We start from the raw sequence: 288,358 nt of genomic DNA, 5'->3' as shown, positions 1-288,358 counted from the left end.
GAATGCAAGCATCCCGGAGTCATCTTTTCACTGCAGACGTTGACACTGGCGTTTTGCGTGTACCATTTAATGAAGATGCCAATTGAGGACCTGTGAGGCGTCGATGTCTCAAACTAAAGACTCTAATGTACTTGGTCTTGTTGCTCAGTTGTGCAGCGGGGCCTCCCACTTCTCTTTCTACTCTGGTTAGAGTCGGTTTGTGCTCTCCTCTGAAGGGAGTAGTACACACAGTTGTAGGAAATCTTCAGTTTCTTGGCAATTTCTCGCATGGAATAGCCTACATTTCTAAGAACAAGAATAGACTGTCGAGTTTCACATGAAAGTTCTTTTTTTTTGGCCATTTTGAGATCAACAAATCTAATGCTCCAGAACTAGCTCAAAAGGAAGGTCAGGTTTAAGCTTCTCTAATCAGCCAAACTGTTTTCAGCTGTGCTAACATACTTGCACAAGGGTTTTCAAGGGTATTCTAACCATCCATTAGCCTTCTTACACAGTTAGCAAACACAAAGTACCATAAGAACACTGGAATGATGGTTGTTGGAAATGGGCCTCAATACACCTATGACGTTTGCAGCTAGAATAGTCATTTACCACATTAACAATGTATAGAGTGTATTTCTGAATCATTAAGGCTATGTGCCCACTGCTTTTTTGAAGCAGAATATTCGTGAGCGGAAACGCACACCCTCTTCCTGGGAAAACGTATGCATTTTATGAAGCGCTTTTGTAAGAGTTTTTGATGCTTTTGTTAAGTGTTTTAGCATGCGTTTTTGCAATAGAATTGTATGTATGCGGAAACGCAGGCGTTTCCGCAAAACTAATGAACATGCTGCGTTTTTTTCTGCAAAGCGTTTCCGCAGCGGAAAAACGTACCATTAGCACAACATGTGCGGATTCAATTATGATTACATGGGATGCTTTTCTTAAGGCGTTTCCGCAGCAGAAACGTGCGTCTAAAAGCGCTGCGGAAACGCTTAAAAAGCGCAACGTGGGCACACAGCCTTAAGGTTAGCTTCATTGGAAAAAAACTGTGCTTTTCTTTAAAAAATAAGGAAATTTCTAAGTGACCCTAAACTTTTGAACAGTAGTGTATTTTATAATATATACACATATATTGTGTTTTGACAAATATTTCCTTTGAAAATTGTGTAAATGACAGATGTAAAAGCTCATGTTAAAATAGCATTGCAGTCAGATGGAAATCGGATGCTAGGTGTGAAAAATCAGATGGTACTCGCATGATTCGGATAGATTTTTCATACGTTTAGTGTGACTCCGGCCTTAAAGTGAACAAAGGGTGGTTGGCACTTTGTGTATGTGAACTGACTTCGCGCCTTAGAGGTATAACATGTGGATAGGGTACACAGAATTAAAAAAAAAAAAACACTGAGTTTCCATCCAGGTACTCATTTTTAGGTCCTAAAAGTCATTAAGGGACTAAACATTGACCATAAATTGGTAGTATTTGAAAATTCAGTTTATTTGTAATCAACATGCAGTAAAGAAAAAAATAAATTAAAACTCCCCTCTATCATAGGGTCTGAATGTCACCATTTTTGTCAAATCTTGACACAGTGGTTGTTGACTATGACTCAATTGGTGGCCCTCCTACTTTTTTGTTCTTTTCCTTCACCAGCTGCATCACATGAGCGCAGCATTGTATACCTATACACACACCATGAATGTGTCAGGACCACCCATCCGCCTGTGTGGAATTCCTTTTTCAACAACTAGTATAAAAGTTCCATTTTTATTTCTTGATTAATTCCTGCACAGCATGTACAAGTACAACATTGCGTTTTTGATGCGTTTAAAGCAAATTTTTGCATGGGGGTGTACAGTTTTTAAGCAACACCAAAATTAATGAGTTTTGAAATTTTTTTCTTCCCATATTTTAACTAGTGGCATGCATTTTAAAAAGACAGCATGTCATGGCCTCACAATGGCTCATCACCATAATGCTTGCAACTTGCACAGCAGTTTTCTGGCCATAGCTTGTGGCAATTCACGCAGAAGGGAAAAAAAGTACATCAACGCTTTGTGTGAACCACCCTTACCCCCTTCCTAACATTAGAAGTAGATACACGTTATGTTATTCATGTGATCACCGTGACTAAACGCACAGTGATCGAATAAAGGTGCCTGCTGCTTCTGACAGCAGGTCACCAGGACTCGTAGCCACGGGGGTGGCTCCACCACCACGCAACTACAATAGCTGTGATTGTTCAGAATTGAACAGCCAATCACAGTGATTTCAGTGCGTCAGACTGGAGCCTAGCAACGTCAATCACCAAGCCCACTCTGATTGTTGTGATTGGACGATGACGTCGACCTCACCAATGCAATTTGACCTCAGTATGACCACCCTGCACTTCCTCATTCTAGCTTTGGGCGTGTGCAGGGCGGTCATAGTGCTGTTCTGTCAAGCTGTGCCGGGCCTTGTGGTGCCATAGACTTTTTGAAGCCTGTGCAATCACTGCTGGTGTGGACGCTGCTGTTGAAGGAAGATGTTTCTGATCATTCATAATCTACCCCAATAAACCTCCACCATTAATATCTCCCCCCATGCACCCACCAACCCTTTGCCCACCCACCTCTTCTGCCACAGAGCATTGATTAGTACTTGATCGCTTGATTTTTTAAGGTTTTTTCTATTTCTGCATCCTCAGCTGCCGAGCGCTGCGGATCGACATCTGTGCTTGCTGTTTGCCAGGATTTTTTGTCCCTAATTTTTCTCCCCTCACTGTGCACCACTCCATGCGTGCATCCTACAGCTGTCGATCGGACGCACATCACCGATTGGCACTCTTGCTCACTTTTGGCAAAGACTTTCTTTTCCATTCTTTCTGCACCACATCAGCATGTGCATCCTACAGCCGTCAAGCGCTGTTAGTAATGAACAGCACTGATCGGCTGCCTATTGTATTTTTTTGTGAGGGAAAAAAAAAAATTGAATTAGTTGATATAATGTGGCATTTAACATCTACAATAGTATTTTTTTTTACTAAATATAGTCAGGATTAATGTCAAATAGTTGTGGGCGCTCAGTTACTTTCTTCATATATTTTTATAATGACATACCTTTAGTAAGCTTGCTTTTTCTTATACGAAATTTTTTTATATTCTTTTCATTTTATCCTCCCCTTTTATTTTCTAGATTCTTTACGGTTCAGAGAAAAAAAAAAAAAAAAAAAAAAGGGTATTTACACCAAACACACACCCCTGAATAAAAATACACACATGAAAAAATGACCCAAATCCAGCATTCAGCAGAGGCATATGCATTTCTTGCCTCAGACACTGATCGTGAGGGAGATCATCCCAACTGCCTTTTCTTTTTCCACCACCTCCTAAAGTGATGCCAAACTGCCACACAGACGCCGAAAATGAACCAGCCCCTACAGTTAGTGACTCTGTATAGACTTCACCCCTCCGAAGACTATGAGCCACATATTCCTGATTTTGTGGTGCAATCAGGAATCCAAATTGACACTACCAGCCTCACAGAAATTTACTTTTTCAAAATCTTCCCCTGAGGATGTTGTAAATCTCACGGTGTCCCAGACAAATTTGTACGCACAACATTAATCCCAAAATACCACTTCATCATTTGCCAACTGGACCCCTGCAGACACCGTAGAAATTATGACGTTTTGGGGCCTTGTTCTTCACATGTGGATAGTGAAGAAGCCAGAAATTTGGCAATATTGATATAGGAGGGTTAACGTTTTGTATAGCACTTCACTGTTCTTGCATGGCTATGCCCTGGACAAGCTTTGAGGCAGTCCACAAATTTTTGCCTTACAGTAATAATGCACAATGTTCCCCCTCGCCTACTCCCGAGATAACTCCAACTTTGATATTCTTTTAAAACTTTGACGGTCATTGATCATTACAGCAACAAGCTTGCTGAGGTGTATGTTCCCCAAAGGGACACCTGCGTGGATGAGTCCCTAATACATTTCAAGGGAAGGGTCAAATTTCGGCAATTTCTGCTCAGTAAGAGGGCCAAGTACGGAATTAAGCTCTGAAAACAGAATACCTCAAGGTATACCCACAGTTTCACAGTTTATGAAGGGAAGGACACCAGGATTGAACCCCTAAATGCCCCCAAGTTCTGGGAGTGAGTGGGGTTTTTTTGCACCCACTACTGGATCAAGATTGCTTCTACGTCAATAAACTTTTATACCAGCATCTCATCTTCTAGTCCCTCTCAAGGTGAGTTAGAGTAGCCTGAGGCACAGTCCACAAAAATCAGAAGCATCCACAGCTGCTCAGAGTTTTAGCATTTTGTGAACCTGATGGGAAAAAAAAATAAATAAATAAACGACGTGTGGGATTGTACTTTATTTCAATTTCACCGCATTTGGACTTTTTTTTTTTCCAGTTTTTGAGTACACGATATGGAAAAACCAATGGTGTCATTCAAAAGCACAACTCATCTCGCAAAAAACAAGCCCTCACATGGCCATACTGACCAAAAAATAAAGTTGTGGCTCTGGGAAGAAGGAGAGCGAAAAACAGAACCGCAAAAACGAATATGGGCTCCGGCACGAAGGGGTTCATCTGGATAAGTGCGATACAGTCAGCATTTCTGAACTACTAGATTTTTAAAATACAGGAAACATACTGAAGTTAAAGTTGGAGGAAAAGCTATTCTATAACTTGTAAAGGTGCGTGTTTCACTTACTCCTTCTACAAGTAAAGTAATCATCAGGTCAGCAGAAGCGATTTCACTGAATAATACTGTGCTTTAATTCATCAGGTCCTCTGTATTATCTAATAATTGCTTCATTCACTACACAAAGAAATTATTCTTCTAGTGGATGTTTACAATCTATGGTCTTTCAACTAATTTTTATTCACTCAATAAATTTTACTTCTTTACAATTACCCCCCCGCCCCCCCCCCAAAAAAAAAAAGCCACATCATAAGTTACTTTACTTTTCAGAAATGCTTTAACTACCATTTGCGAGGTGCCAGCCATAGAAGAACATGTCTAAATCACGAGTCCTTTTGTATGTTTAGTTTGAATACATTTGTTGCAAGTGAGATAAATAGTTAACAAGACATGATCGTACCTAACTTATGTATCAACGCGAACCCTGGCTATAAAATTCAATCATTTAATAATGAACATTATGTAAATATAATCTTTATGCATTATATTAGAATTCATTACTCTCCTCTTTAAACCATGACAATCATGTGTAGCCTCCATTGGAATCTTTGGTACTGGATCTTTAACATGATCTGACCCAATTTTCCAGTTGCTGGCCAATATGAAAAAAAATTTTTTAGCTCAGCTACATCTAGTCAGGGATTAGTAATGTCTCTCCGTTGGATTTCCCCATGGGCAATAAAGTGTCCAGCACTAAACATTTGACTAAATTAACGTAAACAATCCTGGTCCTTTCTGGCTTTAAGGCTGTGTACCCACGTCAGCGTTTTTTTCGCGTTTAAGCGTTTTTACCGGTAAAAACGCTTACAAGACGCATCCCATTCATTTTAATGAATTCCACACTTTTTGTGCATATTGATGCATTTTTTCCGTGAAAAAAACACAGCATGCTCATTAATTTCGCGAAAAAAAAATCCGCATTTCTAACTATATTCCAAGAGACTGGGGAAGCTCCGGAACAAAACGTATAAAAAACGCGCATTTCCTGGGAAAGAGTCCGGTTTTTAGTCAGGAATTTTCTGCATACGTGGGTACATAACCTTAAGGCTGTGTGCACACGCTGCGGATTTTGCTGCGGTTCCACAGCGGTTTTGGCCGCTGCGGACCCGCAGCAGTTTTTGCTGCGGTGTACAGTAGCATGATTCCCTATGGGAATCAAAAACCGCAGTGCAGACGGTGCGGAATTTTCCGCGCGGATTATCTGCGGTTTTCAATCCGCAGAAAGAATTGACATGTCAATTCTTTCTGCGGATTCCCCTGCGGTTTGCCATCTCCTCCATTGAGGAGATGAAAAACCGCAGAGCAATCCGCAGGTAAAACCGCAGGTATTTTGACCTGCGGTTTCACCTGCGGATTTTACAAAATCCGCGCGGATGAATCCGCACCTTTTCCGCAGCGTGTACACACAGCCTAAAGGGCCCGACTCCAGTATGGTGTCAGGTCCAAACTTGACTTTGAGAGCCTGGCAGGGTGAGCAGCAACCCACAACTCTCCACAGCCACATTTGCTGATAAAAGTGCAAGATCTCATGTTCGAAGTAAGGGAGCGCTACCTGCATATTAAATACAACAATTAGGGCAGTTTCAGATGTCGATGATAAATCAGTCCGCTCTCAGATCACAATGCACAGACTGGCCGCGTGTCTCCCAACCCAGAGCATGACAGCCTCATAGAAACGTATGAAGCGGTCACAATCTAGGTTAGGAGACGCACACTCAGTCCGTGCATCGAGTTCGGAAATTGGATCGATGGTCACGGATGTCTGAAAAAGCCCTTATTGGCAGCAGTCACCAAATCAGAACTGGTGTTTTAATGATGGAGATTGAAGTTGCACTAAATTCTATAGCTGGCTATACACTCCAGACAGATTGGATAAACAGCTATTGCTTCTGGTTTCACAAGCAACTACAGTGAAGAAAGTGCTCAGTTACGCCACGTTCTAAATTTGGTCAGTATTTTACATCAATATTTGCAATCCAAAACCAGAAGTGGGTGAAACATGCAGAAGTGGCGACGTGTTTCTATTATATCGCTATGTGTGATACTTGCTTCCGACCGCTCCCCCGCTGGTTATCGCTGATCGCGCGAGAACGTCCTGGACCTTTTCTCGTCATCTTCCTGCTGTGGAGACGAGCGACGCGTGGACGCGGGCGGGTGGATGTCAGGATCGCCTCGTCTGACAGGTAAGTAGCGACCCCCGACCACTGCTATGTCACTGGTGAGATCTGCCTGTGTGGCAGCTCACTAGCGACCACTTAGCGATGCACCAGCGATCCTGACCGCGTCATATCGCTGGTGCATCGCTAAGTGTGACAGTACCTTTAGTGTGCGTGTGTAGCCCATTCATTATATCCATCCCTCACTCCCTCAAGATGGCTGGACCTTCATTGTAAATATACAATTGTAAATACACACCTGCACTTTGTATCTCCCTCACCTCATTGTAGATTGTAAGCTCTCACGAGCAGGGTCGTCTTATTTTGCTTTAATTATTGTATTGTTAACGTTGTTACTTATGGCTTGTGTTTTGAAACTGTTAAACTGTAAAGCGCTGCGGAATATGTTGGTGCTATATAAAGATTATTATTGCTCACTGTTCCACTCCCGAGTTTGGCTTAGAAATACTGATGTAACGCGTCAATGGATCACCCGGATTCTGAGACTGTCTTCTAGAGACACATTATACTTTAAGATTGTGGTAAAATTTGCTAGATGTGACTTGAGTTTACCAGCGGGGTGGGTAATAGGAACATTTTCCAATCTCCAAAATTTTAAAAATTTTATGACCTTAAACCAAAAGAGAATTATATCATACAAAATAGTTAATAAATAAAATTTCCCCCATGTCTACTTTACTTTAGCACAATCTTTGAAAACGTTAGGACGTTAAAAGGGTTAAAGCATGACCAGCAAGTTTTAAGTACCACACCAAGATGTATGCAACCATTTTATTTAGTTTCCTTTTACATATATCGCCGTCACATATCAGATAGGAATTAAGGGAGGGAATGCAATAGGCGCAGTCATGATGGACTCCTGGAAAACCCATAACTGCTAGGACTAATGCCTACTTTCCAGGACGTCCCTCCTGACAGCACCATCAGAATGCCAGAGGATACACTCAGGGCAGGACTACTGCACAGAGGACCTTTCTTCCAAAGGCCATTTTTTGTCCAGCTAAAAACATCCAGTTTATAGTGTCTGCAAAAGGTGTTAAGGTTTGCCCATGTTGTAGCACTGCAGATCTGGTCGACCCAGGCCCCTGCTTGCTCTGGCCAAGATATGGCTACTGGTCTAGTAGAATGGGCTATGATGTTGACTGGAGGAGACGTTCCTTCTGATGAGTAGCTCAGGCAAATCACTGACCTAACCCATCTGGCCAACATTGATTTTGACATCTTGGGATCTATTCGCCAGTCTTTTGTGGATTTGAAGTACTGGATGACTACGTTTTTGACGTCAAGGGAATGAAATGTCCATTCTTGACTATTTTTATGGTCCTGGCAGAAGAAAGGCAAGACTACCTCTTGGTTCATATGAAAGGTTGTTATTACTTTTGTTAGGAACGCACTATCTAGCCTGAGAATAATGCAGTCATCCAAGATCCTTTGGTATGCTTTCTTTTTTTTTTTTTTTAATGGAAAACGCCTGTATTTCCCCAATCCATCTGGCTGTTATGGTAACCAGGAGAGAGGGAGAGGGAGAGGGAGAGGGAGAGGGAGAGGTTTTATATCCGAATCTTCAAGTGGTTCATATGGCAGTCTCCATAAACCATTTAGGACCATATTTAAATCCCTTGGTGGGACGTAGGCTTGAACAGTAGGTCTTATTCTGCCTGTGGCTTTAATGAAGCTTTCAATTCATGGATGCCCTGCCAGTGGATAGTCCATGAAAATACTCAGAGCCAAGATCTGCACTTTCAAAGTGCTGGGTCTTAAGCCCCCATCACACTAAGCGACGCACCAGCGATCCCGACAACGATATGACCTGGTCAGGATCGCTGGTGTGTCGCTACATGATCGCTGGTGAGCTGTCAAACAGGCAGATCTCACCAGCGATCAGGACCAGCGACGACGCTAGCAATCTCGTTTAGTGTGACGAGGGCTTTAGGCCTTTATCAAATCCTGCTTAGGCCTAGAGAAGTTTACTGGCGCCTCAAGATATTGTGCACAGAATTTTCTCCATATTTTTGTGTATATTGCTGACGTTACTTTTTTGTATCGTTATTGCCGATTCAGAGAGGCCCTTTTACCTCAAGAGGTCTGCCTGGGTCCTGAACGGCACAATTGTAGGAGCTTCACATCTTGATGGTGTATTAGCCCCTGAACCAGTAAATCGTGCCTCTGCTGCAATTAGAGGCAATGGTGTGGGGAAGGAGCGAGTGTTAATTCCTACGCCAGGTCCATATCCCGTTTCTGAGATAGGGGTAGAGGCTTTGTCTTCCCGATTCCCCTCGGAGTACTAGGTGATGGAATTCTTCCCAGTTCAGGTCCCATTCCGACTGTTGAACCATTTTCTGGCTGAGAAAGTCCGTTACCAAATTCTGAGACCCCTTCAGATGTATTATTGCTGTCACGGATATCACCGTCTCCTCTGCCCATAGGAAGATCTTCTGTGTTACCGCCTGTAGAAGGTGGTGTCTTGGTCCCCCTTGATGTCTGAGGAAGGCCTCTGTCATGATATTGCCCACCAAGACTCTGATGTATTGATTCCTTAGACTTAAGCATCTTTTTAGCGTTTCCCAGACTACCTGAAGCTCCCTGAGGTTGGATGACAAGGGGAGGATCTGATTTTTTGCCAGGTTCCCTGTATGTACTGATCTTCTACATGAGGTCACCAGCCAGTTCTGCTTGCATCTGTGGTGACCGATAAAAACAGGGACAGCTTCCACATAATCTTCAGGTTGGTTATGGAAGTCCACCAGGCTAATTGACTTTGTTATCGCTGACAATTATTTTCTTGTCAAGCCCATCTCTTTTGTTCCAGGCTGTCAGGACGCGATATTGTAATTGTCGTGAGTGGAATTGACTCCATTGAACCCCTGGTAAAGAAGAAGTCATCTGTCCCAAAATCCTCAGTTTCTCTGATGGAAACCTGCAATTCTCCTCTGCAGGCCATCTCGGAGTTATTTTTGTCTCTTTTCTGGCAAGAAGGACATCTGCTGTTCGGAAACCAAGAGATTTCCTAGGAAGATCGTCTTCCTGGCACAAGAACTGATTTTTCCCAGTTTATGATCCAACCAAGGTTCTTTAACACTAAGATGGTTGATGTTAGGCTGGCCTTCAGTTGCTGGGGGGACTCCACAATCAACAGGAAATAGTCCAGAAATTGGACAATCAATACTCCTTGCTACCTAAGGGTACCGTTACACTTAGCGATGCACCAACGATCCCCACACATCGCTCGTCGGCACCACAGGAAGCGCCTGACGAGAAATGGTCCAGGACGCTCTCGCGCGAACAGCGATAATCAGGTGGGGAGCCGGTCGGAGGTAAGTATCACATGTAGAGATATCGCTAGCAACATCTCTGCTGCGTCACAAAATCGTTGACGTTACAGCGATATCACTATGTGTAACGGGCCCTTAAGGAAAGCCATAACCTGTGCCACCAGCTTGGTGAAGATGCGTGGCGCTGAGGAAAGACCAAATAGCAGGCATTTGAACTGGTAATGCTGAATCTTCCCTTTTCTCTTCCAACAAGAATCTTAGATACCGCTGGCTAGGAGGACGAATGGGCACATGATAATAATAAGCTTCTTTGAGATCTAGAGTACACGTCCACATTTCCCTTGATCAATGGAATAATAGATCTCCATATTGAACTTCTTGTAGGATACCCATCTGTTTAGACACTTCATATTTATTATTGTGTGATAACCACCCTCTGGTTTCTTTTTTGAGAATACGCTTGAATAGTACTCCAGAATCCATTCCGACTGACACTGGTACTACTGCCCCTAAATGCACCAATTTCTTCACGTCCGCCAGTAGCCTTCTTGCGACCTGAGTGGACTCAATAGTTACATATTAACATAGTTAGTAAGGCCGAAAAAAGACTATAGTCCATCCAGTTCAGCCTATATTCCATCAGTATAAATCCCAAGATCTACGTCCTTCTAAAGAACCTAATAACTGTAAGATACAATATTGTTACGCTCCAGGAAGACATCCAGGCCTCTCTTGAACCCTTCGACTGAGTTCGCCATCACCACCTCCTGAGGCAGGGAATTCCAGATTCTCACTGCCCTAACTGTAAAGAATCCTCTTCTATGTTGGTGGAAAAACCTTTTCTCCTCCAGACGCAGAGAATGCCCCTCTTGTGACCGTCACCTTCCTTGGTATAAACAGATCCTCGGAGAGATATTTGAATTGCCCCTTATATACTTATACATGGTTATTAGATCGTCCCTCAGTCGTCTTTTTTCTAGACTAAATAATCCTAATTTTGCTAATCTCTCTGGGTATTGTAGTTCCCCCCCATCCCCTTTATTAATTTTGTTGCCCTCCTTTGTACCCACTCTAGTTAGGTGAAATCTTCCCTGAGGGCTCTGCAAAATTGTATCTAGTATCCTCTTGCTATTGTCTCAAGTATCCATGGGTTCTGTCCAGACTTAGAAAGTATTGGAGCCTTCCTCTCCCACTTTCTTGGCGTCATTGCCTACCTGAACTATTCGCCAAAGTGGGAAAGGAATTCCTTCCTCTGCCTCCTTTCAGGTTGCTGCATATACTGGTCTTCCCTTTACCGGACTATTCCGATTTCTGATGGGAACGAGGCCGCCGAAAGGACAAAGCCATTTTAGGTACCGTATTTCTTCTGGAAAACCCTCTCTCCTCATCTGAAGCCCTTTCTACCAGGTCATCTAATACAGAACCAAATACTTGAAGTCCAGAAAAGGGGATGGAGCACAATTTGCTTTTAGAGTGATTATCCCCTAACCAGGTTTTAAGCCAGATTGCCCTCCTAGAAGCGTTGGATAGTACCCAATTTCTTGCGGCAAATCCAATTGACTAATTGAGGAGGGCTGGTGAATAGTCTCCACCTTCATGCCATTTCTGACGGCTAATAAGAGTTAGTATCTTCCCAAAAGAAAGGCATTTCTTTTTCTCTTCTGGAGGACTTTTAACAAATTCTTCCCTTTCCTCCTGTTCAGGGTCAATATAACCTGAATGGGAATACTTATCTCCCATCATGGTCTTTTTTGCCTGGGAGCCACCCGGGAGGATTGAAGGGTGACTAACTGCGTGAGGGAATTCTGAACCTCCTCTTATTATGGTTCTCATGTTGGTCATAAAGGATGGATGTTCCTCTTTAACCAGCAATACACACTGTTTCCCATATGTTTCTGGCAGTTTAGTATTATATATGGCACATTTCTTGCCTTTTCTCTTAGGTGCGGATGGTGTCAGACCCTTTAGGGACTTTTGTCCTACAAAAGAACTAAGGATCATACCGTGTAATATACCACAGAGGATGGACAGTGCAACGGTGTTTTTATTTTATTCTCAGATCGACCAGTGGTTTGTCCTTCCATGGCTGGCAGTCTAAATGCACTCGAACATCATATCCCCTCTGCAAATACTTTAAATAGTATTGTCTCACCTGTCTTCCATCTGAATCAAAAAGGTGGTTCCACCTTAATTTAGGATTCTGCACCTTTTGTCCCCAAATCCCGGAAGTACACCGAACACTAGACGCCTGCGCATTACCCCCTCTGTAGCCGGAAGTGCCATTCAGTCTTCGGCACACTCAGGTTTGAGCAGTGCAAGCCAAGAGCCCCCTGAGGGGAAAGCAGTTCACCCCAGGAGCCACTGCTTGACTGGACAGGCTGTGGGACCTCTTGATCAGCAGGGTGTCAGCCTCCAGACCTTCCACAGGAGGAAGAGGAAAGATGTGAGGACACCATCCCAAGCCTCCTGCGGCCGGCATCAGGAGCTCCTGCTCGACTCGAAGATATAAGTACACCTCTTCTCTGTCCATCCCTGAAAGGGACAGGAAAAATACTGAAGGGTGGTGGAGAGAGGGGCCTTTTAACCCCTTCATGACCAAGCCTATTTTTACCTTAATGACCAGGCCATTTTTTGCAATTCTGACCAGTGTCCCTTTATGAGGTAATAACTCAGGAACGCTTCAACGGATCCTAGCGATTCTGAGAATGTTTTTTCCTGACTTATTGGGCTTCATGTTAGTGGTAAATTTAGGTCGATAATTTTTGCGTTTGTGAAAAAAAATCAGAAATTTGGCGAAAATTTAGAAAATTTCGCAATTTTCAAACTTTGAATTTTTTTTCTGTTAAACCAGAGAGTTATGTGACACAAAATAGTTACTAAATAACATTTCCCACATGTCTACTTTACATCAGCACAAGTCTGGAAACAAAATATTTTTTTGTTAGGAAGTTATAAGGGTTAAAAGTTGACCAGCGATTTCTCATTTTTACAATAAAATTTACAAAACCATTTTTTTTTTTTTTTAGGGACCACCTCACATTTGAAGTCACTTTGAGGGGTCTATATGGCAGAAAATACCCAAAAGTGACACCATTCTAAAAACTGCACCCCTCAAGCTACTCAAAACTACATTCAAGAAGATTATTAACCCTTCAGGTGTTTCACAGGAACTAAAGCAACGTGGAAAGAAAAAATGGACATTTTAATTTTTACAACAAAATTTTTCATTTAGCATCAATTTTTTCATTTTCACATGGGCAACAGGATAAAATGGATCCTAAAAATTGTTGGGCAATTTCTCCTGAGTACACAGATACCTCATATGTGGTCATAAACCACTGTTTGAGCGCACGGCAGGGTCCGGAAGGGAAGGAGCACCATTTGACTTTTTGAATGGAAAATTAGCTCCAATCGTTATCGGACTCCATGTCGTGTTTGGAGAGCCCCTGTGTATCTAAACATTGGAGCTCCCCCACAAGTGACACCATTTTGGAAACTAGACCCCCTAAGGAACTTATCTAGATGTGTAGTGAGCACTTTGAACCCCCAAGTGCTTCACAAAAGTTTATAACACAGAGCAGTGACAATAAAAAATATTTTTTTTTTCCTCAAAAATTATTTTTAGCACACTATTTTTAATTTTCACAAAGCTAACAGGAGAAATTGGACCACAAAAGTTGTTGTCCAGTTTGTCCTGAGTACGCTGGTACCCCATATGTGGGGTGGAACCACTGTTTGGGCACACGGCAGGGCTCAGAAGGGAAGGAGCGCTATTTGACTTTTTGAAATGCAAATTACTTCTAATCGTTAGCGGACACCATATCGTGTTTGGAGAGCCCGTGTGCCTAAACATTGGAGCACCCCCACAAATGACCCCATTTTGGAAACCAGACCCCCTAAGGAACTTATCTAGATGCATAGTGAGCACTTTGAACCCCCAAGTGCTTCACAAAAGTTTATAACGCAGAGCCATGAAAATAAAACATTTTTTTTTCCCTCAAAAAATTATTTTTTAGTGCGCAATATTTTATTTTCACAAGGGTACCAGTATAAATTAGACCCCAAAAGTTGTTGTCCAGTTTGTCCTGAGTACACTGGTACCCCATATGTGGGTGGGGACCACTGTTTGGGTACACGTTGGGGCTCGGAAGGGACGTAGTGACATTATGAAATGCTGACTTTGATGGAATGGTCTGCGGGCACCATGTAACATTTGAGAGCCCCTGATGTACCTAAACTGTGGAACCCCCCCACAAGTGACCCCATTTTGGGAACTAGACCCCCCAAGGAACTTATCTAGATGTGTGGTGAGCACCTTGAACCCCCAAGCGCGTCACAGAAGTTTATAACGCAGAGCCGTGAAAATAAAAAATAAATTTTTTTTCCTCAAAAAAAAGATTTTCAGCCAGCAATTTTTTATTTTCACAGGGGTATCAGGATATATTGGACCCCAAAAGTTGTTGAACAGTTTGTTCTGAGTACGCTGGTGCCCCATATATGGGGGGAACCATTGTTTGGGCACACATAAGGGCTCGGAATGGAAGTAGTGACGTTTTGAAATGCAGACTTTGATGGAATGGTCTGCGGTTGTCGTTACGTTTGCAGAGCCCCTGATGTGCCTAAACAATAGAAACCCCCCACAAGTGACCCCATTTTGGAAACTAGACCTCCCAAGGAACTTATCTAGATGTCTGGTGAGCACTTTGAACCCCCTAGTGCTTCACAGAAGTTTATAACGCAGAGACATGAAAATTAAAAAAAAAAAAAAAAAAAAAAAATTTCCACAAAATTATTTTTTTAGCCCCCAATTTTTTATTTTCCCAAGGGTACCAGGAGAAATTAGACCCCCAAAGTTGATGTGCAATTTTTCCTGAGTACACTGATACCCCATATGTTGGGGTAAACCACTGTTTGGGCACACGTCGGGGCTTGGAAGGGAGGGAACACCGTTTGACTTTTTGAACGCAAAATTGGCTGGAATCAATGGTTGCACCATGTCGCGTTTGGAGACCCCCTGATGTGCCTAAACAGTGGAAACCCCACAATTCTAACTTTAACCCTAACCCCAACACACCCCTAAACACAGCCCTAACCCCAACACACCCCTAACCCTCTTTCCAACCCTAACCCTCTTTCCAACCCTAACCCTCTTTCCAACCCTAACCCTCTTTCCAACCCTAACCCTCTTTCCAACCCTAACCCTCTTTTCAACCCTAACCCTCTTTCCAACCCTAACCCTCATGGAAAAATAAAAATAATTTCTTTATTTTATCAGTTCATCCTGCCTATGGGGGTGATAAACGGGAGGTTTATTTACATTTCATTCTATTTTGATGACTGTGAAAGTGATCAAAATGAATAAATGGAAATTGGAGCCGGCGGGCGCACTGCGCATGCGCCCGCCATTTTCCAATATGGCGGCGCCCATGGTCCGGGACCGCAGGACACCGGGAGCCATAACGGCACTCGGTGAGTACCGGGAGGTGGGAGCAATCGGAAGCCGGGGGGGAGCTGAGGGAAGGCGGGGGGGGGAGATGATGACAGCGGCGGCACATCGCCGCTGTCATTCAGCGGCGGGGGCAGATCACCCCCGTTAACGGGTGGGGTCGGATCGCTGTCACCAGCCATGTCCGATGCTACAGCAGTGTCGGACATGGCTAGATTGTAATATTTCATCAATTTTCATTGATGAAATATTACTATCGCTCTGATTGGCTGTTTCACTTTTAACAGCCAATCAGAGCGATCGTAGTCACGTGGGGGTGAAGCCACGCCCCCTATGCTGAAGAACAAAGCCCCCTGTACCAGTGGGTCGGGTGACCTTTCAGTGACCTAGGTCACCCGACCCGCAGGGGGGCTTTAAAGTCATGATGCCACATAGGGGTCACTGGTCAGATTTGCACCAGTTTTCATGATGCCTACGTGGCGTCATTGGTCGTGAAGGGGTTAACCTATTGTGTTCCTGTCCCCATCAAGGATATGAAGGACAACCTCCTCGATTTTTTTTTTTTTTTTTTTAACAAAAAGTTTCTTTTAGTGTGTGAAGGCAGCCAAACATAAAAATCCGATATAAATCTGGTATCACACGACCCAAAGAATAAAGTGGTCTAATCGCTTATACGGCACAAGAAACGGCATAAAAAGCAAGTAAGACTAATTCTTTACCTGCTGTTGATTTGTTCATTCTGCCTCACAAAGATTGCAGTAAAGCTCAGCTCACATTTATCTTGTGCCCTATGACGAGTGCTTAACCAGGGTTTCCGTGTAAATCTCTGATATACGTGATTCAGGCGGAAGATTCCCTATATTCAGGCTGATGGATGCACTGTAGATGCCATCTGACCTGTGAGCTGTAGTGACCATCTTTTTAGGCGTGCAGAAAAGCGCGGTCTGCCAGTTTTGTGAACCACTGAAAAGAAGGACACAGCTGAAGAGAGGCCAGACGGGAGTCCAGAGTAACTCTGCTGCCTCATTATATTTAATGGGTCCCTCGGGGTTTCATCTGAATCATGTCACTTGGAGATTTAGATGAATACCCTGAAGTAAGTGCTCAGTGTAGAGCGCAGGATAAATGTGATCCTAAATGGTATGTAAAAAGTTCTTAATAAAAGCAGAATCAACTCAATACAAAAAAAAGCAAGTCCCCTCTCAAGTCCATCATCTTAACAAAAATATAGGAGGTTTCCAAGTTACTGATTTTCCAAGCCTTTGTACTAAGCGCTATGGCTTCTCATCTCCCCAAAAGAAATCCAACTGCCCCATTCCCTTTTGAGCCTCACAGCGTGCCTAAACCACGTTTGATATTTCTGTAGCAATGGCCACACATCTCATTTACAGGTGCAGGTCTCTAGAAGCATGAGCTGCGCATAATTTACTCGTCATGGCAACATACTGGTCACTGCAACGGCAGTTTGCAATTTTCACTTCGCTACATCCACAGCGGCTTGCTTCTGGAAAACACTTAGAGTCAAAATAGTCACTAAACCTGTAGATAAGTTACTACATGGGTGTAACTTCCAAAACGGGGGTCACTTGAGGGGTAATTCTGCTCTTCTGGCATTTAGGGTGTCTGTATATGGTATGGAGTCCAGAGACTATTCTATAATGATTTGTTCTCCAAGAGTCAAATAGCGCTCCGTCCCTCCCGAGTCTCACTGAGTGGCTAAACAGTACTGTACAACCACGTATGGGGTATTGCCATGTTCAGCAGAAATTGTGTGACATTTTGGCACCATTTTTCCACATTTCCCTGTGTGAAAATGTAAAATCTGGAGCCAAAAAATGTTTTGGCGGTAAAATATAATTATTATTTCTTCACTGCTCAATGGTATAAAATTCTGTGACCCACCTGTGGTGTCAATATGGTCATTGCTTGCACCCCTAGATTAATTCATTGAGAGGTGTAGTTTCTAAAATGGGGTCACTTATTGGGGTTTCTTCTGCTCTGGGAGTCCCAGGGCTCTGCCAAAGTGACAACTGCACTACGAAAATTGCAAACCCGGGGTCAAAGCAACATTTCAGTGAAAAAAAAAAAAGTAGTAATATTTAATTTATTAAGCCCAATGTTATACAAGTTCGCGAATCGCCTGAGGGTTAAAAATACTCATTACTCCCTTAGATGAATTCTTTGAGAGGTGCAGTTTACAAAATGGGTCCACCTGTGGAGGCTTCTGCTGTTTTGGCATGTCAGGGGATCTTCAAATGTGAAATGGTATCTGCAACCTATTCTAGTCAAAATAGTGCTCATTCCCTTTCCAGCCCTACCATGCACCCAAGCAGTCGTTATCCAAGACATGGGGTACCTGTATACTTTGGAAAACTTGCAAATTTTGACATCCATTTTCTCCTGTTACCCTTGTGAAAATAAAAAAAAAAAATGGGGCTAAAACATTTGTGGGAAGTTTTTTTTTTTTATTTTCACAGCTCAACGTTATACATTTCTGGGAAGCAACTGGGGGTTCAAGATGCTCACCAGACATCTAGATAAAATTTCTTGAAGGATGTAGTTTCCAAATGGGGCAATTTGTGGGGGATTCCACTATTTTGGCACCTCAGGGGTTCTCCAAATGTGGCATGGCGTCCACTGTTGATTCTTCCCTTCCGAGCCCTGCCATGCACCCAAACAGTAGTTTTCCTCCACATATGTGGTATCAGCATACTCAGGAGAAATTGTACAACAAATTTTCAGGTCCATTTCTTCCTTGGTTTTGTTAATTTTATGGAAAAATGAGAAACTGCTGATCAACTCTTAACCCTTCTAACATCACTACTAAAAAAACAATGTTTCAAAATTGCGCAGATGTAAAGTAGATATGTGGAAAATGTTATTTATAAACTATTTTGTGTGACATGATTCTGGTTTAAGGGCATAAAGATGAAAATTGTAAAATTGTAGTCAAATTTCCAATATTTTCACAACTAAACGCAAGTCATATCGAACACATTTTACCATTATCATGATGTACAATATGTCACGAAAAAAAGCAAAGACTGGAGTCCATTAAAGCATTCCAAGTTACTACCTCAAAGTGACACTGGTAAGAATTGTAAAAATTAGCCTGGTTAAAAAGGCAAAAACGGGCTCTGGCATGAGAGGATTAAAAGAAAGAATCAGCTGCGTTCCCAGGATGTAATGTCTGTATACTCTCTATTGTACCCTCCCCTGCCCAGGAGATGTGGTATGATGAGACCGCATGCATGGTCAGACACAGCCATTACACAGTACACAGCAGAGGCACATTTATAAGATCTCAGCACAGAACAGGATCCCCCCCCCAAAGAGGCAAACGCGAAACGTGCGCTGGGGTTGTTTCTCCTTACACCCCCAGATCGGATAAGTATGCTGATCGTAGGGAAAGCACAGACAAATAATCATACTACTAGGCACCTAGCCATATTAAGGTTTATGTTACTACCTCAATAACTGCCTGTTATCTCTCATTGAGGACTTTGTTATTGATAAAAGTGTTGGGAACTTTTCTTTATTTACTTTTTCCTTCTTATACATATACTTTTCAGGACTTATTGTCTGATTATCTCCCACAGGCAGCTCTTTTGGCATTTCTAGACTTCATTTAACCCCAGTGTATCTGCACTCCTAAGCACATTTTGGACTCGCTCATCCATTTCTAATTAAAGTGTGGTTTTCCTTACCCTTGATATTAGTATTATGATTTTGCTTTGGGTGGTTATTTATAATCTACTGTGTTTTCTATTTGTATTAGCAAGTCATGTGGATAAATTTCTATGCTACTGCATACTCCATGTGTGGTGCTGCACTCACTGTCACTCCCAATTTTTAATGTCTCCCCATTTTTTATTGTGTATTGCATACTAATAAAATTACTTTTTTTAATTTATTGAAATATACCGCATTTTGCTCCTACTTATTCTGTTGATTTTTTTTTTTTTTTTATCTCACACAGGGACATTTTATTTAATCACATCCAATTGCGGAAGTTATTATTATTGCAAGATTTATTGATTAAAATCAACTTTTGTTAATAAGTATATAAGGAGAAAATGCAAATTTCTCTCTGAGGATCTGTTTATACCAAGGAAGATGACGGTCACAAGGGGGCATTCTCTGCGTCTTGAGGAGAGAAGGTTTTTCAATCAACATAGAAGAGGATTCTTTACTGTTAGGGCAGTGAGAATCTGGAATTCCTTGCCTGAGGAGGTGGTGATGGCAAACTCAGTCGAGGGGTTCAAGAGAGGCCTGGATTTCTTCCTGGAGCGCAACAATATTGTATCTTACAGTTATTAGGTTCTTTAGAAGGACGTAGATCTGGGGATTTATACTGATGGAATATAGGCTGAACTGGATGGACTAATGTCTTTTTTCAGCCTTGCTAACTATGTTACTATGCTAATGGGAAAACCCCTTTGATGCCACAAACTCCACCTAAAAAGCACTATCCTGAGACTTCTCTCAAGTCTTAGGCTATGTGCCCACGTTGCTTTTTTTAGCATTTGCGGCCGCGGAAACGCTTAAAAAACGTATCCCCATGCAATCCTATGGGATTCCGCAGCTGCTGTGTCAATGCTGTGCATTTACCACTGCGGAAACGCACAGCGGTAAAATCCGCAGCATGTCCATTATTTCTGAAGAATCGCGGCAATTCCGCCGCCATAGGACTGCAATGAAACGCTCACTTAACGCATGTGGCTATGCCCCCCATGCGCGGATGGTACACAGGGTCTGGAGGAGAGCAGACTCTTCTCCAGGCCCTGGGTACCATATTCCTGTAAAAAATAGAATTAAAATAAAAAAATTAGGGATATACTTACCTTCTGTCGGCCCCCAGAATCCTCCCGCCTCTCAGCCATGCTGCCAGCATCTTCAATTCCCAGGGATGCATTGCGCGAATGACCTCTGAGGTCACATGAACAAGTGTGACAGGTGAGAAAAAGCTGAATTTCAACAGCAAGTAAATTATGAAGTTTATTCATTTCTCATGGCGTTTACAATGAAATAACAAAGATCACAAGCCAGTTTTAATGCATAATGGAAAAGAGAAAAAAAATAAATAAATAACTGACCTGCTGCTTTTTCTTCCTTGTGGAAAAATGTTTGCAGAGCCAAAAAGTGATACCAACTACAGCACATACATAGATGTAAAACCTTTTGAGCCATAACTGCTTCACGTGTATATGCAGAAAATCCCATGGTCCAGAAGATTCATCTTTAAAATAAAAAGACAAAAAAAAACAAAAACATTTTTTAGATAAAGGGTTATTCTCAACGCCACTAAAAGGGGTTGTCCGACCTATAATCAATCTATGCGACTGCAGACTTGTGAATCCTCCCAACGCATGCACTCTGCGCTATGAGGATTTACCGGTGTCAGAACCAGGACCGGCGGTCATGTGACCAAAAGTATGTGATATGCATACTGCCGGCCAAATCCCGACTAGGCCATTTATGGCTTTGCACAATATGCTTCGCCAAGAGCATTTTGCACAAACTGCATAGACTAGACATCTTGTCACCTACTGCCATTACTTTATTTTTTCAGTTTTTAATGTTAATCCAAATAATGAAGTGGCTACTGCATATTAAACCCGGCAGTCGGCCTGGGGCCATCTGTGCACGGCACCGTACGTGGCATTCATCCTTCAATGCGGAGTTGATGATTTTCCCCGGAATCACATTATTTTAAGTTGTCCGCCTGAATTCTAGGCAGAAGCCACCCAAGAGATTTAACTTTTTTGTAGCCGCTAAAAGAACGGGGAAAAAAAAAAAAAACACTGCAAAAAACAAAAAAAACAAATAGCGCAAAGTTATCTAAAAACAATATTGTTGTGCATGTGTTCAGCAGAAACTGTGAAGCAGTTAAAAATAGCATGGCCATTCTCTGGGCAGCTTGTGTTACAAAGTGGCATGATGGTTCTAGGTTAAATCACAGAAAAATAAAATGCTGGCGGCAAAAAAAAAAAAAAGAAAACAACAAAACTGCTTCAGGAAAAAAACTACAGGCTTTTTCCTTTAGTGGCTTCACCAAGGAAAATCGGTTGCTAACTCAAGTGCTTTTGGCGTGCTCGAAGAATATGTTTTAAGGTACTGTCACACTAAGCGATATCGCTAGCAATATCGCTATAACTTGTGACGTTATAGCGATATTGCTAGTGATATCACTGTGTCTGATACTTACCTCCGACCGCTCCCCCGCTGGTTATCGCTGATCGCGCGAGAACGTTCAGGACTGTTTCTCGTCGTCAGCTTCCTGCGGCACTTCCTGTGGAGAGACGAGCGTGGAGCCGGGCGGGAGGACGCAAGTGTGACAGGTAAGTAGCGACCCCCGACCCCTGCAATGTCGCTGGTGAGATCTGCCTGTGTGGTAGCTCACTAGCGACCACTTAGCGATGTACCAGCAATCCTGACCGCGTCATATCGCTGGTACATCGCTAAAGGTACTGTCACACTTAGCGATGTACCAGCGATCCCGACCAGCGATATGACGCGGTCAGGATCGCTGGTACATCGCTAAGTGGTCGCTAGTGAGCTGCCACACAGGCAGATCTCACCAGCGACATCGCTGGGGACGGGGGTCGCTACTTACCTGTCACACTAGGCGATTCTGACGTCCTCCCGCCCGGCTCCACGCTCGTCTCTCGTCTCTCCACAGGAAGCTGACGACGAGAAACAGTCCTGGACGTTCTCACGCGATCAGCGATAACCAGCGGGGGAGCGGTCGGAGGTAAGTATCAGACATAGCGATATCACTAGCAATATCGCTATAACGTCACAAGTTATAGCGATATTGCTAGCGACATCGCTTAGTGTGACAGGCCCTTTAGTCCCTGCGGCTGCATGTCTCGAGGCTGTTCAACACATGCTGGGATTGGCTGTTTGTTACGCAATCCCTGCCTGTGCTGTTGAGTAGCCTCGAGTCATGCAGCCGAGGGAACTCAAGCATAGAGCATCTTCGGCGTGCTCAAATACTGTTAGCACACAAGCGAGCTCAGATAACATCTCATCCAAGCACGCTACTCACTATTCATGATGTCTTATCTACACCGTGGCTCCTATAATACAGATAGCAGCACGTATATCCGATGAACACGGGAGCGAGGATCCTACAGCCTCCACTATACATGTAAAACGGGCAACAATTGCTGTTCACCCAGTCAGTGAAGGGCAACAACATTAATGACAGTTTGCCAAAAAAGCACCCGATCCCTCACTAAAGACTGTTAAAGTTTAACTTTTAAATTACCTATTTAAAGGATAAAGGGTTAAGATTACAGGAGTCTGTGTATAAGGAGATAAACACGATATAACCCCTTTTCTGGCGTCATCAGGGGACAGAGGTGAAACGACACAGCCTTTGTCCCCCGATGGTGCCAGGTTTCTGGTGAAACATGTTGTGTTTTGGATTAACGGAAGAGTGGATTTTGGCAGCGGCCGCACCTAACCAATACTTATAACCGGGTTGCACTAATGTGTTAGAGGGACAGGGATGTCTCCTTACACGAACAGCGACTCTTGTAATCTTAACCCTTTGTCCTTTAAATAGGCAATCAATTTATATGAGCATCACAATGATAACATACAATGCAGTGAGGGGCCCTGATGTTAATGCACTTAAAAACAGCTACAAAAGTTATATAAAACTGGAACAAAAATGGGCATCAAAGTGGGTACCGAAGGGTGATAATGAAAGGGTTAAATGACTGTGGGCCACTGATATCACACTGCAGACATATAGAACAGGGAGCCCCACACCAAAACCTCTAGCCTGGCCCAAATGGGTTCTGGGCATCAGAATTGGCATCAAAGTGGGCAAACAGTCAATTTTCACAGATATGAATAAGTGATGTTTTTAAGGGGGTAAGTGACTTTGGGCCACTGATCTGACACTAAGAATACACAGATAGTGCTGCCCAGCATCAAACCCAGCTTCCTTCAGCCTGGCCCAAATGGGTTCTGGGCATCACTATCCGTGTATTCTGAGTGTGAGAGCAGTGGCCCAAAGTCATTTAACCCCTTAAAAACATCACTTATTCATATCTGTGAAAATTGGCTGTTTGCCCACTTTGATGCCAATTCTAATCCCTGAACCCATTTGGGCCAGGATGGAGGGACCTGGATTTGATGCGGGGCATCACTATCTGTGTATTCTCAGTGTGAGATCAGTGGCCCAAAGTCATTTTACCCTTTAATTAACACCCTTCGGTGCCCACTTTGATGCCCATTTTTGTGCCAGTTTTATAAAAGAAAAACTTTGCTGTTTTTAAGTGCATTCACATCAGGGCACCTCACTGCATTGTATATTATTGTGATGCTTATTTTTTGTTGTTAAACCTATTAAAAAAAATATTAAAAAAAATAAATAAAAATACCGAATAAGAAACCAACTTCAGCCTTGTTAGGAGCAGGGTCTCCGCTATACACACACACGGGAGCGGGGCCCCCCGCAGTCTCCGCTATACACACACACACGGGAGCGGGTCCCCTCCGCTATACACACACACACACACACACGGGAGCGGGTCCCCTCCGCTATACACACACACACACACACGGGAGCGGGTCCCCTCCGCTATACACACACGGGAGCGGGGCCCCTCCGCTATACACACACACACACACACACACACACACGGGAGCGGGGCCCCTCCGCTACACACACACACACACGGGAGCGGGGCCCCTCCGCTACACACACACACACACGGGAGCGGGGCCCCTCCGCTACACACACACACACACACACGGGAGCGGGGCCCCTCCGCTACACACACACACACACACACGGGAGCGGGGCCCCTCCGCTACACACACACACACGGGAGCGGGGCCCCTCCGCTACACACACACACACGGGAGCGGGGCCCCTCCGCTACACACACACACACGGGAGCGGGGCCCCTCCGCTACACACACACACACGGGAGCGGGGCCCCTCCGCTACACACACACACACGGGAGCGGGGCCCCTCCGCTACACACACACACACGGGAGCGGGGCCCCTCCGCTACACACACACACGGGAGCGGGGCCCCTCCGCTACACACACACACGGGAGCGGGGCCCCTCCGCTACACACACACACGGGAGCGGGGCCCCTCCGCTACACACACACACGGGAGCGGGGCCCCTCCGCTACACACACACACACACACGGGAGCGGGGCCCCTCCGCTACACACACACACGGGAGCGGGGCCCCTCCGCTACACACACACACGGGAGCGGGGCCCCTCCGCTACACACACACACACACGGGAGCGGGGCCCCCCGCAGTCTCCGCTATACACACACACACGGGAGCGGGGCCCCTCCGCTACACACACACACACGGGAGCGGGGCCCCCCGCAGTCTCCGCTATACACACACACACGGGAGCGGGGCCCCCCGCAGTCTCCGCTATACACACACACACGGGAGCGGGGCCCCCCGCAGTCTCCGCTATACACACACACACGGGAGCGGGGCCCCCCGCAGTCTCCGCTATACACACACACACGGGAGCGGGGCCCCCCGCAGTCTCCGCTATACACACACACACGGGAGCGGGGCCCCCCGCAGTCTCCGCTATACACACACACACGGGAGCGGGGCCCCCCGCAGTCTCCGCTATACACACACACACGGGAGCGGGGCCCCCCGCAGTCTCCGCTATACACACACACACGGGAGCGGGGCCCCCCGCAGTCTCCGCTATACACACACACACGGGAGCGGGGCCCCCCGCAGTCTCCGCTATACACACACACACGGGAGCGGGGCCCCCCGCAGTCTCCGCTATACACACACACACGGGAGCGGGGCCCCCCCGCAGTCTCCGCTATACACACACACACGGGAGCGGGGCCCCCCCGCAGTCTCCGCTATACACACACACACGGGAGCGGGGCCCCCCGCAGTCTCCGCTATACACACACACACGGGAGCGGGGCCCCCCGCAGTCTCCGCTATACACACACACACGGGAGCGGGGCCCCCCGCAGTCTCCGCTATACACACACACACGGGAGCGGGGCCCCCCGCAGTCTCCGCTATACACACACACACGGGAGCGGGGCCCCCCGCAGTCTCCGCTATACACACACACACGGGAGCGGGGCCCCCCGCAGTCTCCGCTATACACACACACACGGGAGCGGGGCCCCCCGCAGTCTCCGCTATACACACACACACGGGAGCGGGGCCCCCGCAGTCTCCGCTATACACACACACACGGGAGCGGGGCCCCCGCAGTCTCCGCTATACACACACACACGGGAGCGGGGCCCCCGCAGTCTCCGCTATACACACACACACGGGAGCGGGGCCCCCGCAGTCTCCGCTATACACACACACACGGGAGCGGGGCCCCCGCAGTCTCCGCTATACACACACACACACGGGAGCGGGGCCCCCGCAGTCTCCGCTATACACACACACACGGGAGCGGGGCCCCCGCAGTCTCCGCTATACACACACACGGGAGCGGGGCCCCCCGCAGTCTCCGCTATACACACACACACACACGGGAGCGGGGCCCCCCGCAGTCTCCGCTATACACACACACACACACGGGAGCGGGCTGTCTCCGCTATACACACACACGGGAGCGGGGCCCCCCGCAGTCTCCGCTATACACACACACACGGGAGCGGGGCCCCCCGCAGTCTCCGCTATACACACACACGGGAGCGGGGCCCCCCGCAGTCTCCGCTATACACACACACACACACACACGGGAGCGGGCTGTCTCCGCTATACACACACACGGGAGCGGGGCCCCCCGCAGTCTCCGCTATACACACACACACGGGAGCGGGGCCCCCCGCAGTCTCCGCTATACACACACAGGGGAGCGGGCCCCCCGCAGTCTCCGCTATACACACAGGAGCACACTAGACGGCCGGTGGTGCAGAGGCCTCGGTGCCCGGACCTACCTTGCTGCTCCAGCTGAGCGCTCACACAAGCCGCCGCCAGTAGCGGACATACTAGCTGACGCAGGCGCTTCATACTGAGGATAACCGCACAGTTGTCGGCCCAAGACTCAGCACCTAACCTCCACACTCATGCCACACTGGGGGCCGCCATATTTGTTTCCTTACGTATCAGCCTCTTTTTTTTTTTCTTTCTTCTTCAACAAACTTTATTAAACACATAAACGACAGGGGAGAAAGCGCTTCCACTAAACAAACAGCTTTCTGCGCATGCGCTAGGAGCAGCGGCCGCAGGTGAGAGTTGACGTTGTACCGCATGCGCCAGAAGGTGCTAAGCTCGTCGTCTCACTGTGCGGCAGGAAGACGCCCCAGGGGCGACAGCCACCATGTCCATATTCACACCCACCAACCAAATCCGCCTAACTAACGTGGCCGTGGTGCGGATGAAGAAGGCAGGGAAGAGATATGAGATCGCCTGCTACAAGAACAAGGTTATGAGCTGGAGGAGCGGAGCGTGAGTATCACCCGCACTGCTGTCTGTTACTGGGGGCAAATGTGCAGGGAAGCGGCAGAGTGACGTCATTGGGCCAGACCTGTTTGTGTCATAGCGAGGCTTGACACGCAGTCACGTGTGAGGGGTCAGCTGTGTTTACAGGGTTGCCAACATGACTTTTTATTCTTTCTGGACAGATTATCAAAAAATCACAGACACATTATGAAACCATGATAACTCATTATAATGATAGAAGTGGTCTGTGTCTCCAGCTCATTATCATTACCACCACTAAGCCTCACCTCTTGTGGACAGGTTAGTGCCTGATAATTTGCAGTTGCAAAAGGCCCTTAATATGAAAGAGGATGTTCAAAGACTAGGAAAAATTTCTAGAAGATGCCTATCCCTGTGTACATATATCAAAAGTAGTAATACTTCCCTCAGAGATCCCATCACAGCTCCTGTACAGACGCTTCGTTAGGCTGCAGAAGAATATGGCCCCATTTCCTAATGATCCTCAGAGTTCATGGTGACACTAAAAAACCACCACTCTAAATCTAATCCTAAAAGGATTATATGGCATCGTCCAGTGCCGCTACAGCGAGCCTTACATCGTCCAGTGCCGCTACAGCGAGCCATACATCGTCCAGTGCCGCTACAGCGAGCCTTACATCGTCCAGTGCCGCTACAGCGAGCCATGCATCGTCCAGTGCCGCTACAGCGAGCCATGCATCGTCCAGTGCCGCTACAGCGAGCCATGCATCGTCCAGTGCCGCTACAGCGAGCCATGCATCGTCCAGTGCCGCTACAGCGAGCCATGCATCGTCCAGTGCCGCTACAGCGAGCCTTGCATCGTCCAGTGCCGCTACAGCGAGCCATACATCGTCCAGTGCCGCTACAGCGAGCCTTACATCTTCCAGTGCCGCTACAGCGAGCCTTACATCTTCCAGTGCCGCTACAGCGAGCCATACATCGTCCAGTGCCGCTACAGCGAGCCATACATGGTCCAGTGCCGCTACAGCGAGCCATACATGGTCCAGTGCCGCTACAGCGAGCCATACATGGTCCAGTGCCGCTACAGCGAGCCATACATGGTCCAGTGCCGCTACAGCGAGCCATACATGGTCCAGTGCCGCTACAGCGAGCCATACATGGTCCAGTGCCGCTACAGCGAGCCATACATGGTCCAGTGCCGCTACAGCGAGCCATACATGGTCCAGTGCCGCTACAGCGAGCCATACATGGTCCAGTGCCGCTACAGCGAGCCATACATGGTCCAGTGCCGCTACAGCGAGCCATACATGGTCCAGTGCCGCTACAGCGAGCCATACATGGTCCAGTGCCGCTACAGCGAGCCATACATGGTCCAGTGCCGCTACAGCGAGCCATACATGGTCCAGTGCCGCTACAGCGAGCCATACATGGTCCAGTGCCGCTACAGCGAGCCATACATGGTCCAGTGCCGCTACAGCGAGCCATACATGGTCCAGTGCCGCTACAGCGAGCCATACATGGTCCAGTGCCGCTACAGCGAGCCATACATCGTCCAGTGCCGCTACAGCGAGCCATACATCGTCCAGTGCCGCTACAGCGAGCCTTACATCGTCCAGTGCCGCTACAGCGAGCCATACATGGTCCAGTGCCGCTACAGCGAGCCATACATGGTCCAGTGCCGCTACAGCGAGCCATACATGGTCCAGTGCCGCTACAGCGAGCCATACATGGTCCAGTGCCGCTACAGCGAGCCATACATGGTCCAGTGCCGCTACAGCGAGCCATACATGGTCCAGTGCCGCTACAGCGAGCCATACATGGTCCAGTGCCGCTACAGCGAGCCATACATGGTCCAGTGCCGCTACAGCGAGCCTTACATCGTCCAGTGCCGCTACAGCGAGCCATACATCGTCCAGTGCCGCTACAGCGAGCCTTACATCTTCCAGTGCCGCTACAGCGAGCCTTACATCTTCCAGTGCCGCTACAGCGAGCCATACATCGTCCAGTGCCGCTACAGCGAGCCATACATCGTCCAGTGCCGCTACAGCGAGCCATACATCGTCCAGTGCCGCTACAGCGAGCCATACATCGTCCAGTGCCGCTACAGCGAGCCATACATCGTCCAGTGCCGCTACAGCGAGCCATACATCGTCCAGTGCCGCTACAGCGAGCCATACATCGTCCAGTGCCGCTACAGCGAGCCATACATCGTCCAGTGCCGCTACAGCGAGCCATACATCGTCCAGTGCCGCTACAGCGAGCCATACATCGTCCAGTGCCGCTACAGCGAGCCATACATCGTCCAGTGCCGCTACAGCGAGCCATACATCGTCCAGAGCCGCTACAGCGAGCCATACATCGTTCAGCGCCGCTAGAGCCAGTCATACATCGTCCAGCGCCGCTACAGCGAGCCTTACATCGTCCAGCGCCGCTACAGCGAGCCTTACATCGTCCAGTGCCGCTACAGCGAGCCTTACATCGTCCAGTGCCGCTACAGCGAGCCATACATCGTCCAGTGCCGCTACAGCGAGCCATACATCGTCCAGTGCCGCTACCGCGAGCCATACATCGTCCAGTGCCGCTACAGCGAGCCATACATCGTTCAGTGCCGCTACAGCGAGCCTTACATCGTCCAGTGCCGCTACAGCGAGCCTTACATCGTCCAGTGCCGCTACAGCGAGCCATACAATAATGTTAAGTCCCCAAACACCTGACAAGATGAGTGTAAGATCGGCCGATGTTGTACACCTTTCTTGGTCATAGGACACGTGCATAATAGGTGGCAATTGTACATGTGCATCTACGGGAGTGTGAGGTGTTATTGTCATCATCTCCAGTGTGGATGTGATCAGCTCTGCACAACACCAGATAACCCCCCTACAAACATACAGTCCCGCTCAGATGATGTAAGCCTTCCATCAGCCATTGCTCTCTAGCATCTGGTGTCGACCTGATGGTCTCTGCTTTCTGGTTTGATCTCGCTACAAGGGAAATGGTTGATGCATGTCAGCATTATAGCTCAGTTATAGACAGAACAAGGATTTCCAGCGTGTGTAACTTAATTTTTTTTCCTTTTATACCTCACTAAGCACTTACCAATACATTTTATCCCTTGAGAAACACTACTTGTTATTAATGCATTAAAGGCTTAAAAAATTGCTGTTTTTAAAGCCAAAATTGTCCAGCAGCATTAATTTGTAGCAATTTTACATTGCAGATTAAATGGACCACCCCAAAGTAAATGTGACTATATGTGCCTCCATAACTGAGATCGGTGTCCCATTGTCTTCATGTACAATATAGTTTCTGCAGCGACATGGAGAGCACTGAGGTTATTCTGAGCCATGTCCACCCCTTAACTTTTTCAGCCTGGGAATAAACTAGTAATCATTTTCTGTAATGATGTTGCAAACCAATCCAGTCCAGTGGCCACATCCAAAACTTATAGCCCCCAAACAGGAGCCCTGAGAACTGGCTCCTACCAGCCAGCATCCCTGACTCTTCTTTTGATTGACTAACCGGCCTGGTGCCGGTCACAAGTGTGTCCTAACGGTGTTGTTGCACCAGGCTGGGTAATCAAGAGTAGCTGGGGATGAAGGCTGGTAGAAGGCGGTTCACGGGGTTCTCGTCCAGCGGTCACAGAGTAGTGGTAAAGCCGCTGGACCGGGTCCTGTGAATAACCTTACACATCTCACTGGCACTGGTCCATCCGATCCCACACCAGTGGAAACACAGAGAATTTCACACAGAGAAGCCACAGTAATTCACCTTATGATACATATGAAGGGGGTTTCAAACGGTGGAAAAAAATCTGTATAGAAATGAGAGCATGCTATAGATTTTATTACAATCCACGTGGTTTTTTTTTTTTTGTAGATGTATTGTGAAATCCACAGTGAAAAAGTCCCTAGCGGGTGGGCTCCACTATGAACGGGTAATCCCAGCTTACACATTTATAGCATAGATGATGGTGAGATCCATGACCTGCAACCGATTATTCTAAAGATCACTTATCATAAAGTGATGGCAAATCCCAGTGATATACCATAACAATACTACTACTATATTACTGATAAGGTACATCACAGTTATGTTGATATCACTGACTAAATAAACTGCTAATGGAAAATCTGCCGGAGCGTCTCCACAACTGAGCCACCCTGCTTGATCTTTCATTTCTCCAACTATTTGCAGATTGTGGCAAGATGCAACCAGTCGTTCCTGACAGTCACTTTACTCGCTCCCTGCTCTGTTACAAGATCGTTCACAATGAGCGGTATTGAAAATACAAAACAATTGCAAATGTAGCAATCCTCCTATGTAACTTTTTATCATGTATTTATATTTTAAAGTGAGAAAGACATAGATGAAGTTTTGCAGACCCACTCTGTGTTCATGAATGTGTCTAAAGGACAAGTAGCTAAAAAAGAAGATCTTGTCAAGGCATTTGGGACGGAAGATCTAACCGAAATCTGCAAGCAGGTACTGAAGAGTCCACTGTGAGCGCTTATCAAATAGTTGAATATCTGTAATCTGTCACTACTGCTGTTCCTTAATCTCATTGCTGGTGTATCACTAGAGGGCATGTCACACTAAGAGATATCGCTAGCAATATCGCTATAACTAGTGACGTTATAGCGATATTGCTAGCGATATCGCTGTGTCTGATACTTACCTACGACCGGCTCCCCCGCTGGTTATCGCTGATCGCGCGAGAACGTTCAGGACTGTTTCTCGTCGTCAGCTTCCTGCTGTGAGGACGAGCGACGCGTGGAGCCGGGCGGGAGGACGCAGGATCGCCTGGTGTGACAGGTAAGTAGCGATCCCCGTCCCCAGCGATGTCGCTGGTGAGATCTGCCTGTGTGGCAGCTCACTAGCGACCACTTAGCGATGTACCAGCGATCCTGACCGCGTCATATCGCTGGTCGGGATCGCTGGTACATCGCTAAGTGTGACAGTACCTTAGCACTGCTAACTCCTGACCTGGTACACAGTGCTATCATCAGGGGCTGTCCAGTATTACAACAGGATTCATTGTTGCCCCTCTAAAATTAGAAGTTAGGCTATGTGCACACGCTGCAGATTCACCTGCGGTTTTTTCCGCGCGGAACCGCAGGTAAAACTGCAGGTAAAGTGACCTGCGGTTTGGTCTGTGGTTTTGCCCTGCGGTTTCACACCTCTACTATGTTAAAGGTGTGAAACCGCTGCGGAAACCGCCCAAACAATTGACATGCTGCGGTTTGTAAACCGCAGCAAAACCGCGTGGAAAAAACCGCACCGTCAGCACAGCGTTTTTGAAAACCCATAGGCTTTCATTGTACTGTACTTGGTCTGCGGAACTGCTGCGTTTCCGCAGGGCCAAAACCGCTGTGGAAACGCAGCAGAATCCGCACCGTGTGCACATAGCCTTATTTGTTTTTGCAGATTTATTGTATATTATACAACACATGAAATTTAAAATTTTAATCCAAAATATTTTTTTCTTATGCCTTTTTTGCTCTTTCTTTAAAGCGAATCTGTCACCTAAAAGAACACCATTTAAACTAAACACATGGTTAAATATGGGACTTGACCCCCTACAAGAATCAGATCTCTGATGTCATAAATGTCGTCTTTGAGCATAAGTCAGTCTGTCTCATATGCAAATGAATGTATTCGGTGCGCCCTTGGCATGGTTATAAGTGCTCAGTGCACCGTTCTGCCCCTCAGTTACTATTGCTCCGCCGTCGCGCCACCCTGTAAAGATTGGCAGCACTCACTTGGCCAGACTTAGTTAAAACTTCGGCATGCAGCCACACAATGTTATTCAGGAGCATGTGCAGCACTTTCACATCTATGCTGCGGCCACTCGCTGCACGGACGCAGCAGTGTAGGAAGCCACAACAGAAAAAGTTCTTCACTCACCCAGACAGTAACACTGTGTTCTCGTATGCCGAAGCTTTAACTTCAGGCAGCACTAAGTCTGGCCAAGGGAGTGCTATAAATTTACTTAGGTGGGGGCGGTGGAGCATGGTAACTGAAGGGTGGAGCGGTGCACTAAGCGCTGGTGGACACACCATCAAACACTCATTTACACATCAGACAAACTGCTCTTTTTCTATTCATCAGACACAATGTTTAGTACAACAGAGGAGTGAGTGATGAATGGGTACACCAGAGGAATGGGAACGAGTGATGAATGAGTACACCAGGGGAACGAGTGATGAATGAGTACACCAGAGGAACGAGTGATGAATGAGTACACCAGAGGAACGAGTGATGAATGAGTACACCAGAGGAACGAGTGATGAATGAGTACACCAGAGGAACGAGTGATGAATGAGTACACCAGAGGAACGAGTGATGAATGAGTACACCAGAGGAACGAGTGATGAATGAGTACACCAGAGGAACGAGTGATGAATGAGTACACCAGAGGAACGAGTGATGAATGAGTACACCAGAGGAACGAGTGATGAATGAGTACACCAGAGGAACGAGTGATGAATGAGTACACCAGAGGAACGAGTGATGAATGAGTACACCAGAGGAACGAGTGATGAATGAGTACACCAGAGGAACGAGTGATGAATGAGTACACCAGAGGAACGAGTGATGAATGATTACACCAGAGGAACGAGTGATGAATGAGTACACCAGAGGAACGAGTGATGAATGAGTACACCAGAGGAACGAGTGATGAATGAGTACACCAGAGGAACGAGTGATGAATGAGTACACCAGAGGAACGAGTGATGAATGAGTACACCAGAGGAACGAGTGATGAATGAGTATACCAGAGGAACGAGTGATGAATGAGTACACCAGAGGAACGAGTGATGAATGAGTACACCAGAGGAACGAGTGATGAATGAGTACACCAGAGGAACGAGTGATGAATGAGTACACCAGAGGAACGAGTGATGAATGAGTACACCAGAGGTCTGATTTTTATAGTAGCTAAGTCCCTATTAGGGTATGTGCACACGTTGCAGAATGCTGTATAGAATTTTCTGCGCGGAATCTGCATCACTTGCCAGAATCCACAGGTCAAAATCCATGCCTTTTTCCTGCGGATTTTGTGCGGATTTGGCATGCGTTTTTACACCTGCGGATTCTTATGGAATGAGTGTAAAAACGCTGTGGAATCCGCACAAAGAATTGACATGCTGTGGGGAAAAAGATGTTGCGTTTCCGCTCGGATTTTTCCGCAGCATGTGCACAGCAAATTTTTTTCCCCATAGAATAACATTGTACTGTAAATCACTTGCGGATCTGCAGGGATTCCGCAGCGGCAAATCCGCAACGTGTGCACATATCCTTACACTGTGTGGTTAGATGGTGTTTGAGGCGACAGACACCCTTTAAACTGAAGTCACCAGTTCATAGGTTACTTCTCTCTGCCTGTGTGCATTATTAGACAGCTTTACACTGAGGGTGTGTTGTGTGATCCTGGTTCTCTTATAAAATAGACTGAGGGTAAACCTTATCACATCTGATGGCCTATTGGTATTCTTATGTACTGCAGACAAGCACAAGAGATTGGAAGTTTTCCCGTGCTTTGTATGTGTATGTTCTAACTACTGTAGCATGAGAAATAATAACATTTTATAAGTAAATCGCATTTTCTGCATATTGGTTACAGGCTTTGTACATTTTATCTTATTTACTTTTTTTTATATCAGATTCTGTCAAAGGGAGAGCTGCAAGTGTCTGAGAAAGAGCGGAGTACCCAGCTAGAGCAAATGTTCCGGGATATTGCTACTATTGTGGCAGACAAATGTGTAAATCCAGAAACCAAGAGGCCATACACGGTAAACCTCATTGAGAGGGCCATGAAAGACATCCACTACTCAGTCAAAGCTACTAAGAGCACAAAACAACAAGTGAGTCAGATTGTTTCCCCTTTCCTTCCCTGCATTTGTATTGCTGGTACAATATTCTAGGGGATGGCACACCATAACATATGTCTTTAATTCTCTGTCCAATGCCTCCTGGGAGGTCCTTGCATTGGTCATAGCCAGGTGGTGGCGTCCAGAACAGTTACTTTGAAAATGTGGTCTTGAATTCTGGTTTTCCGGCAGCCAACAACTGATAATGGAGAAGAAAAGCAGCTTTTATTGCAAATATCGGCACATATGTGCTGTCCATATCAAGAAACAGGAGTCCTGTCACTTTAGGATTCCTCTTACACTTTAAGACCAAAATACAGCTGAAAACTAGCAAATACGCAGAACATGACAATAGTGGAAAGCAGTCTGATTGTTAATGGCCACGTGGTGACTGCCGTTTGGTGCATAACTACCCACTTAAAGTGGCACTACTAGTCCAGAAGATTAATGCAATAAGTGGAGGATGCAGTATTAGATAAGGTGGTGCCACATTTCCCTCACCACTTTTTGGTGTGAGATGCAGTTATTGTATCAATGCTCTGGTATTCTGCATGATCAACATGGTCAGTGCACTCCAAGGAGTTATTGGAGCTACGGCTATTGTAAAGGGCGTAAATATGTGTGTCTTTCTCTGTCCACACTGTTGTTAAGGGTTGTCCCCTTTCAGAAAACTCTTTCATAGCTATAAAGCAAACCGAGTATTACTTGTGCTCCCTGGGTCCAGCACCTGCCCTCCTCTGATGCTTGGGTTTGTGGTATTTGGCTGTTACATTGACGTCCTGTCGACAGCACTGCAGCCAATTGTGAGCTCAGCGGTCTGCCGGCGTAGACAGCACAAGCAGTTGATTGGCTACAACACTGTCAATGTGATATCCGCACTGTGGCCAAATTGCAGAAACCGGAGCAGCAGCGGAGAGACGACTCTGAACCCTGGAAGGGCAAGTAATATTGTTTGTATTTCTAATAGCTCCCACGCCCCTTGAAGGAAAGATTTCTTAACAAGGCCCACCCTGTAAGGCTCCTGTATACATAAGGTATATATGCACATTTATTTTAGATAATTCTATAAGCTTTTTTGTTCTCTAGGCACTGGAAGTCATAAAGCAACTTAAAGAGACCATGCAGATAGAGCGAGCTCACATGAGGCTGCGCTTTGTCCTTCCTGCCAAGGATGGGAAGAGATTGAAAGAAAAGTTGAAGCCACTAATAAAACATACAGAGAGTGAAGAGTTTGACCAAGAGCTGGAGATTGTAAGTAAAGCATGTGGTAACGTACCTGACACTTGTATTACAGTCAGGACGCTATCACTTGATCCCAGATACTTCTTTGGCTTTATAAGAGGAGCGGTCATGTAGGCACACTCACTTTATATTGGCATGACTGGGAGGTAGAGAGTAACTGTGGCCAAATAATACCCCTCCTTTTTATTATTTTACTATAGTACAAAATGAAAAACTTTTCTAAATATAATTAAAGAATTGCTAGGTAAATGTACCTGCATACCATGAAAAGAGTCTACTGCGGGGGGCCGGTTTCAATCAGTATGGCGGTGACCCCTCATCGACAGAGCGGAAAGGACAAGAACTACCCTGTTGGTGAGGTCAGATGAGGCTGGAAATTCGCTACCTGATCTGGAATACATCATGGCTGCGTAGAACAGGCTGGTAGCTAGCGATTATCTGCTGTTAAGTTATTCGCCTCACATCAGGATTTATAGCAGAGTTTCCTGCTGCAAGTCATGAAGGTGGGCACGTGGCCTTCAGAGACTTTCTGGGTGCACTCCAACATCTGTGATCGGTGCAGGGTTAAGGGGGTTTTACACTAAGCGATATCGCTAGCAATATCGCTAAAACGTCACTGGTTTTGTGACGTTATAGCGATATTGCTAGCGATATCGCTATGTGTGATACTTACCAGCGACCGGCTCCCCCGCTGCTCATCGCTGATCGCGCGAGAATGTCCGGCTCCATTTCTCGTCGGGCGCTTCCTGCTGAGACTTCCTGCTGAGACTTCCTGCTGTGACGACGAGCGACGCTGGAGGCGGGCGGGAGGACGCAGGATCGCTGTGTGTGAATGGTAAGTATCGTGCGCTGCGTCGCTGCTGAATCGCTGTGAGGTCTTTCTGTATGAAAGCTCACTAGCGATCATTTAGCGATGCACCAGCGATCCTGACCGGGTGGGATCGCTGGTGCATCGCTAAATGTAAAAGGGCCTATAGGCCGCATATTAGAAAGATGGACCCTGGATCAATTAGTTCTGTTGGCGGCTGCACTGTGTGATGCAATAGAACCTGGTTACTTCATAAAATAACAATAGCCAACAGTTTGTGCTAGATGACATCTCTTCATCCTTGGCACCATTCGTAAGGGCGTGCCAGGAAATCCCAGCAAGCAAGTTCAGCATCGTTTATGGTTTATCTGCCAGGTCTCTGCATGGCTCATACGACAGAAGCCGGGTACACCCATGCAATATGGCGCATTACCAGCACTAACTTATAGAATGTAAACTTTTTTGCGTAACTCTACAGTAGGAATAATTCATATTCATCTCCGATCCATGTGTTTAGGTCTGCTTGATCGATCCTGGCTGCTTCAGAGAAATTGATGAGCTGATACGTTGTGAAACGAGAGGGAAAGGCACTCTGGAAGTTCTCAGCCTGAAGGATGTAGAAGAAGGAGATGAGAAGCTGGAGTGAGAACACTATGGACTGGTCTGTCCTCGAAGACTGGCTTTGGAGTAAAGACTCGTTTATACTTTCCGCAACTGACAGCTATTGACCGCACCGCAGATAATTTTTTTGCTCTTCCAAAAGCCGTAATAATGCCTCAGTGTGTATAAGGTATTGAGGCATCGATGGAAAACTCAGATATTTTTATTTTGTGCCGGTTTTCTTTGCAGCATTCTAAATGTATAAAAACTCCGCAATATTACATTTAGAGAAAGTGAGTGATGTTCACAAAGGGGATATACATGCATACATATTACTTCTAAGTATACTGCTATATCTCGAGGAAATGTTTATAATGGGTTACATCGGTGGGTGCAAAGGGTGTCCACGTTACAGCTCTCAGGACTAGAGTTTTCCTGGAGGCTGTACAATGTGCCTGTCATCCAGCTGAAAAGGACTTTTGGTGGGGGCATTATTAGCAGCCGGCAGCTTTCAGCCAGTCAACATTTATAAGAATCTTCCTGCTGAAGTAGATTGGATGAAAGCAATTCTGACCAACACACAACATTCTGGTGATCAGATCTTTTTAGCTGGACAAACACCTTAAATTAAAAAAAAATATATATATATGAAATGCACAGAAAGTATTAAAGTGCCTGTGTCTCTTCGCAGAGCTTATTTAAAAATCTTTTCTTGAAAATGTACTGAAAAAAAAAAAAATCTAAGAATCTGCTTTTAGTGGCATTTTAGAATAAAATGGCTGGATGCTGAGCAGGTAATATAAGGCCACGTGCACACTATCAGTACTTGGTCAGTATTTACATCAGTATTTGTAAGACAAAACCAGGAGTGGGTGATGAATACAGAAGTGGTGATGGGTTTCTATCACCCACTCCTGGTTTTGGCTTACAGAAATTTTGGTAAAATACTGACCAAATACAGAACGTGTGAACATGGCCTTTGACACAGAACTATTCTTATATAAGTTATTAAGAAAAGTCTACATTTATATTTTTCTCTTGGTAAAGCTGAGTGTTCTGTAAGATATGGTAGAAGGCATTCATGTTGCAGTAGAGACGCCGCCTTATCATAGTAGCCATTCGTTCCCTAGTGTCACATGCTTTGTGTGTTAGGATCATATTAACAGCAGCATTTTCATTTATACAGAAACAAAATGAAAAGTATGTGTTATGAAAAGTTCTTTTTGCTTCTATAAACTAAATCTTTCACCAGTATGGTTTATTTTGGCTTTTTATTAATGCACCTTCTTATTTATGTGTTAAAATACACATACCAATTGATTCTTGACAAGTGTAATACTTTTTCCCCAGGGTGAGGGTGGTGGTATTATTTTTGGATCGTTCCCAAATCTGTTAAAAATGTTGACTTTTAAAATGCTGCAATTTTTTTCAGAGGTTGGAGGAAGCATGAACTACAAGTAAACCTATGTGTGCGCCCTCTATAGTGGGGAGTGTGGGGCAGGGCTCACATAGCAGCAAATCTCCATTGTTTTATTTCTGAAAGAATTAGCAGCTACTTGCCCGGTGCTGGGGGAAATGTGCAGTAACATTCACAGGTAGATCTTGCCATTGATTTCAAGCCATTTAGGCTGGGGCTGCATGGCCAAACTCTAATTGCCACTTTTACATCGCTGCAGCACAGATGACTACGCCTAAAGTACCATAACAAGGTCCAAAAAAATCCAGCTTTTTCCGACTTGCTGCGATTGAGGTACTCCAGGGGTTATTTTGCAAGCCCCCCCCCATTCACCTACATTACCATGCGTTATAGTAGCCCCATATAATGATATATCACATTACCAACTTTCTGAGAAAAGTTATGCATTTAGGGGTGTGACTAAAAACACGGCAGGAGCGCCACCCACTTGTCATTGGCCGCCTGATAGCGAAACAGTCAAGCAGCCGACCACACCTATGAGTTAGCTCTGTCCTTTACTAACAAAGGGACTTTTAACCCCTTCCCAACATAGAACGTACCTTTACGTTTTATCTTGGGTAATTGGCAGGGACAGTGACTTCTGTCAGCCACCACGGCGCAATCGCTGTGATACCGATGGGTTGTCCTGGCAGCGGGGGGCTTGCTGAAAGCTCCTGTCACTGCCATCTTGGTTCTACTGTGAAGCCAAGCCCTTGGGTGGGATTAATAGAATGTCTTTTTCACTAAAAATTGCAATATTGTGCTATTATAGTGTAGAAACATAAAACAATTGCAGGATTCAAATCTCCTGAAAGGACTAAAAAAAAAAGTAAAAAAGAAGAAATCCTTTTGATAAATATTAACCCTTTTCATCCCCCCCCTGCTAGTTTTCACCTTCCTGACCAGTCTAATTTTTTCAATTCTGACCACTGTCATTTTATGCGGTAATAACTCTGGAACGCTTCAGTGTATCCCAGTGATGTATCCCTATGAGTGCTTTTTGTGACAAGTTGCACTTCATATTAGTGGTAAATTTAGTTGAACGTGAGTGACATTTTTTGAGCACACCGAAGACACTCTGCTAGCACATGAGCATGCTCGGATAGCACTTTATCTGAGCATGTTTGCTCATCACTAATCACATCACATATGAAGTTCTTTTGAGGAGCCTATATGACAGAAAATAACTAGTAATGAGCGAGTATACTCGTTGCTCGGGTCTCCCTAAGCATGCTCAGGTGTCCTCCGAGTATTTTGGCGTGCTCAGAGATTTAGTTTTCCTCTTCTCAGCTGCATGATTTGCGACTTGTAGACAGGCTGATTACATGTGAGAATTCCCTAACAAACAGGCATTCCTCACATGTAATCAGCCTGTCTAGCAGTCGCAAATCATGCAGCTGAGAGGAAGAAAACTAAATCTCTGAGCACGCCAAAATACTCGGATGACACCTGAGCATGCTCGGGAAAACTCGAGCAACGAGTATACTCGCTCATTACTAAAAATAACCAAAAAGTTACCCAATTTTAAAAACTGCAGCCCTCAAAGTGCTCAAACCCACATTCAAGTTTATTAATCATATAGGTGTTTCACAGGAATTAAAGCAATGTGGAAGAAAATAATGAAAATTTTACTGTTTCGCACAAAAACGTTGCTTTAGCCCCAAATTGTTTTATTTTCACAAGGGTAACAGGAGAAAACAAATGGTTTAGTTTGTTATGCAGTGTTATGCAGTGATCATACTGACACCACAGATTGGTCACGGAACCTTATATCATTAGTCTGTGAAGAAAAAATTAGTTTTAGCCCCAGATTTCACATTTGCACAAAGGAAAACGGGTAAAAATGGCACCAAAATTTGTCCCACAATTTCTGCTGAACGTGGAACTACCCCAAATGTGGCTGTACTGTACTGCTTAGCCATACGGTGACACTCGGGAAGGACGGAGCGCTGTTTGACTCTTGGAGAACAAATTATCATAGAATAGTTTGTGGACTTCATATACAGAGACCCTAAGTGCTAGAAGAGCTGAATCTCCTCTATAGTGACCCCAGTTTGGAAATTATACCTCTTTGGGAATTTATCTACAGGTGTAGTGATGATATTGACTCTATGGGTGTTTTCCAGAAACAATCAGCAATAGATATTTCTTACTGAAAATTGCATCTCTGCGATTGTAACGCCCATTCATTCTGCCCAGCCAGTCCTTCTGGGGACACGCACCTCATAAATTAGGCAGGCTCTCATTACTATAGTCCTAGCAAACGTGGACGCTAAATGTTGTATAGGCACACTGGGGCTCAGAAGGGAGGGGGCATTTGAATTTGGGAGCGTAGAATTCGCTGCATTTCTTTAGGGAGTGAGGAGCCATAGTGCTTTTCCGGAGCCTTTGTGCTACTAGTAACGTGGAAGCCCCCTATATTTCCGTTAACGGACCTGAGCCAGGGCTTGCTTTTTTTTGGATTGAGCTGAAGCTATTATTGGGAACGTTTAAAAATAATTTGCATCGCCATATTTTGAGAGCTATAGTTTCCTGCATTTCTGCTGACAGTCATGTGAAGGCTTGTTTTTTGCGGGATGAGTTGACGTTTTTATTGGTACCATTTACAGGTACATGACATTTTTTGATCACTTTCTCTTATGATTTTTGGGAGTCGAAATTAACAAAAAAAAAATAGCAATTCAGGAATTGTTGTTTGTCGTTCACCATGTAACAGTCAAAGTGATAAGACTTTATTCTTCGTGTGAGTATGATTACAGCAATGCCACATTTATGTGTTGTTTTAATTTTTTGCCACTTTTACACAAAAAAAAATTTTTTCTATTAAAAAAAAAAAGTTGTTTTTTGCATCGCTTTATTCTGAGAGCTGTAAGGCCGAGTGCTCCTGATCCAGAATTGATCAAAATGCAAACTGGCTTGGGTGCCATTCAATCTTGAGGGATTGGGCAGCTACTCTCCCAAGTAGTGAGTTAGTTGCTGTACATTTTCTAGTCTTCCTTGTGTTGAGGTTACCTTCCTATGGATTTGTCAAGGTATTATAGCTTTGTAGTGTTGGTCTTAAAGGTGTAAGAGAGTCCTATGTTACTAATATTCAACATCTCTATTACATAATATCCCCTCAACTACACATCACCCACAAATCATTTACAGGAAGGGAAGATCCCTGAAAAATCGAAAGCAGTCTACTTGGCTACTAGAAAGTACAGCAGGATACCACACATGTACTGGTTGTGTGGCATGCATGGCAGTTTCTGTGGGCAAAAACTTCCAGAGTAGAATAACGGGTAAATTATAAGATTAGACCCTTTATTAACTGTAGGAGTTAAGTGTCAGGGTCCTGACAGCGCCGGCGTACAGCCTCCGCTAAGCAGGGACTCACCCGCACCGTAGGGACCACTGGAGACAAGAACAGCCGGACAATAAAGATGCACGGGATCTGAATGTAGAAGATTAGAAAGCCGACACAGGACCTACGGTCATGTGACTGCAAGGGGGCGGGGCTTAGCATCCTGCTTTCAGAGGAGGAAGAAAACTCAGAGTCGGGCAAAGCAGAGGTCAGGCACAATACAGGCAAGCGAGGTACAGGAGGGATAAACAGAAGGGAGGTCAGACAAAGCCAAAGGTCATACACAAGATATCAATACAGTACCAGGGATGAGACAGAACGGACAGTCAGGGCCAATCAGAGATCATAAACCAAACGGACATAGAAGGTACCAGGCAGAATCCAAAGCGATATCAGGAGTACAGACCGAGTCATACACAGATTATCAAGCAACCAGAACACAGCACAAACACACTCAGGGGTCACCACACAAGGGCAAGAGTATTACTGACAGGGATGGGAGCATCCTGAGGCTATAAGAAGCCTCTCCCAGAACCAATGAGAGGCCACCCTAATAGGGCAGTGCGTGTGTAGCCTACTGTACATGTATTTTGCTAATAAAGAATAAAATAACTTTGTTACCCCTTATTTTTAATACCCAGCTGAGGGAAAGAAGACAGCTGAGGGCTAATATTCTGGGAAGAGGCTAATATTCATGAAGCTTCCCAAGCTATTGATAGCAGCTCACAGTAGCCATTACTGGTTATTAAAAAGGGGGGACCCCAAAAAAATGATATGGGTCCCTCCCTATTTTTAATAACCAGCAAAGGCTAAGCAGACAGCTGCAAGCTGAACTTAATAGGCTGGGAAGAGACCATGGATATTTGCCCCCTCCCAGACTAATAATACCTGCCATCTGTCACCCCAGAAATGGTGCACCCATTAGAAGCGCCAATTCTGGCACTTAGACTCAGCTACTGTCAGTGTGTTTGGCGTCCGTGCTGTGCGGTTACGATACTGATGTAACTGCTCAGCTCTGCATCCAAATGAGTCTGGGATCGTCATGGGATGAGGGATAGATTTATGGCGGAGCCCTTTGGATTATTTTATTTTTTATAGGTAATAAATGTGCAAAAGAGGGTTGAGGAGTGCTTTTTACAATTAAAGGACTTTTCTCTTGTGTGTTTATTGCTTTTGCCTGCAGGGATAGTAATTGGGGTGTCTTATTGACACCTGTCCATTACTAACCACTTGGCTTGATGTCAGCAGATATTACACAGCTGACATCAACCCCAAAACCATTACCCCACTTGCTAATGCACGAAGGCAAGCGGGAAGAGCTGAACCTAAGAACCAGAATAGAGGCATTTAATGGATGCACCATTTCTACTCATAAACTTGCTAGCACTGGGATTGCACAAGAGAACTATAAAATACTTATGATATGATATCATTACCCTTCTAAAATACACGCAATGTATCCAGCAGTTTCAGGGGTTTGTTGGAGATGCAAGAGGGAGGTGGGCTCAATGATTCACATTTGGTGGGAGAGCTCTAAGATCAAGCCATTCTGGGAGAAGGTTTTAGACAGTTATCAATGAATTACGGGAAACAGTGTAGCAAGGTCCCCTCAAATAGCTCTTCTGTCAATTTTACCTTCAATAGGGATTCAGAAAAGAGATATTATTCGGTTTTGTCTAACAGCAGCACGAATGGTAATCCCACGGTTTTGGAAACTTACAATCCCCCCTGACATATTAGACTGGTATAAGGAAATGGTCAATCTGTGTAGAATGGTGGAGCTGTCTGCAGACTGCAATGGAACAAACAATAAATTTGGAAGGTTTTGGAGTGGATGGATTTTCTATCAGGACTCACTTGATTTCCATAATTTGTTCTTCTCACTTTTACAGTTACATAAGAATTTGCATCTTAATATACATATGATTTTAAGGACCGCTTTATCCATAACCCTTTTTTTTCTTTTTGTCTTCCCTTATCTTTCGTTCCCTCTTTTCCTTATCCTATGTCTTTCTTCTGCATAATATAGAGGATACTTCCTTTCTTGAATACCTTGTTGGAGTTCGCCATATGGCTACTGTTATTGTCTGCCATGGTATGTTTGACTTACTGTTAAAAGGTTGTATTCTCATTTTGAATACTAGATATTTTTTATGATTCTATATATTACTACTTTTCATATAATATATTTTTTGTTTGTAAAATGTTTAATAAAATAGATTGAACATAAAAATAAGGGGGACCCATGCCATTTTTTTCATTCAATTTCATATTTATTAGGTAAATAAATATACAATAAACTACACAGGCAGTTCACTAATTTTATTTGTCACTAACATCTTTCTATCTATTCTGATGGTTCATGCTGTGTACTTAGTGTACTGGGCTGATGAAATGTCAGGTTTCCTTTGAGATGGGTGTGTAAAAAATTGAGCGACACACGCATGTGCCGTGCAATTTTTTTTTTTCTTGCACCCATTGACTTGCATTGGTGATTCTCAGCCTTTTTACGTGGCCATATTCATCATGCTGCAATTTTTTTCCCTCACCCCTATTCCAACTAAGGAAAAACTTGCAAATGAACAATGCCTCATTGGTACGAGTGCAATGCGATTTTTTCACATTGCGCGCGCCGATTTTATGCGCATGGGCGAACCCTAACCAGGATATACAGCGGACAGTCTCTCAGCCGCAGATGACTACATAAAATCCCTGATGAATTCAGAGGCGGAAATGCGTCAGAAGTAGTTCCTGGGAAGTAGGCTTTTGTCACTCATTACAAAAGGATAATGAATAGGCACTAAGAGCATGCCCATTCCCCCAAGTAATTTGAGAAAACCTATTTGGAACACCTGTGAACCTCCTACTGGAACTGGGTGAGACCTTTAATTTTCTTGACCCTTTTTATAAAAGTATTTGATTATTACATGAATTGTTTTAGCATGCATAGTTGACAGATTATAAGCCTGCTTTGGGTAAAGCCGAAGTATTTGTTATTTCTGAGGTTCTGAGATTAACTCCTTTACCCCCAAGGGTGGTTTACACGTTATTGACCGGACCAATTTTTACAATTCTGACCACTGTGCCTTTGAGGTAATAACGTAATAACACTGGAACGCTTCCATGGATCCCGGTGATTCTGACATTGTTTTCTCGTGACATATTGTACTTCATGTCAGTGGTAAAATTTCTTTGATATGACTTGCGTTTATTTGTGAAAAAAAAAATGGAAATTTGGCGAAAATTTTGAAAATTTTGCAACTTTGAATTTTCATGCCCTTAGGCTACTTTCACACTTCAGGTTTTCGGCGTCAGGCGCGATCCGGCGTCATGCCGGAACGCCGGATCCGGCAAATGTTTAGTAAAACCGGATGTGACGGATCCGGTTTTCTGCCGGATCCGTCTTTTTCTTGACAGACAAAACCGGATCCGTCTCATCCGGTCCTTCCGTTTTTCTATCCGTTTTTCGACGGATTACGCCGGATCCGGTTTTTAAAATTGACCCTTGTGGCCTTCTGAACGGGATTGGCTACTGGAAAACTATATATAGCATGTTCCTACAGCCCTTCTTTGACAGGTTGTAGAGGAGAAAATGCAGGTTGGAGAGAAGAGCAAGTTACTGGCGAAGATGGATGTTGTCATTGGAAATATTTTGAAGAATTTGGCGGATTTTATAGCGGAGGCGAATCGTTTGAGGGTGATTGTTCTGGAGAAGGAGAGAGCGAGACAGCAGCGCATCAGGCATCGTAGACGACGTTTGTGGATCCACCCCATCACAGCCAAGAGAATGACGCGTGGGGTCTATTCTACACTCTGCATGGACCTTCGACGAAACCCGGATAAATTTTTTGGATATGTTAGGATGAAAATGGAGAATTTTGATTACTTGGTGGAGCGCATTGCACACCTCATAAGAAAAGCGGACACCTATTGCCGCTTCTCTGTTTCACCCACAGAGCGTCTGATGGTGACTTTAAGGTAAGCCACATTTATTGGATGTGATCGCATCAGAGCACACTTTCACTGCAATCTTGTTGGTGGTAGTTTGTATCTCCAAGTGTTATAGCTCAGTTTTGGTATGTAATGCTGTGATTTAAAACTAATTTATTGTTTTTTAATTCCCCACAGATTTCTTGCAACTGGAGAATCCCTTTCGTCACTGCATTTCCAGTACAGACTCGGGATTTCCACCATATCTGGAATAGTGAAGTACACATGCCGTGCACTGTGGGACTCCTTAGCTGAAGAGTTTTTACCAGAGTCCACAACAGAGAGGTGGATTGAAATTGCTGACAAGTTTCAACAGATATGTCAGTTTCCCAACTGCTTGGGCGCTGTGGACGGGAAACATATCCGCATTGTAAAGCCAGCTGGATCGGGATCGGAATATTTCAATTACAAGAAATATTTTTCAATTGTCCTCATGGCCATCGCTGACGCGGAATACAAATTTATTGCGGTTGATATTGGGGCCTATGGCCGCTCCAATGACTCTCAAATTTTCAAACTGTCTGCCATGGGGCGTAAACTGTATGGAAACACCTTCCAGTTCCCACCACCTAGACCGCTGCCGCAAACATCTGGTCCACCTATGCCATTTGTCTGTGTAGGGGATGAAGCCTTCCAGCTGTCAGAACACCTTTTGAAACCGTACTCTAGCAGAGGATTGACAAGACCAAAACGCATTTTTAATTACCGCCTAACAAGAGCAAGAAGAATGGTTGAATGTACCTTTGGTATTCTGACAGCCAAATGGCGGGTCCTATTGACTGCGATCAACCTCAAGACAGAAACTGTGGATGAGGTGATCAAAGCGTGCGTGGTACTCCACAATTTTGTTATCTGCAAGGAACCCATTTCCATTGAGGACACCTCTGAAGAAACCACCTTGCAAGATTACCATGACATTACCACTAGAAGTTCTGTGACGGTTTCAGTAATGAGGGACAATTTTGCACTATACTTTGTCACCTCAAGGCAGACTACACTGGCAGGATGACAGAGTGTGAAAGATTTGTGCCCTTAACCAAACTTGTGTACCTTCTGTACCAACAGTATATACCTTTGCCAACCAAAGTTGGCTATCTTGTCATGGTCTCTATTTTTAGCTTTAGGCCACAGGTGTGTACCTGGTTGTGTTTTATGCAAAGTATTTCACCTTTTAACAAAAGTTGTGTACATTGTTATGAAATCACCAACAATAAACACAACTTTTTAGGTGAAATACTTTGCTTCAAACACAACCAGGAACACAACTGTGGCAAAAAGCTAAAATTTACCCACAGTTATATACCTAGTTTTGAATACCATTTCACCTTTTAAATACCCTGTATTTAACCTTTTTCGCCGCAGAAAGAAATGACAGACAACCAGTGTAAAATAATTTAACTTTTATTGAAAAATGTTTTTTTTAGTAAACTTTTTTAAAATTTTAATAAACTTGTTTAATAAAGCTTTGAAACCATAAAACTGGTCATTTTTATTTAAATACACACATTATAAATCTGTGTAGTGTGTGGTGGAAATACTGCTGGAGGGGCTGCGGGACACTTCGACACTAGGAGTGTGGAGAGAGGACTGGGATCGTGGTGGGGAAGGAACAGTTAGAGGTGAAGGTGTGGAAAAAACTACAGAATGGGTGGACATGTGGGAAGCAGAAGAGGTGGTGGGTGGTGGAGTGGAGGGTTGGGCAGGGACTGTAGGAGCAGATGATGTTGATGGCAAGTTGTATGGGGAAGGAGTTTGGTACGGGGCAGGTTGCTGGAAGTGGGGAGATGTCTGGTACGGGGCAGGTTGCTGGAAGTGGGGAGATGTCTGGTACGGGGCAGGTTGCTGGAAGTGGGGAGATGTCTGGTACGGGGCAGGTTGCTGGAAGTGGGGAGATGTCTGGTACTGGGGAGGTTGCTGGTACTGGGGAGGTTGCTGGTACTGGGGAGGTTGCTGGTACTGGGGAGGTTGCTGGTGCTGGGGAGGTTGCTGGTGCTGGGGAGGTGGATGGTGCTGGGGAGGTGGATGGTATGTAATAGGAGGGGGAGGATGGAAAGTGGCTGGAGGGGGTGTAGATGTAATAGGAGGGGGAGGATGGAAAGTGGCTGGAGGGGGTGTAGATGTAATAGGAGGGGGAGGATGGAAAGTGGCTGGAGGGGGTGTAGATGTAATAGGAGGGGGAGGATGGAAAGTGGCTGGAGGGGGTGTAGATGTAATAGGAGGGGGAGGATGGAAAGTGGCTGGAGGGGGTGCAGGTGGAGGAACTACTGTGGTGGGAGGAGGAGGTTGGGAGGTAACTTGCTGGAGAGCAGCGTGGCATGAATGCATTACATGCATCTGCTGGGCAGGAGAGAGCGTTTCCATGCGCTCCACAACAGACCTGAAAAAGGTGTGGTTTGGCGAAGATCTTGCTTCTGAATGCATGGTTTGCAGAAGTGTCTTCACCTCCAGAATGCTGGAGTTGATCTGCTGATAGCCTGCGGAGATTTGCTCTGACAAGACTTTTAGACAGTTCTGGAAAGATGCATTCAGATGCAAGAACTCTGGCGCATAAGTCTTTTCCTGACCCCTCTGCCGCTGCCGCCCAGTACCCGCAGGTGTACTAGAGGTGGCAGGGGCAGAAGGGTGGGGTAAAGGGAAAGCGATCTCCTCACCAGCAGCTTCATGTAATGTAGGCGGCCACGATGCTCCTGTGCTGGTGGATGGGACAGATGGGTCGAATGTGTGGGAAGGCTGGGAAGGTGCAGATGTACCGGGGCGGTCGAAGTGTCCCTCGGTGCCGGTCTCCTCAGGGATCGCCTCAGAAGGGTCCAATCGTGCAGGCTCCCGAGTGCTGCTCACCGTGCTGTGGAATAAAGAGAAAAAAAAACAATTAAAATAGTGACATGGTATGGCCCTGGCTGAAAAAAAAAAGTTACATCTAAACATTTTTTTGTCACATGTGGTGTGTAATATTTACCTTCTGGTGAGCATTGTCTCCCGGAGGAACGACAGGGCTCGTGCGTACTTGTACTTGCTCCTGCGTCCTCCAGATCCACTCGGGGCCCGCATCTCTTTATTGAACTCCTTCTTGAAACAATCCCTCACAGACCGCCACCGCTTCACAATTCTCTCCCCTGAAACGAGAAAGGACAAAGTGGTTAGTATACAACATCAGTGTTTCCCAAACTCCAGTCCTCATGGTCCCCAGGGGTCATGTTTTCAGGATTTCCAAAGTAAATAGAAATCCTGAACACATGATCCGTGGGGACCACGAGGACTGGAGTTCGGGAAACACTGGTTTAAATCAAGCAACCGGTACTGTATATACTTACGCTCTTTAATCTGGGCCCGAGCTTCGAGGTCCTCCCAGCGGTCCACAAGGAGCGAACAGATTTCCTCCCAGAGTCGTCGGGTAACGATCAGGTCAGCGTGGCGTCGGTCAGCCATATTCCAGAGCGGCTCCCTTTCTCTGACGAGATCGATGAGGCGGTCCACATCAATCCCTCCATCCTCACCGTCAGAGTCGGGAGCACGCTGTGAAGGCTGTTAAAGAAAAAGACAAAAATAACATAATTAGCCTCCACAAAAGAAATGAAATAAAAAGTGCAAAAAAAACAAAGCAAAAATATTTATACTTACACGCTGGTGACCGCCGCGTTGCTGTCGCCGACGACCCTGGGAGGCACTGCGAGGACCTCTTGGCCGAGCACCAGATTGGGAAGACTAGAGAAGAAAACAAAAAATGTTATGTCTTTGGATGTAGGCATTTGTTTGCTGTGTGTGGTCTGCAGAACATTGTTTTCTATGTGTTGTGTGTAGTGTGATGTTGTGTTTCTGCGTTTGATGCAAAAAACTTACCAATTGTGAGCCCACTCCAAGTGTCTGTCCACCCCTTCCTTCTTCTTCTGGGAGCTCCTCTTCATCTTGTGATTCCTGTTTTGAAATAAAAGGCAATGAATACACATATATTACAGAGATGATGGATTTTGGAAAAAAAACTTACCGTCAAACGCTGACGATGCGAGGGAGGGCTCCCTGAAGATGTGCTGTCTTCCTCATGGCCAGACTCCATGGCTGTGGGTGGTGTTTCTGCTGCTGCCATTGCTGCTGCTGCTGCATCTATTGGGCGGCTGTTGAATAAAGAGAAACAAAGGGCCAATGAATATCTTGATATTCCATAGCCCTAGTTTGGAGGAATGGGGGATTTGATAATTACCGTCTCTCATCTGCTGCTGGACTCCCCTCCCGCTGTTCAGCATGCTGCTCCATTTGGGGTGGTGCTGATGGTGCTGCTGCTGCAGATGTCTGCTGCCGTCTCCTGCTCCTGGTTCTTGGCTTGGGTGGCATGTTGGGTGTGGCTGAGGGTCCCATTGTCTTGCTTTTATATATGTCCTGTGGGCAGAGCTACTGAGCATGCTCAGACCAAAGAAACCGGATCCGGCCGGCGCCGGATCCGGCGCATTGCGGCGCTCATAGGCTTTCATTGTATGAAAAAGCCGGACGCGCCGGATCCGGCGTGTCCGCCTTTTTCGACGGATACAAAAAACGTTACAGTCACCGTTTTTTCCAGACGCCGGATCGCGTCACATTGCCGGATCCGGCGAAAATCGGATGAAACGCATGGCCATCCGGCTCGATCCGGCTCTAATGCAAGTCAATGGGGGGGAAACCGGATCCGGCATTGCATTTCGACGGATCCGGTTTTAGTCAAAAGCGCCGGATCGCGCCTGAAGCAGAAAACCTGATGTGTGAAAGAGGCCTTAGATCACAGAGATATGTCACACAAAATACTTAATAAGTAACATTTCCCACATGTTTACTATACATCAGCACAATTTTGTAACCAGAATTTTTTTTTGTTAGGATGTTAAAAGGGTTAAAAGTTGACCAGTGATTTCTCATTTTTACTACATGATAGAAAATACCCAAAAGTGACACCATTCTAAAAACTGAACCCCTCAAGGTGCTAAAAACCACATTCAAAAAGTTTATTAACCCTTCAGGTGCTTCACAGGAATTTTTGGAATGTTTAAAAAAAAATGAACATTTAACTTTTTTTCACAAAAAATTACTTCAGGTCCAGTTTTTATTTTCCCAAGGGTAACGGGAGAAATTGGACCCCAAAAGTTATTGTGCAATTTGTCCTGAGTACGCTGATACCCCATATGTGGGGGTAAACCACTGTTTAGGCACATGACAGAGTTCGGAAGGGAAGGAGCGCCGTTTGACTTTTTCAACGCAAAATTGGCTGGAATTGAGATCAGACGCCATGTCGCCTTTGGAGAGCCCCTGATGTGCCTAACCCCCACAAGTGACCCCATTTTGGAAACTATACCACCCATGGAACATATCTAGATGTGTGGTGAGAACTTTGAACCCCCAAATGCTTCACAGAAGTTTATAACGTAGAGCCATAAAAATAAAAAATCATATTTTTTCCACAAAAATGATCTTTTCACCCCCAATTTTTTATATTCCCCATGGTAACAGAAGAAATTGGACCCCAAGAGTTATTGTGCAATTTGTCCTGAGTATTCTGATACCCCATGTGTTTTAGCACATGGCAGGGCTCAGAAGGGAAGGAGCACTGTTTGACTTTTTCAGTGCAGAATTGGCTGGAATTGAGATGAGAAGCCATGTCGCGTTTGGAGAGCCCCTGATGTGCCTGACCAGTGGAAACCCCCCCAATTCTAACCTAACCCTAACACACTCATAAACTTAATCCCAACCCTAACGGGAAAATGGAAATAAATACATTTTTTATTTTATTATTTTTCCCTAACTAAGGGGGTGATAAAGGGGGGTTTGATTTACTATTTAGGCTATGTGCACATGTAGCGGAACTCTCGCAGAAGCTACCGAGAGAATTCCGGATTCCATTCCGCGGGAAAATCGCATTTTAAATTCCCGCGATTTTCCCGCGGAAAAACTAGCGTTTTGCATAATTAGCTTGCAGAATGCTAGCGTTTTCCAAGTGATCTGTAGCATCGCTTGGAGAACTGATTGACAGGTTGGTCAAACTCGTCAAACGTAGTGTTTGACGAGTGTGACCAACTTTTTACTACTGATGCTGCCTATTAGTAAAAGATAGGATGTAAAAAATAATTAAAAAAATAAAAAATATTATTATTCTTACCTTCGGGCGTCCCACGCAGCCTTCTCGCCTCTCTCCACGCTCCCGGTCCCAGTAATCCTTTGCGAGAATGACCTCGATGGTCTCCGTTCTCACGGGATCGCGTCATCTCGCGGTCATTCGCGATGACGCCGCGCTCCGACGTCATCGCAAATGACCACGAGACGTCGCGATCCCGCAAGAACGGACGCATCGCGGTCATTCTCGCAAAGGAATACTGGGACCGGGAGCGTGGAGAACGGCGGGAAGGCTGCGCGGGACGCCGGAAGGTGAGGATAACAATATTTTTTACAGGGATATGGTACCCAGAGCCCGGAGGACAGTCTCCTGTCCTCCGGACCGTGGGTACCATCCGCAAATGTTCTGCTTACTTTTCGCATGGTGTGCACAGCCACATGCGGAAAGTAAGCAGAACAATGCATTCCTATGGGTGCGGGATCGTCGCGATTCCGCTAAATTAATGAGCATGCTGCGTTTTTTACCGTGAAGCGATTCCGCCGCGGAAAAAAACGCAGCATTAGCACAGCATTGCGGAATCCCATAGGAATGCATGGGATGCTTATTTTTTGCGTTTTCGCGGCAAAATCGCGCGTTTAAAACCGCCGCAAAAACACGAAAAAAACGCTACGTGTGCACTCAGCCTTATAGTGAGTTTTTATGTTTGGCAGCTGTCACATGCTAAAAGACGCTTTTTATTGCAAAAAATAGTTTTTGCATCACCACATTTTGAGAGCTGTAATTTTTCCATATTTTGGTCCACAGAGTCATGTGAGGTCTTATTTTTGCGGGACAAATTGTAGTTTTTATTGGTACCATTTTCGGGCACATGACATTTTTTGATCGCTTTTTATTACAATTTTTGGGAGGCAGAATGAACAAAAAACAGCAATTCATGAATTTCTTTTTTTTTTGGGGGGGGGCGGGCGTTTATACCCCTTCGCGTGTGGTAAAATTGATAAGGCAGTTTTATTTTTCAGGTCAGTAGGATTACAGCGATATCTCATTTATATCTTTTTTATGTTTTGGCACTTTTATACAATAAAAACAATTTTATATAAAGAAAAAATATTTTTGTATCGCTTTATTCTGCGAGCTATAACTTCTTTTTTTTGCTGATGATGCTGTATGGCAGCTTGTTTTTTGCGGGACAAGATGACGTTTTCAGCGGTACCATGATTATTTATATCCGTCTTTTTGATCACGTGTTATTCCACTTTTTGTTCGGCGGTATGATGATGAAGCATTGTTTTTTTTACTTTTTTTTTAAATTGGTTCATTAAAGGGGTTAACTAGTGGGACAGTTTTATAGGGCAGGTCCTAGCATGCCTTACTTTCGGAGGGCACCCTATTTTCGGGGAAGCAGGGTATTATAGTGCTGGAGCAGCCCGCCTGAGAATACTATGGGCGTCACTAATAGGTTGCAAGCCAGACACTTTGCATCACACTTACATGTGTGACTGGCGTACTATGCAAGCCTTTTCTATGTGCATTTTTTCTACTAGGCAGCCAACCCCTACATGGTTTGTTAGGTGTGGGGTGGTTGCTTTTATCAGTAGTTTGCACCTGAGCTGCCCCTTGCCTTTATTAGTGGAGACCCGCTGCATCCTGCTATATGTGCATTTGTCATCAGACAGGGTTTGTGGTATGAGGTTTTTTGAATTTTTTTCTGTTAGCTGTTTCGATGCTTCCCTCTGCCATTGGATAGCAGTGTGCCGGGGGTTAAAGTGCCAGGAGCTGACACCCGATGCAGTTGATCACGAATACGTACTATCACGTCCACGGCCATACGGGCCCGGGTCACCTGGACGGGATAGTACGTCATATGTCAGTAAGGGGTTAAAAGGCACAATTTTCTGGAACGGTATGATGGATTTAGAAAAAAAATATCCAGAGGAGCAGCAGGAATGAAACAAGAGTAAAAGCTGGCTACTTTTGACCTGGTGAGGAGTCCTCTCCAATTTCAAGTACAAGAGATGGTGAAGCACTTACTTAAGTCTCTGCCTTGGGCATCAACACAGCTCATCCCATTTGCGTTCAAAGATGATTTCTTGCACGTAAGGCAACGTTTAATATTGCAAAATAAAAGGCGTGTTCTCACCTTCTGTTTAGAGCAGCACACCGTTTCTGTCTCTTGATTTTGTGCCTGCCTGGGGCGCCGTAATCTAATATATAAAGCTCAATGTGGGTGTGTATGTATGTATGTCCGGTATTGGCATCTGCACCGTCGTAGCTACAGTCACACGTCTGAACCCCGAGAGCGTCATAGGCTATGTTGTGAGGTGAAATGTTAACCCTGCGCGTTCCAATTCACCAATTTTGCCCCTATCTACATAATGGGGAAAAAGTGTATGTACTGTATGTATTGGCATCTGCACCGTCGTAGCTACAGCCACAAAATTTTGCACAGTTACACGTCTGGACCCCGAGAGCGCCATAGGCTATGTTGTGAGGTGAAATTTTAACCCTGCGCGTTCCAATTCACCAAACAATTTTGCCCCTATCTACATAATGGGGAAAAAGTGAAAGGAAAAGTGTTGGAGGCAAATTGACAGCTGCCAGATGTGAACAAGGGGGACTTAAAGAATGAGAGCGATGGCGCCAAAGAGTATATACCGTATAGTTGCTAAGGTGGGGCCCTGACATGGGATACTCACCACACACGGGGATATGAACACACACACAAAATGCACCACACACTACCACGTGCTTCAACACATATACCACCCTCAGCACACATTTCACCACACATACACCAACCTCACCACATAAAAGTCGAAGCACAAAAGTCGCTACTCAAAACTCGCCACGCTGTCCCAGAGCTGTTTAAAAGATGAAAAATGAGCTGTGATTGGTTGCTATCAGTAACAGTTTTCTTTGTAGACAGTTGTGGTAACTGAGGCCTATTATTCTTATCATTTCTATGGTGTTATCGTCCTTCTGTAAAGCTGGAAATAACACAATTTATTACCGTGCCAACACAGACCACCCTCTGACACAGACTGCAGGGGGAGCCCAGTATCACACAGGATAGGATTAGATATACGGCTCAGCAGACAGTATCACACAAGATAGGAATAGATACATGGCTCAGCAGTCAGTATCACACACGAAAGGATTAGACACATGGCTCAGTAGGCAGTATCACACAGGATAGGATTAGATACATAGCTCAGCAGTCAGTATCACACAGGATAGGATTAGATACACAGCTCAGCAGTCAGTATCACACAGGATAGGAATAGATACACGGCTCAGCAGACAGTATCACACAGGATAGGATTAGATATGCAGCTCAGCACACAGTATAACACAGAATATTATTAGAGACACGGCTCAGCAGACAGTATCACACGGAATAGGATTAGATACACGGCTCAGCAGTCAGTATCACACAGGATAGAATTAGATGCACGGTTTTTATGTGCAATATAATCATTATCATTTGTTATAGCTAACCACAGTTGGTTACTATGCCCAGGCAACGCTGGGCTCTTCAGCTAGTTCTTTATATTTGTGAGGGCGCTAGTCATGGGCGAGGACTGTTGTTCTCCCACATCCTGGCACCCCACACGTAAATTGTGTCCTGTTGTGTGGTTTGGGTGAAATGTATGACACTCACTTTTGCATTGGATGTCTCCACAAGTTCCACAATACCATCACATTGAACAGCAGACTTCATTTCCAGTTTTAACATATTAACGTTACTCAACAAGTTAAAAGGTTCCATAGCAGTTAAAGAACAGCACGTGTCCACTTTGTCAGTTTTTCAAGGCTGAGCTCTCCCTTCATTTCCTAGCACTTCTGGCCTCTGAGATGCTCCGCAGCTCCCATGTTTTCTGCCACACTTATCTGTCCTGGTTTCCCATCTGGCTACCCTTTCTGGGGGATGAAAAAGGCATCTGTATCAGTATCTAGTTCGGGCAGTTGGCCCAGATATCCTGGGAAGGTCTGCATGCTGCTCCCCCCAAAAAAAACCTATACTTTTCCATACTATCCATCCCACTGGCCTAATCTGCCTTTCCTCTGTCATTTGTCCTACCTCCAACTCTATCTCTGACTCCCTAAAACCAGGAAGTGTCCCTATTATTCTTAACTGCTTATATGCTGTACTAGTGTGCCTTCCACTGCACTATACCGAGTCGTATCCTAATCTATGAACCCCCTGCTAATATCCTAATTCCTCATCCTAATACTTTCCCTAGTCTTATCATAATACACATTTGCGTACTGAAAATGAGGCATCACATATAAAACTATTATCAAAATATATAAACATTCTACAGAGTCATCCAGATTATAATTAAAGTGTACCTGTTTTATCAGGAATGGACGAAGCGTATGGATTGACCCAGACATACCCTTACATATTGACAGTTCGTGCCAGCAGCATGGTCGCGCTGTTGGTCAGAACTGTGAACTCTCCCATTCTGCCAATGGAGTCAGCTTTGCATCAGAGCAGCACTTTGACACTCAAGCTCGCCATTTCCAGTGGTCCGGGGAGCTTTAGAGCAGTGCTTGCAAGCTGTATAGAAAACCGCTTTTTAAGCATATGCTCCTTGTCTAGGAGACGGACCAGTACCTTTGCAATAAGCAGTAAACTATTGAATTTAAAAAATGTCTCAGTTCTTAAGAAGTTAGAGGATTTTTAATAAGAAATAAACTGCAAAATTGCTTATTTTTACAAGCAATTTATAATTAACTATTAATGAGCATACTTTGCAAGTACCGTAACAAAAAGAGAAATGTAAATGCTGTAGTTGCACTCTGGGATTTGGCTTATCATTACAGAATAAATCGCGTCGTCATTCTTTTGTTTCATTTTCATCTATAAAACAGGTTTTCGTTTTGCCAGTCATTCGCTACCTGTCTTAGGCGCCTGACACTCCCAGCAGGGTAACAAGAGTCCCACACAGCCGGTTGGAAGCTTGATGTGTGGGGATTTAATATTTCTCCTATGTACTTAGAGAGGCGCCCTCCAAATCGATATGTACTGAGCTCTGATTTACAGTGACTGCAGGCAGTGAGGATTTTATATGTTTTCCCTCTATGGTTGCATGAAGGTGAGCAGGGGCAGAGCCTCAGGCCCATATACAGGGAATGAAGCAATGCTGGCTGCTATAAGAGGACATGCTGGTGGAGCTATAACCGTGTGGGATACAGAACACATTTCTGATATTGATTTGCACAGCAGACTTACCGTATATACCATGGTATAACACCTCTCCTGCGAGTAACCGACAATATTTGTAGGAATGGCTATAGTGGTATAGGTCACATTTTAAAGAAGCATTCCCAATACTTTGTTATTAACCAAATGTGTGTGTACATGCATGTTACGCAGTGTATTAATATACTCACCTACCGCTGGTCTCTCTGGTGTCCTGGCCTGATCTGCTTCTCTACTCACTGACGTCACCGTTCTGCAGACTGGACGAGTCACGCTGCACTGTGCGTGACCCCGAAGTAGCTTTTTCCATATAAGCCTATGGAGCTTCAGGACAAGGCTCTAAAGGCTTTGATTGTAAAATAGACTTCCGGCTCATGCATAGCGCACACAAGCTGGCTGGACGCAACTGCATTGACGTCACAGAGAAGCGGAAGAAGAACGGTGCTGGAGAGAGCAGCGGTAGGTGAGTATATTACTACACGCACTACATTACAGGCAAGTACACAGACATTTCATGAATCAAAAAGTTAGTGGGAGTGTTTCTTTAACTTAAAGGGAATCTGTCACCTCATTTTTGGCATATGAGATGCAGCCACTGCCATCAGGGGCTTATCTACAGCATTCTGTAATGTTGTAGATAAGCCCCCGATGTAACCTGAAAGACAAGAAAAACGAGTTAAATTATACTCACCCCGGGGTCCGGTCCGATGGGTGTCTCAGGTCCGGTCCTCCTCCTTACTTCTGCCGCAGCTCCTGCGCAGGCGTACTTTATCTTTCCTGTTGAGGGCAGAGTGAAGTACTGCAGTGCGCAAAGGTCAAAGAGGTCTGGCGCCTGCACACTGCAGTACTCTGCTCTGCCCTCAACAGGGCAGAGTAAGTACGCCTGCGCAGGAGCCGCGGCAGAAGTAAGGAGGACCGGACCTTAGACACCCATTGGACAGAACCCGGAGTGAGCATAATCTAACTCGTTTTTGTTCTCTTTCAGGTTACATCGGGGGCTTATCTACAGAATTACAAAATGCTGTAGATAAGCTCCTGATGGCGGTGGCTGCATCTCATATGCCAAAAATGAGGTGACAGATTCCCTTTAAGCATGGCTCATTCCACCTGGTTTCAGGAGCTTCTTTATTTTTAAAGCTGTAAAACATTGTCAACCAAATAAATAATCAAATTATTACTTTACATTAACCATTTATTAAAAAGCTATTCCTAAGATAAGAGTGAACTCAGTGTGCTGTACACATACAATTAATACTCTTTCCAAAAACATTTTATTTTTTGAAAATGCACCATTTTCTCATCCATTTCAATATGTACCGAAAACGTTGGTGTATAATTTCTGTGGTTATTGGATACATCTGGTAGTTCAGTCGCTGAGCTTTGCTAATGTAGACAACCTGAGCTGCTGAGCTCAGAGATCGCCTGCAGCAGTGATGTATGCTGTGGTCGTGATGTCACCGCTGCAGCCAAAAAAATGGAGCATCAGCAGAGAGCTGGCATTTATATGCAGCTTTTTTAAAGTGGAGAATCCGTTTTAAAGAGGGCCATTTACTGGACTTTTCACGGAATCTGGAAGTTCTTTTTCTTCTGTCCTGTTGGGTAATGGGTAAATTCTCCCTTGAATTAACTTGACCTATAGCACAGAACTTTTGTGTGTTTGGCCAGCATCAGAGTAGAAAGTAAACGCACACAGAGCATCTCTGTGGCGTCCAGCCAGTTGACTGAAGGGAAAATTCGCATCTTTATTTAGATTCATTTAGATCTGAGGGGCACCGAAGAAAAATAAAAACTTCCAGAATTAAATGGCCGAGTCTCATCCAGTTTCTTCATCAAATCAGAGAATGCTGTAATTTTTTTTTTTTTTTTCATCATGTCGAATCAGTGTGAGAAAAAAAAACGTTGATAAGCACTGCCCCATTACATGACATTGGTCGGAGTGCTTTGCGATAAAAAAAAAAAAAAGGGAGAGCACTCGACAATTAATACAGTTCTGTGAGCGACCCCTTAGATTGTATTCTGCTTTCGGGAAAAATAACAGAGAAAAATAACCGAGTCATGTTTGTTTTCTGCAAATTAGCATTTTGCTCCTTTTCTGGGTTTTTTGTTTTTATATATATTTAAGGTCTGGTCCACAAACATAGAATTAAGTTATGAAATTGCATTATTTACACTTTGTACAATGATGAGAATAATTACAGTCTTTGTTTTATAGTGTTAGGTTTAGTCAACCACACTTTTTGCTCCAAATAAAGAATCTAACTGAAGAGCTTTTCTTATTCCAAGCAATACACCAACTCATTCAAAATTTAGTGTTTGTCTTCAGAGGTACCGTCATTTTTATTCCTGCAATAAAAGAATTAATCGTATTATAGAAAACTTTAATCTAAATAATGGCACCCTGAAAACTATGCTTAATTATCAAATTGCTAAATGCACACAACTGAAAAGTTTGGGGTTGGCAAGTTTGTACCTACAGCACTGAATTATTTAAGTATGAATCCACTTCAATGCTAAATATATCAGGGGCAGACACTAACAGTGAATGGTTACTCCTAATATCCAGGCCTATACAGACGTATTGCTATATACCAGTACAATATGCCTGTAAAGAAGAACAACACTTTTTAGATCTTTATGCAGAGCAAATTCTATACTGAGCAGGGCAGGCTGTGGCTCACTATTAAAGTTGAAATAACTATATTTGAAGGCATCTACTGAACACAGATACCAGAGGCCCCTCACCCAACATCACCAAAGGGAAAAAGAAAAGAACAGCGCAGCAACATGACTTAAATACTGTACGTGCAGTGAGACTTTGCACCCGCTCTCACATGGGCCCCTGCATAGCTGCACTGGCTGCGGGATGCCCACCACTGCAACTTATTTATTTTTACAAGTTTTATAGACGTAGGAAACCCTGAAATAAAATCTTTAAAGGGCTTGTTCAATACTGATATTTTGGGGTTTAAATAAGAAAAAAAAAATCGTACATGTGAGTGCTTCAACCAATCACTTTGCACTGATCAGCACATCACTATTATGGTGTGTATTTGTCTTCATTGGTCACATGCAAATAGCAGCCAGGAGAGGTATCACAATGCTCAGGATAGCCTTAGAAGACGAGAGAGTTGTAAAAGGAGTACGCTATTTATTGTGTTTTATGGCCTTCTGCATAGCACTTATAAAAATAAGGACTGAAAAATATGCAAAGGGGCTTTGCATGGTCACAATTCTTTAGGTTATAGATTACAAACTATTATTTTAGGTTGTCTTCCCTTTTGCTGAATCATGGGCTTCCACTACGGAGAGATTAAAGAAGTCTCATCAAAACATTTATTTTGTAATCTGTTCTAATTGTTTGTAATGATGTATAAGTGCAGTAAAATAATGATTGCCATCCAATGTCGCCCTATTCCCATAGATCTACTCAGAGAGCAATTTCCAGCCCCCCACATTAAAACATCTGTGTGATTTTCATTTTTCTGTTGATAGGGCTGGATGAAGGCTTATTTTTTGTGCTGTAAGTAGACATTTTTATTAACACCAATACTGTGTATATACTATGCTTTGATTGCTTATTATCACAGTTTCTTACAGAAGGGAAGTGACCCCCCCAAAAAAAAAAAAACACAATTGAATTTTGATTTTGTTTTCTCTTTATGGCGTTTACCGACTGGGTTAGTTAATGCCACATATTAATAGATTTGACTTTCACAAATGCATCATACCAAATTTATGCAAAAGAATAGGGAATCAGGAAGGAGGCAAACATTTTTTCACACAAGTGTAAATCCACATCACATGAAATAAGCTCCCTGTAGTGATGACCGCAGGCAGGCATAGTTTGTTTACCACTAGGTGCAAATGACAGGTTTGTTTTGGCACTGGAAAAGTGTTCAGTATTGCCAGATGGATAACAACATGAAAATACTCACCAGCTATGAATCTTTAAATGTATATGATGTCTAAATCACATTTCTCTACCTATAATGATATAAGAAATCATTTATTAAAGTAAAATCTATATTTAATTGTTTAACGGGGTTTTGCAAGATTAACCTGCATGTGACCACTGCAGACAATCACTTGGCTTAGTGGTGATGACAAATTAGTTGTCATGAGACCTCTGAGCCCAGTGACTGCCTGCTCTAGTCGTCATGTTACTGCTGCAGCCTGACAACGAAGATCGGGGACAGAAGCATAGCGGCAGCACTGGACCTGCGGAGGGTGAGGTAAGTTTATTCTATTATATTTACAGTGGCGTAGCATGAGGAATAAAGAGAAATCCTGAAAAAACACTCTGAAGTGTTTTTATAAAAGCGATTGTACAAGTGCCTTATAGGAAAATGATGTTAATAGGTTACTTATAATGGTTATTTGTCCACTTAATATAAAGTACATGCTAAAAACATAAGGTGATGGTCGCCGTTACCTTCCTGGCGTTCTGCTGGTTTCCTCTTCCATTAATGTTGCCAGGTAATGTGTGTACCATCCGCACAGGAGCACTGTAGGGAACCCGATCAGGTTCCATACAACTGTGAATAGTGCCCACTGGAGAAATACTGTAAGGACTTGCTGGCTCCCTCTGGTAGGATTGCATCAGGAAAGAATCCTTGAAAAATAAATTCAGATAATCTATTAAAGGGATCAAAGACATTGATGACCTATTGTTAGGTCATAGTAATGTTTGACCAGTGGAGGTCTGACCAATGTCTGTCAGTATTGGATACGGCAAACTTACACTTTCATGCCAATTATATTTGGATCTTTGGCTGTTGTTCCACAGGCATGGAGTATTCATCTGCCGGTCTTCTTGTTTTAAGGCCTGAATTTCTAATTTCAGTTCATTTAGCTGATCTTCAAGCCGTTTGCTTTTTTCCAGGTAGTCCATCCTGCACAAAACATCAATATAGCTAACAAACATTTCTTAAAGGGAACCTCTCAACATGATTGCAACCAGGTAAATCTACATTAAGGATCCAGCCAGGAACCCTAGTCTGGTGAGGCACCCGGCTGGCTTCTCCTGGCGTCACTCAAGGTGACTGACAGGCCTTATGCTATGAGAGAGAGACCTGTTGTGAACACTTTTGACCTGGCTTCTGAGTTTGGGCTCCCTCTGGTGGTTGCTCCTGGTAATGGAGCTGGTCTAGCTGACAGAAGTCAATCACCTGAGCAGGATGATTGGAGGTCAGGTGTTACAGACTGGGGAGATTTAAGTGAACAACCTTCCCTCAGCTCTTGCCAGTGATTTGGTTTGCTTTCTGAGCATATTTTGAAGTCTGCTTTTCTCCTGCTCCGTCCTGCATCTTTCAGATAAGTTATTTGTCTTCTTGAATCTTTTTTTGCATTGGATCCATTTTTGCTTGTCTCTGATTTTTGCTTAGTTGTGTGAGTTCTGCCTGGTTGCCTGTTGGGATCTGTGCTGGACCCTGTTCCATATGCCACAGCGCATGTTAGTCTTTTTAGTAACCAGTTCACACCAGAGTTCTGATCTAGTGGGGGAGAGGTCATGTGGCCTCAGTATTTTTGCATATCAGACGTGTTGGATTTTTCTTAGGGTTTTTTGCGTGATTGCAGACAGTATCCTTTCCTGTCCTGTTCTATCTATTTGGCCCCCATCATTTGCTTACTCTATTCTCTGCCTGTGTTTTGTGCTTCATCTTGTCTCACCAGCAATATATGTTCGGGGGCTTTCTATTCCTTTGGGGTTCTACTCCGGGGCAGTTTAGCTTTCCCATTTCTCTCTTTAGGCTTAGTTAATTCAGTGGCTGTGCCGAGGCGTCTAGGGCATCGTAGGTACGTCCCACGACTAATTCTAGTTGTGTTGTCAGTTTAGGGGTCTGCAATCCGCTAGCTACCAACCTCTCTGGCTATCTGGTTGCCTAGTCTATTCCCCGTTATCCTCCTCGGTTAACTAATCATAACAGAGACCTGTCAATCACCTCTATCAGTGCTGGGAGTAGCTGGTCAGGGAAGCGTCAGACTAGTCTGCTCTCTGGCCATGATACTTGGCCGTAACCTGAATGTATGATTTATAATGTCTCTGAGACGCTCTTTTGTGCTATAGAAAAGGTATGACAAACCACACACCTCCGAGGGTAACAGGATGCGCTTTTGGCTTTTTGGCAAGTAAGTGGAACCCTTTGGATATAGATGAAGGGGTTTCCATGTTATTTTCTAATTTGTCCAGAGCCTTCAGTAGTAATAAAATAACAAAACGTGTACTCACTAATTTGATTCCAGCCATTTCAGCACGGTGTCTCCAGTCCTACGTCAAGTTACCTGCCTGCAGCGATGATGTCCTATCTCCCGTGATCACTGCAGACAATCATTGCTCTCAACTGTCTCTTCCCCTGTTCTTCTGTGGCCAGCGATTTGTTGCAGTGATCACGTGAGACATGCAGATGTCATTGCTGCAGCCAGGTTACCATAACACAAAGGCATACCGAGCAGTATGGATTAAATAGATAAGTACACTTTTGTCATTTTAGCACTATTAGCAGATGTGAGCAACGTTTTAGAAACCCGATTCGGCATGAGAAAATAAATTGCAGCACGCTGTAAGTGCACACGCACACCCATACAGGTCTATGGATGCGTGTGAAACATGGGACTGCACTCAGATGTCATTCAAGTGCAGTCTGACTTCTGCACATAGAGACAATGGCAAAGATGGAGAAATTAAGTTCTCCACACTTTTGCTGCAGAATCTGATCACACTAAAATGACACACTCATTAGCATAATCAGCCTTATTCTCTCACAGGAGAGATCATACTGACTGCAGCTTAAGGGTAGACTTACAATGACGGACTGGTGGTCCTGAACGACTGGCGAATGGGAAACCGTTCCTGATCTGCGGTAGTTAAATATCATGTTCACACAGACAGACCGAAGTGATCTATGTGCATTAAGCGATTTGTAATAGATCCATCAGTGCGCATAGGATGCCATAGTTCTCGGCAGTGCAGGTCCTGTTTACACAGAACAATGCATCGCCAAGAACAATGATGACTTGCGCTTTGTAAAAGATTATTTCACCTGATGAACAAGCGTTTTGCTTCTTCATCAGGTGTTCGGCAGCCTGTTTACATTGCAAAACATGGATTTTTGTGAGTACTCACCGTAAAATCCTTTTCTCCGAGACGCTCATTGGGGGACACAGAGACTGTGGGTGTGTGCTTCTGCCGTCTGGAGGCTGACACTAAGTATACAAAAAAAGAGTTAGCTCCTCCTCCGCCGCATACACCCTCGCCCCCAGACCGGGCGTAACTCAGTTTAGTGCATAAGCAGTAGGAGAACGCGCCTTAAACTCAGGCAAGAAATTATACGTCTGGAAAAGGGACCACCCTGATCCTTACATAAGGATTTGTATAACTTAAAATAAGCAAAAGCCAACTGGCTAGTAGGGTGGGTGCTGTGTCCCCCAATGAGCGTCTCGGAGAAAAGGATTTTACGGTGAGTACTCACAAAAATCCATGTTTCTCCTTCGTCTCATTGGGGGACACAGAGACTGTGGGACGTTCTAAAGCAGTCCCTGGGCGGGATCTTAGCTCACCCAATCCATGCTACTTTGCGCCCCTGATTAGAGGTGCGCAACTGCTGCCTGAAGAATCTTTCTTCCCAGGCTTGCATCCGAGGATGCCTGGGTATGTACGTTATAATGTTTGACAAACGTATGCAAACTGGACCAGGTAGCTGCTTTGCACACCTGTTCCGCTGAAGCTTGGTGTCGCAGTGCCCATGAGGCACCCACTGCTCGAGCCGAGTGTGCCTTGATCCCTGCCGGAACCGGCGTGCCACTGATTTCATAAGATTCCTGAATCGTCAGGCGAACCCATCTGGCCAAAGTCGCTTTGGACGCAGCAAGCCCCTTCCGTCTCCCTTCTGGGATCACGAATAGAGAGTCTGTCCGGCGGAAAGATGCTGTCCTTGTCACATACCTCCTAAGAGCTCTTACCAGATCCAGTGTGTGCAAAGCCTTTTCTACCTTGTGCACCGGTGCCGGGCAAAACGAAGGTAAGACAATGTCTTCGTTGATATGGAATGCAGAGACAACCTTCGGCAAGAAGGGGGGAGCTGGCCTTAAAACTACCTTATCCTTATAAAAAGTCAAGAACGGCGGTTTACAAGATAAAGCCGCCAATTCCGAAACCCGCCTAATAGACGTAATAGCTACCAGAAAAACGACTTTTCTGGACAGGTAAGGTAAGGAGACTTCTTGCAAGGGTTCGAAGGGGGGCTCCTGAAGGGCTCTGAGCACCAAGTTCAGGTCCCATGATTCCGTCGGCGCCTTATAGGGGGGTACTAAATGTGCGACCCCCTGCATAAACGTCTTAACCTGCCAGACCGAAGCGACCTTTCGTTGAAAAAGGACCGACAGGGCCGAGATTTGCGTCCTGAGCGAACTCGGAGCCAGCCCTGCGTCCAGCCCTGCCTGCAAAAAAGCCAGTACGTTGGGGGTTGAAAAAACCAGAGGAGCCACTCCGCGATCCCTACACCAACGGAAAAAAACTTCCCAAGTCCGATGATATACCTTCGCCGAGGAAGGTTTTCGGGCACTCACCATCGTGGCCACCACATCGCGCCTGAATCCTGCCTGTGTTAACAGCCAAGATTCAATGGCCACGCCGTCAAACACAGGGCCCCTAAGTTCGGATGGTAGATCGGCCCCTGGGACAGCAAGTCCGGTCGATCTGGTAGACGCCAGGGTACGTCCACCACTAGCTGAACCAGATCTGCATACCAGGCCCTCCGAGGCCAGTCTGGCGCTAGCAGAATTGCTGGAACCTTCTCTCTCCTTAACTTTCTGATGACCCTTGGAAGCAGAGGTAGCGGGGGGAACAAGTATGGGAGACGAAACTGGCTCCATGGAAGCACCAGAGCGTCTGCTGCGATCGCCTGCGGGTCGAGGGATCGAGCGACGAACCTTTGCACTTTGGCGTTCTCTCTGGATGCCATAAGGTCCACGTCTGGTGTCCCCCACCGTTGGCAGATCTGTTGAAAAACCTCGGGGTGCAGGGACCATTCCCCTGCCGCGACCCCCTGTCGGCTGAGAAAATCTGCCGCCCAGTTTTCGACTCCCGGAATGTGCACCGCTGAAATTACCACGTGGTTCTTTTCGGCCCAACGCAGTACCAGTCCAACCTCGCGCATGGCTGTTTGGCTGCGCGTGCCCCCCTGATGGTTGACATATGCTACTGCTGTAGCATTGTCCGACTGAATGCGCACCGGCCGGTGTCTCAGGAAACACTGAAAATGTTGCAGGGCCAATCGTATTGCCCGTATCTCCAGAATGTTGATCGGGAGAATTATCTCCTGAATGGACCACTGCCCCTGGGCTGTGTGACTCTGGAAAACTGCTCCCCAACCTTGCAGGCTTGCATCGGTCGTCACCACCAACCACTGTTCCGGGGGAAAGGGTTTCCCCTGGACAAGAGACGAGTCGCGAGTCCACCACCGGAGTGATTGTCGGACCAGCGGAGACAAATTGCACCGATGACTGAGGGATAGCAACCTTCTGTCCCATGCTGACAAGAGCGCATGCTGAAGCGGACGGAGATGGAACTGGGCAAACGGGATTGCCTCCATCGCCGCCACCATTCTGCCCAACACACTCATGCCGTACCGGATGGATCTGGAGCCTGGCTGTAGAAGGTTCCGTACCCCCTGTTTGATCTTTCGCGCTTTGTCCTGAGGGAGGATCACCAGCCCCCGGGAGGTGTTGAAAACCATGCCTAGGAATACAATTCTCTGGGCTGGAACCAAGGACGATTTGTTCCGATTGATCAACCAGCCTAGACGCGCCAGGGTATCCAGCGTGATACTGACATTCTCCTGGCACGCCTGAAAGGACGGCCCCTTTACCAAAAGGTCGTCCAGGTAAGGTAGTACCGTTATGCCCCGAGCATGCAGGATGGCCATAACCACCGCCATTATCTTCGTAAAGACTCTGGGAGCAGTGGCCAGACCGAAGGGCTGAGCAACAAATTGAAAATGTCGCCCTCCGATCGCAAAACGCAGGAACCTCAGGTGTGGAGGAAAAATCGGAATGTGCAGATATGCATCCTGCACATCGATCGAGGCCAGGAACTCCCCTGGATCCATGGCTGCAATGACCGAACGGAGGGATTCCATCCGGAACCGCCTGACTCTGATGAATTTGTTTAGGATTTTTAGATCTAATACTGGCCTTACTGTCCCGTCCTTTTTGGGGACCGAAAACAGGTTGGAGTAAAAACCTTGTGTCTCTTCGCTTTTCGGTACTGGGACAATGACCCCGTTGCGCTGTAGTGTCATTATGGCCTGTAACAAACTCTCCGCCTGCGACTCTGTTCCGGAAAGCCGGGAACGGAAGAATCGCCGTGGCGGGAGCCCGAGAAACTCTATCTTGTACCCGGACGATATCAATTCTGCCACCCAAGCGTCGCGTGCCACTGCGACCCAAACGTGGCTGAACTTTAGTAGGCGTCCGCCCACTCTGTCGTCCGAAGGTACTAAGCGCCTCGAGTCATTTTGCTGGAGGCTTTTGGGATCTGGCCCCCCTTGTTCTGGGCAAACGGCCTCGGCCTCTACCCAGCGGATTGGCTCTGTAAGAGATTTGCCTTTCCCTAATCTGACCATCATTTGCGGAGGTGGATGCTCTGGCCGAAGACCCCCTCCAGGGGTTACGAAAAGGCCGAAAACGCCTCTGTGTCTGCCTGAATGCTGGCCAAGTCCTCTGCTGCGGGAGGAAACTACTCCTCCCCCCTGTGGCTTCTGAGATAAGCTTATCAAGCTTCTCACCGAACAACCGATTGCCCTGAAACGGCAATGAGGTCAAGGACTTTTTGGAGATAGAATCCGCCTTCCACAATCTCAGCCATAATGCTCGCCTAATGGCGATCGCATTTGCTGCTGCCACCGCAGAACACTCGGCCGCGTCCAGAGAGGCGCTGACGAGAAAATCACTTGCCCCTAAGATCTGATTTGTCACCTCCAAGACCTCCGCAGGCAGGTCTCTGTCTTGGAGGGCATTCTGCAGAGCGTCCGCCCACGAAACCATGGCCTTAGCCACCCAAGTAGCCGCAAAGGAGGGGGCAAGGGCCGACCCCGCTGCCTCATACACCGAGCGGGCAAGCCCCTCTATAAGGCGATCAGTTGGGTCCTTGATAGAAGAACCGCTGGGTATCGACAATAGCGATCTTGACGCTAAACGAGATACCGGTGGGTCCACTACTGGCGACTCCACCCATCCCTTATGGAGTTCAGGAGGAAACGGATACTTAGCTTGCAGCGCTTTTTGCATTGCAAAACGCTTATCCTGGTGTTCCCTATGCTTCTGAACTAGCTCCTCGAACTCCGGATGCGTGGCAAACCTTCTATGCGGTCGCCTGGTCTTTTTGAAGGAGACCTTGTGACCTGAGGCCGTGGACACATCGTCCTCGATCTCTAAAGTCTGGTTGACTGCCTCAATGAGGCTGTCCACCGAGTCTTGGTATCCCAGGCTTTCTGGATTCCAGGCCTCCTCCTCCTCCTCGCCCTCATCCTGCTCGCTTCCTGAGCTCGGCGACGGGGAACGAGATACCCTAATACCCGCCACCGAAGCCCCAGAGGGTCCGGCCGACGGGGAACGAGCTCTTTTGCTATGAGCTTGTCTGGTGCTGGAGCGGCCTCTAACGGTCGGAGGGTCCTGAGACGTGGACGAGCTGTCTTCCGCTGGCAGACCACCATCCTTGTCCCTACCTGGGCCTTGGAGAGACTCAATTGCCTTTGTAAGGGATATCATAGAGTTTGATAAAGACACCGCCCATTCTGGAGGGTCCTGACCTCTGGGCTCTGCAACAATGGGGGGCTCCTGGGCTCGCTCCGACTCGCAGGCTTCACAAAATTTACCCGGCTGTGCTTTAGGCAGCCTGACCCCACAGGAAACGCAAACAGCGTATAGGAAAGAGTGAGCTTTCCCTTTGCCAGACATATTGCAAGGTAGGGTAGGAGGAGGAGGATAACCCCTTCCTTGACTACTAGTGCGGCACTCGCAACGGGGATGCACTTACCCACCGGTAATGGCCCAACTTTGCGTCTCTTCCGTGCAGCGTTACCCGCCGGGGCACTCGCACTCCAGGAGATAGGGGGCGGCTTCCGGCCCCACTTCGGCGAGGAAATGCAAGGAGGGGGGCGGGAGGTCCCCGGTAACTGTGCGCGCCCGCCGCTCTCCGCCCCCGGAAGTTAGTGGGCGGGGCTTCCGGCTATCCCCGGAAGTCGGCGGGCGCGCGGACTCCGGACCTCCCCATACAGCGGGGACCGTGGCCGCCCGCGGGTCTCTGGCCGCCCTCCACGTGCGGCGTTGGAGGGAGGGGGCGGGAGCTCCCCGGTCACTGTGCGCGCCCGCCGCTCTCCGCCCCCGGAAGTTAGTGGGCGGGGCTTCCGGCCATCCCCGGAAGTCGGCGGGCGGGCGCGCGGACTCCGGACCTCCCCATACAGCGGGGACCGTGGCCGCCCGCGGGGCTCTGGCCGCACTCCACGTGCGGCGTTGGAGGGAGGGGGCGGGAGCTCCCCGGTCACTGTGCGCGCCCGCCGCTCTCCGCCCCCGGAAGTCGGCGGGCCGCTCACGGATATCCTGCTTACCCACCGGGGGCAGCGCCGGGTGAGAGACGGACTACCTGGTCCCAGCCTGATCAACCAAAGGTGAGCCGGGCCGCCGAGGGGGCTCCACGGAGGTGCTTCTCAACCCCATCCCTGGGCAGGGAGGGGGAGGCTACTGTACCGCTCTCCGCTCTCCGCTTCAATCCCTGGCTTACCTGCGCCTCCAACTCCACCCCTGGACTCACTACCTAGGGGTGGTAGGGGCATTTCCACGTTGCAGGAGAGAACAACGTGGAGGATCGCTCACACGTGCTCGCCCGTTGGGGACGATGGGGAAACCGCAATCCTCTTATCAGGATGCGTTGCCGCCTCTTTCAAAATAAAAAAGAAAAATAGTTGTCTGGGGAAAAGTCCCAGATGTGTCCCTCGGTGCGGGAGAGAAACACGTGGAGGGTTACTCACACGTGGTCGCCCGTTGATGATTTGGGGAGATCGGATCCTCTCTATAGGATCCGTCGCCCCTGTCTTATCTTCATAGAGGAAAAAAAAAAAAAAAAAACCTAGTCTGGAGCTCCAGACTGCGTGTGCCTCCATCAGACACTAAGCAAAAAACTGAGTTACGCCCGGTCTGGGGGCGAGGGTGTATGCGGCGGAGGAGGAGCTAACTCTTTTTTTGTATACTTAGTGTCAGCCTCCAGACGGCAGAAGCACACACCCACAGTCTCTGTGTCCCCCAATGAGACGAAGGAGAAATAATGGCTTCTTTTTTTCAAATGCTCGTTCATGGTTATCTTTCAGTGTAAATGCAGCATTGTATTGAAATCCACACAAAGAACAATCCGTGTATACGTACAGTGAAGAATACTTTCCTATACAGAATAGAATACCTTGCTTTGCAGGATGTTAGACATGATGCCTGTCCGTTGGCTACATTGTGCAGCAATGAAAAGAGAATAATCATTTTCTAGGATAGGTGTAGAAAGAACCCAATTGATATGAGTATTTATGAGGTTCATACAAATAGCTGTTACTTAGATGAAATAATAGAATGGATAATGTGTGCCGCCTTATGCCATACATCTGCATATGCCAAAGTGCCTACATCAGGACATGTACAGAACAAGCACAGTGAACGTCGCCAGACTACCTTCCCCAACATACCTCTCCCTCTCTATTTCAAGTGATAACCTCTTGTATTCAGTGTCTACATCTTGTCGCAGCATCTTACTGTCATAGCCATTTTCTGAAGTATCAGGTGGAAGAACTTTTGCGGACAACTAAAATAATATAAATAATACATGATTTATTTTGTTAGTATAGTAACGAGAAATTTGCAACAAAACTCAAATCAATAGACCTTATCAGTTCGGCAATATCAGGATGGAAATAACCAGATAAGGTAACAGAAATCCCTACTTAAATCTCATCTCCAGCGTGTGGATTTCTCCTTCTAGTAATCTACAGCTTCCATCCATGCCCAGTTAGACAGTGCCATGTATACTTACAGGCTGGCAATTAGTGCCTAGCTCTAGGAGCCTTTGCTTTGCGATCCGTTCAGCTTCCCTGGCTTTCTGTAAGTCTTGCTCTAATAGCTCCGCTTCCTTAGCTCTGTCAATAAAGCAAGATTAAAGATGATTCCATTAATAGAAACAGAATAGAAATGTTTTGGGTGAATACACCAGGCTGCTACAATACATAAATTACATTTTTGCTGTGGCAAAGGGATATAATTATATGTAGATTATGAAAAAGTAAAAACACACAAAACGGGTACTGGTGTCATGAAACAACAGACCCAATGAAGAGATCCAAGAAAACATGCATATATTTAAAATACCGTAATGAATTTTATTTATATCATATTAAAATATGCCCAAAAAATATGGCGCAAAAATAGTGCAACCAGAAGGGGGCACTGAAGTATCACTCTATTTCCAATGTGAAAAACGGATCACAGATTTTATAAAGAGACACACCAATATATATCAGAAAAATGTAAAATCACACAAATAAGCCATAAAATCATTGAGGCAAGCTGATTAAACTATATTACTTAAATTGACGCTAAGATTTCTCAAAAGGAGTTTAACTAGCCCAGAAACTGCTCATAAGACCGCCATGAAATATACCTGAAAAGGGTGCCAAAGGTCCCAGAGAGTGAGCTGTGCGTGGCCCCTCGCCCCAACGCGCGTTTCGCCCGCAGCTTCTTCTTACAACATAATGGGAGTCTGATTTGTTATATATGTTTCTGGGCTAGTTAATCTCCTTTTGAGAAATCTTAGCGTCAATTTAAGTAATATAATTTAATCAGCTTTCCTCAATGATTTTCCTGCTTATTTGTGTAAACATGGACCCGGTACAATATGTGATTTTACATTTTTCTGATACATATTGGTATGTCTCTTTATAAAAATCTGTGATCCATTTTCACATTGAAATTGCATATAATTGGAAATAGAGTGATACTTCAGTGCCCCCTTCTGGTTGCACTATTTTTGCAGATATTTGTGTGCCATATTTTTTGGGCATGTTTTAATATGATATAAATAAAATTCATTATTATAAATATATGCATTTTTTCTTGGATCCCTTCATTGGGACTGTTTCATGACACCAATACCCGTTTTGTGTGTTTATGCTACTTGAAGTGCCATATGTCTAATTTAACTTGGGACTAATTTTGTGTTTATCATTTATTATTAAAAAGTAAACCTGTGAAAATGACTGATGTCACATTCATGTAAGGGTATGTGCACACGCTGCGGATTCTGCTGCGGATCCGCAGCGGTTTTGGCTCTGCGGGTCCGCAGCAGATTTTGCTGCGTTGTACAGTACCTTTATTTCCTATGAAAAAAAAAACGCTGTGCACATGCTGTGGATTTTTCCGCGCGGTTTTGATGCGGTTTACAATCTGCGGCATGTCAATTCTTTTGTGCAGAACCGCTGCGGTTTCACACCTCATCCATTATGAGGTGTGAAACTGCAGGGCAAAACCGCAGATAAACCACAGGACTTTAGTCCTGCGGATTTATCTGCGGATTTCACTACAAAATCCGCAGAGCCAAAAAACTCCGTGTGCACATAGCCTAAGGGAGGAGGCTGGCTGATTGTTATTCCTGCGCCCCTTGATACCTTACATAGGGGTCCCTGGGTGTGTGTAGTGGATTGTGGGTCTGCAGAGGACACCTTCAGGATTAGTTCTAGCACCAAATGTGTGGCACCAGACCCCTTTAGACCCAAGATGAGGAAACCAGACAAGTTTGTTAAAATAGTCTTTTTTACTGACAATAAGAGTTATATACAGAGGGTAGAAGGAATAAAGCGTGCTGTTTTCTTTTGAGACATTCTTAGTAGTTATGTCTGGCGACACATCACTTGTGAGAAATGTTACAGATGAACAGGACAAATTGGGTGACTGCATATTCTGGTACAGGGCCACACGATTCAGTGTGTTTCGCTGTGACCACTGCACTTTTGTGAACGATGTACGGGAGTTCTCACTAGATGCCACTTTACTGACGTGTCCCAGCCTGACTGACCCCATATTCCAGCTGATCTCCAGGTCTGGATCTGGCTAACGCCACCACTTCCTTTAGCTTTTCCAGTCCTTAAGTGCCCCAGCTTGCCTGCTATGAAGAACTGCCGCCACTGTAGAATTCTTGCTGAGACTTGCTCCCTTTCCTTGATTGCCACACACATACCCTGTAATGGTAACCTTCCTCTGAGGGTGTCCTTTCTTATCTTCAACTCTTTAACAACTAACTATAAAACCAGGAACTGACACACTGGTCTCTAATACTCCTCACCAACTATGGGCAGGCCCTACAGTTAACCCATCATTTCTGCACCTACTAGCTAAATTAATTAGGTTACTTGCATTATTTCTTGGCATTTTTAAAGGGAACTTGTCAGGTTCCCCATGCCCTCCACCCAGCAACATTCACCTATGTATTATTAAAATTTCTGCCTAACCAGCCCAGAATAATGTAATACAGTTAACTAAATGCTTTAAAAAGCACTTATGTGGTCCTCGTTTCCTATGCTAATGAGGGCTTTGACTAGTCATTAGGGTGTTAGTTCCCCAGACTAATCAGCCCTCTTTCCAGTTCAGAAGGTGGTCATGCGCAATGCGCCTCTGAAGCTGGGAAGTGTACACCCAGCTTCAGAGCTGTATTGATGCCCACAGGAACATGGAAAGAGAGCTGACTAGCCTGGGGCAACTAACGCATTTTTTACTTCCTCCTGAGGAAGTGACCATTACGAAACGTGCGTTGGGGCGGCAGGAGTACTTGCATCACACCTTGTCCTCCTGTGTAAGTCCTATAATTGCAACTGTATTGTATCTTCATATGCACGCTATGCATGCAGTACTTTATAATTCAAAAGCACCTTATTTGTATTCTAAGTAAATGGACTCCTAATAGACTGTGCCAATACCGCTGGAAGAGCTCCAGCACTAGAGGGGAGTACTGTTATTATTAGGGGGAAACATAGAGAGTGAGAAGGGGTTGTCCAAGTAGTGGACAACCTCTTTAACCTTACAAAAGCCAAATTTCTCAGAATTCTATAGGACAAATTTCTATAAATAGACATGTTGGGCATCATATATATTAAACAGATTATGCATGAGTTATGCTTATTCTGATGTTAAAATATGTCTGGAAAACAAACATATTTAGTAGTAGTCTCAAAATGTGACATGACACGCACACACCTCCTAACTAAAGGGATTAAGTGGTTGAAACTTCTAGATTCTTGTGCTTTGTCATAAAGAAACTATAATTTTCTTATAATATTTCTCAAAAACTAAATTCACAATTCTGCTCCTTTATTATAATACAGTGAACTATGGAAACAGATGGTGTAAGACTGTAGGTGAATTAAAGATAAACTCCAAAATCAGTATCTAGGATATTTAGAAATTTACACATAAATGAAGAAAAAGACATAGAATCGCATGGTAAAGAATTGATAGCGTAAAGGAAATTAGCAAATGTGCCTAACTTTTTAACCAGTTTGTAATAACCATGTCATGAGAACATAAAGCCATAAAAGTACCTTCGGCCAGAATCCTGGAGTAGTTTCTTGGTGAGCATATCACATTCCCTCATCTTTTTCTCCATCATCCGCACCTCATCCTTACTTGTGAGCACTGCCAACTCAAGGCGTTGAAGTTCATGCCTAGCTTCCACTGCGTCCTGAGCTAGTAGCTTTGCTTCATCCTCTGCAATCTGTACCTTTTCAGCTAGTAACTCGGCTGCTTCATTAGATCGGAGCTATAAAACATAGCAAACCAAACAATTTAAGCAAGCTGATCCAGAATACATTAGGATTATTTTCTGAGGGGTTATCAAGTAATCGTCAGGCACAGTACCATAGCTGCCAGGGGGCAGAGGGTGCGGTTGCCCAGGGCCATGTGCTCAGAGGGGCCCACCCAGAGCTACGCTACCCTAGTTAATCTGCGTGTGCAGCACATCGATACAGTTAAGCCCAGTGAAAGAGCAGGGAGACACGGTCTCCCTGCACTACCACTTTCCCTGTTCTATACACCGCAGATCACTTTAAGCCTGCGGTCTACAAAACAGCTTGCCACCAACGCATGCACAGGACATCAGATTGCCGGACCGGCAACGTCATCGCACCAAGACTCTGACATTCTGTGCCTGGGTCGGTGCTATGACAGAGTGTTGCCTTGCCGCTGGTGTAATAATAGGGACATGGCAGCAGCGGCTCAGTATTGGGGTATCAGCAGGATAAGGAGTTTGTGCAGGTTGGGAACAGATGCAGACAGTGCTGAATATATGAGAGGTTGAATGTGTGTTTGTTGTAATCTCTGCAGACGAGTCTCAGCTGGAGAAGTTGTCATTTCTGCCCAGACCAGATTGGAAAAATGAAAGACTCCATAAGAAAGAACATTATCTGTAAGTCACCATCTATAACTGTACTGTAATCTCTTATATGTTCTGCAGGACTGGTATCTACCACTATATGGTAAACATTTGGTGGTAGTATAGATCTTGGTCTTCTTTTCCAGTAACAGAGCTGACATTTGGCCAGGTTCCCTTACACCCATGATGAGGCTGAACCCCTAGCTATGCCTGTGGTCAGGCACTGTAGCTAAATATGGAATGAAGTACTATAAAACCACCAATTCCACTATCTCTTAAACCAGTTCTGGGCAAAGTACGGCCCGCAGGCACATCCAGCCCTTTTGCCCTATCTGTCTGGCTGTTACCACCACGTCGGAGTCCTGCTCTGACAGGCAGGGTCCCTGGCACATCTCTTCACTTACCCGTGCTGCAGTCAGATATTCCCTTCCCCATGCTCCGCATGCTTCCAGCAGGTCCTCTAGCCATGTCCTTAGGGCACACGTGTGTGCAACCCGCCCTCTTAAAGTGTTCCCGCATGCACTTGCTATTTCCTCCCCAGCCAACAGCTGTGGGACATTATGTATATATTGCTTCCTCCCCACTGAGAAGGTGCCTGAGCAACCTTCCTGTTTCGCAGTGTAAGTTGTGTAAGGTTTCATACCAGGACACACTGCGCTCTAATGCAGACCCTGCCTGCTGCACTCTGATTCAGATCCTGCCTGCTGCACTCGGATACAAACACTGCCTACTGCAGTCTGATACAAACCCGATCCGCTGCACTCAGGTGCAAACTCTGTCTGCTGCACTCTGATGTGAACTGTCTGTTGCATTCTAAAACAAACCCTGCCAGCTGTTCCCTCCATTCTGTCCTCTAGGTCCAGCTGCTGCGTGACCATTGGTCTTTCCTGGAGTGGCACCTGGCGATCATCGGGAGCCAAGTCTAACATCACCATCAGAGGCTCTAGTGGACAGTCAGGTGTTCGCCTAGTCACGCCCCTCCAGGCTCTCCACGGTCCATGACACAGTGGTTCCACAAACCACGTCCATGACACCGGCCCACGAAAAGGCACAGACAAAGAGACCAGAATGAAATGCTCCAGCAGTATGAGCTATTTTGAGAGTAGTGCTTGTGGCGATGTGGAGAGCAGTGAGAAGGGTGTTGGGGAGGGCAGAGAAAAGAGTGAAGTGGAGGGCGGTGCTTTATGCAGAGCATCCATTGCTGTGTGCAACCGACTAGCGTAGATATGTACAGACACAGGTCAGAGGAACACAGTACACTGTGAACACAGTATGTGCCTGACTTCTGCTCACAGTGAGCGTGCCTGCCTCCCACCTTACCACTGCACACAGAGTGCATTCACCCCCGCTCTGCCTATGCAGCCGATAGTTTTAGTCTCCACTACACTTCTGTGCAGCAGATATAAAAAAAACTGAGGTATAGTTTTATTACAGCGAACCTGTCAGCTGTTTTGGCCAATATAAGATACGGCAACCGCCTTTCAGGGCTTATCTACAGCACTCTGTAATGCTGTAGATAAGCCCCCGATCCGAACTGCAAGTGAAGAAAAATAAGTTTTATGATAGTCACCTGCGTGGGGTCGGGTCCAATGCCGCCAATCTTCTTGCGACGCCCCTCTCCTGTTGCTTCATTGCTCGCCGGCATCGCGCTCCTGAACAGGAATACTTATCTGCCATGATGATGGCAGAGCAAAGCACTGCAGTGCACAGGCGCTGGGAAAGGTTAGAGACCCAGCGCCTGCACACTGAAGGAATCTGCTTTGCCCTCAACAGGGCAGATAAGTACGCCTGCGCAGGAGCACGATGCCGGGGACCCATGAAGCAAGCAGGAGGGCGGTGTAGCAAGAAAATTGGAGGCGATGGACCTGGACCTGCGACACTCATCACACCGGACCGTTCCCTGGGTGAGTATAATAAAACTTATTTTTCTTCACTATCAGGTCAGACTGGGAGCTTATTTGCAGCATTATAGAATGCTGTGTATAAGCCCTGAAAAGCAGCGGCCGCATCTTATATCGGCCAAAACTGCTGACAGGTTCCCTTTAAAGGCAGGTCCAAGGTAAGATTTGAGAAAGATATTGGGCCTCATACACGTCATATGTAGAATGCATGGATACACATGGGAATTATGCCCTATATCTTTTCTTACATGTCACAGCCTTGTGCAAACATTGGTGTTTTACTATTATTTTTATTTTAAGTTTTACTTTTCAATATGGAGCTAGTGTGGCTCAAAAGGAGTATCGGCATATTCATTGTTTTCATATTTATGTTTTAATAACAGGTTTCACATAACTCAATGCACAGCATGATCCTACGGTTGATGTTCTTCACAGAGGTCAATGAAGCGTGAAACAAATAGTATACATCTATTCTTCCGTAACACTACCTGAATGGTAGACTACTTCGATAAGGACCACGGTATTTGAATATAAGCTTGGCATGCCAGGGGCATGTCATTCATCATACTAATAAGGGGGTTTACAGGTACTATGATTAGAACTGTAGTTTACAATAGAAATAACAATAAATTGTGAGCTTGGGAGCAGGGTCCTTACTCCTCTTGGTTTGCGTTGAACTATGTGTTACACTGTAATGTCTTGCCTTGTTTGTATAAGTACCATGTGAATTGTAAAGGGTTATGAAATATGTTGGTGCTATAAAAATAAAAACTATTATAATAATAAATTATGGGGATGAGGTAAAGTTATCTGCCAAATGATTACTGCTGCAATTATTATTACTGTGATAAAAACTAGAATGATAATTATACACAGCGGGTGAAATAAGTATTGAACACGTCACCAATTTTCTAAGTAAATATATTTCTAAAGGTCCTATTGACATATATATATATATATGTCAAGTTATCTGGGAAAGGTGATACAAGTCTAGAGATGCTCAATTAGTTAAAAAAAAAAAGTCAGCTCACACTAAAAAAAGAAAGATTGATACAGGATGTTGAGTTTTTAACAAGACATGGACTTCAAAGTATTTATTTAATGAAGTCAGTGGTAGAGCCATGTGCTTAGTTTGGGGAGAACAGGTCGCGGTCTTTAAAGATTAAAATGTAAATCAACCCTATGTAATAAAACATGCTGAGAAATATAGCACCATGAGTGTTGCAGAGTGGAAATGGACATCTGATGTTTGGCATTCTAAGCTGCAAAACCAACAAGGACTTCTTACCAGGCTTCACAGATCCAGAGATGCAGCTATCAAGACCAGTTATGTGCTACCCCACAAAATTGCAAAAAACAGTAAGCCATGGTGGAGTCTGCAGAGCTAATGTGCCCTGAAAAGAGACATTTGAAAATGTGCCCCTCCCCAGAAGAATCATAACAAGAAGTGAGGACATTGCCAAGTTGCTCATCTTTATACGAGGAATACCAAATAACTAAGATTATGCAGGAGATGGCAGCAATGCGGTCCATGAACTGGACAACAACAGGGAATTATTTGTTCACGGAAGTAGATGCATGTTTGGACAAGCTGGGGCTGAAATGGGGCAAACTAACAGGTGGTAATACGGATGGTTCTCGAAATTTGACAGGGAAAATGTTGGGCATCTGAAACGGATGCAGGATAAAGTGACTAAAATTAAACCTGAACAGAAATTTGTATTTTAGATTGCATTATTCATCAGGAGGAGCTGTGAAGTCAGTGCTAATATTAACCATATTGCTGAAGTTTTAACTACCAAAAAAGTTAACTTCATCAAGGCAAGAGTTTCGAATCACAGACAGTACGTTGCACTTTTGGAAGAGCATAAGACTGAACATCAGCTATAGACTACCACACAGCTGTCAGATGGCTCAGACTGGGCACAGTGCTAAACAGTATGAGACTTGAGACTGTAGGGATTCAAAATTTCAGTGAGAAGAAAGGGTATGACATGCGAGAGATTTCAGATGCTTACTGGATCGCAGATTTTGGATTTGTTGATGTAACTACTGTACACTAATGAATGCACTAAATACCAAACTACAATGCAAAAGCTTTTCTGTACATGAAAATGTATAGCTTGGTGAAGACAGTCATGAGAAAGATGCAATTTCTTTTAAGCCAAATGGATGACAGCATTCTTACCCACTTGCCAACATTAAAAGGAGCCACACCATCAGCTGATCACTGCATCAGGTACTCATCCATGTTAGCAGCACTGCCTGAGGAATTTTTAAGGCGACTTGAAGACTTTAACCCCTTCACGACCAATGACGCCACATAGGCGTCATGAAACCTGGTTCAAATCTGACCAGTGACGCCTATGTGGCGTCATGACTTCAAAGCCCCCCTGCGGGTCGGGTGACCGGGGTCACTGAAAGGTCACCCGACCCGCAGATACAGGGGGCTTTGTAATTCACCACAGGGGGCGTGCCTTCGCCCCCACGTGGCTACGATCGCTCTGATTGGCTGTTAAAAGTGAAACAGCCAATCAGAGCGATAGTAATATTTCATCAATAAAAATTGATGAAGTATTACAATCCAGCCATGTCCGATGCTGCTGTAGCATCGGACATGGCTGGAGACACCGATTCCACCCCCCCCCCCCACCGGCGATCGCCCCCCCGCAACTGAATGACAGCGGCGATCTGCCGCCGCTGTCATCATCTGCCCCCCTCCCATTCCCTCTGCTCCCCGCCAGCCTCCGATCCCCCCCTCACCCCCCCGGTACCTCCGGTGTCCCCCCGTCCCTCCCGGTGTCCCTCGGGTCCGGATGATGGGCGCCGCCATCTTTGAAAATGGCGGGCGCATGCGCAGTGCGCCCGCCCGAATCTGCCGGCTGCAGATTCCATTCTTTCATTTTGATCACTCTCACAGTGATCAAAATGAAAGAAAAAGTAAATAAACCCCCCGATTATCACCCCCATAGGTAGGCAGAACTAATAAAATAAAGATAATATTTTTTTTTTTTTTTTCCATTAGGGTTAGGGTTAGGGTTGAAAAGAGGGTTAGGGTTAGGGTTAGGGTTGAAAAGAGGGTTAGGGTTAAAAAGAGGGTTAGGGTTGAATAAGAGGGTTAGGGTTGAAAAGAGGGTTAGGGTTAGGGTTGAAAAGAGGGTTAGGGTTGGAAAGAGGGTTAGGGTTAGGATTGGAAAGAGGGTTAGGGTTGGAAAGAGGGTTAGGGTTGGAAAGAGGGTTAGGGTTGGAAAGGGTTAGAGTTGGAAAGAGGGTTAGGGTTGGAATTAGGGTTAGGGTTGGAATTAGGGTTAGGGTTGGAATTAGGGTTAGGCTTGTGGTTAGGGTTATGGTTAGGGTTGGGATTAGGGTTCGGGGTCTGTTGGGGTTAGGGTTATGGTTAGGGTTGGAATTAGGGTTAGGGATGTGTTGGGGTTAGGGCTGTGGTTAGGGGTGTGTTGGGGTTAGGGCTGGAGTTAGAATTGAGGGGTTTCCACTGTTTAGGCACATCAGGGGGTCACCAAACGCGACATGGTGCAACCATTGATTCCAGCCAATTTTGCGCTCAAAAAGTTAAACGGTGCTTCCTCCCTTCCAAGCCCCGACGTGTGCCCAAACAGTGGTTTACCCCAACATATGGGGTATCAGCGTACTCAGGAAAAATTGCACAACAACTTTGGGGGTCTAATTTCTCCTGGTACCCTTGGGAAAATAAAAAATTGGGGGCTAAAAAAATATTTTTGTGGAAAAAATTTTTTTTATAATTTTCACGTCTCTGCGTTATAAACTTCTGTGAAGCACTTGGGGGTCCAAAGTGCTCACCAGGCATCTAGATAAGTTACTTGGGAGGTCTAGTTTCCAAAATGGGGTCACTTGTGGGGGGTTTCTATTGTTTAGGCACATCAGGGGCTCTGCAAACGTAATGACGACCGCAGACTATTCCATCAAAGTCTGCATTTCAAAACGCCACTACTTCCATTCCGAGCCCTTACGTGTGCCCAAACAATAGTTCCCCCCCATATATGGGGCACCAGCGTACTCAGGACAAACTGTACAACAACTTTTGGGGTCCAATTTATCCTGCTACCCTTGTGAAAAAAAAAATTGCTGGCTAAAAATCATTTTTTTTGAGGAAAAAAAAATATTTTTTATTTTCACGTCTCTGCGTTCTAAACTTCTGTGAAGCACTTGGGGGTTCAAGGTGCTTACCACACATCTAGATAAGTTCCTTAGGGGGTCTAGTTTCCAAAATGGGGTCACTTGTGGGGGGGTTCCACAGTTTAGGTACATCAGGGGTTCTGCAAATGTAACATGATGCCCGCAGACCATTCCATCAAAGTCAGCATTTCATAATGTCACTACTTCCCTTCCGAGCCCCGACGTGTACCCAAACAGTGGTCATCCCCCACATATGGGGTATCAGCGTACTCAGGACAAACTGGACAACAACTTTTGGGGTCCAATTTATCCTGCTACCCTTGTGAAAAAAAAAATTGCTAGCTAAAAATCATTTTTTTTGAGGAAAAAAAAATTTTTTTTATTTTCACTGCTCTGCGTTACAAACTTCTGTGAAGCACTTGGGGGTTCAAGGTGCTCACCACACATCTAGATAAGTTCCTTGGGGGGTCTAGTTTCCAAAATGGGGTCACTTGTGGGGGGTTCCACAGTTTAGGTACATCAGGGGTTCTGCAAATGTAACATGATGCCCGCAGACCATTCCATCAAAGTCAGCATTTCATAATGTCACTACTTCCCTTCCGAGACCCGACGTGTACCCAAACAGTGGTCCCCACCCACATATGAGGTATCAGCGTACTCAGAACAAACTGGACAACAACTTTTGGGGCCAATTTATCCTGCTACCCCTGTGAAAAAAAAACTGCTGGCTAAAAATCATTTTTTTTTTGTGGAAAAAAAAATATTTTTTATTTTCACGGCTCTGCGTTATAAACTTCTGTGAAGCGCTTGGGGGTTCAAGGTGCTCACCACACATCTAGATAAGTTCCTTGGGGGGTCTAGTCTCCAAAATTGGGTCACTTGTGGGGGGGTTCCACAGTTTAGGTACATCAGGGGCTCTGCAAATGTAACATGACACCCGCAGACCATTCCATCAAAGTCAGCATTTCAAAATGTCACTACTTCCCTTCCGAGCCCCGACGTGTGCCCAAACAGTGGTTCCCCCCCACATGTGGGGTACCAGCGTACTCAGGACAAACTGGACAACAAATTTTGGGGTCTAATTTATCCTGGTACCCTTGTGAAAATAAAAAATTGCGCACTAAAAAATAATTTTTTGAGGGAAAAAAATTTTTTTTTATTTTCACGGCTCTGCGTCATAAACTTTTGTGAAGCACTTGAGGGTTCAAAGTGCTCACTACACATCTAGATAAGTTCCTTAGGGGGTCTAGTTTCCAAAATGGGGTCATTTGTGGGGGAGCTCCAATGTTTAGGCACACAGTGGCTCTCCAAACACAACATGGTGTCCGCTAACGATTGGAAGTAATTTGCATTTTAAAAAGTCAAATGGCGCTCCTTCCCTTCTGAGCCCTGCCGTGTGCCCAAACAGTGGTTCCCCCCCACATATGGGGTACCAGCGTACTCAGGACAAACTGGACAACAAGATTTGTGGTCCAATTTCTCCTGTTAGCCTTGTGAAAATTAAAAATAGTGTGCTAAAAATCATTTTTGAGGAAAAAAAATTATTTTTTATTTTCACTGCTCTGTGTTATAAACTTTTGTGAAGCACTTGGGGGTTCAAAGTGCTCCCTACATGTCTAGATAAGTTCCTTAGGGGGTCTAGTTTCCAAAATGGGGTCACTTGTGGGGGAGCTCCAATGTTTAGGTGCACAGGGGCTCTCCAAATGCGACATGGTGTCCGATAACGATTGGAGCTAATTTTCCATTCAAAAAGTCAAATGGTGCTCCTTGCCTTCCGGGCCATGCCGTGCACCCAAACAGTGGTTTATGACCACATATGAGGTATCTGTGCACTCAGGAGAAATTGCTCAACAAATTTTAGGATCCATTTTATCCTGTTGCCCATGTGAAAATGAAAAAACTGAGGCTAAAAGAAAATTTTTGTGAAAAAAAAGTGTTTGTTTTTTTTTACAGATCAATTTGTGAAGTACCTGGGGGTTCAAAGTGATCACTATGCATCTAGATAAGTTCCTTGGGGGGTCTAGTTTCCAAAATGGGGTCACTTGTGGAGGAGCTCCAATGTTTATGCACACAGGGGCTCTCCAAACACGACATGGCAACCGCTAAATATTCCAGCATATTTTCCATTCAAAAAGTCAAATGGCGCTCCTTCCCTTCTGAGCCGTGCCGTGCGCCCAAACAGTGGTTTATGACCACATATGAGGTATCGTTGTACTCCGGAGAAATTGCCCAACAAATTTTAGCATCCATTTTATCCTGTTTCCCATGTGAAAATGAAAAAATTGATGCTAAAAGAAAATTTTTGTTGGAAAAATTAAAATGTCCATTTTTTCTTTCCACATTGCTTTAGTTCCTGTGAAACACCTGAAGGGTTAATAATCTTCTTGAATGTAGTTTTGAGTAGCTTGAGGGGTGCAGTTTTTAGAATGGTGTAACTTTTGGGTATTTTCTGCCATATAGACCCCTCAAAGTGACTTCAAATGTGAGGTGGTCCCTAAAAAAATGGTTTTGTAAATTTTATTGTAAAAATGAGAAATCGCTGGTCAACTTTTAACCCTTATAACTTCCTAACAAAAAAATATTTTGTTTCCAAAATTGTGCTGATGTAAAGTAGACATATGGGAAAAGTTATTTATTAACTATTTTGTGTCACATAACTCTCTGGTTTAACAGAATAAAAATTCAAAATTTGAAAATTGCAAAATTTTCTAAATTTTCACCAAATTTCTGATTTTTTTGACAAATAAACGCAAAAATTATCAACCTAAATTTACCACTAACATGAAGCCCAATATGTCACGAAAAAACAATCTCAGAATCGCTAGGATCCATTGAAGCGTTCCTGAGTTATTACCTCATAAAGGGACACTGGTCAGAATTGCAAAAAATGGCCTGGTCATTAAGGTCAAAATAGGCTTGGTCATGAAGGGGTTAAATTAGTTTCTCCCTCTACCTGCAGTGTTCATAGTACATGCAGTGACAGTAGTGTAGCTACCAGGGGGGCAGACAGGGCAGTCGACCAAGGCCACACGCTCTTAGGGGCCCCACCGGAGCTATGCTACTTTAACTGTATCGGCGTGTGCAACGCGCCTATACAGTTACACTCTGCGGCAGAGCAAGGAGACTCTGTCTCCCTGCACTGTCACTCGGCCGCAAAGGGGCCCTTGAGCAGGAGAGTGGGCAGTGCCAGCACGCGCGCCCTGCCCGTCATATGTCGGCTATATTTATTTTTTATGGGGAGTGCATTATACTGTATGGAGGACTATGGGGAGTGCATTAAACTATATAGAGGCCTTTGGGGAGTGCATTATACTATATAGAGGTTTATGGGGCATGTTCTAAACTAAATTGAGGCCTATGGGTGGTCCTGGCTAGAAGAATTTGTCATGAATTTCTGGGCCAGATGGAAAAGACGGGAAAAGTGAATGACTCCATCATAAACAAAGTCAGCTGTAAGTCATCATCTATAACTGTACTGAAACCTCTTATATGTTCTGCAGGACTGGTATCTACCACTATATGGTCACTAATATTTGTGTTGGTCTTTGTATGGGGACTTTTATTAGTAACATTATTAGGGACCCTAGGAGGTAGAGACCATGCTATTTTAGATAATTTTGGATAACTAGAGGAGGAAGACCTGTGAATACTCAGATGTCAAGGTTAGATTTCAGAAAGGCAGATTTTAAGACAGAAAGAGAATCGGAGAGATCCAATGACTGGATATCCTTAAGGACAAAAATATCCAGGAAGGATGGGAAATCTTGAAAAATGAGATTCTCAAAGCACAACCGTTAACAATTCCAAAAAGAGGGAAGAATAGGAAGCATTTAAGGTAACCAGGATGGATGAACACAGAACTTAAGCACATGCTAAAAAGGAAGAAAGACATGTTTATCAAATGGAAAGAGGGAGGCATATCTAAACAAGAATATAATGCTGTCTGCAGAACCTGCAGGGCAAGAATCAGATTAGCTAAATATGACAATGAATTAATTAAGGCTTGCAAGAGACGTCAAAAGCAATAAAAAAAAAATTTGGGGGGATCATATCAACTCCCTTTATACTGCGATGGAAGACATCGAAAATAGAAACAGAAGGAACAATCTCAGAATTCGGGGAGTCCCAGAAGCCCTGGTCCAAGAAGACATGCCAGCAATTCTCCATGACCTTTTTCTACCGATGCTGGACCCGGAAGAGCTAAAGGGGCTGGTCCTTGGGAGAGCACATAGGGCATTAAAACCCAAGCCCAAACAATCGGAATTCCCAAGAGATACAATTTGTAGAATTTTGGACTTCCGCATGAAAGAAAAGATTTTCAAAAAGGCAAGGTCGCTTGACACCCTGGAGTATAAAGGCTCTAAAATCCGGGTTTTTCAGGACCTGACACCATCAACCTTGTCCAAAAGATATCTGCTGAAACTTTTACAGATGCTCTCAAACAGAGACAAATTCTTTTTCGATGGCTTTTCCCATTTGGCCTCTTCATCACCGCAGACGGCAAAAGACTTACTGTTAAGTCATCCCCTGATATTGTCAAGGTGTGCACAGAGTTGGACATACAACTGGACCAGATACCGGATCTTCGCCTTGCCCACACCGAGTTTAGCCTCCCAGACCCGGCACTACAACAACCTTGGAAAAAAGTAGGTAACTCCAAAGAACAAAGAAACAGAAGACGACAAGCAGGGAGACAAAACCCCTCCACTGATTTTATCAATGACTCTTGTTCCTGGACTCTCCTGGCACGCAACCTCTTAGATGATCCATTAGGATTATCCCGCCTTCACATGGAACAATAGGATAATTTAGTTATGTTTCATTACATTATACCCCCCGATGATGTTTATAATGGCATCTGCAATTTCGGTGAGATCAAAAAAAGTTGCTAATTTGGGGCAACCAGCCCCTGTTGTTGATTATATGTTAATGTTTCTGTCTTTTGCTTTTCTTTCTTTCCTTTCACAAATTCTCCCTTGTCCGTCGGCAACTCATCTGTTATCCCATCCCGAGCCCTGGTATCCATTGACCTGACATGGCAAACCGAATGCAAGGGACAACAATTGCATCATACAACGTAAGAGGACTGAACGCACCAGTTAAAAGAGCACAGGTACTGGCACACATTAAGAAATTAGGGACTGACATTGCACTCCTGCAAGAGACCCACTTCATCCAGAAAAAGACCCCGTGTTTTGAGAAACACTACTATAACACATGGTTTCACTCATTTTCCTCTTCTAGGAAGGGAAGAGGAGTAGCAATTGCTCTTGCAAAGAATACACCCTTTCAGTATCTTGATCAGCTCCACGACAAAGATGGTAGATACATTTTCATAAAGGGAGTTTTGGCACATAAATTGGTCACGATAGGTTGTATATATGCCCCTAACGTAAAACAAGACACCTGGTTTTCTAGAATCATGAGAGAGACAAGTCAATTTACAGAGGGAACTTTGATTTTGGGGGAGATCTGAATGTCCCTGTTGAGCCGCAAATAGACTCCTCTACAGGGAAGTCTAACATCTCAAAAAACGCATTAACACGTATTCGAACAACCCTACATCTCCATCAATTAATTGACACTTGGAGATTCCTTAACCCTATGGCACGCGACTTTTCACATTTCTCGCAGGCACAATCGTCCTACAGTAGAATAGACTATCTATTCGTTCGATTCCAAACATCTGCATATCTGAGGGATTCACAAATAATCTCGAGCGTACATTCCAATCACTCTATTTTACTGAACAAACTTATGATAGGCCATAGACCAAGTAATAGCCCTTGGAGGCTGAATGAAACTCCGATTGCGGATGAGTCTTCCAGAGATAAAATAAAAAATAAAATCCAGGAGTTCTTTGAGCTCAATCTGAGTGAAAATTTCAAATTCTCAACTATCTGGGAGGCTCACAAGGCCGTAGTCAGAGGTGAAATTATTTCTATGGCCTCGCATAGGAACAAAAACGGAAAAGAAAAAATTGAGACATTACATAAGGAAATTCAAACACTAGAAAAAGACCATAAGGCGACTCTGGACCCTGGCACTTTAAACCTGCTCACTCAGAGGAGACAATCTCTTAGAGATTTACTAAACAAAGAATCGTTAATAATCTACACCAGGTGGAAACAGAATATTTGCACATGGGGATAAAATGACAAAATTCTTGACAACTATGATCAAAAAACGTAAATCTAAATCTCTTATTTATATGGTTAAACGCCCTGATGGTGTCAAAAATCACAAATCCAGATGGAATAGCTTCCGCCTTTAAAGAATACTATTCAGCCCTGTACAATTTAAGACCGGGAGAGAGTGTAGAACAATTAGAAAAAAGACTAATTAGTATACAAGAATTCCTACAAAATTTAAAACTAGCAACTTTATCTGAATCTCAGCGACAGGACCTGTCTGCCCCTTTTACGCTCAGGGAGCTCCAGCCCACCCTGTCGAGCTGTCCTATGGGCAAGAGCCCGGGTCCAGATGGCCTTCCGACATCCTATTATAAGACTTTCTGGGAGACGTTGGGTCCGCATTTGTTAAAGTTGTGTAATGATATCTTGAAGGGTGAAACTTTTGAGAGACAAACCTTGGAAGCACACATTACATTAATACACAAAGAGGGCAGAGACCCCGAGTTGTGTAGTAATTATAGACCGATTTCACTTCTTAATAATGACCTAAAACTATTCGCAAAGATGATGGCCACGAGGGATAGCCTGGTCCTGGACACACTCATCTCTCCGGATCAGGTTGGCTTTGTGAAAGGAAGAAAGGGTAGGGATAACTCCCTGAGAGTACTATACCTGATGCAACATGCCCATAACCATCATAAGCCCCTAGTCTTGATGGGTACCGATGCAGAGAAGGCGTTTGACAGGGTGGACTGGACATTTATGCATGAGACCCCGAGAAGTTTTGGTTTCCCCCCGATGGTTATTGAGGCCATCTTTCAAATGTACAAATCTCCATCCGCAAAAGTAAGAGTAAATGGGGATTTTTCGCCCCCCTTTGAGATAAAAAATGGCACACGTCAGGGCTGCCCTCTCTCACCAGCGTTGTTTGTCTTAACTATTGAGACTTTAATATAGAGTATTAGACAACACCCGACAGTAGAGGACATTAGGATTGTGGGCACCTCACATGTAGTGGCGGGGTTTGCAGATGATCTTCTCTTGCTTCTATCAGACCCGGTGAGAGAAATCCCAGCGGTACTAGAGAAGTTTGAGGCTTTTGGAGAGCTATCGAACTTCAAGATCAACTTAGAGAAATCTGAGGCGATGGGAATAAACATAAGACCTAAAGTAGTCCAAAATCTGAAAGCAGCCTTTCCAATTAGATGGAATTTTGAATATATTAAATATCTAGGTATTAAACTAAGCCCACATTGGAATTCCCTTTTTTCACTCAAATTCGTGCCCCTACTTAATAATACTCTAGAAGCCATTAAGACGTGGAGAGCCCCCTATATCTCATGGATGGGACGAAAAAATCTCAAAGGATTTCTATTACCCAAGTATAATTATATCTCCAGAATGTTACCAATTATAGTTCCAGACACGTTCTTCCAGAAGGTCACATCTCTTTTAGGAAGATATATATGGGGGGGTCTAAAACCCAGAATAAGTCATAACTCACTTTCTTTGCCTAAACACAAAAGGAGGTATGGGAATGCCAGATCCACAAAAATATCATTCAGCGGCGACTTTGTCTCTTCTGGTTGACTGGGTGAGGGACAGGGAAACAAACTCTGGATAGAAATAGCGAAAGAGTCATTGTCGGTCCCAATTGCCACTTTACTCCATTCATCTACGGTGTTTTTAAAAAGTCTCCTCCCAAAATGCAATAACAAAGAATTTGATTAATTATCCTGGTCCAAATTTTCATCCTCACTGATGCTGCTTCCGTCCCCTCTGGTAAAGGTAAGAGACCTACCTGGCCTTTACCTAGATAGTTCGGATAATAGAGTTACAGAAACTTTGCACAAGATAGATGACGACCTAGATGATTTTATGGAGGATGGAGTGATCCTCCCTATGCAGGATCTGCAAGTGAAATTCCCGCACTACCACATTAACTTTCTTCACTACAATAGGCTCAAAAACTCGTTCAGATCATATTTACAATCCGGATTCCCACTCAGAGCGTTGACGGCATTTGAAAAGATGTTGACCCAGACAAACAAACCTAGAGGTGTGCTAGGCAAACTTTATCAGATGCTATTGACCCACTCCACCTCAGTCAAAAGAGCGTTCATATTAAAGTGGGAGGGGGATCTTGGTGTGGATTTGCAGGAATGGGAGGTTGACAAGATATATAAAAATTTGCATGGTCCATCTGGCTGTGTAAAGATCCAAGAAAACTCCTACAAAGTCCTTACTAGGTGGTATGCCACTCCTGACGTAAAAAAGAAATGGAAACCTGAGGCGTCCTCGGATTGCTGGAGATGCCTTGGGGAGAAGGGTACATATATGCACATTTGGTGGCAGTGCGATAAAATTCAGCCATTTTGGCGTAAATTGCTTAAAATTTCGACAAAACTTTGTCGGCTCCAGGACCCCCCATCCCTGAGACTGATCTTTTTGAATTGGTCTGGTGAAGTAGCACAATTTAAACACAAAAAAACTTCTTATGTATTTGCTGGCAGCAGCTAAAATGCTAATTCCTCTGTATTGGCTGACTCAGACCTGTCCTTCTATTGCAGAATGGTTACATAAAGTTAACCAAATCTACCATATTGAAGAGGTAATAGCCAGCACGACCTTTGGGTTAAGTAGGTTCAACCTGGTTTGGGTGCCGTGGATACTCTTTAGAGAGTCAGATGAGTACCTACAACTTCTAAACTCCCAGTAGAACATCTCTTATTTATCTTAAAGTTAAGCTTGTGGAGGGTAGAGGGAGTTGCCCCTTTAAGCGGATAAGGGAAACACATTACTGACTGGACACTAACCTCCATTGTTCTCCACACCCCAATCTACCCCCAAATTCTTTTTCTTTCTAGATTTTCACTCTATCCCTCATCTCTATCCTGTTTATTCATTTAAAAATCTTTTTTATACTGCGTCAAAGGTTGGCATATTCATATGAAACGTATGACAAAGATCCGATATTGGCCTTCTGCTTGGACGACTTCAAAGAAACGCTGCCACCCTATGTGCCATGTGGCAAACGGTATTAGGTGGTAATAAAAATACACCGATATGGAGTCAGAAGGAAGGACTATGATAGCTTTGATTTTCTGGAAAATGTATTTTATTTGTCGCATGTAATCTTCTTACTTCTTGTTTAAAATCAATAAAAAGAAGTTTAAAACAAAACAAAAAAAAAATTGGGGGGATATGTCAAAAGCAAAAGAAAAGTCAAAGATGCTATATGATTTTTACAGGATGAAAATGATGAAATGGTAAGAAAGGATGTTGAGAAGGCCGAACTGTTAAATTCCTATTTTGCATCTGTTTTCTCTCAGAAAGGAAATGTAACATCAACTGATCTTCACTGTCCTATTACAGGAACACAAGAATCCAGGCTATCTATAAACAGAAAGATAGTGAGGAAACACTTAGCTAACATTAATGAATTCAAGTCTCCAGGTCCAGATGAATTACACCCCAGAGTACTGAAGGAGATAGGAGAATAAATTTTTGAACCACTCTCCATAATCTTTGAAAATTCTTGGAGAACAGGAGAAGACCCAGAAGAGCAAATGTTGTTCCTATCTTCAACAAGGGGAAGAAGGTGGATCTAGGGAATGTTGGAATGGACAAGGCAACTCTTAGGTGGATTCATGGCTGGCTTAGTGATCGGACCTAAAGAGTGGTTGTAAATGGCTGCGCATCCAATTGGAAGAATGTCTCAAGTGGGGTACCACAGGACACTGTCCTGGGCCCTGTATTGTTCAACATCTTTATCAATGATTTATATGGAGGAATTCAGGGTAAACTTACTAAATTTGCTGATGACACAAAGCTAGGAGGGATAGCTAATACTAGAGAAGAGATAGAGGATTCAAAAAGATATAAATAAACTGGAGCAGTGGGCAGCAACTAACAGAATGGTTTTTAACAGGGAAAAATGTAAAGTACTACATCTGGGCAATAAAAATGAAAAAATCATATACAGAATGCATGATGCTGCCATCACCATGTTTCACTGTTGAGATGGTACTGGGCAGGTGATGAGCAGTGCCTGTTTTTTTTTCCACACATACCGCTTAGAATTATCACCAAAAAGTTCTATCTTCGTCTCATTATACCAGAGAATCATATTTCTCATAGTCTGGGAGTCCTTCATGTGTTTTTTAGCAAACTCTATGCAGGCTTTCATGTGTCTTGCACTGAGGAGAGGCTTCTGTCGGGCCACTCTGCCATAGAGACCCAACAGATGGAGGGCTACAGTGATAGTTGACTTTGTGGAACTTTCTCCCATCTCCCTACTGCATCTGTGGAGCTCAGCCACAGTGATCTTGGCGTTCTACTCTACATCTCTCACCAAGGCTCTTCTCCCACGATTGCTCAATTTGGCTGGCAGCCAGGTCTAGGAAGACCTCTGGTGGTCCCAAACATCTTCCATTTAAGGATTATGGAGGCCATTGTGCTCTTAGGAACATTGAGTGCAGAAATTCTTTTGTGACCTTGGCCAGAACTGTGCCTTGCCACAGTTATGTCTCTGACCTCCTTGGCCAGGTCCTTTGACCTCATGATTCTCATTTGGTCTGACATGCACTGTGAGCTGTGAGGTCTTATAGACACATGTGTGCCTTTACAAACCAAGTCCTATCAGTTTAATAAAACACAGTTGGACTCCAATGAAGGAGTAGAACTATCTCAAGGAGGATCACAAGGAGATGGACAGCATGTGACTTAAATGAGTGTCTGAGCAAAGGGTCTGAATACTTATGATCATGTGATATTTCAGTTTTTATATTGTAATAAATGTGCAAATATTTCTTCTTTTCTGTTTTTTACAGTCAAGAAGGGGTGAAGACTGTACATTAATGAGAAAAAAAATTAAATTTTTTGAATTTAACAAACGGCTGCAATGAAACAAAGTGAAAAATTTAAAGGGGTCTGAATACTTTCCATACCCACTGTATTTTTGTGATTTTCCCAAGCTTCAACCATAATGTCTTTGGGTTCATGGGAGTTGAGAATGGCAGCTGGGATTAGCACAATTTCATTAAAGGGAATCTGTCACCTATTTTTTGCCCTATTAGCTGCGGCCACCACCATCAGGGGCTTATAAAAAAAACAAGTGAGATTATACTCACCCCGGTGTCTGGTCCGATGGGTGTCGCGGTCCGGTCCGGCGCCTCTCATCTTCTAGGGATGGCGGCCTCCTTACTGCTGCCAGAGGACGACATAGCTAGAAGATGAGAGGCGCTGGACCGGATCGCGACACCCACCGAACCCGACCGCGCCCCTCGGTGAGTATAATCTAACCTGTTTTTCTTATCTTTCAGGTTTCATCGGGGGGTGTGAAAGTAAACAGTGTTCTATAAACACAATGCTCTGTCAATGTATTAAGCCTCCTTCTCACATAGTGAGATCGCTAGCGAGATCGCTGAAGCGTCACCGATTTTGTGACGCAACAGCGATCTCGCCAGCGATCTTGCTACATGTGACACGCAGCGGCGACCGCCCCCCCCGCTGGATATTGCTGATCGTGCTCGAATGTCCTGGGCCATTTTTTCGTTGTCGGTGTCCCGCTGTGTTTGACGCCGACGCGCGACCTCGTTGGAGACGCAGAACTCAGGGACGCAGGCGGGAATCAATTGAAACGCTGCTGTGTGACAAGGTACCAATGACCGGCGAGGTCGTTACATGGGTCGCCGGATCATTGCTGCGTCACTGAAGAGATCTGCCTGTTTGGCAGCTTACTAGCGACCATTTAACGACGCACCAACGATCCTTTCCAGGTCGTATTGTTGTCGGGATCGCTGGTACGTCGCTAAGTGAAACGGGACCCTTAGGCAAGTTATTCAGGAGCTATTCACCTCCCCCCAAACTGCTACATTTCTAATTGTGTATTTTCTCATGAACTCATGTGAACATTTTTGTCCAGAATAGTTACTCATTTTTCAGACATAGAAATCTTTTTTCCAGTAAAAAATTTGATTAAATTGCCATTTTTCAAAAAATGAATTTATGGTTTCACATGTCTTGCATTGGTGAGCTCTGTTCATGTTTCTGTGGTGGAAGCCAAGCTTAACTTTTGGATTCTGAGAAACGCAGCAAAAAATGCAGCAAAACCTCAAAACCTGCTTTTTGTAAGCAGCTTCTTTACTGATAGACATTCAACCAGATTTCAACATACTTATTCAAGCCCAAGACAGACTGAATTTTTCTCACTGAAGGTAGGTCTAAAATCCAATCATTATTTTTTTTATTTTAACAAAACATACATTTAATGTTAATGAAAATGTGTTTGTTTTGCAGTAAGGGTAACAAATGTTGACTAGCTGCTAATCCATTTTACTATAAACCTATGGTAACATGTAATTTTACCAGTATATACATTTAACCAAAACTGTATAATTTACTGCTTTTAGAAAAATTAAAGTAATATTGAGCTGAATTAAGCTCATCCGATTGGTCCGGCCCCACACTACTGTCAAAGTTCCTCAGGTAGGAATTAATTGCCCACTTCTGTCTTTGAGGATGAACCCTTTTAACTGCTGAGCACTTGTAGCAGCAACTATGCCTGCTACACCGGTAGTTGCATATGTTGATGTTGGTGACTCCCAGAGAAGCATTCTTACCAAAGCCTCGTTGGCCTGCCTTGCTTCCTCTTCCACTTGAAACAATCTTCTCTCAAGATCTTCTTTACTTCTCTCTGCTTCTTCCCTTAGCTGTTTCTCCAACACCAGTCTCTGATACTCTTTCTGAAAAAGCAGAGTCTGTTAGTTTCTAATGATGATATGAATTTTGTATAATTATTTCAGTTATTTTATTTGCTTATATAGTGCCATTAATTTGACAGCACTTTGCCTACTATCATCAGTATTGCCCCCACTTGGCACCTTTTGTGTGACACCCAGCCATGTCAAAGTGTTCCTTTTTTGTTTGGGAACTTAATTCAATTAAATATACCTTTTATGTGTGTATGTGTATATATATATATATATATATATATATATACACACACACACACACGTACACAGTACAAACCAAAAGTTTGGACACACCCTCTCATTCAAAGAGTTTTATTTAGTTTCATGACTATGAAAATTGTAGATTCACTCTGAAGGCATCAAAACTATGAATTAACACATGTGGAATTATATAATTAACCAAAAAGTGTGAAACAACTGAAAATGTGTCTTATATTCTAGGTTCTTCAAAGTAGCAACCTTTTGCTTTGATTACTGCTTTGCACACTCTTGGCATTCTCTTGATGAGCTTCAAGAGGTAGTCACCGGAAATGGTCTTCCAACACTCTTGAAGGAGTTCCCAGAGATGCTTAGCACTTGTTGGCCTTTTTGCCTTCACTCTGCGGTCCAGCTCACCCCAAACCATCTCAATTGGGTTCAGGTCTGGTGTCTGGAGGCCAGGTCATCTGGCGTAGCACCCCATCACTCTCCTTCTTGGTCAAATAGCCCTTACACAGCCTGGAGGTGTGTTTGGGGTCATTGTCCTGTTGAAAAATAAATGATGGTCCAACTAAACGCAAACCGGATGGAATAGCATGCCGCTGCAAGATGCTGTGGTAGCCATGCTGGTTCAGTATGCCTTCAATTTTGAATAAATCCCCAACAGTGTCACCAGCAAAGCACCATCACACCATCACGCCTTCTCCTCCATGCTTCACGGTGGGAACCAGGCATGTAGAGTCCATCCGTTCACCTTTTCTGCGTCGCACAAGGACACAGTGGTTGGAACCAAAGATCTCAAATTTGGACTCATCAGAGCAAAGCACATGTGTTAATTCATAGTTTTGATGCCTTCAGAGTGAATCTACAATTTTCATAGTCATGAAAATAAAGAAAACTCTTTGAATGAGGTGTGTCCAAACTTTTGGTCTGTACGACCAGAGGCCTAGGAGTTTGAGGGTTCTGCGCAGGATCTTAGCTGTTCCCAGTATTGTGCATTTCTGGACAGAGCGCTCAGTTGTTGCTCCTAGGATCTGTTGTAGCCATTCTTCCAACTTAGGAGCACTTGGAGCAGTGACCCCCTATCACCACTGGAATCGCTGTTGCCTTCACCTTCCACACACACACAATATATATATATATATATATATATATATATATATATATATATATATATATATATATATACAGTGGGGAAAAAAAGTATTTAGTCAGTCAGCAATAGTGCAAGTTCCACCACTTAAAAAGATGAGGCGTCTGTAATTTACATCATAGGTAGACCTCAACTATGGGAGACAAACTGAGAAAAAAAAATCCAGAAAATCACATTGTCTGTTTTTTTTTTCATTTTATTTGCATATTATGGTGGAAAATAAGTATTTGGTCAGAAACAAAATTTCATCTCAATACTTTGTGATATATCCTTTGTTGGCAATGACAGAGGTCAAACGTTTTCTGTAAGTCTTCACAAGGTTGCCACACACTGTTGTTCGTATGTTGGCCCATTCCTCCATGCAGATCTTCTCTAGAGCAGTGATGTTTTTGGCTTTTCGCTTGGCAACACGGACTTTCAACTCCCTCCAAAGGTTTTCTATAGGGTTGAGATCTGGAGACTGGCTAGGCCACTCCAGGACCTTGAAATGCTTCTTACGAAGCCACTCCTTCGTTGCCCTGGCGGTGTGCTTTGGATCATTGTCATGTTGAAAGACCCAGCCACGTTTCATCTTCAATGCCCTTGCTGATGGAAGGAGGTTTGCACTCAAAATCTCACGATACATGGCCCCATTCATTCTTTCATGTACCCGGATCAGTCGTCCTGGCCCCTTTGCAGAGAAACAGCCCCAAAGCATGATGTTTCCACCACCATGCTTTACAGTAGGTATGGTGTTTGATGGATGCAACTCAGTATTCTTTTTCCACCAAACACGACAAGTTGTGTTTCTACCAAACAGTTCCAGTTTGGTTTCATCAGACCATAGGACATTCTCCCAAAACTCCTCTGGATCATCCAAATGCTCTCTAGCAAACTTCAGACGGGCCCAGACATGTACAGGCTTAAGCAGTGGGACACGTCTGGCACTGCAGGATCTGAGTCCATGGTGGCGTAGTGTGTTACTTATGGTAGGCCTTGTTACATTGGTCCCAGCTCTCTGCAGTTCATTCACTAGGTCCCCCCGCATGGTTCTGGGATTTTTGCTCACCGTTCTTGTGATCATTCTGACCCCACGGGGTGGGATTTTGCGTGGAGCACCAGATCTTGGGAGATTATCAGTGGTCTTGTATGTCTTCCATTTTCTAATTATTGCTCCCACAGTTGATTTCTTCACTCCAAGCTGGTTGGCTATTGCAGATTCAGTCTTCCCAGCCTGGTGCAGGGCTACAATTTTGTTTCTGGTGTCCTTTGACAGCTCTTTGGTCTTCACCATAGTGGAGTTTGGAGTCAGACTGTTTGAGGGTGTGCACAGGTGTCTTTTTATACTGATAACAAGTTTAAACAGGTGCCATTACTACAGGTAATGAGTGGAGGAAAGAGGAGACTCTTAAAGAAGAAGTTACAGGTCTGTGAGAGCCAGAAATCTTGAATGCTTGTTTCTGACCAAATACTTATTTTCCACCATAATAGGCAAAGAAAATGAAAAAAAAAAACAGACAATGTGATTTTCTGGATTTTTTTTTCTCAGTTTGTCTCCCATAGTTGAGGTCTACCTATGATGTAAATTACAGACGCCTCTCATCTTTTTAAGTGGTGGAACTTGCACTATTGCTGACTGACTAAATACTTTTTTTCCCCACTGTATATATACACTTAAAAAAAATAGAGAGAACACTTAAACAACAAAATGTAACTCCAAGTCAGTCACACTTCTGTGAAATCAACACTGATTGTGATTCAATTTCTCCTGCTGTTGTACCAATGGAATAAACAACAGGTAGAAATGATAGGAAGGTCACTAACATCCATGTGTCTGCTCAGTAAGAGTGTCTAGTGTTCCCTTTATTAGTGTTCCACGGCCTGATAAAGATAGGGGACGCAGGGCGCATGCAGCGTCATGCGCCGGTGGGCGGAGCTACCGGCGGGGGCGCGGCAGGGGCGGGGCTTAGTGGCGGCCTGCGCAGGCCGTCGCTGCGCTCATAAACGCTAGTGAGAAACTAGCCTAAGACCTCACAGGTCACAGTGCATGTCAGACCAAATGAAAATCATGAGGTCAAAGGACCTGGCCAAGGAGCTCAGAGACAGAATTGTGGCAAAGAACACATGTGACCAAGGTTACAGAAGAATTTCTGCAGTACTCAAGGTTCCTAAGAGCACAGTGGCCTCCATAATACTTAAATGGAAGAAGTTTGGGATAAGTTTAGGATAATCCTAAGCGGTATGTGTGGAGAAAGCCAGGCACTGCTCATCACCTGCCCAATACAATCCCAACAGTGAAACATGGTGGTGGCAGCAACATGCTATGGGGGTGTTTTTAGCTGCATGGACAGGGTGACTGGTTGCAATTGAAGGAAACATGAATGCGGCCAAGTACAGAGATATCCTGGATGAAAACCTCTTCCAGACTTCTCTGGACCTCAGACTTGGCCGAAAGTTCACCTTCCAACAAGACAATGACCCTAAGCACACAGATAAAATAACAAAGGAGAGGAGTGGCTTCAGAACAACTTTGTGACCATTCTTGACTGGCCCAGTCAGCGCCCTGACCTAAACCCAAATGAGCATCTTTGGAAAGACCTGAAAATGGCTGTCCACCAATGTTCACCATCCAACCTGACGGAACTGGAGAAGATCTGCAAGGAAGAATGGCAGAGGATCCCCAAATCCAGGTGTGAAAAACTTGTTGCATCATTCCCAAGAAGACTCATGGCTGTACTAGCTCAAAAGGGTGCTTCTACTGAATACTGAGCAAAGGGTCTGAATACTTATGACCATGTGATATCTCAGCTTTTCTTTTTTAATAAATTTGCAAAAATTTCTACATTTTTTGTTTTTTTCAGTCAAGATGGGGTGCAGAGAGTACATTAATGAGAAAAAAAATGAACTTTTTTTGAATTTACCAAATGGCTGCAATGAAACAAAAAGTTAAAAATGTAAAGGAATGTGAATACTTTCTATACCCACTGTAGATAGTGTGAGGCAGTGGCCCCTGTTACAGCTAGGGGGCGCTGTATGAGTTCCTCAGGATACATTTGGAGGCGTAACTGTGATGGTGAGACACTGACCGGTGTCGTGATGAATGGCTGGCATGTATCACAGAGGTGGGTGGCCCTATGATGGAAACCTGGGCGTGTTTTGTTCAGCAGATCTACTGCTGAGGGATTTGCTTTACATTGGGAGGCTTCCAGGTGACTTGGACAGCTGGGTGGGTAAAGTCACCTACAAACCCACCCAAGGGGGGGGGTCTGAACACCCACGATGAATCCTGTGTGTGGTTGTATGTTTGGGGACCTGCGGTGATGTCACGATCACCTGACTAGCCATGTGATAGGTTCCTTGGTGTGGTTACAACTAGGTAATGGAGTTGTGTTTGGCACAAGGGGAAAGAGTGTTTGGGAGTCTGTCATGGTGGACAGATTTCCATGTGTCCAGGCTGGACACTACAAAGTGGTCTGTGTGCAGTGAAGGAGAAGTCTTCCTGTATGATGTGTGGCTCCAGACCAAACCTGCTTGCTGGACATCGCACAGCCTTGGTAAGGAGTATCGGCTAGTCGGAGTCAGAGGAAGGAGGTCTGTGAGATACCTCCGGAGTGAACGGTCTGTTAACCGTGAATGATACTGACTGGGGTCAGTGAGAAACTGTGTTTTTGCTAAGTTTATGGGATACCTCTGAGGATAAGAGGCATCCGGGAACCTGTGTGGCCAACATCAACAAGTAACGAACAGGAATCTGTGTTATGCTGACCGGGGTCAGTAAGACTGTGTTTTCCTATAGAGCTGAATGTTTAACGGACATTGTACTTGCGGCTGCATACTACTTGGTTCCTGAGGAGTGGTTTATGCTATTTACTAGTAAACTAAATGGACGTTTTTAACCTTGAGTGTCCCAGCATATGCCTCAGCGACCAGCAAAGTGAGTGTCCCCCAACACACTCAGTAAGCGCTGCACTACGATAGATAGATAGATAGATAGATAGATAGATAGATAGATAGATAGATAGATAGATAGATAGATAGATAGATAGAATGATTACTGGACCACTTTTATTACCTTTTTCCTGGCTTTTTCTTCTTTGGCTTGCGTTTTTATTTGCTGAATCTCTATTGAATCCACCTTCCTTTTCGTTAAGAATAAATTGTGGTTTTCAATGCAGAGATGCAAGATCTACATATTCGCAATAATAGGTTAGATACTTTTAATAATAATGACATACTACAATTGTGTCTAAAAGTTTTCAGACGGACACAAATTTTGGTTTTCTGATTCAGTTTTTTTTTAGATATTTTAGTCAAATGTTTCTACGGTTACTGAAGTACAATGATAAACTTTTCGCAAAGCACCACTTCAGGGTTTTTTTTATTCCAGTGCTGGAGTGGTACTATTAATCTAAGTTCCCGGCCCCTGGTATTATACTTACCAGATGCTTTCTTCCGCTGTTCCCGTTGCCGCTCCGGTCGTATTCTTCCAGTTGCAATCACAACTTTTGGCTGACTAGAAGTAAGGGATAATGGTCAAAAGCTCTCAATGTATGTCTATGAGGGCATTGTTCTGGTTCTCATAAACAGCAAACATTGGAGTGATCCGGCAGGTCACAACCTGGAGAAGACCGTCCAGAGCTGTACAGATTACAGAAGAAGGCGGCTGGTGGGTATAAGACTAGGGTACTTAGATTAGTTGCAGCACTCCATTGTTGCAATTAGATAAAAAAATGCTGGTGTGGTGCTTTAGGTTTTTTAAACTTTTATTGACAAATAGATCAAGTTTAAGCAAAGATTTAATATTTTTCAAGGATTCTGCAATTCACCTTGGCATGTTGGATATCAGCTTCTGTGCCAAATCCTGACTGGTGACAGCCCATTTTTGTCTAATCAGCACTTGCAGTTTATCACAATTTCTGTGCTTTTGTTTGTTTACTCAATTTTTGAGGTGTGGGGTCAGGAATTGAAGAGGTGGATCATTGTAATATATTATGAGGATAAAAATTTTGATGGCAGTGCTTCATTAAATACTATTTTTCAATCATGGCAGTGTTCTTAAACAAAAGTGTGAGTGAGCCCACTCCCTTGGATGAAAAGATGGATAAAGACTGAGTTCATCAGATGTATAATAACATATATTCAGTTAGTGTGGGCAAAGCTGATGACAGATGTTGCTTTAACATGATTGTACAAGGGGTTTAGCAGTGAATAAGCTTTCAGTTGATGGGTTCTACCTTTCATTTTATATTGACTTACCAGTTTATTCACATTCTGCTCTTTAGAATAGAATTTGAAAGTTTCAGCTTTTTTATCAACAGGTGTAAACTTCAGCTGAAATGATAAAGTATTATACCAAAATCATCAGTATTTCATCCACAGTTTATGTTTACCTATGTACACTGGACACAGGCTGAATTTCAATATAAGTGACAAAATGTGAAGCTGAGAGGACACCTGGCTCAGTAGGTGGTCCAGCTTCAAAAGCTCCAAGTAGGAAAACTCACACCCCTAGAAGCCTAGCTGGGACCAATGCCTTTATAGCAGGGCAAACCCCAACTGAGAGGCCAAGCTGCTTAACTGCTTCAAACAAGCCCCCTCAAACAGACGGGAGCTGTAATTTCATAAGCAGTTTTGGAGTTATCGTGTGTCCTAGCTGTATAAAGGCTACATTTCCAAAATCGCAAAAAACGGACAAACACCCACCTGCGTCTCAACCCGTTCTGGCACGCCGGGATGGGGAGATAAGCAGAACGTAATAAGCAGAGCGTAATTGATCTGATGGTGCCAAAACTGCCTCTTCATGACCTTCTGTTGAGAAGTTATGATCCATCATAGGTTTTGGAGTTTCAGCTACCACATTCAAGGGGATGGAAACTAGGACCAGCCCGAAAGCGAGAAAAGGGAGAGTCTGACCAAGGGGTTAAGTGCGCATGTGAGGCTCTAGCCCAGTGTTCTCTTTTAAGGGAGGTCTCACCATCATATCGTGTTGGAAGAAACTCCCTTGTGGCTGCGCAGCACCAAGGCCTAGCATCCAACTGGTAACTGATTTTTGTATCATCTACTCATACTTATTGTACTACCACCTGTACTTGCATATATATGTATATCCATTGTGCATATAGTGTTTTGTCTACTGTGCCCTTAAGGTGATTAAATATCTCATTTAACCTTGGGCTGCTATTGAATCTCGCTCCACGAATCCACACAGCTTTGTTCTCAGTTTAACTTTACATGCTACTGTGGCTGGTTTCTGACCCTATATATTCCCAGTAAGGGACCAGGATTATATGTAACAAAGAAATGTTGGCAGTCCTACCAGGCTGACAAGGCTCTGTTTCACTGGTGTTAGTGAAAGTGGTCTCAGCCTGTCAGGGTTGTGAGCGAGTGTTGTGCCATGCCGAAGATCGTGTGGGCCACCCTCTCTTTCTCGCCGTACCTCCCTGTGTCCATGTGGACATGGGGTGTCTGTGAAAACTGTGCCAAGCTGAGATTACATATACCCAGGGGGCGTGGAACGTCATTTGTGAAAGTGGGAAGACCGTACTGCGTGACCGCCAACGTGTTAGTTACATCATGTGGAACTGCAAGGTAAAATTTTACTGATTGGTGGTCGTTTGAATGCGTGTTTACACTTGCAGACCACAATAAATTTTGCGCACTGAGCATACTATACTAAATTGCTCATTGTACGACTTTATTCTCAGCAGTGCGAATTTTGCTTGTTCATTGGGTGACCGGCAGCCTGTTTACATGGCAAGACTTTATCCAACCAGAAAAAACAAAATGACAACTTAGCTTTGATCATTAGATCATTCTGGCTTGATGTTAATGTTGGTGCTTTTTCCAATGGCCATATAGATCACATTGCCTAAAATTCATTTAACAGTTGCAAAGATACCAGAAGTACAATACAATAATATATATGTATTGTGACGTATGTTCACTTACTTTTTTGGAATTATAAGAAATATTTCTGATGTCACCCCATTTGAAAGACTTTAATGGTGATATTTTGTTATTTCTACTGTAAATATGGACTCCCTTTGCATCAACACCAAGCAGTATATCGGAATCATCCTTAGTTTCCTGGAAATAATGAAGAAAAGGGAAGAAAAACCATAACACAAATGTCAATATCTAAAGATAGAGCATATCACTGTATATAATGTTTATTTCATCTTAGCATTCCCTTACAATTTTACATATACCCTGTACTCTATTCGGTGTAGAAGCCCATAGACTTTCCATTTAGCACATGAGTTGCTCTGTGTACTTACATTCAAGAACTGAACGCAATTGCTTGCTGATTTGAGTGCATCGGAGTGGCGATTTGAGGGATCTATGTTGGTATGTGCCCACGATCCAAAGGTGCTGCGGGTTTGGCGCTGCATATTTATGCAACGTCAAATCCGCAGCGGCCAGCTGTGATAGCATAGTGGATATATTATCTGTCCACAGACGCCCGCGGATCACCTGCGGAGACTGATATGCGGCGCTTCTTTCCAGAAGAAATTACATCAAAAGAATGTATTGAACGCGGTAAATCCCCATGGTTCAGTGAACACATGCAGATTTACCTGCGTTCGAAAGAAGCCAGCGCTTTGGACGCAGCGAACATACGCTGCGTCCAAAGCGCTGCTAGTTCCGGATCGTGGGCACCCGGCTTGTGGATTTCATGACCTGCCCTTGACCAATCATCAGCAAATTAAGTCTGTGAAACCATATACGAATACATTTAAAGAGTAAACACACTTTCAAGTAACTTTTTAGAATAAGCTATCATGTGTATGCTTTTTCACCAGTTTTCCCCTCTGCATACTCTATCTTTAAGGGCTCATTCCCACTTGCGATGAAGTCGGACGAATGCAATCCGATAAAAAAATCAGTTTGCATTTGGACCAAAGTTATTCTATCATTCTGTGTTCATCTTTTTTTTTTTTCCAGCTCCGATTGGATCATGACAGGACTGGAAAAAAGTCACAGCATGCTGCGATTGTAATCGGAAATCGTATTGCATCCTGCAATAGAAGTCAATGGGTGCGAGAGAAAAAAAAAAAAAATCGCCCAGCACTCGGACCATGCAAGCGCTGTCTGATTTTTACACACCGATTGCATTTGAAAAGCCGGCAACTCATTTGCCACGTAATATCACAGCGTGACAGCTTAGAATAGAATATACATATACACATAGAATACATAGATATAAAGATGTCAGTGACACGCAAACATATACAGTGTGTGTATATATATATATATATATATATATATTGTGGTGTAGTGACCACTATGTCCGCTAGGGGGCGCTGTGTGGGTGTCCCAGGACGGGCCTACAGTCATATCCATTGTGGTAATGGGTATAGGATGCTGAAGGATCGTTACGTATCTCAAGGTGGGTGGCCTTGAGATGAAGGCTTGCTTATGTGCTGATCAGCAGAGCTGATCTGTCGTTCCAATGTGTCAGGGAGAAGCCTTCAGATGATTGATGAGACGGACGGGATCAATCATCTACAAACCCACCCAGGGGTGTGTTTAAGAGTGTCATAATAAAGTATATGTGTATGAATGCTTGAAGGACCTGTGATGAGGTCATAGCCATGTGACCCGCTGGGCGTGGCTACGGACCATATAAGGTAACCAGAGTAGGTCACATGAGAGAGAGCGCATGGATCTGATTGGGCCATGTGGAAGGTCCCGGCAGGCCTGGGTGGAAGAAGGTGTGCTACCTTCCTGAAGACCACGTGCTGAGGCTGCTGACCAGGGGAGGCTTATGTATATTGGCTGTATGTGAGGCGGGATAAGCCTCCTGTGTTTTGCTGAGGCTCCAGGACTGAGCCTGAAATAATGGAGATTTATGCTTGTTTTCGCCTGACCTAAAGGCTATTCCTTATGTTATGTGCTGCTTTATGGGTTATGAAGCAATAAACCCTATGAACTTTTAAAGGAACGTGCCTCCTGATTGACTCACGCGGCTCCTAAGCGAGTTGAATCCCTACTATACACACACACACACATACAGTATATATGCATATATATTACATACAGTAGATAGCATAAGAGCCAGCAATTCATCTGCCGGGTTCTCTAAAATCACAGCAGGAGCCAACAGGATAGAAGAGATGGATTACATACAGTAAATACACATAGAATACATAGATAAATAGATGTCAGTGACATATACAATTAGTGCAGGGTGTGGCCAGCTTACTGTACATATATTTAATTAATAAAAAATTATTTTCTGAAAAAAATGGCGTGGGTTCCAGCATAATTTTCTTAACCAGCAGAGCGAACGCCGACGGCTGGGAGCCGAAGTTTATAGGGGGTAATATCCTTGGAGCTTCCCAGTCTATTAACCCCTTCATGGACCAGCCTATTTTGACCTTAATGACCTGGCCATTTTTTGCAATTCTGACCAGTGTCCCTTTATGAGGTAATAACTCTGGAACGCATCAACGCATCCTAGCGATTCTGAGACTGTTTTTTCGTGACATATTGGGCTTCATGTTAGTGGTAAATTTAGGTCGATAATTTTTGCGTTTATTTGTGAAAAAAATCAGAAATTTGGTGAAAATTCTGAAAATTTCGCAATTTTCGAATTTTTATTCTGTTAAACTAGAGAGTTATGTGACACATAATAGTTACTAAATAACATTTCCCATATGTCTACTTTACATCAGCACAATTTAGGAAGCAAAATATTTTTTTGTTAGGAAGTTATAAGGGTTAAAAGTTGACCAGTGATTTCTCATTTTTACAACAAAATTTACAAAACCATTTTTTTTAGGGACCACCTCACATTTGAAGTCACTTTGAGGGGTCTATATGGCAGAAAATACCCAAAAGTGACACCATTCTAAAAACTGAACCCCTCAAGCTACTCAAAACCACATTCAAGAAGATTATTAACCCTTCAGGTGTTTCACAGCAGCTAAAGCAATGTGGAAGGAAAAAATGGACAATTTAATTTTTCCAACACAAATTTTCTTTCAGCATCAATTTTTTCATTTTCACATGGGCAACAGGATAAAATGGATCCTAAAATTTGTTGGGCAATTTCCCCTGAGTACACCGATACCTCATATGTGGTCATAAACCACTGTTTGGGCGCATGGCAGGGCTCAGAAGGGAAGGAGCGCCATTTGACTTTTTGAATGGAAAATATGCTGGAATATTTAGCGCTTGCCATGCCGCTGTTTGGAGAGTCGCTGTGTGCCTAAACACTGGAGCTCCCCCACAAGTGACCCCATTTTGGAAACTAGACCCCCCAAGAAACTTATCTAGATGCATAGTGATCACTTTGAACCCCCAGGTGCTTCTCAAATTGATCCGTAAAAAAAAAAAAAGTACTTTTATTTTCACAAAAATTATCTTTTAGCCTCAGTTTCTTCATTTTCACATGGGCAACAGGATAAAATGGATCCTAAAATTTGTTGGGCAATTTCCCCTGAGTACACCGATACCTCATATGTGGTCATAAACCACTGTTTGGGTGCACGGCAGGGCCCAGAAGGGAAGGAGCGCCATTTGACTTTTTGAATGGAAAATTAGCTCCAATCGTTATCGGACACCATGTTGCGTTTGGAGAGCCCCTGTGTGCCTAAACATTGGAGCTCCCCCACAAGTGATACCATTTTGGAAACTAGACCCCTTAAGGAACTTATCTAGATGTGTAGTGAGCACTTTGAACCCCCAAGTGCTTCACAAAAGTTTATAACATAGAGCAGTGAAAATAAAAAATAATTTTTTTTTCCTCAAAAATGATTTTTTAGCACGCTATTTTTTATTTTCACAAGGGTAACAGGAGAAATTGGACCACAAAAGTTGTTGTCCAGATTGTCCTGAGTACGCTGGTAACCCATATGTGGGGGGGGGCACTGTTTGGGTGCACGGCAGGGCGCAGAAGGGAATGAGCGCCATTTGACTTTTTGAAATGAAAATTAGCTCCAATCGTTAGCGGACACCATGTCGTGTTTGGAGAGCCCCTGTGTGCCTAAACTTTGGAGCTCCCCCACAAATGACCCCATTTTGGAAACTAGACCCCCTAAGGAACTTATCTAGATGCATAGTGAGCACTTTGAACCCCCAGGTGATTCACAGAAGTTTATAATGCAGAGCAGTGAAAATAAAAAATCTATTTTTTCCTAAATAAAATTTTTTTAGTTGGCAATTTTTTATTTTCACAAGGGTACTAGGATAAATTGGACCCCAAAAGTTGTTGTCCAGTTTGTCCCGAGTACGCTGGTACCCCATATGTGGGGGGGAACCACTGTTTGGGCACACGTTGGGGATCAGCAGGGAAGTAGTGACATTTTGAAATCCTGACTTTGATGGAATGGTCTGCGGGCATCATGTTACATTTGCTGAGCCCCTGTGTGCCTAAACAGTAGAAACCCCCCACAAGTGACCCCATTTTGGAAACTAGACCCCCCAAGGAACTTATCTAGATGTGTGGTGAGCACCTTGAACCCCCAAGTGCTTCATAGAAGTTTATAACGCAGAGCCGTGAAAATAAAAAATCATTTTTCCCTAAAAAAAAAATGATTTTTAGCACGCAATTTTTTTTTCACAAGGGTAACAGGAGAAATTGGACCCCAAAAGTTGTTGTCCAGTTTGTCCTGAGTACGCTGATACCCCATATGTGGGGGATGACCACTGTATAGGCACACGTCAGGGCTCGGAAGGGAAGTAGTGACGTTTTGGTATGCAGACTTTGATGGAATGGTCTGCGGGCATCATGTTACATTCGCAGAGCCCTTGATGTACCTAAACTGTGGAAACCCCCCACAAGTGACCCCATTTTGGAAACTAGACCCCATAAGGAACTTGCCTAGATGTGTGGTGAGCACCTTGAACCCCGAAGTGCTTCACAGAAGATTGTAACGCAGAGTCATGAAAATAAAAAATCTTTTTTTTTCCTCAAAAAATGAATTTTTAGCTCGCAATTTTTTATTTTCACAAGGGTAACAGGAGAAATTGGACCCCAAAAGTTGTTGTCCAGTTTGTCCTGAGTACGCTGATACCCCATATGTGGGGAGGGACCACTGTTTGGGCACACATCGGGGCTCGGAAGGGAAGTAGTGACGTTTTGAAATACCGACTTGATCGAATGGTCTGCGGGCATCATGTTACGTTTGCAGAGCCTCTGATGTGCCTAAACAGTGGAAACCCCCCACAAGTGACCCCATTTTGGAAACTAGACCACCCAAGGAACTTATCTAGATGTGTGGTGAGCAGCACTTTGAACCCCCAAGTGCTTCACAGAAGTTTATAACGCAGAACCGTGAAAATAAAAAATCATTTTTTTCCTCAAAAAATGATTTTTTAGCCCGCAATTTTTTATTTTCACAAGGGTAACAGGAGAAATTGGACCCCAAAAGTTGTTGTCCAGTTTGTCCTGAGTACGCTGATACCCAATATGTGGGGAGGGACCATTGTTTGGGCACACGTCAGGGCTCGGAATGGAAGTAGTGACGTTTTGAAATGCAGACTTTGATGGAATAGTCTGCGGTCGTCATTACGTTTGCAGAGCCCCTGATGTGCCTAAACAGTGGAAACCCCCCCCAAGTGACCCCATTTTGGAAACTAGACCTTCCAAGGAACTTATGTAGATGTATGGTGAGCACTTTCAACCCCCAAGTGCTTCACAGAAGTTTATAATGCAGAGACGTGAAAATGAAAAAAAAATATTTTTTCCACAAAAATAATTTTTTAGCCCCCAATTTTTTTATTTTCCCAAGGGTAACAGGAGAAATTAGTCCCCAAAAGTTGTTGTGCAATTTTTCCTGAGTACGCTGATACCCCATATGTGGGGGTAAACCACTGTTTGGGCACACGTCGGGGCTTGGAAGGGAAGGATCACCGTTTGACTTTTTGAACGCAAAATTGGCTGGATTCAATGGTTGCACCATATCGCGTTTGGAGACCCCCTGATGTGCCTAAACAGTGGAAACCCCACAATTCTAACTTCAACCCTAACCCCAACACATCCCTAACCACAGTCCTAAACCCAACACATCCCTAACCCCAATCCCAACCCTATCCATAACCCTAACCCCAACAAACCCCTAACCCCAACACTAACCATAACACTAACTACAAGCCTAACCCTAATTCTAACCCTAATTCCAACCCTAACCCTAATTCCAACCCTAATTCCAACCCTAACACTAATTCCAACCCTAACCCTCTTTCCAACCCTAACCCTCTTTCCAACCCTAACCCTAACCCTCTTTCCAACCCTAACCCTCTTTCCAACCCTAACCCTAATGGAAAAATAAAAATATTTTCTTTATTTTATTAGTTATGCCTACCTATGGGGGTGATAATCGGGGGGTTAATTTACTTTTTATTTCATTTTGATCACTGTGAGAGTGATCAAAATGAAATAATGGAATCTGCAGCCAGCATTTTCCAAGAAGGCGGCGCCCATGAACCGGACCCGCCGGACACCGGGAGCGACGGGGGGACTTAGAAGGTGCCAGGGGCGGTGAGAGTGGGTGAGGGGGTTATCGGAAGCTGGCGGGGAGCGGAGGGAATGGGAGGGGGGGCAGATGATGAGAGCGGCGGCAGATCGCCGCTGTCATTCAGTTGCGGGGGGGCGATCGCCGGTGGGGGGGTCGAATCGGTGTCTCCAGCCATGTCCGGATTGGCACCGACTTTCATGACGCATACGCTGTGTCACAGGTCGGGAACCGGTTAATATCAGCTCAGAACTGTATACTTAGCCTTTACTGGCTATTAAAATGGGGAACCCAGAAAAAAAAAACGATGTAGGGTCCCCCGATAAATAATAACCAGCAAAGGCTATGCAGACAGCTGCGGGCTGATATTAGTAGCCAAGGAAGGGGCCATGGATACTGGACCCCCCCCAGGCTTAAAACATAAGCTCTCAGCCGCCCCAGAAAAGGTGCATCTCTAAAATGCCAAAATTCTAGAACTTAGCCTCGCTCTTCTCACTTGCCCTGTAGCGGTGGCAAGTGGGATAGTTGGGGGGGTTGATATCACCTTTGTATTGTCAGGTGACATCAAGCCCTGAGGTTAGTAATGGAGAGGCATCAATAAGACGCCCCCATTACTAACCCCCATAGTCACATTGTATGAAAACACAGACACCCAGAATAAAGTCCTTTAATTGAAAGAATGACACAGAGTCCTTTAATTATATCTTAATTAAACCATACTTATGACCTTGTCCATTCCAACGATGCCCTTGTTATCTGCAAAAGAGTTAAAAATAAAAAAAAACAATATTACTCACCTTTCCGGAGATGCTGCTAATCCATTTGACCCCCTTGGTGTCCTCCCAAATTCTACAGAAGCCCTTGGTGAGAGTCTCAGCCTCAAGTATGCTGGTGATGGTTACAGGGAACGGAATATTAGGGTGTTAACCATACACAATAAAAAACGGAGATTTAGCTGAGGACTCACTGACATGGTTGTTATAGGAGAATTCAGCCCAAGGCAGGAGTCCAGCTCAATCACTATGGTGAGCATTAATGAAATGCCACAAAAAGTTGGTTAGAATCTGGTTGACCCGTTCTACCTGGCTATTGGATTGCGGATGGTAGGCTGAAGAGAAGTTCAGGTTACATTTAGTAACTTACAGGTAGCCCTCCAGAACGAGATGTGAACTAGATAGCTATATCAGAGATTATATGGAGAGGTAACCCATGAAGAGGGAAGAAATGCTGGAAGAAATTCTCAGCAGGCACCGGGCAGAAGGGAGATCAGCAACGGAGTGAAGTGGCCCATCTTTGAGAAGCGGTCCACAACTATCCAAATTACGGTATTTCCGGTCGAGACGGGAAAATCTGTAATGAAATTCATTTCAATGTGCTGCCAGGGATCTGACGGTACTGGCAGAGGAAGTAAACGACCAGATGGAAGCTGTTTCGGAGTTTTATTCTGGGCACAGGAAAGACAGGTCAAAATGAAATCTGCAATATCTTTGTGCTGGAATGGCCACCAATAATGCTGTGAAATGAGAAGAGTTGTTTCTTCTATCCATGACTAGCCAATTTAGATGAGTGACCCTCCACTGAAGAACCCGCCTTCTGTCTGGGTTGAGTGATGAAGGTATTTCCGGATGGAACCTGAGACAAGTAATCCAAGTGACACTAAGCATCTTGGAGGACTCAATGATGTGGTGAGGCTCCTCCTCCTGGTCAGAAGACAGAAAGGACCTAGAAAGCGCATCCGCCTTGACGTTCTTGTTCGAGGGCCAGAAATGGAGAACAAAATCAAAAGGAGTGAAGAACAAAGACCACCTGGCTTGAAGCAGATTTAGCCTCTGTGCGAACTACAGATAGGCTATGTCCTTGTGGTCAGTATAGATAATTAATGGATGAACCGCTCCTTCAAGTAGAAAGCGCCACTCCCCCAAAGCCAATTTAATCGCCAACAGTTGTCGATCGCCTATCAAGTAGTTGCGTTCTGGAGCCAAAAAGGTTTTGGAAAAGAAACCTCAGGTTACCATACGTCAAGTAGGCCACAGAGGAAGAAGCATCCACCTCCAAAAAGAATTGCTTATTACTGTCCGGTCTGTGCAGCACTGGAGCAAAAGAAAAGGCCTATTTTAGGCAGACAAAAGCACTTTCAGCCTCCAGAATCCATACCCTGAGGGTAGCACCCTAGCGAATCAGGGCAGAAATTGGGGAGGTACACGAATCCCAGAAACCACTAAATTGCTTTCATGGTTCTTCCTTAACCTCTGCAGGACCTGTTTGTGGGCAGATCAGGGGAGAACACCAATATGTCATCCAGGTAAACCACCACACAAGAGTAGAGTAGGTCCCGAATGATATTGTTCACTAGTTCTTGGAAGACTACTGGGGCACTGCAGAGTTCAAACAGCATTACGCGATACTCATAATGACCATTTGAGTGTTAAAGGCAGTCTTCCATTTGTCCCCCTGGTATTCGGATCAGGTTATATGCCTCTTGCAGATCAAGTTTAGTACAGACTCTGGAACCTCTGAGACGATCAAACAACTTTGAGATGAGGGGCAGAGGATACTTATTCTTGATCATTATTAGAGATGAGCGAATCTTTCGAGGTTCGGTTCGACAAACGTCCCGATGTTCACCGAACCCTATTGAATTCAATGGGAAGCAAAACCAAGTGTATAGCAACACCTCCAGAGAAGCCAAAAAGCTGCCTAAATAGTTCAAATTAGGGGCAGACACCAGGAAAAGTGGCATCATTTGACCCAGAGTACAAATAGTGTAATTCCACAGCATGGAAGCATGGGACAGGGCTTGGAAGAGCATTTCTAGCTTAAATATTGATCAGTAACAAGTAGAAGAGTGACAGGTGTAGGCCTGGTGCTCTGAAAGCCCTGCCTAATTCCAGCACCATACATGAAGGAGACCCAACTTGGAGTCCAAACTTTTCAAAAAATTAGTGGCAGACACCAGGAAAAGTGGCATCAATTGATCCACAGTAGAAATTTTATAATGGTACAGCAGCAGTCAGGCATGGACCATGCATGAGCTAAGATCTGGGCCAGCATTTACAGCTTTGAATTTAAGTTTATATTAAGATAAGGTGGGTGAGGGACTGGTGTAGGCCTGCTGTGCTGGGAGCCCTGATACCTCATGCAACAGCTGAAACTGCTATTCTGTTCAGCTACGCTCAGATGCCACAAACATCACTTTTGTAGACTACTCTTGGTTGAAAAATATAAAGATAGTAACACAGGTATTTGACCGATGATCAATTCAACCACAGTAGAAAATGTATAATGGCACAGCAGCAGTCACCCATGGGCCATGCATGAGGTATCAGGGTCTGGGCCAGCATTTAGAGCTTTCAATTTAAGTTTAAATTAACATTAGGTGGGTGAGGGACCAGAGTAAGCCTGCTTTGCTGGGAGCCCCGATACCTCATGCAACAGCACAAACTGTTTTTTTGCTCAGCCACACTCAGGTGGCACAAATATCAGATTGGCAGACCACTAATGTTAGACAAATTTAAGGACAGTGACACAGGTAGTTGACTGATGATGAATTCACCCACAGTAAAAGTTTTAGAATGGCATAGCAGCAGTCAGACATGGGCCATGCATGGTCTGGGCCAGCATTTAGAGCTTTGAATTTAAGTTTAAATTAAGAAGAGGTGGGCAAGGGACTGTTGTAAGCCTGCTTTGTTGAGAGCCATGATGCCTCATGCAACAACTGAAACTGGTTTTATGCTCAGCCACACTCAGGTGGCACAAATATCAGCTTTGTAGACTACTAGTGTTAGAAACATTTAAGTATAGTAACACAGGTTGATGACTGACTAAAAGTAAATGCAGGCCTGCCGGTCTGGGAGGCCTACTGCTACAGGCAACACACATGAAGGAGACCCAACTTGGAGTCTCCACATTTCCAAAAATTATTGCCACACACCACTAAAGTGGCATTAATTTCCCGAGTAGAAAAAGTATAATGGGGCTCTGTTACATCTTCCACTACAGGGAACCCGCCAGATGAAGACCCTACTTTGAGTTTCCACATTTTCAAAAATTGTCACACACTAGTAAAGTGGCATAAATTTCCCCAGAATAGAAATAGTATAATGGAGCTCTGAAACCTGTTCCACTAAATGCAATCTACCAGATGGAGACCCGACTTGGGTTTGCTGACACTGACTTAGGCTACTTTATTTGACTTGCAAACCCGAAGAGGAAACCGGACATAGATTAAAAAGTCCGTGTACGGACTCCAAACTTTACCCTTTGGTTCGCTCATCCCTATTGTTGATATGATTTTTTTACAAGACAAAAACCTGGCATTTTATCAGGAGTGTGTACACTTTTTAAATGCTCTGTAAATACAGGAGCAGAACCAAGCTTACTACATAGTTATGGGCAGAAACAGAACTAAATGTACTAAGATTCTATACCAGAACCAAAAACAGAATTAAGCTTACTACATAGATGTGGAACGGAAGCAATCTTACAACATAGATATGGGAATGGAACCAAGCTTGTTGCATAGACACAAGAACAGAACCCAGCTTACTACATAGATAGGAGACCAGAACCAAGCCTACAATGTAGATATGAGAACAGAACCCAGCTTACTACATAGATACTGGAACAGAACCTAGCTTACTGCATAGACACGGGAATAGACCCAAGCCTATTACATAGATATGTGAACAGAACCAAGATTATTGCATATACTAAAAAGCAGAACCCCAAGATTACTAAATAGATATGTGAACAGAACCGAGTTTACTATATAGATACAGGAACACAACCAAACTTAACATATACTGTATGTTCAGTAACAGAACTAAGAGCTGTGCATAGATCCAGGAGCAGAACCGGATGTCAGAAGAAAAGTTTATGGCTTGGAATCAGCATATCATCCTCATAGTTTTACTTAATTTATCAAACAACATGTTGTGTTGACGAAAATTGAAAACTACTAAAGTTACACAGGAAGACCCTTTTGCACACCACCTTTTAATGGTTTGTAGACTTTTTTGTGCTCTCCCCCAAAAAATAGATTCTGATGTAATGCTAGGATACTAAAAAATCAAAACATGTCCAAGACGGAAGGACGGAAGGATCCAGTGTTAGGATGCTGCTAGGATGTGTCTGTATTGAAACTCTCTGCGCCTGTTTACGATCAGCTTGTGATAGTCTATACATATTGCATATGAAGCACGTACGAGATGAGTGCCATGAGTGTGAAAACAGCCAGATTCTAACATTACGTTACACAATGTTAGGAGTCCACATATTAGAGTCAGTGTGAAATCCTACAGAGGTCCCAGAAAACCACTTTAAGGGCTTAAAATGTGCATGATTCATATTAATGCATAGCATTGTTTTTTGAAAACCTGAAACATATAAAGACATTGTACAAATCTAAAATAAAGGGATTGCTACATTACAATATCGACATCAGCCAAGTGAATAAGTAAATATATGTGAAACACCCCGACAGCACAATAAACATATTCAAAGTTAGTGCTATGTAGATCAATAGATTGTAATAATTTCATGCAGTACAGTTATAGTAAGGCTAGGGTGAGACTTGCGAGAAACTTGGACGAGTCTCACACGTCAATATCCGACACCCCCGCTGGCACTCGGTTCGGAGCGCTCAGTTGCATAGAAATATATGCAGCTGAAAGCTCCGATCCGGGTGCCGGCGGCAGTGCCGGGTATTGACGTGCGAGACTCGTCCGAGTTTCTTGCAAGTCTAACCCCAGCCTTATACTTACGTTCCACCATCTATATTCAAGATGCAATAATAAATAACGTTCCATGCAAGGAATGTATTATTTTGAAGTGTGGTATATGCTGTGCTTTACTTAATTTTAAAAAGTAATGTATATCTGGCATAAAGTAAGTCAAACATAAGCATAGGTGACTACATCTGATTATTACAGTCTATGTGTCAGACAATACTTCATTTTTGTTTTTTTAAGACATATAAATGCTTGGCCAATACAAGATCATAATGTGAATAGCACATGAGAGTGCTTTAACCTTGCGTTTTGGCACTCCTTCGTTGGTCCTGTTGGGGCTTATGTCCGAAAACTGCCCACAAAATTGGATTCAGGCATATGCGCAGACGGGACCATAGACTAAATTGGTGTTGACAGTGCGCATGTGGACTCTGCTGTGAATCATTTTCGGACCTATACTGTACGTTTACTAGAGGGGGACACCCAGTTGCAGTAGACTGCGTCACAGTTTGCACCTCCAGTTGGAGTATACAACAGAAAATGGTGCACCGCAGAGCGGCATGTTCACTTTGTATGTTACTCTATGGTCCCGACGGCGCACACGCCAGAATCATGTTTTGCGGTGGAGAGTTCGGTTCGGATATAAGCCACGTCAGGACCAACTAACGGGTGGCAAAACACAATGTAAAAGCACCCTAAGTAAAGTGGGCTTACATTATACAACCAGCGGCATTAAACAACCACTGATCACCTAATTGTTTGCTCATCAGCGTTCACTTAATAGTCTGTTTACACAGGTCAACGTCGCACTGAACGATGTCATGGTCATTGTTCTCAGCAGCACATGTTCTGTATATACAGGACAATGTGCTACTGAGAATGATGATTTTTAAGCTAGTGTGATGCAGTGACCCCTGTGACAGCTATGGGCTTCCCAGGACATGCATGCAGGCGATTCCTTTATTGTGATGGGGAAATGGTGAGCGGCAGGATTGTATACGTGTATCAGGGAAGCTTCCAGGTGACTTGGTGAGATGGGTGGGACCAGTCACCTACAAACCCACCCAGGGGCATGTGTCTGAATGCCCAAAGTAAAGCCTGTATGTGTATGGCTGGGTGTGTGTAACAGGACCTGTAGTGAGGTCATGACCATGTGATCCATACCTCACCTGTGGGTGTGGTTATTTACCATATAATGTGTCTGAGGTCTGGTCACATGGAGAGAGAGTGTGTGTACCTGAGTGGTTCAGGGTGCAAGGTCCTGGAGGGTCAGTGTTGGGAGAAGGATCGGATCCCTGGAGCACGTGCTGTGACCTTGGACCTGGTGAGGCATGAGTGTTGGAAGGTCTCAGGAGGGGATGGACGTTCTGAATAGCACCCGCTAAGGCCCTGGACCTAGTGGCCGGTGTGTTGGGAGATCCTGGGAGGAGGGTTGGATCCCTGAATAGGCTTGTGTGTTGGACGGTTTCAAAGTGGGGATGGACTTCCTGAATAGCACACAGACGGGCCACGTGTGTTTGCAGTCAGTGACGGCATGGCATTGGGGGAGCTACCGTCCGTCTGTGGATCTGGACTGTCAGGTGGCCTGGTGAGCAAGGCGTTGTCCGGGATGGTGATCCCAGTTCGGCAGCTCCCCTGAGAGACAGAGGACTACCAAAGAGTCGGCATCTGGAGCAGGAGCTCCTAAGAGGTAACCCCGGACAGGGGGAAATAACGGTTGGTGCTTGTGAGGTTCTATGAATGTTAATGAACTGTTTGGCGTGTGGTCGCCCACGGTCACTGGACAGAGAGGTCCAGCGTGTTTAGGGACTGCAAGGAAAAGCCATAACCTGTAAATGTTCTGGACTATGTGTTTAAGCCTGTGAAGTGTAACATGGCCTACAGCGGTTTATGATGCTTGAATAAACCAAAATGGACTGGTTATGTGAAAAAACCTGTGCCTGACCCTATTAATCTGTTGCCAAGTGAGTGTCCCCCAATGCACTCAATGAGCGCTACCTTACACAAGTTTAAAGATCATTGCATCTAATGAATAAGTGGTGATCAGCAACCTGTTTACACTTATAATTATCGGAAAACAAGCGTTCCTAGGAACACTCAGCTATCAGGTAATGTAAATTTACCTTCAACCTACTTTCTCATTTGTGTTTTCTATTGAAGAAACAGACAAGTGGGATTATTGTGAAAAACGTATGCTGTCTCTAATCTGCAAAATTGAAATCCCCAACGCTGTCGCACATCCGTGAGGAGAGGAGCCACAGTGATTCGAGCACGCCGAAGACACTCTATTAGCACACGAGCGTGCTCAGATAACACCTTACCAGAGCACGCTCGCTCATCACTAGTTACAGAACATATGCTATGGCCTTGTCAAGATGAAATATTAAGAAATAAGTGACTCACAGATATTGGAAAGTAGTTCATGCCATACATATCCAGGTCTTGTGCAATTTTTAAGTAATTCATCTCTGCTTCATCTCTAAAAGATCACAGATAAAACAGGGGGACGAATCAAGTAATTATGGTTCATATCGCAACTTAATGTTATTATTTGTTCCATATATCAATAATTCTATAGAATGAGACAGACAGAAGACATGTGATAGAAGACTTCACCATTATATTGGATTATTTCAAGTTTTATCAGTCTATTATATCCGATCTCATAGACTTATAATTGGTAATTAGGTTTATATTACGTTTACTAGATAGAAAAAGAAAGAAACTATTCTGACAATCAAGAAGCAAGAAACCCAATGGAAATTTAACAAGCCTCAGGGATTATATAGAATTTTATACTGGTCCACTAACTTGCAAAAGTTCCCCTGGCATACCTGGCAATTCCTCTGTGCTCTGCGTACCATGCAGTTATTTTGTCTTGCCACATTTCTGATGTCATCTGATATTGTTGGAGAACCTACAAAAACATTTCCATTCTTATTAGTATATGCTGTACACAGGATAATTTATATTTCGGTCTGTACATAATGTAGTATATAACTGATATATAAGTGCCCAATGCCAGATAAGAGGTCACAATATTGTACTAATGTGGAGTTTGTATTGTTTTCCTTTGCTTGCAAGATAGTATACCTTGAAGGGAATCTCTCAGCAGGATCGTCCCTCCAAAGCCGTCTATATGGGCATGTGGGTCTGTGGGTCATAGGAAGCTGAATAAAATTATACTGTCATTGTGGCAACTAGCTTGTGCCCTAAAAGCCGCACCACTCACCATGCGGTTTTCCTTGCAGCAGGCCATGCCGCTGAATTGTTTTCTTCCTGTGCTCCTCTGTATTGCTTCTTCTGCATGTGGAATCCATCTGGCCTTAGGGGGGCGTGGCCGGTCTCTGCAGGAATTTAGCCCTGCTGTGTCCTGCAGAGGTTTGGTTCCTCAAACCATTTCTTGCCAGCAGGGCAAATTTTAGGCAACTCCACCCACCATTCCTTGCTCGAATGTGGTTTCTGCTCCGTCACTCTATGTGCACACAACCTCCTGTATCCAGCTTCCTGTATACGACTCAAACCAATTTACCAGTCTTACATGACCTTGGTTACATTTTGTGGTCCTATGCTGCCTTCCTCGACTTCACCTCTGTCTTACCCCCCCCATTGCAGCATGCCCAAGTCTCTGGCCTTATAGTCAGCTGCTGCAATCCTGGGGACTGCCTGCGGCAAAGCCTAACCTCACCCTAGAAGCTCTGGTGAACACCAGATAGTCACTTACTCACGCCCCTCCAGCGTGAGCCCGGCCCATGGCGCAGTGGTCCACACCCACCAGCATTACAAATATCTTGATATCTGCGATCCAATGTCATATTCCTGAGAAATCCACATTTTTCTTACATGTAAATGAGCTGTTATGAAAATCTATGGGGCGGATACTGATCATCACGAGAATCTGTCCCCAAGGCTTCTTTTACATGAAGGGGGAGTTTCCATTCTGGGACATTTAATGATCGCTCTCTATTCTCCTGATTTCACTGCAGACCTGTACAGAGTTGCAAAAAAATGTGTTTGCAAGAAGACAAAGTTCAATTTTACTGCCACTTGCAAGTTACATGCCTCACATTGGTAACTTCACCTTCTATTCAAAATAGGCTCTGGAGGCAGATTCTCATGCAGTGTCCGGCCCATAGCCTGGAAAGCTCATATACTTATAAACATCAGACTGCATATATCAAGGTATCATTTTAGTCAGCTTCCCATGACCTACATGCCCATATAGATGCGTAGGAGGGCTGACCCTACTGAGTCCCTTTAAGATGGGAGATTAATTGGATAATTGATCTCATTACAGAGTTTTTCACTCTGTGAAGGCACATCGCTATAACAAGTGACTAATTGCTTATCATAGGGTTCCAACTACTGCAACCCATACCCATACTCAGAGAAAGTGGTTAAGCTCTGGTGTTCCTTCACAAATACAATGGATTGTTAAACTATTCACCCCCTTGGCTTTTTACCTATTTTGTTACATTACAACCTATGTCTAAATATTTTTGTAATCAGATTTGTGTGTGATGCATCAGCACGAAACAGTCTAAGTTGGTGAAGTGAAGTGAGGAAAATATAGGCATAAATTAAATTTATGGAATCAAGTAAGTAAAAACTGGCATGCACATATGTATTCACCCCTTTTGCTATGAAGCCCCTTAAAATTTCTGGTGCAAGCTATTACCTTCATAAGTCACATGCTTAGTGAAAGGATGCCCACCTGTGTGCAATCTAAGTGTCACATGGTCTGACAGTATATACACTTTACCTTTTCTAGATAAGCCACATAGGCTGCAAAACCATTAAGCAAGAGGCCCCACTAACCAAACACCATGAAGACCAAGGAGTTCTCCAAACAAGTTAGGGACAAAGTTGTTGAGAAGTACAAGTCAGGCTTGGGTTATAAAAAAAATTCCAATTTCTATTGATCCCCCGAAGCACCGTCACATCCATTATTATCAAATGGGAAGAATATGGAACCACAACAAACCTGCCAAGAGAGGGCCACTCACCAAAACTCTCAGCCCTGGCAAGGAGGGCATTAATCAGAGAGGCAGCACAGGGACCAAAGGTAACCCTGAAGGAGCTGCAGAGTTCCCCAGCAGAGACTGAAGTATCTGTCCATACGATTATAATAAGCCGAGCACTCCATAGAGGTTTATAGAAGCCTTCACTTAAGCATAAAAATTGTAAGGCTCGTTTTGAGTTTGCCAAAAGACGTGAGAGACTCCCCAAATGTATGGAGGAAGGAGTTGTGGTCAGATGAGATAAAAATTGAACGTTATGGCCACAAAGGTAAATGCTATGTCTGGAGCCAAACCAACACAATTCATCACACAAAGAACACCATCGGCGCAGTGACAGAATCATGCTGTGGGGAATTGTTTTCGGCAGCAGGGACAGGGAAAATGGTCGAGGGGAAAATGGATGGTGCAAATTATTCTTGAGAAAAAACCTGTTTCAGTCTGTGAATGATGTGAGACTGGGACGGATGTTCACCTTCTAATAGGATAATGGCCCAAAGCATACTGCTAAAGCAACACTCGAGTGGCTTAAGGGGAAACGTGTAAATGTTTTGGAGTAGCCTAGTCAAAGCCCAGATTTTCATCCAATTGGCAATCTGTGGTCGGACTTGAAGATTGCTGTTCGCCAGAGAAAACCATCTAACATGAAGGAGCTGGAACAGTTTTGCCTTAAGAATGGAGCAAAAATCCTGGTGGAAAGATGTGGAAAGCTCATAGAGACTTATCCAAATAGACTTGCAGCTGTAGTTGCCACAAATGGAGGCTCCATGACTTTAGGGGGATGAATAGTTATAGACACTGAAGTTTGCAGTTATTTTGTCCTATTTGTTGTTTCCTTCACAATAAAAAGAAAACCAAATGTTCACAGTTGTAGGCATGTTTTTCTTATATGAACAGATGAAAACCCTCAAAAAAAAACATGAAATTCCAGGTTGTGAGGTAGTAAAACACAAAAGAATGCCAAGGGGTAAATACTTTCGCAAGACACTGTATGTCATTGAATGGAGCTGTAGTGGATGGGTGTATTGCTGTTCATGGAAAAGGCTGAAGGGACTGTGGTGATCATGGTTGGCCACGAGGTTGGTCCCCCCAGTCATTCTGAGGGTCCCGTTTCACATAGCGACGCACCAGCGATCCCAACAACGATACGACCTGGTAGGGATCGCTGGTGCGTGGCTACATGGTCACTAGTAAGCTGCCAAACAGGCAGATCTCTTCAACGACGCACCAGCGATCTCGACAACAATACGACCTGGTAAGGATCGCTGGTGCGTTGTCACACAGCAGCTATTCTGAACGATTCAAGCCTGCGTCCCTGAGTTCTGCGTAGCCAACGAGGTCGATCGTCGGAGTCAAACACAGCGATGCATGCTGGCCAGCAGGACGCCGACGATGAAAAAATGGCCTAGGACATTCGAGCACGATCAGCGATATCCAGCGGGGTGGGGGCGGTCGCCGCTATGTGTCACATGTAGCAAGATCGCTGGCGAGATTGCTGTTGCGTCACAAAATCGGTGACGCATCAGCGATCTCGCTATGTGAAACGGGGCCTTAATACTGCATATCTTACTAATATGGCATAACATTTTAATTTATCATAAACCACCAGGAATATTAGGTGTTAACCTGTAACTCACCTCCAGTAATATTATATGTTAACTAGTCATGAGCGAGTGTACTCGTTGCTCGGGTTTTCCAGAGCATGCTCAGGTGTCCTCTAAGTATTTTGGCGTGCTCGGAGATTTAGTTTTCGTCGTCTGAGGTGCATGATTTGCGACTTGCAGACAGGCTGAATGTATGTGAGAATTCCCTAACAAACAGGCATTCCACACATGTATTCAATCTGTCTAGCAGTCGCAAATCATGTAGCTCAGACGACAACTTACTCTCCGAGCACGCCAAAATACTTGGAGGACACCGGAGCATGCTCGGGAAAATACTCGTTCATCACTAATGTTAACCAATTACTGTGCAAAAGAACCTTGGGACCCCTAATCTACTTCAGACCACTCTATACCAATAGGAACATTACGAGGATTTCTATCACTAATCTCCACGTTACATAAATGTGTGTAATTACAAACATTTAGAAAGATAACTTGGTTTGATAAGGGGTCTTGGCCCCTTCTGCATATTCGAGCAAGAATTCTAAATTTACCTTTTTTGGAGGAAGAAAAAAAACTGTGGTGTGTGTTATATACACTCACTATGTGGCTTCATCTTTATGGAGATAATTTGATACACTATATCGTTACTACTATTAATTTCATTGTTTGATTCCTGCTCAAATAAGTACGTACTACTTCGACATGGTCATTACCGTACTTTATCTGTGTGACAGTTAATACTCACTCTTTTTGGTAATAGTTCTTCTTGAGATAAAAATCCAGGCTGGTGAATGCTAGGATTGTAATCACCATACTAAAAAAAAAAAAAAAACATAATAATTAAAGATGTTTCCCAAGTAAGAAAAATTTGTGCAAAACGCAGGGAATCATTAGCTTGATTGGTCATATGACCACAGATCAGGCCCTTGAGGAGACCAACGGAGTGGTCAATGCTAGGGAGTCTGAAGGCGCGAGTATGGCTTGTGTGACATTTTATATTACATAAAGTAGACCAAATTCCTTCTAAATTCTCATAATGATCTATAAAGTAGAGTATCAAATGTATACATGTCAGAAAAAGATTATGTAGTATAATTTAATATCTTACTATAAACTGTACATATGGATGTATTTATTTTAAATGTTAGCATATTAATTACTTTCTTCTTGTAAATGATTCTAATCTCAATCATATCAATGAATGTTCTTACCTTGGCTTGGACAGCATATGAAGCTAAAAGAACTGATGCCTCAGGAGAGCATAAAATTTCTTCGTCCAGGATCTGCTTTTTAACCTAGTATATAACAAGAATACTCCTGTAAGTCTAGGACAGATATAGGATAACCAATATCTCTGCACTTAGCTTTCTCCATCGGACCTATCGACACCGATAAATTGAGTTATTATGCACTCTCAATTGTGACCATAAATATTATTTGAATATAAATTTAATATTTTACAGGAAATTAAAATGTTATCATCCAGTATTGAAACTCTTATTGAAAATGAATATTAAAACTACCCCTAAATGACTAATAGGTTCTGCATGAAGCGGATACTTTCAGTTACTCGTTAGCTTTCAGAGACGCTAAATTAGTCTGCATTTTACATGCACTGATGATGCTTCCAGTTTACTGTCAAATATTAGCAAGCATTTTATAGCTCATTAACGGCTCATGTTAGGGTCCTGTTACATTTAGCGATGCACCAGCGATCCCGACAACGATACGACCTGGTCAGGATCGCTGGTGCATCACTAAATAGTGTACACAATTTTTGGACAATTAGCTGCGGCCACCGCCATCAGGGGCTTATCTACAGCATTCTGTAATGCTGTAGATAAGCCTCTGAAGTAACCGGAAAGATAAGAAAAAAGAGTTAGATTATACTCACCCCGGCGTTAGGTCCGGTCCGATGGGTGTCGCCTTCCGATACAGCACCTCTCATCTTCATACGATGATGTCCTCCTCCTTGCTTCTCCCTCGGCTCCTGCGCAGGCGTACTTTCTCTGCCCTATTGAGGGGAGAGCAGAGTACTGCAGTACGCAGGCGACGGAGCTCTCTGACCTTTCCCGGCGCCTGTGCACTGCAGTAGTTTACTCTGCCCTCAACAGGGCAGAGAAAGTACGTGTGCGCAGGAGCCGAGGGAGAAGCAAGGAGGAGGACATTATTGTATGAAGATGGGAGCCGCTGGACCGGGCCACGACACCCACCGCACCCACCCCCACCCCCCGGTAAGTATAATCTAACGGGTTTTTCTTATCTTTCAGGTTTCATTGGGGGCTTGCCTACACCATTACAGAATGCTGAAGATAAGCCCCTGATGGCTGTGGCCGCAGCTGATAGGCCGGAAATTAGATGACAGATTCCCGTTAATGACCAAGCCAATTTTTACAATTCTGACCACTGCCACTTTATGAGGATATAGCTCTGGAACGCTTCAACAGATCCCACTGATTTTTTTCGCGACATATTGTACTTCACGTTAGTGGTTAAATTTATTTGATATGACTTGTGTTTATTTATGAAAAAAATGGAAATTTGACAAACATTTGAAAATTTCACAATCTTCAAACTTTTAATTTTTGTACCCTTAAATCAGAGAGTCATATCGCACAAAATAGTTAACATTTCTCACATGTCTACTTTACATCAGCACAATTTTGGAAACATTTTTTTTAGATATGACGTCATAAGGGTTAAAAGTTGACCAGCGATTTCTCATTTTTCCAACAAAATTTACAAAACCATTTTTTTTAGGGACCACCTCACATTTGAAGTGAGTTTGGGGGTCAATATAACAGAAAATACCCAAAAGTGGCATCATTCTAAAAACTGCACCCCTCAAGGTGCACAGAACCACATTCAACAAGTTTATTTTTACATTTCAGATGTTTCACGAGAACTAAAGCAATGTGGAAGGAAAATATGAACATTTTACTTTTTTCACAAAAAATTTACTTTGGAACCAAACTTTTTTATGTTTACAAGGGTATCAGGAGAAAATGGACCACAAAATTTGTTGTGCAATTTCCCCTGAGTACGCCAATACCCCGTATGTGGGGGGCAAGCCACTGTTTGGGCACATGGCAGGGCTCAGAAGAGCACTATTTGACTTTTTGAACGAAAAATTAGCTGGAATCAATGGCGAGCACCATGTTGCATTTGGAGACCCCCTGATCTACCTAAACAGTGGAAACCCCCCAATTCTAACTCCAACCCTAACACTGCCCTAACCCCAACACACCCCTATCCCTAAACCCAACCATAACCCTAACTACAACACCACCCTAATCCCAACACCACAACCCTATCCCCAACACAACCCTAACTCCAACACAACCATAACCCACATCCCTAGCCCCAACCATAACTCTAGTCCAACCCTAATCCTAGCCCCAACCCTAAACCTAGCTCTTACCCTAGCCCAACCCTAACCCTAGCTCTAACCCCGAACCCTAACCATAGCTCCAACGCTAAATCTAGCTCTAACCCCAACCCTAATGGAAAAATGGAAATACATTTTTTTTATTTTATTATTTTTACCTAACTAAGGGGGGTGATAAAGGGGGGTTTAATTTACTTTTTTATTTTGATCACTGTGATAGGGTCTATAACAGTGATCAAAATAAAGCAATAGGAAAAATCTCCTATTGTTGCCGGGTGCTGGCTGGCAGATCTTGGCAGGCACACTGCGCCCGCCATTTTCTTCCAGGAAGACAACGCCGAGGGCCGGGGAACACAGTCAGAGGGACACCGGAGGTTCCGGGGGGCGAGAGGGACCCCATTTCTTTATCCTCTTATGCTAGGTCATGTCAGAAGAGAGAGAAATAAATGAGAAATCGGCCTTTTTTTTTGCTGTTGCCATTATTTGGTGAATAACAGCGATCCCAACACTGGAGATGGTAAAAACCAAACAGAATCATGTTCTCCGGGGTCTCAACTACTCCCGGTAGCCGAGACCCCAGAGATTTTCCGGGGCGCTATACCCTTATTTCACAGCGCTGTTTATTATTTTTATAAATTTATTTTTTTCAATGTGCGTTCATGCCATAAGTATGGGACATGTTAGTATGGCGTCTTATAGATATGCCATTGGAGAGACCTGTGCTGTTCAATGTCTTTTGTATTGTATGACGGAGCACATGTGCTGTGTTCTCCCCTTGTGTACGTGCTTGCCACTCGGTATCTTACTGTGTCAGACGCGCGCTGGGATTTCCTCCTCCCCACGTGCATGCGCCTTGACACATGACGCCCTGGTTGCCGCAGGACCTTGGGCTGCCACAGCGCATGCGCTGCTATGGCTATCTCTATTCGTCCATTGGGAACATGTGATGAGCTGGGCAGGCTATTTTAAGGTCCTTTCTCCGTCCCAGTATTATCCCCTTGAGAAAGCTGTGTGTAATGTTAGCGAAATGCACGTCGGGGTGACATCTGGCATGGGGTTCCCTCTCTTAACCTCTTATTGACTGGTAAGCCCTTTTCTTTCCCTGATGTGTTACTCATATTGGTCCGTATACTTTTGTACATTATCATGGGTAATATAAAGGGCTTCATTATTGTTCAGGTACCATTCCATGTGACATGGCTTTTATCTACATGGTGACTCCTCATGGTAATTGTCATGTCGGACGCTGTTCACACCACAGCATCCGGCAGGCAGAGGTAGTTCCACCTCCAGCCACTATAGCCTCAGTGGCGCCGGCCTGATCTTCAGGCTCTCGGGGGTTAATCCTGCTGGAGACCAGGTTGGATGGTTAGTCACGCCCACGGTCTTTAAATAGTCATGCTGGCCTATGGGCGTCGCCGATTATAGCTTGTGTTTCATACCAAGTGGTTCCGGTCTGGAGTGGAGGTGTTCAAGAGAGAGAGATTCATATCTGGTGTCGTATGATCCGTCGTTATCCTTTCTCCTTCCCATATTTGTGTTTAGTTGTGCCCTGTTCACATTACTGTTTATTCCTCTGTGTGTGCGGCGCAGTGCAGTTTAAGTTCTCCCTGTCTGTCATTATTTGTGTGGGAGCTTTGGTGGTGACTTCTCACTGGGTGGAGGGTGGAGGGTTAAGTGCAGGGCTGAGCAGGAGATAAGGAAAGGTCGGAGGCTCAGGCATTTGCACCTTCAGCAAAAACCCTGGGTTGAGGGTCAGACAGGGTTTCCCCTAGTAAAGGGACACCACAGGGGCCCCGGGTATTTCAGCCTTAGTTGAACTAAGCCCCCGTGACATTATAATCGGCCCACATTTTTTCAGGAGTCCATAGATCCATTAGATTCCATAACCCGCCAGTTGGCGGCGCTGTCCATACAGGTCTCCGAGTTGAATGGGGCAGTTCAGCAGCAGGGCCTGGTAGTAGCAAAGGTGCAAACGGCATCTGCAGGTATTGGTGCAGAGCCGAAGTTTCCGCTGCCAGAACGATTTTCAGGCGATCGCAGCAAATTTGTCGTATTTCGGGAGGCCTGCAAATTATACTTCCGCATGCGGCCAATATCCTCAGGTAATGAGGCCCAGCGAGTAGGGCTGGTGTTGTCATTACTGAGTGGTGACCCCCAAGCATGGGCATTTTCCTTACCACCTGACTCTGCTACATTTCATTCGGTCGATAATGTTTTTTCTGCCCTCGGGCTCATTTACGATGACCCTGACCGACTGGCTCTAGCGGAATCTAAAATCCGCGCCCTCCGCCAGGGGGAGCGCTTGGCAGAAGACTATTGTTCGGAATTTCGCCGCTGGGCTGTAGACACACAGTGGAATGACCCAGCACTGCGGAGCCAGTTTATTCATGGGGTATCAGGGAGGGTGAAACAAGCCCTCCTGATGTATGAGACTCCGGCATCATTGGAGTCTGCCATGAGTTTGGTGATACGTATTGATCGCCGTTTTCGTCAGGGGGCACAGGAGACGCTACCTCTGGGGGAAAACAGAGGTGCAGGTGTGGTTGAAGTAGATGAGTCCCCTGAACCTATGCAGATTGCTGGCGTGGCACAGGTTCAGCCTCGCGCTCCGGGAGTCCGGAAGTCCGGAGCATGTTTCTACTGTGGTAAAGGAGGTCATTATGTTAACGTTTGCCCGGTACTACCTAAGAGGGTCACACCGGCGGAAAACTGTTAAGCTCAGAGGGTATGGAGGAGACCCAACTGAGCGTATGCATATCCTCCATGATGGTATCTCAATGTATGCTCCCTGCCAAGGTTATTGTCGCCGGCAGAGAGCTACCTATATCAGTGTTTGTGGATAGCGGTTCCGCCACCAATCTCATAGATGAGGAGTTTGCACACACCGCCGGGTTTAAGATTGGAAAACTTCCTCACCCCATACAGGTGGTGACCATTAATGCTGTTCCCCTCCCTCAAGGGGAGATTACTGAGTTTGTGGCAGAGGTGAAACTCCACATTGGGGTCCTACATTCTGAGTCGGTTACATGTAGGGTCCTCCGTAATCTCCCAGCTCAAATGGTCCTGGGTTTTCCATGGCTGTCCAGGCACAACCCGGTAATTGATTGGAAAACTCAGGACATAGTACAATGGAGTGGTTTCTGCCAAGACAATTGCTTGGCCACATGTGTGTCCGCCGTGACGCCCAGCCTGCCGGAGGCTTTGCAGGATTTCGCGGATGTTTTCTCTGAGAAGGGTTGCTCAGAACTGCCTCCACATAGAGCCTATGACTGTGCTATTAGGTTAAAACCCGGGGCCAAATTACCTAAGGCCAGGATGTTTAATATTTCTGGTCCTGAGAGACAAGCTCTGAAAGACTACATCGCGGAGAGTCTGAGCAAAGGTCACATCCGGCCTTCGTCCTCGCCTGTAGCCGCGGGGTTTTTCTTCATTAAGAAGAAAGATGGGGGGGTTACGCCCGTGTCTGGATTTCCGAGAGTTAAACCAGATTACTATCCGTGATCCCTACCCAATGCCGTTGATCCCGGATTTGTTCAACCAGGTAGCGGGGGCGAAATGGTTTTCCAAGCTGGACCTCAGGGGGGCGTATAACCTCATAAGGGTCCGTCAGGGGGATGAGTGGAAGACGGCGTTTAACACTCCTGAGGGTCATTTTGAGAGTCTGGTTATGCCGTTTGGGTTGACCACCGCGCCTGCCGTTTTCCAACATTTTATTAATGATGTACTTGCTCATGTCCAGGGGAGATTTGTGATTGTATACCTGGATGATATCCTCATTTATTCTAGCGATCGGGACACTCATTTGCAGCATGTTAGGCAGGTGTTACAGTTGCTCCGGGAGAACCAGCTCTATGCTAAGCTGGAAAAATGTTTATTTTTTGTCCAGGAGTTGCCCTTTTTGGGATATATTGTGTCCGCAGCTGGTTTTAAAATGGACACCGCTAAGGTGCAAGCGGTGTTGCAATGGGAGAGGCCGGAGAGTCTGAAAGCACTCCAGCGGTTCCTTGGGTTTGCGAATTATTATAGGAAATTTATAAAACACTTTTCGACTGTCGCCAAACCGCTCACGGACATGACAAAAAAGGGTGCCGATCTGGCGAACTGGCCTGAGGTGGCTATACGTGCATTTGAGCGTCTGAAGAATAGTTTTGCTTCAGCCCCCATTCTGGTGCAACCAGACGTGTCTAAACCTTTTGTGGTAGAGGTTGATGCGTCAGAGGTGGGAGTGGGGGCAGTACTGTCTCAAGGCTCGTCCTTGAGCGAGATGCATCCATGCGCCTACTTCTCCAAGAAGTTGTCGCCGGCCGAACGGAATTATGATATCGGCAACAGGGAGTTGTTGGCCATCAAACTGGCTTTTGAGGAATGGCGACACTTCTTGGAGGGGGCGGCTCACCAGGTCACAGTTATCACCGACCATAAGAATCTGCTCTACCTGGAGTTGGCCAAGCGTCTGTCTCCTAGGCAGGCTCGCTGGGCATTGTTTTTTACTCGTTTCAATTTTCTTGTGACGTACCGTCCCGGGGCTAAAAACACCAAGGCGGATGCTTTGTCTAGGTGTTTTCCGGGGGGAGAACCTCGGGAAGAGCCGGTACCCATCCTCCAGAAAGGGGTAGTGGTCTCGGCTCTCACGACTGAGGTAGAGGCGGAGATTGCCGAGGCCCAAGAGGAGGTACCACCAGGACTTCCCGCCAACAAATCATTTGTACCCCTGCATCTTCGGCCTAAGGTGTTGAAGGAACACCACGATTCGGTACTGGCTGGTCACCCAGGGGTGAAGGGCACCTTAGAGCTGGTATCGCGTCGTTTCTGGTGGCCCAAAATCCGGCAGGACGTGGTCTCGTACGTGGCAGCTTGCATCACGTGCGCTAGGGCTAAGTCACCCCGAACCCGTCCTGCTGGCACGCTACAGCCTCTGGGGGTACCCAATAGGCCATGGACAGAAATCTCCATGGATTTTATCACTGACTTGCCAGCCTCGGCAGGGAACACGGTCATCCTGGTGGTGGTTGACCGTTTTTCAAAGATGGCGCATTTTGTGGCGTTGTCCTCTTTGCCCATTGCTAAGACGTTGGCTCAGGTATTTGTGAAGGAGGTGGTCAGACTCCACGGAGTACCGTCTGACATAGTATCTGATAGGGGTACGCAATTTGTGGCGAGGTTTTGGAAAGCTTTTTGCTCAAGGTTGGGGATCAAGTTGTCACATTCATCGGCGTTTCATCCACAGTCTAATGGACAAACTGAGCGCATGAACCAAAATCTAGAACAGTATTTACGATGCTTTGTGTCCGACAACCAGGAGGAGTGGTCTACTTTCCTTCCTCTGGCCGAATTCGCATTAAATAATCACCGCCAAGAGTCATCAGGAGAGTCTCCATTCTTTTGTGTGTACGGTCAACATCCTCAGTTTTGTACCTTACGTCAGGGTGACTCCGGGGGGTGTCCCGGAGGAGGATCAGCTAGGAGCCCAATTGTCATCAGTCTGGAGGCGGGTGAAACAGCGTTTGTTGAGCATGAGTGCCAGGTACAAACGGGTGGCTGACAGTAGACGCGTGCCAGGTCCGGACCTGTGTGTGGGTGAATGGGTGTGGTTAGCTACGAAGAACATAAAACTCAAAATCCCTTCTTTAAAACTGGGTCCAAGGTTTATTGGGCCTTTTAGGATTTCTGCCATCATTAACCCAGTAGCTTATCGGTTGGAACTTCCCGCGGTGTACAAGATACACAACGTGTTTCACAGGGCTTTATTGAAAAGGTGGTAGGCTTGGTGGACACGACGCCGATGCCACCTCCAGTCATGGTGGATGGCGAGTTAGAGTTCGAGGTCGCCAAGGTAGTGGACTCTCGAGTAGTACGCCGTACTCTTCAGTATTTGGTGCACTGGCGGGGGTATGGTCCAGAGGAGAGGTCTTGGGTTCCAGCCTCAGACATACATGCGGATCGGCTGGTCAGTTCTTTTCACCGTCGTCATCCGGACAAGCCGGGTCCTATGAGTCTTGAGGGCCCTGGGGTCCCTCGTAGAAGACGGGGTACTGTCATGTCGGACGCTGTTCACACCACAGCATCCGGCAGGCAGAGGTAGTTCCACCTCCAGCCACTATAGCCTCAGTGGCGCCGGCCTGATCTTCAGGCTCTCTGGGGTTAATCCTGCTGGAGACCAGGTTGGATGGTTAGTCACGCCCACGGTCTTTAAATAGTCATGCTGGCCTATGGGCGTCGCCGATTATAGCTTGTGTTTCATACCAAGTGGTTCCAGTCTGGAGTGGAGGTGTTCAAGAGAGAGAGATTCATATCTGGTGTCGTATGATCCGTCGTTATCCTTTCTCCTTCCCATATTTGTGTTTAGTTGTGCCCTGTTCACATTACTGTTTATTCCTGTGTGTGTGCGGCGCAGTGCAGTTTAAGTTCTCCCTGTCTGTCATTATTTGTGTGGGAGCTTTGGTGGTGACTTCTCACTGGGTGGAGGGTGGAGGGTTAAGTGCAGGGCTGAGCAGGAGATAAGGAAAGGTCGGAGGCTCAGGCATTTGCACCTTCAGCAAAAACCCTGGGTTGTGGGTCAGACAGGGTTTCCCCTAGTAAAGGGACACCACAGGGGCCCCGGGTATTTCAGCCTTAGTTGAACTAAGCCCCCGTGACAGTAATAGGATCTACTGTTTTGGAATTTTTTGGTACTCTTTGAGGGTGATTTTCCTGTACATTCTGCACGTCTCTGGAAGCATGTGTCATTACAGTATATTATGTATGTGCTTTTATAGTTTGTATTGCTCTCTAATAAAATTTGTAGTATTTTCTACCGTGTACTCCTGGTTCTCTTGTTTTTTCGTGTGTGTGTATATATATATATATATATATATATATATATATATATATATATATATATATATATATATATATATACACACACTAGCTGAAGAGCCCGGCATTGCCTGGGCATAGTAACCAACTGTGGTTAGTTATAACAAATGATAATGATTATATTGCAAATAAAACCGTGCATCTAATTCTATCCTGTGTGATACTGACTGCTGAGCCGTGTATCTAATCCTATTCTGTGTGATACTGTCTACTGAGCCGTGTATCTAATACTATTCTGTGTGATACTGTGTGCTGAGCTGCGTATCTAATCCTATCCTGTGTGATACTGTCTGCTCAGCCGTGTATCTATTCCTATCCTGTGTGATACTGACTGCTGAGCCGTGTATCTAATCCTATTCTGTGTGATACTGTCTACTGAGCCGTGTATCTAATACTATTCTGTGTGATACTGTGTGCTGAGCTGCGTATCTAATCCTATCCTGTGTGATACTGTCTGCTCAGCCGTGTATCTATTCCTATCCTGTGTGATACTGACTGCTGAGCTGTGTATCTAATCCTATCCTGTGTTATACTGACTGCTGAGCTGTGTATCTAATCCTATCCTGTGTGATACTGGGCTCCCTCTGCAGTCTGTGTCAGAGGGTGGTCTGTGTTGGTACGGTAATAAATTGTGTTATTTCCAGCTTTACAGAAGGACGATAACACCATAGAAATGATAAGAATAACAGGCCTCAGTTACCACAACTGTCTACAAAGAAAACTGTTGCTGATAGCAACCAATCACAGCTAATTTTTCATCTTTTAAACAGCTCTGGGACAGCGTGGCAAGTTTTGAATGGCGACTTTTGTGTTTCGACTTTTATGTGGAGAGGTTGGTGTATGTGTGGTGAAATGTGTGCTGAGGTTGGTATATGTGTTGAAGCACGTGGTAGTGTGTGGCGCATTTTATGTGTGTGTTCATATCCCCGCGTGTGGTGAGTATCCCATGTCAGGGCCCCACCTTAGCAACTGTATGGTATATACTCTGGCGCCATCGCTCTCATTCTTTAAGTCCCCCTTGTTCACATCTGGCAACTGTCAATTTGCCTCCAACACTTTTCCTTTCACTTTTTTCCCATTATGTAGAGAGTGGCAAAATTGTTTGGTGAGTTAGAACGCGCGGGGTTAAAATGTCGCCTCACAACATAGCCTATGACACTCTCAGGGTCCAGACGTGTGACTGTGCCAAATTTTGTGGCTGTAGCTACGACGGTGCAGATGCCAATGCATACATACACTTTTGCCCCATTATGTAGCTAGGGGTAAAATTGTTTGGTGAATTGGAACGCGCAGGGTTAAAATTTCACCTTACAACATAGCCTATGACGCTCTCGGAGTCCAGATGTGTGACTGTGCCAAATTTTATGGCTGTAGCTGCGACGGTGCGGATGCCAATCCCGGACATACATACATAAATACATACATACATACATACATACACACCTACATTGAGCTTTATATTATATATATATATATATATATATATATAGTGAGAATCATGTGGGAATAGTGGATGAGGGCAGGTATATCTCGCCCAGATACCTTTCCTATGTGGCCTAGTCTGGTCAGTATCGCACCTGGTTACTAATGAATAATGGGAGGTGTATATAAAAGGATGCCAGGTGGTTGTGTGAGTGTCTCAGCCTGGGGACACAGAGAGCCTGTCTGTGTGAGAGACACACGTGAGTGAAAGCAGTGCCCACTGTAACTGTGGTTTGGCTGGACGGGAGAAGCCCGCCAGTTGGTAGTTAGGTTGTACTTTGTTTAGTTAGTGACGGAAAGGCAAGGATTTGTTTTATGTTTTTTTTTCTTTATGCATTGCTTTCACCGTTAATAAACCTGACCCAGTGTCAGTTATACCCGGACCCCGGCTGTGCGCCTGAGTTTCATGCTGAACGCACGTGACCTTTGACCCCAGCAAAGGCGATCCCGGAGTGTTTTATCACATCGTGGTGGAGAATGCGGGCATCACATGAGAAGCATGAGCATGGAGGACGTGATAAAAGCGCTGGTACAGTCCACCGCCGTCCAGCAAGAAGCTAATCGGGTGATGATGGCCCAGCTGAAGGAGTTGGTGGACATGACAGTTACCGATCGTTCGCTTCTCCAGCAGGTGGCGCAGCGCTTGGCAAGCTTACCTGAGGTTAACCTGGAAGCCGAGTCGAGATTAATTCACGTGAGTCGGTACTGGCAGAAGATGACGACCGAAGATGACGTCAAGGTATACCTGACCACGTTTGAACGGACGGCGGTGCGAGAAAAATGGCCGAAGGCACGATGGGCCAGCCTGATTGCCCCGTTTGTTTCCGGTGAGGCCCAAAAGGCTTATTATGACTTAGAGCCGGAAGCTGCGCAGGACTTTGACAAACTGAAAGCCGAGATCTTGGCCCGGCTGGGAGTGACGACCGCTGTCCGTACACAGAGAGTGCATCAATGGACTTATCAGCCGGATAAACCACCGCGGTCACAGATGTTTGACCTGATCCACGTGACGAAGAAGTGGCTACAACCCGAGGTGTTGACAGCGCCAGAGATAATCCAGAGAGTCGTCATGGACAAGTACCTGAGAGCTCTACCGCCAGCCCTGAGGAAGTGGGTAAGCCATGGAAATCCTACGACGGCAGATAAACTGGTGGATCTGGTTGAACGTTACTCCGTGGCGGAAGGAATCCAAGACAACGCTACCCCTCCTCGTTCTTCATCATCTCCACGTGGAACCGGTAAGACTGTTCCAGGGAGTAGGGGAGAAGGAAAAATCCCTAAGACAGTGGGGGAGGAAAACGGGACTGCCCGCACTGCGAGGCCAAGAGTGACGAACTATGGTTTAAGCAAGGGGCCCGTTAGGTGTTTCCGCTGCCAAGAGGTGGGACACATTGTTGCGAACTGTCCGCTCACTACTGAGCCCATGCAGTGCGACGTCACAGACTCTAAAACCGCACGTCTATGGTTGCACGGGTAGTGAGTGTGAATGCTGGTCAAAAGGATGTGGAAAAACACTTGTGTGATTTAACTGTTGATGGGAAAAATGTGGTGGCATTGTTAGACTCGGGAAGTGTGGTGACTCTGGTGAAGGCCAGTCTGGTGTCAGCCCCGACTGGACCATCAGACAAATTTTCTGTAACGTGTGTGCATGGAGACACCTGTTCGTACCTCACCACGGTCATATGCATTACTACTTCCTATGGGTCTGTGCAACATAAAGTGGGACTCGTCCCGGCGTTGTTGCATGATGTTATCCTGGGCCGGGATTTTCCCCACTTCTGGCAATTGTGGGAGAATCAGTTGATACCCCAGGGTAATAGTGTACATGATTCTTCTCCCAGGGCGCGTGTGGGTCCCGAACCCCTGGAAGAGGTCTCCCCGGAAGACTCGGGGGAAGAGTCTGCTGGAAATGACCTACAGTTCCCGTTTTCAGTCATGGCGGGTGATACGGAGGAGACCGGAGAAGAGGAGGAGACCGACAGCCGTCCACCTCCCCGTTTGCTGGATTTAGAAGTTCAGAAAGATGACTTCCAGAGCGAGCAAATAAAGGATCCTACCCTTTCTCAGGCTAGGACAAATGTAAAAAAGTGATAAATGGGGTACCCGTAGAACCTGGCTCTAGGCTGGCATATCCTTACATGGTTCTGGAGAATGATTTACTCTATCAGATAGAGAAAAAGGGGGAAGACACGGTGCAACTATTAGTCGTGCCAAAACCCTACCGGCGGCAGGTGCTGGACCTGGCCCACGGACATGTGATGGGAGGTCACCTGGGAGTCCAGAAAACCACCGAAAGGATATTACACTGTTTTGTTTGGCCAGGCATGCATCACGATATTCGTGTATATTGTGTCTTGTCCTGACTGCCAAGCCTCTGCACCTAAGCCCCGGTTCTGTAGCCCTTTGGTACCCCTACCTATTATTGAAGTCCCGTTTGAGAGGATTGGGATGGATTTAGTTGGGCCCCTTCCACGGTCTGCACATGGACACCAACATATCCTGGTCATCTTGGATTATGGCACTCGTTACCCGGAGGCCATCCCTTTGCGTAACACGGCCACCAAGACGATTGCCAAGGAACTGGTGCATGTGTTTAGTCGGGTCGGTATACCAAAACAGATACTCACCGACCAGGGGACCCCCTTTATGTCCAGGGTAATGAAGGAGCTCTGCCGATTGTTACAAATCGAACCGTTACGCACATCCGTGTATCACCCTCAAACAGACGGGTTGGTCGAACGGTTCAATAAAACTCTGAAGCAGATGCTGAGAAAGGTGATAGACAAGGATGGGAAGAACTGGGACTATTTACTTCCGTATTTGCTTTTTGCCATCAGGGAAGTACCCCAGTCTTCCACGGGATTCTCGCCTTTCGAGTTATTGTACGCCTGATGTCCTTGCGGACTGTTAGACGTCGCAAAAGAAACCTGGGAGGGTCAGATCACTCCGTTTAAAACGGTGATAGATCACGTCACACAAATGCAGGACCGTATTGCGGCTGTTATGCCTATCGTCAAAGAACACATGATGCAGGCTCAAAGAGCCCAAAAAAGAATCTATGATAAGGGCACCAAGATCCCTACGTTTGCACCCGGAGATAGGGTGTTGATCCTGGTCCCCACGGTGGACAGTAAGTTCCTGGCAAAGTGGCAGGGCCCCTTTGAGATCAAGGAAAGAGTTGGTGAAGTAAACTACAAAGTATACCAGGCAGGTAAACGGAAACCTGAACAGATTTAGCATGTGAATCTGATAAAACCCTGGAAAGATCGGTCTGCCTTGTCAGCAGAGCTGGCTCGTCCCGTCTGCTCGCATACCGTACCGGAGGTACGGGTTGCAGAGACTCTCTCGGAGCGGCAAAAGACTGAGGTCAGGCAGTTTCTACTTCACAACCAAAAGTTTTTCTCAGAAAAACCCGGGCAGACTACGCTAATGAAACATGACATCGTAACGGAACCTGGTGTCACAGTTCACGTAAAACCCTACCGAATCCCGGAAGCGCGCCGAGAAGCCGTTTCCCGAGAAGTGAAGGCAATGTTAGAATTAGGAGTCTTTGAGGAATCGCACAGTGCTTGGTCCAGCCCGATTGTGCTAATTCCTAAAACAGACGGCACCATCCGGTTCTGCAATGACTTCAGGAAACTGAATGCAGTCTCAAAATTTGATGCCTACCCTATGCCCCGGGTCGACGAGTTAATAGATCGGTTAGGAAAAGCCCGGTATATTACGACCCTAGACCTAACAAAGGGGTATTGGCAGATCCCTCTGGCGGAGGCTGCCAGAGAAAAGACGGCATTTGCTACGCCGGAAGGTTTATTTCAGTATGTGTATATGCCGTTTGGACTGCACGGGGCACCGGCGACCTTCCAGAGACTGATGGATCGAGTCCTGAGGCCACATAGGCAGTATGCTTCGGCCTATTTGGATGACATTGTCATTTAAAGCTTGGACTGGGAGACTCATCTCCAGAAAGTACAAGCTCTGATTGACGACCTGTGGGAGGCAGGTCTAACCGCAAACCCCAAGAAATGTCACATCGGGCTAGAAGAAGCCCGGTATTTGGGGTATGTAATTGGGAGGGGTATTGTTAAACCCCAGCTCGATAAGATTCAGGCGGTTCAGGACTGGCCGCAACCTGTCAACAAGAAGCAGGTGCAAGCCTTTCTGGGGATCGCCGGCTATTATCGCCGGTTCATACCCAATTTTGCAGCCATCGCTACCCCCCGACAGATCTTACAAAAGGGAAAGACTCCGTCATGATTAAATGGAGTTTAGCGGCTGAAGAAGCCTTCCATAGCCTAAAACGGGCACTTTGCTCTCAACCAGTACTGGTGACTCCGGACTTCTGCAGCGAGTTTGTGGTACAAACGGATGTCTCTGATACCGGTATCGGGGCCGTACTGTCACAAGTGAGGGACACGGAGTGGAACACCCAGTCCTCTATCTCAGCAGGAAGCTGAACAAACATGAGCAAAAGTATGCAGTCATAGAAAAAGAGTGCCTAGCTATTAAGTGGGCTCTAGAGGCCCTCAAATATTACCTGGTGGGCCGAAAGTTCAGGCTGATCACTGACCATGCCCCTCTCAAGTGGATGCACTTGAACAAGGAAAGGAATAGCCGGGTGACCCGGTGGTTTCTTGCCCTGCAGGCCTACACTTTTACGGTGGAGCACCGCCCAGGGGTACAGATGGGGAATGCAGATGCCCTGTCCCGAGTGCACTGTTTGGCGCGTGTCATTGCTCGACCGGAGTGGTCTGAGCAGAGGGGGGGATATATGTGAGAATCATGTGGGAATAGTGGATGAGGGCAGGTATATCTCGCCCAGATACCTTTCCTATGTGGCCTAGTCTGGTCAGTATCGCACCTGGTTACTAATGAATAATGGGAGGCGTATATAAAAGGATGCCAGGTGGTTGTGTGAGTGTCTCAGCCTGGGGACACAGAGAGCCTGTCTGTGTGAGAGACACACGTGAGTGAAAGCAGTGCCCACTGTAACTGTGGTTTGGCTGGACGGGAGAAGCCCGCCAGTTGGTAGTTAGGTTGTACTTTGTTTAGTTAGTGACGGACAGGCAAGGATTTGTTTTATGTTTTTTTTTTCTTTATGCATTGCTTTCACCGTTAATAAACCTGACCCAGTGTCAGTTATACCCGGACCCCGGCTGTGCACCTGAGTTTCATGCCGAACGCACGTGACCTTTGACCCCAGCAAAGGCGATCCCGGAGTGTTTTATCATATATATATATATATATATATATATATATATATATATATATATATATATATATATATATAAATTTATTTATTGATAATGTGGGTACACAGCACTCACAAAGAATCAGGGAGCTCAAGTGGGGTGCCGATCTGTTGTCTAATGTAAAAAGAACTTGGCACTTGGCTAAGAATTTTAACTGTAGCGATCCAAAACAATACATATTATATTTTGGTCTTACAACGCAGACCTTCATCAGACATTGCATGTAAATGGACAAAAAACAACCAGAGATGCAACAGCAGAAACAGTAGATGCTGCAGCAACAGCAGTTGGCTATCCTGGCAAACTGTCCGGGCAACGGAGATGACACCACCCACCAGCCAAAGTGAAGTTATCTAGATGAAACCTTGCAGAAACTGACTCGGGAGAATGAAGTCAAGGCTTTCCTGACTGCATTTGAGAGAGTGGCAGACAGAGAGAAACTACCCCCAGTGCAATGGGCAGAGGTCCTAGCTTCATACCTTAATGGGGAACCGCAGAGAGCGAATGTAACAAGGGGCAATCGGGGTGGTAGTCCTGACCGAGCTCACCCACTAAACACAGTCTGTAGACACCCCGGCCCCTTGTGCATGCAATAGATGGGACAGACACAGCTTCTCCCACAGTTTACCTTGTTCTTTCTCCGGCCACAGTAGTCCAGGCAAACTGGAGTCCAAGTAGGCAACTGTTGTCCAACAGGGAATAACATTTAATGAACAGGGATGGAATAGAATGAAAAGAGTACAACACTGGATTCTTGATCTCTCCCTGACACTCTCTTCACAGCCGCACCCACAGCAGCTGAAGCAGCTGAATATTTACAGTAGTCCATGCGGTGGGATGTGGATACTTAAAACCCCTTCAGGGGGGGCCCTTCCAGAGTCCTGGGGCCCGTGTTGCGATCTTTAGTCCTTTTTTGTCTTTGGGACCCCTCTTTAGTTCTCTCGTGTTTTTTCAAGCTCCTCTGAGTCCTTAGAGTCCGGGGCAAATGATTTCTCCCATCTGGGAGTCTGGCAGTACCCCATATCTTACTATACGTCTGCCCAGGGCTAACGTACCCAAGGGTACCCAAGCTTCTGACTAGGAAGCAGCAGTTTCCTTTCTCCTCTCTGCTGCTGACCCAGCCCATAATATTAACTAGTTCTGTTCCTCCCTCTAGTGTGTGCATTACAAACACAGCACAACAATGGCAGACAGCACATCTAACAGCACAAAACACAGGAGGATAACATCAATGCATAAAACACATGACCATACATAGACATTCTACATTAATACATATATTACCAAATACATTAGGTCAAACAAAGCAGTGCTATAACTTATTTACATAAAAGGCACGGGGGTCACTCGGAAGGAGGAGAGGACGCACCTGGGGGAACCTGCCACACTCTTACACGTACTCAAACTGCAGGATACCAAGGAGTATGACAAGCTGAAGGCGGAGATTATGGCACGATAGGGTGTAACCCTGGAAGTCCAGGCGCAACAGGTTCACCAAAGAGACAAGCCTCCTCGATAATGAGATATTCGACATGTTACACCTGGTGCAAAAATGGCTGCAGCCTGAGACCTGCTCTCCAGCACAGATTGTGGAACAAGTCATAGTGTACCAGTTTATGCACTCACTTCCTAAGTCCGTGTAAAGCTGGGTTGCCTAAGGAGAACCCCAGCATGCAGATGGCCTTGTGAGCCTTGTAAAAAGATACTTGTCTATGGAGAACTCCCTAAGCAACCAAGGGAACCTGAAGTCACATTTCTAGGATACCCAAAAGAAGGGGTCCAAGTCCATGTCAGAGGGGTGTGCAAAGACTCAAGGTTCAGAGTTGGGTACGAGGGGTAATCTCGTAGCATTGTCTGCTGGAGATGTCGTACATAGGGTCATATCTCAGCCATCTGTCCCTTGTCCTCTGAGCTGATAAACTACAGCAAAGGCAGGCACTAGTCCTACTTCGCCTACACTGCCTGCGGTGCTGTTCCTCATCCTGGCGAGGGGCCAGGGAATGCTAGGTGACTGAATGGATTCCAATTGACGGGGCTTCTGGACTTAGGAAGTTTGGTGACCACGGCATGGGCAACACTTCTGCATGTGCATGTGGGGGGTAACGTGTATCCATGGAAATGCCAAGAACTATCCTATTGTCCAGGTGGACATACGCACAGACTTGCGATTCTGTGTCCCACCAAGTGGGAGTGGTGAAGGACTTGTTTCATACTATTGTAATCGGACATTAGTTTCCATTTTTCTGGGACTTATGAGCTAAAGCCCTAGCACCCAGTAGTTCAGTATGCCGCCAGGAGTCAGCTATGTTACTGTGTGATGAGGGCTTCTTCATGTGGACGGGGAGGGCCTGTAGCTATGGAGGGTGGAGTTGTTGCTATAGAGGGCATGTTTGGAGTAGAGTAGGAGGTTACGACCAGTTCTCATTTCAATGCCATAACACCCCCCCCTTGGACATTCTGTTCAGAATATCTAGAAAACCGTCATAATTCTGCAGCCCAGATATGTACTGAGATTATGTGAAAAGCCCGGACAACCCCTTTAACTCTGCAGGCTTTGATTAGTGCACCTAGCTGGCTGTGCATATAAACTGGCTAGGTGTCCATCTAAGGCAGTCTGCTGGGAAGCTGAGCAGACTGGATGTGTCTGGGATCTTAAGAGTCTGCACAGGCCATGTATCAGTGGTTGCTATGGACAGTAGATGTTTTGTTTGACCAAACTAGGGCTAGCTCGGTGATGTCTGAAGTAGTCAGGGTCTAGACTGTTTAGTTAGTTCCTGAACAAGGCTAGGGATTTATGTTTATGATTTTTTTTTGGTGTTGTGCAACCTGTGTAAAGCATTAAAAACTGGACGTGTTTGGACCAAAACCATATTGCCTGTGTGAATGCTACCTAATGTTTATCTATGTATAGCACAAAAACCCATGAAGTAAAAATAACACAACTCGTGAATATGATCAACCACAGAAGAATGAGTATACCATGCCAGTAAAATCAATATTTACTTTATTCCATAATTCAATGATAAAAGATAATATGCAAAAACACAATATCAAGGCTACTATAAAATTAACATAGGAGGAAACAACGACAGAAGCCTGACCTACTAAATATGCAAATTAGTGCCCATTGCAATACACAGACATTACCAGTCTATATTAGGGTGGCTTCACATTAGCGTTTCAGGGCGCAGCGACGGCCTGCGCACGGCCGCAGCTAAGCCCCGCCCCTGCCGCGCCTCCTCCGGTAGCTCCGCCTATGGGCGCACGACGCTGCATGCGTCCCCTATCTTTATCACTGGGGACGCAGGCCGTGCGCAGTATGTGTTTGGAGGCGCATGCGTCCTTTTGACAGTGCGCCGACCAGCGCCAAACGCAACCTGTTGCAATTTGGTTGCGCTCGGCGCACCGTCAAAAGGACGCATGCGCCAACAAATGCATACTGCGCACGGCCTGCGTCCCCAGTGATAAAGATAGGGGACACAGGACGCATGCAGCATCATGCGCCCGTAGGCGGAGCTACCGGAGGAGGCGTGACAGGGGCGGGGCTTAGCGGCGGCTGTGCGCAGGCCGTCGCTGCGCCCTGAGACGCTAATGTGAAACCACCCTTAACCATATATTGGTATTGCAGTACAAAGACTGCAGTTATACCATCTAATAGTGGATGCTGGGTTCAAAAGACAAAAGTCTGTTCATAGCACTAATGTTTATCTACCAGTGAGAGTGATATATGGATAGATATTAAATATTTTTATTGCAAGCTTCACCTTTTTTTTAAATATGAAATCTTGGTAAATATAATCCTTTCAAACTGACATTGTGACTGTGTAGAAAACAAGTATCCTTCTGTGCCTGGACAAGTCTATTGCTTCCAGCATTTAGATCACACACTCTCATTCAGGACAAGTCTCAATCTGCTATGTACTTTCTTTTCTCAGGAACGGGAATAATACATTTTGTATTCTTGTTACACTACATTTAGATTAAGGTTTACTAAACCAATATTACAAGACAATCTCAATTAAATGCATACAATGTCTATGCTTACATTAGGCTAACCAATTGTTATATGTTCTGCTACCTTTACGGCTGCATGGGGGGAATTTACCATAAGAGAAATTTTTGAAGTCAGTTTTGTTTTGGCAGAGATGCATGTATTGTATTTGCATCAAATGTATCAGTGTAGTATAAGGTTTGCTGAATCTTTATATACAACCTTTCTGTTTACAGCCGTTTTTCACTTTTTATGCCGCTTCCCTAACTGGAACAAAATTTGTCCATTTTTTTCCTTCCAAAAATGGCATGCAATAAAATCTGTAAGTTTTGGGGGCCTGGAAAATGCAGTGGCGCAATAGTTTTGATGAGTTTTGCCCATCTGATTTTACATAAATATATCACAAAAATATTGGATTATTAAATCAAATCACTATGTTAAATAACATATTTTACAATATACATCATAGATAACCTACACTGGCATCAGTCCTAACCCCCTCTATCATGTCTGCTATTGCCAAAATCTGTGTCAACCTTCTCCATCCGTCCATGATCTCTCTCTTCCCCCACTCTATGGGCCATACATTGAACTATTTGTGAAGTAGCCCATTCACTTTTTTCATTCTCCAGTCATCAGAAGGGAATTATTGGGACTGTGTACACCCACAGGGACCAATTAACAGGCAGGGGAATAACATGCGATGCACTGCTGTCCACCCACAAATACTGAAATTAACCGTGGAGGAGAGGAGGCAGTAAGTTGGCCAAACTGGGGGAATGCTGTTTTTCAGGTCAATAGATTACAATTATTAAATCCTCTATATACGGAAAGTGTTTCCTGGTATAAAATGTTTAACTGTGCAACAATCAACTCATCTTTTCTCATTTAGATTGTCACCAGGAGATGATATTTAGCAAGTGCATTATCTGTGCCATAGCAATAATAGAAGTAGATCACGCAGCTGGTATGGAACCTGTGTGTCACGGGGGCATCATACTGTGTGGAGGCCTAACACCGTGTAGGGGATTGTGGAGGCCAACGTAATTTGTGGGGGACTGTGAGGGCCTTCATATTGTATGCTGGACTGTAAGGGCATCATACAGTGGTAGGGATACTGTGGCATCCTACGTAAGGACTCACAGAAGGTGAAAAATTCAAAAAACATCTTACTGTAAAGGCATCATACTGAGTGGGAGGGCTGCGTGCCAGTCATACAATGTGGTGGTCTGTGTGAGCCATCATACTATGTGGGGGTTTGTGGGGCCATCCTACTGTGTGCGAGTTCTGTTGGGGCATCTTACTGTGTGGGGAAGTATTATACTTTGGGGTGACTGGGGGGCATCATTCTATGGTGGTAGCATCATATTGTGGGGAGGTATCGTACCGAGCGGGAGGATCACCAATCTGTGTGGGGGCACTATACTCTGTAAGGGGCATCATACTGTGTGGAGGGACTGTGGGGGCATCCTAGTATATTGGGGTTCACTGTGGGGAGCTGTCATTGTGGGGTGGACTCGATGTATGGTAGGCACTCTCTAGGCATCATACTGTGTTGTCGGGTACTGTGGAGACATATACTGAGTAAACATATACTGTATTAAGGGGACTGTGGCATTATTATACTGTGTTGAGGGCACTATAGGAGCACCATATTACGTTTGGGATACTGTGGTGACATCATACTATGCTGGGGGCACTGTGGAGGATCATATTTTGTTGAAAGCATTGTAGGGTCATTATACTGTGCACGTGAGGGGTACAGTGGAGGAATTCACAGTGAGGCTATTATATTGTATAGGGAGGCATTTTGTGGGCTTCATACTCTATGGATGCCATGAAAGGCACATAGGCTTCAATAGGGGCTGTAAGGTAGCGCTTATTGTTAGTGTTGGGGGATACTCACTTGGAAGCAGATTAATAGGGTCAGGCACAGGTTTTTTCACATAAACAGTCGATTTTGGTTTATTCAAGCATCATAAACCGCTGTAGGCCATGTTACACTTCACAGGCTTAAACAAATAGCCCAGAACATTTACAGGTTATGGCTTTTCCTTGCAGTCCCTAAACACGCTGGACCTCTCTGTCCAGTGACCGTGGGCGACCGCACGCCAAACAGTTCATTAACGTTCATAGAACCTCAGAAGCACCAACAGTTATTTCCCACTGTCCAGGGTTACTTCTTAGGAGCTCCTGCTCCGCACGCTGACTCCTGTCAGTACTCTCTCTCAGGGAAGCTGCCGAACTGGGATTACCATCCCGGACAACGCCTTGCTCACCAGGCCACCTGACAGTCCAGATCCACAGACGGACGGTAGCTCCCCCAATGCAGTGCCGTCATTGACTCTGCAAACACACGTGGCCTGTCTGTGTGCTATTCAGGACGTCCGTCCCCACTTTGGAACCATACAACACACAGGCCTCACCGGGTGCTATTCAGGGATCCAACCCTCCTCCCAGGGTCTCCCAACACACCGGCCACCAGGTCCAGGGCTTCAGCGGGTGCTATTCAGGACGTCCGTCCCCTCCTGAGACCGTCCAACACTCACGTCTCACCAGGTCCAAGGTCGCAGCACTTGCTCCAGGGATCCGATCCTTCTCCCAACACAGTCCCTCCGGGACCTTGCACCCTGAAGCACTCAGGTACACACTCTCTCTCCATGTGACCAGACCTCAGGCACATTATATGGTACATAACCACACCCACAGGTGAGGTATGGATCACATGGTCATGACCTCACTACAGGTCCTATTCCACACACAGCCACACACATACAGGCTTTACATTGGGCGTTCAGACACATGCCCCTGGGTGAGTTTGTAGGTGACTGGTCCCACCCATCTCACCAAGTCACCTGGAAGCTTCCCCGATACACCGTAACAAACCCTCAGCAGTATATCTCTGATAATTAATACATATTCCAGCTTCCATCACAAGGCACCCACCCCTATGATACATATCGGCCATTTATAATCCTGCCGCTCTCCATTTTCCCATCATAACAAAGGGAATGCCTGCATGCATGTCCCGGGCAGTCCATTCAGCATCCCCTAGTTGTCACAGCGGTCACTGCATCACAGGGCAAAATTACTGTGTAAGCACTGCAATACATGTTCAGCCATACACACAGGAGGAGGAACCACACATGCCAGGACAGGACGGGGAGAGCCACACATACCATGACTGTGGTTAGTTCTTCAGGATATTTGAACCAACATCTCTGCTGAGTTACTTCAAAAACTGTGTTTAAGTGTATCAATGATGCTATGATAGTTTTTTAAAGGCAAAGGCTGATCTCACCAAATATTGATTTTTTTATCTTACTCAGTAATTTAATTTTTATCAATTAGTAAAATACAAACACTTCTATTTTTTAAAGCATTCTTATTTTATAGCATTTTTTCCCCAATTGCCTAAAACTTTTGCACAGTACATCTATTAAGTTATATTTTGTGAATACACATTGGAGACCTCGTCATATATACTACCTGAAGAAAAAACAGATGCTGCGTTATATCCTGAAACAGCTCTTCTGAAACATTTTCTGGATAAAATTTGGCCAAAAAGCGGAACTTTAAGGGATCTTCCTTTGGAACTTCCTGTTGCAAAATCTGGTAATAGAAAAAGAGTATAATTATTCTCATTCTTACTCTTCCATCACTTGCTGCTCAATGGATCTAACTGACAATTAATGGAGTCTATTGGGTCATGCTAAATAGTCTTCAATTACTATTATTTTGTTCAAATTTGCCAGTATCTGATAACAATTATCTAAAATGACAAGTGAAAATTATATTTAACTAGAAATCGGCCCGATGCTATCGCATCGGGAGTGCCCTGAAACATACGCGTCACCGCTATTCCCCACGCAGGCGCAGTAAGAGCCGTGACGTTACCGCGCATGCGCGGGTAGAGCGGGCAGTTGTGGCTATTACTGTGCATGCGCGGGAATAGCGGTGACGTGTATGTCACTTGTGCAGGCGCAGTTCGTGGCTTTATGGCCACGAACTGCGCCTGCGCAAGTGACACTCTGGCAGTGCCTTATGAGATTCGGTGACAGCGGCCAACTGGTGATTGTATATGTTCACTAGAAATAGGCCCGATGCTAACCCATCGGGAGTGCGGTGAAATTTACATCTGTGTATGCTTAGTGGTGCTGACAGGAGCAGCGCGGGTAGAGCTCGCAGTTGTGGCTGTTACTGCGAATGCCCGGGAATTGCGTCCACGAACTGCACCTGCGCAAGTGACATACACATCACCGCTATTCCCACGCATGCGTAGTAACGACGCGGCTGTTCCTGCGCCTGTGTGGGAATAGCGGAGACGTGTACTGTATATACTTGAGTATAAGCCGACCCGAGTATAAGCCGAGGTACCTAATTTTGCCACAGAAAACTGAGTAAGCTTATTGACTCGAGTATAAGCCGGGTATGCATTGTCCCCCGTCCTGTCCTGGTATGTATGGCTCCCCCCGTCCCTGTCCTGCTATGTGGGGCTCCCCCCTGTCCTGGTATGTGGGGCTCCCCCCTGTCCTGGTATGTGGGGCTCCCCCCGTCCCTGTCCTGGTATGTGTGGCTCCCCCTGTCCTGGTATGTGTGGCTCCCCCGTCCCTGTCCTGGTATGTGTGGCTCCCCTCGTCCCTGTCCTGGTATGTGTGGCTCCCCCCGTCCCTGTCCTGGTATGTGTGGGTCCCCCCGTCCCTGTCCTGGTATGTGTGGCTCCCCCCGTCCCTGTCCTGGTATGTGTGGCTCCCCCCGTCCCTGTCCTGGTATGTATGGCTCCCCCCGTCCCTGTCCTGGCATGTGTGGCTCCCCCCATCCCTGTCCTGGTATGTGTGGCGTCCCATCCTGCATGTATGGCTCCCTGGTCCCATCCTCCATGTATGGCTCCCTGGTCCCATCCTCCATGTATGGCTCCCTGGTCCCATCCTGCATGTATGACTCCCTGGTCCCATCCTGCATGTATGGCTCCCTGGTCCCATCCTGCATGTATGGCTCCCTGGTCCCATCCTGCATGTATGGCTCCCTGGTCCCATCCTGCATGTATGGCTCCCTGGTCCCATCCTGCAAGTTTGGCTCCCTGGTCCCATCCTGCAAGTATGGCTCCCTGGTCCCATCCTGCAAGTATGGCTCCCTGGTCCCATCCTGTATGTATGGCTCCCTGGTGCCATCCTGTATGTATGGCTCCCTGGTCTCATCCTGTATGTATGGCTCCCTGGTCAAATCCTGTATGCATGGCTTGCCTTGGCTCGGCTTGGCTCCCCTGGTCCTCACTCGCCCTCCCCGGTCCTCACTCGTCCTCCTCGTGTGGTGGCTGCAACATTCCTGCATCTCTCTGCTTTCCCGGCTTCCAGCAGCACTTCCTGTATTCAGCGGTCAGGTGATACCGCTCATTAAAGTAATGAGTATGAGCTCCACTACTATGGGCGTGGAGACGTGTCCATATTCATTACTTTAATGAGTGGTACCACGTGACCGCTGAATACAGGAAGTGCTGCTGGAAGCCGGGAAAACAGAGAGATGCAGGAATGTTGCAGCCACCGCGCCAGGAGTGGGTGAGTATGCTGTCACAGCTGCTCTCTCCTGCCAATCCCCCTCCCCCGCTGGCTTATACTCGAGTATATACCGTATGTCATTTGCGCAGGCGCAAGTGACACTGCCGCGGTGCCTTATGGGATTCGGGGACAGCGGTCAACTGGTGATTATACAGTATATGTAGATTTTTCTGTGTGGAGTGGAGTTAAAAATACCTTCAGTTCCTAATTCAAGGAGTAGGTGAAATGCTGTTGATAGATCTTAGGCCGGTGTCACACTAGAGAGGAATACGGACGAGTGAGAGGCGTTAAAAGCACGCATTACACACGGACAAATGATTCTCTATGGGGTAGCTCCCATCAGCCGTATATTTCTCATCTGTATTCTGCGGTCCGTGCCAATCGCAGCATGCTGCGATTGTCAGCGTACTACGCCCGTACTACGCCAATGCAAGTCTATGGGTGCGCTAAAAATACGCATTACACACGGACCAGATGTGTGACTTGTGAGAAATACGCAACCAGTGTCCTTTAGAAAAGCCGGCAATTCAGTGCGCGATACAGTAAAAATCACACTGACAGGTTTTATAACATAAACGAAAGAATAGATATAGACACATAGAATACACATATATATTATATATATATATATATATAATATATATATATATATATATATATATATATATATATATATATACACACACATACATACATGTCATTGAGACACATATATATATTTATTATTTCACAGAGTTCTTCATAGCAGAATAGCCGCTAATTCAATTGCCGGCTTTTGTCAAATCATTACCCAACCCGACATGAAATGACACATGGTTTACATACAGTAAACCATTTCATTTCATGTTTTTTTGTATGTTTTTCATTAGTAATTAGATGAGGGTTGATGTGTAAAATTTGGGAGGTGTAGGTGTTAATTTAAGGGGTTAATTCGTTGTAAAAAAATGTGTGGGCTCCCGCATTGACAAATTACCGCGGGAGCCCACACATTTTTTTAAAACGAATTAACCCCTTAAATTAACACCTACACCTCCCAAATTTTACACATCAACCCTCATCTAATTACTAATGAAAGACATACAAAACAAAACATGAAATTAAATGGTTTACTGTATGTAAACCAAGTGTCATTTCATGTCGGGTTGGGGAATGATTTGACAAAAGCCGGCAATTGAATTAGCAGCTATTCTGCTATGAAGAACTCTGTGAAATATAAATATATATATATATATATATATATATATATATATATATATACACACTCACTGGCCACTTTATTAGGTACACCATGCTAGTAACGGGTTGGACCCCCTTTTGCCTTCAGAACTGCCTCAATTCTTCGTGGCAGAGATTCAACAAGGTGCTGGAAGCATTCCTCAGAGATTTTGGACCATATTGACATGATGGCATCACACAGTTGGCGCAGATTTGTCGGCTGCACATCCCTGATGCGAATCTCCCGTTCCACCACATCCCAAAGATGCTCTATTGGATTGAGATCTGGTGACTGAGGAGGCCATTTGAGTACAGTGAACTCATTGTCATGTTCAAGAAACCAATCTGAGATGATTCGAGCTTTATGACATGGCGCATTATCCTGCTGAAAGTAGCCATCAGATGTTGGGTACATTGTGGTCATAAAGGGATGGACATGGTCAGCAACAATACTCAGGTAGGCTGTGGCGTTGCAACGATGCTCAATTGGTACCAAGGGGCCCAAAGAGTGCCAAGAAAAAATTCCCCACACCATGACACCACCACCACCAGCCTGAACCGTTGATACAAGGCAGGATGGATCCATGCTTTCATGTTGTTTACGCCAAATTCTGACCCTACCATCCGAATGTCGCAGCAGAAATCGAGACTCATCAGACCAGGCAACGTTTTTCCAATCTTCTACTGTCCAATTTCGATGAGCTTGTGCAAATTGTAGCCTCAGTTTCCTGTTCTTAGCTGAGAGGAGTGGTACCCGGTGTGGTCTTCTGCTGCTGTAGCCCATCTGCCTCAAAGTTCGACGCACTGTGCGTTCAGAGATGCTCTTCTGCCTACCTTGGTTGTAACGGGTGGCAATTTGAGTCACTGTTGCCTTTCTATCAGCTCGAACCAGTCTGCCCATTCTCCTCTGACCTCTGGCATCAACAAGGCATTTCCGGCCACAGAACTGCCGCTCACTGGATTTTTTTTCTTTTTCGGACCATTCTCTGTAAACCCTAGAGATGGTTGTGCGTGAAAATCCCAGTAGATCAGCAGTTTCTGAAATACTCAGACCAGCCCTTCTGGCACCAACAATCATGCCACGTTCAAAGGCACTCAAATCACCTTTCTTCCCCATACTGATGCTCGGTTTGAACTGCAGGAGATTGTCTTGACCATGTCTACATGCCTAAATGCACTGAGTTGCCGCCATGTGATTGGTAGATTAGAAATTAAGTCTTAACACACAGTTGGACAGGTGTACCTAATAAAGTGGCCAGTGAGTGTATATATATATACAGTCATGGCCAAAAGTATTGACACCCCTGCAATTCTGTCAGATAATACTCAGTTTCTTCCTGAAAATGATTGCAAACACAAATTCTTTGGTATTATTATCTTCATTTAATTTGTCTTAAATGAAAAAACACAAAAAGAATTGTCCTAAAGCCAAATTGGATATAATTCCACACCAAACATAACAAAGAGGGTGGACAAAAGTATTGGCACTGTTCGAAAAATCATGTGATGCTTCTCTAATTTGTGTAATTAACAGCACCTGTAACTTACCTGTGGCACCTAACAGATGTTGGCAATAACTAAATCACACTTGCAGCCAGTTGACATGGATTAAAGTTGACTCAACCTCTGTCTTGTGTCCTTGTGTGTACCACATTGAGCATGGAGAAAAGAAAGAAGACCAAAGAACTGTCTGAGGACTTGAGAAACCAAATTGTGAGGAAGCATGAGCAATCTCAAGGCTACAAGTCCATCTCCAAAGACCTGAATGTTCCTGTGTCTACCGTGCGCAGTGTCATCAAGAAGTTTAAAGCCCATGGCACTGTGGCTAACCTCTCTAGATGTGGCCGGAAAGGAAAAATTGACAAGAGATTTCAACGCAAGATTGTGCGGATGTTGGATAAAGAACCTCCACTAACATCCAAACAAGTTCAAGCTGCCCTGCAGTCCGAGGGTACAACGGTGTCAACCCGTACTATCCGTCGGCATCTGAATGAAAAGGGACTGTATGGTAGGAGACCCAGGAAGACTCCACTTCTTACCCCGAGACACAAAAAAGCCAGGCTGGAGTTTGCCAAAACTTACCTGAAAAAGCCTAAAACATTTTGGAAGAATGTTCTTTGGTCAGATGAGACAAAACTAGAGCTTTTAGGGCAAAAGCATGAACATAGAGTTTACAGGAGAAAAAAGAGGCATTCAAAGAAAAGTACATGGTCCCTACAGTCAAACATGGCGGAGGTTCCCTGATGTTTTGGGGTTGCTTTGCTGCCTCTGGCACTGGACTGCTTGACCATGTGCATGGCATTATGAAGTCAGAAGACTACCAACAAATTTTTCAGCATAATTTAGGGCCCAGTGTGAGAAAGCTGGGTTTCCCTCAGAGGTCATGGGTCTTCCAGCAGGACAATAACCCAAAACACACTTCAAAAAGCACTAGAAAATGGTTTGAGAGAAAGCACTGGAGACTTCTAAGGTGGCCAGCAATGAGTCCAGACCTGAATCCCATAAAGCACCTGTGGAGAGATCTAAAAATGGCAGTTTGGAGAAGGCACCCTTCAAATATCAGGGACCTGGAGTAGTTTGCCAAAGAAGAATGGTCTAAAATTCCAGCAGAGCATTGTAAGAAACTCATTGATGGTTACCGGAAGCAGTTGGTCGCAGTTATTTTGGCTAAAGGTTGTGCAACCAAGTATTAGGCTGAGGGTGCCAATACTTTTGTCCGGCCCATTTTTGGAGTTTTGGGTGAAATGATCAATGTTTTGCTTTTTGCTTCATTCTCTTTTGCGTTTTTTTATTTAAGACAAATTAAATGAAGATAATAATACCAAAGAATTTGTGTTTGCAATCATTTTCAGGAAGAAACTGAGTATTGTCTGAAAGAATTGCAGGGGTGTCAATACTTTTGGCCATGACTGTGTATATATATATATATATATATATATATATATATATATATATATATATATATATATATATATATATATGTGTCTCAATGACATGTATGTATGTGTGTGTGTATACAGTATATATATATATATATATATATATATATATATATATATATATATATATATGCATTCTATGTGTCTATATCTATTCTTTTGTTTGTGTTATAAAACCTGTCATAGGGCTCCATTATATGTCCATTTTGCAAGCCGGCGAGAAAATCTCAGCATACGGATTACATACGGATGCTTACATGTGCAAAATACGCGACCACACCTTGATTACGGATGACATACAGATCACTATTTAGGGGTCATACATCCGTATTACGCCTGTAAACTACGGACCGTATTTTGCGTCGGTTAGTGTGACCCCGGCCTTATTGTGATTTCTTTTTTAATACAGATTTGTGTTTAATTTATTTATAAACATCCCAATGTCCTGCTTTGTATATGATAGCCTAATTTTTTCACTCGGAAGCTTTAGCTAGCTGGCCGTTTGATAAGTTATATAGCAGTCAGTAGCTTATTGGTAGTTTTTTGGTTGGATTAATTTATTTCTACCACATGAACAGAAACAACAACAAACATAGGAAATACAAGTGTTATTATAAAAAAAAATAGATCTTCAATTGGCACTAATGGAAATTACACATTATATTTGAATTGTGGTTCAACAGAAAAATAAAAGAAAAAAAATAATGAATATGGGCTGGACAAAAATGATAGTACCTCTAGAAAAGTATTGGACCCTAGGGACTTGTTAAACTAAGGCGTGTCCAGTAATTAGCATCACAGGTGTCTATAAACTTGTAATCAGTCAGTCTGCTTATTGAAGAGGGTGAAAAGTAGTCACTGTGCTGTTTGATGTCATGGTGTGTATCACACTAAAGGGGGTTTTACACATAGCGATATCGCTAGCAATATCGCTAAAACGTCACTGGTTTTGTGACGTTATAGCGATATCGCTATATGTGATACTTACCTCCGACCGGCTCCCCCGCTGTCCATCGCTGATCGCGCGGCTCCATTTCTCGTCGTCTGCTTCCTGCTGTGTGAGACGAGCGATGCTGGACGCGGGCGGGAGGACGCCAGGATCGCTGTGTGTGAAAGGTGAGTATCGTCCGCTGTATCGCTGCTGCATCGCTGTGAGATCTTCCTGTGTGGCAGCTCACTAGCGATCATTTAGCGATGCACCAGCGATCCTGACAGGGTCGTATCGCTGGTGCATCGCTAAATGTAAAAGGGCCTTAAAGATGGATGAAGAAAGCTAAAGAGAGAGTTTCTAGATTTTCTAATCTGTCTCAGTAGATTAGGAAAAAAAAAGTTATACAAAAACATGTTAAAGGTAAAGACTATAAGACCATCTCCAAACAGCTTGATGTTAATGTTACTACAGTTAGGCTCTAATACCTGTGGACATGGATATTAAAAAAGAGAACAACAGGGCACATCCGCGCATCAACATGAGCTCCAAACTACATGGATAAGTACAGTAGTATTGTAAAACATAGCAATTAAATGATAGTAACGTAATAAATATTTATTTATTTTACTCATTTATATAGGGCTATTAATTCCACAGCGCTTTACAGACATTAATGGCAAATGTGGGATTAATACACACTGACGTAGTTCAGTATAAAGTAAAATCCAGCAAAAAGTAGGGAATCTAGCAACACCCAAAGTACATACCAAATAGCCAGCAAGTAATGTATAAAAAGCAATTCACAAAGATGAATACAAACCACAAATTGCAGCCCTGACTTATGTTACGCCTGCTGCTTACTTATATGGCCCCAAACCAGCTTGTTTTCTCCCAACGGTTCAGATAAATAGGCCTACGGGCTCATTTAGACATCAGCGTTTTCCATGTACAAGAAAAATGCACCAATTATTTTGATCAGATTTTGATCAGAGTGTGATCGGAGTGTCAGCAGTGTTTCTCACACATGGGGAAAAAAAGAAAGTATCTCCACCTTCTCCTTTCTGACAGTCTGTGAAATTTGGACTGCACCCGGATGTCATCAGTGTGGTCTTACGTTTTTCACAGAACCAAACAATTTCATCGCTGATTTTGAACCAACTCGTGAATCAAAATTGGACATGTTTCCTTTCTTTTAAACAGACAACTCTGAGGGAAAAATCGTACATGTGAACAGCTCCATAGACTATCATAGGTATGTGTAACATTTATGAAAAACATGATTAGCACTTTTACAAGAAAAACTGAAGTTTGAATGAGCCCTAACTATTACTATGCTATGCCTTGTACATTCCTGACTTGTATTCTCTATTTGGCACTTCTCAGGCTTTGCACCAGGCATAACACAGTGTATAGGTTTTCTCACTTTCAGTATGACATATTTGTGGCATATCCATAGACCACACTGCCAATCTGTAGCACTTTCACAATAACAAACGATCGCATCTGAGACAATTGTAGTATGTTCCATAGATGGGATAGGTGGGCATTTTATCCCTAGATTGTGGAGAGAAGAAACTGTTTATGGCTCTCTCCATCGTAGTTTCTAGAAGTTGTGAAACATCCTCAGACTCCTACTCTCTGAACGTCACAGGGAAGGAAGGAATCCGTATTCTCCCTATATGCATAAGCCCCAGAAGTAAAGCCCATCCTAACTGACATCTATGGCATGTACTGCAAATGTCTCAGCTACAGGAATCCCTTTAATTGTTTTTGTAGCACCTGGAAGCAGTATAGTTTGGCAGCGTGGTCCATGGAGGAGAAAACAATTGTGCGCTCCTGCCATATGATCATTTTATAACAATCTTTATTGCCTCAGTAATTGGCAGCACCCAACATCAGATAATTCTCTTTCAGTTTGCCCCAAAATAATGCTAGAAGCACATCCATATCCATGCTAAATTCCCCCCTTCAATCACCAGTGGTGGCAGAAAAAGGTAGTGGGAATGCTACATTTTAACATGCCTGATGCTTTGTTACCGCAAGATATAAGCTAAGCCATACAAATACTGTAGAGAGTACATGTCCCATTTTGTTACCTTTTTATCCAGCTTCAGCCAGGTGTCCACCCCACTTGCCATATATTGCAGGCCAAAAAACCAAGTCTCTTTCAGTACCAGATGTTTGCACACCAACTCAAATAGGTCTTTCCCTTTCCAGTCCATCTAAGAGTAAAACAAGCTATTTAGTATGACAGACAAAAAAATTGTTGTTCATCACAAAATCTAACACGTTAATGAACTCAGTTGCATATCCAGCGGCAATGTTTTTCTCTGTGTCTTGTTCCCTCCTGGTCCTTTTCTCTCTCTCCTGGTCTCTTTCTTTCCCGTTCTGAGTGGGCCCCTTTTTATAATGCTCATGATGTACTAACAATACAACGCTTCCCAACTGTCCTGGATCCAGCAGGATGTTCCCGGATTTGGGAGCTATCCCAAGAAGTTTGCAGCATGTCCACAATTCCGACTGAGTCCGCTGCACCATCTAGGGGTAAAAATACACAAATGTCCCCAGAACCATAAGGGGCAGAAGGATCATAGATATATCAATCCACTGATACAGTAACTTGGCAAAATGTTTGCATGGCTGCAATAAGTTGTGTAGAAGGACAGTTATGCAGGAAAGAAATTGGTTTGGTGCTAAAGTTACGTATTATCACAAGCTGAACCGAACATTCAGCTTCCGGGAAAACAAAGGAGCTGATGACTAAGTGGTAACTAACAGAATATGTCCAACTATAACTCCATCTGCTCCAGCTGATGAGTGCCTCCTCCTGGTTTATGTATGAATTATAATGATGTTGCTACATCGGTTGATCATGTATCTGATTTGGGATGCACAAGTCGTGACCAGATTGTCCTGTCCTGCTTAGTATCTGCTGTGTGCTGTACACGAGCACTACAAACATCATATCTTGTACATGTGGGGCATCATACTGTATGGGGGAATGCACTGTGGGGGCATCATCCTGTATGAGGGAATGCACTGTGGGGGCATCATACTGTATGGGGGAATGCACTGTGGGGGCATCATACTGTATGGGGGAATGCACTGTGGGGGCATCATACTGTATGGGGGAATGCACTGTGGGGGCATCATACTGTATGGGGGAATGCACTGTGGGGGCATCATACTGTATGGGGGAATGCACTGTGGGAGCATCATACTGTATGGGGGAATGCACTGTGGGGGCATCATACTGTATGGGGGAATGCACTGTGGGGGCATCATACTGTATGGGGGAATGCACTGTGGGGACATCATACTGTATGGGGGAATGCACTGTGGGGGCATCATACTGTATGGGGGAATGCACTGTGGGGACATCATACTGTATGGGGGAATGCACTGTGGGGCATCATACTGTATGGGGGAATGCACTGTAGGGGCATCATACTGTATGGGGGAATGCACTGTGGGGGCATCATACTGTATGGGGGAATGCACTGTGAGGACATCATACTGTATGGGGGAATGCACTGTGAGGACATCATACTGTATGGGGGAATGCACTGTGGGGGCATCATACTGTATGGGGGAATGCACTGTGGGGGCATCATACATAGAATCATAGAATCGTAGAGTTGGAAGGGACCTCCTGGGCCATCTGGTCCAACCCCCTGCTCAAAGCAGGATTCGCTAAATCATCCCAGTTAGATGTCTGTCCAGCCTCTGTTTGACGACTTCCATTGAAGGAGAACTCACCACTTCTCGTGGCAGCCTGTTCCACTCATTGATCACTCTAACTGTCAAAAAGTTTTTTCTAATATCTAATCTGTGTCTCCTCCCATTCAGTTTCATCCCATTGCTTCTAGTCTTTCCTTGTGCAAATGAGAATAAAGTTGATCCTTCTACAATGTGACAGCCCTTTAGATATTTGTAGACAGCTATTAAGTCTCCTCTCAGTCTTCTCTTTTGCAAACTAAACATTCCCAAATCCTGCAACCTTTCCTCATAAGACAGGGTTTGCAGACCGGTCACCAATCTGGTCGCTCTTTTCTGAACTTGCTCCAGTTTGTTGATACATACTGTATGGGGGAATGCACTGTGGGGGCATCATACTGTATGGGGGAATGCACTGTGGGGGCATCATACTGTATGGGGGAATGCACTGTGGGGGCATCATACTGTATGGGGGAATGCACTGTGGGGGCATCATACTGTATGGGGGAATGCACTGTGGGGCATCATACTGTGCGTTCCACATTGTATGTCTCTCTTGCCTGTGTTTCAAAGTTCAGAGTTATGATACAACATAAGATAATGGATTTTGCAGAACATGTCATTACTACTTTTAGGCTGTGTGCCCACGTTGCGTTTTTTAAGTGTTGCCGCAGCGCTTTTAGACGCGCGTTTCTGCTGCGGCAACGCTTAAGAAAAGCATCCCATGGAAACATAATGGAATCCGCACATGTTGTGCTAATGGTGTGTTTGTTTCTGCTGCATGTTCATTAATTTGGCGGAAACGCACGCTTTTCCGCATACATTCAATTGTATTGCAAAAACGCATAGGAAAAAGCATGCTAAAACGCTTCTCAAAAAGCTACAAAAGCGCTTCATAAAATGCATGCGTTTTCCCGGGAAGAGGGTGTGCGTTTCCGCTCAGGAATATTCTGCATGAAAAACGCTACGTGGGCACATAGCCTTAAAGTCTTTGTCATATCCAATTATCCTTGACATCCTGCCATGCAGCAGGTCAATACTATTAGAGCATAAAGATGTCACAAAGTATTCATTTATTTTTAAAATCTTAACAATTTTCCAGACACCAAGGCCATATTAGGTTGGGGGGTAGAAAAGCCAGCCTGGCCATATTAAGAAAGATGAGTCTCATTAAGTCTATAGTATGCTGTGATTGTTACATGTAAAGAACGTTCCACTGGTAGACATAAAAACAGAAGTCACATGTCCTCGTGACCAAGATTTAAGGAGGTTCGTCAGCCCAAAAAAGGACAGTCAGTCAAGTGATAAATTAGAGCAAATGACAATAAGAGGATTCAGTGTTAATAAAATAAGAGTAAAACCTGCCCACTTCTGACCTGGTGACAAGTTCTCTATATAAATAATCAGATGAAAAAATTGTATTATAACATTAAGCAAAAAATTGTCAGATTTCCATATAAAATACACAAATGGCTGGGCTGCCTTTTGTCAGTACTGCTTCAGGTTTTCTGGAAACATACTGTGCTTGGACATATTTGTCATGTCTGCTCATGCTTCCTCCCAGCACAGGGAATCTTTATATTTTGGTTATTAGTCTTTTTTATGTGGTATAACGATTCTGTCAGCGAATAACTCATTTAAGCCATGGATCAGAGTAACACCATAATGCTATTATTTCATTAGAACTATGACGTTCCCTCGGGGCCTGTCAATTGTGCCAACATGATGCAACTTTCTACAAGACAACAACAAGAGTACAAGTTTTTACAGGTTGCAAGGTATTAGTCATGGAGGGAAAGTTGGGATGTAACATTTCCGATGTCAGTGACAGCGCTGTGCAATCCTCACCCAGATAACACTCAGGATAAGACCAATGAGCGGATTCTGCCTAGTGGAAGACATGGCTACCTTCACCAAGTGATAAAGGAGAAATCACTGAGATCTCAAGTACAATCAAAAGATTACTTTTGCATAACATCAGCAAGACGTCACCATGTACTTGTGGGCCTTTGCCATCTTTTCAAAAAAAAATTAAGTACCCAAATTTCACTTTATTCAGACATTTTACTCACTTAAAGGCATTTGATAACGGATCTGCAGGATCAGGTCATCAATGGAAAATGGGGGTTGGACCCCCGCCGATCACCTGTTTTTCGCTCTAGCAATGGTTGAATATAACACTTTGAATGGAGATGTTGAACAAACTCCATTCAATGTACAGTGGTCACATCTGGCCATTGCCAGCTACTACTGTACACCTCCCGTTCTTTGGAATAAAAGCAGTACTGCAATGGTTGGAGCTGCCGGCAGCCGCTGCTACACTTTGAATAGAGTTTAATTCAGCAGGATTTACATTTGAGCAAAATTCAACTGATCGATGGGGGCACAAGGTGTCAGAACCCCGCCAATCTGCTATTGATGACCTATCCTATAATCAAAGAACTATTATATGCCCAGACAACCCTTTTAACCGCTTGACCCTGAAGCCTGTTTTCACCTCCCTGACCAGGCCAATTGTTAAGACACTTTGACACAAAACAATAAAATGAATGAGAATTAGTAGAAAAAGCTTTTTCCCAAGGATTGGCTCATTCATCATTAACTGCATCTTTATTTGTTACAAAATAATTATTTTTGGCAGCACATTGCCCTGTACAAACAGGAATGTGCTGCAGATAATATGCAAACTGAGAAAGACCGGTCATCCCCAAAAAGTTTCCATCCTGCCTAGTAAAAGGGCCTTAGCCGACTGACTTGTTATATCATTGATGCACATTATAGGCAGAGAACTGCCCATATGAAAGGACCCTAAAAACTTACTGTGGCTTTGTAATGCCTCTGTTATTTATTATCTTTTAAAAGAAGAGCACTAGTGCCCAAAATGGAGATGGCAAAGTTTTACAGATTGGACACTGAAAAGATGCAATCGGCCAAAGTACAAGGGCGATCGGTCATCAGCTGACAGCCGCCAATGTGTCAACAATCTGTAACTACCAATAAATGATCGCTGGTTTGACAGATTGTTACGCAGAATTTTCATCAGGACAGTCCACACAGCCAGCAGTATTAATCAGGCAGGAATGTAATTGTTGCCTCACACCAGCACTTACAGTATGTGACACATGTGTAAGGGGTTGCAGAAACTGTTAATGCCCTGTACACGTCCCGGTCTTGAACGTCTTACTCTGTATATAGTGTTTTGTACTTATGTGCTGTAATATTATGCTGTAGCTTAGGGTAAGTGCAGTACCCCAATGTGGACACTAGATGGGGCACATTAGTGTACATAGTTAACTTAGGAAGAGTCTGCTGTGGGTAAGCCAGGAACATTTACTGATTATAGTCAGTAGGGCCAAGGAGCCCAGACAGTACTGTAGGGTTTTAGGGCCCGGGGCAGAACATTGACCTCGCAACGTTCATAAGGTCAGAAGCTCAGTCATCCAGGGCCTGAGGGCCAGAAGTCTTAGCTTAGCAGAATGCAGGGTAGCTCCAGGATGAGGCCGCTTACTACGTGGGCTGAAACCCTTTTGCCTGGGGCGAAACGGACAGGGGAACTCCTAACAGTAGTGAAGCTGTACAGTAGGAACGCTGCAGTACTGGATGAGCCGGTACAACCTGGAGTATTCTGGAAGATGTGTGGGAGAGGATAGGGCAAGAGAAGGATATATTCTGTGTTGAACCCAATATTGTAGCTGTAACTGAATTGGACGTGCTGCGAAAGAATGCAAGTAAAGTTGACTGTTACAAGTTGAAACTGGACTCTGTCTCTCTTTGTGTGAACCCCATGGATGTGATCCTACAACAGCTCAGATGGGACCCTGACGTTCAGAAGGCGTTATAAAAGATACACTGTAAAGGGGACATTGTATGCATGTGGCGTAATTGAGCAATCTATGTCAGCCACGACTACGGCCCTGGCTCCCCTCACACATGCAATGGACAACAATGCAGGGGTGGACGTACCATTGTTACAACCAGGGCCCCAAGGGGAAAGGAGCCCACTTCCACCCCTAAAGCAGCACACCGCTTCTGTTACAGACACATAATGCTGAGTTATTGGACTACAGAGGGCCCATATACTATTCTTGCACAGGGGCCCTCTTCTATCTGTGTCCGCCAGTGCAGTAATATGCAAATAAACTGGACTGGTCTCCCGGAGGTCAGTGATTGTTTCGTGATGTTGCTGTTTTCTTTGACTGGTCGCCCTGAGGTCAGTGATTGTTTCGTGATGTTGGTCTACTAGGCATTGCTCCCACCTAGCCAGAATCCTACTCCACACTGATGAGGGGCAACACCCCGAAACAGCTGTCTGTGTATGGATACCTGGCCTTGGTATCTCCCTTGTCATATCTGTAAACTCTCAAAGAGCTGGATATTGACTTAAAGGGTCACTTAATACGGTGGTGATGGTGGTTTCCGAAAGGAGCCACTCCTTGGCTGGGTCCTTCCCTGCAGGAAGATCTGGCTAGTCCTGTGTTTGAGACTCTTAAATGAGGCTCCACGGACTTTATTTGCATATTCGTATTTCCCAGGGAGCAATGCACCTAGGATTTCACTGATTGAGTGCCTTTGCCGGCTGCCGCAGTGTTTTCTTTGACTGGTCTCCCTGAGGTCAGTGATTGTTTCTTGACGCCAGTGCAGTAAGGCCTAGTGTAATGTATTTGCAAATCATGTCATTAATAACAATTTTTACGTGAGTGATGAAGGGCAATCAAAAGTTTGATCATTTACTGCTAATCGCTCTGGATCATTCAGTAAAGAACCAACTCACTGCCAAGATCCCTCTGAGCATTGTTAAGCATTATCCCCTTGTTTCTTATGGTTCCGATACACATGAGCTAATGGTCGGCTGAATAAGACAACGATCAGTCCCGACCAGCTTCTCCCCCTCCTATATAAATGAACGCTCAGCTCGGCCATCTGATGAGAAGGGGAGTCAGGGTGCCCCATAAGTATCAGATGGCCAGCTAGCCTGTTTGAAATCACCAGGTTCTGCTGGAATGTGTACAAGGCTCTTAGTAAGTTTTTGACACTTGTTACTCCATGGACTTCCTGAAATGTTAGCATTAATATTCTAATAAATGGTAAAACTAACCTCACAGTTTAACTCCATTTCTGCGTCCATCGTTACAACCTTCACTTTCAAAGTCCTCTGCTGCTTCTTCTTCAGACTCCGGATGGACATAGCTTATGGTGAAGCTGCAATTTGGAGAAAAATATCAATAGCTATGGGGAAAAACATTATTAAATATAACAGTAGCAATACTTAACCTCATTGTTCACAAACAGGGCAAGTTCACAGTTTATGTATTTCTTGCGTTTTGGCCACTAGTTTACTGCAATTGCTAGGGCTCATGTCTATAAACAAACTCAATGGTTTTGACAAGGACAGCTCTTACGCTAAGGGTTCGCCAGCGTATACATGAGACGAGTGCTACGTGGTGTGTTATTGGATGGCAGTCGGCCCAATGTTATACTATGGAGCAGCGCTGGTCAGAGTTTTTTTCTCATGCCGATTTGGTATTAGAAAACAATCACAACATGCTGCGGGTGCATCCGAGAATCAGATCATGCGCACCCATACAAGTCTATGGAAAACATGGGACTGCATTCGGATGGCATCTGAGTGCTGGCCAATTTCCGCTGACTCAGACAATGGAGAAGATGGAGAAATCTTGTTCTCCATCTTCTCCTCACCTGTGCTACGATTCTCTCATCTGAGAGAAAGGGATCACACTAAGACGACACTCTGATCAGAGATTGATCTGAGTGACTCTTACATAATTGATCTGATTCTCTCGAATGAGAAAAACAATGCTGGTGTGAGCAGTAAGCAGTGTGAGATGAAGACATTAGGCTTTCTAGAACATGTTGTAAAATGGTGTTATTTTTCTATGATACACATTTTGGACTAAAGTAGATCACAGGCGGAGGCTCAATTAAAAGTCTAACAGCTTTGCATAAAGCACAGATCATATGTGCATGCAGTGTTTCTGGCCAAGCCTATAAACTAGGTAACAATAAATGGCTAAACATCCAGTAGAAGGCATGTTAGTAATGTCATGCAGCATTCCGTCAATGTTCTTACAATGAATCAGAATTGATTTAAGGGTGAACTGTCACTCAGCATTGCAAGTGACAAAACACCCTCAAACGACTTTAAGAGCATACAGCTTTGGTACTGGACTGAACATTAGATTATTTTAAAAAAGTTTGGTGGCACTGTATCATTTCATGATGATCCTAGCCATTTAAAGGGGTTTTTTTTCTAGACTTTGATTTTGTGGTCTATCCTTAGAACAAACCAGCAATACCACATTATACCACATCAATGGAGGTTTGCTATACCCCCAGCAATCAGCTAGATAAAAAGTCCAGAGCACTTGATGAGCACATCATCTCCCTTATGTTTACCAGGCATAGCACGGCACATATAGTACTGGCAGTGCCAGGTAACGCAGCTCAGTCCCATTCACTGCAGTTGCAGGGGCTTATAGCACCTGACGTTGTGCCTGATAAGCACTGATGGCCGCTTGTCATCATTTCAGAAGACCCCTTTACAGACACAGCTATTCTCTTTTTAGCACTAATTTCTAAAGTCCATAGCCTTTTAATTCTTCTGTTGAGATATCTTATTTTTTGCAGCATTGTATTTTAAATGACATCCTTTTGAAATCTGTTTTTTGGGGAAATTTTGTTTTTATACCATTCATAGTGCAGGAAAAATGACATTTTAAAAGGGTTGTCCAGTCTCTTTACATTTTTTTTGTCAAAAGCTTAGCATGGTAGAAAAAAAAAAATCAAAGTTGGTAATAGTAACCTTATGGGTCCCCTGTGCTCCGGTGCCGCAGCTTCTGGGATTCCAAGTTAGTCTTTCTAGTCTCACTTACAGAGAGGATATATTGAAACAGAGATGTGACCGCAGCAGCCGAAATCACTTGCTGCAGCGGTGACCTCAGTGGTGATGTTTACCACACCGAAAAACATACCCATTCTGGAATTCACATTCTCCTCAATAAAGACTTGAATCTTTGTATATTCTTTTAAGCCATCTGTCTCATGCCTAGTGATGGATATAAGTAACGCAAAGCATTGCTACAGGTTATATGGCGGGTACTTACCTTCACCAGCATTGTTTCATTGATAAGAGTGTTAAAAAGAACCAGACTGACGGCAATAGAATAGCCAAAAATGTGACATGCTGTTCTTTACTTATATTAGGCTTTAATTGCACAGTTTATGCTTGTTTGCTTTTTAGTTGTAAAAATGTAATGATTTTCAAGAAATGTAACAAGTATTTTAATGGTGCGATATATATATATATATATATATATATATATATATATATATATATATATACACACACACACCGTACCTTTTTTATTCATTCTTTTCACATAGACAAGCCTATGGGAAGATGCATGCTAAAAATGCCACACAAAGAGTAAGCTGCATTTGCAGAAAATAAACTAATGGGGCCCCAAAAATTTACCAAAGGGATGAACAAAAAAAAAAAAAAAACACAAAAAAGTTCTGTCCTAAATGTACTTAATTTTTTCCCGGCCAGCTTCTGGCTGCTGCATCTTATTTGTCCATGAAAAATAAGAAAAGGGAAAAAAAAATGCACATTTGTACAAAAAAAAGCATGAAACCACTTTCAAAGGGTACTGTATATTGCTACTCACTTCTGCATCGGGATGAGTGTCACTGATGACGTTGTGCCGACAGGTGCCTGTCAGTGCCTGTGCACAGTGGGCATGTATCATGCACTTGTCCTATTCATTAGAATAGGATGTGTGCACCATGCATCATGGTAGGCACCTGCCAATGCAGTGCCACTGGTGCTATTCTTATCCCTATGCAGAAGTGGGGAAATACATGAATCACCAAGTTCAAGCAGAAGATATAGCCAACAACTGTTACTCCATGAGATGTGGAGAAGGCTGACTAGATGATGAGATCTGAATGTGCGGTTCCCATTGTGGAGGACTTGTGATGGCGTCGAGGTGCTATGATGGTGTTTGCACAGAACGGAACACCCACCAAAGCATGACTACAATATTCTGCAGCAGCACGCCACCCCATCTGCCCTGCACAATCAATGGCATCTACGACAATCTTCAAGCCTATGAGGCTGCATCCTACACTGTGACATCCTACATTTTTTTTAATTTTCACTTGCTTTAATGGTCTCCATGGGAGACTAGAAGCGGCGATCATCCGATCGCCTCTGCTACCCACAGGCGATGATCAGATCTCCTATGTGTAGCAGAAATGCACTTGCTATGAGTGCCAACAGCTGGGAGGCGCTCATAGCATCCCGGCAATGACAACCACAAACATCTCCTGCAGGCTCCGGGTTGTCATGCCATCCCATTGGCGACCCACGGTCATGTGACATGAGCGCCGATGGGCGGGATTAGTGTCGCATTTCCAGCGCGATCACATTAAATACAGCTGTCATTTAACGGGTTAACAGTCGCGGGTGGATCGCGATTCCACCTGCAGCTGTTAGGGGCACATGTCAGCTGTTCAAAGATAGGTACGCAGGACGCATGTGGAAATAGGCAGAGCCATGCAGAAGTAGGCGGAGCTTAAGGAAAGAAGTACGCAGCACCACGCTGCGGACTCAAACGCTAATGTCAACCCGGCCTTAATGATATGCAAATGATGAAAAAATGTAAACAAGATTTTACAAACTTTTTGATTTATTCAAAATTAAGTGTGAGCGTCTCACTCTGAAATAGACACACTTATACGCTTTGGCATGCTATCAGTGAGGTTATAAATGCTTTTCTATGTAATGTTCTGCTATGCTAAATACATTTGGGCACACAAATCATCAACATCCACTGCTGGCAGCTCCCTTCGTAACTGCTGATATGCTGATGAGAGACCAGGCCTTGAATGTTGCTCACAGTAGCTGGCATTGCTGTACTGGTTCACTTTTACATTCCCTCATGAAGGACTCTTCATGGCATTGTCCATGTGGTCTGCAGCCCAGTCACCAACTATCACTGTGTTCAAGACAATAGCAGGATGCATCACGGAAGAGGACAGACCTCCATTCCAGTCTACATTGCCATGTTGCTCTGCATTATAAAACCTTTAAGAACACTGGTGTGAGGTCAAGGAAACACATGTAGCTGGATATCTGTCTCGCAGCCGAGTACTGTGCAAACACCTTCTGATGGTTTGTATAGACAGTGTTTGAAGCCTTAGGCTTGGTGCACCATTGGTACAATATGTGGTACAATATGCACCATATTCAAATCTTATGACTCCACATGGGCAATGCAATGCAAAGGCATTCACAAGGGAACGTCATACCGGTCCTACTCCTGAGATGATGGTGTTGGCTGGCGTAATGTACAGTAGCCTGACCCCTCTAATCTTCATTCTAGCTAAACTAATAGCTTGACATTACAATGATTTTGTCATGGAACCAGTAGTATGGCCATTTCTCCAAAGTGTCCTAGGGGCTGGTTTTCAACATTACAACACTGGGCCACACATTGCTCAAGCTACTATGAACAGCCTAAGTGGCCTAAACTTGCTGCCGTGGTCTGCAGGATCTCCAAACTTGTCACCCATTGACTACATCTAGTACGTTATTGGCTGGCAATTACAAAGGTATCTGCCAGCAGGGGATCTTGATGATTTGCATGTCAAAGTGCATTCAACGTGGCAAAATATTTTTTAGACAACCATTAACAACCTCATTGATAGCATGCAAATGTAAGTGGATGTATTTATTTTCCTTGCTTCCATAGTGACATTAATTTCCACCGCACGTTACTGACATCATCATCGCATACCCTTTCAGTTTTTCCGTGTTAGGGGAAACCAAAGAACATGAAGAAAACTCACGCAAACATGAGAACGTACAAACTCCTTGCAGATGTTGCTCTTGATAAAATTTAAACAAAGGACCCCTGCTCTGTAAAGTTACGCCGCTAACCACTGAGCCAACGTTTCGGCCTGTGGTTTTTATATTCAGTACCGAATGAATTGAGTTGTTTTGAAAATATTTCATCATTTGCATATTTACAAGTCATCTAATTTCCATAATTCCACGATTTTTCCCCCATGGTGTTGCAGTTTCAATGCTCAGGAGTGTATATAATATTATTATTATTTTTACATTATGAAAAGTATTATGGGCACCATTCAGTATTGATATGTAGATGTTTGGTCTTCATGCCATAGAACTGGAACCAATTTTATTTTTCCCAACCTGAATTGTTCCCCATGACCCATTGAAGCTATTAATCTGGCATGTAATTTGCCGTGACCATATAGAATGTGAAGTCTACAAAACAATTCCTGCTCCCCAGAATCTATAGAAAGAGTTTTACTTTACCAGGCTTTAGAATGGCAAGAGACCAGAAGTTGCTAAATGCAGCATATTCAGCGGGGATGGTGTTCTCTTTCTCGGTTCCTTCTTTATATTGTGAATTCAGGTAATCCAGGTTTCCAGTTTCACCGTAAAATCTCCTATAATCCCATAAACTGTAGTAAATGAAAGTTTATCCCATACTGGACTGTTCAGGTGTTTTCAGAAAATAGGCTTGATGCTAAAGAACCATTTCTATTAAGAGTCCTGCCTTCTGCAGATCATTTCGATAAATCCGGCGGAACGAAAAGATGTCAATTCAAAGAAAAACAGCTTTACAAATATGAAAATCTTGTAATTCCAGGAAGCGGCGTCCTATTCTGCTGATACGAGACTGCAAACTGCTTCCTACATGGGAGGAAGAAGATATGAGAGCTGAAAAGCATGACACATTATCGTAAGCTAATAATGGCAGGAGTGTCAGCCAATGAAGACACAGCAAGGAATGTGTATAACCTGAAAGGAATGATAGGTGAGTCAGGCCGCAGTGCAAGGAATGCTCCTGTGTAAGAATGTGACCAGCAATGCCGGAGATCTGAGAGACTGTACATTATACAAGAGTCATATGAATATATAGAGGTGCAGTACATACGTATACATGGTGATGAAGATGATACAAAAGTGCATAGTCGTGACAATACCTTTTACCCTAAAAAATTTATGTAAAAGCTTAGAAAATTTGCTACATTTTTGTGCAAAAGGGGTGGCCACTCCTGCCCATCCAGCTCATCCGGAGTGCTGACGCGTTTTACCTCAGAAATATTCTTCCGTCTCTGACTGGAGCAGTTTTGGCGGGCACTCCATTCAGAAGAGGCGCTGAGTTCATTAAGGGTATGATCACACTGGGCGTTGTTGCTGCTTTTTTATGCTAATTTTCAGCTGCTTTTTACAGTACCAGCAAAGCCTATGAGATTTCAGAAATCTCATGCACACACATTGGTTTTTTGAGTCATCAGGATTTTGTGCTTTGCTGCGTTTTTTGGACATAGAGCATGTCCCTTCTTTCAGCGTTTTTGCAGCATTTTTCACCCATTGACTTGAATGGGTGTTGAAAAAAGCTGCAAAACGCGCCAAAAACGCAGGTATCATTATTTGCAGTATTTTTTTCTGCAGAAAAGTCACGGACATTATCATGGACAAAGAGACACAAAAACGCACCAAAAAAAAAAAACGCACTAAAAACGCACCTAAACCTGCGTTTTTTGCAGCAGCTTCTTTACTGCCAAGAAGATCAGGTTTTGCTGCAGAAAAAAAAAAGCAGCATAAACGCCCAGTGTGAATGTACCCTAAGTGGCGTTCACCTCTTAATAAATTCCATGCCTTGTACTGCAGCAAGACTGGTGTAGCGCGAGGGTGCACTATGCCAGTCTTGATGAAACGGTCCCAAGTGGCTCTGATTTATCAAGACTGGTATTATGTGTGTCAGTCTTGAAGAAATATGCACTTGAGTAAGATGTGCTAAATTAATTAAGAGGTGTGTGCCTCTTAATGGGTTTGGTGCATCTTTTAGCAGCAGTATGCCAACGCAAGAAATGCATGCTAGTTAGGGACTGGAGTGCATTTCTGTAATGTACACCATTTTATTTGCATATTGTCACGACTTTCTTGTCAGGTGTCCCGGGACCAGGGGTTCCTTCCCTGTCCCTAATGTTAGGGGCGCTCTAGCGATATCAAAAGTACATATTTGATATTGCCGTGTCTGGAACGACCTGCCCCATAAAACTGTTGCACTAGGTAACCCCTTCAGTGAACACCGTTAAAGAAAAAGAAAACAAACGGGGCAAAAAACTATATGTCACGACTCTGTTGTTGGGTGTCCCAGGATCAGGGGCTCCTTCAGTGTCACTAAGGCTATGGGTGCCCTAATTCGCCCTGTTCCCCGGATTACTTCTGATGGTGAAGAGGCCGGGGCCATATACCTTGCCTTAGCTCCTGAATCCGCCTTCAGTCTGTAACCTTCCCCCATCCAGGGTAAAGGGGAGAATTAGTGTACAGTAATATATCAACCAGACTAACAAGGTAATACGAACAGGGATTGGCAGGAACACCACACTGCACTTGTGCGCATGCCCTGAGTACAAAAACAGTGTTCAAAGATACCTGTGGAGCGGGACAGCAGCGGTGACGATGCGTGCTTCAGACTATCAGGACCTGAAGCACGTTACTGCTGGGGTCATGGCCTAAGCTCCACAGAGCTAGGAGCCGCAGGGAAACTCCTAGAAAGGTAACTACGGGACAAGTTACCAAGGGGCATAGACAGGGACGTAAACCAGATCAAGCCGGGTCAAAGCACGAGATAGCAGGACAGTACCAAAGGGTTAGACAGAGCGAATAGTCAGGACGTAGCAATAGATCAGAAAACCAGAACGGGCATTGGATGGTACAATAGGGACAAACTGTAACGAAGTAACAATAGCCAAGCCAGGAGGTCAGAACCGGAAAAGACAATAGTACCAAAACGAGAGACGGAGTTGAGAGTGAGGGGACAGACTGGGTCATACACGGGAATCAAACAAGCAATGCAGTATCCACGCACACCAGGGGGGTCAGACATACAGCCAGAATAACAGTATAGCTGACAGGGAATCCTAGTCTAGAGTGAGTATAAATACCCCTCCCAGATCCAAAGAGAGGCCGGCAAAAGTTAACCCTGTGAGAACAGGACATTAACCATGTCCTAACCATGACAGTACCCCCCTCTTAATGGGGGGTCACTGGACCCCCAGGTTTCTCAGGGTATCAGGCATGAAAAGCCCGCACCAGTCGATCAGCGTGCACTGAACTGGCCAGAACCCATGACCGATCCTCAACGGAATATCCCTTCCAATGAACAAGGTACTGAAGTCTCCGGCGCACCCACCGTGAATCAACGATGCGCCCTATCTCGTACTCCAGTTGACCCTCTACCAACACTGGTGGAGCCACGGATGAGGGATCTTCTCTAACTGTCCCCACAGGTTTTAATAGGGACCTGTGGAAGACATTAGAGATTTTGAAGGAGGTGGGCAACTGTAATCTCTATGCCACCGGGTTGATCACCTCTACAATCTTGTATGGGCTAATAAATTTGGGACCCAACTTCATAAAGGGTATTTTAAGTTTGATGTTACGGGTGGACAACCAGACTTTTTCCCCCACTGTCAACGCAGGAACCACCCCCCTCCTCCTGTCCGCAAAATGTTGGAACTTCTTCTGGGCTTTGGAGATGTTCCCCTGCACCTCCTTCCAGAGGGTTTTTAACTGATGTACCATCCCCTCGGCACCAGGGCAATCCGAATCCATACGGGAAAATTCCCCAAACTGCGGAACAAACCCATAATTGGCCTGAAAGGGAGACTTTCCGGTAGACTGATTAATCCGACAGTTGAATGCAAATTCTGCCAAGGGTAATACCTCACACCAGTCCTCCTGTTTGGAGGAGGCCAGGCATCTCAGAATCTGCTCCAATGACTGGTTGGTGCCTTCAGTTTGTCCGTTGGATTCCAGGTGATAGGCAGAGGAGAATGACAACGTGACCCCCAACTTCATACAAAACACTCTCCAAAACCTGGCCACAAATTGCACACCCCTGTCCGACACCACGTTCACAGGCCCTCCATGCAGCCGAACAATGTGCTGTATAAACAAGCAGGCCAAGGTTTCAGCAGATGGTAATGCAGGTAATGGCACAAAGTGGGCTTGCTTAGAAAATCTATCAACCACTACCCATACCACTGAGTTGCCCTTGGCAGATGGAAGATTAGTGATAAAGTCCATGGACAGGTGTGTCCATGGTTTATCCGGAATTGGCAAAGGCACCAATTCCCCGGCCGGCCGGACCTGAGAGCTTTTAGAGCGAGCGCACACCCCACAAGTATTTACAAACCTTTTTTATATCAGTATTCATAGAGGGCCACCAAAAACCCCTAGCTACTGCCCCCCGGGTAGCTGCAATACCAGGGTGTGCACTTATCACAGAATCATGAAATACTTGAAGGAGCGTGAGACGGAATTGTTCGGGTACAAACAATTTACCTGGGGGTTTATTCCTGGGAGCTTGTGCTTCCAGAATCTCTCTCTGTAGCTCAGAGGAGATTTCGGCTACAACCACTCCCGGTTGAAGAATGGAAGAAGGAGGTTCTGGAGGGGACACAGAATCAAAACTTCGGGATAAGGCATCCGCCTTTACATTTTTAGACCCTGGTCGGAACGTGATGGTAAAATGAAATCGAGAAAAAAAAAGTGCCCACCGAGCCTGTCTGGTAGTCAACCTCTTAGCAGACTCGATATAGGCCAGGTTTTTATGATCAGTGATGACCGTAATGGGATGAGCGGCCCCCTCCAAAAAATGCCCCCATTCTTCGAAGGCCAATTTAACTGCTAACAATTCCGTTACCGACATCATAGTTTCTCTCGGCCGAAGAAAAAGGCACAGGGTTTGAGGTTAGTCAGGGTAGGGGGACCCTGTGACAATACTGCCCCAACCCCCACCTCCGAAGCGTCGACCTCGACGATAAAAGGTCTTGACGAATCGGGTTGTACCAACACAGGGGCTGTAGTAAAACACTTCTTTAATGTAAGGAAGGAATTTTTTGCGGCCACGAACCAATTTTTGTTTTACATCTGCCCCTTTAAGAGTGAGGTCCGTCAAGGGTTTCACCACCTGCGAGAACCCTTTAATGAACTTCCTATAATAATTAGCGAAGCCCAGAAATCGCTGCAACCCCTTCAGGTCATGAGGCTGCACCCAATCGGTAATGGCCTGAACCATCCCTGGATCCATGCGGAATCCCTCCTCGGATACAATTACACCCAGAAAAGACAGTTCTTGCATAAAAAATGAGCACTTCTCCAGCTTAGCATACAAATGGTTCTCCTGGAGTCTCATAAGAACCGTACGTAAATGGTGTGTGACTGACTGTCCTCAGAGTATATCAAGATGTCATCCAAGTAGATGACTACAAAACGCCCATTCAAGTCAGAAAAAACAACATTAATGAAGTTCTGAAAAACAGCAGGAGCGTTAGTGAGGCCGAAGGGCATAACCAGGTTTTCAAACAGCCCCTCAGTTGTCAGGAACGCCGTTTTCCATTCGTCCCCCTCCCGGATCCTTATAAGGTTATAAGCCCCTCGTAGATCGAGCTTAGAAAACCATTTGGCCCCTGAGAGTTGATTGCATAGATCAGGAATCAACTGGAGAGGGTACGTGTTCTTAACAGTAATTTTGTTCAGTTCCCGAAAGTCGAGGCACGGTCGCAACCCACCATCTTTTTTCTTTACAAAGAAAAACGCCGCTGCCACGGGTGAGACCGAGGGCCGAATATGCCCCTTGTGAAGGCTTTCTTTGATGTACTCTTTCATAGCTTGGCGCTCAGGCCCAGACAAATTAAACAAACGAGCCTTGGGTAATTTGGCTCCAGGTACTAAATCGATAGCACAATCATATGGTCTATGTGGTGGGAGCGCCTCAGCCTCGCTTTCGGAAAACACATCTTCAAAGTCTCTCAGATGCTCCGGTACACCCTCCAGACTGACAGATGACACAGACACAGATTTTATCAGATTGACAAAAGGAATCGGGTTACAACACAGACCATTATCACTACATCCCCATCGGGTGATCTCCCCCTTCACCCAATCAATAAGAGGATTGTGGCGTTGCAACCAGGGCATTCCCAATACCAGTCCTGCAGGCAGATTATTCATAATGAAACAACTTAAATTTTCCACATGAGTGGAACCCACTTTCATAGAAAAAACTTCAGACATAAAACAAATTCCATCCCGGGTAAGAGGGGATGAATCCACAGCCACAATTTTAACAGGGTCTTTTAACCTGACTGTCCCTATCTTATTAAGAGTCACAACTTGGGCATCAATCAGATTAATGGAGGAACCACAGTCAACAAAGGCGGTGGTCATCACAGGACCGCCAGCAAGTTCCAATTCAATCTGGAGCACCATTTTTGTACGTGAGAAAAAATGTACCTGGGAGTCTGGACAACCTCCTCGATTGTTGCCCAGACTCAGTCGTTTCTCTGAAGAAGGGCAGGAGGGGCAATTCCTTTTCCAATGTCCAGAGACTCCACAGTAAAAGCATAATAGATTGTCTCTACGGTGCCTTCTCTCTTTCTCCTTAACCGAGACTGACCCAACCTCCATGGGCTCGGATACAGGTGCAGTGTCACACAATTTGGGGTACAAGGGAGACTCTTGTTGCATCATTCCTCTAGCGCGGAGTCTCCGGTCCATACGGACCGCCTACATCATGGCGTCCTCCAGGGTATCAGGAGGAGGAGGTAATGCCAGAGCATCCTGCAGACGGTCAGACAGGCCCCTGCGGAACAACCCCCTCAGGGTGGCGTCGTTCCAGGATACTTCGGCGGTCCAACGTCTAAACTCTGAGCAGAACCATTCAGCAGAGTGCCTCCCCTGTGTCACACTCATCACCATATCCTCTGCCAGACGCACTCTATCAGGCTCATCATAAATGTGCCCCAGAGCCTCAAAGAACAAATTCACAGACATACGTTCAGGAGCAGAGGAAGAGAGAGAGAAAGCCCATGCTTGTGGAGCCCCCCGAAGTAGGGAAATGATGACCCCAACCCTCTGGAACTCATCCCTGGAGGAGCTGGGCCTCAGAGAAAAAAAAAAGCTTGCATCCCTCTCTGAACGACCTGAACTCCCTTTTATCCCCTGAGAAAGGGTCTGGCAATTTGACCGGAGATTCGGGGGATGCCAATGACACATCTCTATCACCAGCACTAGGAGCCCCTGCAGCGACAGCCCTTTCTCACTGAGCCAGTGCGCGTGCCCTGAGTACAAAAACAGTGTTCAAAGATACCTGTGGAGCGGGACAGCAGCGGTGATGATGCGTGCTTCAGACTATCAGGACCTGAAGCACCTGACTGCTGGGAGCGTGGCCTAAGCTCCACAGAGCTAGGAGCTGCAGGGAAACTCCTAGAAAAGTAACTAAGGGGCAAGTTACCAAGGGGCATAGACAGAGACGTAAAACAGATCAAGCCAGGTCAAAGCGCGAGATAGCAGGACAGTACCAAAGGGTTAGACAGAGCGAAGAGTCAGGACGTAGCAATAGATCAGAAAACCAGTACGGGCAATGGACGGTACAATAGGGACAAACTGTAACGGAGTAACAATAGCCAAGCCAGGAGGTCAGAACTGGAAAAGACAATAGTACCAAAATGAGAGACAGAGTTCAGAGTGAGGGGACAGACCGGGTCACACACGGGACTCAAACAAGCAATGCAGTATACAGGCACACCAGGGGGGTCAAACACACACAGCCAGAATAACAGTATAGCTGGCAGGGAATCCTAGTCTAGAGTGAGTATAAATACCCCTCCCAGATCCAGAGAGAGGCCGGCAAAAGTTAACCCTGTGAGAACAGGACATTAACCATGTCCTAACCACAACAGGGATAAAGGAAATTACCAATCAAGCAAATATACTCACACAAACAACTGAGGTAAGCACCAGGAAGTGGAGGACGAGGTAAAACCAAAGTAGGAGAAGGAGGGAAATTAGCACACAAGCTTAACCTAGCAACAGTCACAGACAAATCCACCAAACGCCTTCTCCAACAACCACAAACCACTGTTATGATTGAGTCACCGTAGGAGGCAAAAACAGAAATGCTAGCTAAGTCCTGAAAACCAGAGAAGTTGGCAACTATCAGATTGCAGACCCCTAAACCTATCAACACAACTAGCAGTAGCCGTGGGGGGGGTTCCTACGATGATCTAGACCCCTCGATCACAGCCGGAGAGATACATAGGCCTAAAGAAGGAAAGGGGAAATCTAACTGCCCCAGAGCAGACCCCAAAGCAATAGGCAACCCCCCACATATAATGACGGTGAAGCAAGATGAAAACACTTACACAGACAGAAAGACAGGCTGAGCAAAGACGGGGCCCAAAAACTACCTAGATAGGAACGGATAGGAAGGCTGCTGTCTGCAATCTGCCAAAACCCTATCAGAGACAAAAGCCAACAAGCTGATATAAAAATGGCCCTGAAGCAACTAAGCTTCAAAAACTAAATCAGCACTCAGGTACTTTCAGAAGACAGAGCTCACGGAACACTGCACACTCCAGCAGGGAGTGGCAGAATCGAAAAAGCAAGAAAAACAAAAAACAAATCTTAGATGCAAAAGGCAAAACAGAAAACTTAGCTTTAGGAGAGCAGGAATCAGACTGGTGTCCAAGAGTCCACAGAGAAATCACCCGCAGGGCAGAAAGGGCGTAGGCTGCCTTAAATCCAGTCAGTGACTCCACTCAGCCAATCGTCTTCATTAGTCCCAGGTGCCTGATAATCAGGCTCACTACCTTCCTTCACTAGAATAGGGAGTTCACCAGGCCTCAGTGACGGAGGGGAAAATGAACTCACAACAAACCACCATCTCCTAACCACGCAGCATAAGCTAGCTCTGTCTGGATATGAGTGTTAGCCAGGGCCAAGATTATACAGGAGATGGGGTGGCTAACCGTGAACAGCTGAGAGCCTTGATGCAGGAAAGCTTCCAAGACATCTCACCTGAGAAGATTAACCCCTGCACTGCTAAAAGAAACCTGCACCGTTTAATATGAAGGTGAAGTGCTTCTAAACAGTGCAGGAGTAGGAGAAATCAGACACTGCGGTCTTCTGGCACCTCTCTTTAGTAGTACACCCGTGACACATATATTATGATATGTTAATCATGCATGCCTGGAAACGTACCCCCTTCACTTTTCGAAAAGTTGGTTGGGCTGGACGGAAATAGAAATGCCAAGTCGTCAAATTTTTGCACAACTATAAGTTGTTCAAACATTTGTTGTAAACGATAAGTGAGTTCCAGTAACTCTTTTAGATGCCCAGTACTTCCAGCAGTATTTCCACAGAGCTGCCTGATCATGTCATAACAAAGTCAGCCCACGGCCCCATAACGTAGCTAAGTACTCACAGTACCCCATACCATATGGGGTCATAGTATTTTCATAATAGTGCAAACTACTGTTCTAAGTCAAGGATATGTCCATGGAAAGGTTTCCTATGAGGATTTTAGCGTGAAAAAACCTTGCAATAATCTAATCTAACACACCTATAGCTTGTTTTATGTTTTTCAATGTGTTATTTTTAACATGTGAAAAGAAGCATCATGTAAAATCTGACTGCCCTTTCCATATAGCCTTTGAAATAAAATTAAAGTGAAAACAAATGCCCTATTTGAAAAAATATGTCAATAATACTTGCTTATGTGTTAATTTTGTGATTTCCAAATTTCTGGCAGAAAAATCTGTGTCAAGAAACTCTGTGTGCACACATAATACCCCAAAAGTACTTTCTATAGTTGCATAACTAAAAAAGCTTCAATACCCTCATGGTAGGCCTCACTACTATGCCCCATAGTTGGCTATCCAAAGCAGCGGCAGACAGTATTCCTACATAACAGACAGAACAAAAGGAAGAAGCCTGCACGGGAGAAGATTTTTGCTAGGTATTGTGATGCTGGCTATCGTCACTTCTCACAGACAAGCCATGAGGAAGGGAAGTCAAGAAGTCCAGGGTCAAATACTAAAGGGCCTGTCACACTAAGTGATATCGCTAGCAATATCGCTATAACTTGTGACGTTATAGCGATATTGCTAGCGATATCGCTGTGTCTGATACTTACCTACGACCGGCACCCCCGCTGGTTATCGCTGATCGCGTGAGAACACCCTGGGCCGTTTCTCGTCGTCAGCTTCCTGCTGGGCTTCCTGTGGAGAGACGAGCGACGCGTGGAGCCGGGCGGGAGGACGCAGGATTGCCTAGTGTGACAGGTAAGTAGCGATCCCCGTCTCCAGCGATGTTGCTGGTGAGATCTGCCTGTGTGGCAGCTCACTAGCGACCACTTAGCGATGTACCAGCGATCCTGACCGCGTCATATCACTGGTCGGCATCGCTGGTACATCGCTAAGTGTAACAGTACCTTAAGAGTGTACGTCAAAGGCAGAGGGGTAAGACAAAAGTCCAAAATGGTGCTGATTGAAAAAAAGGGGCAATGCAAACAGTCAAAGGCATGCATTAAACTGAGCAAAACTACAACTCACAATGGTCTGGCCATTGCCATCCCGAAAGGGTGACACCTGGAGGAAGCCCAGCAGGCTTAGCCTGTGACTGGGCTGCTGTGCAATCCTAAATAAGGCTGTGTGCCCACGATGCGATTTTTAAACTTTTTTGCCGCGATTTTCGGCGCGTAAACGTTTAAAAATCGTGTACAAAACGCCCCCCCATGCATTCCTATGGCATTCCGCACATGCTGTGCTAATGCTGCGCTTTTTTCCGCGGCGGAATTGCATCGCGGAAAAAATCGCAGCATGCTCATTCTTTTGTGCGTAATCGCAAAGAATTGCCGCGATTCCGCACCCATAGGAATTCATGAGAACCGCTTACTTCCCGCATATGGCTATGCCCACCATGCGGGAAGTTAAGCGTCTCATGTGCGGTTGGTACCCACGGTGTGGAGGAGAGGAGACTGTCCTCCAGGCCCTGGGTTCCATACCCCTGTAAAAAAATCGGGGTATATTTACCTTCCGACGTCCCGCGCTGCCATCCCGGCCTAAGCGTTCCCAGTAATGCCTTGCGGCAAGGTCCTGTGATGACGTAGTCTTGTGAGATCGCTATAGCAACGCGAGACCAACGTCATCACAGCTCTCGCAAGGCATCGCTGGGAACACTGAGGCCGGGATGGCAGCACGGGACGTCGGAAGGTAAATATACCCCGATTTTTTATTTTTTAATTATTTTTTACATTCTTTGTTTTACTATTGAGGCCGCATAGGCGGCCTCAATAGTAAAAACCTGGTCACACTTGTCAAACACAGGGAAAAAAACGGAAAAAAAAAGCGCGATTTCTGGGAAGGAGTCCGGTTTTCAGTGTCAGGATTTCAACGCTACGTGGGCACATAGCCTTAACATGGGAACACCCCAGCACGCTTCAGTCCCTGATTGGTGGCTGGACTATCCCTTATTAGCATGAGGATAGTCGCCACATTCTTGTCCCTGACTTGTCATTCATGTTAGAGAGATTGACTATATTATTCTAGGTACAGAAATGTAGATATTTTGATCTTACAGGGTTGCCCAGGCTTAGCACTCTGTGACTGCAGACTTGTGCGTCTTTACAGCGCGCAGCTTACAAGCTGTTAGGATTCTTCGGTGCTGGTGACCGGGCGGTCATGAGACTACAAGTATGTGATGGGCATTCTTCCGGCCACATCCCGACTAGATGTGCGCAGCCTCACTCAATTCACATGGCTAAAATTATTGAGCCGGGGTGTTATACATGCTGCTGCACACACGCGGGGCAGATACACACTAAGCACACAAATATATATATATATACATATTTTTATATATTACAAGCCTATATAAATAAGTATACATATAATTTTCTTTCTACAATACTATACCTTTAGAACAGCCAGTATTTAGCAACCATTCTGGGTCTCACGTGTTATTTGCTGTAATATTCCACGTAGCCAGCAGATGGCGAGCTAACAATGCGTTCATGGTGTCGCTGGATGCGGGGAAGCCGCTGACGTCACCCATGCGACGGAGGTCGGAGGGACAGCGGCAGGAAGTGGCGGCTGGAGGTGAGTGCCGGCTGAGGGGAATGTCATTGCAGTGTGGCAGCCTCATTGCATCGTGAACGCTTCTTTTCTGCTTCATACATTGCAGGGCGCCTGTCATTGTGTATGTGTGCACGGCCAATAATGTATAGCAGTGATGTCTGCAGAGGTAGCTGGTGCTCAGTAGGCAGCAAGGGAGGCTCCCTGGGGGGCTGGCAGTGCAGCCTGTGCCCCCATAATCACAGGTGTCATTCCCAGCTCTGCTGGACCAGTACAGACTAATGTCCAATACAATGCCCTCAGGATGTGCTATAACTAGGTGTTCTCTAACCCTCAGCGGTGCGCCCCCTGTGTCAGGTTCATGATCTGTCCCTCAGCAACCTGGGGCTTGTCTGGTTCATCGTAAATGAAACCTAAGGCGTCAGAGATTGCAATGAGAAGCAAAAAAGTCCAGTTCCTGCAGGCACGGGGCTGACACACTGTAATGAAACCACTCTGCCCATACACTGATAGCAGACCCCTCCCACCCAGCACAGGAACTTAGTCTCATGTTGCTTTCTTGGCTATTTTCAGAAATCCTACAGAAGTTGGTGGAGATGGCCTCATGTGCTAGCACTGCTCCATATAAAGCTGGTATAGGGGGCTTCCTGCAGATAGTTATGGCAGACCTTGTGTATACGTCATATATGGCCGATATGGGAATGTCCATTTAAAGAGTTCTTCCTCCGTTTGATTAGTGTAACAGATCCCCACGGTAGGTGATAAATGTCTGATCGCTGGCCACCATTTACAGCTCCAGTAAGGCCTCATTCACACATCCGTGTTTAAACACCTACAGGTACCATTTTTCACGTGTCATCATTGTGGGTCTGTGTGTCCGTATTAACCAGCAGTGGTTTTCACGGGTGGATAAATGACAAAGCTTCTTTTCTTCTTTGCAATGTTAGAAACTTGCAGTACACTGATGCCATCCGTGTGCTGTACGTGTTATTCACGGACCCATAGAGTTTGTATCCGCACTTATCCATGATACTGGGAAAAAACAGACATGTCTCCTTGAGGTTTATATGAACACACGGTCCGTGACAAAACACAGACTCATAAATGGCACCATAGGTTATAATGGGTATTTGTTGTATCTGTGAGTAAAAATATTTATTTTGGCGGGAGGTGCTGAATGAATTTTGTTGTATGGGCCCTTACAGTTGTGGCAGTACTAATTATTATACCGATTTGGTTTTCTCATAATGAACCAGAAGAATGAACAGTTAGGTTCTCTCCTAACCCTTTATTAAACCATTTTTAGGTACTCTGTGGGACATGACCCTGAAATTCACTGACATCTATGCACCTATTACACCTGGAGGCATTTATTACTTCCCCACATAGCATAGCAACCTGGCACATTCTCACCAATGGGCCTACCGTCAGAGCTACCTCTCCCTGGGAAACCAGGTCCCATAGTCACTTTATACGATGCAATCCAAGTGTTTATATGGCAGGGATCACAGATATATCTGATAGTGGTTGTTGGAACTGTGTACTGTCTGTATAATACAGCCAGCGCTGAGTAATGACAATGCCGTCATCGCTTCACTCATATCATAATCTTCCATAATAAATGCATCTGACTGCAGGTATGCCTCGCTCATGGTGATATGCTATTATGCCAGAGGGAGAAACATGTTATAAAAGTGTGACTGGTGGTGGGCATGTTGTTTCCAGCATCAAAGGGGCTTTTAGCACAATTTTTTTTTTTCTATGTGTAACTTGCAAGTCATGATAGGTAGGCTCCGTTCACACTTATACAGTGTTTTCTACCAAGCACTATTTCAGGGTTTCTGTTGGATTCCTGAAGAAACTGTATTCCAATACGATCCTTGACCTTGTCCATTCACCTGAATGAAACTGACAGTCTCTCTGGAAACCATCTGGCCTCCGTCTTATAGTATCTCTTTTTCAGATACGCATAAATCTGGGGTCACACCAGCATATGGCATCTTATGCGAGATGCTAATGACCCTCGGCTCCTGCTCTGCTGCGAGCGGAAGCCGATGGTCAGTACTCTGCGCTCTCTCATGAGAGAGTCGCAGCACAAGTGCTGAGGAGTCAGTGAAAGTGATTTCTCCATTGCTGGCATCCGCAGGAACCTCACTGCACTTGCATGACATCTGAGTGCAGTCCAATGTTTTGCACACACTCAAACTTACATGGGTGCGTGCAGTTGAATATACTTTGCCAGTCGAAGCATTCAGTGATTTTTTTTTTTCTCATGCCAACTTGACATGAGAAAATAATCAGTAGTCTAAACTGCTCCATAGTATAACATTGGAAAGAGTGCTATCCAAAGATACTTATGATAGCACTCGTCTGTGTTATACGATAGCTTTCCTCGAGTCTGAGTGAGCCCTAAAAGTGATAGGCCACAAATTCTGCCAGGACAACGGCCGTTCAGTTTCCACAGTGATGCTATCAGCTTTATTCATGTAAATGGCTCTGTCGGGGTTCCTGTCGGAATACAATTTTTCTCTAATAATCCCCCATGACAGCTCACAGGAGGATGTCATCCCATCCTAATAGGGACAGGAAATATGAAAGAGGTCAAATAGCCCCTCCCACCTCCTTTCCCCAGTGTTTTTCCTGTCCCTATGGGGATGAAAACTTTGCAATGGCAACAATCGATCTGCAGGACGCATATTATCATGTCCCAATTCATCCCAACCATCGGAAGTTCCTGAGATTCGCAGTGACCCAAGGGGAATGGATAACTCATTACCAATTCAGCATACTCCTATTCGGAATATCGTCAGCACCCCAAATATTCACGAAAATTATGGCAGAGGTCATGGCTCATATCAGAGGTTAGCAGATTTATATCTTCCCATATCTTGACAAGTTTCTACTGGTGGCACCATCTGTACAGGAATTGCAGGAGCACATACAGAAAACTTCTCAGATTCTGACATCACTGGGATGGCTAATAAATCATCAGAAGTCAGATATATGATTCCCTCTACAAAAAAGACTTTCTTGGGAGTTCTCCTAGATTCTCAATAACAAACATCCTTCTAACTCAAAGAAAAACAGATTCAACTGAGAGCAAAGGTAAACATCCTGCACTGAGAGCAAAGGTAAACATCCTGCGGAGCAGAAAGTCGGTGTCCATGAGATTTGCCATGTCGTTTGTCGGCTCTATGATGTCTTGCATCCAGTTGGTAACCTGGGCCCAGGCGCACACCAGAGACCTGCAGAGTTATGTGCTAGCAGAGTGGGATGGTTCCCCCAGATAACTGGACAAGAAGGTGACGATACCAGCCTGAATACGGACATCATTGTCCTGATTGAACAACCCGAGGAAACTGAACGGAGTGCCTTGGATCCAGACCCCGCTAATCATAGAAGTAGATGCCAGCAAAAGGGGATGGGGTGCTGTAGTCTCCCAGACATCCTTCCAGGGTCTCTGGTCAACCCAAGTCAGCAGACAGTCTTCAAACTTCAGAGAGTTGAAGTCAGTGGAGCAGACCCTCAGGGCAGCAACATCAGTGGTCCGAGGTACCCAAGTGAAGATCTATTTGGACAATGTAACCACAATCGCACACCTATTGTACCAGGAAAGTTTGAAGCACAAAGACCTAAAGGGCATCTCAGCAATAATATTTTCTTGGGCCGAAAGGACTTCTCTCTGTCAGCCCTTCATACAAAGGGAACAGAGAACAAGCGGGCTGACTTCCTGAGCAGAAGGGATATCCACCCGGGAGAGTGGAGTTTGAATCCGGATGTATTGTAGATGTTGACCAAGAGATGGGGCTATCCAGAGGTCGATCTATTTGCTGGAGGCCAGAATGCAAAATTGACCCACTACTTCTCGCTAAACCCAGACGACACATGCCTCGGCATAGACGCCTTTGCTCACCAGTGGCAATTCAAGCTGGCTTATGCCTTTCCTCCAATCTTGGTCTTACAAGGACTCTATAGAAAATAAGATGTGAACAGACCAGAGTCATTTTAGTGGCACTCCTCTGGCCAAAGAGAAGCTGATGCGTACCATAACCAGCCTGTGTGTAGACGGGCCTCTAGACCTTCCACCAATCAAGGATCTCCTACATCAGGCGCCGGTCTATCACCCAGACATAGAGAACTTGCATCTAGCTGCTTGGCTTCTGAGTTCTCGATTCTGAGGGCAAAGGGTCTCTCTGAGAGAGTCATCAACACTTTACAGAAAAGTAGGAAGCCGATGATAAACGCCATATACCAAGAGATCTGCAAGACATTTGTGTCATGGTGTGCACCGGATCGGCCAGATTCCCGACAGGCCAATATCACCCAAATCTTCGATTTTCTGTAGGAAGGCTTAGAAAAAGTACTCAGACCCAGTACTCTTAAAGTACAGGTGGCAGCATTGAGCTCATACTTTGACCAGGCCCTTGCTGAACATCGGTGGATAAGACGGTTCATAACACCAGCTACACGACTTTGTCCTAGACCGGTCAGTCTGGTCCCCACCTGGGACCTCAATATCGTCCTTAAAGGATTAATGCTTCCACTGTTTGAACCCCTACCCTCCTGTGTGCTATCATGGTAGGTTATTAGAAACCGACTTATTGATAAGTCTAGTTCTTTTTTTGGTATTCCTTAAAAAAACAAAGTGGAGTGTACTGTGTTAACGTGAACCTATCCTTACCAGGAACCTCTTTTAATGTAAATGCAATAACAGCCATGTCAGTGATGAATTAATATTGAGCTTGAAATGTGTAATTCACTGTGAAATGTTTCTTGGTTCAGGTGTACTCAGTTATCACCATGTCAGTGATGAATTAATATGAAATATCTCTTGGTTCAGGTGTACTCAGTTATCATAATTTCAGCGATGAATTAATACAAAATGTTTCTTGGTTCAGGTGTACTCTGTTATCACCATGTCAGCTGTACGCACCACTGTTCATGCCAAATGGATTGTAGGAAAAGTAATAGGGACAAAGATGAGAAAAACAGCTAAAGTACGTGTGACAAGGATGGTGTTGGATTCCTACTTACTAAAGGTGAGTGAAGCTTTTGTATTCTTTCTCCTTAGGCTACGTTCCCGTTTGTACTGAGCTTTCAATCAGAGGGTTACATCTATAACATGTCTATTCACTTTAGTGAGGCAAATGCAGTTAAAAAATTAAACGCTTGACACCATTTGTCCGCCTTTCCTTCGATGTCAATGTATTTTACAAGACACAATAGCGTAGTCTACCATGCCTTTGTGTCCCTTTTAACCCTTTCTGCCATATGACGTACTATCCCGTCCATGTGCCCTGGGACTTAATTCCTAAGGACAGGCTGATCGCAGCTGGGTGTCAGCTGATTATCACAGCTGACACGCGGCACTATGTGCCAGGGACGGTTACGGACCGCCCCCGGCACATTAACGCCTGGCACACTGCGATCAAATATGATCGCAGTGTACCGGGGGCATAGGGAAGAATCACGCTGGGAGGGGGCTCCCTGCGTGCTTCCCTGAGACCCTCGGAACAATGCGATGTGCCTCCTCCCTGCAGGCCCCCGGTCCAATATGGCCTTGGAGGCCATTGGGGTCCTGCAGGGAGGCTGCTTTCTCAGCGCCTGCTGAGAAAGCCTCTGCAGTGCCTATCAGATCTCTGATCTGACACAGTGCACTGCAAAGTGATCTGACACTCTATAGTAATGTCCCAAACGTCAAACAGTGCTCCTTCCCTTCCAAGCTCTGCCATGCGCCCAAACAGTGGGCATACATATGGGGTATCAGCCTACTCAGGACAAATTGCACAACAACTTTTGGGGTCCAATTTCTCCTGTTACCCTTGGGAAAATAAAAAATTGGAGGGGGCAAAAATATCATTTTTGTGGAAAAAAATATTTTTTTATGGCTCTACGTTATAAACTTCTGTGAAGCACTTGGGGGTTCAAAGTGCTCACCACACATCTAGATAAGTTCCTTGGGGGGGTCTAGTTTCCAAAATGGGGTCACTTGTGGGGGGGTTTTCACAGATTAGGCACATCAGGGGCTCTCCAAACGCGACATGGCGCCCAATCTCAATTCCAGCCAAATTTGCGTCAAATGGCGCTCCTTCCCTTCCGAGCTCTGCTATGTACCCAAACAGTGTTTTGCCCCCACATATGGGGTATCAGCGTACTCAGGCCAAATTGCACAAAAACTTTTGGGGTCCTGTTTCACTTGGGAAAATAGAAATTGGCGGTGAAAAGATCATTTTTGTGGAAAAAATATGATTTTTTAATTGTACGGCTGTACGTTATAAACTTCTGTGAAGCCCTTGGGGGTTCAAAGTGCTCACCACATATCTAGATAAGTTCCTTGGGGGGGTCTAGTTTCCAAAATGGTGTCATTTGTGGGAGGTTTTTACTGTTCAGGCACATCAGGGTCTCTCCTAACATGACATGGCGTCCGATCTCAATTCCAGCCAATTTTGCATTGAAAAAGTCAAACAGCGCGCCTTCCCTTCCAAGCTCTGCCATGCACCGAAACAGTGGTCCCCCCCACATAGCAGGTATCAGTGTACTCAGGACAAATTGCACAATAACTTTTGCAGTCCAATTTCTCCTGTTACCCTTGGTAAATTAAAAAAAATTGAACCTGAAGTATTTTTTTAGTGAAAAAAGTTAAATGTTAATTTTTTTTTTAAATATTCCAAAAATTCCTGTGACGCACCTAAAGGGTTAATAAACTTCTTGATTGTGGTTATGAGCACCTTAAGGGGTGCAGTTTTTAGAATGGTGTCACTTTTGGGTATTTTCTATCATATAGACCCCTCAAAGTGGCTTCAAATGTGATGTGGTCCGTAAAAATAAAATGGTGTGGCAAAAATGAGAAATCGCTGGTCAACTTTTAACCCTTATAACTTCCTAACAAAAAAAAAATTTTGGTTTCAAAATTGTGCTATATCTCTGTGATTTAAGGGCATAAAAATTAAAAGTTGGAAAATTGCGAAATTTTCAAAATTTTCGCCAAATTTCCGTTTTTTTCACAAATAAACGCAAGTTATTTGAATGAAATTTTACCACTAACATGAAGTACAATATGTCATGAGAAACACAATGTCAGAATCACCGGGATCCATGGAAGCGTTCCAGAGTTATGACCTCATAAAGGGACAGTGGTCAGAATTGTAAAAATTGGCCCGGTCATGAACGTGCAAACCACCCTTGGGGGTAAAGAGGTTAAGAAAAAGGCAAAAAAAACAATTTATGCTTGGCCATGTGAATTCTCTGATTATTAGTGCACATACAGCAGTAAAGAAGACTAAATGTTTTTTCTTTTATTATAGTATTACAACAAGAGGAAGACTTACTTTGCCCACGATGCAGAGCAGCAATGCACAGTAGGCGACATTGTGCTGCTTAAAGCTTTACCCGAAAGAAGAAGCAAGCACGTCACTCATGAACTGTCGGAAATCGTTTTTAAAGTGGGCAGAGTGGTCGACCCTTTAACTGGGAAGCTCTGTGCGGGCAGCAAATTTCTGGAGAGTTTAGAGGACATTAAGGTAGATGATCTGGATAAACATCTCCAGGATCTGAAAATCTCAGCTGGCATAAGTGAAGAGAAGAAAGCAGATTCATGAAGATCTACAGTTATTCTCTCTGGAAACTTTGTATGATAAATATTCCTCCACAGTAATAATTAAAGTTATGTCCTTTTTCTACATTTCATTGATAGTTTTTATTTCTACTAAAATGTTTCTTTTAATAAGTTCCCTATTTTCTCAGAGGCTGTAATGACGTAAAAGGGTTGTCCAGTCGTGACATATTAATGATCTACCTGTAGGACAGGTCTTCAGTTTCAGAATCTGTGAGGGGCCAACACACAGTACCCCTACTACTCAACTGTTACACGCTTTAAAGGCGGCTGGATAGAGACATTTTGAATAGAGCTGCACAGTGCATTTCCATTGTATAGTGGCCACTGGTGAGTACTGCAGAACAGCTCCTATCAAAAGAACATGAGCTGATCTTCAGTACTGGGCAGTGGCCACTACACATTAACCAAAAAGCGGAGCCCCAGTTTTGTCGAATGGTTTCACCTGACAGAGCAAATGACTGCTGATCAATGGGAATGCCTGGTATTGAACCCCTGCCGATCTGATATTGATGACTTATCCTTTGGCTAGGCCATCAATATGTTGTCATCTTATAGTCCTTTTAACACGATAACGTAATTTTTTTTCCAAAAAAATCGACGTCCTCAGCGTGATTTGCACAAAAATTGTATGTTTCCAACCCCATCTCCCATACTTACTCATCCTAAATTGTAACATCATCCTACCATTATGGGCTACAGTCACAGTTGGGAGCAATGCCCCTCTTAAAGACTTCAGCTGAGCAATAGCTTCAGGATGGGCTCCCATGAGAAGGATTTTCTAGCTGAAAATCTGCCTTACATTACAATAGCTGCATTGTGAATGAGGTTTCCCAAACTGACTTGCTGCAGAGAAAATATTTAGTGAAAATTGACCAGTGCATTTCCACAATAGGTAGTGGCAAAAAAACACTGCTGATTATTCACTGCAGAAATTCCTCAGCAGAAATGTACCATGCTCCAAATCAGCACTAAAATCCAAAGATTTTACACGTTTGAACATAGCTCTATAAATGGAATCCGTTAGGATCTTTGGTATCCGGTCATGGATCTAGAAAACTGAATCCATGAGCTGTCAAGTGCCGTATTTCTGGCAGCACCACTCAGTGATAGGAGCTATTATGCTACTGAAGCCATGGATTGTATGGCGAGGTCATATGCCAGCCGTGTGTAAATCAAGACCCGACTGCAGAGGTAAGAATAGTTTGGTTCTTGCATGACAACTACGGTGGTTTTTATAAATCTTTTCAATGATACAAAGTAATTATTTTGTGCTGCTAAGGAATAGATATTGCTTAAGAGATTGCCCACCATCTCTTCCTGCAGACTGTATTAGTCTGTGGACGTTTTTCTGACCTTTAAAGAGAATCTATCAGTAAGATCAAGTCCCCCAAACTGCATATATGGGCATGCAGGCCTTTGAAAGCTAAATCCGCTGTCACCTTTATATCTTCTAGCTGTTGCTGCATTCCTGAGTAATTACTGTGTTCCTTTGGGAATGACAGAGCACTTCCTAAACATCTGCCTCCTGAAAAGCTCCAGGTATCGTATAGTTTAGGCTCCCCCTCGCTTCTACTCTCCATTTTGCTATCTCTCTCTTTGCTTTATGGTTATAGAGTTAGTTTGTGTTATAAGATTTGTCAGCTACTGGTGATGTCTTTCCTCGGATTCTGATTGGTAGGGGGGTATTTTTGGCGAGCTCAAACACAGCTTCTTAGCACCTCCCTGCATGCCGGTTCCGGGCAGTTTATCTCAATATCCTGGAAGGACATCATCCTGCCCTTATAATTGAAGAATACACTCACTGGCCACTTTATTAGGTACACCATGCTAGTAACGGGTTGGACCCCCTTTTGCCTTCAGAACTGCCTCAATTCTTCGTGGCAGAGATTCAACAAGGTGCTGGAAGCATTCCTCAGAGATTTTGGACCATATTGACATGATGGCATCACACAGTTGGCGCAGATTTGTCGGCTGCACATCCCTGATGCGAATCTCCCGTTCCACCACATCCCAAAGATGCTCTATTGGATTGAGATCTGGTGACTGAGGAGGCCATTTGAGTACAGTGAACTCATTGTCATGTTCAAGAAACCAATCTGAGATGATTCGAGCTTTATGACATGGCGCATTATCCTGCTGAAAGTAGCCATCAGATGCCTGTTCTTAGCTGAGAGGAGTGGTACCCAGTGTGGTCTTCTGCTGCTGTAGCCCATCTGCCTCAAAGTTCGACGCACTGTGCGTTCAGAGATGCTCTTCTGCCTACCTTGGTTGTAACGGGTGGCAATTTGAGTCACTGTTGCCTTTCTATCAGCTCGAACCAGTATGCCCATTCTCCTCTGACCTCTGGCATCAACAAGGCATTTCCGGCCACAGAACTGCCGCTCACTGGATTTTTTTTCTTTTTCGGACCATTCTCTGTAAACCCTAGAGATGGTTGTGCGTGAAAATCCCAGTAGATCAGCAGTTTCTGAAATACTCAGACCAGCCCTTCTGGCACCAACAATCATGCCACGTTCAAAGGCACTCAAATCACCTTTCTTCCCCATACTGATGCTCGGTTTGAACTGCAGGAGATTGTCTTGACCATGTCTACATGCCTAAATGCACTGAGTTGCCGCCATGTGATTGGCTGATTAGAAATTAAGTCTTAACACACAGTTGGACAGGTGTACCTAATAAAGTGGCCAGTGAGTGTATATTGTCGCTGTGTTTGTTGGTAGGTGGTGGTCTAGCTATTGCTAGGTTTACATTAGTCTTAAGGTGATTTTTAATGTTATTTATTGGGATTAAGATGAAATGCAGGTTTTCACCCCTTCAGGACCTTGTACAGTTGTGGCGAAAAGTATTGACACCCCTGCAATTCTGTCAGATAATACTCAGTTTCTTCCTGAAAATGATTGCAAACACAAATTCTTTGGTATTATTATCTTCATTTAATTTGTCTTAAATGAAAAAACACAAAAGAGAATGAAGCAAAAAGCAAAACATTGATCATTTCACACAAAACTCCAAAAATGGGCCAGACAAAAGTGTTGGCACCCTCAGCCTAATACTTGGTTGCACAACCTTTAGCCAAAATAACTGCGACCAACCGCTTCCGGTAACCATCAATGAGTTTCTTACAATGCTCTGCTGGAATTTCTTCTTTGGCAAACTGCTCCAGGTCCCTGATATTTGAAGGGTGCCTTCTCCAAACTGCCATTTTTAGATCTCTCCACAGGTGTTCTATGGGATTCAGGTCTGGACTCATTGCTGGCCACCTTAGAAGTCTCCAGTGCTTTCTCTCAAACCATTTTCTAGTGCTTTTTGAAGTGTGTTTTGGGTCATTGTCCTGCTGGAAGACCCATGACCTCTGAGGGAAACCCAGCTTTCTCGCACTGGGCCCTACATTATGCTGCAAAATTTGTTGGTAGTCTTCTGACTTCATAATGCCATGCACACGGTCAAGCAGTCCAGTGCCAGAGGCAGCAAAGCAACCCCAAAACATCAGGGAACCTCCGCCATGTTTGACTGTAGGGACCGTGTTCTTTTCTTTGAATGCCTCTTTTTTTTCTCCTGTAAACTCTGTGTTGATGCCTTTACCCAAAAAGCTCTACTTTTGTCTCATCTGACCAGAGAACGTTCTTCCAAAACGTTTTAGGCTTTTTCAGGTAAGTTTTGACAAACTCCAGCCTGGCTTTTTTATGTCTCGGGGTAAGAAGTGGGGTCTTCCTGGGTCTCCTACCATACAGTCCCTTTTCATTCAGATGCCGACGGATAGTACGGGTTGACACTGTTGTACCCTCGGACTGCAGGGCAGCTTGAACTTGTTTGGATGTTAGTCGAGGTTCTTTATCCAACATCCACACAATCTTGCGTTGAAATCTCTTGTCAATTTTTCTTTTCCGGCCACATCTAGGGAGGTAGCCACAGTGCCATGGGCTTTAAACTTCTTGATGACACTGCACACGGTAAACACAGGAACATTCAGGTCTTTGGAGATGGACTTGTAGCCTTGAGATTGCTCATGCTTCCTCACAATTTGGTTTCTCAAGTCCTCAGACAGTTCTTTGGTCTTTCTTTTCTCCATGCTCAATGTGGTACACACAAGGACACAGGACAGAGGTTGAGTTAACTGTAATCCATGTCAACTGGCTGCAAGTGTGATTGTTATTGCCAACACCTGTTAGGTGCCACAGGTAAGTTACAGGTGCTGTTAATTACACAAATTAGAGAAGCATCACATGATTTTTCGAACAGTGCCAATATTTTTGTCCACCCTCTTTTTTATGTTTGGTGTGAAATTATATCCAATTTGGCTTTAGGACAATTCTTTTTGTGATTTTTCATTTAAGACAAATTAAATGAAGATAATAATACCAAAGAATTTGTGTTTGCAATCATTTTCAGGAAGAAACTGAGTATTATCTGACAGAATTGCAGGGGTGTCAATACTTTTGGCCACAACTGTATGTACTCAGTATGTCATGACTGGGAAGTGCTTCCCGACCTTGGATGTACAGGGAATGTCCTGGCGATTTTCCATGCACAGCAGCTGGGCCCAAGTGATCGCCGCTGAGTGTTCCAACTAGTATAGCTGACACCCGGTTCTCACTGCCATGAGTGGTGCCCGCACAGCTCCCAGCAGTTTTACCAGCTATATGCTGCGATCAATATCAAACGCAGCATTTAGAAGGCAGAGACACGGAGCCCCCACTGCCCTAAGATCTGTTCCCCCGCGAGGTCATCACGAGAGCCCTATTGTTGCCTTGGTGACCCAATGTCGTCATGACGACATTCAGGTCACCAGGTTCTAGCAAGTTAGTTAGATCATGCATAGTGCACAGGGCTGGACTGGCCATCTGGTAATTGCCAGAAGGTCCTGTCTGGTCGTGGGCCGCCTTGTCTGTTACATTGTAAACAGAATCAAGATAAGACACCCATACTGTTAACAGTTGTGACCGTGCTGGCTTCATCAGTTACCCCAGCAGGCCGTGGGCATCCCTTCTGTCTGTGGCCTGCTAGAGACCAGCACCAAATAGGGGACGTCAGTGGTGCACTGACATCACTGCATTGCGCCTCCACCATTCACTGGGAGAATGGATAGAAGAGGAGACAGGCGCTGCGGAGGATGAGTCGTCTGGATTAGGTGAGAATCGAGATTTTTTTTTATTTTTGTAGGGCTGTGGGTTACCATCACACTATATAGTGCGCTGTGAGTTGGACCATCATATTTTATAAGGGGCTGTGGGGTGGACCTCCATACTATATAGTGTACTGTTGGGGGGACCATCATACTATATGGGAGACTGTGAGGTGGAACGTCATACTATATAGGGAGCTATGAGTTGAACCATCATGCTATATAAGGGTGTTGGGGGGACCATCATAGTATATGGGGGGCTGTGATATTGACCATCATACTATATAGGGGGCTGCTTCATATTGTATAAGGGATCTATTATACTGTGTGGGGGGACCATTTTACTGTGTAGGGTGGTTTTCGTGAACATCATATTGTGTGGGGTAGCTGTGTTGGACTTTATACTGTGTGGAGGTCTATGGGGTATGTTATACTATGTTGGTGCTGTGGTGACCATCATACTGTATGGGATGGTTAAGGGGGGCCATCATACTGTATGGGGGCCTTTGGTGGACATCACACTTTATAGGGGCCTATGGTGGACATCATACTGTGTGGAGGTCTGTGGCGCCTCTCATACTGTGTATTGAGGGCTGTGGTGGATACCATACTGCATGGGAGGCTGTGGTGACAATCGTAATCTGTTGAGTGCTGTGGGGCAATCATACTGTGTGGGGTCACCATACTTTGTAGGGCCTTAATACACTGCGTGGTTCATGAAAGGGGTATCATAGTAAGTGAGACCACTTAACGGTCTTCAGTAGGGGTAAAATAAGTGTCTCTGCTGCAATATATTTCCTTCTCCATATCTTAAAAAATTGGGAGATATGCTGCTCTTTGACTCTGATGAGATAGGAGTTTTTCTATAGGGCACCTGTTATTTCCATGAATGCCCTTGGCTTATTACAATACAGAGGCAGTGAGGGTCTTTATTATAAGGAGGCACAGTGGGAGAATCTTCATTTTTAGTACAAGCAAGGAGTCATTATTATTATTTATAATATAAGAAAGCACAGAGAATATTTTTGTTATAAGAGGTACAGGGTCTTTATTATAAGAGGTCAAGGGGGAGCATTATGAAAGGAGGCACAGATGAATTATTATAAGATATCACTCACACCTGTTCAAAGCAGTTAAAACTGGTTTGAATCACTGACTGGTAACCAACTTATGATTTTACTTAAAATGCTATGTCCTAATTAATTTGCACAGCACTGTATATTCAGGGTGGGTAATTTACTTTATATGGATACACCTAAATGAAATAGGAATGGTTGGTGATATCAATTTCCTGTTTGTGGCACATTAGTATATGGGAGGAGGGAAACTTTTCAAGATGCGTGGTGACCATGGCGGCATTTTGAATTTGGACATTTTGGATACAACTTTATTTTTTCCAATGGAAAGAGGGTCATGTGACACAAACTTAGTGAAAATTTCACAAGAAAAGCAATGGTGAGCTTGGTTTTAATGTAACTTTAACCCCTTAACCCCCAAGGGTGGTTTGCACGTTCATGACCGGGCCAATTTTTACAATTCTGACCACTGTCCCTTTATGAGGTTATAACTCTGGAACGCTTCCATGGATCCTGGTGATTCTGACATTGTTTTCTCGTGCTATATTGTACTTCATGTTAGTGGTAAAATTTTATTCAAATAACTCAAGTTTATTTGTGAAAAAAACGGAAATTTGGCGAAAATTTCGCAATTTTCCAGCTTTGTATTTTTATGCCCTTAAATCAGAGATACGGCACACAAAAAAACTTAATAAATAACATTTCCCACATGTTTACTTTACATCAGCACAATTTTGGAACCAAATTTTTTTTTTTGTTAGGAAGTTATAAGGGTTAAAAGTGGACCAGCAATTTCTCATTTTTTGCAATACCATTTTATTTTTAGGGACCACATCACTTTTGAAACCACTTTGAGGGGTCTATATGATAGAAAATACCCAAAAGTGACACCATTCTAAAAACTGCACCCCTTAAGGTGCTCAAAACCACATTCAAGAAGTTTATTAACCCTTCAGGTGCGTCACAGGAATTTTTTTAATATTTTAAAAAGTTAACATTTAACTTTTTTCACAAAAAAAGTTCAATTTTTTTGGACTGCAAAAGTTATTGTGCAGTTTGTCCTGAGTACGCTGATACCTGATATGTGGGGGGGAACCACTGTTTCGGCGCATGGCAGAGCTCAGAAGGGAAGGAGCGCCGCTTGACTTTTTCAATGCAAAATTAGCTGTAATTCAGATCGGACACCATGTCACGATTGGAAAACCCCTGATGTACCAAAACAGTGGAAACTCCCCACAAATGACACCATTTTGGAAACTAAACCCCCCCAAGGAACTTATCCAGATGTGTGGTGAGAACTTTGAACCCCCAAGGGCTTCACAGAAGTTTATAACGTACAACTGTACAATTAAAAAATCATATTTTTTCCACAAAAATGATCTTTTCACCCTCAATTCTTATTTTTCCAAGGGTAACAGGACCCTAAAAGTTATTGTGCAATTTGTCCTGAGTACGCTGATTCCCCACATGTGGGGGTAAACCACTATTTGGGCGCATGGCAGAGCTCGGAAGGGAAGCAGCGCCATTTGACACTTTTGGCTGGAATTGAGATCGGACACCATGTCACGTTTGGAAAGCCCCTGATGTACCAAAACAGTGAAAACCCCCAACAAATGACACCATTTTGGAAACTAGACCCCCCAAGGAACTTATCTAGATGTGTGGTGAGCACTTTGAACCCCCGTGCTTCACAGAAGTTTATAACGCCCGGCCGTGAAAATAAAAAAATCGTATTTTTTCCACACACATGATCGTTTAGTCACCAATTTTTTTATTTTCCCAAGGGTACCAGGAGAAATTGGACCACAAAAGTTGTTGTCCAATTTGTCCTGAGTACGCTGATACCTCATATGTGGGAGAAAACTACTGTATGGGCACATGTCGGGGCTCGGAAGGGAAGTAGTGACGTTTTGGAATGCAGACTTTGATGGAATGCTCTGCGGGTGTCATGTTGCTTTTGGAGAGCCCCTGATGTACCTAAACAGTGGAAACCCCCCATAAGTGACCCCATTTTGGAAACTAGACCCCCTAAGGAACTTATCTAGATGTGTGGTGAGAACTTTGAACCCCCATGGGCTTCACAGAAGTTTATAACGTACAGCCGTACAATTAAAAACAATCATTTTTTCCATAAAAATGATCTTTTCACCCCCAATTTTTTTATTTTCCCAAGAGTAACAGGAAAAATTGGACCCCAAAAGTTGTTGTCCAATTTGTCCTGAGTAGGCTGATACATATGGATGTGGGGGTAAAACACTGTTTGGGCGCATGGCAGAGCTTGGAAGGAAAGGAGCACCACTTGACTTTTTCAACGCAGAATTGGCAGGAATTGAGATCAGATGCCATGTTGCGTTTGGAGAGCACCTGATGTGCCCAAACAGTGGAAACCCCCCAATTATATCTCCAACCCTAACCCCAACACACCCCTAACCCTAATCTCAGCCCTAACTCTAGCCCTAACCCTAATGGGAAAATGGAAATAAATACATTTTCTTTTAATTTTATTATTTTTTCCCTAACTAAGGGGGTGATAACGGGGGGTTTGATTTACTATTTATAGCGGGTTTTTATTTTTGGCAGTTGTCACACTCTAAAAGACGCTTTTTATTGTATAAATAGTTTTTGCATCACCACATATTGAGAGCTATAATTTTTTCATATTTTGACCCACCGAGTCATGTAAGGTCTTATTTTTTGCGGGATGAGTTGACGTTTTTATTGGTATCATTTTCGGGCACGTGACATCTTTTGATCGCTTTTTATTCCGATTTTTGGGACGCAGAATGAACAAAAACCAGCGTTTCATGAATTTCTTTTGGGGGGTGCGTTTACTCAGTTCCGCCTGCGGTAAAATTGATAAAGCGGTTTTATTCTTCGGGTCAGTACGGTTACAGCGATACCTCATTTAGGTCTTTTTTTATGTTTTGGCGCTTTTATGCAATAAAAACAATTTTATATAAAAAATAATTATTTTTGCATCGCTTTATTCTGCGAGCTGTAACTTTATTTTTTTGCTGATGATGCTGTATGGCAGCTCGTTTTTTGCGCGACAAGATGACGTTTTCAGCGGTACAATAGATATTTATATGCATCTTTTTGATCGCGCGTTATTGCACTTTTTGTTTGGCGGTATGATAATAAATTATTATTTTTTGCTTAGTTTTTTATTTTTTAAGGGGTTCGCTAAAGGGGTTAACTAGTGGAACAGTTTTATAGGGCGAGTCGTTACGGACGCGGCGATACCAAATATGTGTGCTTTTATTTTTTTTTATTATTTCCAAAAAATGAATTATGGAATTATTTTTTTTTTAATTTATTTAGCGATTTTTTTTTTTTTTTTTTTATTTTTTTTTATATCATTTTTACACTTTTTTTTTTAACTTTATTACATTGTCCCAGGGGAGACATACCTGTCATGTGACAGATCGCTGATCTGTCACATCACAGATCACTGTGACAGATCAGCGATCTGTCACAGGCACTGCACAGGCTTTCCTCATGCCTGCGCTTTGCAGGCACTGAGGAAGCCAGCTCCCTGCAGGCCCCCGAAGGTCCCCATCGCCATCTTGGATTCGGGGACCTGCAGGGATGGAGCCCCCCGCAGCAGTGCTGCACATTGCAAAGAAGCATGACAAAGAAGCATCGCATTAAATCAGCTGCATTTGAACATTTCACCATCACTCAAGATAGAAAACATTATGTCTGTCAGTGTATGACAAATGATCCAGACGAAAACAAATGCTGTGAAGCCAAGATGAGTGCATATTCAGGCAAAGATAAAAATGCTCCTACCAGAGCTTCTAATCTAAAGAGACATTTACAGCGCTTTCATCCAGAAGTACTGAAAGCAGTGGATGAGAAAGACTGCATCCAAACCAATGAACCAGTGCCCAGCTCTTCCAGCCAAACAAAGGAGCAGAGAACTTTGCAGCCATCAGTTGCAAGATATTTTGTCAGTGACAAAGTTACTGTGACAATGACAGTAGATACATTTAAAAAACAGATCATAGAGCTTGTTGTAAAGGATAGTGTGCCTATTTCATTATTTTCATGACCAGCTTTTATGTGTCTGAATGGGGAAATGGCCCGCAAGCTTGGTGTTTCTCTGGAGAGAGAGTATTAGGCCGGGGTCACACTGGCGAGGAATACGGGAGAGTGAGAGGCGCAAAAAGCACGCATTAGACACGGACAAATGATTCACTATGGGGTCCCTCGCACCAGCCGTATATTTCTCCTCAGTATCCTACGCTCCATGCCACTCGCAGCATGCTGCGATTGTCAGCGTACTACGCCCGTAATACGCCAATGCAAGTCTATGGGTGCGCAAAAAATACAGATTACACACGGACCACACATGTGACTTGCGAGAAATACGCACCAGGTGTCTTTTAGCAAAGCCGGCAATTCAGTGCGCTATACAGTAAACTCACACTGACAGTTTTAATAAAGAAATGAAAGACTAGATATACACACATAGAATACATATACACTCACTGGCCACTTTATTAGGTACACCATGCTAGTAACGGGTTGGACCCCCTTTTGCCTTCAGAACTGCCTCAATTCTTCGTGGCAGAGATTCAACAAGGTGCTGGAAGCATTCCTCAGAGATTTTGGACCATATTGACATGATGGCATCACACAGTTGGCGCAGATTTGTCGGCTGCACATCCCTGATGCGAATCTCCCGTTCCACCACATCCCAAAGATGCTCTATTGGATTGAGATCTGGTGACTGAGGAGGCCATTTGAGTACAGTGAACTCATTGTCATGTTCAAGAAACCAATCTGAGATGATTCGAGCTTTATGACATGGCGCATTATCCTGCTGAAAGTAGCCATCAGATGTTGGGTACATTGTGGTCATAAAGGGATGGACATGGTCAGCAACAATACTCAGGTAGGCTGTGGCGTTGCAACGATGCTCAATTGGTACCAAGGGGCCCAAAGAGTGCCAAGAAAAAATTCCCCACACCATGACACCACCACCACCAGCCTGAACCGTTGATACAAGGCAGGATGGATCCATGCTTTCATGTTGTTTACGCCAAATTCTGACCCTACCATCCGAATGTCGCAGCAGAAATCGAAACTCATCAGACCAGGCAACGTTTTTCCAATCTTCTACTGTCCAATTTCGATGAGCTTGTGCAAATTGTAGCCTCAGTTTCCTGTTCTTAGCTGAGAGGAGTGGTACCCGGTGTGGTCTTCTGCTGCTGTAGCCCATCTGCCTCAAAGTTCGACGCACTGTGCGTTCAGAGATGCTCTTCTGCCTACCTTGGTTGTAACGGGTGGCAATTTGAGTCACTGTTGCCTTTCTATCAGCTCGAACCAGTCTGCCCATTCTCCTCTGACCTCTGGCATCAACAAGGCATTTCCGGCCACAGAACTGCCGCTCACTGGATTTTTTTTCTTTTTCGGACCATTCTCTGTAAACCCTAGAGATGGTTGTGCGTGAAAATCCCAGTAGATCAGCAGTTTCTGAAATACTCAGACCAGCCCTTCTGGCACCAACAATCATGCCACGTTCAAAGGCACTCAAATCACCTTTCTTCCCCATACTGATGCTCGGTTTGAACTGCAGGAGATTGTCTTGACCATGTCTACATGCTTAAATGCACTGAGTTGCCGCCATGTGATTGGCTGATTAGAAATTAAGTCTTAACACACAGTTGGACAGGTGTACCTAATAAAGTGGCCAGTGAGTGTATATATATGCATTCTATGTGTGTATATCTATTCTTTCATTTCTTTATTAAAACTGTCATAGGGCTCCATTATATGTCCATTTTGCAAGCCTGCGAGAAAATCTCTCCATACGGATGCCATACGGATTACATACGGATGCTGACATGCGCAAAATACGCGACCACACCTTCATTACGGATGACATACGGAGCACTGTTTAGGGGTCTGTCATCCGTATTACGCATGTAAAATACTGACCGCATTTTGCGCAGGTTAGTGCGACTCCAGCCTTAGAAAATTAGTAATCGAAGAAGCTTTTAAACAAAAGGAAGAACTTAAAAAAACTCTCAAGAGACGCTTTCTGTTTCTTAAAATGGATGCCTGCACACGTCACAGAGTGAACTATTTTGCCATCAATGTCGGATTTGTTTGTGACAAAAATGAAATAGTTACCAAGACAGTATACAGTATTAGGATAAATTGAACAACAACATTGGGGCTAATTTCTCCTGTTACCCTTGGGAAAATAAAAAATTGGGGGCTAAAAAACCATTTTTGTGGAAAAAAATGATTTTTTTTATTTTCACAGCTCTGCATTATAAACTTTAGTGAAACACTTGGGGGTTCCAAGTTCTCACCATGCAGCTAGATAATTTCCTTGGGGGGGGGGGGGGGGGGGGTCTAGCTTCCAAAATTGGGTCACTTTTGGGAGGTTTCTACTGTTTAGGCACATCAGCGGCTCTACAAATGCAACATGACACCCGCAGACCATTCCATCAAAGTCTGCATTCCAAAATGGCGCTCCTTCCATTCCGAGCTCTGCCATACGACCCAAACAGTTATTTATCACCACATATAGGGTATCGGCGTATTCAGGAGAAATTGCACAACAAATTTTGTGGTTCAATTTCTCTTTTTACACTTGTGAAAATAAAAAAAATGGTTCTGAAATAAAATGTTTGTAAAAAAAAAGTTAAATGTTCATTTTTTCCTTCCACATTGCTTCAGTTCCTGAGAAACAAGTAAAGGGTTAATAAACTTCTTGAATGTGTTTTTGAGCACCTAGAGGGGTGCAGTTTTTAGAATGGTGTCACTTTTGGGTATTTTCTGTCATGTTACACCCCTCAAAGAGACTTTAAATGTGATGTGGTCCCTAAAAAAATGGGTATGTAAATGTGAGAAATCACTGGTCAACTTTTAACCCTTATATCTTCCTAACAAAAAAAAAAATGTCCTGATGTAAAGTAGACATGTAAGAAATGTTATTTATTAAGTATTTTGTGTGACATGACTCTGATTTAAGGGCATAAAAATTAAAATTTTAAAACTGCAAAATGTTCGCCATATTTGTTTTTTTTTCATAAATAAACGCAAGTCATATCGAATAAATTTTACCACTATCATGAAGTACAATATGTCACAGAAAAACACATTCTCAGAATCAGCCAGATCCATTAAAGCGTTCCAGAGATATAACCTCATAACGTGACAGTGGTCAGAATTGTAAAAATTGGCTTGGTCATTAAGTGCCAAATTGGCTCTATCAGTAAGGGGTTAATCTTAATTATGACGGTATCACTGATTGGGTGGATCAAGGAAATGCTGTAGATATAGTATATCTTGACTTCAGCAAAGCATTTGACAAAGTCTCTCATACAATCCTTATTGAAAAAATGACTAAGTATGGAATGGACAAGGCAACTGTTAGGTGGATTCATAACTGGCTTAGTGATCGGACCCAAAGAGTGGTCGTAAATGGCTGCACATCCAGTTGGAAGAATGTCTCAAGTGGGGTACCACAGGGCTCTGTCCTGGGCCCTGTATTGTTCAACATCTTTATCAACGATTTAGATGAAGGAATTGAGGGTAAACTGATTAAATTTGCTGATGACACAAAGCTAGGAGGGATAGCTAATACTAGAGAGGAGAGAGAGATGATTCAAAAAGATTTAAATAAACTGGAGTAGTGGGCATCAACTAACAGAATGGTTTTTAACAGGGAGTAATGCAAAGTACTACATCTGGGCAATAAAAATGAAAAAAGCATATATAGAATGGGAGGAATAGGGCTAAGTGACAGCACATGTGAAAAAGACTTGGGTATACTAATAGATCACAGACTGAATATGAGTCAACAGTGTGATGCAGCAGCAAAAAAGGCAAATGCAATTCTAGGATGTATTAACAGAAGCATACAGTCTAGATCACGTGAAGTCATTATTTCCCTCTACTCCTCTTTGGTCAGACCTCATCTGGAATATTGTGTCCAGTTTTGGGCACCACATTTTAAAAAAGACATCAACAAACTGGAGCAAGTTCAGAAAAGAGCGACCAGAATGGTGACCGGTCTGCAAACCCTGTCTTATGAGGAAAGGTTGCAGGATTTGGGAATGTTTAGTTTGCAAAAGAGAAGACTGAGAGGAGACTTAATAGCTGTCTACAAATATCTAAATGGCTGTCACATTGTAGAAGGATCAACTTTATTCTCATTTGCACAAGGAAAGACTAGAAGCAATGGGATGAAACTGAATGGGAAGAGACACAGATTAGATATTAGAAAAAACTTTTTGACAGAGTGATCAATGAGTGGAACAGGCTGCCACGAGAAGTGGTGAGTTCTCTTTCAATGGAAGTCTTCAAACAGAGGCTGGACAGACATCTGACTGGGATGATTTAGCGAATCCTGCTTTGAGCAGGGGGTTGGACCAGATGGCCCAGGAGGTCCCTTCCAACTCTACGATTCTATGATTCTATGATTAACCATACTTACTGCATCACATAATTCCTAGACGCCCTCAATCTCCTGCAACAAAAATAAAATAATAAACCAACATAAATACTCCCTGGTCTGACTTTGTTTTAAATAACGAGTGTCCCACAATGATCTCGCGTGTAGAACAGTCACATCAGGAGATGTGACTGCTCTACACGGCTCTGGTGATACACTGAGAGGTCACTGGAGTTTGTACTCTCACTTTAAAGCACCACTGCTGTGTGAGAGTTTTCTCACACAGTGGTGCCGCAAGTGACAGCATGAACTCCGGTGACCTTACGGCGGCGCAGTGGTACACTGTGGGAGGATACCACTTGTCAGTGTACCAGAGCCGTGTAGAGCGGTTACATCTCTCGATGTGACTGTGCTATACGTGAGATCGCCGTGGGACACTCATTATTTAGTACTACAGCAGACCAGGGAGTATTTGTGTTGGTTTATTATTTTATTTTTATTACAGGAGATCGAGGATGTCAGGGAATTAGTTGTTTGGTGAGTATGAATGTGGTTTTACACTTGAACACAGTCGCAGACTTAGCCAGATTGGAGTAGTCAGACAATGCCTGGCTACACAGAGACACCTGCAGCCAGACAAGGTCATGCACATATTGTCCGCTGCCACACACTCTTCCTCCTCCCTATCTGCAGAATTTTTTGCATGCTAATCCGCAGACCTTTTTATACCTGCGGTTTAGCTGTGGATTTGATTGACTCAATGGGTGCTGAAATTCTGCAGATCCGCAAAAAGAATTGACATGCTGCGGAAAATAAAACGCTGTGAATCTGCGCAGAATTTTCTGCAGCATGTACACAACAATTCTGGATTCCCATTAATTTACATTGGTTGTGCAATACATTGTGGATTTGGTGCAAATCTATGCTGAAAAAATGCTGCGGATCTGCATAAAAATCCGCAACGTGTGCACATAGCCATAGAAATCTCCTGCCCTCTGTGCTTATTTTTTTACTCACAAACTGCCCTGCGGCACAAGTTTCAAATCTGCAACATGTCAATTTCTCTTGTGGGTGCAAGATTCTCCCCCATAGATTTGTATTAGAAAATCTGCAGGGAAAAAAATGCATTTGCATTTCCACTGAGCAAACTCATCAAAAATGCATGTAATCTACAAGGGAAATTTTGTCAGAGCCAAATACATGGAAATTATTATTCGGTATTTGCTTTATTTAACCCCTTTCTGACATATGACGTATTATCCTGTCCACGGTACCCGGGCCCGTATGACTGGGGATGGGATAGTACGTCATAGCGATCAGCGGTGCTCCCGGGGGTGCGCCGCTGATTACGGTTGGGTGTCGGCTGATTATCACAGTTGACATCCAACACTATGTGTCAGGGGAGGTCACGGACCGCCCCCGGCACATTACCCCTTTCACACTGCAATCAAACATGATCGCAGTGTACCCGGGGGATTAGGGAAGAATTGCGCAGGGAGGGGGCTCCCTGCGTGCTTCCCTGAGACCCGTGGAGCAGCGCGATGTGCTGCGCTGCTCCAAGGGTCTCCTCCCTGCAGGCCCTCAGATCCAATATGGCCGCGGGGGCCTTCAGGGAGGCGGCTTCCTCAGTGCCTGCTGAGAGCAGGCACTGAGAAAGCTTCTGCAGCGCCTGTCAGATCGCTGATTTGACAGAGTGCTGTGCAAACTGTCAGAGCAGCTATCTGACACTGTATTATATTGTGCCACATTGGGACAATATAATAAAGTGACAAAAAAAGTGTAAAAATAATTTATAAAAAAATCCCAAATTAAAAAAAAATCCCTAGTACATTCTTCTTTTTTGTAAATACTAAATATGTGGATTTTTATAGTTTTATTATCGCCGCGTCCGTAACGACACGCCGTATAAAACTGTCCCACTAGTTAACCCCTTTAGTGAACCCTTTAAAATAAAAAAACTAGGCAAAAAACAATGCTTTATAATCATGCCGCCGAACAAAAAGTGCAATAACACGCGATCAAAAAGACGTATATAAATAAACTAGCTGAAGAACACGGCGCTGCCCGGGCATAGTAACTAACTGTGGTTAGTTATAGCAAATTATATTTATCCTCCATCCCATAGTCCCGTGCCCATATACCCATCATACTGTACATATCCACGATCCCATAGGCCCGTGCCCATATACCCATCATACATATCCTCCATCCCATAGTCGAGTGCCCATATACCCATCACACATCCTCCATCCCATAGTCCCATGCCCATATACCCATCACATATTCTCCATCCCATAGTCCCATGCCCATATACCCATCATACATATTCGCCATCCCATAGTCGAGTGCCCATATACCCATCACACATCCTTCATCTCATAGTCCCATACCCATCATACATATCCTCCATCCCATAGTCCCGTGGCCGTATACCCATCATACATATCCGCCATCCCATAGTCCCGTACCCATATACCCGTCATACATATCCTCCATCCCATAGTCCAGTGCTCATATACCCATCACACATCCTCCATCCCATAGTCCCGTGCCCATAAACCCGTCATACATATTCTCCATCCCATAGTCCAGTGCTCATATACCCATCACACATCCTCCATCCCATAGTCCCGTGCCCATATACCCATCATACATATCCTCCATCCCATAGTCCAGTGCCCATATACCCATCACACATCCTCCATCCCATAGTGAACCATTATGACATGATAATGAGGGGCGGGGCTTGCAGCCTATGATGACATCAGTGTCGCCATGGCAACCATTATGACATCATAATGAGGGGCGGGGCTTGATACACACTTTTTCCCCATTATGTAAATAGAGGCAAAATGGTTTGGTGAATTGGAACTCGTGGGGTTAAAATTTCACCTCACAACATAGCCTAGGAAACTCTCCCACATATGGGACACTCTAGTTTTCTCGCACATATGGGGTATCGGCGTACTGAGGGCAAATTGGACAACAACTTTTGGGGTCCAATTTTTCCTGTTACTCTTGGGAAAATAAAAAAATTGTGGGTGAAAAGATCATTTTTATGGAAAAAATATTTTTTTAATTGTACGGCTGTACGTTATAAACTTCTGTGAAGCCCTTGGGGGTTCAAAGTTCTCACCACATATCTAGAGAAGTTCCTTGGGGGGTCTAGTTTCCAAAGTGAGGTCACTTGTGGGGGGTTTCCACTGTTTAGGCACATCAGGGGCTCTCCAAACATGACATGGCGTCTGATCGGAATTCCAGCCAATTTTGCGTTGAAAAAGTCAAACGGCGCTCCTTCCCTTCTAAGCTCTACCATGCGCCAGAACAGTGGCTCCCCCCCCCCCCACATATCAGGTATCAGCGTACTCAGTACAAATTGCACAATAACTTTTGCAGTCCAATTTCTCCTGTTACCCTTGGTAAAATTAAAAAATTGAATGTGAACTAATTTTTTTGTGAAAAAGTGAAATTTTTTTTTAAACATTCAAAAAATTCCTGTGAAGCACCTGAAGGGTTAATAAACTTCTTGAGGCTGTGTGCCCACGTTGCATTTTTTTAAGCGTTTCCGCAGCGTTTGTGCCTGCTCAGACGCTGCAGAAACGCTTAAAAGAAGCTTCACATTAAATTGCATGCATTTTTGGCTTTTTGTGCCAATGCATGCGTTTTTAAACGCTCAGGAATCGCTTAGCGGCTAAAAACGCAGCCTGCTCATTAATTTCCACATTGCTGAGTGTTTTTAGCCTTTTCCAATGTTCCCCGAAAATGCACGGAAAAAAAGCGTCAAAAACGCGCTGAAATAAAACACGCATTTTCTGGGAAGGGGATCAGTTTCCTGAGTGTTTAAAAACGCTAACATGGACACATAGCCTGAATGTGGTTTTGAGCACCTTAAGGGGTTGCAGTTTTTAGAATGGTGTCACTTCACTTTTGGGTATTTTCTGTTATATAAACCACTCAAAGTGACTTCAAATTTGACGTGGTCCCTAAAAAAAAATAAAAAAATGGTGTTGTAAAAATGAGAAATCGCTGGTCAACTTTTAACCCTTATAACTTCCTAAAAAAAAAAAGAAAAAACATTTTGGTTCCAAAATTGTGCTGATGTAAAGTAAACATGTGGGAAATGTTATTTATTACGTTTTTTGTGCGCCATATCTCTGTGATTTAAGGGCATAAAAGTTGGAAAATTGCAAAATGTTCAAAATTTTCGCCAAATTTCCTTTTTTTTCCCACAAATAAACCCAAGTTATATGAATGAAATTTTACCACTAACATGAAGTACAATATGTCACGAGAAAACCATGTCAGAATCACCGGGATCCATGGAAGCGTTTCAGAGTTATGACCTCATAAAGGGACAGTGGTCAGAATTGTAAAAATTGGCCCTGTCATGAATGTGCAAACCACCCTTGGGGGTGAAGGGGTTAAAAAAGACATGGCACGCCAAAAAGAGACAAAACCTGCAGCGTCAAAGTCACAACAAAACACAAATAAAAAAAAAAACACACTCAAATGTAATAATTAAAAAAAGTTAACCTAATTCCCCACCTTCAGTATTTGGTCAGTTTTTTACCTCAGTATTTGGAAGCCAAAACCAGGAGTGGGTGATAAATCCAGAAGTGGAGCCGGGTTTCTATTATACTTTTCCTCTGCTTGCTCCTCCCCTGGTTTCGGCTTATAAATACGGAGGTAAAATACTGAGCACATAAAGAGCGTGTGAATGTGGCCTAATAGGTGCAGGAAATCTGCAACTTCAAAAACTCCCCAAAACGCAGTGTCTCTGGCTACGTTTCCACCATAAGCTTTTGGTGTTGCAGATTTTCTGGCTCTTTAAGTGCAATTTTTCAGAAGTACTCAATTTCAAAAACTCCCCCAACCCGCATGGTGGGAATAAGTTTTTGATGCTGCGTCTTTCCCCATAGACTTGCATTAGATATGGAAATCCAAGCGGCGCGCCCCGGCGGGCAGGAGCTCTCCATACACCCCACCCGCTGTGTCTCTCGCAGGAGCTCTCCATACATCCCACCCGCTGTGTCTCTCGCAGGAGCTCTCCATACACCCCACCCGCTGTGTCTCTCGCAGGAGCTCTCCATACACCCCACCCGCTGTGTCTCTCGCAGGAGCTCTCCATACACCCCACCCGCTGTGTCTCTCGCAGGAGCTCTCCATACACCCCACCCGCTGTGTCTCTCGCAGGAGCTCTCCATACATCCCACCCGCTGTGTCTCTCGCAGGAGCTCTCCATACATCCCACCCGCTGTGTCTCTCGCAGGAGCTCTCCATACATCCCACCCGCTGTGTCTCTCGCAGGAGCTCTCCATACATCCCACCCGCTGTGTCTCTCGCAGGAGCTCTCCATACATCCCACCCGCTGTGTCTCTCGCAGGAGCTCTCCATACACCCCACCCGCTGTGTCTCTCGCAGGAGCTCTCCATACACCCCACCCGCTGTGTCTCTCGCAGGAGCTCTCCATACACCCCACCCGCTGTGTCTCTCGCAGGAGCTCTCCATACACCCCACCCGCTGTGTCTCTCGCAGGAGCTCTCCATACACCCCACCCGCTGTGTCTCTCGCAGGAGCTCTCCATACACCCCACCCGCTGTGTCTCTCGCAGGAGCTCTCCATACATCCCACCCGCTGTGTCTTTCGCAGGAGCTCTCCATACACCCCACCCGCTGTGTCTCTCGCAGGAGCTCTCCATACACCCCACCCGCTGTGTCTCTCGCAGGAGCTATCCATACACCCCACCCGCTGTGTCTCTCGCAGGAGCTCTCCATACACCCCACCCGCTGTGTCTCTCGCAGGAGCTCTCCATACATCCCACCCGCTGTGTCTCTCGCAGGAGCTCTCCATACACCCCACCCGCTGTGTCTCTCGCAGGAGCTCTCCATACATCCCACCCGCTGTGTCTCTCGCAGGAGCTCTCCATACACCCCACCCGCTGTGTCTCTCGCAGGAGCTCTCCATACATCCCACCCGCTGTGTCTCTCGCAGGAGCTCTCCATACACCCCACCCGCTGTGTCTCTCGCAGGAGCTCTCCATACACCCCACCCGCTGTGTCTCTCGCAGGAGCTCTCCATACACCCCACCCGCTGTGTCTCTCGCAGGAGCTCTCCATACACCCCACCCGCTGTGTCTCTCGCAGGAGCTCTCCATACATCCCACCCGCTGTGTCTCTCGCAGGAGCTCTCCATACATCCCACCCGCTGTGTCTCTCGCAGGAGCTCTCCATACATCCCACCCGCTGTGTCTCTCGCAGGAGCTCTCCATACATCCCACCCGCTGTGTCTCTCGCAGGAGCTCTCCATACATCCCACCCGCTGTGTCTCTCGCAGGAGCTCTCCATACACCCCACCCGCTGTGTCTCTCGCAGGAGCTCTCCATACACCCCACCCGCTGTGTCTCTCGCAGGAGCTCTCCATACATCCCACCCGCTGTGTCTCTCGCAGGAGCTCTCCATACATCCCACCCGCTGTGTCTCTCGCAGGAGCTCTCCATACACCCCACCCGCTGTGTCTCTCGCAGGAGCTCTCCATACATCCCACCCGCTGTGTCTCTCGCAGGAGCTCTCCATACACCCCACCCGCTGTGTCTCTCGCAGGAGCTCTCCATACACCCCACCCGCTGTGTCTCTCGCAGGAGCTCTCCATACACCCCACCCGCTGTGTCTCTCGCAGGAGCTCTCCATACATCCCACCCGCTGTGTCTCTCGCAGGAGCTCTCCATACATCCCACCCGCTGTGTCTCTCGCAGGAGCTCTCCATACATCCCACCCGCTGTGTCTCTCGCAGGAGCTCTCCATACATCCCACCCGCTGTGTCTCTCGCAGGAGCTCTCCATACATCCCACCCGCTGTGTCTCTCGCAGGAGCTCTCCATACACCCCACCCGCTGTGTCTCTCGCAGGAGCTCTCCATACACCCCACCCGCTGTGTCTCTCGCAGGAGCTCTCCATACACCCCACCCGCTGTGTCTCTCGCAGGAGCTCTCCATACACCCCACCCGCTGTGTCTCTCGCAGGAGCTCTCCATACACCCCACCCGCTGTGTCTCTCGCAGGAGCTCTCCATACATCCCACCCGCTGTGTCTTTCGCAGGAGCTCTCCATACACCCCACCCGCTGTGTCTCTCGCAGGAGCTCTCCATACACCCCACCCGCTGTGTCTCTCGCAGGAGCTATCCATACACCCCACCCGCTGTGTCTCTCGCAGGAGCTCTCCATACACCCCACCCGCTGTGTCTCTCGCAGGAGCTCTCCATACATCCCACCCGCTGTGTCTCTCGCAGGAGCTCTCCATACATCCCACCCGCTGTGTCTCTCGCAGGAGCTCTCCATACACCCCACCCGCTGTGTCTCTCGCAGGAGCTCTCCATACATCCCACCCGCTGTGTCTCTCGCAGGAGCTCTCCATACACCCCACCCGCTGTGTCTCTCGCAGGAGCTCTCCATACATCCCACCCGCTGTGTCTCTCGCAGGAGCTCTCCATACATCCCACCCGCTGTGTCTCTCGCAGGAGCTCTCCATACACCCCACCCGCTGTGTCTCTCGCAGGAGCTCTCCATACACCCCACCCGCTGTGTCTCTCGCAGGAGCTCTCCATACACCCCACCCGCTGTGTCTCTCGCAGGAGCTCTCCATACATCCCACCCGCTGTGTCTCTCGCAGGAGCTCTCCATACATCCCACCCGCTGTGTCTCTCGCAGGAGCTCTCCATACATCCCACCCGCTGTGTCTCTCGCAGGAGCTCTCCATACATCCCACCCGCTGTGTCTCTCGCAGGAGCTCTCCATACATCCCACCCGCTGTGTCTCTCGCAGGAGCTCTCCATACACCCCACCCGCTGTGTCTCTCGCAGGAGCTCTCCATACATCCCACCCGCTGTGTCTCTCGCAGGAGCTCTCCATACATCCCACCCGCTGTGTCTCTCGCAGGAGCTCTCCATACATCCCACCCGCTGTGTCTCTCGCAGGAGCTCTCCATACATCCCACCCGCTGTGTCTCTCGCAGGAGCTCTCCATACATCCCACCCGCTGTGTCTCTCGCAGGAGCTCTCCATACATCCCACCCGCTGTGTCTCTCGCAGGAGCTCTCCATACACCCCACCCGCTGTGTCTCTCGCAGGAGCTCTCCATACACCCCACCCGCTGTGTCTCTCGCAGGAGCTCTCCATACACCCCACCCGCTGTGTCTCTCGCAGGAGCTCTCCATACACCCCACCCGCTGTGTCTCTCGCAGGAGCTCTCCATACACCCCACCCGCTGTGTCTCTCGCAGGAGCTCTCCATACATCCCACCCGCTGTGTCTTTCGCAGGAGCTCTCCATACACCCCACCCGCTGTGTCTCTCGCAGGAGCTCTCCATACACCCCACCCGCTGTGTCTCTCGCAGGAGCTATCCATACACCCCACCCGCTGTGTCTCTCGCAGGAGCTCTCCATACACCCCACCCGCTGTGTCTCTCGCAGGAGCTCTCCATACATCCCACCCGCTGTGTCTCTCGCAGGAGCTCTCCATACATCCCACCCGCTGTGTCTCTCGCAGGAGCTCTCCATACACCCCACCCGCTGTGTCTCTCGCAGGAGCTCTCCATACATCCCACCCGCTGTGTCTCTCGCAGGAGCTCTCCATACACCCCACCCGCTGTGTCTCTCGCAGGAGCTCTCCATACATCCCACCCGCTGTGTCTCTCGCAGGAGCTCTCCATACATCCCACCCGCTGTGTCTCTCGCAGGAGCTCTCCATACACCCCACCCGCTGTGTCTCTCGCAGGAGCTCTCCATACACCCCACCCGCTGTGTCTCTCGCAGGAGCTCTCCATACACCCCACCCGCTGTGTCTCTCGCAGGAGCTCTCCATACATCCCACCCGCTGTGTCTCTCGCAGGAGCTCTCCATACATCCCACCCGCTGTGTCTCTCGCAGGAGCTCTCCATACATCCCACCCGCTGTGTCTCTCGCAGGAGCTCTCCATACATCCCACCCGCTGTGTCTCTCGCAGGAGCTCTCCATACACCCCACCCGCTGTGTCTCTCGCAGGAGCTCTCCATACATCCCACCCGCTGTGTCTCTCGCAGGAGCTCTCCATACACCCCACCCGCTGTGTCTCTCGCAGGAGCTCTCCATACATCCCACCCGCTGTGTCTCTCGCAGGAGCTCTCCATACATCCCACCCGCTGTGTCTCTCGCAGGAGCTCTCCATACATCCCACCCGCTGTGTCTCTCGCAGGAGCTCTCCATACATCCCACCCGCTGTGTCTCTCGCAGGAGCTCTCCATACACCCCACCCGCTGTGTCTCTCGCAGGAGCTCTCCATACACCCCACCCGCTGTGTCTCTCGCAGGAGCTCTCCATACACCCCACCCGCTGTGTCTCTCGCAGGAGCTCTCCATACACCCCACCCGCTGTGTCTCTCGCAGGAGCTCTTCATACACCCCACCCGCTGTGTCTCTCGCAGGAGCTCTCCATACACCCCACCCGCTGTGTCTCTCGCAGGAGCTCTCCATACATCCCACCCGCTGTGTCTCTCGCAGGAGCTCTCCATACATCCCACCCGCTGTGTCTCTCGCAGGAGCTCTCCATACATCCCACCCGCTGTGTCTCTCGCAGGAGCTCTCCATACACCCCACCCGCTGTGTCTCTCGCAGGAGCTCTCCATACATCCCACCCGCTGTGTCTCTCGCAGGAGCTCTACATACATCCCACCCGCTGTGTCTCTCGCAGGAGCTCTCCATACATCCCACCCGCTGTGTCTCTCGCAGGAGCTCTCCATACATCCCACCCGCTGTGTCTCTCGCAGGAGCTCTCCATACATCCCACCCGCTGTGTCTCTCGCAGGAGCTCTCCATACACCCCACCCGCTGTGTCTCTCGCAGGAGCTCTCCATACATCCCACCCGCTGTGTCTCTCGCAGGAGCTCTCCATACACCCCACCCGCTGTGTCTCTCGCAGGAGCTCTCCATACACCCCACCCGCTGTGTCTCTCGCAGGAGCTCTCCATACACCCCACCCGATGTGTCTCTCGCAGGAGCTCTCCATACACCCCACCCGCTGTGTCTCTCGCAGGAGCTCTCCATACACCCCACCCGCTGTGTCTCTCGCAGGAGCTCTCCATACACCCCACCTGCTGTGTCTCTCGCAGGAGCTCTCCATACACCCCACCCGCTGTGTCTCTCGCAGGAGCTCTCCATACACCCCACCCGATGTGTCTCTCGCAGGAGCTCTCCATACACCCCACCCGCTGTGTCTCTCGCAGGAGCTCTCCATACACCCCACCCGCTGTGTCTCTCGCAGGATCTCTCCATACATCCCAACCGCTGTGTCTCTCGCAGGAGCTCTCCATACACCCCACCCGCTGTGTCTCTCGCAGGAGCTCTCCATACACCCCACCCGCTGTGTCTCTCGCAGGAGCTCTCCATACACCCCACCCGCTGTGTCTCTCGCAGGAGCTCTCCATACACCCCACCCGCTGTGTCTCTCGCAGGAGCTCTCCATACATCCCACCCGCTGTGTCTCTCGCAGGAGCTCTCCATACATCCCACCCGCTGTGTCTCTCGCAGGAGCTCTCCATACATCCCACCCGCTGTGTCTCTCGCAGGAGCTCTCCATACACCCCACCCGCTGTGTCTCTCGCAGGAGCTCTCCATACATCCCACCCGCTGTGTCTCTCGCAGGAGCTCTCCATACACCCCACCCGCTGTGTCTCTCGCAGGAGCTCTCCATACATCCCACCCGCTGTGTCTCTCGCAGGAGCTCTCCATACATCCCACCCGCTGTGTCTCTCGCAGGAGCTCTCCATACACCCCACCCGCTGTGTCTCTCGCAGGAGCTCTCCATACACCCCACCCGCTGTGTCTCTCGCAGGAGCTCTCCATACACCCCACCCGCTGTGTCTCTCGCAGGAGCTCTCCATACACCCCACCCGCTGTGTCTCTCGCAGGAGCTCTCCATACATCCCACCCGCTGTGTCTCTCGCAGGAGCTCTCCATACATCCCACCCGCTGTGTCTCTCGCAGGAGCTCTCCATACATCCCACCCGCTGTGTCTCTCGCAGGAGCTCTCCATACATCCCACCCGCTGTGTCTCTCGCAGGAGCTCTCCATACACCCCACCCGCTGTGTCTCTCGCAGGAGCTCTCCATACATCCCACCCGCTGTGTCTCTCGCAGGAGCTCTCCATACACCCCACCCCCTGTGTCTCTCGCAGGAGCTCTCCATACATCCCACCCGCTGTGTCTCTCGCAGGAGCTCTCCATACATCCCACCCGCTGTGTCTCTCGCAGGAGCTCTCCATACATCCCACCCGCTGTGTCTCTCGCAGGAGCTCTCCATACATCCCACCCGCTGTGTCTCTCGCAGGAGCTCTCCATACATCCCACCCGCTGTGTCTCTCGCAGGAGCTCTCCATACACCCCACCCGCTGTGTCTCTCGCAGGAGCTCTCCATACATCCCACCCGCTGTGTCTCTCGCAGGAGCTCTCCATACACCCCACCCGCTGTGTCTCTCGCAGGAGCTCTCCATACACCCCACCCGCTGTGTCTCTCGCAGGAGCTCTCCATACACCCCACCCGCTGTGTCTCTCGCAGGAGCTCTCCATACACCCCACCCGCTGTGTCTCTCGCAGGAGCTCTCCATACATCCCACCCGCTGTGTCTCTCGCAGGAGCTCTCCATACATCCCACCCGCTGTGTCTCTCGCAGGAGCTCTCCATACATCCCACCCGCTGTGTCTCTCGCAAGAGCTCTCCATACACCCCACCCGCTGTGTCTCTCGCAGGAGCTCTCCATACACCCCACCCGCTGTGTCTCTCGCAGGAGCTCTCCATACATCCCACCCGCTGTGTCTCTCGCAGGAGCTCTCCATACATCCCACCCGCTGTGTCTCTCGCAGGAGCTCTCCATACATCCCACCCGCTGTGTCTCTCGCAGGAGCTCTCCATACATCCCACCCGCTGTGTCTCTCGCAGGAGCTCTCCATACACCCCACCCGCTGTGTCTCTCGCAGGAGCTCTCCATACATCCCACCCGCTGTGTCTCTCGCAGGAGCTCTCCATACACCCCACCCGCTGTGTCTCTCGCAGGAGCTCTCCATACACCCCACCCGCTGTGTCTCTCGCAGGAGCTCTCCATACATCCCACCCGCTGTGTCTCTCGCAGGAGCTCTCCATACATCCCACCCGCTGTGTCTCTCGCAGGAGCTCTCCATACATCCCACCCGCTGTGTCTCTCGCAGGAGCTCTCCATACATCCCACCCGCTGTGTCTCTCGCAGGAGCTCTCCATACATCCCACCCGCTGTGTCTCTCGCAGGAGCTCTCCATACACCCCACCCGCTGTGTCTCTCGCAGGAGCTCTCCATACACCCCACCCGCTGTGTCTCTCGCAGGAGCTCTCCATACACCCCACCCGCTGTGTCTCTCGCAGGAGCTCTCCATACACCCCACCCGCTGTGTCTCTCGCAGGAGCTCTCCATACACCCCACCCGCTGTGTCTCTCGCAGGAGCTCTCCATACACCCCACCCGCTGTGTCTCTCGCAGGAGCTCTCCATACATCCCACCCGCTGTGTCTCTCGCAGGAGCTCTCCATACATCCCACCCGCTGTGTCTCTCGCAGGAGCTCTCCATACATCCCACCCGCTGTGTCTCTCGCAGGAGCTCTCCATACACCCCACCCGCTGTGTCTCTCGCAGGAGCTCTCCATACACCCCACCCGCTGTGTCTCTCGCAGGAGCTCTCCATACATCCCACCCGCTGTGTCTCTCGCAGGAGCTCTCCATACATCCCACCCGCTGTGTCTCTCGCAGGAGCTCTCCATACATCCCACCCGCTGTGTCTCTCGCAGGAGCTCTCCATACATCCCACCCGCTGTGTCTCTCGCAGGAGCTCTCCATACACCCCACCCGCTGTGTCTCTCGCAGGAGCTCTCCATACATCCCACCCGCTGTGTCTCTCGCAGGAGCTCTCCATACACCCCACCCGCTGTGTCTCTCGCAGGAGCTCTCCATACACCCCACCCGCTGTGTCTCTCGCAGGAGCTCTCCATACACCCCACCCGCTGTGTCTCTCGCAGGAGCTCTCCATACACCCCACCCGCTGTGTCTCTCGCAGGAGCTCTCCATACACCCCACCCGCTGTGTCTCTCGCAGGAGCTCTCCATACACCCCACCCGCTGTGTCTCTCGCAGGAGCTCTCCATACACCCCACCCGCTGTGTCTCTCGCAGGAGCTCTCCATACACCCCACCCGCTGTGTCTCTCGCAGGAGCTCTCCATACACCCCACCCGCTGTGTCTCTCGCAGGAGCTCTCCATACACCCCACCCGCTGTGTCTCTCGCAGGAGCTCTCCATACACCCCACCCGCTGTGTCTCTCGCAGGAGCTCTCCATACACCCCACCCGCTGTGTCTCTCGCAGGAGCTCTCCATACATCCCACCCGCTGTGTCTCTCGCAGGAGCTCTCCATACATCCCACCCGCTGTGTCTCTCGCAGGAGCTCTCCATACACCCCACCCGCTGTGTCTCTCGCAGGAGCTCTCCATACACCCCACCCGCTGTGTCTCTCGCAGGAGCTCTCCATACATCCCACCCGCTGTGTCTCTCGCAGGAGCTCTCCATACATCCCACCCGCTGTGTCTCTCGCAGGAGCTCTCCATACACCCCACCCGCTGTGTCTCTCGCAGGAGCTCTCCATACACCCCACCCGCTGTGTCTCTCGCAGGAGCTCTCCATACATCCCACCCGCTGTGTCTCTCGCAGGAGCTCTCCATACACCCCACCCGCTGTGTCTCTCGCAGGAGCTCTCCATACACCCCACCCGCTGTGTCTCTCGCAGGAGCTCTCCATACACCCCACCCGCTGTGTCTCTCGCAGGAGCTCTCCATACACCCCACCCGCTGTGTCTCTCTCAGGAGCTCTCCATACACCCCACCCGCTGTGTCTCTCGCAGGAGCTCTCCATACATCCCACCCGCTGTGTCTCTCGCAGGAGCTCTCCATACACCCCACCCGCTGTGTCTCTCGCAGGAGCTCTCCATACACCCCACCCGCTGTGTCTCTCGCAGGAGCTCTCCATACATCCCACCCGCTGTGTCTCTCGCAGGAGCTCTCCATACACCCCACCCGCTGTGTCTCTCGCAGGAGCTCTCCATACACCCCACCCGCTGTGTCTCTCGCAGGAGCTCTCCATACATCCCACCCGCTGTGTCTCTCGCAGGAGCTCTCCATACATCCCACCCGCTGTGTCTCTCGCAGGAGCTCTCCATACACCCCACCCGCTGTGTCTCTCGCAGGAGCTCTCCATACACCCCACCCGCTGTGTCTCTCGCAGGAGCTCTCCATACATCCCACCCGCTGTGTCTCTCGCAGGAGCTCTCCATACACCCCACCCGCTGTGTCTCTCGCAGGAGCTCTCCATACACCCCACCCGCTGTGTCTCTCGCAGGAGCTCTCCATACACCCCACCCGCTGTGTCTCTCGCAGGAGCTCTCCATACATCCCACCCGCTGTGTCTCTCGCAGGAGCTCTCCATACACCCCACCCGCTGTGTCTCTCGCAGGAGCTCTCCATACACCCCACCCGCTGTGTCTCTCGCAGGAGCTCTCCATACATCCCACCCGCTGTGTCTCTCGCAGGAGCTCTCCATACATCCCACCCGCTGTGTCTCTCGCAGGAGCTCTCCATACACCCCACCCGCTGTGTCTCTCGCAGGAGCTCTCCATACACCCCACCCGCTGTGTCTCTTGCAGGAGCTCTCCATACATCCCACCCGCTGTGTCTCTCGCAGGAGCTCTCCATACATCCCACCCGCTGTGTCTCGCAGGAGCTCTCCATACACCCCACCCGCTGTGTCTCTCGCAGGAGCTCTCCATACATCCCACCCGCTGTGTCTCTCGCAGGAGCTCTCCATACATCCCACCCGCTGTGTCTCTCGCAGGAGCTCTCCATACACCCCACCCGCTGTGTCTCTCAGAATATGGCGACACAGAAACATAAGGATTTATTTTTAGATTAGTTAGGATTAGTTTTCCCATATACAGCATTGTTTGCTAACGTTACCTCAGAGGCAGTAAAACAAGACTAAAACTGCAGCTTGGTGTCGCCAGAATCGCAGTGATCCATCGACTAACGCTAATGGGCCATTCAGAGCTTGGAAACTTTATGTAAATTAACACCCCCCCTCCAAAAAAAAAAATGTCATCTATTTCAAAATACCTTGGTTTTTTTCGGTCCCCATCACCTTCCCAATCGCCTTAAAAAAATAAATAAAACACCAAAAAATACAACTAACAGGGCAATAGGTTACTTAAGGAAGTGATCAGCAAAAAACAAACAATAAAACACTGAAATAAATGCAGGTGTCTTATGGACTGTTTGTCTACGGAGCATAAAGAGTTAATTCCACTTCCTCTAGTGGTTACTTCTAGTATTACACAGCACTGAAAGACAACAGTTCCTGTGAGCGAGCAGTTCTCCTCCTGGTGGTGGCTGCCGATATTACAGCGTAGCTCCTCCTCCTCTCCCTGACGTTCACTGGCAGCGCAGTAGGTTGTGCAAGATGGCGAGCAGAGCCATGTCCGTGGCATTGAGTAGGGCACCGAGGATCCAGGCCTGCGGGCCCAGCGTCCTGCTGGTCAGGTGAGGTCAGACGCTGTGCTCGGCTTGGGCCCCTGCAGTGTCGCAGCCCTCCTCCGGTCCTGTGTAGAGGGGCACAGCGTGTAATGCTGGAGCCCTCGTGCACTTTATGACGCTGGCTGCGGTATTAGTGGTTGCCCCCGTCCCCCATGTAGTGCGCCCCTGCATTGTGTGCCAGCAGGCAGTGCGGGCAGCTCAAGGTCACTGCCCCGTGCCTGGCAGAGCCGCAGCCAGGCCCCTCTGGCACCTAGGACACCCCAGGGCTTCTGTCACCAGTGCTCCCAGCCGTGTCCGCGAGTGTTCGCTCCACTGGTGGGAAGGGTTCTGTGTTTTCACTAGAAAGCGATGCTTGGTAACTTTCTCCAGTATTATTACACAGTGACATATGGAGGTGGTCCTTCCCTACATGAGGGGAGACGCTCCTCATCCGAGTCCTCACACACCAGCCACAGAAGTCCGCCGGTCCCCCCTGCCACGGCGCCAGCCACAGAAGTCCGCCGGTCCCCCCTGCCACGGCGCCACCCACAGAAGTCCGCCGGTCCCCCCCTGCCGTGGCGCCAGCCACAGAAGTCCGCCGGTCCCCCCCTGCCGTGGCGCCAGCCACAGAAGTCCGCCGGTCCCCCCCTGCCACGGCGCCAGCCACAGAAGTCCGCCGGTCCCCCCTGCCGCGGCGCCAGCCACAGAAGTCCGCCGGTCCCCCCCTGCCGTGGCGCCAGCCACAGAAGTCGACCAGCCCCCCCCCCCTCTGCCGTGGCGCCAGCCACAGAAGTCCACCAGTCCCCCCCCTGCCGTGGCGCCAGCCACAGAAGTCCGCCGGTCCCCCCCTGCCGTGGCGCCAGCCACAGAAGTCCGCCGGTCCCCCCCCCCCTGCCGTGGCGCCAGCCACAGAAGTCCGCCGGTCCCCCCCCCCCCTGCCGTGGCGCCAGCCACAGAAGTCCGCCGGTCCCCCCCCCCCTGCCGTGGCGCCAGCCACAGAAGTCCGCCGGTCCCCCCCCCCCTGCCGTGGCGCCAGCCACAGAAGTCCGCCGGTCCCCCCCCCCCCTGCCACGGCGCCAGCCACAGAAGTCCGCCGGTCCCCCCCTGCCGTGGCGCCAGCCACAGAAGTCGACCAGCCCCCCCCCCCTCTGCCGTGGCGCCAGCCACAGAAGTCCACCAGTCCCCCCCCTGCCGTGGCGCCAGCCACAGAAGTCCGCCGGTCCCCCCCTGCCGTGGCGCCAGCCACAGAAGTCCGCCGGTCCCCCCCCCCCTGCCGTGGCGCCAGCCACAGAAGTCCGCCGGTCCCCCCCCCCCTGCCGTGGCGCCAGCCACAGAAGTCCGCCGGTCCCCCCCTGCCGTGGCGCCAGCCACAGAAGTCCGCCGGTCCCCCCCCCCCCTGCCGCGGCGCCAGCCACAGAAGTCCACCAGTCCCCCCCCTGCCACGGCACCAGCCACAGGAGTCCGCCGGTCCCCCCCCCCCTGCCGCGGCGCCAGCCACAGGAGTCCGCCGGTCCCCCCCCCCCCCCCCCTGCCGCGGCGCCAGCCACAGGAGTCCGCCGGTCCCCCCCCCCCCCCCTGCCGCGGCGCCAGCCACAGGAGTCCGCCGGTCCCCCCCCCCCCCCCTGCCGCGGCGCCAGCCACAGGAGTCCGCCGGTCCCCCCCCCCCCCCCCCCGCGGCGCCAGCCACAGGAGTCCGCCGGTCCCCCCCTGCCGCGGTGCCACTTGTGTAGAAGAATAGGCCGCACATCTCTCGCTAACACTCGTGTGATGCTGGCCATTTTTCAGGGACTGCTGCAGACCACCACAGCTCCTTCTCCGGTCCCCGTCACATCCCTACACTGTGTTCCAAATTATTATGCAAAAAATATTTCCTCATATTTTCTCTAAATTACCTATATGAATTGCAGTCATTGTTATTTTCCAGTCATCTAATATTCTAGTATAATTTCAATGTTTTTGAACAAACTGCCTATGAAAACAGTATATTTTTTTAAAATAAACACTCAAAATGCATGTTCCAAATTATTATGCACAGCAGAGTTTTCAACCTTTTTATTTTGAACAAAAAAAAAGGTCAATTGTGAAATTATTAGCATTATCAGCTTATTACAAAATGAAATCAAACAGTTTTCAAGTCAAAACTTTATTCTAGGTGATGTTACATTTGCACATAGGACCCCTTGTTCGAAAGAAGCTTCTGAACTCTTTTGTCCATTGAAAATGTCAGTTTTTGGATGGTTTGTGCTTCAATTGTTTTGCATGTGGATAGAATACAGTCATGGCCAAAAGTTTTGAGAATGACACAAATATTAATTTTTACAAAGTCTACTGCTTCACTTTTTCTAATGGCAATTTGCATATACTCCAGAATGTTATAAAGAGTGATCAGCTTAACAGCAATTACTTGCAAAGTCAATATTTGCCTAGAAAATGAACTTCATCCCCCAAAACACATTTCAACATCATTGCAGCCATGCCTTAAAAGGACCAGCTAACATCGTTTCAGTGATTGCTCCATTAACACAGGTGTGGGTGTTGATGAGGACAGGGCTGGAGATCAATCTGTCATGATTAAGTTAGAATGACACCACTGGACACTTTAAAAGGAGGCTGGTTCTTGGCATCATTGTTTCTCTTCTGCTAACCATGGTTATCTCTAAAGAAACACGTGCAGTCATCATTGTACTGCACAAAAATGGCCTAACAGGGAAGAGTATCGCAGCTAGAAAGATTGCACTTCAGTCAACAATCTATCGCATCATCAAGAACTTCAAGGAGAGAGGTTCCCTTGTTGCCAAAAAGGCTCCAGGGCGCCCTAGAAAGACCAGCAAGCGCCAGGACCATCTCTTAAAAGTGTTTCAGCTGCGGGATCGGGCTACCAGCAGTGCAGAGCTTGCTCAGGAATGGCAGCAGGCAGGTGTGAGTGCATCTGCATGCACTGTGAGGCGCAGACTCTTGGAGCAAGGCCTGGTCAAGGAGGGCAGCAAAGAAGCCACTTCTCTCCAGAAAAAACATCATGGACAGACTGCTATTCTGCAAGAGGTACAGGGAGTGGACTGCTGAGGAGTGGGGTAAAGTCATTTTCTCTGATGAATCCCCTTTTCGATTGTTTGGGACATCTGGAAAACGGCTTATTCGGAGAAGACCAGGTGAGCGCTACCACCAGTCTTGTCTCATGCCAACTGTCAAGCATCCTGAAACCATTCATGTGTGGGGTGGCTTCTCAGCCAAGGGAATGGGCTCTCTCTCAGTCTTGCCTAAAAACACAGCCATGAATAAAGAATGGTACCAGAATGTCCTCCGAGAGCAACTTCTCCCAACCGTCCAAGAGCAGTTTGGCGATCAACAATGCCTTTTTCAACATGATGGAGCACCTTGCCATAAAGCAAAGGTGATAACTAAATGTCTCAGGGAACAAAACATAGAGATTTTGGGACCATGGCCTGGAAACTCCCCAGATCTTAATCCCATTGAGAACTTGTGGTCAATCATCAAGAGACAGGTGGACAAACCAAAACCTTCAAATTCAGACAAAATAAAAGCATTGATTTTGCAAGAATGGACTGCTATCAGTCAGGATTTGATCCAGAAGTTGATTGAGAGCATGCCAGGGAGAATTGCTGAGGTCCTGAAGAAGAAGGGTCAACACTGCAGATATTGACTTGCTGCATTAACTCATTCTAACTGTCAATATAACCTTTTGCTACTCATAATATGATTGCAATTATATTTCTGTATGTGATAAAAACATCTGACAAACACACATAAAAACCAGAGGTCAGCAGATCATGTGAAAATATAATATTTGTGTCATTCTCAAAACTTTTGGCCATGACTGTACTCTCCCAGAGCTGTTGCTTAGATGTGAACTGCCTCCCGCCATCATAGACACTCCTTTTGATGATGCTCCAGAAGTTCTCAATGGGGTTGAGGTCAGGGGAAGATGGTGGCCACACCATAAGTTTGTCCTCTTTTATGCCCATAGCAGCCAGAGATGCAGATATGTTATTTGCAGCATGAGACAGTGCATTATCATGCATGAAAATGATATTGCTGCGGAAAGCACGGTTCTTCCTCTTGAACCATGGCAGGAAGTGCTGTTTTAGAAACACCACATAGATTATGGAGTTCATCTTTACCCCTTCAGGGATCCTAAAGGGGCCGACAATCTCTCTCCCCATGATTCCAGCCCAAAACATTACTCCACCTCCTCCTTGTTGGCGCCTTAGCCGTGTTTTCATGGGGTGTCCATCAACCAGCCATCCTCCACTCCATCCATCTGGACCATTGAGCGTTGCACAGCACTCATCGGTGAACAAAACAGTTTGGAAGTCAGTCTTCATGTATCGTTTGGCCCACTGGAGCCGTTTCTGCTTGTGTGCAGTGGATAGAGGTGGTCGACAGGATGGCTTACGCACAGCTGCAAACCTCTGAAGGACCCTGCATCTTGTTGTTCGGGGGACGTTGGAGGCACCAGCAGCTTCAAAAACTTGTCTGCTGCTATGACAAGGCATTTTTGCAGCTGCTCTTTTAACCTGACGCAATTGCCTGTTGGAAAGAATCCTCAATTTTTCCTTATCAGCACGCACACGTGTGTGCTGGGAATCAGCTACATACTTCTTGATTGTGCGATGATCACGATGAAGTGTCTTGGCAATGTTGATTGTAGTCATGCCTTGACCTAAATACTCCACAATTTGTTGCTTCTCAGCAGCCAACATATCCTTTTTCTTTCCCATTTTGGCAAAAAATGTAGGCTGCTTAATAATGTGGAACAGCCTTCTTAAGTAGTCTTGCCTTTATTTGGACACACCTGCCAAACTAATTTGCACAGGTATCTGCAATTGCTTTCAGTGATATAAAGAGCCCTGACACACATCACCATCAATGAGTTTAAATGACAAACAAAAAAAACTCTAACCTTATCACTCCTAAACTCTTTTTGCATAATAATTTGGAACACAGTTTATAGCCGCTCTTGTGCTGTGGAGACATCTTGGGCTCACACCTGACTTTTCCAGTGTTAACCGCTTCAGGGAACGCTCCTTCTTTGAGGAATTCTTCTTATCCTGAAGCGTGCAAAACAACCAACACATTTCTATGTAAAGATGTCATGAAAGCCAATGGCACAAAGAGATGCTAAGAAGGAAGCTTCAGGGGGAAAAAAACGCCAGGATTTTCTGAAGCGTCTTCCTCATGAACAATCTGTCAGTGGTTTTACAGTAGAAATACATTGAGTCTCCTCCATAACCTCCACGTGCACATGCCCTAAGTTTACACAGACTGTCAGTTCTGTCTGCAGCTTGGGCACAAGTTTCATAAAACATATATTACATGGAAACTAGAGCCCCCCCCCCCCCATAGCTTTGATTCCGTAAAGGGGTTTCCCAACTTCCAGGACATTTTGATTTTTATTGTCATAAACCATATATTCATATTTAGCTGTCAGGTGGGCGAGGCCAACTAGAGGGCGTGAACTCGCACAATACAACTGTATAGGGAGGCCACGCCCACTGGACATGTTCTGGCCGGGAGCATGTATAATTACGCATACATACCTTCCGATCTTGGCTCAGAAATCGGCAAATCACACAGACTACATACTTAATCAATTTGGACCAGACAACCCCTTAAAAAAAACTGTAAAAGCAATTTTTTGTTAATTTCACTCCATATTCACCTTTAATGTGGCCTGTGATCATAAATGAGTTGAGAGGAGCACAGAAAAATATATAATAGTTATAAACTCTAAGAATGAGCTCACTGTTGGATCCTTAGGGTCCCTTTACATTTAGCGATGCACCAGCGATCCCGACAACAATACGACCCGGTCAGGATCGCTGGTGCGTCGCTACATGGTCGCTAGTGAGCTGCCAAACAGGCAGATCTCATCAGCGACACAGCAGCGATAAGCTCTAACCTGTCACACCATAGCTATAATGACTTCCTCCTGAGTCCATACATCGCTAGTCGGCGCCAGCGGGACTTCAACAAGGAAGAAATGGCCCGTTACACTTAGCGTCCCTTTTCACTTAGCGTCGTACCAGCAATCCCGACAACGATACGACCTGGTAGGGAATGCTGGTACGTCGTTACATGGTCGCTAGTAAGCTGCCAAACAGGCAGATCTCTTCAGCGACGCAACCACAATCCAGCGATCAAACACAGCGATGCATGCTGGAGAGTGGGACGCCGACAACGAAAAAATTGCCCAGGATATTCCTGCATGATCAGCGATATCCGGGGGGGGGGGGGGTGCTATTGCGTCACAAAATCTCGCTATGTGAGACGGGTCCTTTAGTTAACTCATTTTGCATCCATCTGCAGAGGTGCAGAGGAGAGGGGCTGTTAAATAGCTTTTGTGAGACCCAACAGCAAAGACGATTTAATCCCAAAAAGGCCCCTTCAGTTATAGGAGATTTTCACCATTGGAAAAAGTGTGATTTCTGAACGCGCGCTGTGCCTAGCACTAAGCTTAGTATTATAGCTCGGCTCTATTACAGTAAATGGGGCTGATCCTCGACACCACATACACTTTGCGGGCCAGTGTCGCTCTATGTCTAGAATAAAACGGCCCCGTTTCTGTAATCCTGTACAACCCCTTTAATACATTGCTACTAAATGTAGCTATCGGGGCACCTGGGTATCAGAGGCAGGGCTCGGTAAGGACGGGCAGCATTAATACTGCTTTTCTGGTGCCGGTAAAATGACTCTGACCCCTTCTTCCTCCACCTAAATCAGCTGCTTGCCAGAGGGGTCACTTTCGATGGCCTTCTGACAAGGGTGGTCCCTGATAAGACCATCCCTTTAATAACTTCCTACACTTGTCCTTATTAACTGGGTAGTAAAACTCTAGACTGGCGTATGCACTCTCCAGTGCTTTGTGCAGCGAGGCATTCAGTGATTGTTTCTACACCAGGTTAATCACAGCATGAATAATCCTTGTACCGGACTCTAGATCCGTCAGATAGAGATATGTTTGCTTTCTGATACCGACTCACGGTCACTTTATACCACACGTGTCAAATTTGGCCCCCGACCCCGGAATACCCCCCCCCCCTCCTCCACCAGGCATTGCACTCTGAACGATATTGGCATCCTGATCTCTTAGCAGGAAAGAAGCTGCAGAATATATCATGTTTTTCTAGTGGTTTTGGCATGTTACATTTGTCCCTTGTGCATGCTGATAAGGTTTAAGTCCTATTCTATAGAATCATAACGCAAAAAAAACTGATACCTGCGTTTTTGGTGCTTTTTTTTCACCACCCATTCAAATCAATGGGTGAAAAACGCTGAAAGAAATGACATGCTCCAAAAAACCATGCAAAGCACAAAATCCTGATGACAAGGAAACCAATGTGTGTGCATGAGATTTTTTAAATCTCATAGGCTTTGCTGGTACTGTAAAACACAGCTGAAAATTAGTATAAAAAACGCAGCAACAACGCCCAGTGTGATTGTAGCCTGTTGCTTCGTCAGCTATGACTTGTGATGTGCTGTACACTGGGGAAGCAAGGCTAGGTATACACAGCATCTGTGCCCACTGGTGGGCATATACCCTTAGCAGGTATGTGGAAAAGTGGCCACAGTCAGCGTAGGTACCTAGGTATCCCTATAATGGACACACAGCGTGATGATTACTGTGCAGTGCCCATTCGCTGTCTGCTGCTTTTCACTATATCGCAAAACAGACAGTTGGCAGCAACAGCCAGACATTTTTTTTCTTTCTGTAGTCTGTTGGTTTTTTTTTTTAATATTCCCATTTGTGCTTCCTTCCCTGCTTGTTCAGTGCCTGCTCAGTTATACTTAGCTGGTTTTTATTAGAAGGCCTGATTTAGAACTTTTCTTACTGTACTGTGCAGATGAACTGACTTGTCTGACCGTAAACTTACTGACCGTTTCTAAAGTTTACAAGAGGAACTGTGAACCCTCAGGTCTAGAAACAGTCAGTAAGCTTGGACTATAATACATGTAATCCAGAGGCACAGCAAATAATCTAGGAAACTAATGACATTCATAAGGGGTCACAGCCTGCAAGCAAAAACTTATTTTTTTGCTAACGATTACGACCGAGAGATACATAGTCAAGATGACCAATCCTAGAGTAAGAAGGAAATAAGAGTGCTGGTAAGTATTTTGCCTATAAACACTCAATAAGATGTTTTTATCTCATCAAGCATCTATCACTAACACATCAAGAAAATCCAAGATCACTTCTATTACACCTTCCCCATTTTCCTGTCCTTTGTACATGGGGATCCTATGTTCCTGAAGAGAGAGGTCACCGTGTTACATTTATCTCATGTGACCGTTGCTATGTACAGTGCCTACAAGTAGTATTCAACCCCCTGCAGATTTAGCAGGTTTGATAAGATGCAAATAAGTTAGAGCCTTCAAACTTCAAACAAGAGCAGGATTTATTAACAGATGCATAAATCTTAAAAAACAAAAAATTATGTGGCTCAGTTAAATTTTAATACATTTTAAACAAAGTGTGGGTCAATTATTATTCAACCCCTAGGTTTAATATTTTGTGGAATAACCCTTGTTTGTAATTACAGCTAATAATCGTCTTTTATAAGACCTGATTAGGCCGGCACAGGTCTCTGGAGATATCTTGGCCCACTCCTCCATGCAGATCTTCTCCAAGTTATCTAGGTTCTTTGGGTGTCTCATGTGGACTTTAATCTTGAGCTCCTTCCACAAGTTTTCAATTGGGTTAAGGTCAGGAGACTGACTAGGCCATTGCAACACCTTGATTTTTTCCCTCTCGAACCAGGCCTTGGTTTTCTTGGCTGTGTGCTTTGGGTCGTTGTCTTGTAGGAAGATGAAATGACGACCCATCTTAAGATTCTTGATGGAGGAGCGGAGGTTCTTGGCCAAAATCTCCAGGTAGGCCGTGCTATCCATCTTCCCATGGATGCGGACCAGATGGCCAGGCCCCTTGGCTGAGAAACAGCCCCACAGCATGATGCTGCCACCACCATGCTTGTCTGTAGGGATGGTATTCTTGGGGTCGTATGCAGTGCCATCCAGTCTCCAAACGTCACGTGTGTGGTTGGCACCAAAGATCTCGATCTTGGTCTCATCAGACCAGAGAACCTTGAACCAGTCTGTCTCAGAGTCCTCCAAGTGATCATGAGCAAACTGTAGACGAGCCTTGACATGACGCTTTGAAAGTAAAGGTACCTTACGTGCTCGTCTGGAATGGAGACCATTGCGGTGGAGTATGTTACTTATGGTATTGACTGAAACCAATGTCCCCACTGCCATGAGATCTTCCCGGAGCTCCTTCCTTGTTGTCCTTGGGTTAGCCTTGACTCTTCGGACAAGCCTGGCCTCGGCACGGGAGGAAACTTTCAAAGGCTGTCCAGGCCGTGGAAGGCTAACAGTAGTTCCATAAGCCTTCCACTTCCGGATGATGCTCCCAACAGTGGAGACAGGTAGGCCCAACTCCTTGGAAAGGGTTTTGTACCCCTTGCCAGCCTTGTGACCCTCCACGATCTTGTCTCTGATGGCCTTGGAATGCTCCTTTGTCTTTCCCATGTTGACCATGTACGAGTGCTGTTCACAAGTTTGGGGAGGGTCTTAAATAGTCAGAAAAGGCTGGAAAAAGAGATAATTAATCCAAACATGTGAAGCTCATTGTTCTTTGTGCCTGAAATACTTCCTAATACTTTAGGGGAACCAAACAGAATTCTGGTGGTTTGAGGGGTTGAATAATAAATGACCCTCTGAATAAACTTTTCACAATTTAAAAAAGAATTAAACAAAGAAATAACATTCTTTTTTGCTGCAGTGCATTTCACACTTCCAGGCTGATCTACAGTCCAAATGTCACAATGCCAAGTTAATTCCGAATGTGTAAACCTGCTAAATCTGCAGGGGGTTGAATACTACTTGTAGGCACTGTATGTGACCTTTCTATCTATTTAACGACCCCGGGCACTTTATACCTTTTACTTTAACACAAGAAGAAAGTGTTGAGATGCAAATAATAAAAGGTAATAGAACAAATTGGTAAAGCAGATTTATCCTAGCCCATGCAATCACTGCTAGTCTGGTATACTGTAATAGAACCATGTATCAAAAGCTTTAACCCCTGTTAGAAAAATTATCTCCCGAGGCACGGCATAATCTGACTCAAGGTAGTTCTTTATTCCTATCTTGTAGCCAGTGGACAAGGCATTGGTTATAAGCGTTGTCCAACTTATACTCTTAGGATACATTAGTCAGTTTATATACAGTTGGGAAAATAAGTATGTGATACACTGCTGATTTTTGCAAGTTTTCCCACCTACAAAGAATGGAGAGGCCTGACATTTTTCTCGTAGGTACACTTCAACTGTGAGAGACAGAATCTAAAACTAAAAGCCAGAAAATCACATTGTATGATTTTTTCATAATTAATTTGATTTTTTATTGCATGAAATATGTATTTAATAGGATAGAAAAACAGAACTTAATATTTGGTATAGAAACCTTTGTTTGCAATTACAGAGGTCAGACGATTCCTGTAGTTCTTGACCGAGGTTGCACACACTGCAGCAGGGATTTTGGCCCACTCCTCCATACAGATCTTCTCCATGTCTTACAGGTTTCAAGGCTGTCGCTGGGCAACATTGAGTTTCAGCTTCCTCCATAGATTTTCTATTGAGGTCAGGTCAGGAGACTGGCTAGACCACTCCAGGTCCTTGAAATGCTTCTTACGGAGCCACTCCTTAGTTGCCTGGCTGTGTTTTTCAGGTCGTCATGCTGGAAGACCCAAGCACGACTCATCTTCAATGTTCTTACTGAGGAAAGGAGGTTGTTGGCCAAAATCTCTTTAATACATGACTCCATCCATCCTCTCTTCAATACAGTGCAGTCGTCCTGTTCCCTTTGCAGAAAAACACCCCCAAAGTATGATGTTTCCATCTCAATGCTTCATGGTTGGGATGGTGTTCTTGGGGATCTGCTCGCCCATCTATTCCTCCAAAAACGGCCAGTGGCGTTTAAACCAAAAAGTTGTATTTTGATCTCATCTGACCTTCTCCCATGCCTATTCTGGATCATCATGAAGGTCATTGCTGAACTTTAAATGGGCATGGATATGTGCTGGCGTGAGCAGGGGGACCTTGCGTGCCCTGCAGGATTTTACTTCATGATGGCATAGTGTTTTGCTAACAGTAATGTTTGAGGCTGTGGTCCCAGCTCTCCTCAGGTCAATGACCATGTCCTCCTGTGCAGTTCTGGACTGATTCCTGACCTTTCTCAAAAACATCCTTACCCTGCGAGGCGTGATCTTGCATTGAGCCCCAGACTGAGCAAGATTGACAGTCATCTTGTGTTACTTCCATTGTCTGATAATTGTGCTAACAGTTGTTGCCTTCCCACCAAGCTGCTTGCCTATTTTGTAGGCTAGGCCATCCCAGCCTTGTGCTGGTCTAAAATTTTGTCTCTGGTGTCCTTAGACAGCTCCTTTGTCTTGACCATGGTGGAGAGGTTGGAGTGTTATTGATTTAGTGTGTGGACAGGTGTCTTTTATACAGGTAACAAGTTCATAACAGGTGCAGTTAATACAGGTAATGCGTGCAGTGTAAGAGGGCCTCTTAAAGAAAAACTAACAGGACTGTGAGAGCCAGAATTCTTGATGGTTAGTAGAACAAATACTTATTTCATGCAAGAAAATGCAATTTAATTACGTAAAAATCAAACAATGTGATTTTCTGTTTTTTACTTTTAGATTCTGTCTCTCACACTTGAAGTGTACCTACAATAAAAATTATAGACCTCTTCATTCTATGTAGGTGCAAAATCTTCAGTGTATCAAATACTTATTTTTAACACTGTATATATGTATAAAAAAATCTTTCCATCTTATCTGAACCATCTGATATTCTTACAACATAGACTCGGAATGTTATATGAGCATATCCTACTTGAGTAGATTGTTGCCCAATGCCCGTTGCTTACCTTTTCCACCATATGGCCTGGATAGATAAAGATAGTTGGTACTGCATTTGTTCTTAGTCGCACTGTTTGCCCCGTTCTGTCAAAACATGATTCTTCAAAATGTTTTTAACATAAGAAGGTGTGCAGGCTTGGGAAGAAGTTTTCTCTGTTCACAAGGTTAAGCCATTGTGGTGTTCTTTCTGGGTTTGATGGAAATCTGTATAATGCACAATACCTAATATTGTCTAATTCTTTTTTTTTTTTTTTTTTTTTTTTTTTTTAATATCTATTTACGTAGTTTAGCTTCATGTTACTTGCAGCAACAACGCTGGCTTGGACAGTCTCCCCCAAATCCGCCTGCTTATCTAACCCACAGGTGTTGATAACCCAAGTCCTGTAGAAATTCAAGGTTGCAGTCTTATTGGGTCTCTATGCCAGAAACAGATGTTTCATAAGTACAAATCTACAAACGTTCTTTTGTCCGAGCCATGAGAAATTCTCTGGGAAATACATTTTGCTATAACTTTTCACTCTTGATTTTCATAAATATATAGTAATCAGAACAAGGTGTAAAATATTAACCATAACATAAGTGCATTATATTTAAACGTGTTTTCCAATGAACAAAAGTTGATTTTAATCAATAGATCTTGGAATAATAATTTCCACAATTAGATGTATTTATGTAAAATGTTCCTGTGTTGAGATAGTCTTATAACTGTGCTCCTGCTGTGTACTCTGTAACTCAGCACAGGAACTTCTTCTTTAACCTCTTCGCGACCGCCCACAGTAGATAAACGTTGGCGCTTGCTGGGCTTTGTGCAGCGCCGACGTTTATCTACTGCCGGCGGTTTTGTGCCCCCCGGGACCCCCTCATACCTTATAACGCGGGGATCCCGGTGCACAATGCATGCTGGGACCCCCGACGTCATCGAGACCTGATTGGTTCAGGTCCTGATGACGTCGCGTCACAGCAGCCAATGAGAGAGCTCGCTGGGAAAGCTGCTTGTTTCCCGGCGATCTCCCTCATTATAATGCGACTTCTCCTCTGAGCTCATGCTGACAGATGAGCAGAGGTGAAGCAGCGTTACTGTGTGACTAGATCGCTGCCTGGCACAGCTGATCGCTGCCTGGCACAGCTGTGTCAGGCAGCGATCTTGTCACACAGTAACGCTGCTTCACCTCTGCTCATCTGTCAGTGTGAGATCATAGGAGAAGTGGCGTTACTATGTGCCGGGCAGCGATCTTGTCACATAGTAACGCTGCTTCTCCTCTGATCATCTGCCAGTGTGAGATCAGAGGAGAAGTGGCGTTACTATGAGTCAAAAATACAAAAAATAAAAAACACAAAAATAAAAAAAAAGTAAAGAAAAAAAAAAGCAGGTAGGCAGGCTAGGGTTAGGGCTAGGGTTAGGGCTAGGGTTAGGGCTAGGGTTAGGGCTAGGGTTAGGGGTGTGTTGGGGTTAGGGTTGGATTTCGAATTGGGGGTTTCCACTGTTTAGGTACATCAGGGGCTCTGTAAATGCAATATGACGCCCGCAGACCATTCCATCAAAGTCTGCATTCCAGAACGTCACTACTTCCCTTCCGAGCCCCCCCGTGTGCCCAAACAGTAGTTTTCTTCCACATATGGGGTACCAGTGTACTCAGGACAAATTGGACAACAACTTTTGGGGTCCAATTTCTCCTGTTACCCTTGTGAAAATAAAAAATTGGGGGCTAAAAGATCATGTTTGTGGAACAAAAATGATTTTTTATTTTCATGGCTCTACGTTATAAACTTCTGTGAAGCACTTGGGGGTTCAAAGTGCTCACGACACATCTAGATAAGTTCTTTAAGGGGTCTAGTTTCCAAAATGGGGTCACTTGTGGGGGTTTCCACTGTTTAGGCACATTAGGGGCTCTCCAAATGCGACATGGCGTCCTATCTCAATTCCAGCCAATTCTGCATTGAAAAAGTCAAACGGCACTCCTTCCTTTCTGAGCTCTGCCGTGTGCTCAAACAGTGGTTTAGCCCCACATACGGGGTATCGGCGTATTTGGGAGAAATTGCACAAAAAATTTTGTGGTTCATTTTCTGTTTTTACACTTGTGAAAATAAAAAAAATGGTTCTGAAGTAAAATGTTTGTGAAAAAAGTTAAATGTTTATTTTTTCCTTCCACATTCCATTCATTCATGTGAAGCACCTGAAGGGTTAATAAACTTCTTGAATGTGGTTTTGAGTACATGGAGAGGTGCAGTTTTTAGAATGGTGTCACTTTTGGGTATTTTCTGTCATATTGACCCCCCAAACTCACTTCAAATGTGAGGTGGTCCCTAAAAAAAATGGTGTTGTAAATTTTGTTGTAAAAATGAGAAATCGCTGGTCAACTTTTAACCCTTATAACTTCCTAAAAAAAAAAAAAATTGTTTCCAAAATTGTGCAGATGTAAAGTAGACATGTGGGAAATGTTATTTATTAACTATTTTGTGCGATATCACTCTCTGATTTAAGGGCATAAAAATTAAAAGTTTGAAAATTGCAAAATTTTCAAAATTTTTGCCAAGTTTCGATTTTTTTTAACATATACGCGCAGTTCATATCTAAGAAATTTTACCTCTATCCTGAAGTACAATATGTCATGAGAAAACAATGTCAGGATCAGCAGGATCCGTTGAAGCGTTCTAGAGTTATGGCCTCAAAGTGACACTGGTCAGAATTGAAAAAATTGGCCTGGTCACGAAGGCAAAAACAGGCTCAGGCACGAAAGGGTTAAACACATCCAATTGTGGAAGTTATTATTCCACGCTCTATTGATTAAAATGAACTTTTGTTCTTGGGATAAACTCCTTTAAGGTAGTTCCTCCTTCTTTGGTGTTTGTCACCTTAACTCAGCAATGAAGCCAATGCCCATAGCACGGCGGGAAAGGTGAGTATAAGCGTGCAATTGCAGGGCGTAGTCGCGGGATTCCAGGACCAGCAATGCACGTTACAGCGTACTCTGATGCTAATTTGAAAGGGGGGTGGTATGCAAATGAAGACTTAAGGCCCAGTTTTCTTACCTTGGAGCCTGGAAGAACTTGTAACCATAAGTGAATAAAAGACAATTTCTGTACATCACGACCACAGATATGGGCAAACAGGTATGACTATTTTAACTATTTTATTACCTGTATGCCCATATTAATAGGTAAAAACGTCCCTAGCTCCAAACTGGGCACTGTCCAATCAGAAAGCTGCAAAAAAAACCTCTTCCAAAACACTTCAGAAAACTAAAAAATCCTCCAAAAACTCTCCAAGATGGAACATTTCCTGAAATGGTCTCTACTAGAAAACTCATTTTTGACTGCCTTTAAAAAACCTGTGTGTGCCTATGGCCTAAGGCTGCCACAGTAGCATTGATCTGTAATTTCCACATTTAGGAATAGTTTGCATTGTTAAATCAGGATCAGTAAAGGTGGTCTGTCCTGTATCAGTTTACTATAATGATCATAAGACCATTCAAAGTCCTCTCTCACGGTAATTATTGACTACACGGAAACAACGGATACCACACCAAACATAATGTTTTCACATCAGGATTCCCAAATTAACCACATTTTTAGTTTTTTTTTGTTTCTGTAAATGTTTTGTTACTTCTGCAGTACAGTTGAGTGAATATATTCGGAATCTGTTGCCGAATCTGAATTGGCAGCAACCAGGAGATCTGGTGGATAACTCCCCTGATGAGTCCACATGGATGAAACGCGTCAGGAGACATTAAAGGCTTGACAAAACCTTTTATATATTGGCAGAGCGTTGAACTTGGGGTATCCCCAGGCCAATTGGGTGAGATCAAGCCTTTTTCCATTTTGATGCGGCAGAGCTGCGGAGGGCTGCGTATTTCCTCCATGAAGCTCTGCCCACTGCCGCACCTCCTCCGTTCAGCTCCACCTACGTCTGCATGCGGCCTGCATACCCTATCTTTAACATTGGGTACGCAGGCCTTGCGAATCTATTCTGATGCTTCCGCATACGTCGTTTTGACGATGCAGCGACCGCAACAAAATGCAACATGTTGCATTCAATGCAGGTCGCCACAGCGTCAAAACGATGCATGCAGAGGCATCCACATACATCCGCACGGCCTGTGTACCCAGTTAAAGATGGGGGACGCATGCCGACGTAGGCGGAGCTGAAGGAAGAGGTGTGGCAGTGGGCGGAGCATTACGGAGGAACTCCACAGCTCTGACATCCGCAAATGTGAAGCCGGCCTTAATGAATCATTGTGCTTACCCAATTAGTAAAAGGATAAATATTGTCCTATAGAACAGTTAATACAGGGAGCTCTGATTGCTTTATGCTGCAAAATGACATGCCGTACTGTTTTTTTTTTTTTGTTTTTGTTTTTTTTTATGTATCTTACAGAGGATCTGGGGCTATAGAGTGGACAGGGGGTCACACATTTGACTCACTTACCCCCCTAACCACTGTATCTACTTGATATACCAATGTCAAAGCACTAAGAGCACTTTCTACCATACTATCTAAAAATGAGAGGTTTTGAATTACCAATAGGATCTGCAAAAAGTTGATGGTAAACAAATGTCTCTAAACAAAGTGGTGTGAGCTAGTACCCACTTAATAGGAGAATAACAAGGCATTCAATTTTAAGTCCTTGGGCAATTTGGACTATGTCTTATCAACATTTTGTGTGCTGGATACAACAAGGAAGACATAGGTACTACACACCCCACTGCTAACCGGTTGAGGGCACCTGTGTGGAAACGGTTCTTTTTTTGTGATATTTAATTTTTTTTTTTTTTTTTTTTTAAGTTTTATGTACTTAAAGGCTAACTAAATATCCCCATCCCCAATATCCCCATTTTTTTGCTAAACCAGTGTTTACCGGTATTTGATGGGTCGGAAACAATTCCCTGCGGTACAACATATGAATCTGAATTTGCTATATTGGTGCCATTTTGTTTCCCTATTCGTGCCAAATTTGTTTTTGGTTCCGAACATATTCAGTAATTTCTCCTCCCATTGACTCCAATGATGACTATTGTTTTTTTTTTTTTTTTTTTTTTTTTTTTTATTTAATTCATTTATTGAACTTCAGGACATAAAACATGTACAACATACAATTGGCCCATGTTAATAAACATTTTCCACAGAGCATACATGTTTCCATCCATTATTAGAATATAAAGCCAAATAATTATACACTATTTTTTTTTCTTAAAAGAACACGGTAGTATTATACATAACCTTCCCAGTATGCGCAAAGGACAGTTGGTTATATATCATAAAACATGTATATCGAACAAATCACATAAGCCTTTTAACATATTATTCGGATGAGGAAATCTAATCAGAAATTCCAAAACTAAACTACAACAACCACTACATCAACCTATATCTACTATTTCGCAGCCTAGCATCCTGCAGCATATTATCTCGTATGTGATGTCTCAACCTTGCAGGGTAAGGTGGGAGGAGTTCCACCTCCCCCAAATCTTGACAAATTTACCCGGGCATCCCCTGTTTTGGTATAACGTGCGTTCGTATGGAATAATCAAATTCACCAAGTCAACCCAAATTCTATGAGAGGGGGACAAAGTTCCCATCCACCGTAATGCCAGTACCATCCGTGCCATAAACAACGTCTCACACAGGAAGACCCCATCATATCGACCCCAAATCTCCTCATCCCATACCTCAAACAAGCAGACTAGTGGCTCCAGAGGGACCGGGGCCTGTATTAGGGATGACAGTAATGATGTCACCTCTCCCCAGTAATGCAGAACAGTGGGACACTGCCATATCATATGAATAAAATCTGCGTCTGGAGCGTGACACCTTAAACATTCTGATGACTGGTAACGGCCCATCCTCAAAAGTCTTGTCGGAGTCAAGTACGTCTGGTTGATATATAATTGTATCATTCTTTTGTTAATAGATGGTGATACTCCAATTGGAGATTCCAAAATCTCCTCCCACTGCTCATCCTGCGTATTAGGGATGAGCCGTTCCCACTTTCTCCTGACAGAACTTATGGCAGATTCTGCTCCCGCTGACGGCATGTATGTGTATAAAGAGGAGATGAGACCCTGAGGGCCCTGCGATTTGAGGATTCCTATCAGAGGCAGAGATTAAATAGTACGGCCCACACCCCTGCATCTTACATGCGATTGAAGAGCTGATCTCAGTTGTAAATAGCGGAAGAATTGGGATCTTGGGATATCATGCGCGACCCGTAATTGCTCAAAAGACTTCAAGGTCCCCTGATCATATAAGTCTCCCATCGAAGAGACGTCATGTTGAATCCAAAATTCAGTGGACGGGTGTTTTAGCAATTCTGGAAAATCAGTATTTCACAGGGGCATTTCGGCTATAAAATCTTTAAACCCAGACACTTTCTTGATTTGCCTCCATGTTAATCGTGCCAGTCGGAGCAGGGGTAGCAAACGAGGGGCATTAGTTCTTTCTACCTCAAGAAAACCCAGTGGGCAATCAGTCTGTGCAGCATGAAGCAGGTGACTTTCAGAGTTGGTAATGTAGCTACCCGGCATACAGTTACTTAAAGCTTTAGCTTGCCCAGCCAAATAATACAGGAAAAAATTTGGTAGCGCTGCTTCACCTCCCTTTTTTGGTCTTTGTAAGGTGGCCAATTTAAGTTTGGGCCTAGTTTTCCCCCCCCATATAAAAGACGTGATCTGGGAGTTAAGACTCACGAAGAAAGATCTGGGCACCTTCACAGCACTGTGTTGAAGGGAGTAGCTAAGCTTGGGAAGCAATATCATTTTAATCAAGTTAATGCGTCCGGCTACAGACAACGGAAGTTTGCTCCAGGATATAAATTTAATTTTAACTAGTTCCAGCAGTGGGTGGACATTAAGTTGTAAATCAAACACACTATCACGGGATATATAGATACCCAGATATTTAAAATTAGATACAATAGACACTGAGGAGAGAGCTTCCAGCTGCGGCATCGGGACATGAGAAAGGGGTAACAGAGCCGACTTCTCCCAATTTATATATATAAGCCTGAGTATTTACTAAATCTGTCTATTAGGGCTATCACTTGCGGGAAAGTTTCTTCGACTTCATCCATGAAAACCACCATATCATCAGCATATAAACCTATTGTGTCCACTCGACCCGCTATACCGATTCCCTTAATGCCAGGGTAAGACCGTATACGAATTGCCAGTGCCTCAATTGCATGAGCGAAGAGGGCAGGGGAGAGGGGGCAGCCTTGACGAGTCCCCCTATGTAATGGAAAAGACTCAGATATAGAGTTATTTACTATGATACGGGCCTTGGGTTTCATATATAGTATTTTGATCCACTTTATAAATCACCAAATCCATATCTTTGCAAGCACGCGGAGAGAAAAGGCCACTCAAGAGAGTCAAAAGCCTTGGCGGCATCTAACGATGCCAATGCCCATTTGTTGTCGGGTATTAGGGAGCTATATTGGACTATTGACCCCGTCTGATATTAATGGAAGTGCTCTTACCAGGCATGAAACCCGTTTGATCAGGATGTACAAGGTTCAATATAATGGAGTTCAGCCTGGTAGCTAGGATCTTAGTAAAGATTTTATAGTCCACATTCACTAATGAAATAGGACGGTAAGATCCACATTCCAAGGGGTCCTTTCCTTCCTTCCTAAGCATTATAATATTGGCCTCATAAAAAGAATCAGGCATAGACTTCCCTTCCCAAATTCCTCGAAATATCTTCACCAGAAGTGGCACCAGTATATCTTGGTATTTCTTATACAATTCAATGGGGGAACCCATCTGGTCCAGGGGCCTTTCCAGAAGCCATGCCCATTATGGCATTTTCTATCTCTTCCACGGTGAATGCAGCGTCCATAAGGGCTCGTTGTTCAGGGTCTAATGTAGGGAATGTCACATCTGATAAGTAGTCCAGGCACCCCAAATTATCAAAGTCACGTTAAGATTCATATAGTAATCTGTAGTAATCGATAAAAGAGCCAAGTATCTCCTCTGTCGAAGACACCAGTAAACCATCCGCTCTACGAATCTGCAGTATTGTATTGGAGGTATTATGCTGGCGTACCAAATAGGCCAAAAACTTACTTGCCTGGTTTCCCAATTCAAAATAAGATTGACGGGTGAAAAATAGTTTACGTTTAGATTTAGTGTCTATGTGCTGGGCGTACAACCTCCGGGCAGCCAACCACTCAATCCTATTGCCATTAGTTTGATTAGATATATATGTAGCCTCTGAGTCTTTCAATCGTCGCTCCATTTCCTCATCCTCCCTTGAGGTTACCCGCTTAATATAAGAGATTGTGGAGGACAGGCAACCTCTCAAGTATGCCTTAAGGGCATCCCAAAATAAATTAACATCTTGAGGTTCCGGATGAGACTCTATGAAACAATGCAATTGACTAATCGTTCTATCGGTGGATATTATTAACTTCAACCAGAAAGGATTCAACTTCCAAACTATCCCCTTGTTTAATTGTCCATATTTAAGCTTAAGGATGACCGGGCTATGATCGGAGATCCCCCTAGTGCCATGCTCTATGTTATCCACCCACATCGCCAGACTGCTGGAACCAAATATGTAATCCATGCGCGATAGAGAGCATTTAGTGGACGAGTGACAGGTATACTCTCAATTCAGGGTAACGCATCCTCCACAGATCCAGCCACCCGCCCTCCCTCATAAACAGTGACAGCAAAGTTGTAGTCTGCGAAGAGGCCCCCCCCCCAGTCATTCCATCATCCAGTCTCAATTTATCAAGGCAGTTGTTCATAACCATATTGAAATCCCCCATACAGATAACATCCGCATCTGGGTAATCCAGGGCAAAACTCATTGCCCTCTGAAGAAGAGACATACTAGCCGGAGGGGGGTTATAGACACATAGGATTACATTTTCCCTGGCATTTATCAGTGCATGCACAAAAACAAAACGACCCTCAGGATCCCTTTGAGTCTCCCTGGCCTCCCATCTAACGTCTCTATGTCCCAACAATGAAACCCCTGTCGAGTAGCTAGTGTGGAATGGGTGAACAGACCATTGTACCCAAGGCTTCTGCACACATCGAACAGTATCCCTGGTCAGGTGCGCCTCCACCAAGGCCACAATGTGAGGGTGGTAATGTCTGACCTGCGAAAAAACCTTAATATTTTTCCGAGGGGTTTTTATACCCTTCACATTCCATGTCATACAGATCAACTCAGACCCCATGTGTTACTCCGCTGAATATGTGGCACATCATTACCCAGGTAAAATTTAGAGACATCTCGTAAAAATGAAAAGTGTCGTTGGCTGCGAATCTTACGTAAAAAAACATATAAAATCACAACAAAGAAAAAACAAAGTAAATAAACAACAAACCGTATGGGAGCAACATCCTGCACTCCTGTCATGAAGCAAACAAGGGGATACCATCACTGAGCACAGTGTCCGGTATGGTTGGTAATTGGACGCTGGCGGATAGAGCTCTAATCAGGCCATTGATGCAAAGGTATTGACCAGCAATATATACACTAGGATTCCTCTGCAGCAGACCCCCGTGGGATCGCAGCCATTCAGCCGCCCCCGCCGTATCCGTGAAAAACTGAGTGGAACCCTCATAAACCACTCGAAGCCGGGCCGGATAAATCATTGAGTACATAACATTCCTCTCCCGGAGGCTCTTTTTGACCTCCATGAACTGTGCCCACTGTTTCTGAAGTTCCATGGAGAAGTCTGGGAAAATCGAGACCGTGGCGTTGTTGAACTTGATGGGGCTTTTCTGCCGTGCCAAATGCAGAGCCACATCCCTGTCCCTGCAGTTAAGGAGACGTGCCAGAAAAGTTCTAGGTGGGGCTCCAGGAGGAAGAGGCCTAGTGGGGACTCTGTGGGCCCGCTCCACCGCAAATGTCGAAGAAAATTCTTCTCCCAAAGTAGTTTTGAGCCAATCTTCCAGAAACTGCTCCGGGTGTTGACCCTCCGAACGTTGCGGGAGCCCAATAATTCAGACATTCCGACGCATTCTGCCTCCATGCATTCATAGAGCCTGCCACCTTTAACTTGGCTTCCATAGGTGTGATGGTGTCTTCTACCTGAGATACCCGTTTCTCCACCTCCGTAATGCGGCCCCTCATGGCTTGCATATCTTGTCGGAGGTGTCCCACCTCAGTGTGCACGTCCTCCATCTTCCCAGTTAGAGATGTCCTGGTCAAGGCGATGGGCTGCATCAGTTGTTCAGATGCCTGTTTGAGGGTTAACTCCTCCTGCTCTTTCTCCTCCTCGCCTCCAGAAGGGCGGCTTTTACGCTGAGCCTGTGAAGGGTTGGTTTTAAGGGGTTTTGCAACGTCAGAATGGTCTATTCTAGCATATTCTTTTGGCCGCTCCCGTTCCCTTAGAGCGGCTCATTTTAACAGCAATATGGCACGGCTGGTTATGAAGAACAGTACACTAGGGACCTCTATTATAGGCGTAGCAGGGCTCTCATATAGTGACAGCAGAGCCCCAAAGATAACGCAGATCTGTAAGGCCACGCAGGAAAACAATGTCCAGCTCCAAGCAGCAGACGAGGGCCCTTATAACCCGGGGGGGGGGGGAGACCACAGCGCCCCACAAGACAGCAGCCAGGAAGGGACCCAGGCCATTAAAGTAATAGCACCAACAGGCTAAGCGATATAGCAAAAAGGAGGAAGCGGGGCCCAATCTTTCAGGGCACTCACCGCTTGCCCTCCACAGTCCTTGAAGGATATGTGCTCACCCGTCTGTCAGCGCTGCAGCAATGGGGACCAGCACCGCGTCTCACCAGCAGCGCGTGTGCTTCAAAGATGGCTGCAGGCCCGCCGGCCGGCCGTCCCAGCCTCCAACCACCGCCAGCACACGGGAGTCCAGCAGCACTCTCCCAAGGGGGGGGCCCAGGAGCGCCCGGCACAAACACCAGGGAGGGTTGTCAAGACGCCACTGAGGGGGCGCGGGGCTCACACTCCAAAGCTCCCACCGCGTCTCCCCCTCCTGTACCTCCTGGAGAAAGACGCGCCACTCCAGCGGCTCCACGGGGCTAGAAGCTGTAAGTCCGTCCTGTCGGAGTGCACAGTTAAGATGGCCGCCGTCTCCCCCCAGGTCCCGCGTCCCCACCGGCTTTTCCAGCGCTCGGCTCACTGAGGCTGGCGATCCTGTCTCCCCGGGCACTGGAAGACTCCCGGGAACCAGGAGAGCAAGTTGGCCGCAGCTAAGTGCCGGTGAGACTGCTGGATAGGCAGGATAATTACAGGATAGCAGGAGCTCCGTCTCAGCGCGTCCTCCTGGCTCACTACATCGCCACGCCCCCCTCCGACTATTGTTTTTGCAATATTCACCACCTATCGTAATCCAAACCGAATTTTGAAACATTCGCTCAACTCTATTTTGCACTACTGGTTTGAATAATCATTAGCTCTTATTGAATAAAATAGCTTATCCTAAGGTTACGTTCCCATGATTAGTTTTTGGTGGGTTTTGGATGCGACATATTTTCTTTGCTAAAAAACAAACAAAATGTAGCGTCTTGGAGTTACAGCATAATAGGATGTATAGAAATGTCATGCCCACTGTGCTTTTTTCACAGTGTAAACTTACTTGTGGTACATGTTTGAAATATACAACTTGTCAATTTCTCTTGTGGGTATACTGGGTTTCATATGTGGATTTTCCCCATAGACTTGCATTAGATATGGAACATATGTAGGTAAAAAAAAACGCTTATGCAGGCGGTTTTAGTCCATTTCTAATGATAGAATCATAGAATCGTAGAGTTGGAAGGGACCTCCTGGGTCTTCTAGTGCAACCCCCTGCTCAAAGCAGGATTCGCTAAATCATCCCAGACAGATGTCTGTCTGTTTGAAGACTTCTATTGAAGGAGAACTCACCACCTCTCGTGGCAGCCTGTTCCACTCATTGATCACTCTAACTGTCAAAAAGTTATTTCTAATATCTAATCTGTGTCTCCTCCCATTCAGTTTCATCCCATTGCTTCTAGTCTTTCCTTGTGCAATTGAGAATAAAGATGATCCTTCTACAATGTGACAGCCCTTGAGATATTTGTAGACATTTATTAAGTCTCCTCTCAGTCTTCTCTTTTGCAAGCTAAACATTCCCAAATCCTGCAACCTTTCCTCATAAGACAGGGTTTGCAGACCGGTCACCATTCTGGTCGCTCTTTTCTGAACTTGCTCCAGTTTGTTGCTTTTTTTTTAGATGTGGTGCCCAAAACTGGACACAGTATTCCAGATGAGGTCTGACCAAAGAGGAGTAGAGGGCAATAATGACTTCACGTGATCTATACTGTATGCTTCTGTTAATACATCCCAGAATTGCATTTGCCTTTTTTGTTGCTGCATCACACTGTTGACTCATGTTCAGTCTGTGATCTATTAGTATTCCCAAGTCTTTTTCACATGTGATGTGCTGTTGTTTAGCCCTATTCCTCCCATTCTGTATATGATTTTTTCATTTTTATTGCCCAGTTGTACTACTTTGCATTTTTCCCTGTTAACAACCATTCTGTTAGTTGCTGCCCACTGCTCCAGTTTATTTATTTCTTTTTGAATCCGCTCTCTCTCTTCTCTAGTATTAGCTATCCCTCCTAGCTTTGTGTCATCAGCAAATTTAATCAGTTTACCCTCAATTCCTTCATCTAAATCGTTGATAAAGATGTTGAACAATACAGGGCCCAGGACAGAGCCCTGTGGTACCCCACTTGAGACATTCTTCCAACTGGATGTGCAGCCATTTACGACCACTCTTTGGGTCCGATCACTAAGCCAGTTATGAATCCACCTAACAGTTGCCTTGTCCATTCCATACTTAGTCATTTTTTTCAATAAGGATTGTGTGAGATACTGTGTCAAATGTTTACCCATTTCTACCCCACTTCATACGGTCCTTGCCACGCTTGTAACATGAAAATAAAAGTTGTGTCTTATAATGTCAGGGGGCTAAATAGCCCTTGGAAGAGATTTTCCATTGGTAAAGAAATTAACGGGTTACATCTGAGGTTGTATACCTCCAAGAAACTAAGTTCAAAAAGGACAACCACCCTTCTATAAATGTCAAAAATTTCCCATTTGTATTTGAGTCTTGCGGCCCACTAGAGAAAGCTGGGGTTTTAACCCTGATTGATAATTCAATTTCCTTTTGAATTTCACTCTGAAGTCAAGGACGTAAAAGGTCACTATCATATTCTTCTATGCAAATTGAACGGCCACACCTTCACAGTAGTTAATACTTATGTTCCCACCATCAGACAACTTGGCTTCCTAAATAAGCTAATGAAAAAAATCGACACCTTACGCTTAGGAACTCTACTTTTATTAGGTGACTTTAATATGGTGCCAGATAATACACTAGACTCCACCTCCCCCAACAGACAAAGATCGCAATCCTTCAACAGCTGGATTTATAATCACGAGCTATTCGACTCATTCCGCTGTTTGAACACCACATCTAGAGAATTTACTCATTTTTCTGATGGCCATCGGTCGGCCTCTAGAATAGACTTGATACTAACAGATGTCTTCTTGCCAAGGTTCTCCTCCGTCTCCATACTTAATAAATCTATTTCAGATCATTCTCCGGTAACTGCAGAATTGACAGTAGGGCCTCCAACTCACCCCCAATTCATGTGGAAATTCAACTCCTCTTTGCTTCATAACCCTTCCACCAAATCTGAAATCTGCTCAGCCTTACAGAATTATTTTAGTGAAAACGACTCCGTCCTTCTAAATCCATTTTCCTGTTGGAACGCTCACAAGGCGGTATTGAGGGGAGTTTTGATCCAAATTTCCTCTAGACAAAAAAAAAGTTAACAGAGAGAAAATCCTTACCCTACAACAGTCAATTAAATCTAAAGAAGAACTTTGTCGATCCTCTGTTTCCTCTAGCAAACAAGCTGTATTATCAGAACTTACTGATCTTAGAATGCAATTAAGGAAACTCATATTCAATTTTTACAACTCAGCTATTAGATCGGCAAAATGCAAGCATTACTTATCTATAAATCGCCCTTCAAAATACATGTCAAACAGAATTAAGAATATACAGAAACGGAATAGAATTGACACTATAACTTCCTCTAATGGTACATCTCTGGTCCACCCTAAAGATATTGTAACTGCTTTTGCCGATTATTACAAAAATCTGTATAATATTATTCAGGATAACCCTAATTTGCAGCCAACTACCTCAGAGATTGGATCATTCCTTTCCAGCATGAACCTTCCAAAACTCAACTCTGAAGACTTATCTTTTTTGTCTTCTCCCTTCACTGAACAAGAAGTCCTGGAAACTATAAAAAAAAAAAAACTGAAAACATTTAAATCACCCGGACCAGACGGGTTTAGTAATGATTATTTCAAGTCTTTTAGTAATTTATTGGCCTCTCACCTTGTAAAAGTATTTAATTCAGCTTTGCACTCAGGTCAATTTCCCCATTGTCGTAATCCCTAAACCAAATTCTGACAGTAGCCAAGTTTTTAATTATAGACTTACCGTATTTTTCGCTTTATAAGACGCACTTTTGTTCCCCCAAATTTTGGGGGAAAGTAGGGGGTGCGTCTTATAATCCGAATATACGGGGGAGGGGGTGTATATATATATATATGTACTGCAGGGTCCAGGGGAGGTGGGGGCAGCTTTGGAGCGGTGCTGTGAGCTGGTAAAAGCTGCCGAAGGGAGCCTTTGATCTCCTGCTCCCGCTCATATAATATGCACTGCCGCTGTCCATCACCATGGTGCTGAAACCGCACCACGGTGACTGGCTGGGGGAGCGGTGCATATTATAGCTGCCTGCGCCCTCCTTTGATCGCACATGATCCCCTGTGTTAGATATCGCCCCCATGCTGCTGCCCATAGTAAAATAAAAAACTCTTTCCTTACCTCCTCCAGCGCTGATCTCCCGGTGTCTCTGCTGCTGCTGTCATCAGCACTCTGCTGTGCTGATCACATGACCGGCTCTGAGAACCAGGAAGTGGAGGAGGAGCTCAACCACACTGAGGGAGACACGAGGAGGGACAGCGCTGAGAAGGTAAGGAAAGAGTTTATTTTAATAAAAGCAGCAGCATGGAGGCGATATCTAACACAGGGTGATGTGTGCCAGCCACAGGGGGGCCAGTGTGCCAGCCACAGGGGGGCCAGTGTGCCAGCCACAGGGTGATGTGTGCCAGCCACAGGGGGCCAGTGTGCCAGCCACAGGGTGATGTGTGCCAGCCACAGGGGCCAGTGTGCCAGCCACAGGGTGATGTGTGCCAGCCACAGGGGGGCCAGTGTGCCAGCCACAGGGGGGCCAGTGTGCCAGCCACAGGGGGGCCAGTGTGCCAGCCACAGGGGGGCCAGTGTGCCAGCCACAGGGTGATGTGTGCCAGCCACTGGGGGCCGTGTGCCAGCCACAGGGTGATGTGTGCCAGCCACAGGGGGGCCAGTGTGCCAGCCACAGGGGGCCAGTGTGCCAGCCACAGGGTGATGTGTGCCAGCCACAGGGTGATGTGTGCCAGCCACAGGGGGGCCAGTGTGCCAGCCACAGGGGGGCCAGTGTGCCAGCCACAGGGGGGCCAGTGTGCCAGCCACAGGGGGGCCAGTGTGCCAGCCACAGGGGGCCAGTGTGCCAGCCACAGGGTGATGTGTGCCAGCCACAGGGGGGCCAGTGTGCCAGCCACAGGGTGATGTGTGCCAGCCACTGGGGGCCGTGTGCCAGCCACAGGGTGATGTGTGCCAGCCACAGGGTGATGTGTGCCAGCCACAGGGGGGCCAGTGTGCCAGCCACAGGGGGGCCAGTGTGCCAGCCACAGGGGGGCCAGTGTGCCAGCCACAGGGGGGCCAGTGTGCCAGCCACAGGGTGATGTGTGCCAGCCACAGGGTGATGTGTGCCAGCCACAGGGTGATGTGTGCCAGCCACAGGGGGGCCAGTGTGCCAGCCACAGGGGGGCCAGTGTGCCAGCCACAGGGTGATGTGTGCCAGCCACAGGGGCCAGTGTGCCAGCCACAGGGTGATGTGTGCCAGCCACAGGGGGCCCGTGTGCCAGCACAAGGGGGCTATATTCAATATAAGGTGGCCATATCCAGATTAAGGGGGCTAATTTTAGGGTGGGGGGGCTATGAGGGACATATACCCTATATGATTTGTTAGACGGACACTGGCATTATAAGACGGACCCCATTTATTAAAAAATTCTCTATTCCTTCACCACATTTGGGGGTGCGTCTTATAATCAGGTGCGTCTTATAAAGCGAAAAATACGGTATATCCCTCATCAACACAGACGTAAAAATTTACGCAAAAATCTTGGCTAATAGACTAAATCAATTTCTCCCGACACTAATTTCCAACGATCAGATAGGCTTCATTAAAGGAAGACAATCCATAGATGGTACAAGAAGGCTCATTAACATAATTAAGCTCATTTCCTCGAAAAACCTCAAAGCCACTGTTATCTCTCTTGATGCTGAGAAAGCGTTTGACCGCCTTAATTGGTCTTATCTTGAAGCGACTCAAAAAATTTGGAATGAATTCTCGACTCACGGGAGGTATTATGGCTTTGTACTCCGGCCCTGGGGCGAGGGTATATTCCAGCAATCATCTTTCCCCTACGTCTAATATAGCTAATGGGACTAGACAGGGCTGCCCCTTGTCACCATTGCTTTTCGCATTGGCTATTGAACCTCTGGCCCAATTAATCAGGAATAGGACTAAGATCTCAGGAATTAAAACCTTGCATAGAGATTTTAAAATAGTGTTATATGCAGATTATATAATTCTTACCCTTACCGATCCAAGCAACTCTATCACTGCCTTACAAACTCTAATCCAGACTTTTTCCAAGGTATCTTATTTTAAAATAAACAACTCTAAATCCAAAATACTTATCTTTAACCTGGGAATAGACCAAGGAAAAATTGAGGGCCTCTCGCCTTGGGGTTGGGCTACTGATGGGCTGACATACCTAGGCCTAAAATTTGTCAAAAATATAAACTCTCTTATAAAATTAAACTTAGAGATTCTTACCAAAAAGCTTTTTAATGAATTTCGCATATCTAGAGATCATGGACTCTCTTGGTGGGGATGAATCATGATGGTTAAATCATACATCTTCCCAAAAATCCTATATCTACTTTGCTCTCTTCCTTTAAAAGTTCCCACTTCTTCTCTTACAAATCTCCAAGCCTCATTGAATTCCTTTATATGGAATAACAAAAGACCCAGAATAGCAAAAAACATTCTCTACAACCATAAATCTTATGGTGGAGCTTGTTCCCCAAATATCACGGCTTATTACACTGCAAATTTAGTCAAACAAAGCGCATTCTGGTGGCCACATGATAAGACACCAGCTTGGCATGAACTAGAATTGTCTTTTAACAATTATAAACCTCTTCACCTACTAATTCTGAACCAACTCCTTCATAAAAAATTAATTGAAAACTCTCATCCAATTTTTCAAGCTATTACTGAAGCTTGGAAAACATTTTCTGTTCCAAAAAGAGGCTCTAATAAAGAAGTCACATTAAAACATTTGACCTTATCAGTTATTTTTCAAGCATCCAATCAGACTATTGACCCTGTTTGGTCTCAAAAGACTCAAGGATTTATACGATGGTGCTCTTTGTACACCTTATAACAAACTCAAGAATAGATTTCAATCTACTACTCCTGCTTTCTTACAATATGTCATCCTTAAAGACAAACTCCATGAGTTCCTTGCTATTTCACCAAGAATTTTTGAATCAGCAGTTAACCTTATTTGTAATATACACCATAATATTTTCTGGAGTTTTGAGTATACATACAAGTGGTGTAATAATAGCTTTGCAGTGGTCAAGACTCAAAATATTATCAAATGGGAAAGCGAATTACATACAATAATTGACCCTCCTGACCTTGAACAGGCATGCACCCTCTCGTACGCCTCTACCATTTCCTTATCACTACAAGAGACCCACTTCAAACTTTTAACGAGATGGTATTATACCCCTGTAAGACTCCATAGAATCAACCCTGACAATTCTCCACTCTGTTGGAGGGGTTGTGGAAGGCCAGGAAATATCTTGCATATATTTTGGCAATGTCCCAAAATTGTTCCCTTTTGGAGAAAGGTTTCAAATCTTATGGATTTTATCTTAGGAACGCGACTAATTTTGTCTCCTCGTCTGGCCCTTCTTTCTCTAGACGCTGACAAAATTGACCCTACTAACAGGCTGTTGATTGTGCACATTTTACTAGTTTCCAAACACAATATCGCTTTCCTTTGGAAAAATCCAAAACCTCCACAAATTAACGATATTATAGACAAAATTAGCCTTCATCATTCCTTTGAACTGAAATTTGCACATATGCATGATCAATTTGCCAAACATGCTAGGAAATGGTCTAGATGGCTGGAGCTATTCTCTTAAGGTCTTCAGCTAGAGTGCGCCTGCCTAGGCCCCTTTGGGGTTAGGGCTTTGGCTTGGAACAAATGTAATATATTATATGCTTAAATACTTACCTTTGTAATAGTTCATTGTATAATATGCTTCTGCATTAACATGTTACATTTTATGTATTCTTTACATTTGGACACTGTTGTGCTTCCTCTTTTCCTTCTTTTCCTTTTCATCTTTCCTTCCCTCCCCTACACCTTCTTCCCCATTTATTAAAACTCCAATAAAACGTTTGGTAAACAATCAAGCCATACAGGGCAGTGATGAGAAGTGGAGAGCCTGACTTTGCTTGGCTCCACCTTCTTGACTGAATACAACTAATTACCACAAAGCACATTTGGGCATTAAGCTACCTATTCTGCTAAATGACACATCAATTTGGGCTACTAAGGAAGCCTTTGGGGACTTTAGGAGCTGATGGCAGTTTATGGAGCAAAATCCGCCCGCGTGCGCCTATTAATCCCACAGTTACATACATACATGCCTGCCGTAACACTTGTTGCTTTGTTAATGTTATGCTTTTCTCATCACAGGGGCCTCTCTACCTCCAGCTCTAAAGCCAAAGAAGACAGTTGGTTGAGATCGCTGTTTGTTCGGAAAGTTGATCCCCGTAAAGACGCTCATTCTAATCTACTGGCCAAGAGGGAGACCAGCAACCTCTACAAGATACAATGTAACTCTTCCCGCATTATGTACTGTGGTCTTTGTTGTCTTTGGAAACTGTTTATTTGTAAATAAGACATATTCTCAAATAGTTTGGTGGAAATATTTTACAAAAAGTGAAAAATATGTAAACCCAATGGATACATATTACAAGTAATATAGTAACAAGTACTTGCCAAACCTTACAGTGAAAGATCAGACAAATGACAGGTAATATGGACCCAGCCATAATGAATCAGCACGATAGGACCTTATTGTAAAATATACATTAATATAAGTAACACTAAGCAGAAAACACAGATACCATAATAAATAGACAGAAAGTAGTGACCGCTATAGTATAGCGTATAGGTGCAGCACGAGAGCAGTATGGGAGATTATAACTGCAATAAATAAAATCATCCACCGAGCAGGGCGCCAAGCCGAATAAATCTGGTAGTCTTACATCTGAATCAAAAAAGCCATTATTTTGGTCACTAAGCAAAAAAATTACCTTTTAGTACAGGTAAAAAAAGAAAGCATTGTCACTAGATAATGGTCCTGACTCACTGCGCTAGTGCTGTCTGTCTTTTGGTAAAGACAAAATGCATAAAAATGTATATTCTTAGTGGACCCATAACAATCACTGTGCCTTTTCACATTTCGTACTTTGATCTGTGTTGTGGGTCAAACTCGCCTATGGAAGTCAATGGCCCGGTGTGTAATCAATATGATACAGATGACAGTAGTGTATCTGTAGTTGGATTACTATAATGGTAACATTATCTTGCCATTACTACATTACTAGTGTCAAGTGTCTAATCCTGTATCCTATCACAGACCAGAACTAGTTGTATTACATTATAGAACGGAATATTTCACTGTTCTAAGTATCCCAATGTTAATGTCATTAATAACATTTTTTGGTGTATCATTACTTTTTTTCCCCCCTCTACATGTACAAACTTAGTGTTTGAGTGTACACTTAAAAGGAATCTGACATCAGGTTTTTGCTCCCCCCCCATCTGAGAGCAGCATAATGCAGGGACAGATAGCTTGATTCCAGTGATGTCACTGATTGAGCTGCTTGCTGCAGATCTAGCAGTACTCTAAATGCTGAGTTCTGTATAACCCCGCCCACACCACTGATTGGTAGCTTTCTGTATACACTGTACATGGGCATTAAGCTACCAATCGGTGGTGGGGGGTTATATAGAGCTTAGGCTGGGTTCACATTGTGTTAAGGGGCAGTGGGTTGACGGATCCGTTACATAGCGGCACTAAGGCTAGGTAATGGATCGGTTAACGCCGTCATTGCCCGCAATGAATGTAGCGCATCCTAACGCATGCCAAAATCGGCATACGTTAGCAAGTATGCATTAATTCATGACGCACCCTTGAACGCTGCTTGCAGCATTTTTGGGTGCGTTGGCAGTAACGCACGGAGAACGGACCTGTTCGCTGTGCATAGAACTGTATGGGCTAACGCATGGTAGTGCATGGTACCTTAGCGCTACCTAGCGTTAACGCATACCGTTAACGCTAGGTCACTAAAGATGTCAAAAATGACATCAGCGTTAGCGCATCCGTTTAACGGCTCTGTTAAAGGGAATCTGTCACCCCTTTTTTGAGATATCATATAATGATATCATTCAATTGTGTGTCGCATAAGGATTCTCTTAGTACTTTTGCTTCCCCCTGACCCCGCACCTTTCATGCATAAATACCTTTTTTATATCGGTTCAGATGTATGTAAACTGCCGCTGTCCGGTCCGCTGGGCGGGGCTTATTCACCTGCTCCCCCCCGTCTTGCTCTTGGTATTTCTTCTTGTGTAGAGCAAGACAGGGAGGGGGGTGGAAGTTGAATAAGCCCCGTCCATCGGACTGGACCGTGACAGTTTACATACATCTGAACCGATATAAAAAAGGTATTTATGCCTGAAAGGTGCGGGGTCAGGGGGAAGCAAAAGTACTAAGAGAATCCTTATGTGACACACAATTGAATGATATCATTATATGATGTCTCAAAAAAGGGGTGACAGATTCCCTTTAAATGGATGCCCTAACGCAATGTGAACCTAGCCTTAGGGATATGGAAGACAACAAAGCAACAGGTCTACTAGTTCTCTACACTGTGTTCCAAATTATTATGCAAAAAGAGTTTAGGAGTGATAAGGTTAGAATTTTTTTGTTTGTCCTTTACACTCATTGATGGTGATGTGTGTCAGGGCTTTTTATATCACTGAAAGCAATTGCAGATACCTGTGCAAATTAGTTTGGCAGGTGTGTCCAAATAAAGGCAACGATTACTGAAGTAGGCTGTTCCACATTATTAAGCAGCCTACATTTTTTGCCACTATGGGAAAGAAAAAGGATGTGTCGGCTGCTGAGAAGCAACAAATTGTGGAGTATTTAGGTCAAGGCATGACTACAATCAACATTGCCAAGACACTTCATCGTGATCATCGCACAATCAAGAAGTATGTAGCTGATTCCCAGCACACACGTGTGCGTGCTGATAAGGAAGAATTGAGGACTCTTTCCAACAGGCAATTGCGTCAGGTTAAAGTAGCAGCTGCAAAAATGCCTTGTCATAGCAGCAGACAAGTTTTTGAAGCTGCTGGTGCCTCCAACGTCACCCGAACAACAAGATGCAGGGTCCTTCAGAGGTTTGCAGCTGTGCGTAAGCCATCCTGTCGACCATCTCTATCCACTGCACACAAGCAGAAACGGCTCCAGTGGGCCAAACGATACATGAAGACTGACTTCCAAACTGTTTTGTTCACCGATGAGTGCCGTGCAACGCTCGATGGTCCAGATGGATGGAGTGGAGGATGGCTGGTTGATGGACACCCCATGAAAACACGGCTAAGGCGCCAACAAGGAGGAGGTGGAGTAATGTTTTGGGCTGGAATCATGGGGAGAGAGATTGTCGGCCCCTTTAGGATCCCTGAAGGGGTAAAGATGAACTCCATAATCTATGTGGAGTTTCTAAAACAGCACTTCCTGCCATGGTTCAAGAGGAAGAACCGTGCTTTCCGCAGCAAGATCAATTTCATGCATGATAATGCACCGTCTCATGCTGCAAATAACACATCTGCATCTCTGGCTGCTATGGGAGGACAAACTTATGGTGTGGCCACCATCTTCCCCTGACCTCAACCTCATTGAGAACCTCTGGAGCATCATCAAAAGGAGTGTCTATGATGGCGGGAGGCAGTTCACATCTAAGCAACAGCTCTGGGAGGGTATTCTGTCCACATGCAAAACAATTGAAGCACAAACCATCCAAAAACTGACATTTTCAATGGACGAGAGAGTTCAGAAGCTTCTTTCGAACAAGGGGTCCTATGTGCAAATGTAACATCACCTAGAATAACGTTTTGACTTGAAAACTGTTTGATTTCATTTTGTAATAAGCTGATAATGCTTATAATTTCACAATTGACCATTTTTTTTGTTCAAAATAAAAATAAAAAGGTTGAAAACTCTGCTGTGCATAATAATTTGGAACATGCATTTTGAGTGTTTCTTATTTTTAAAAATATACTGTTTTCATAGGCAGTTTGTTCAAAAACATTGCAATTATACTAGAATATTAGATGACTGGAAAATAACAATGACTGCAATTCATATAGGTAATATAGAGAAAATATGAGGAAATATCTTTTGCATAATAATTTGGAACACAGTGTAGTGATAATCTCCTGCTGATAGCAGTGATTTTATCAAAACTACACTAAGTACCCCAATAAGTGACACATCGCAGGAATCTGAGTCTCTGCCCCTACATTATGCTGCCCTTAAATCGGGTGACAAAAATCTGGTGACAGATTCTTATGTCAGGAAAAATGTCTGTCTTTTTGTTAACTAGATAATTTCTAAAATTGAGTGACTTGAGTGTCTGATTACTTTTTTGACATAGTAGACCCAATGCACGATCTACTTTTTCCTCTAATACGGTTTTCTTTTATTACTCCAGTTCACAATGTAAAGCCAGAATGTCTTAATGCATACAACAAGCTCTGGTAAGTTCCCTCCACGTTTAACCCCTTAGTGATGGAGCCAATTTGCTACTTTATGACCAAGCCAATTTTTACAATTCTGGCCACTGTCACTTTGAGGTTATAGCTCTGGAACGCTTCAACGGATCCCGCTGATTCTGAGATTATTTTTTCGTGACATATTGACATATTTTACTTCATGTTAGTGGTAAAAATTTCTTCGATATGACTTGTGTTTCTGAAAAAAACAAATATGGCGAAAATATTTAAAATTTTGCAGTTTTCAAACTTATAATTTTTATGCCCTTTTATCAGAGAGAGATGTCACACAAAATAGTTAATAAATAACATTTCCCACATGTCTACTTCACATCAGCTCAATTTTGGAACCAAAAATTTTTTTGTTAAGTTAAAATTGTTAAAAGTTGACCAGCGATTTCTCATTTTTACAACAAAATTTACAACATCATTTTTTCTTTAGGGATCACATTACATTTAAAGTCACTTTGAGGAGTCAATATGACAGAAAATACCCAAAAGTGACACCATTCTAAAAACTGCACCCCTGCTCAATAACACATTCAAGAACTTTATTAACCCTTTACGTGCTTCACACGAACTGAAGCAATGTGGAAGGAAAAAAGTAACGTTTAACTTTTTTTTTTTTTTCACAAACATTTTACTTCAGAACCAATTTTTTTTATTTTCACAAGTGTAAAAGGAGACAGTGAACCACAAAATTTGTTGTGCAATTTCTCCTGAATACGCCGATACCCCATATGTGGGGATAAACCACTGTTTGGGCGCACGGCAGGGCTTGGATCGGAAGGAGCGCCATTTGACACTTTCAAAGCAGAATTGGCTGGAATTGAGATCGGACGCCATGTCACGTTTGGAGAGCCCCTGATGTGCCTAAACAGTGGAAACCCCCCAAACAAGTGACACCATTTTGGAAACTAGACCCCTTAAGGAACTTATCTAGATGTGTGGTGAGCACTTTGAACCTCCAAGTGCTTCACAGAAGTTTATAACGTAGAGCTGTGAAAATTAAAAACTTTTTTTTTTTTCCACAAAAATGATTTTTTTAGCCCCCAATTTTTTATTTTCCCAATGGTAACAGGAGAAATTAGACCCCCAAAGTTGTGCAATTTGTCCTGAGTACGCTGTTGCCCCATATCTTGGGGTAACCCTCTGTTTGGGCACACTTCGTGGCTCGGAAGGGAGGGAGCACTGTTTGACTTTTAGAATGAAAAATCAGCTGGAATCAATGGTGGCGCCATGTCGCATTTGGAGACCCCCCTGATGTGCCTAAACAGTGGAAACCCCTCAATTCTAACTCCAACCATAACCCCAACACAACCCATAATCCCAATCCTAACCACAAATCTACCCCTAATCCTAACCATAACCTTAATCCCAACCCTAGCCATAACCCTAACCACAAAGGTAACCCCAACACACCCCTAACTCTCATCCCAACCCTAACTAATCCCAAAATGTAAATATATTTTCGTCATTTCATTATTTTTCTCTAACTATGGGGGTGATAAAGAGGGGGTTTATTTATATATTTTTTTTTTTTATTTTCATCACTGTGATAGGGTCTATCACAGTGACCAAAATGAACCAATAGGAAAAATGTTCCTGGGAGCCGGCCGGCAGATCTTGACGGGCGCATTGCGCATGCGCCTGCCATTTTTTTCCCGGAAGATGGTGCCCATGGAGGGGAAGCACGCGGACCGGGGGGATCGGGGACCCTATTTCTCTGTCCTCTGATGTGCGTTAAATGGCACATCGGGCTTTTTTTTTTTTTTTTTTTTCATTTGCGGTCGCCGTTATATTGTTAATAATGGCGATCGCAAAACCGGGGTCGGTAAAAACCGACCTGAATCATGTTCTCTGGGTTCTCAGCTACCCCCGGCGGCCGAGACCCCAGAGAAAATCCGACTTTGGGGGGTGCTATACACTTTTTCTACAGCGCCATGAATTAACGGCGCTGTGGTTTAAGTACCTTTAACTACCGCCGCTAAACGACATATCGGCGGTCGTTAAGGGGTTAATGTAAACCACTGTACTGTAGGTAACACTGCATGAAAAAAAGCAGTGTAGGGGGTGACCAAACCACAATGTCTGGACTGTTTTTAAAAATAAGGGCATTAAAAAGGACAGTAAAATTTACTGTTGCTTCCAAAAATGTAGACAGTTTTCATTGATGAGACAGAACATGTGGCGCACACTGATAGATTTGATGCACCTTAGACTTTTTCTTTGGGGTTGTATACTTTAGACCAGAATCTGGTCTCTGAGACCTGTCGCTCATCTGTAAGAAAGAGAAATGTGAGGGGAACAAACTCTCATCAGATTGTCAGAACAAGCTCATTGACGAGTTCTCTGTTAACTCATTATACAGCCAGAAATTCGGACTATAGAAGACAAAACTGTGCCTTTTTTATGAAACCCAATTGAAAAAATTATTTTTAGCCACAAGTAAATGCTTTTAATTAAAAAAAAAAAAAGATACACTCCCTCTTTAGACCATGTTCACAGTGTAAATACATTTGTTTCTGCTGCTTTTTTTCCACATGTTCTTCAGGTGTCGGCACCACAATAAACAATAACAATCTTTTCTGGCAAACTCTTTAACAAAGTGGTGGGCTTTTTCCTAGACTCTCTTACAAAATTTCTAGCAAGGAGTCCTAAATGGCCGCGGGACTCGAACAAGTCACTCAAGCACCCGCGATACTCTGTGCATACCCGAGCACCCTAGGCAAACTCAAGTACCGTAATGAGTACTTGCCCCATCACTAATGTTAAACCATGGGCATGTATTACAATCTTTGCCATTCCTTATTATTTTCCAATTTGTAAGTTGCACAAAGAAAGGCAACCTAAATTCTAAGTTCCAGTTACTAGATTATTGGTGATGGAGTGTTGATCCAAAGATTGATTCTGACTGCTTTACCTGGATATTTTTTTCTCTGGGAGGCTGAAAATTGTTTCTGCCTAGTTTTCCTGTGGGTTTCATGACTTGTATACAAAAATGATCATAAGGGTTCTGTTACAGGGACCATACCATTCTATGAGGAAATAGATCAGACTATATACGGTATAAGCACCGACTTTCACAAATGGAAGTTGAGAGGCACAGAATACTGTTAATTTATTCTACTCACTTATATAGCGCTATTAGTTCCACAGTGCTTTTAGAAAAATATTAAGATTTGAGAATTCTAAGTGGTTGATACCTTTTAATGGCTAACTGAATAGATGGTAACAAATTGCAAGACTTGAAGACTACTCACGTCTCCATCAGGCATAGAATAGCAAAATCTAAAGAGTCACATATTTATACATAACGGGACACAGAAATAATGCAATAGGTAAGACAAGTGACGTGAAGCAGTACTATCATTATGGGAGAGGGAGAAGCAGATGTGGCCACAAATATTGGAACAGTTCATAGATAAGAAGTGTGAAAGTTTTAGTGTCCTCTGAGGTCTGGTCCATGATTGTGATGCCCTCAGATGATTGAGGAGCACATGCCTTACTTGATGTAAAAAGACATAAATCCATTCGACACATTCATTCCTGCACTGAGTGTGTCAAAGGTTGTCATGAGTTTATACTGCCAGACTCTTCTGTCTCTCTGAGATTTGAAGTTACCTTTTAGTACAAGTAACTTCATGTCCATGGTGCTGTCATCAGGGATACAATGTTTGGCCAAAGGTAGGTCTATTAAATTTTTTCTTTTGTGTGGCGATGAGAATTCATCTTTGTAAGTTTTTGCCCGGTCTCCCCCACATACAGACCCCCAGTTGTACATTTGGTACATATAATTAAGTACACCATATTAGATGTGATGCAGCTGAAAGGACATGGGATTTTGCAGAACTGAAGAAGGATAAATTCTCACCACCACACAAGAAAAGAGAATAGATCTACCTGTGGCCAAACATTTTTGTGTCCGTGATCACAGCATCATGGACATGAAATTACTAATATTAAAAGGTAACTTCAAATCTCAGAGAGACAGGAGAGTCTGGGAGTATAAACTCATGACAACCTTTGACACGCTCAGTGCAGGAATGAATGTGTCGCATGGATTTATGTCTTTCTACATCAACTACGGAATATGCTCCTCAGACCTTTTGGGGGCATCACAATCATGGACCAGACCTCAATCACAGGACAATAAAACTTTCACACTCCTTATATATGAATTGTTCCAATACTTAAGGCCACAGCTGCTTCTCCCTCTCCCATAATGATAGTTCTGCTTCATGTCACTAGTCTTAACTATTGCATTATTTCTGTGTCCCATTGTGCATAAGTATGTGACTCTTCAGATTTTGTGTTACTCTTTGCCTGATGAGACCGGAGTAGTTTTGAAAGCTTGCAATTTACCTTTTAATGGCTATCTGAAAAGATGGTATCCACCACCAAGGACTCTCAGATCTTAATATTTTTCTATCTACTGGCTAACACTGTACAAAGATTTTTATAAAAATGCCTAGATTTAATACTTTAAATGAATAAATATTGTAATTTGTCTAATCCTATGATATCAGATTCCATTTCATAATGTGGAGTAAGAGTTAGGCTTGGTACTATATTTTGTGAAAAGTGTCCTAAATGCTCTACTACATTTTTGTTTTTAAAGTGAGGAGGTACTGCCAAAGGTCTATGCGGGAGAAGAATACCCATGTACGTTGGTGGGAACTTGGAATACATGGTATGGAGAACAGGATCAGGCAGGTGTGTGTATTTTCATCTCAAACTTTGCAAGTACAGTAGAAAGTAAAAGTTTGTGCACCGCTGGTTAAAATGACTGTTATTGTGAACACTTCAGCAAGTTGAAGATGAAATGATCTCTGAAAGGCCTAAAATTAAAGATGACGCATTTCCTGTGTATTTTAGGAAAAGAACTTTTGTAATTTTTAAGATGTAAAAAAAAAAAAAAAAAAAACAGAAAATGGGCTGATGCAAAAGTTTGAGCACCCCCTGCATGGTTAGTACCAGTAGCACCTCCTTTTGAAAGTATCACCGCTTGTAAACTTTTTGTAGCCAGCCAAGAGTCTGTCAATTCTTGTTTGTGTGATTTTCATCCATTCTTCCTTAAAAAAAAATTCTTCCAGTTCTGAGATTCCTGGGTCATCTTGCATGCACTGCTATTTTGACGTCTAGCCACAGATTTTCAATGATGTACAGATCAGGAGACACTGAGGGTCATTGTAAAACCTTCAGCTTGCGCTTTTTCAGGAAGTCTATTGTGCAGTTTGACGTGTGTTTTAGAATCATTATCCATTTGTAGAAGCCATCCTCTTTTCAACTTCACCTTTTTTTTACAGATATGTTTTCATCAAGAATTTGTTGAAATTTCATTGAATTTATTCGTCCCTCTATCCGTGAAATGTTCCCCGTTCCATTGGCTGCAACACAACCCCAAAACATGATTGATTCACCCCCATGCTTAATGGTTGGCGAGATATTCTTTTCCTGAAATTCTGTGCCCACATACCATTGATCATTATGGACAAATCTATTTTAACCTAATCTGTCCAGAGGACTTATTACCAAAATGCATCAGTCTTGTTTAGATGTTCTTTTGCATACTTCTGACGCTGAATTTTATGGGGAGGATGCAGGAGAGGTTTTCTTCTGATGACTCTTCCTTGAAGGCCATATATGTGCAAGTGTCTCTGAACAATACAACAATGTACCTCTCGAGCAATTCTATGAGCAGCTTTCATTGAAATTGTGCTTGGTCTTTCAGACCTTATCTTGACCTCCATTAACTCACATTTTTTAATTACGTTTCGAACTGAAGAAAGGACAACTTGAAAACCCTTTGATATCTTCTTATAATCTTCTACTGCTTTGTGGGGTGCCACCATTTTCATTTTCAGAGTGCTAGCCAGCTGCTTAGAAGAAACCTTGGCTGCTGTTTTTTGGCACAAGGTTAGAGGATGTTGGTTTTTAATGAAGCTGGGAAATTTGGATCACCTGGCCTTTCCCAGCGATGATGGTGAGAGTCGTAATCCTAATAAGCCAGTTAAGGTCTGAAACCTTAGTCAAAGCTATCTGAGTGTTAAAACTTTTGCATTCCTTTTGTGCAATTTTTAAAATGTAAAAAAATAACTTTTTTTTTTTCTTAAAATGCAAAGGAAATGTGTCATCTTCAACTTTAGCTCTTATAAAGATCATTTTGTCTACAACTTGCTTAACTGTTCATAATAACAGTAATTTTCACCAGGGGTGCCCAAACTTTTAAATGCCCCTGTGACGTGTTCCTAAAGATCATGTGCTGATATGGATCTTTTTACAGTTCACTTGTGGCGGTATGAAGGAGGATATCCAGCACTCACTGAGGTGATGAATAAACTTAGGAAAAACAAGGTAAGTCCTCGCAAGAAACTCCATAAAGATTCACATATTACAGCAATACATTTTAGATTGCAATAAATTAAAATTACTTAGGTCAGTCAAATTTGCAAAAATGTAAAGGGAGCAACTTGGTATTTTCAAAATTAGTTGCATATTATTCCAGCTCTCAAAACATGGTATACAAGCAATCAATCAAATGGGGAAAGGAAAAAACAAACTAAACAGAACAAATACACAAACAGCCCTCACAAAGAAATACCAGCACAGTTTATAGGTTAAAAAAAAAAAAAGTTAAAAAATCACATTGAGATATTATAATAATGTACACATAACGGTATTTATTTGTGCCGATTATAACAAATTTTTAAATCTGCCCCGTTTTGCTAATTTCAACCCCCTAATAGATGTCCCACCAGTGTCTATATACTCTTCAGCTGCAATTGGAATTGCCCTTTTGTAGTTATAATTCTCTTGGCTGATCATCTATATAAGTATAGCTGCCTCTGTTTTTTCATCATTGTTACCTGGTTTCTAGCACAGGTTAATTCTCCTGTAATAACTAGGCAGTGCAGTGCTGAGCTGTATTTACCATCAGCTGACAAATCGGTGAACCTGCTATTGCTGGTTTGTTGATACATATGGCAGTAGATAATTCTCTTTCATATGCATCAAAAGAGCCGCATTTTCAGTTTCACATTACTGATCTCTCAGCATCGGGTATCAAACGCCTCTCCGCTCTGCTAATTGGTACAATCTCCCTTGTGGAGGAGAGTTGTTGATCTAACAATCATTTATATCCATACAGGTATACTGAGGTAGATGGCAGAATATAACATCTCTCAGGCAGAGTACAAAAGCATTGCATTCTACACTTGCATTAGCTTGATGATAATTCAGGAAAGTGGGGTTAGTCAGGAGCACACAGGAGAGGGAGGACTTTTTGTCTTTAGGAGAAGCAAGGTGCTGCTGAAAAATGTACTTTTACCAGTGTAAGAACAGGACTCCCTTTTCAGCTATGTGAAACTGGATGCACAGAGAGGCAGATGGTGATTAAAGCAACACAAAGGTACAATAAAGAAACGTTCTGTTTGGCACAGTATATCTTTTATCAATAAGTATGGATATACTGTGTTTTGTGAAAAATAATGTGATTGTGGGAATAACCCTTGAAGAAAATTGTTCCAAGTCTACGACGGTCCTATAGTTTATAATGCGATACAAGTGATATCTCTGGGTGGAGCTCCCTTTCTGTTTTCTTCTTTTTTTGCGGCACTTTCATAATGTCCCATCAGATTGAGTTTTTGAGCTCCTCTTGTTATTTCCTCAAAATAAGTCTAAAATGAGACATAAAAGAAAACAGACATCGCGCAGAGATAAGCATATCTAGGGGTCTGTTGTCACCTGCATCAAAATCACTTTATCTGGATGTGGGGTAATCGTTCATTCCCCTCAGACATGCCCAGTGATAAACTGTTGTAGCCGGAGGAAGTATTGGCTGGCCGCACATTGCACTGCAGTATTACTTGCTAAGCATTTACATGGTCTGCCATCCAGCTGCTTCTGAGAGGTTGTGGCTTTTAAAAGGAATCCTCTCCCCCTATTAATTCCTGTTCCTAAAATACCATTTGGTCTTATAATAATGGACACATGTCCAATATCTATCATCTCAAACTCCGATTTATAACTAGTTTTTAAGTCTTCCCTGTTTTGCGCATACATCATTTCCAAACGCTCTACTTACCCTCTAGTTTCCAATGGATGTGTTCTGCACCTCTAGTTGCTCATGCGCAGCATAGCTTTGCTCTGTCTGTGCCTCTGTACATTGTGTGCTCCTGCTCTCAACTCCTGCTATATTTTGATGCAGAAAATCATCCTCGACTATCGGCATAAACAGAGCAGCGTTTGCATTGTCCCATTCCTGAGCCGTCTGCCGTAGGCAGCAAACACAGCTCAGCCCTTCTTCTATCTCCGCTCTGCACTGTCCAATTATTACAAGGCTGCATTGTGGGGGCGTGCAGGGCAGTTGACGTCTGCTGAAAACCAGCTAACATAGCACTGATGTAAAAATACACAGGCAGCTATACTTGTGTCTATGGTGAAAAATAAATTTGGCCTTGCAGAATGCACAGAAGAATATAGTGAATTGTATTTTTGGATTAGCTTGATAATATGGCAAGTGTCAGTGGTGCATGCAGCTGAGATATTACCTCCAAGCTGGGGCTAGTCACTGACACAGGAGAGGTGAGAAGCAAAGTGCTCTTGGGAAATGTAGCTTTATCAGTGTAGCCTTGTGAAGCTGGATGCACAGAGGGGCAGACCGGTGAAAAAGGTACAAGGAAGAAATGTTGTTAGGCCTAGTCTGCATATTAACAATAAGTATGCATTTATTGCGCATTGTGAATAATAATGCGACTGTGGGGATAGCCGTATAAGGCACATGTGTCCCAACATGGCATCTGGACAGTGGTTGTCATCTTCACACTTTCATCATGAGCTCCATTTATAATTGAAATCACAACGCAGTAGTAGATCTGTCACACTTCGGATACCAGCTATGTCCAGCCATCTGTGCTGGAGGCAACCACACAGATGTGAACAGATGCTGAGGCGATATTTCTGCAATTGTTGCAGATTGCTAGCGTCGCTGTGGTCGCGATATAGGAAGACCTGCGATTTTCTCACCAGCTTTGATGAGGGGGGGTGTGGTGGAGTCAGATGCTCCAAATTCATGAAGCGGTGCGTGCCTCTTTCATGAATCTGGAGCTTTGGATGAATGGTGTGCCCCTCTATATGCTACTCCAGAAATCTTACTACAGTCAAGGACTGGAGTCAGATTTCTGGCTTAGGGAACGCCACAGTTTGTCATGGATTAGATGAGCTGTGGAGTCGTGCCCCCAAACCACCCATTTTGGTGGAGCTGGGAGAAACTCGCATGAAAATTCAAAAGTCGCCAAATTTTGGTGCAACTCTCGGCTTTTCATAGCTTTTATGTCATTTTTTGGGCATAGAAGCTTTGCTGAATCAGTATCTGAATGTTTGTGGTAATTTAATAGATATCCATGTAAGTTCTTTTTTATATTTTATTTTTATTTGTGGATAGGAATTCACAGAGTTTCGCAAAGAACGGGGAAATATGTTGCTGTCTCGTAAAAATCAGCTGCTACTTGAATTCAGCTTCTGGAACGAGCCTGTCCCTAGACAAGGGCCCAATATTTATGAGCTGAGATCTTACCAACTTAGGGTGAGTATTGATTCCGCACAATTGTATATGTCAAATGTGTTCCTTGTTACTGAATTGTATAATGGTGGCATGGAGGACAATAATAACAGTGTTATATTACATGCATCGCATTAGTTTTTTCTATCTGTAGCTATCTTTTTGATAATTACATGCTCGCGCAGTATATCCTATTAGTATTCAAGAGTTTCGGCTTTTTCAGAAAGTATAGTTAGGAGCGTTTTCCTACATGAAGCCAATTCTGATGATTTCTGAAGCACAAATACAGAATTTCTACTTACGAATTACAAACCATGAACACTAATATCTTCTATTTCTGTTAATATAATTCTGGGCATATTGATTGGCTTTATATATTAACTATCAACATGTGCCCCCCTGAATGGTCCCCTTTGTAGGGGTGTCTTTACACTTTTTGATGTATACTTTTGATCAAATTCTAGCTTCTGTGATCTATTGCTACTGGTATTGAAAATACTGCTTACATGTTTCAATACCTTGCTATTACCGTATATTGTAGCTATAGTCATATAGTGCCAAGGCTGGCCACGAGCCATGAACACACAAAGGGAGTCAATCAGCACAACATGACTGTTCAAACAAAGCACAGTGCATCCTCTCATCCTCTTGTTTTACATCATTGTCCACCCTACTCTGGCTCCTCCTCATTCTACTTTTTATCCTGTTGTTTTATCATCTGGTATATCATATGCAGCTTATACCCAGTGTGCTGTATGTACTTTAGCTTCACATACACTATACGTAAAGCGTTTATTAAGGCTTTGTGTGATATTTGTGCATTTCACAGGTATGCTGTATGTGCACATTAAAACTACACTGCTCAAAAAAGAAGGGAACACTTAAACACAATGTAACGCCAACTCAATCACACCTCTGTGAAATTAACCTGTTCAGTGATGAAGCAAAGCCAATTGTGAATCAATTTCTCCTGATGTTGTGCAAATGGAACAGACAGCAGGTAGAAATGATAGGCAATTAGCAAGACAACCCCTATAAAGAAGTAGTTCTGCAGGGGGTGACCACAGACCATTTCTCTGTTGTTATCCTTTTTGGCTGTTGTTCTGATCACTTGCATTTTGTAATTGCTCTCACCCCTTGAAGTACATTAGCATGAGGCAGTGTCTAAAGTACAACCCGCAGAAGTTGCTAAGGTAGTGCAGCTCATCGAGGATGGCACATCAATGGGTGTTGTGGCAAGAAGGGTAGCTGTTTGTCAACAGTGTCCAGAGCATGGAGCAGATACACCAGGAGACGTGGAGGGGGCCGTAGAAGGGCAACAACTCAGCATCAGGACTGCTACCTCCTCCTTTATGCAAGGAGGAACAGTGCTAGAGCCCTGCAAAATGACCTCCAGCAGGCCACTAACATTCATGTGTCTGCACAACCTCTCAGAAACAGACTACATGAGGGCCAGACATCCACAAGCGGGTGTTGTGCTTACAGCCCAATACCATACAGGGCGATTGGCATTTGCCAGAGAACATCAATATTCGACATTGGCGGCCTCTGCTCTTCACAGATGAGAGCATGTTCACATTGAGCACATTTGACAGACGTGACAAAGTCTGGAGACGCCGTGGAGAACGTTCTGCTGCCTGCAACAGCTTCCAAAATGACCAGTTTGGCAGTGAGTCAGTAGTGGTTTGGGGAGGCATTTCTTTGGGGGGCTGCACAGCCCTTCATGTGCTCACCAGAGGTACCCTGACTGCCATTAGGTACCGGGATGAGATCCTCAGACCCATTGTGAAACCATATGCAGGTGCAGAGGACACTGGGTTCCTTCTGATGCATGACCATGCTAGGCCTTATGTGGCTGAAGTGTGTCAGCAGTTACTGCATGAGGAAGGCATTGATGCTATGGACTGACCTACTCATTCCCCAGACCTGAATCCAGTCGAGCACATCTGAGTCATGTCTCGTTCTATCCACCAACGCCATGTTGCACCACAGACTGTTCAGGAGTTGTCGGATTCTTTAATCCAGGTCTGGGAGAAGATTCCTCAGGATAACATCCGTCGACTCATCAAGCGCATGTCCAGACGTTGTAGGCAGGTCAAAAAGGCATGTGGAGGCCACACACATTACTGAGCATCATTTCCTTGTCTTAAGGCATTTGCACTGATTCTGAATCAGCCTGTAGTTTGAGTTTCCATTTTGATTTTGAGTATCACTCCAAATCCAGACCTCAATGGGATATTAATTTTGATTTACAATGATCATTTTTACGTTCTATTGTTCTCAACGCATTTCACTATGCAATAAATAAAGATTTGCAACTGGAATATTTAATTTAGTGATATCTAGAATGTGGTATTTTAGTGTTCCCTTCATTTTCTGAGCAGTGAATTTGCCTGTGAAATGTCTTTGTCTGGATTTTGTAGATTATAGCAATGCACAATAGAGCTATCTGTGCTGTGTGAGGCTCTCTCTGATTTTGGTATACAGTGATTGTCCCCTATAATCCTATTGTGATTAAGCATGTGATGCCATGTATACCTGCTGCTTCATTTCATGTTTACTATCTCCACTCTTTGTAGACTATATTATTATTAGTGCTGCCCTCCTAAAACTTTCCATTTTGCTACATGGGACATGCTTTTTTTCTTTTCCAGCCCGGAACCATGATTGAATGGGGGAACCACTGGTAAGGACACAACACATTAGACTAATAATTCCTATTCAAGACTTGGTAAAATAGTTCACTTAAAGGGAATCCAATACCTGTTTGCTGCAATGAGAGCAGCATGATGTAAGCACATAGACCCTGATTAAAGCGATGTCTCACTTGCTGCATGTTGCAGTTTTGATAAAATCGGTTTTATCTGCTGCAGATTTACCAGTTCTCTGAATGCTGAGCTTTGTAGAATTTACCTTGCCCATATCACTGATTGGCACCTTTCTGTGTACAATGTGCATAGGCAGAAAGGTGCCAATCAGTGGTGGATGTGGGGTTATACAGAGTTTATGACTATGGAGGGCAATATGGCAGAAGGTTTACTAGTCCTCCAGTGATTATCTGCTGATAAAACACTTTTACCAAAACTACAACAAGCAGACTAGCAAGTGACACATTTCTGGAATCAGGGTCTTTGTCTCTAAATTATGCTAATCTCATATTAGATGGCCTTAAACTAATGACAGATTCTTTTTAAAAACTATTTACAATAAAAACAAATTAACTTTTAAAGTTAGAGATATTCCCATCCCGTATATTTATGGCATGTCCTTTGCGTATACCATAAATGTATAGTTGATGTGAGTACACCAATGGGTCCAGCATCGATCTCAAGAACGGGAGCCCTCACATTTGCCGCTGTCAGTAGAGAGGTGGTCGGAATGTCCATACAAATAAGTAGGAGCTGTGACTACCTCTCCACTGACAGCAGCACGTGTCAGGGCCTGGTTTTTAAGATGGATTCCGTTCTCATTGGTGGGACCCCTGCATATGCTATACCTTTATGGCATATCGTCTGTACAAATCATAAATGTTAAAGGTGAGCATAACGCTTTACAGCTTAATTTTCTTGTAGTTTAATGACATTTGGTAATGCAAGCCTAAAAACAATAAATACACGAAAAAAGTTTGAAAAATGGCATTACATCCAGCTTTTGTTGTTTTGGCCTTTATTACATTGAGTGAAAGAGAGGCTTCTGTGCTTTCATTTTTTGGCAACATGCTTTAAATATGATAACAGATATATCAGTTGATATTGCTGTTTGTTTCTGTGTCTCAGGGCTCGTGCGATTCGGTATCGGCAAGACAGTGGTGAGGCGGTAGCTGGATTTTTCTCCCAGATTGGACAGCTGTACATGGTCCATCATTTATGGGGTAAAATTGTGTATATATTTTTTTTTATTGGTACCAAAATATCCAGTATTTTACCTAATCCAGCCCAGTGACTATGTTCTAAGCTACATACATGAAGTGAGAGTACTACTGACTTACGGTATTCTACGGATTATAAGATGCACTTTTTTCCCCTCAAATTTGGGGGGGAATGGGGGTGCATCTTATAATGCGTATATACCTTACCGATACCATTGCTGCATGCTGGGGAATGCCGGTGCTACTGGGGTGCTCGGCTCTGAAATCTCATCTCCCGAGATCTTGATGCCGGGATCTCTCTCTGCGCACACGCCTCCCCCCTGCGGCCATTTTCCCAGAGTCCACCGCACAGGATACCATGGAACTGCGCGGGGGCTCTGGCCTTTCAAAAAATGTCGGCAGCCTCCTGCAGCAGTGCCTGGCACCCCCGCAGCGCCATCGGACACCCCCTCCCAGCCTGCAGCATCACCCCACTCCTGCCTTCTCACATGGATTATAAGAAGCACCACCATTTTATTTAAAATAAAAAAAAATCCTGTTTTTCTCCTCAAAATTTGGGGTGCGTCTTATAATCCGAAAAATACAGTGTCTCTCTCACCCCTGTGTCTGACCGTGTACAGAACATACCACAGCTCCTGGACAGGGAAGGAAGCAAAAGACAATACTGACTTTACAGCAGGAGATCGCAGAGGATACATTTTGTGAGGTAAAATATTGTTTAAAAACAGTCAGTGAAATATTTTACCTCACAAAATGTATCCTCTGCAATCTCCTGCTGTAATGTCAGTATTGTCTTTTGCTTCCTCCCCTGCCCAGGAGATGTGGCATGCTCCATACACGGTCAGACACAGACAATTTTTAAAATGAACTTTTGTTCATGGGAAAACCCCTTTAATGTGAAAGACGTCGCGCATCTGCCGCTGGGATCAGCCGAATGATTCTCTGCACCTGCGCGCAGTGCGACTGTGTTCTGCTGGTGGTACCGCGAAAGAGGCTGCGTGAGTGTGGTGCGACGGTATTCCACTGGTGGTACCACGCAATAGGTTGGTACCAGCAGCAATTTCCATATTGAGACACCCATCACTTGGGTGTCCCAATATGCCGGTCGGTGAACTTCCTCCGCTTGGAATTCTGGGATACGGTGACATCTGGACAGGACAGGAAATGAAAACATTACAAGGCAATTATATAAATAGATATAATAGTAATAACATGCAGCGTGTTCAAATCACACAGGGTAACAATCAATGTTGTAAAACACTATATTTGAACTGTCACATGTGAGGTAGGTGGCGCTCTAACCCAAGCGCACTGAGGAGTACATAGGCTTCGTTTTTCTCTTTTATTGTCTCAATCTAATTGGGAGTTCCCCATATGGACATGGTCCCTTCTTTTTTTTATATGGTTCAAGCAAATTTTCTACATTTCTTATTTAACTCTATGTTGTATTTGTTTATACCTTTGTAACTTAAACTGGCCTCCTACAAGTTGTATCTACTTCTAGCCTATCCATGGGATAGGTAATAACTTGCTGATCACGGAGACCCCACCAATTCAAGAACTGGGCTCTACAGAACCCCATCTGGGAGAGGTGATAACTTACTGATCACTGAGACCCCACCTATTCAAGAACTGGGATAAGCAGAGCCCCATCTGAATTAAGCAGTATTCAAACTCCTGGAAAAAAGCAAAGCATAGTATTCCGCTATCTTTAGTCCCATAGACTATTAGACCAGTCTACCATTCGTCTGATGAGAGCCACTTACAGAGCTGTTCTCAGGATGGATGGAAGTCCCAGTGGTGAGATCCTTGGTGGTCAGCAAGTTATGACCTATTCTGTGGGTGGGTGATAACTTTATAAAGTGACCCTTAAAATGAAGTATCTGTGCAAAATGACTTTGATATGAAGCACAGGCACTTGATGCACCCTTGGTATGGGTAAGCATTTCAGTGCACCTTCCCACCTACTTGGTGTCCATCTATTTCTGCCCTCTGCTGGCTGTAGATTGTGCTGTCAGTGAAGAAAGAGCAGGAGGAGTGGTGTGGGCACAGAGAAATCAAATAGGTGGGAAGGTGCACTCTGAATTGCTTGGCCTCGACAAGGGTGCACCAAGCACCTATGCTGGGTTTGAATCGTCTTTATATGCTGACAGACCCTCTTAATGTTGTACAAAGCAGCTGATCATCGATGTGTATGGAGACCTGCTGACACCTTTCCTCCCACACTGATGTCAGCAGAAAGTATAGAACTTTAACGTCTAATCATTTTGTTTCTCTGAGTGATAAATCTTCACGAGAGGTGTCTGGTAGCAACTTTCTTCTCTCTCCGTTCAGAACACATGCTTACTCAGATGTGGTTGGCCATCAATTTGTTTGTATGTGCATGGAGTTATATATTGAATTTCCATATTGAATTTCCATAATGTGTATGACCTGCATTATTGTCTGACGTGTTACTTGGACCTGATCGAATGCACCATTAGTGGGAGGTCTCTGAGCTTGAAACTGTGATCATCAGAACAAGTTGGCCGTATCAGTTGGTAAAGCTAATAAATCTCTTTAGCAATGGTCAGAAATCGTCATTAGAAGCTATGTTTATTTGATGATAATAGAAAGCTGAGCTCTCTAAGCCACAGTGACATCTTTGTTCTCAAAATGAGTTGGGGTCTGGCTCCCATGGACAGCTGCCATCTGATGGAATGAAAATGATACATGTTCTATCAGAATCCATGAAATCGCATGTCTTACAGGCAGTAAACTAGTTAGTTACAGTAATTAATGCAAAATCGGGTACTACATTATGGTATTGGTAATTATCACTGTCATGTCATTCCAGCTTACACCGATCTCCAGACCAGAGATGACATCAGGAATTCAGCCTGGCAGAAAGATGGCTGGGATGAGTGTGTCTACTATACAGGTGAGCGACCACAAACAGATCGATTCTGTCTCTATCAAGAAGGAGGCATGGTACTTGTCCATCTGCTATATCTTTATTCTTCAAGAATGTACCATATAAACTCACTCGGGGCAGGAGGTGCAGCAAAGCAAACGGCCCTTTTGCATCTTGTACTTCATCTGGCCTATATATAATTTTTTATTTAGAGTGGTTTACAAGCAGGTCTTGTATTAAGTTTATACTCATAAATGTCATTCTTATATTTTTTTTTTTCTTTAAACTTTGTGTCACAATAAAATGTAACACTAGTCATTTTTTTTGTTTCAGTCCCTCTTATACAGGAGATGGAGTCCAGAATTATGATCCCATTGAAGAGTTCTCCTCTCCAGTAATGCACAGAGTCTTCTGTGCCTCAGCTGAAATGGTGGCAAACCCCTCTGTCCATTGCTTGACCACATTCAAGCTCCCAAGACAAATGACTTACAATTATAGAACGTAGCTCTTCACATGGTACCTACACCACACTGGTAGTACATGGATTGTTTCATCTCCCTAAGTATATTGATTTGGCTCATGACCACTCCTGTGATAAGGAACTAATAAGCACCTCATACAGTGGTGGGCAACTGGTGGCCCTTGGGTACTGGTTCTATGTGTACAGTACACAGGGCAGCACAACTTGATCACGCAATGGTGTAATGTTTTGCTTATTGTAAAGATTGAAAACATATATGCACCCATTTGTGTGCTGTAGAGGCTTGTGAGCTTGACAGCTATCCCTTCTGACCCCAAGCATATACAGTGTGCTCTAACACAAGGAGGTAAGCCTCTGTCCGATATCTCTGGTTTTCTTATTCGAAAATGAGCCATAACCAATCAGGCATGCTGAATTTTTGCTTCCCTAACTTCTGATGTTGGGAGACCACATACACTGTAGATGGTTGGACGATGTTTGGAAGGCGTTAATATAATGTGTATGGTCAGCTTGAAGATTTTGCCCGAGAATACACTCTTTCCTCACCCAAAGGCTTGCACATGTTTAAAACACTAAACACGCTTTATTCACCCTCCCAGATCCAGCGCTGCCTCTGTCGTTACTCTGGTCTGTGTTCACTGTCTGTAGCGATATCGTGACATCACAGCTGCAGCCAATAGCTGAACTCAGTGGCTCTGCCGTTGGACTAACCATCAGACTGGATCACCGGCCACAGCCTCTATATCATACTATAGCTCCAACCACTATAAAGGTATAATTATTCAGCACAGAAGTCAAATTACAGATAAAGAAAAATGTACCAATCCTTATGAAAGGTGAAAATTCTCCTTAAGCTTCCAAGTAAATATCACCCATCATCTCAACCACTTAGAAAACATGCCAACACTTAGTGATCCTCCAGTTTAGAGCCAATTTTATTAAAGAAGTTGTCTTGGTAAAAATGTACTCCCTAAGCCTTCCTGTCTGATGTAGTCTTCCTCGATTTCCAGCTCCGCTACGGTTCCTCGTGACCTCTCTGCTGCTTTGCCGGCTCACTCGTCTAGTGTTTCGAGCTTTTCCAGTGGAAGGTCGGAGTCACACTAGCGTATAACATCCGGTGTGAGCATCGGTTGTGATATGCGTATGACCCTCGGCTCCTGATCTGCTGTGAGCGTGAGACGAGTATCAGTGCTCTGTGCTCCGATCCTCTAGCATGGTGGAATCGGAGCACAGCTGGGGAGGAGACACAGAAATTAATTTCTTCATCTCCTCTGCTGCCAGTGGGAATCGCACTGCACTCGGGAGATATCAGAGTACAGTGCTATGTTTCGCACGCACCTGTAAACTTATATGGGTGCGTGCAATCCAAATTTGGCATGCAGTTGCAGCTTGCTTTTTGTTTTTTTTTCTTTTTCCTGTCTGATGGCATTCAGCACAGGAAAAAAGAATGCCACTGAGAACACAAGTATAGGATTAAATTGGTATGAATGCAATCCGATTTAATTGCAAGTGGGAGCGAACCCTAAGTCTGAGACTCAGGATGAAGCTGCGTAGACTTACACAGAGAAGGCGGCTTCTGGTCCACACATTATCCCTTGCGTGCTCTGTCTAGTCTGGTTTCAGGTCGCTTGGGCCAGCAGAGAGCTGGAGTGGTGCTGGAAATCAGGGTAGATGGTGATGGGTAAGTATGTTATTACACGTAAACTACCTTACATACATGAATAGGAAGAATTAGGAAATGTGAGGCCTTAACAGAATTATAGGTAATTCCCTCATGTAACGATATCTGAATCCCTCCATTTATTATTATTCTGTTAATTTTCCTCTACAACTTTGCAAGTTCCAACTCTCTACCTTGAGGAATACTGATGCTGTTTTCTGTGAATGTAGCCCATTGTAACAACCCCAGTAAGGCCGGGATCACACATGCGAGAAACTCATCTGAGTCTCGCATGTTAATACCCGACACTGCCGGCAGCACTCAGGAGCGGAGCATGCGGCTCCATGTATTGCTATGCGGCCGTACGCTCCGATCCGAGTGCCGGCGGCAGTGCCGGGTATTAACATGTGAGACTCGGCCAAGTTTCTCGCTTGTGTGATCCCAGCCTAAGAAGAAACACTGCTCTTCCTGCAACTTTCAACTGCTTTCTATAATTTGTAACCACTTTTGCTGTACCAGGGCCTCACAAGTTTCTCCCTTCCTTATCCAGAATTACACCCAGACAATGTGTAATGTAGCCCTTATTATGGACACCCTGTTACATATATTAATGCATCTGTTACCAACAATACGATTTTCTTTTGTGTGATGTGGAAAAGTTACTATTACTCTTTATTATGTCATTTAATCTGTATACCGGTCATGCCGCTTGTGTTTATGGGATTCTCTTGTATTCTTCCCATTGAACGCAGGGTTTTTTCCCCTTTTTCTTGTATGTTACACAAATTCAGCGTATCTGTTGAATTCCATAAATATGACCACCAGCAGTATCAGTCAGGTGGCCCTCATTTCTAAGCTACATATTGGTTTTCCGGGCAGATATTGGTGGTTCTCCTTTGAATATAGGCTCTTGCTACATACTGTCATCCTGCGGAGATTAGATAAAACACTATTCCTCTCCTGTTTGGAAAGAGAATCTGTACGTTTGTAAATTGTTGCAATATAGGTCATCATGTGAATAAATGTTACTGGTTTTCTGCTAAGCAGTGGTAATAAATCATTTTATTTGACATGATCTTTACTTTGTGTTGTGGATCCAGAGATAGCCATACAGCGCAGATGGCAGTCTACTGAATGCAGGCATAGCCAGCAGCAACTTCTCATGACCGCCCCATGAATATGCCAAGCATGCATGCGTTCTCATTAGGGAGAGGGGAGTAACTGATTTACAAAACGCTTCTGCAAATAGAATCGGGCAAGTTGAATTCCATCATGGCCAAGACTTTATTTCCCTGATACCTGCCACCAGGGAGATACTCCAACATGCAGTTTAGATGTGTACAGCTATTTTGGCATCATATGCTCAATTTTTTTTTTAGTGTCTGTGACATTTACAAATGGCTGTACAAACTTTAATAACGTTTAAAAAAAAAAAAAATGTACCATTCAGTGCATAATAATGCTAAAGGGAATCTGTCAGTAGGATGAACCCTCCTAAGCCTTGTAAATGGGCATGTAGGTCATAGGAAGTTGAAAAACTGGTACCTTGAGATCTGTGATACAATGTGTTATTCCAGAGAAAGCAACGTTTCTCCTACGCCTCATTGGGGGACACAGACAGTGGGTGTTATGCTGCTTACCACTAGGAGGACACTAGGTAAACACAGAAAAAAGTTAACTCCTCCCCTGCAGGGCTGTGGAGTTGGAGTCGTGGAGTCGGAGTCGGTGCTCATTTTGGTGGAGTCGGAGTCGGTATAAAATGGACCGACTTCGACTCCTAAAATATATAATAAATTGGGTACAGTAATTCAATGCAGGATGTGCTGAATATTTTTTCATTGGAGTTTGGGAAAGTTATGAAATGTCCTATAAATGGCTGTTATATTCCTGATCTAAGGCTACATTCACACACAGCGTTTTTCCTGTGTTTTTTGAGGATACGTTTTTCAGCTGCAAAAGTTGATCATCTTTTTAAAAAACTGCATCACCTGAAAGGTTTTTGAGCTCATAGATAATGTTACTCAATAGCAAAAGCAGATTAGAAATCTGCTCTATCTATCCATTTATCCATATCTGTCTATCCATATCGTATCTGTACCAAAAAGAATGAAAACCGGGTAGTACACCAATATATATTCTGTTCTATCTAAATATCTTGATTATTGGATCCTAAAAATGATTAAATGTCTGAGGTTCACATTGTACTACAATAAATTTTTCACTTAAATATAAGCAATATGTGTGGGAGTCGGAGTCGTGGAGTCGGAGTTGGAGTCGGTGTAAGGGAAATTGAGGAGTCGGAGTCGCAGGTTTGGCTTACCGACTCCACAACCCTGCTCCCCTGCAGTATACACCCTCTCGCTGGCTGAGATTTCTCCAGTTCTTGCTTAGTGTCTGTAGGAGGCACTTGGGTCTGGCTTCAGACCCCACCGTTTTTATTTTATTTTTGAATTTCTGTAAATTTGTATTTTTTAATTAAAGGACTGAAGGGGCAATGGTTCCTTTCTACGGCCCTCTCTCCCCCGAACCAACAGGCAAGCACGCGGAGTATACCTCCCCGTACAATTTCCTGCGACGACTGGGGCTGATTCTTCTGGCGATGGTTCCTTTACGGTCCCAGGAACCCCACACGGATACGAGGGCGAGCACATGGAGAAGTGAGCAGCGCTTTCGGATGCCCTGAATTAGCCCCATAGCTCTCCATCCCCCTGCCCATAGGGTGGATCGATTGAGCAATACCCCTTTAAGAACTCCTCCAGCTCTGCTGCATCGCCCAGGAGGATGAGAGACCTGCAGCTGGAAGGCCCCGAACAGCGCGGCCTGCCTCAGCACTGGATTGGAGGTATGGGGTCGGGTACCGGTCCCCTGGAGAACTGCTGACTTTGTATCAGCGGCGGTACACGGGTGCCCCGTCGCGAGCCCGCTCCCGGCGCTTACCACAGCTAGGCGAAGAATTCAGTCCCTGGCCGGAATTTGCATAGCGCCGCCCTCCGTTAGCGCCACCGCCTACGTCCTTGGCGCCTCTCTCTCTCTACGAGAGGAGCAATGCTAGTGTCGGGGGCCATATATTTTACCTCAGCCTGCTTTGGGACGGCCATGAGGCGCGCACTCTGACGGACACCTGGTGACACTACAGGGCCACCGCTATTCCTCCCGGGGACACAGCACAGGACCGTGAGTAAGCTGCATCTGCCCTCAGAACAAAGCTTAACCCCTTCTCTGCACATTCCCTGCAGCCCAGGATCTGCCTTTAACCCTTTCAGGGGCGCTATGTCTCAATCTAAGGAAGCTAATTGGGCTACTAAGAAGCACACTGCATTTTTTACCGTGTGTACCACTTGCAAGACTGCCTTACCCAGTGCCCAGACTAATCCGTTATGCACGGATTGCGACCCGGCCTGCGCTCAAACGCCATCCGCCGCTGCTGCAGCGGTGCCCCCTGCGTTTAGCCCCCCTGAGTGGGCTGCGTCCCTGTCACGGTCTGTGGAGTCTCTGACCAAAGTTATAGACTCCCTCCGGGAATCCTCTAAGTCAGAACGCGTCTTTACCACCCGAGAAGGGCTCTGGCGACGGCAGGGAACAGTCCACCAGCAGGGGCCATACTCATTCAAGGGATGGTCAGGTCTCTAGAAAGCGTACCCATGACGCGTCCCCTAGTCACGCTCGCACCTCAGCATCGGCAAGTTCTGTCTCTCGCTCTCCCTCTCCTAATGTTCACAGCGAGCACGACTCTGAATTTGAATCTGATATGTCAGCCCCTCAGAATCCTCCAACTGACCAAGAGTTGCTTGATTCTCTTATAGAATCAGTCAACAGGATTCTGGAGTTGGATGAGGAAAAAATTCCCGCTCCAGAACACGCTATCTCATTTAAGATGACCAAACATGTGCGCAGGTTATTTACCAGCCATCAGGAGTTTAAGGACATTGTCCAGAAACATAGGGATCTGCCACATAAGCGGGTCACGGGGCAAAAGTCTACTGAGGCTATATACCCTTTTGCTCCAGAACTAATGAAGGATTGGTTACAGTCCCCTTCGGTGGACCCTCCTGTATCGAGTCTTGCTTCTAAAACGCTCCTATCCGTTTCTGAGGGCTCTTCTGTCAGAAACCCCTCAGATCGTCAAATTGACTACCTTGCTCGCTCAGTTTTTGAAGCTTCAGGAGCGGAGCTTTTTCCATCTTTCGCGGCGACTTGGGTCGCTAAGGCAATGGCCGCTTGGGCAGAAGTCTTAATTACTGCTTTCCAGTGTAGCAATCTTCCGGAGGCAAACAGTGTCGCCAGGCACATAATTTCTCGCAGGGGCTTTGTAGTGGACGCTTCTTTAGATGCCGCAAATTGCGCTGCTCAAACTGCCGCTAATGCAATCTCCATTAGAAGAGCCCTATGGCTCCGCGACTGGCGGGCGGATGCCACATCTAAAAGATCGTTGTCTTCGCTGCCCTATCAAACTGGTCGCCTATTTAGAGAGAAACTGGACCAGCTCATTTCTGATACTACCGGGGGAAAAAGTAAATTCCTTCCCAAACAAAAGGTTTTTCGGCCGTTTCGGAGCCAACAGCTGACGTGTTTTCAACCTTTTCGCAACAATTCCGGTTGGTCCTCCACTACCTTCTCTTCCGGATCAAGTCCGGTCCCTGCGCGGAGACAGTCTCCCAGGTCTCTTAAAGAACTAACCGCTCTTGGAAGCCCAGGCCAAGGGCATCTGGATCTAGGGGAACCAGATCCCATAGATCTTCTACACAATGACTTGTTGCGGTATCCGTCGGACACCGACAAAGTAGGCGGTCGCCTGCTTTCCTTCAGTCACACCTAGCTTGCAGTCGTCCAAGACAAGTGGGTCAGGGAGCTGGTGTCCTCCGGATACAAGATAGATTTCCCCCCCCAATACGTTTTTTTCCGGTCCTCACCCCCCAAGAAAAAGACAACAGCCTTCCTTCGGGCCGTTCAGGTGCTGCAAAGAGACAGAGTTATCATTCCGGTCCCTCAAGACGAATGGTTCAGGCGTTTTTATTCAAACCTTTTTGTGGTTCCAAAGGAGGAAGGGACGATGCGACCTATACTGGATCTCAAACTCTTAATCAGTTTGTCAAGGTACGGCGATTCCGAATGGAATCTCTTCAATCAGTGGTCGCTTCCATGGAAAAAGGAGAGTTCCTAGCAACATCGACATCAAAGACGCTTACCTTCACATTCCGATCTGCCCGTCCCACCAGCAGTTCCTGTGTTTTGCAATTCGCTAGGAACACTTCCAGTTCGTTGCCTTGCCCTTTGGACTCGCCACTGACCCCAGGGTCTTTACCAAGGTCATGGCGGCTGTCATGGCCATTCTCCACGCTCGGGGAGTGGTGGTGCTGCCGTATCTGGACGACCTGCTCATCAAGTGTCCGTACCTTCCAGCCTGCGAGGAATCCGTGGATATAACAGTAAATACACTTTCTCGCCTGGGCTGCAAGATAAACTTCAAAAAGTCTTCCCCAACACCGGCTCAGCAGATTTCCTTTTTGAGAATGATCTTGGACACTTCCCGCGGGTTGGTCATTCTCCCTCCAGAAAAGACCCAAGCCTTACAACAGGCAGCGCGGACTCTTTCCCGACCGGATTCTCACTCGAATCGTTTCAGCATGAGAGCAGGTAGCAGCGATGGAAGCAGTCCCATTCGCACAGTTCCATCTCTGTCCCTTACAACATGCGTTGCTGTTATCTTGGGACAAGAACCCGACCTCCCTGGACCGTCGGTTCCTTCTGTCCCTGCGGGTCAGACAAGCCCTCAAGTGGTGGACACTGAAATCCTCCCTGAGTCAAGGGAAGTCTTTCTCCCAGTTCGATCGTCAGTGGTGACCACCGACGCCAGTCTTCTGGGCTGGGGTGCGATTTTTCGTCACCACACAGCACAGGGTCATTGGTCGACTCGGGAATCACGTCTCCCCATCAACATCTTAGAGATGCGAGCAATTAGCCTTACTGAGTTTCCACCATCTTCTCGCAGGTCACCCCATCAGGATCCAATCCGACAATGCCACGGCTGTGGCGTATATCAACCGTCAGGGGGGTACTCGGAGCAGAATGGCCATGCACGAAGTGAGTCACATCCTCCATTGGGCTGAGACCAACCATTCGCCCATCTCAGCGATCCACATCCCGGGCGTAGAGAATTGGGGGCAGATTTCCTCAATCGCCAGGGCCTTGCCTCAGGAGAGTGGTCTCTTCATCCGGAAGTCTTTCAGCAGATTAGCCATCGTTGGGGGACTCCAGATGTGGATCTCATGGCCTCAAGACTAAACAAAAAGGTTCCACGGTTCATTGCCCGATCACGCGATCCCTCTGCCATCGGAGTGGATGCCCTAGTTCTGCAGTGGCACCAGTTCCGGCTCCCGTACATCTTTCCTCCTCTTCCCTTGCTCCTGAGAGTAATCAAGAAAATTAGAGCAGGAGGAGTACCAGTAATCCTAGTCGCGCCAGATTGGCCGTGCCGGGCATGGTACGCAGAACTAGTACAACTGGTCACAGTCATTCCCTGGCGACTTCCAGATCGCATGGATCTAATCTCTCAGGGCCCGATTTACCACCAGAACTCCGAGGCCCTGTCTTTAACGGTGTGGCCGTTGAATCTTGGATTTTAGGACAGGCTGGTTTTTCTCCCGATGTGATCTCCACCATGATTAATGCTAGGAAGCCCGTGTCCATGCGCATTTATCATTATTATATGCGCATCTAGAAAACCTTTTTCTTATGGTGCAAGGACCATGGTCGATCCCCTCTGGTGTTTTCTATTCCTTCCGTATTGGAATTCCTACAATCTGGATTAAAGTCAGGCCTCGCTCAAGGGCCAGATTTCAGCCTTGTCCGTGCTATTCCAACGTAAAATTTCCACCAAACTTCAGGTAAAGACATTCATTCAGGGAGTTTCCCATGTGGCGCCTCCCTATAAAAGACCATTGGAAACATGCAACCTTAACTCGGTGCTCGGAGCCTTACAGGAAGCTCCCTTCGAACCTCTGCAAGACGTGCCGCTGACTGTTCTTTCTTGGAAAGTGGTCTTTCTAGTGGCAATTACGTCAATCAGATGAGTCTCGGAATTGGCAGCCCTGTCCTGCCGTTCTCCGTTCCTGATCTTTCATCAGGACAAGGCAGTTCTCAGGACGTCCCCGTCTTTCCTGCCTAAAGTCGTGTCTTCCTTTCATCTCAGTGAGGAAATTGTTTTTGCCTTCCTTCTGTCCGGCACCAGTCAATCGCATTGAGAAGGCCCTCCACACTCTGGATGTGGTTAGGGCTCTGAGACGGTACATCTCGCGGACAGCTCCCTTCCGCAAGTCAGATGCCCTGTTCGTACTTCCAGAGGGACATAGGAAGGGTCTAGCCGCTTCAAAAGCCACGCTAGCCAGGTGGATTCACTTGGCTATTCAGGAATACTACCTGTCCCAGCAGGGATTAAAGCGCATTCTACTTGCTCAGTGGGTGCCTCTTGGGCCATTCGGCACCAGGCATCGGCAGAACAGGTCTGCAAGGCTGCGACTTGGTCCAGTCTGCATACCTTTACAAAACCTTGCCAAATTCACTCTCAGGCCTCTGCGGATGCAGCTCTTGGCAGAGGCATCCTGCAATCAGCAGTACCACAGTGTTAAGTCAGTGGTACATGGGGTATTAGCAGTTGTATGCTCCCCACCCAGGGACTGCTTTAGGACGTTCCACTGTCTGTCCCCCCCCCCCCCCAATGAGGAGTAGGAGAAATGGGGATTTTCATGTACTTACCGTAAAATCCTTTTCTCCGAGCCAATCATTGGGGGACACAGCACCCACCCTGTTTAGCCTATTGTCTCACTGTAGCATTCTTAGATTTTGACATAGTTATGGTTATTGTTGACTGTTTAATGCTCCTACTGCTTTTTCACCAAACTGGAGAAATCTCAGCCAGGGAGAGGGTGTATACTGCAGGGGAGGAGCTAACTTTTTTTCTGGTTTACTTAGTGTCCTCCTAGTGGCAAGCAGCATAACACCCACTTGTCTGTGTTCCCCAATGATTGGCTCAGAGAAAAGGATTTTACGGTGAGTACACAAAAATCCCTATTTTTCTTGTGCAAATGAGCTGTGAAGATCTATGGGCCGGACATAGATCTTCATGACAATCTGCCTCCATAGATCATTTTACATGAAAAGGGGGCATTACCAGTGTGAGACGTGTAATGATTGACAGTCTGCATTTTTCACATTGGTAACGCATAACATCAGTGTGGATTAATCTGGAATATAAGACTGGATCACAGAGATCACTGTATTCGGCTTCCTATGACTTTACATGCCCATATAGGCGGATTATGTGGGTTGATCCTACTGACAGCATTCCTACCTTAACAGGAATCTATCACTTGGTTGCATAAGTTAATGAAGTTTAGTTGGACTCGTACTGAGCTATAAATATGGAACAAGTTTACAGAGAAGGGTCTCTAAACTGCAGCTGATACTGCGGGAGCAGAAGCCCACCACATGTTCTCCTGAAACCAAAATCAAGAACCGTTGGCTGGAGTTTAGATCCATTTCTTGTTTTGGGGCCATAGGTTTTAATGCCACGAGCAAACTGAAAGGTCAATATTCACAGCAAAACTTATGGGCTCCGAATACATGATGGCTTCTGTTTTAGGTGTGTGTTATGCCCCCTGGTGTTTAGATTTTGCATTTTTTTTTCTTTAAAGTGGCAAACGAATGTTTTTTTTATTTTTTTTATTCTATAGTTACTCAGGTATTGTATATAATTCTACTAGTATTCCCTTATCTAGTTGTTCCTATGTGAAAATTCACACATTCCTTCTTTTCAATTAACCCCTTTCTGCCAACTGACGTACTGTCCCGTCCATGGGACCCGGGCCCCTATGCCCATGAACGGGATAGCACGTCATAGTGATCAGCGGCACTTGCGTAGTGAGCGCTGCTGATCGTCCCCGGGTGTCAGCTGATCATCACAGCTGACACCCGACACGTTAACCCCTTGGACACTGCGATCAAATACGATCACAGTGTACCAGGGGTTTAGGGAAGCATCGGCAGGGAGGGGGCTCCCTCCGTGCTTCCCTGCGACCCCCGCAGCAGCGCAATGTGCAGCGCTGCTGCGGGGGTCTCTTTCCCTGCAGGTCCCCAGATCCAAAATGGCGGCGGGGGGCCTGCAGGGAGCCGGCTTCCTCAGTGCCTGCAAAGCGCAGGCACGAGAAAGCCTTCTGCAGTGCCTGTGACAGATCGCTCATCTGTCACAGCGATCTGTGATGTGACAGATCAGCGATCTGTCAAATGACAGTTATATCCCCACTGGGACATTGTAATAAAGTTTAAAAAAAAAAAAAGTGTAAAAATAATTTATGAAAATCGCTAAATTGAAAAAAAAATATTCCCTAATTCATTTTTTGGAAACAATAAAAAAAAAAATTAAAAGTACACATATTTAGTATCGCTGCGTCCGTAACGACGCGCCCTATAAAACTGTCCCATTAGTTAACCCCTTTATTGAACCCCTTAAAAAATTAAAAAACGAAGCAAAAAATAAAGCTTTATCATCATACCGCCGAACAAAAAGTGCAATAACGCGCAATCAAAAAGATGGATATAAATAACCATGGTACCGCTGAAAACGTCATCTTGTCCCGCAAAAAAACGAGCCGCCACACAGCGTCATCAGCGAAAAAATAAGTTATAGCTCGCAGAATAAAGCGATGCAAAAATAATTATTTTTTTATATAAAATTGTTTTCATTGCATAAAAGCGCCAAAACATAAAAAAAGACATAAATGAGGTATCGCTGTAACCGTACTGACCCGAGGAATAAAACCGCCTTATCAATTTTACCGCACGTGGAACGGTGTAAACGCACCCTCCAAAAGAAATTCTTGAAATGCTGGATTTTGTTCATTCTGCGTCCAAAAAAATCGGAATAAAAAGCGATCAAAAAATGTCACGTGCCCAAAAATGGTACCAATAAAAACGTCAACTCGTCCCTCAAAAAATAAGACCTCACATGACTCGGTGGATCAAAATACGGAAAAATTATAGCTCTCAAAATGTGGTGATGCAAAAACTATTTTTACAATAAAAAGCGTCTTTTAGCGCATGACAGCTGCCAAAAATAAAAACCGCCATAAATAGTAAACTAGCTGAAGAGCCCGGTGCTGCCCGGGCATAGTAACTAACTGTGGATAGTTATAACAAATTATAATTATCCTCCATCCCTTAGTCCCGTGCCCATATACCCAACATACCTATCCTCCATCCCATAGTCGAGTGCCCATATACCCATCATACATATCCTCCGTCCCATAGTCCAGTTCCCATATACCCATCACACATCCTCCATCCCATAGTCCCATGCCCATATACCCATCACACATCCTCCATCCCATAGTCCCATGCCCATATACCCATCATACATATTCACCATCCCATAGTCGAGTGCCCATATAACAATCACACATCCTTCACCTCTCAGTCTGATGCCCATATACCCATCATACATATCCGCCATCCCATAGTCCCGTGCCCATATACCCGTCATACATATCCTCCATCCCATAGTCCAGTGGCCATATACCCTTCACACATCCTCCATCCCATAGTTCCATGCCCATATACCCGTCATACATATCCTCCATCCCATAGTCCAGTGCCCATATACCCATCACACATCCTCCATCCCATAGTCAACCATTATGACATCATAATGAGCGGCGGGGCTTGCAACCTATGATGACATCAACGTCGCCATGACAACTATTATGACATCATAATGAGTGGCGGGGCTTGATACACACACACACTTTTTCCCCATTATGTAGATAGGGGCAAAATTGTTTGGTGTATTGCAATGCGCGGGGTTAAAATTTCGCCTCACAACATAGCCTAGGACACTCTCGGGGTCCAGAAGTGTGGCTGTAGCTGCGACGGTGCGGATGCCAATCCCGGACATATATACATACACACACTTGAGCTTTATATATTAGATCAAACCCCCCTTTATCACCCCCTTAGTTAGGGAAAAATAATAAAATTAAAAAAATGTATTTCCATTTTCCCATTAGGGTTAGGGCTGAGATTAGAGTTAGGGGTGTGTTGGGGTTAGGGTTGGAGTTGGAATTGGGGTGTTTCCACTGTTTGGGCACATCAGGTGCTCTCCAAACGCAACATGGCGTCTGATATCAATTCCAGCCAATTCTGCGTTGAAAAAGTCAAACGGTGCTCCTTCCCTTCCAAGATCTGCCATGCGCCCAAACAGTCTTTTACCTCCACATATCCACATATGGGGTATCAGCCTACTCAGGACAAATTGCAAAACAACTTTTGGGGTCCTATTTCTCCTGTTACCCTTAGGAAAATAAAAAATTGGGGGCAAAAATATCATTTTGTGGGAAAAAAAAAAGATTTTTTTATTTTCACGCCCGGGCGTTATAAACTTCTGTGAAGCACTTGGGGGTTCAAAGTGCTCACCACACATCTAAATAAGTTCCTTAGGGGGTCTAGTTTCCAAAATGGTGTAACTTGTGGGGGGTTTCCACTGTTTAGGTACATCAGGGGCTCTCCAAAGGCAACATGACACCCGCAGACCATTCCATCAAAGTCTGCATTCCAAAACGTCTCTACTTCCCTTCCGAGCCCCGACGTGTGCACATACAGTAGTTTTCTCCCACATATGAGGTATCAGCGTACTCAGGACAAATTGGACAACTTTTGGGGTCCAATTTCTCCTGTTACCATTGGGAAAATAAAAAAATTGGGGACTAAAAGATCATGTTTGTGGAAAAAAATGATTTTTTTTATTTTCACGCCCGGGCATTATAAACTTCTGTGAAGCCCTTGGGGGTTCAAAGTGCTCACCACACATCTAGATAAGTTCCTTGGGGGGTCTAGTTTCCAAAATGGTGTAACTTGTGGTGGGTTTCCACTGTTTAGGCACATCAGGGGCTTTCTAAACACGCGGCATGGCGTCCAATTCCAGCCAAAAAAGTCAAATGGCGCTGCTTCCCTTCCGAGCTCTGCCATGCGCCCAAATAGTGGTTTACCCCCACATATGGGGTATCAGCGTACTCAGGACAAATTGCACAATAACTTTTGGGGTCCTGTTATCCTTGGAAAAAAAATTGGGGGTGAAAAGATCATTTTTGTGGAAAAAATAAGATTTTTTAATTGTACGGCTGTACGTTATAAACTTCTGTGAAAACCCTTCAAAGTTCTCACCACATATCTAGATAAGTTCCTTGGGGGGTCTAGTTTCCAAAATGAGGTTACTTGTGGGGGGTTTCCACTGTTTAGGTACATCAGGGGCTCGCCAAACGTGACATGGCGTCCGATCTGAATTCCAGCCAATTTTGCATTGAAAAAGTCAAACGGCGCTCCTTCCCTTCTGAGCTCTGCCATGTGCCGAAACAGTGGTCTCCCCCCCCCCCCCACATATCAGGTATCAGTGTACTCAGGAGAAATTGCACAATAACTTTTGCAGTCCAATTTCTCCTGTTACCCTTGGTAAAATAAAATAAATTGGACCTGAAGCAATTTTTTTGTGAAAAAAAAGTTACATTTTCATTTTTTTTTTCTTTTTAAACATTCAAAAAATTCCTGTGAAGCACCTAAAGGGTTAATAAACTTCTTGAATATGGTTTTGAGCACCTTAAGGGGTGCAGTTTATAGAATGGTGTCACTTTTGGGTATTTTCTATCATATAGACCCCTCAAAGTGACTTCAAATGTGATGTCCCTAAAAAAAAAAAAAAAATGGTGGTGTAAAAATGAGAACTCACTGGTCAACTTTTAACCCTTATAACTTCCTAACAAAAAAAATGTTGGTTCCAAAATTGTGCTGATGTAAAGTAAACATGTGGGAAATGTTACTTATTAAGTTTTTTGTGTGCCGTATCTCTGTGATTTAAGGGCATAAAAATTCAAGGTTGGAAAATTGTCTCCAAATTTCCGTTTTTTTCACAAATAAATGCAACTTATTTGAATGAAATTTTACCACTAACATGAAGTACAATATGTCACGAGAAAACAATGTCAGAATCACCGGGATCCATGGAAGCGTTTCAGAGTTATTACCTCATAAAGGGACAGTGGTCAGAATTGTAAAAATTGGCCCGGTCATGAATGTGTAAACCACCCTTGGGGGCTAAGGGGTTAAAGCATGTGATCTCATGTTGACTCCCTACGAATTGTGTGCCAAGATTGTGATGAGGACGAAGGAAGAAAACTTCCAAATTCTTATGGGTGGGAAATCTTCCTTTGGTCTTGACTGGATGTGATCACATGGGGTCCCTGTGCAAGAAGAATGGACCTGAGTGCTCATTCTTTTTGCAACCTTGTTAAGAGCCTTTTACCCATAGTGAGATCGCTAGCGATCTCTCTAAAGCGTCACCGATTTTGTGCGCAATAGCGCTAGTGATCTCGCTACATGTGACCCGTACCTCCGACTGGCCCCCTCGCTGGATATTGCTGATCGCGCTCGAACGTCCTGGGCCATTTTCTCCTCGTTGGCATCCCGCTGCTGCCGACTAGCGACGCATGGACGTAGGTGGAAGTCGTCATCGCTGCCGTGTGACAGGTAAGAACGACCGCCGAGCCTCGCTGGATCGCTGCTGCATTGCTGGTGAGATCTGCCTGTTTGGCGGCTTACTAGCGACCATTTAGCGATGCACCAGCGATCCTGACCTGGTCGTATCGTCCGGATCGCTGGTGCATTGCTAAATGTAACGGCACCCTAATTAGAATTAAAGTTTGCACGACTTTTACTCTAGATTTTTTTTTTTTAAGCATGCCAGATCTTATTTTTGCTCAACCTGGGCGAGGTTTTCATTATCCAGATGGTTTCAGCTAATTCATCAGGAGACTTTTTGAAATGTTGCAAAATCTTTGTGCAGTTATCCTCCAGCACCCTAGGACAGGTTTTGGACTCAACTAATTTGATTTTGTGTAGTTGAAAATTAATGTGACATTTTAAAATTTATTGAAGGGGTCATGTGGTCAAGAACAAACAAGTCGCATATTTGTGCTAAACTGAGCAAACACTTTGCACCATTTGATTAATTTTGCAAAAGATCCTTCAGCACAAAAAGAATGCTGAATTAGGCTGATGTGCTCTCGCACAGAGACCAGACTGCTTGCACGGTAACCCACTGCATTATTGTGGTACCAGGATCTCGCACCAGGGCCCTCTGGAGTATGTATAACTCGCACATACCCTCCGGTCCCGGCTCAGATACTGCCGAACCCCTGCAGGGCGCAGTGCGTGCGCTGGGGGGGGGGGGATTCATCAGGCTGATTTGGACCGGACAACGCCTTTAAAAGATTGGCTGCAATGACAGCTGCATCAGTGACATTGTGTCTGTGCCAGGAGAGACAGAAGAATACTGCGGTAGAGGTCACTTCGTTCTCCCCGCCGGAAGAGGGGACATCAAATACAAGCGGTTTGTTGGGGGACAAGGCAGCAATGTGGAGATATGTTGGAGGTTTTCTCATATATATTTTTTTCAATGTAAACAATGCCGTGAGCCCATTTTTATTATAAAAAGAAACAATCCCTCGTTTCCAACTCTTATTAAAGTGACTGCATCCATAGGGAGAGATGGAGTGAAATCCCCTGCCATCTGTTTTAGTGAACGCAGTCAATAACAATTCCGGGGTCTTTTGGTAGAGCCCTGCATGATGCCAGTCCTCTATCATTTCTCTGGCAAATATGTGAAGGATTTGACAAGGTGTCCCCCGCGGTCTGCCGCTGACCAATGGATGCTGGGTAGGTTCATGCACTTTAGTTGAGGGTGTTGCAGTCAATTCTTTCATATATTTCCGATGAGAATAAGAGAAATTGCAAGAGACAGAGTTCTATAAAGAAATAAGGTGAATCATGTAGGCTCGGTTCACACATACATCAGAGCCGCCGTTCTGGCATGTTGCACTTTTTCCCATTAAAGTGACTGACACGCTAATGGATCCCCTTCTAGTCCGTGGGATCTGTTTGGCGCTGTTTGCTTTTGAATTGATTTCTTGGTTCTGTTTTTCTGTTCCTATAATGCACTTGAAATGGAAACTTTGAGGCGTGCTGGTATATGCGTCACTGGCGGTGTGAGTCAGAGATCGGCGCCTTTCTGGATTTTAGAACGTGGGCCCCATTCATCAAGGAATTTATGCCAGAACTTTGCCATAAAACATCTTGAAATATTGCAATTCGTTTGTGCAACTCTAAGCTGTGCAAAAATGTTGTGTTATGGTGGATTTTATGCCAGTCTTGGCTGGCTTTGCCAAAGCGGGTGTTGGATTGGACAGAGGGTGCGTGGTGGAGCCCTACTGAACTATTCATAAAAAATGACACCACTTTAGCGGCATAACTTATGGCAGAGATGTCCTCCAGTCCCTTGCTGGAGTAACATTTCTGGCGGAGGCTCAGAGGAATTCATGCTTCTAATTTATTGGTTTGTCCAATGCCTCTGCCGTTACTATACTCCCCCATGATTGAGAAGGGTTGTCGGAATAGCGGATAACCCCTCTGAGCCTGATAGAAGTCATGCCGGTCTTGATAAGCTGGATGGTTTCTATAGGGAGAGACCTGACTTGTCTAAAACTGCTCCAATTGATTGACTGGCAGCGGAAGAGTTTCGTCTCTTCCAGTCATCGATCCCAAAGCAGAATTTTATACGCAGGTTCTGTGTCTGTAGGAAAACCACACCCATTTTTATGCCACACCTTTTCCTCATATACAAGTAGGGGCACCAAGCTGGTAGACAGTCGCGAGCCACAATTCAGAGAACCGCGAGCCACAGGTCGGGAACCCCTGATCTATAGAGTAATATCCGTAAAGAGATGTGAGGCCCAGGACAAAACATAAGGCAAACTCAGACTGTACAGGAGGTGGCACAGGGCACATAATCGGGCGTCTAAAATAATGAGGCACAGAACACATTTCGGGCTCTGACCTGGCATTGGTGCAGTCCTGGCACAGCACACATAGGATATACTTGTAACTTGGTACATTATGGGGCACAGCACACAGAGTATACGTGGTACATTTCAGGGCACATTTCAGAGCACAGCACGTGGGGACACGGAATACTAGGTACATTTTGGAGCACGCAGCACAGGCCAAGGGCATACTTGGGACATTGATTTCAGGGCACACATGGCGTCTGGCTCTGAACTGGCGTTGTGCACTCCTGGTACAGGACACATTATGGGGCACATATAGGGTGTAGATGGTACTTTTCAGGACACATTATGGGGCACATATAGGGTGTAGATGGTACGTTTCAGGACACATTATGGGGCACATATAGGGTGTAGATGGTACGTTTCAGGACACATTATGGGGCACAGGCAGCACACATTGGGACACACATACTTGGTACATTTCAGGGCACACATGGGGTCGGTCGGGCTCTGACCTGGCTTTCTGCACTCCTGGTACAGGACACATTCTTGGGCACAGCACATATAGGGTATACTTGTAACTTGGTACATTATGGTGCACAGCACACAGAGTATATGTGATACATTTCTGGGCACATTTCAGAGCACAGCACGTCCGGGGACACAGAGGGCATACTAGGTAAATTTTGCCAAAATGTACCTAGTATGCCCTCTGTGTGTCCCAACATGCTGTGCCCTGAAATCAGTGTCCCAAGTATGCCCTGGACCTGTGCTACGTGCCCCAAAATGATTTTGGGGCACGCAGCACAAGCCCAGGGCAAACTTTGGGACTTTGATTTCAGGGCACAGCACGTGGGGACACACAGAGGTACATTTTGGGGCATGTAGCACAGGCCCAGGGCAAACTTGGGACATTTCAGGGCACATTTTGGTGCAAGTTCAAGCAGCCGCACTCACACATGGTGTAACTGTTATGTCACCGTTTTGGGCTCTGACCTGGCGTTGGAGTGGTACTGTACACAGGCAGGCTGCGTCTGAAGTAAGCAGGGCTGTGGAGTCGGTAAGCCAAACCTGCGACTCCGACTCCTCAATTTCCCTTCCACCGACTCCACGACTCCAACATATATTGCTTATATTTAACCCTCCGTCAGGAACAATGGATCTGACAGGCGCAGCTCTTCTACTTTCATTTCTCCCTTCTCACCAGATTTTCAGGAAACCCCCTCCCTCTTGATAGTCTCCTGGCTCTAGCTGCTGTGTGAAACCTGATACCACAGTTGGTCTGCAGAGCTTAAGGAAGGAAAATATAGCTGTGCTGGCTTCTCAGGCTCTTTGGTCCCGAACACATCACACTTTATAAGGTTGGTATGTAATGTATTTAGTCATTACTATTGTTTATTTAGCTTGTTTTATGAATGGATAGAGAAAGGTTTGTGGATATTTCATATAAATAAGGCAGATTTTCTTACAAATGAAAGTGTACTTCTCAGGAGTTTTGAAATTTGTGTATATCAAAGTTATTACTTTTATGTTGAGTAAATGGGTTTGTTTTGCACCTGATAATGTGTAGACTCTTTTATTACATCCCTATGAAGGTCTCTGATCACTTTTAGATCACTGAAATTGAGAAAATTAGATATTCTAGGCATTTTTCTAGCCTGCGCTTGACAGGCACATTGTTCCATTATGAGTTAGTGCGAATATTGTTCCTGA

At 45.1% G+C, this 288,358-nt stretch overlaps 5 protein-coding genes across 9 annotated transcripts in view; 3 read left to right on the top strand and 2 right to left on the bottom strand.

The window, feature by feature from the left end:
* LOC141069428 (S-adenosyl-L-methionine-dependent tRNA 4-demethylwyosine synthase TYW1-like) overlaps positions 1-26,726 on the bottom strand; it is a 452,148-nt gene extending 425,422 nt beyond the window's left edge. For all 3 annotated transcript variants that reach the window (XM_073558957.1, XM_073558955.1, XM_073558956.1), the window contains exons 1-2: positions 26,521-26,726; positions 20,673-20,815 (exon numbers count right to left, since the gene is read on the bottom strand). In XM_073558957.1, the coding sequence (XP_073415058.1) occupies positions 20,673-20,815; positions 26,521-26,593 (216 nt within the window). In that variant the 5' untranslated portion in view covers positions 26,594-26,726. The remainder of the gene's footprint in view (positions 1-20,672; positions 20,816-26,520) is intronic.
* Positions 26,727-26,764: 38 nt separating this feature from the next.
* SBDS (SBDS ribosome maturation factor) lies at positions 26,765-38,779 on the top strand. Its single transcript, XM_073558958.1, has 5 exons — positions 26,765-27,031; positions 31,357-31,486; positions 34,669-34,869; positions 35,962-36,126; positions 37,443-38,779. Exons 1-5 carry the CDS (start codon positions 26,904-26,906, stop codon positions 37,569-37,571), a joined length of 753 nt encoding a protein of 250 aa, XP_073415059.1. The 5' UTR covers positions 26,765-26,903; the 3' UTR covers positions 37,572-38,779.
* Positions 38,780-58,850: 20,071 nt separating this feature from the next.
* LOC141069426 (merlin-like) lies at positions 58,851-179,425 on the bottom strand. Of its 2 annotated transcripts, XM_073558951.1 has the most exons (20): positions 179,290-179,425; positions 167,828-168,208; positions 162,560-162,663; positions 155,844-155,969; positions 146,597-146,719; positions 123,348-123,431; positions 122,882-122,950; positions 118,346-118,428; positions 117,915-117,990; positions 103,271-103,408; positions 101,579-101,653; positions 100,395-100,508; positions 94,861-94,983; positions 75,218-75,435; positions 71,665-71,767; positions 71,321-71,436; positions 62,338-62,488; positions 62,029-62,208; positions 61,532-61,580; positions 58,851-59,939 (listed from the first exon to the last, which is right to left on the bottom strand). In XM_073558951.1, exons 3-19 carry the CDS (start codon positions 162,647-162,649, stop codon positions 61,545-61,547), a joined length of 1,905 nt encoding a protein of 634 aa, XP_073415052.1. In that variant the 5' UTR covers positions 162,650-162,663; positions 167,828-168,208; positions 179,290-179,425; the 3' UTR covers positions 58,851-59,939; positions 61,532-61,544. The 2 variants fall into 2 exon arrangements, with proteins under 2 accessions (XP_073415052.1, XP_073415053.1); XM_073558952.1 differs by lacking the exon at positions 167,828-168,208 and having other exon boundaries at positions 179,290-179,347.
* On the top strand, positions 179,340-187,129 carry MRPS17 (mitochondrial ribosomal protein S17). 2 transcript variants are annotated; one of them, XM_073558954.1, is made up of 4 exons: positions 179,352-179,472; positions 180,022-180,202; positions 184,347-184,487; positions 186,753-187,129. In XM_073558954.1, exons 3-4 carry the CDS (start codon positions 184,365-184,367, stop codon positions 187,044-187,046), a joined length of 417 nt encoding a protein of 138 aa, XP_073415055.1. In that variant the 5' UTR covers positions 179,352-179,472; positions 180,022-180,202; positions 184,347-184,364; the 3' UTR covers positions 187,047-187,129. The 2 variants fall into 2 exon arrangements, with proteins under 2 accessions (XP_073415054.1, XP_073415055.1); XM_073558953.1 differs by lacking the exon at positions 180,022-180,202 and having other exon boundaries at positions 179,340-179,472.
* A 29,978-nt stretch (positions 187,130-217,107) lies between these two features.
* On the top strand, positions 217,108-271,834 carry NIPSNAP2 (nipsnap homolog 2). Its single transcript, XM_073558950.1, has 10 exons — positions 217,108-217,297; positions 248,149-248,288; positions 252,240-252,285; positions 256,922-257,016; positions 258,587-258,657; positions 261,746-261,886; positions 264,517-264,548; positions 265,639-265,733; positions 268,567-268,650; positions 268,957-271,834. Exons 1-10 carry the CDS (start codon positions 217,218-217,220, stop codon positions 269,019-269,021), a joined length of 849 nt encoding a protein of 282 aa, XP_073415051.1. The 5' UTR covers positions 217,108-217,217; the 3' UTR covers positions 269,022-271,834.
* Positions 271,835-288,358: the final 16,524 nt, after the last annotated feature.

Source organism: Dendrobates tinctorius, unplaced genomic scaffold, assembly GCF_039654945.1.
Source record: "Dendrobates tinctorius isolate UK_male_01 unplaced genomic scaffold, ASM3965494v1 ptg000263l, whole genome shotgun sequence".
Taxonomy (NCBI): Eukaryota; Metazoa; Chordata; class Amphibia; order Anura; family Dendrobatidae; genus Dendrobates; species Dendrobates tinctorius.
The sequence above is the reverse complement of the archived record's forward strand: the minus strand, read 5'-3'. Positions and strand labels throughout refer to the sequence as shown.

Bases quoted from the DNA above. Each gene is read 5' to 3' on its own strand.
- SBDS (XM_073558958.1), top strand. From the start codon at position 26,904: ATGTCCATATTCACACCCACCAACCAAATCCGCCTAACTAACGTGGCC. The intron at 27,032-31,356 runs GTGAGTATCACC...TATATTTTAAAG, and splicing joins ATGAGCTGGAGGAGCGGAGC to TGAGAAAGACATAGATGAAG. The intron at 36,127-37,442 runs GTAAGTAAAGCA...CCATGTGTTTAG, and splicing joins TTGACCAAGAGCTGGAGATT to GTCTGCTTGATCGATCCTGG.
- LOC141069426 (XM_073558951.1), bottom strand. From the start codon at position 162,649: ATGTCCATCCGGAGTCTGAAGAAGAAGCAGCAGAGGACTTTGAAAGTG. The intron at 103,409-117,914 runs GTGAGTCACTTA...CATTATTTCCAG, and splicing joins TGAACTACTTTCCAATATCT to GAAACTAAGGATGATTCCGA. The intron at 100,509-101,578 runs GTAAGTCAATAT...GCGAATATGTAG, and splicing joins AGCAGAATGTGAATAAACTG to ATCTTGCATCTCTGCATTGA.
- MRPS17 (XM_073558953.1), top strand. From the start codon at position 184,365: ATGTCAGCTGTACGCACCACTGTTCATGCCAAATGGATTGTAGGAAAA. The intron at 184,488-186,752 runs GTGAGTGAAGCT...CTTTTATTATAG, and splicing joins TGGATTCCTACTTACTAAAG to TATTACAACAAGAGGAAGAC.
- NIPSNAP2 (XM_073558950.1), top strand. From the start codon at position 217,218: ATGGCGAGCAGAGCCATGTCCGTGGCATTGAGTAGGGCACCGAGGATC. The intron at 261,887-264,516 runs GTGAGTATTGAT...TTTCTTTTCCAG, and splicing joins TGAGATCTTACCAACTTAGG to CCCGGAACCATGATTGAATG. The intron at 268,651-268,956 runs GTGAGCGACCAC...TTTTTGTTTCAG, and splicing joins TGAGTGTGTCTACTATACAG to TCCCTCTTATACAGGAGATG.